The sequence below is a fragment of the Petromyzon marinus genome, chromosome 35, assembly GCF_048934315.1.
Source record: "Petromyzon marinus isolate PM22_M1 ecotype Great Lakes invasive population chromosome 35, UKy_Petmar_22M1.pri1.0, whole genome shotgun sequence".
Taxonomy (NCBI): domain Eukaryota; kingdom Metazoa; phylum Chordata; class Hyperoartia; order Petromyzontiformes; family Petromyzontidae; genus Petromyzon; species Petromyzon marinus.
In genome coordinates, this window is record NC_133701.1 from 9,285,085 (window position 1) to 9,573,442 (window position 288,358).

At 49.1% G+C, this 288,358-nt stretch overlaps 4 protein-coding genes and 1 long non-coding RNA gene across 7 annotated transcripts; 2 read left to right on the forward strand and 3 right to left on the reverse strand.

Annotated features, from left to right (window-relative positions):
- Positions 1-238: 238 nt before the first annotated feature.
- FREM1 (FRAS1 related extracellular matrix 1) lies at positions 239-64,054 on the reverse strand. Of its 2 annotated transcripts, none has more exons than XM_032966240.2 (37): positions 63,942-64,054; positions 51,441-52,925; positions 50,732-50,826; positions 46,992-47,538; positions 46,340-46,663; positions 45,071-45,179; positions 44,074-44,205; positions 43,431-43,781; positions 41,857-41,999; positions 40,878-41,077; positions 39,393-39,486; positions 38,184-38,351; positions 37,238-37,446; positions 37,045-37,138; positions 36,338-36,590; positions 35,146-35,361; positions 34,359-34,544; positions 33,878-34,074; positions 33,232-33,493; positions 31,873-32,017; positions 31,316-31,457; positions 30,556-30,754; positions 28,775-29,039; positions 25,953-26,196; positions 25,012-25,197; positions 22,989-23,199; positions 22,618-22,762; positions 22,342-22,471; positions 19,792-19,864; positions 14,581-14,730; positions 13,679-13,998; positions 12,758-12,805; positions 11,299-11,496; positions 10,268-10,399; positions 8,589-8,704; positions 4,068-4,153; positions 239-2,346 (listed from the first exon to the last, which is right to left on the reverse strand). In XM_032966240.2, the coding sequence occupies exons 2-37, from the start codon at positions 51,684-51,686 to the stop codon at positions 2,093-2,095; spliced, it is 6,870 nt and encodes a 2,289-aa protein (XP_032822131.2). In that variant the 5' UTR covers positions 51,687-52,925; positions 63,942-64,054; the 3' UTR covers positions 239-2,092. The 2 variants fall into 2 exon arrangements, with proteins under 2 accessions (XP_032822131.2, XP_032822130.2); XM_032966239.2 differs by lacking the exon at positions 63,942-64,054 and adding an exon at positions 62,850-63,187.
- Positions 64,055-71,011: 6,957 nt separating this feature from the next.
- Positions 71,012-161,815, reverse strand: LOC116948941 (uncharacterized). 2 transcript variants are annotated; one of them, XM_032966243.2, is made up of 26 exons: positions 161,703-161,815; positions 149,620-149,661; positions 143,212-143,301; positions 139,245-139,292; positions 136,568-136,663; positions 131,179-131,241; positions 130,397-130,522; positions 130,028-130,087; positions 128,122-128,250; positions 125,700-125,848; positions 123,755-123,965; positions 117,434-117,510; positions 100,641-100,713; positions 94,394-94,555; positions 91,095-91,292; positions 87,116-87,475; positions 86,520-86,609; positions 85,948-86,053; positions 85,701-85,748; positions 84,981-85,204; positions 84,305-84,365; positions 83,471-83,550; positions 82,304-82,541; positions 78,560-78,658; positions 78,114-78,262; positions 71,012-76,788 (listed from the first exon to the last, which is right to left on the reverse strand). In XM_032966243.2, exons 1-26 carry the CDS (start codon positions 161,730-161,732, stop codon positions 76,639-76,641), a joined length of 3,159 nt encoding a protein of 1,052 aa, XP_032822134.2. In that variant the 5' UTR covers positions 161,733-161,815; the 3' UTR covers positions 71,012-76,638. The 2 variants fall into 2 exon arrangements, with proteins under 2 accessions (XP_032822134.2, XP_032822133.2); XM_032966242.2 differs by having other exon boundaries at positions 76,663-78,262.
- A 1,099-nt stretch (positions 161,816-162,914) lies between these two features.
- STIL (STIL centriolar assembly protein) lies at positions 162,915-193,482 on the reverse strand. Its single transcript, XM_076071914.1, has 18 exons — positions 193,113-193,482; positions 188,082-188,187; positions 187,345-187,452; positions 185,851-185,966; positions 185,100-185,290; positions 181,768-182,018; positions 180,568-180,651; positions 179,863-179,949; positions 178,991-179,135; positions 176,007-176,116; positions 174,766-174,886; positions 171,946-173,508; positions 171,195-171,357; positions 170,311-170,665; positions 167,980-168,199; positions 166,770-166,922; positions 166,298-166,449; positions 162,915-165,650 (listed from the first exon to the last, which is right to left on the reverse strand). Exons 2-18 carry the CDS (start codon positions 188,165-188,167, stop codon positions 164,639-164,641), a joined length of 4,917 nt encoding a protein of 1,638 aa, XP_075928029.1. The 5' UTR covers positions 188,168-188,187; positions 193,113-193,482; the 3' UTR covers positions 162,915-164,638.
- Positions 193,483-194,088: 606 nt separating this feature from the next.
- LOC142929837 (uncharacterized) lies at positions 194,089-199,684 on the forward strand. The gene is made up of 2 exons (XR_012945995.1): positions 194,089-195,545; positions 197,112-199,684. It is a non-coding gene; the product is annotated as an uncharacterized LOC142929837 (long non-coding RNA).
- A 20,621-nt stretch (positions 199,685-220,305) lies between these two features.
- On the forward strand, positions 220,306-238,595 carry LOC116948942 (uncharacterized). The gene has a single exon (XM_076071915.1). The coding sequence runs from the start codon at positions 221,567-221,569 to the stop codon at positions 223,205-223,207; it is 1,641 nt and encodes a 546-aa protein (XP_075928030.1). The 5' UTR covers positions 220,306-221,566; the 3' UTR covers positions 223,208-238,595.
- The last annotated feature ends 49,763 nt before the right edge of the window (positions 238,596-288,358 follow it).

Below are 288,358 nucleotides of genomic sequence, written 5' to 3' on the forward strand. Positions count from 1 at the left end.
TGCACAGGAACATATTCAGCTTTGAACCGAGCGACTCGAGTTTGAATTCCGGGGCACGGCTCACATCGGTGGGGAGCATGGTCACCAGCGTCACCGACCCGCACCGACGAGGGTGGTGAAGTATGGTTAAACACCTCTTGACCGTCGTGGTGTCTTAAGAGCCCTCGTACGGCAGTGTATTGACAAAGGGCTGTAAACTATTACAATATCGTAGACGTTAATACCGTACACTACTCAGCATAGTTGGAGTCGATTTATTACACAATGCGTTGGGAACGCAGACGTACGGTAACCGCACACATACGTCGAGAAACACGTCCCGTGAATATACACTGGCAACAAATACTGCTTTTTAAAAAATATAACTCTCGTTTCGTTACAAAACACGTGCGCAACACCACGCTAGGTTAGGCTACGGGAGGAGTTTACGACGACGGGTGCGAGCAGAGCACGGTTCGGTCTAAGCTTCGAGGCAAAAATGCGATCCAAACGAATGATCTCTTCTTACGGGGCGAGCGGTGGTGTTTTTGCTGCCGTTTCAAACGGCGCGCCGAACACGTTCCCATCGGCACGTCTCGTGCGAGAACCCCGCTCCGAGACGTCTGCAAGTTGCAGGGTGGGGGCGGGGGCCGGGCAGTGGGGGGTCCCGACGTTCACCGCTGAATCTCAGAACGCGCAAGCGACTCAGCGTTAATTTTATTTGGGGAGGCGTTGCGGCGCCGCTGTTTTTAAAGACGTTGTTACTCGCCGCAGAGAACCGTGGCAACACGACCGCGGCGCTCAACGACAGCTGGCGCCAAACTGTGCCACACACAACCCTGCCGCGTGACCTTTCACTTCCGATTCCGTTCCGATGACGCACGCGAAAAACTGCCGACGTACACGTTTGTCATCAGAATTGGAAGGAGTTAATTCTAGATTTGAAGTTTTCGTGACTGAAAACGATCCATACTCTTTGGTTCTTTCGGTAAAGTCACGTAGGTAAAAATAAAATAAAGTTAATCAAATCACGACGTTTCGGGAAGTAACACAAGCCTCCGTCATCGGGTGGGATAGTCACAGCAAGAAGTAATTTCGTCCACTACAGCAAATTACTTCTTACTGTGACTATCCCACCCGATGACGGAAGCTTGTGTTGCTTCCGAAACGTCGTGATTTGATTAACTTTATTTTTTTACCTACGTGACTTTACCGAAAGAACCAAAGAGTATGGAAGGAGTTAATCGCAGCGGGGAGTGGTGGTGCAGCGATTGGCGCTCGGTTTGATTCCCGTCTACCGCTAACATCGAGTGACATCGGAACCGGTCCTGGGAACACCACCAACCCCCCCCCCCCCCCCCAACTCCTCCACCTTCACCAACCCGCACTGACCAGCGTGGTGAAGTATAGTCATACTCCATCTTGCTTAATTATTCAGGAGAGCCACGCTGAGTCGCAGGACTCTTTATCAGGAGGGTGCTTCCGCTGCTGCTACATTGGATTTGTATTCGTAAAGATGCTTTCAGCAAATCTGTGATGAGTTGCGTTTATTGTTTAGTCACATGGGGAGGAAACCGGAGCGCCCGGAGAAACTACACGCGTCGCGCGAGCTTGGGGGACAACAACGCTCAAGACTCGTACAGATGGAAACAGATGGCGATTAGTCCACACTTGCTGTACCACCTTATCCTGGCGAGCCAGGAGTACGGCACCTCCTCGACGCCCAACCGTGGACCGCCAGAGGTGCTGTAACCACTGCGGGGCACGGCTCTCCGGTTTGTTTGCGGGTCGTGCCGCGTGTCGTTGAGCGCGACGTCCGACGTTTCGCGTCCACGCGTTGGGGAGCTTCGAATCGATCGGTGATCGAGCGCGTGGGGCACACACGTGAAGCGAAACGCCGCGGGGGCATCGCGCCAAACGGCAACGCGCGGCGGCGGCAGCGGCGGAGAGTTGATGCCGGTGGAGTTTCGTGGTCGAGATTCCTGCTTGGAAGAGAAACTTCACGTTGTGGCCACCCCTTCCAGCCCCCCCCCCCCAACCTCCCCTCCCCGTTCGACCCCGCCCCCCCCCACGGCCCAACCTTGCCTCGCCTTCCGTCGGGAAGGGGAGGGCATCATTCTCGGACGCACACGTAGGGGAGCGACGCGCCCCCTCTGCACCCCCGCCTGGCCCACTTCCCCCTCTGCTGGGCCAGGACGCAGCCGCCGTGGGCCCCCCCGCGGGGCCTCCGACGCCGCCCGCCGCCGCCGCCGCCCCCGTGTGGGGCCGTGTCGCGGTCGGAGCGGCCGCCCCCTCGCCAGTTCGTGAAGGTGACCGGGTCGCCGTTGGTCCACTGCCAGCTGCCCTCCTCCTGCCGGTCGCTCAGGCCTGTGCACCGCACGGAAGAGGCTCCCGGTTTAGAGATGTACCCTTTAAAAATACATATATCTTTTTAAAATAAATATATATAAGTTGTATATCCAGCTGTATAACAGCAACGTTAAATCGGTGCTGTTGCGTGGCTTAGAGAGTTGGCACGGAGAGGATGGAGCCCTCCCATAACAGATGCCTCCTCAGGAGAGTCTGCTGCAGCATTCATCCGGCCAAACAACACCAAACTGTACGAGAAGACCGCTTGTCCTTGTGCCACACACAACAAGACACCAAGAGACTGCCACTTGGCTGGCTCAAACACGTTCTCAGAATGGACCAGGACCGTATTCCAAAAAGTGCCCTAAGATGAACACCACGGGGCAAAAGGAAACCTGAAGGAGCCGAGACCACCTTAGAGTTTTTCGAAACATGCATTTAAGAGTATTTGGCTGCTGTAAATTTCGATGTAATAAGCCGCTTCGTAGAGCTATCATTTGTGGCCAGATCGCTTCTAGAGCTACGTAGCTCAGTGGGCCTTACCTAGTAAAATAAAAACTAGTTTGGTTTTATAGTGTTAGCTATGGAAGGAAACGGAAACCCATGCAGAACAAGAGTAGGAGTCTACACACTTCACACGGGGATGCACCCGAGTTTGGAATCAAACCCGGGCCCTTCTTGCCGTGAAACACCGCGGCGTTTTTAACACCGCGCCGCCGCCCTGCCCGGCGGGCCTCGCTATCTCCGTGGCAGCTCACGGCCGACTGGACCGCCATAGCCCACTGCCGCACATTCGCAGCGGCGCTCAATATCACGCGGACCTCTAAGGGGGCGCTTCAAGGCCCCGCGCACCTCCTCCCTCGCCTGGCTTTTGAGCGACGCCGAGATTGCCCCCACCCCCGCGCCTCCGTCACGGTCATTTATGTCCGTGAAATACTGCGTGCATAGCAGATTGCGTTATTATTATTATTATTGTTGCATTATTATTACTGCGTTTGCTTTGTTAAATTACATTTTATTTTCCTTCCTTTATATTTTTTGTTCGTAAAAGAGTATTCGTGAAGCTTTGCATTTTTTGTTTAACGTTTTCGACCAGTTCCCTATTCCCGTAATCATTGCAGAGCACTGTACTGATGCTGGCCGTTTGCATCGCGACCGACATAACCACGATCACGACCAAGCCCCGTAGCGTATAACACGCGGTACAACATACGGAACAGTCGCAGGACACACATGAAAATATAGAGCCTAACAGCTTATTGGGCGCCTTCCTGCTGAAATAAATGAATTATTAAATCTAAATCTATTTACTATTATTATTCTGTACTGGACTAGCTCAGGGGTTGGCAACCTTTCAAAGAAGAAGAGATTTTTTTTGTTGTCTTTGCCCAAAATAATTTCGATCGCCACATCACTCACGCAGAGCTACTTGTACACAAACACAGAAGCAGGTATACAGCAGAGAATGCAGTTTGACTGTTGTACATTCTGTTATCACCAGGACATTCCATAGTGACACATTCCCTGCCAAATTTAATCAATAATCTTTACGTTAAATTATGCTTAAGATTCAAGTTTTTTTTTTCTATTTTTAAACGGCTGCCCGCAACAGGGGCGGCCAAAGAGCCACAAGGGGGACGGCAAAGAGCCGCATGCCGCTCCTGAGCCGCAGGTTGCCGAGCCGTGGGCGAGCAGTACACTCTGGAATAAAAACAGAAAGCCCGCGTGCGGTGTCGTACCGATCCAGAACGGCTGGCGGCTGCCAAAGTCCCAGAGCCAGGACATCTCCTCCCGGGACCGCACGCTCACGAGGGTGCCGTCGTGACTGTGGGAAACAACGAACAGCAAAACGGTCGGCTGGCAAAACTTAAAAAAAAAATAAGCCCTCGCCTCGCGGACGAACAACCAGTCACGCCGCACCTCCCGATCGCGCGACACGCGTCGGGGGAATCTCTCTCTCTCTCTCTCTCGCTCGCTCTTCGACACGCGTCGGGAGAATCTCTCTCTCTCTCTCTCGCTCGCTCTTCGACACGCGAGCGTTCTTGCGTCACGCTCGTTATATCTATGTTAACGGAGGGGACCGTCCGCATGCGCGCGTACGCACGTCTCTTGCGGGACGTCTGGCCGGTGTGGAAGAGTAGTTGAACTTTCTTTCGCGCGCGTACGTAGCCAACCGTGCAAATCGGAGGTGCGGGAAATATCACGTCCCAGTCATTAAAATGAAACAAAATTCCCCGCAATCATAGGCGAAATAATTGGTGGTTGCCAACCGGTGGTTCGCAAAGCCAAATGTCGGAAGTGGAAGCTCTCTTCTGTCAGCAGTGGCACCTGAGCGAGCAGATGCAGGGCTGCACCTGTACCTTCTTCACCAACACAATGTTGTTATCTTTGTCTGCAGAACTCTTCCCAGATTGCCCCACTAAAGGTGAACAATTCGCACGGTTGGCTATGTACGCTGCAAAAGAAGTTCAACATACATTGAGGGAAAAAGAGTATTTGATCCCCTGCTGATTTTGTACGTTTGCCCACTGACAAAGAAATGATCAGTCTATAATTTAAATGGTAGGTTTATTTGAACAGTGAGAGACAGAATACCAACAACAAAATCCAGAAAAACGCACGTCAATAATGTTATAAATTGATTTGCATTTTAATGAGGGAAATAAGTATTTGACCCCTCTGCAAAACATGACTTAGTACTTGGTGGCAAAACCCTTGTTGGCAATCACAGAGGTCAGACGTTTCTTGTAGTTGGCCACCAGGTTTGCACACATCTCAGGAGGGATTTTGTCCCACTCCTCTTTGCAGATCTTCTCCAAGTCATTAACGTTTCGAGGCTGACGTTTGGCAACTCGAACCTTCAGCTCCCTCCACAGGTTTTCTATGGGATTAAGGTCTGGAGACTGGCTAGACCACTCCAGGACCTTAATGTGCTTCTTCTTGAGCCACTCCTTTGTTGCCTTGGCCGTGTGTTTTGGGTCATTGTCATGCTGGAATACCCATCCACGACCCATTTTCAATGCCCTGGCTGAGGGAAGAAGGTTCTCACCCAAGATTTGACGGTACATGGCCCCGTCCATCGTCCCTTTGATGCGGTGAAGTTGTCCTGTCCCCTTAGCAGAAAAACACCCCCAAAGCATAATGTTTCCACCTCCATGTTTGACGGTGGGGATGGTGTTCTTGGGGTCATAGGCAGCATTCCTCCTCCTCCAAACACGGCGAGTTGAGTTCATGCCAAAGAGCTCCAGGTTGGTCTCATCTGATCACAACACTTTCACCCAGTTGTCCTCTGAATAATTCAGATGTTCATTGGCAAACTTCAGACGGGCATGTATATGTGCTTTCTTGAGCAGGGGGACCTTGCAGGCGCTGCAAGATTTCAGTCCTTCACGGCGTAGTGTGTTAGCAATTGTTTTCTTGGTGACTATGGTCCCAGCTGCCTTGAGATCATTGACAAGATGCTCCCGTGTAGTTATGGGCTGATTCCTCATCGTTCTTATGATCATTGCAACTCCACGAGTTGAGATCTTGCATGGAGCCCCAGGCCGAGGGAGATTGACAGTTCTTTTGTGTGTCTTCCATTTGCGAATAATCGCACCAACTGTCACCTTCTCACCAAGCTGCTTGGCAATGGTCTTGTAGCCCATTCCAGCCTTGTGTAGGTCTACAATCTTGTCCCTGACATCCTTGGAGAACTATTTGGTCTTGGCCATGGTGGAGAGTTTGGAATCTGATTGACCGATTGCTTCTGTGGACAGGTGTCTTTTATACAGGTAACAAGCTGAGATTAAGAGCACTCCCTTTAAGAGTGTGCTCCTAATCTCAGCTCATTACCTGTATAAAAGACAGCTAGGAGCCAGAAATCTTTCTGATTGAGAGGGGGTCAAATACTTATTTTCCTCATTAAAATGCAAATCAATTTATAACATTTTTGACATGCGTTTTTCTGGATTTTTTTGTTGTTATTCTGTCTCTCACTGCTCAGATAAACTTTCCAGTAAAATTATAGACTGATCATTTCTTTGTCAGTGGGCAAACGTACAAAATCAGCAGGGGATCAAATACTTTCTTCCCTCACTGTACATACGTACATACAACGAATGCGGAGTCATCTGAAATATCGTGAAATGCTGCACGTAGTTTACGTGATCGAGTTCAAGATTGTGATTGAAATTTACTTTCGAGAGTTCGACTCCCAGCCACGGCCAACATCAGTTGGCGCGAGATGTGCGAGCCGGCGCTTGTGTTCGCAACGATTACAATTACAATCCACTGAACTCCACCCCATGCCATGTCGGTCGTGGGGATTGTCGGATCACACGCGCGTAGGAATTGGCAACCATCCTGCGCTACGAACCCGTCCACCTGAATTAAGATCCACGGCTGACATCGGCGGGCGAGTGAAATCTGAACGTGTCTGGGTTTCCCCCACTTCGCCAAACCCGCGCCGACCAGCGTGGTGAAGTGCGGTCAAACAACCCCGCTTGTCAACGCACGGGATAGGGAGGGGCCGGCCTTCATCTAGCAGTGGATTGCCACGTGGCAATATATTATTTTTGTTATTATTTCCTCAGCGCACTGAAATTGACCACGTGAACTCTCCGGTTCTTTCGGTAAAGTCACGTAGGTATAAAATAAAATAAAAATAAATCACGACGTTTCGATTGCAACACAAGCAATCATCATCGGGTGGAAAACCACAGCAAGAATATTTTTTTTCCACTTCAGCAAAAAAAAAAAATCTTGCTGTGGTTTTCCCACCTGGTGATGATTGCTTGTGTTGCAATCGAAACGTCGTGATTTATTTTTATTTTCTACCTACGCGACTTTACCGAAAGAACCAGAGAGTATGGATTCCCTCAGTCACGAAAGCTTCAAATCAAGATTGACCACGTGTTACTTAATGCAGTGTTTAGCTGCCACCTAGTGGTGGAGTTTGACATCGCGGAGTTCAGTGCTGACAAGGCAATGCTGCCGTGTGAGTGTGCTCAGCCTCAAATGAGTACATGCTGTGGTGTGTAATAATCGCGACTAGAGAGATAAAGGCGGCCGGGCGTGGTGTTGGCTACCCACCACCTAGTGTGCCATGTCGGCCTTCACAGGTGCTACTATGAAGGCGAACAGCACTTGCCCCAACAGTCTGTTAAGGCTCGACAGGGGATGTTTGTGTGTGTGTGCGTGTGTGTGTGTTTGTGTGTGAAAGCATGTGTGCGTGTTCGCATTAGTATGCGAGTGTGTGTGAGATCATGTGTGCGTGTGTGTATGTGCGTGCATGTGAGTGCGTGTGTTTGTCAGTCATTCGACCCATGGCACCTGGGTCTGCCCCGTGACCTGCTGCCAGCGGGCGTTCGACACTCCACGTGGCCTCAACGTGCACATAGCCTGGCACAAGCGTCGTGTTGACGTCACCGCCACTTAGTGGCGAATGGCGGTTGTTGTTGTCGTGTGCATGAGAGCGTGTGTCCGTGCTTATGTGTAAGTACGTGTGTGTGTGTGTGCGGGAGAGTGTGTGAGCGTGCGTGCGTGTGTGTAAGCGTGTGTGTGAGTGCGTGTGCATGTGTGTGCGTGCGTGTGTGCGTGCGTGTGTGCGTGCGTGTGTGTGAGCGTGCGTGCGCATGTGTGTGCGTGCGTGTGAGTGTGTGCGTGCGTGTGTGAGTGTGTGCATGTGTGCGTGAGTGTGTGCGTGCGTGCGTGTGTGTGAGTGTGTGCGTGCGTGTGTGTGAGTGCGTGTGCGTGAGTGTGTGCGTGTGTGCGTGAGTGTGTGCGCGAGTGTGTGCGTGCGTGCGTGTGTGCGTGAGTGTGTGCGTGCGTGAGTGCGCGCGTGTGTGTGCGTGCGTGCGTGTGCGTGGGTGTGTGTGAGTGTGTGCGTGAGTGCGTGTGTGAGTGTGAGTGTGTGTATGAGTGTGTGTGAGTGTGTGTGTGTGCGTGTGCGTGAGTGCATGCGTGCGTGAGTGAGTGCATGTGAGTGTGTGCGTGTGAGTGTGTGCGTGTGAGTGTGTGCGTGTGAGTGTGTGCGTGTGAGTGTGTGCGTGCATGTGAGTGTGTGCGTGAGTGCGTGTGTGTGTGTGTGTGCGTGAGTGCGTGCGTGTGTGTGCGTGTGTGTGAGTGTGTGCGTTCGTATGTGCGTGTGTGTGCGTGCGTGTGTGTGCGTGCGTGTGTGTGAGTGTGTGTGTGAGTGTGTGCGTGTGTGTGCGTGCGTGTGTGTGAGTGTGTGCGTGAGTGCGTGCGTGAGTGCGTGCGTGTGCCGCGTCTGCTCTCACGTCTGCCGGCAGCTCCGCTCAGCCTCAGCCCAGTTGGCCGACACGGAGGCCACGAGCAGGAAGCAGCGTCCCCCGTGGTGCGTCCACCCCGACGGACACCGCTGGCCCACTGCCTCCTTGCTCAGAGGGAGAGAGAGAGGAGTCATCACAAGAAAGACAAAGATTCCCCGTGTAGCCTTTACAGACTGTTGGGGCAAGCGCTGGTAGCGAGTAGCACCTATGAAGGCCGGAGCGGCACACGAGGGGGTGGGTGGCCAGCACCACGCCTGGCTGCCTTTGTCTCCCCAGTGGCGATGTTTACACACCGCAACGGGTACTCATTTGAGGCTGAGTTGACCTAGGGGAGGCTCAGGACCGGTCATCATATTCGACATTGATGTTGGCCATGAGCGGGAATCGGACTCAGGTCACCGGGTTCATTGTGCAGTGTGCTAACCACTGCAATAACGCTCCCTCCATAGTCAAACTGTCCTTTTAACACACAAAGAGGTATCGTCACAAACACATTAACACACGTGCAGATTTAGGGATACCACAATTCGTAATTCATTTTTGAGTTAAGCCACGTAATGATCTGGACAGATTTGTGTTGTAAGACTCTCCACCACCCGTCATAGCCAAAAAAAATAACCATCACATTCACAAACTTTTAATGCACCAAAAATGATTGCTTTAGTTCGCTGGCGAGTTGAAGCAACAACGATGCAGATCTGGCAGCAATCGGATACAGGGACGCCTCTACTTACGAACATTCGACTTACGAACGTTCAGAGATATGAACAAGCCTGTCTGTATGTTCAGTTGCCTGTTCGGACCGAGAACCGTAAGTTTAACCACTGCGGTGGTGGCCGCTACATCTGCAAATCGTGAAGAACCAGTGGCATCTGCATCTGCAGGAGATTATACAACTTTTAAAGCCATTCCCCGTGTTTAGTGTACATGTCGAACAACATGTTTGGAATCGATAGGAGAAAAGTTGAACTTATGAACAAATCGATTTACAAACAGGCCTCTGGAACCTAACTCGTTCGGAAGTAGAGGAATCCCTGTACAACGCTTCGCTTGAAACTGCGCCAAACACCTTAAGGACAAAATTCAAGGAAGTCAGAGTAAAATCCACGTCTTCCTGGAATGTCATTCTTCCAGGGAATGTCATTCTGCATGAATTTTCTGAATTCCATCCCGAATTTTGTCCTCAAGACGCTTGGCGCAGTTTTCCAGCGGAAGGTCGCGTACCGAAATCGCTGCATTTCTTAGCGTGAATTGTCCATTAATTTACAGGGTGAGCTGAACCAATGGTGTTATCGGTGCGATAAACACTCGTGCGCCCCTCCGACTAGCACGGTTGTCTATGTATAGTGTGAAACAAGTTCAACGTGCACACATACATACATACATTGTACACCACGTGGCAATGTCGGTTCGCTGCGTCGACGTTATCTGTTACGGCACAAATTTGGCCACATCATCACGTGGTCTAACACGAAAATCAATTGAGAATTAGATACAATGTCTCAAAAATGTTAACTAGCAAAACAAAATCCTTAAGCAGTTCAGCATGGGCACGCACTATTATTCGGCAAGATTATACATTTATCGACACAATATAATTATTGAATAATGAGCTTATTGCGAGGACGTTGAAAAGACGCATGTGCGTGCGTGCGTGCGCGCCTTACCGTGTGCTTGGGGTCCCAGGCGCGCCATGTAACCCCGTCGCACTTGAACAGCTGATTGCTGTTCGGGTCAAAGTGCATGAGATCTTTCAGTTCCGGGGTACAATGCTTGGGAAAGGTGGATTCTGGGAACACCTAGAGAGCAGAAAGGAAAACTCTTGCAGGTCAATCGCAGCTTATTTTATTTTTAAAGCACCACCCCCACTGGCCGTGCAGTTGTGCGGGATCCATGGTCAGGGCGGAGGGTGGAGGGGGCGTGATGTCAGCGTGATGCGGGTGACATCATACTATATTCGGACGAAAAAAGTTTTGCTGGCTGGCTGGCGCGCAGGCGGGTGGGGGGTAAGTTCGCAGTGATGTCATCATGGAGATGTGACGTCAACACCGCGCACTTGCTCGCAAACCCCTCGCCAGCCAGCCAGCCAGCCAGCAAAACTTTTTTTTCTAATATAGTCTGATAAGCCGTAAGATGAGAAGAGGATAATGAGATTAGGTTAACCACAGTAATGAAAATGAGGTTACCTGTGCGTCTAAGGAAGAAAGTTATCATCAATGCATCCGGCCTACAATAACATGGATCTTAAACATGAACAGTGACAAAGAAAATGGATGAATAACTTAATAGTGCAGGAACGCGTGGAGAGACGCATGCTTGGAATGGCTCCAAGAGACAGAACAATGGACACAGGGGAAGAAGCAAATACAAGCCGGAGGCATCACGTCGACAATGACACAAAGTAAATGGGCTTGGGAAGGACACCACAAGACAGGATGAGAGTCCGCGGACAAGACTCGTGACAGAATGGCGGTCAAAGGAGAGAATGCGCCCAAGAGGATGACCGCCACGGATAAATGAAGCGATGAGATCAGTTTGTGTGCTGCGGTGAGATGGCTAGTGGGAGCATTGAACCATGAGGGATGGGTGATGGCATGGGAAGGCCTTGAGCAGTGGATTGACAGTAGCCAACGACAATGATGATGGAAATACAGTTGCGGTGAAAATGTCACAACTCAGTCGAGTACCGAGGCCTAACCTGTTCCTGGGAGTCTTGCGGGCCTGGGGCCGGTGCTGGTTTGTCTGCCTGAACAGGCGGCTCTTGTCCCGGGTCGGCAGCGGGCGAGAAAGGGAGGCTCTCGGGAGCCTGGCGGGCCCGCACCGACACGCTCGCCTGCGATAGCGCCGCGCCGCCAACCGCTTCCTTCTCCAGACGCAGCGGCACGAGGCCGTGGTACTGCCGGGGGAATTCACGGCACAAATCCCTCGCGGAACGAGCGACACAAGCCCCGACGAGCGACACAAGCCCCGGCGATCGTGGCATGGCGACCGCGCGCTTCGTGCGTCGCTCTTTCCCATGGCGGGGGGAGTTGGGCCACCTCTTGCGATACAGAAACCGCCAAAATAGCTTGCGAAGAACAGATGTCTCGCAATATCGGAAAGAGGGGAGAACGACGTGTAAATGCATTGTCTTGCGTGATGTATGAATGCTATTATTACTACACAGCTTACAAAAAAACAGGAATTTAAATTCCCCCAGAAGACTTTTCAATCTAGATGATTTAAAAGTGCATAGCTCCCAGCGGCTTCCTAATATCGGAAGAGAGAGCATTCCAGATGGCCACATCAAGCGCACCTGAAAGGGCGTGAAAGCATCATACGTTGCGTCATTTGCGAAAATTTGACAGCAAACCGCTGTGGAGTTTGAAACTCCACAGGCCTGTGCAGGGAACCGCGGCCAAGCGTTGAAGGCAACCAGAACTGCAGCCAATGATTGCCCAAGCTCTGTGGTCCTATATTGGGATGTTTGGCAAACTCCAACAATAAATTCCACTACAGGACTGCCTATACACTCAATCCGCACCCGTAAAGATGAAAAATTTAACCCCGTGGTAGGCCCCGTGTAGTCATAGGCCAGAATGGCTACCTTATCAAGAGGACAATCCTGGGAAAACAGCACAGGTGCCAACCCTCGTCAACCCTACAGATTTAAGCATTAGGCTGCCATTTAGTCAACCATTTTATGTACATGTAAATATAAAGGGATATTGCTATGACAATCTCTACGTGGTAAATGGGTTCAAAATATCGGCAGCCCACAGTTTCAACTGACCGAAAACTAAACAGTAATTTTATTTTACCAGGTAAGGCCTACTGAGCTACGTAGCTCTTCTTCAGAAGCGACCTGGCCATCACAAATGGTAGCTCAACCAAGTGGCTTATCGCGTGGAAACGTACCGCAGCCAGACAGTTGAAACGCACGTTGATTCTAAATGTGGAGGGGAAAATTGGAGGACTTGGAGATAACAACAGAAGCACAATAACAAATACTCAAAAGGTGCTGTTAGATGCCTGAATGACCATGAGCTTATGGAATTCCCAGATTAACAGCCTGCCGTGCATGACGGTCAGTCAAAGTCTACTGCGGTCGGCCACATTCCCGGTGATTCAATTACAGAGGATGGAAGTGAAGCACTGAGGGGGAAGGGGGTTCCTACCGTCCACATGACGTCCGTCTTGTTCCTGATGACGGAGGATGGAGGCACCTGTCGAGACAGCGCAAATTGACTTAATAATAAAACGTCGTGAGAATTTTATCGTGTTATTTTATTCTTTTATTCTCATTCTACGTGACTTTACCGAAAGAACCAAAGAAGAAGAATAATAATGGCAAGATAGTCGCTCACTCTCGAAGAAGGGAGGGAGGGGACGACTCAGAGGCACGAGGAGGAACCACAGACGAGGGGGAAGAGGGCAGCAGCTACCACGTGGCGAGCCGGCGCCAGCAATTTCCCCAGCTCTGCAGTCCTCTATATATATATGTTACGGTGTTTTCGTGCACGTCATTAGTTTTTCTTACTCTAGTTCTGGTTTCCTTCAACACTTGCCCACGGTTTCCTGCACAGCGGTTTTCAGTGAAATTTGCCCAAACGACGCGACGTCCGATGCTTTCACGCGCTTCCCGGTGCGCCTGCTGTGGCCGTCTGGAACGCTCTCCCTTCCGATATTAGGAAGCCACTGGGAGCTATGCACTTTTAAATCATCATCTAGATTGACAAACTCACTTCTATAGAGCTGCTTTTTGTGTTTAGTTTGTTGTCCTTCCCTCCGCACGGTTGGCTACGTACGGTTATGAAAGAAATCCAACAAATATACAACATACTCCTGTGGGTGATGTCACCACGGTGCTTGTGCCAGGCTGAGTGTCATTTTAAGGCCTACGTGACGTGTCAAACGCTCGCTGGCAAGTCAGGGGACAGACTCAAGTGCCATGGGCTGACTGACTGAGATGACCGATGCCACCACCTGTGCCTCCTTCTGTGCCAACTTACATATGAACATACATGAGTGCAATTAAATACAAAGAAACGCACATATATATACACGTCATGGCACGTCTTCATTCCCATCGCCCTCACCACTTTGCCCGAGCCGATGGCGCGCAGCCGTGCCGTCTGCCGGGGCGCGGCAGCAACCGGTCTCCCGGCCGCCACGTCGAGTTGGCCCGGCACGTGCCACGATCCTCCCCCCGCTCCTCCGCCTCCTCCTCCACCGCCGGCGCCACGACCGGGCAGCTTCTCGTGGAAGTCCGGCACATCACCGCGCACCGACACGTAGCCGGGCTGCAGCGACTCCATGCGGATCGTGAGCGGAGGGGCAGCGTCGTCGCCGTCGTCGCCGCCGTCGCCGCCGTCGTCGCCGTCGTCAAAATCCCCGCCGCGCGACGCGTCGCAGCGGCCTGCCACAAGGCGCGGTCCGTCGGCCGGCGACGGGCGGGGTCGGGCCCGCGGTTATTCGGGGCAGAACTTAGAACGCGGATAATCTTGCCCGACGCATGTGACATGCGCACAGCCTGAACGCCCTCGGCATCAGGAGGTGCGCGTTCACAAACATCGCCCACCCGCGATTACTCGGGGGTAATGGCGGCAGGGGGATGGTGGGGTGGCAGGGGGAGGTAGGCCCAGATTAAAAATTAAATGACACGGACTATGGAAAACACAGGTGAAATGCGGCTATGAAGACGGATTCATTGTTTTACCCCGCGCAGAACTGGGGTGGGAGTGGGAGGGGGTGAAGACGCGGTGCGTCATCCGATGTCATTGCCTAAAGTAATTGGGTGACGCCCGCCGACGAGCTCGAGGTCACGCGGGGAACTGCGAGAGTCGCCGACCCTCGACGAGTCGGGAGCAGCCAACAGTTGGAGCCGGCGCCAGAGCTCTCGGCTCTCCAAACAAGCACGGCCTCCCCTTCGCCCCCCCTCCCTCCCCCGCGCCCCCCCCTCCCCCGCCCCTCCCCCACCCGCCCGCCCGCCCTTACGAACCGGCCGTCCCGTCGGCTATCGCGACGAGCGTGCTGTCCTGCGCGCCCAGCACGGCGTTGATGGGCGCGTGCAGATAAACGCGCAGCCGCTCTGTGGCCTCCTGCAGCCCGTCGTCCTTTATCGCCACGTTCCACGTTCTGGAAGTGACGCCTGCCCAACGCACAGACGGCAAAGGCGATGGGGGGTGGTGGAGGGGACAGCGACGGTTGAGGGTCACGCACGTAGGGGTGAGGGTCCGGTCTGCTCCATTTGAAGACGTAGCTCACGCTCGGCTACCCGTGGGCAGACTGGGGGCGAGACGTTATCTGCCTCGCCTGGTATACAGGAGGTCGTGGGCTCGGTCCCGACCCTGACGCCTGCTGTATATTTGGAGTTTGCGTGTCTCTCTCTCTCCCCGTGGTCGCGTGGATTTTTCTCTGGATCCTCCGATTTTTCAACATGTATTTAAGAGTATTTGGCTGCTATGAATTTGCACGCGACAAAGCCACTTCGTGCAGCTATCATTCATGGTCAGGTCGCTTCTGAAAAAGAGCTATATGGCTAAGTGGGCCTTACCTGGTAAAATAAAAAAATTGTTTAGTTTATACATCGCCTGGCTTGCCGGTTAACCATGTGCACTGGTTTAACGGGTTGGCAGCTCCTCATTCGTCAAGGGTCAGTGGCATGGGTGTCCACACGAGCGCCAAACCACGTTGGCAAGGATCGATGGAAACTGGACGGCGCATTTGACGTGTCCACCAACCCCCCGATTCCACGCAGGTCAATTAAACAGTCACCTTCGCTCACTCGTTCCGCTCCTCCCTTAAAAGTAAATTTGTTTTCACTAGCTCACCCCACGGCCACTTAATCTCCCCCTCATAACCACCACCACCACCGTTCCTGGCTCCCTCTTCGTAATCTCTCTCCATGGCCACCACTCATTCATAATCTCCCTCCATAGCTACCACTCATTCACAATCTCCCTCCATAGCTACCACTCATTCACAATCTCTCTCCATAGCTACCACTCATTCACAATCTCTCTCCATAGCTAGCACTCATTCACAATCTCCCTCCATGGCTACCACTCATTCATAATCTCTCTCCATAGCTACCACTCATTCATAATCTCTCTCCATAGCTACCACTCATTCACAATCTCTCTCCATAGCTACCACTCATTCACAATCTCTCTCCATAGCTACCACTCATTCACAATCTCTCTCAATGGCTACCACTCATTCACAATCTCTCTCCATAGCTACCACTCATTCACAATCTCTCTCCATAGCTACCACTGATTCACAATCTCTCTCAATGGCTACCACTCATTCACAATCTCTCTCCATAGCTACCACTCATTCACAATCTCTCTCCATAGCTACCACTCATTCACAATCTCTCTCCATAGCTACCACTCATTCACAATCTCTCTCCATAGCTACCACTCATTCACAATCTCTCTCCATAGCTACCACTCATTCACAATCTGTCTCCATAGCTACCACTCATTCACAATCTCTCTCCATAGCTACCACTCATTCACAATCTCTCTCCGTAGCTACCACTCATTCATAATCTCTCTCCATAGCTACCACTCATTCACAATCTCTCTCCATAGCTAGCACTCATTCACAATCTCCCTCCATGGCTACCACTCATTCATAATCTCTCTCCATAGCTACCACTCATTCATAATCTCTCTCCATAGCTACCACTCATTCACAATCTCTCTCCATAGCTACCACTCATTCACAATCTCTCTCCATAGCTACCACTCATTCACAATCTCTCTCAATGGCTACCACTCATTCACAATCTCTCTCCATAGCTACCACTCATTCACAATCTCTCTCCATAGCTACCACTCATTCACAATCTCTCTCAATGGCTACCACTCATTCACAATCTCTCTCCATAGCTACCACTCATTCACAATCTCTCTCCATAGCTACCACTCATTCACAATCTCTCTCCATAGCTACCACTCATTCACAATCTCTCTCCATAGCTACCACTCATTCACAATCTCTCTCCATAGCTACCACTCATTCACAATCTCTCTCCATAGCTACCACTCATTCACAATCTCTCTCCATAGCTACCACTCATTCATAATCTCTCTCCATAGCTACCACTCATTCACAATCTCCCTCCATAGCTACCACTCATTCATAATCTCTCTCCATAGCTACCACTCATTCATAATCTCTCTCCATAGCTACCACTCATTGATAATCTCTCTCAATGGCTACCACTCATTCACAATCTCTCTCCATAGCTACCACTCATTCATAATCTCTCTCAATGGCTACCACTCATTCACAATCTCTCTCCATAGCTACCACTCATTCACAATCTCTCTCCATAGCTACCACTCGTTCACAATCTCCCTCCATGGCTACCACTCATTCCCCATCCATCCAATCCATTCATCATCCTTTCCTGTCGTCAACTTCGCACCGCAGATTCGCCCCCATTACTCAATCTCATCTGTTCTATTCACCTAATCTCCACCGTCACATCCACACGCTGGACCGGTCTTAATTCTCTGTGAAGTGCCTTGACCAAGGCGCTATTTAAATGACATCAAGATCAACTATATGTGAATAATAAATACACTTGCAGCGTACCTGAACTAGCCGCGTGTTATTTCACGCAGGTTCATATCTCGCACACGCTCCTCCTCCTACTGCCATATCCCAGGGTAATCGAGAATTCACCCTTCGCGATTTGTATAATAATTTTAGAAGAAAATTGTATTATTTATTTCATAAGAGTTCCGTTATTATTTCTTTATATTTGTTTCTCATATATGATTTATTATTGACTATTATTCATCACATCGCAAGATAATTTATTTATTATTATTTTCCTGGCAATTATCAAATTTGCCGCCGCTCCCGGCGTCAGGTCGCGAGACGAACGAGCTTCCCAATCGGGGGACGCTCGCAGCGAGCATTGCACCACCCCGTGGTGAGCGCGCAGCTTGCGGGAAGGCGGTGCCACCACCGGGTCACCTCCGAAGCCACCACGCCAGGGCCGCTCCGTATCCACGCTCGCGCGTTTTTCCACAAGATCCGCCCGCAAACATTGTCCGTCGGATGTCAATAAAAATATTTGAAAAAAAATGTAATTCCCGCAGCTAGAATTGCAAACTTAAGTGAATAATTCAAATGACCCGATGAAGCTGGTCGTTGTAATCGCCAGCGAAACGTCACAGCACTCAAATTGTACATTTCGTGAGTTCACTCTCCAACACACCGGTGGGCTCAACTAATAACGAACTGGCACGTTCTCTTTACGTGACAAACCTTACTAATTGCCTGTGTCGGGTGGTGGCGGGTTTAGCGACACACTTATATTTACACGATCTAACCCAAAAACAACAACTTTATTACGAACAATATTGGTCGTGAAAGCTTTGCTGCGTGTAAAACTTTAAGTGAATAACCAAATACAATACGACAGCTGATTTGTGCAGGCGTTGATAACCGAGCTGGCACCAACAAACCGCTCCAGCCTACACCCCGGCTTACTTGCAGGGGACCAATGCTTGGGTTCGAACCCAGGCTCTCAGCGGCAGTGGCTCAGCCACCCTGACCTCGGATCCACCCGGCCACTCCAAACCAATGTTTTTTTATACGTAAAATATATTTTTCCCGCCCGCCCGCCCATTTTTTTCCCAGGGAGCGTGTTCCTGGAACACAGGAAACCCGCACAGCATCACCGTGTCTCCAGACGTCCCAAGGTTTTATCCCGGTTGGCACTGTTGGGGCGTTGTGTTATCACCATTAAGCACGCGTGTACGCGTGCCCGCCTGTGTGTGTGTGTGTGATGCGGGGAGTGGCAATGTAAGTGGTTAGCGCTGCTGTGCTATGCATCCGGTGACCCGAATTTGATACTTGTTGCTCACGACCAATAATAGTGGCGAATATCTGAACAGGTTCTGGGCTTCCCCTAGGTCGGCTCAGCCTTAAATTAGCAGCTGGAGAGGTGAGTAAACATCAGTACTGAGTAGACAAAGGTGGTAAGGCGTGGTGCTGGCCACCCACCCCCTCGTGTGCTGTGCCGGCCTTCATAGGTGCTCGTGAACAGAACAGGTTACAGTATATGGGCGATCATTGTGTTTGTCTTTATAATGGGGGATTGCACATTGCTACGAACCTGGCACCCTGAGTTTGATTCCCAGCTTTGGCTAATATCATTGTTGATTCTCTGAACCAAATCCTGAGGCTCCCCTAGGTCAACTCAGCTTTCAATGAGTAACTGGTGTGGTGTATAATGTATACCTGTTGCCAAGTATACATTGCACGCAATGATACTCCTGACACATGCGCACACAGTCAGCGGCCTGCAACAGCAACCACCGTTCATCACCAAGTGGTGTTCCCACGTGCTTGTGCCAGGCTAGGTGCACCTTGAGGCCATCACACAAGGTGTGGAAGGCTCGCTGGCAGGAGGTCGTGGGGCAGACCCAGGTGCCGTGGGTCGATAATGATAAAAATAATAAAGAGCCTTTCAAATTAGTATTCTCAAAGCACCGTACCGAGATGAGGAGGGTCGGCCCTGCGGGCGTTGTGCTCACCGTAAGCTACGCGGCACCTGCCGCACCAGCGGACGTCAAAATTCCGGCGGTGCCACTTGACAAACGGCGGTGCCACTGTGCGTTCGCGCGCGCGCGTGCCGACGTCACGGCGCCAAGTTTGAGTCTCGGTGTGGTGCATGACACGTGGGGAACACCGACCCCGAGCTGCAGAACTCCCGCGGGCTACGCCTGCGAACGACGAGACGCCTTCCTACGTGATGGCCTAGCGCTACGAGAACGGCACCAACGTTCCCTCACCCCCGCCCCCCCCCAGCTCCCTCTGCTCCCTTACTGAAGTTCTTCTACCCCCCCCCCGCCCATCCCCACATAGAAGTACAAACACCCCACTCGCGGTCGCCGCTCAGTGGGGCAGCAGCAGCAGCGATCCCAAACTCCCCCTTCCTCCTCTCCAAACTCAGGAGCACACCGTTCGGGACTTCTGCCCGCGGAGTTTCTGTTGCCCCTCGCCTACGCCGCGGTTCGTGCTCTGTACCGGGCTCCTCCTGAAACGTAATGACCGAAACATTGAAAACAAAAAAGAAATCGGGCGAATGCCGAACGTGCTCGCGATTTGATCGGATGTCACCGATCCGCGCACCGGAGCCAGCCGGTTACGCACCGACCGCTCGCTCGTTCGCTCTCACCTGGATCGAACTGCACGAGGGATGCCGAGCTGTGCGTGAAGTCTTTGCCGACAACAGCTGATAACCCTCGCACCTGCGGGAGAAGAGACGAAGGGTGGCGTGATCCCCCGTACAGCCTTCAACAGACTGTCGGGGCAAGTGCTGTCAGCGAGCGGCGCTTATGAAGGCCGGCAGCGCACACGAAGGGAAATGTGCGGTACAGCACCATGCCCGGCCACCTTTGTCTCCCCAATGCTGATGTTTGCACACAGCATTCGGTATTAATTTAAGGTTGAGTCGACCTACGCGAGGCACCAGTTCACATATTCGCCACTGTCGTTGGTCGTTGAGCGAGAATCGAGCTCGGGTCGCCGGGTTCGTAGCACTGCGGTGCTCGCCACTGCGCCACCGCTCCCCACCGGTAGAACACAACAACAACAACAGCGGCCGCCATGCGTCACCAAGTGGCGGTGGCGTCACCACAGCACTTGTGCCAGGGTAGGTGCACTTTGAGCGCGCCATCCCCACCCTGGCGGTACCACTGCGATCCGTACAGCGTCTGCCACCGCCTTGGATTGGTCGGAGGACCTTGACATTCAACGATGACATCATCCGTACAAACTCTTCCTTCCCTCCCTGCCTCCTCCCATGCCATAACAAAAGAAGAATACTGCCTGAGTCGGGTTCAGATGTTTCCTGGCGGTGATGGATGGAAATTGAGCCAATTTGTGTGTCGTGTGTCTGATGGGGAGCGGTGGCGCAGCGGTCGGCCCGCTGTGCGCTACGAACCCGGCGACAGCCAACACCACCAGTGACGATTTTCTGAACCGGTTCTGGGCCTCCCCTAGGTCGGCACAGCCTTAAATAAGTTTCTGGCGTGGTGTTTAGACATCGCCACTGGGGAGACAAAGGTGGTCGGGCGCGGTGTTGACCAACCCACCCCCCTCATGTACCGTGTTGGCCTTCATAGGTGCTCGCTAACAGAACTTGCCTCAATGGTCTGTTGAGGCTATACGGGGGATCTTTGCCTTTATGTTTCTCGTCTACCACCCTTGTGACCTCCGAGTGAAAGGCGCGTTAGACGTGTACATTATTATTGTTGTTGTTGTTGTTATTGTTAAGACAAGGAAAGAATAAACAGAATGAGCCGGACAGCAGGGGATAGGAGAATGAGGAATGTGAGATTGTGGTCTCTGGGTTGTTGACTTCCTGGACATCTGTGAGCTTTATAGTGCATCACATTCATGCAGTATTTCTACAAATGTAGATTTCTGATATTTTGATAATGTTCATAATGAAGGTTTTTGGGTTAAATCGCTTAAGTATAAATGTTGTGTCGTAACCCACCACCACCCGACACAGCCAGTAAAGTTTGTCACGTAGACAAAACGCGCCAATTCGTAACTACTTCAGCCCACCGGTGAGTTGGAGATAAAATCCACAACATTTACAACATTGTGGATGTACAATTTACAAAGTTGTGGATTAAAAATGTTGTGGATTTACTCTCCAACATACTGGTAGGCTGAAGTAGTAATTAGTTGGCGCATTTTTGTTTTAAGTGACAGACCTTACTACTTGGCTGCCGAGTGGTGGAGGGTTACGACACATTCATACTTACATGATATAACCCAAAAACCTTTATTATTATGGATAATATTGGTCGTGAAAGCCTACGAGTTAAACATTCTGATATCATTGGACCCATTACTCTGCGGTGATCACTTTTTTCTTGTTGGTGTCTTTGGTGTTTATTCATTTATTATTTTCCAAGGGTTTTCACCTGCTTGGTAATTGCTACAAATATGAGTTGGCCCGTACATATAATTAATGTACAGCGTTGTGAGATGCAATTAAGCATGAATGATGCTATATACAATTCAATCATCATTACTAGGACAGGGAGGGGGATGAGCAGGGGGAGAGTGGCACGCTTCAGGTGTTTTCAAAATCGTTGCGGGACGAGAAATCCGCGTGGAGCTCTCGCACAGCAGGGCGGTGCCCTGCGCGCTCGAAGGGAAAGGGCCCAACGGAAGCGGATATCACGGAGCCGCGTCTGAGGTCAATGCAAGTGAATGGCTGTGTCGTGCACCGAGGGTAGTAATCGCTCGTCGAAGCAACTCTCTGATCTGTGAGCCACCCTGTGGAAGCTTCCGGGAACTGCCCCCGAGTTAAGCGTCGGGAGCGCGACGCTCTCGGGAGATGACGCACAGCGGAAGAGACAAATGGTCGCTGCGCTTACAGACAGGCGGTCAGACAAGTGGACAAATTAATGGATGGGACGTACAGGAAAGTAAAAAAATGAATGGATGACTGTGTAGACAGGTCGACAAAGTAATAGGTGGACACACATACAGACAAGCAGGCAAGGGAATGAACAAGGGAACGGACTCGATGGACAGACGAATGGAAGGCTGGATCGATGGACAGATACGCAAATGGTTAGACAAACAGAAGATGAATCCACAGAGATAAATGGGGTAGAGAAAAGGTCGGGAGAAAACACACGGATGGACGGACACACGGACGGTCGGACACACGGACGGACGGACGGAAGCACGTGGCACTCGCCTTGATTCCGACGAACGCCGAGTCCTGGGCACAGCCGCTACGCAGCAACCTCACCGCGAGCGTGCCGACGTTCTCGCACACGCGCACCGACACCTCCGCCATCTGCACACGCGCCCACTCCAGCTGCAGGCTGCACCCCGGGGAGGTGGCGGGTGCAGAGGTGAAGTCAGGGGAGTGCGGGGGGGGGGGGCACAGGAGCGACACTCTCCATCTGTCTCTAACTCTCTATATGGTCCGTCCGCCCGTGCGGGTGCTGCGTGCGTGTCGCGCACGTACGTCTGCGTCTCCCCCGTGTTGCCGGCTCTGTCGGACACGCGGAACTCCAGGCTGTCCTCCGTCACGTCCAGCGAGGGGTTGACGATGTACATCACGCGCTTCTCTCTCAGCTCTCGCTGGCAGAAGCTCCCGCGGATGAAGTCACCTGCGCCGACCGACAGCATCGCGTCGCGCTCACAGCCACATCTTGGGAACGGACAAGTTCTCGTCACGGCCGGGGCGGTGGTGGCTAAGAACGCGGCTGCCAGTAATCCAGCGCTGCGTCTATGCACGCTTAACTTTCTCCGTGCTCATCGGAGGTGACGCAGTAAGGCTCTCAACCTTGGTTGGGAAGGGTTAATAAACTTCCCCCCCCCCGCCCCCACGGTTACCGCTGGCGGTGTTCTCCAGGTATCCGTAGAGGGGCGGCCGCATGATGGAGAACGTGATGTCCTCGTCGTTGCCGGTGGCGTCCTCGTTGTCGGTGGCGCGGAGGTGACGGATCGTGATGCGGATTCCGTAGCGGCCGCCCCGGAGCGACTCGACGGAGCGTGGAGGAGAGAGCAGCGTGACGCGCGGTGCCACGCGGTCCAGGGGCTCCACCTGGGCCCAGCGCGACCACCACCACCACCACCACCGACGACGACGACGACGATGACGACGGTGACGACAGCGTCAGCATTGACATCGGCAGCAGCATTGACGACAGCAGCATTGACGACAGCAGCGGTGACGACATCAGCGGTGGCGATGGCAGCAGTGACATCATCAGCAGCAGCAGTGACATCATCAGCAGCAACAGTGACATCAGCAGCAGCAGTGACGACAGCTTCAGTGACCTCAGCAGCAGCAGTGACGACAGCAGCAGCAGTGACGACAGGAGTGACATCAGCAGCAGCAGTGACATCAGCAGCAGTGACATCAGCAGCAGCTGTGATGACATCAGCAGCAGTGACATCAGCAGCAGCAACAGTGATGACATCAGCAGCAGTGACATCAGCAGCAGCAACAGTGATGACATCAGCAGCAGTGACATCAGCAGCAGTGACATCAGCAGCAGCAGCTGTGATGATAGCAGCAGCAGTGACAGCAGCAGCAACAGGAAAAGCAAACAGCAACAGCAGCAACAGAGACAACAGCAGCAACAGAAGCAACAACAACAGCGGGAGCAGCAACAACAACAGCGGGAGCAGCAACAAATAAAACAAGAACAGTGAGCCGCTATTTTGTTTAGGTTGTCAAAACAACGCTGATACACGGCAACGCGTCGGCTGACATCTGCTGCAGATGTAGAAACCCAGAAAAGGTGGCTTTAGCTCGCGTCTAACCGCATCTCGAGATGCTGTACAAGAGCCGCACTCTGCTGCTGATGGTGCTTTCTAAGACGAATAGCCAACTGACTGATGGGTAATAATGGTCTGGAATGCCATTCGGCTGATGGAATAGATTTGTATTAATTTATACGTATGTATATTTACGTGGTGACAAGGAATGGAGTTTTACCCATAATGCTCCACGATGGGGAATGGAGAGATGTTTAATTACTCGGAAGGAATAAATAAAAGAGGACAACGCAACAACATTTCGTGTCAACATATTGTCGCATGGTGCTCCACAGAAACGGCGGCTATATTCATGTTCAAGGGAGAGGAACTGAATGCAAAGTTTATGCTGGAAAAATGACAGATGCACTAAGCCGGGGAACACTAAATTAAGTTCGTAAGAAAATGTGAACGATGGGATGTTATTTCATGCCGAGCTGAATTGGCTTCCGGCTGCCAAATGAACAGATTATGAGGTCGCACTCATTACACACAAAGTGCTGGCCATGAATGAACCACGATACCTTCGCCGAACTCGTGAAGAAGCATAAACCGCCGCGCAAGCTCCCGGTCATCCCAGCAGCAGTGGCTTTAGGCTGGCCATCGAACAAAGACAGTCACTGCATCGCGCGGCGCTTTCAGATGCGCTTCTGTGGCCGTCTGGAACGGTCTTCCATCCGATATTAGGAAGCCACCGGAGTTTTGGACTTTTAAAAATCTAGATTGAAAACTCATTTCTTTCGAACTGCTTTTTAGTTAGTTGTCCTTCCCCCGCACCTCCGATTAGCGCGGTTGGCTACAGAAGGTGCGAATAAGTTCACCGAACGTACATGCGAAGTTCTTGAGCGAATATCATGAGCAGGGCTAAATGGAAGGAAGGCCGAGATTGCGTCTCCGAGTTGGGACACGGCTAATGGAGAGTGAGGCAGTCAGTCACAGGCAGGAGATGAAAGAGGAGAGGAAAGTCGTGAGACGGGAACTTGAACAGGGGCCGGGGAACATCCAGTGGAGATCGCGGGGGGGGGGGGGGGGGAGAGTTCCAGGTTACGAGGGCAGACGAGTGACCTCGATCCAAAGGTCAAAGCTCTTTCACCTGAATGCTGAAGACGATTGGCTGTGGCGTGAGCCGTCCCTCCAATAGGACGCCCCGGTCGGTGGGGTCGCGAACCAGGAAGGAGAAGTGGTCGAGGTGAGCGGGCCCTCCCGAGTGCCGGTACGCCACGTCCGATTGGTCGACGTCACGCTGGGTGAACGCCGGCGAGCCCGATTCGTCCACTGCCTGACGGGCGAGGGGAGGGAGAGGAGAGGGAGAGAGGAAGAGCAGGAGAGGAAAAGGAAGAAAACGTTGTATTATCGATCGCCACACAAACAATCGTCTTCAGGTGGGAGAGAAGACGGTTGCTTGTGTGGCGATCAAAACGTCGTGATCTATTATTATTATTATTATTTCTACCTCCGTGACTTTACCGAAAGAACCATAGAGTGTGGAATTCTGCAGTCACGAAAGCTTCAAATCAAGATTGTGTATGTTCGTTGAACTTCTGTCGCACCGTACGTAGCCATCCGTGCTAATCGGAGGTGTGGGGGACCTGGGGTTAGGAGAGTGGGATCGGGCGGCCGGTGCTGGGGGTGCCTGCACAGGGAGCTGAGGTTGGAGCCGGGAATGGGCAATGGAGAAGAGGTAAAGCTTTAAGAGGGCACCACCCACCCAACCCACCCACCCACCCAACTACCCAACCAACCAACCAACCAACCACCCAACCAACCACCCAACCAACCACCCACCCACCCACCCAACCACCCACCCACCCAACCACCCACCCACCCAACCACCCACCCAACCACCCACCCAACCACCCAACCCACCCAACCCACCTACTCAACCGACCCACCTACTGAACCCACCCAACCCAACCACCCACCGACCCAACCCAACCACCCACCCAAACCACCCAACCCAACCACCCACCCAAAACAACCCCACCCCAAGCCCACGCACCCACCCACCCTAAACCAACCCAACCACCCACCCACCAGCAGCTGTCCTCGAAGGTACAGGGCGCCGTGGCTGGGGGGCTCCGTGACGACGTAGCGGAGGTCCTGGGGGGCCGTGTCGGGGTCGGCGAGATGGAGGGCGGCGCTCGTGATGGCCGCCAGCGTCCCCTCGGCGAGGCGCAGGCCACCGTTACGCTCCAGCGTGGGCGGCAGGACGTCCCGGGACTCCACGTCGATGTCCAGCGAGCCGAGCCTTGTGCGCAGGCCGTTGCTCACCAGGAAACTGTGGATGGAGGGAGGAGGGGGAGGGAGGGAGGGAGGAGAGGGAGTAGAGGAAGGGAGAGAGGAGAGGGAGGGTGGGAAGGGAGGAAGGAGAGGGAGGGAAGAGAGGGAGGGAGGGAGAGAGAAGAGGGAGGGAGGAGAGGGAGGGAGGGAGGAGAGGGAGTAGAGGGAGGGAGAGAGGGAGAGGGAGGGCAGGAGGGGAGGAAGGAGAGGGAGGGAAGAGAGGGAGGGAGGGAGGGAGGGAGAGGGAGGGAGGGAGGAGAGGGAGGGAGGAGAGGGAGGCAGAGAGGAGAGGGAGGGAGAGAGGAGAGGGAGGGAGGGAGGAGAGGGAGGGAGGGAGGAGAGGGAGTAGAGGGAGGAGAGGGAGTAGAGGGAGGAGAGGGAGGGAGGGAGGAGAGGGAGGGAGGGAGGAGAGGGAGGGAGGGAGGCAGAGAGGAGAGGGAGGGAGAGAGGAGAGGGAGGGAGGGAGGAGAGGGAGGGAGGGACAGAGGGAGGAGAGGGAGTAGAGGAAGGGAGAATCGCAAGACGGTCCATACCAAGAAGGAGTAGAATAAGATTTTACTTGTGTGTGGAGACAAAATGGAGGAGGTGCTTTTAGAAAAAAAATGTCGGTACCCATAATGCTCAACAACCATGCAAAATCAGTTTGTATACAATATCTCTGCTTTCCCGTCAAGTGAGCTCTCAGAGTAACGTTCATCGCATGGCAGTCAAACAGGTACTGTTGTTTCCCTTCTACGTGACTTTACCGAAAGAACCAAGAATATGAGCTACTGTACGTGTTATTGTTTTTCTCAGCGATTGGAATTCTGTGCCACATTGAAGCGCAGAACCAAGTTTAGGTGTTAGTTTTTTCTTTTTTTTTGGCATCTGGGGATGAGACCGTAAAAATCTCAAACAATGGCAATCCACGCGAAACCACAAGCGGCCGAAACGTGGACCTCTCCCGACAATCTTAGGAGCGCCGGCAAAGCGCTCGAACTTCTGAGCCACCGGGCCTCCTCGCAGCATCACGTACACAGGGCCACGAGCGTCTACACAGCAGTGTTTATCACTCATTTTCAGAGGGTGGTGGGGGGGGGTGAACTTTCGCCGATAAGACGTCCATCAGTGTGAGGGGCCACCAGACATTTGAAAGCATTGGGGGTTTGACAGCAGCGTGATGGGGTGCGTCAGAGGGCCGCACTAACGGCCACGAGGAGACCGCCAGTGGCCCGTGGGCCTTGCGATGAAGAGTACCGCTCTGCAGCGAAACTTTCCCCATTATCCGTGGGGCCCCATTATCCGTGGGCGGGTTATCCGGGTTACAGTGCCAACTCCGCTTGAGAGTTAAGTGAACAAAATGTTCATAGACGTCCTCTGGTTCCCTCGATTCGCTTGCTCCCCGCTCATCGAGAAGTCCGTGACTTTGGGGAAAGGTGCCCTCCCAGAAGACCGTGCAGCTGATGGAACGCGTCGAGGTGTTAACTCCCCTCGCCTGCTATACATGAGGTCGGAGGTTCGATCCCGCCTGTATGTTTGGAGTTTGCGTGTCTCTCTCTCTCTCTCGTCGAGTGGTCGCGTGGATTTTGCTCGGGGTCCTGCGGGCTGTTCCCTCCACATTTAGTTTCGCGACTGAAAAACATGCTCGCCAACAAGCTGCTGGCTTAAGGCTCGATGAGAGCAGACGCCGCACTTTATGGTTCCACCCCTCGCGCTACGCAGGCAAACGGTAACGACGCTTCGATCGGCTGATCGTTTGCGTGCGTGTTGCTTTGTCCGTGATTTAGTTTTAACTGGGTCGCCGTTGCCCCCAACCGCCCAGATAATCGAGAGTTGTCAGTGCACGTGCACCGTGCGTACGTGTGAGAAAGCGCGTGCACGCGTGTGTACGTGTGTTGAGGGGAGCGGCGGCGCGGTGGCTGGCGCGCCGCGCTGCGAACCCGGCGACCCAAGCTCGATTCCCGCTCGCAGCCAAACCACATCGGTAACGAACACCTCAACCGGTCCTGAGCCTCCCCTAAGTCGACGCAACCCCAAACGAGCACCCGCTGCTGTGTGTCAACATCAGGCTGGGGAGACGAAGGTGGCTGAGCATTGTTCTGGTGGTGCTGTTGGTGGTGCTGATGGTGGTGGTGTTGGTGGTGGTGTTGCTGGTGGTGTTGGTGGTTCTGGTGGTGGTGCTGGTGGTGGTGTTGGTGGTGCTGTTGGTGGTGGTGGTGTTGGTGCTGTTGGTGGTGGTGTTGGTGCTGTTAGTGGTGGTGTTGGTGGTGGTGGTGCTGGTGTTGGTGGTGCTGGTGGTGCTGTTGATGGTGGTGTTGGTTGTTCTGGTGGTGGTGCTCTTGGTGGTGGTGCTGGTGGTGTTGGTGGTGGTGCTGTTGGTAGTGCTGTTGGTGGTGGTGCTGTTGGTGGTGGTACTGTTGGTGGTGGTGCTGTTGGTGGTGGTGCTGTTGGTGGTGGTGGAAACACAACCAACTTGCATGGGCACCACGCCGTGCAGCCCTTCATAGGTTGCTACTCGCTAGCGGCACTTGCCCCAAGAGCCCGCTGAGGCTACACGGGTGGGGTGGGGGTAAACCTTTGTCTTTGTCTCCCCCCACCTGAAGGAGTCTCGCGAGGCTCCCGCGGGCCCCGTGTGCACGTATCGCACGGCGCCCGCCGCCACGTCCGCCTGCGTGAACCTCCCCGCACCGACGCCCGGGCTCGCCGCCAGCTCCAGGCGCCCGTGCGCCGGCGGCGCCGTCACCACGAACAGCAGCTCGTCGGGGCGGCCCGAGGCGTCGCTCGCGAGCAGCGCGTCGGCCGACAGCGCCGCGGAGTCGCGCGCCGCCACCGACACACGGCCCGTCCGCACCGCGATGTCACCTGCGGGCGGGGGTCAAGGGACAAAGGTCAAGGGTAGGGGGGGGGAGTTGGGGTTCGAGTGAACGATGGAGTTCGGTTTAGGGTTAGTATGCTGGGGGGAGGGTTAGGGTTAGCGACAGGGTCAGGGTGATTTTTTTTTTTAAACGGCAGCCCGTGCATGGCCAAGGGGACGCTGGCGGGCAATCACGAGCGCCGCCCTCCGTCTCGCCGACCCCGACACGGCCCCCCAGGACCTCCGCTACGTCGTCACGAAGCCCCCCAGCCACGGCGGCCTGTACCTTCGAGGCCAGCTGCTGGTGGGTGGTGCCCCCTTAAAGCCGCGCCTCTTCTCTCCTGCCCATTCTCTTCCCCTCCGCTCCCCTCGCCCCTCCGCTCCTTCCCGTCCCTCCCCTCTACCCTTTTCGTGATCCCCCTACTGCCACTCATTCCTCGATCCTTGTAGATGGTCATCAAGCGAAGACGGCCACTGCATCGCACGCTTTCAGATGCGCTTCTGCGGCTATCTGGAACGCTCTTCCTTCTGATATTAGGAAGCCACTGGGAGCTATCCACTTTACATCTTGATTTGAAAACACATTTCTCAAAAACTGCTATTTGTGTTCAGTTTGTGGTTCTTCCCCTGCACCCCCGATTGGCATGGTTGGCTACGTACCGTGCGAAAGAAGTTCAACATACATACGTACAATTTGGAGGCAAGCTTAGGGTTTAGCGTCAGGGCCTAAAAGCAGGTTTAGAGTTGAAAGTCAGGGTTTAATTCAGGCGCAGGGTTAGGATCATGAGTCGTTAACATCACGCCAGGGTGGGAAGATGTTGACTACCTTGCCTGGTGTACACATCACGGGTTCGATCCCGACCGGAACGCCGATATATTTGGAGTTTGCATGTCTCTCTCTCCATGTGGCTACGTGGATTTTCCTCCAGGTCCTCTGGTTCTTTTCCCCCTCCACATTTAGAATTAACAACATGCATTTAGAATATTTGGCTGATGCAATAATCCACTTTGTTGAGTTATCATTTGTGGCCAGGTCACTTCTGAAAAAGAGCTAAGTAGCTCAGTGGGCCTTACCTGGTAAAATAAAATGTTTTTTTTAATAGGTTATTGGCAGGATTAGGGGGCAAGGTTGGGGTGATGGTTATCGATCACTAACCCAGACCAGATATCTCACTTGTTGGTACCAACAGCTTCTTTATGTGGCCATATAAAGAAGTTGTGATGACCTTTAAAATGAGTGGGGTTATCAAGTCACTCTAAACTAAAGTATGAAGACTAAACTAGCAGGGTGTGCACTCCGATCTTCGACAATTCACTAAATAACATAAAAACTATGCAAACACAGTATATTTGAACAAAATATTATTACGCACATCATAATCATCCTCATTAACTTTCTGGGCAGATTTTTTTTTTATCCTGCGCAGTTCCGGGGCACCGTCCCCCCCCCGCCCCCACCCCCACCCCCCCGCCCCCCTGCCCCCCCTCCACCCCCCCCCCCCATCCCCGGCGCGAGCCGCTTGCCCTTGAGCGCATCGCGGATGGAGATGACGAAGGAGGAAGGGGGGGCGGCGTTGTCCCCGTCGGTGAGAGTGAAGCGGAAGGAGTCGTGCAGCGCCGCCGCCGGCACCGCGTGGTGCCGGTAGCGCAGGCGGTTCTCGTCCACGTCCTCCTGGGAGAAGGCGGCGCCGGCGGGGAGCTCGCGCCACTCGCCCCCGTCCGACTGGCAACGGAGAAACAAGCGTGGGGAAATGCAATGTAATACAATGTTGTGGGGCAATGTAATACAATGTTGTGGGGAAATGCAATGTAATACAATGTTGTGGGGCAATGCAATGTAATACAATGTTGTGGCGGGGCAATGCAATGTAATACAATGTTGTGGGGCAATGCAGTGTAATACAATGTTGTGGGGCAATGCAATGCACTATGGTGGGGCAATGCAATGTAATACAATGTTGTGGGGCAATGCAATGCACTACGGTGGGGCAATGCAATGCAATACAATGTAGTGGGGCAATGCAATGCACTATGGTGGGGCAATGCAATGTAATACAATGTAGTGGGGCAATGCAATGCACTATGGTGGGGCAATGCAATGTAATACAATGTAGTGGGGCAATGCAATGCACTATAGCGGAGCAATGCAATGTAATACAATGTAGTGGGGCAATGCAATGCAATACAATGTTGTGGGGCAATGCAATGCAATGCACTACGGCGGGGCAATGCAATGCAATACAATGTAGTGGGGCAATGCAATGCCGGCGAGAGAAGCTCGCACCTTGTGCTGCAGCGAGCCCTGTCGGGGCGCGCCGGCGAGCACGAAGGAGACGCCGTCGCGTCCCGTGTCCCCGTCCTCCGAGTCCAGCTCGGCGCTGGAAATCACGCGGCTCTCACCCCAATCCACCCACGCCCCGGCGTTCCTGCACGGGGAGCACGGCGGAGGCGGCGGCGGCGGCGCCGCGGTCACAACGCGGCCGTGCCCTCGACGGCGACGTGGAACCAACGCACGGGTGAGCCGGGAGGTTCACCGTGGCCAGAGGCATTTGTTGCGCGCGTGTTCGAATTCGGTAACAAACAAAAAGAAAAGCCCCCTCAATATTTCAAAGAGACCGCGCAATGCACTGTGGCGAATACGCGAGGGCGGTCCTCTACGAGTAACGTCACAAAGGAGCCGCCGCACGCGGTGGCTCCTTTTGCCGCAGCTCTGCCGACCCCTCGCTCTGTCCGATGCCGCACGAGGGCCTCGTTCTCAGCGGCGCGGCACGCGGATCGCCGTGGGGGGAGGGGGGGCGGTGGTGCGGTGGCCCCCCCCCCGCCCCGCGCACGAGGCCTCACCGCGTAAGGCGCGGCGGCTCGTCGTTGACCGGCTGGACGTGCACGGCGACGGTGGCCGTGGCGGCGTGCGCCCCGTCCCACACGCGCACCGAGAACGCGTCGTCGGCGCTCTCCGAGCCGTCGTGAACGTACGTCAGCACCAGGCCTGCGCGCCGGTGGGCACGGTTAGAGAGAGAGGGGGAGACGGAGACACCGTGAAGACGGAGATCCCCCCGATCGACCCACCGTGTATGGTGTCCTTCGCAAGCCCCGTACAAAGGCAAAGATCCCCCGTATAGCCTCAGCAGACTGTTTGGGCAAGTGCTGTGAGCGAGCAGCACCGATGAAGTCCGGTACGGCGCAACGAGGGGGTTGAGTGGCCAGCACCACGCCCGGCCGCCTCCATATATATACTGTACAGTCAGTTCTATACTCATATGCACACACAAACACTAATACATGCATACCGTCTCTCGCACGTGCATTTCTACACGTATATCCAAAAGACAAAGATCCCCCATATAGCCTTAAAAGACTGTTGGGGCAAGTGCTGTTATGAAGGCCAAAATGGCACACGAGGGGGTGGGTGGCCAGCTACCTCACCTGACCACCTTTGTCTCCCCAGTGGCGATGTTTACACACCGCACCAGGTACTCATTTGTGGCCGAGCCGACTTCGGGGAAGCCCAGGACCATTTCAAATAATCGTCACCGGTGTTGGCCATAAGCGGGAATCGAACTCGGGTCGCTAGGATCGTAGCGCAGCGCGCTAACCGCTACACTACCGTTCCCCACACACATACACACATACACACACACATACACACATACACACACACATACACACATACACACACACACGTGCCCACACAAGTGCACACGCACATGCCGAGCGCAAACCACGGCCCTGAGCAGCTCGGGGAAGACGCGTGGAGCAGCGCGGACCTCGGTAAGAAGAGCGGCCGGCGGATGTGCCCCAATGGGAGACGCCAAACGATGGAAGACGAACAGAAAGCAGCAGAAGAAAACTAAAAACGATCAACTATTTTTTTCAGAAGCAACCTGGCCACAAATGTCAGCCCAACAAAGTGGCTCATCACGTGGAAATGTGCTGCAGCCAAGACTCTAAGCGCACGATGTCGATTCCAAATGTGGAGGGAAAAACCGGAGGACCCGTAGAAAAAATCCACATCTCATCGGGGAGGGAGACACGCAAACTCCAAATAAACAGCAGGCGTCAGGGTTGGGATCTAACCCACAACCTCCTGTATACCGGGTGAGGTAGTTAACATCTCGCGAGTGCGCCGCACCTAAATCGGATGAAGACCCCCCCACCCCCCCCCCCCCCCCAAATTGCCAGCGCCGCGCTGGCGCCGCGTGCCTTGCTTGAGCTGCTCCATGCCGAACGACGACATCACGCCGACGGCGTCGTCGCCATCGGCGTGGCTCTCCGCGCCGTCGGCGTGCTGCTGCGTCCCCGTCAGCCGGCGCCGCCGCGAGGGGTCGGCGCCGCGAGCGCCGCACACGAGGACCCCGTGCCGGGGCTCCGTCACCACGGAGAAGCGGAGGGCGTCGGCGGGGACGTCCAGATCGACGGCGTCGATGACCGACGGTCGCAGCTCCCTGCTGTGTCCCTCCAGCACCTGGAGGGACACAGCAGAGAGAAGGGAGAGAGAGAGTAGAGAGGAGAGAGAGGAGAGACAGGAGAGAGAGTAGAGAGAGTAGAGAGAGGAGAGAGAGTGGAGAGAGAGTAGAGAGAGAACAACGAGCGGCTCGGCAGAGAGTTGATGCCCCCTCATCTTAATGAAATGATCGTCACGATGATCACAACGGTGATGACGATGACCTTGATCCTTAACACTGCCGCAACTGCTGCTGTTGACATTCGGCAATCGCTAATGCCGCTAACGATGATGTGTTTGGACACGGTGAACTTCTTTGATGACGACGACGACGCTCACGGCAATAGCGACCACCGACAGCCGGGAGCCGCGGCGACAACGGTGGGGGCCCCGGGGCTCGCGCACCGTGATATTGCGCGCGACGAGGGCGGGCGGCTCGTCGTTGGCGGGCGCGATGAGCACGTGCAGGACGAGGTCGCGCGAGCGCCGCTCGCCGTCCGTCGCGTGCAGCGACAGCTGGTCGCCCGTGGGCTCCACGTGCTCATGGCGCGACTGCACGTAGTTCACGTGGCCCGCCAGCAGGTCGTGCAGCGAGAACGAGCCTAGGGCGGCACCAGCGGCAGCAGAGAGCACGGTGGGGTGGTGGTGGGGAAGGAGAGGGAAGGACATGCACGGGAGACAATGGTGAAGCAGGTGCGGCTGAACCAACTGGGCAGTGGTAATCATCGTTATCCTCATGTTTATCATTGTTCTCATAATCGTTATCACGTTCGTTATCATCGCCGTTTTCGCGTTCACGTGAATGTTTTCGCGAGGCTGTGCGCCAGAGCCGAACGTGCGTCTCCCCAGGCACGGAGGAGGTGGAGGCGACCGGGCAGCGCCGTACCGACGCTGATGCCGGCGTTGCTGCGCTCGTGGCCGGGCGACGGCCGCGTGTTCTCCATGAAGCCGAAGCGCGGCGGCGCCACGAGCACGAGCAGCAGCTGCTCGGCCGGCGTGTCGGGGTCCAGCGCCGTCAGGTGCTCCGCCGACACGTGGACGCGGCCCGCCTCCTCCACCAGCAGCACCGCGCCTGTGCCACCGGCACGCAATCGAAGGTAAAGATCCCCACCCTGTAAGCCACACGCGGGCCGGTCGGGGCAAGCGTTGTATGGTACGAGCGCCGGCAGCGAAGTTTCCCGCGACGGTGCATGAGTGGTGTGTCCAGCAACCACGCAGCGACCGCGGCCGTCTCCCCGGTGATGATGGTTATCCGCAGCGTGGAGGGAAAACCCGAGGACCCGGAGAAAAATCCACGCCACCACGGGGAGAGAGAGAGAGACACGCAAACTCCAAATATACAGCAGCAGGTGTCAGGGTTGGGATTGAACCCACGACCTCCTGCATACCAGGCGAGGTGGTTAACATCTCATAGCCAGTGTTGTTACGTCGAGCTCCGGTTTCTCGAAAAAATATTCAGGATGTTCGTGCCACATTTAGTCCGGGTGAGCTCGGACCAGGCACCTCACTCGTCAGTGCGGCCCGAGGGTTCGCGTCACTTCAACAGCCTCCAATTTCTCGACATGGCCGAGCGCGACAGGAAGCTGATCGTGCGAAGACCGCCGCTCGGTCTTTTAACGAGCGGCGGTTCTCGAGGAATGCCCCCGGGGGCCCTGCGAGCGCCCCGCACGCACCCACGGCGAGCGAAGGCGGCTCGTTGTCGACGGGCGTCACGGTGATGTTGAGGTCGTGGATGGGCAGCGAGTCGTGAGCGGGGAGCGGGAGCGGCTCGCCTCCCTCCGCGTCGTCGTCGCCGCCGCCGCCGGCGCCGTCCGCTCTGCTGCCAGCCTCGGCGTCGGACAGCACCAGCGTCACCGTGTCGTGGACGGGACGCAGTCCGATTTCACCTCCTGCGGAGACGCGGACGGACCGACGGACAAACGGAATGTGTCATCCATGCGCGGGCGCGATTTTTATTGTCTCCGTGACCCTTGTTGCCAGCGTGAAGGTGATCAAATAGATGTGGCCAAGAATAACGGGAAGTTGACATCAGAATCAGAACGCTGATTTATACCGGAGGTATCCGATGAGCTGTAAAGTTATTCTTCACAGATGTCCAGTAAGTTTCACAGATGCCCCGTGGAGGATGTAATACAGGAGGTGTTGAGACTCAAGAGGTGTTAAGAAACACCTAATAGACTGCACCTATGACAAGGCACCTAGCACCGGCGGGACACAGCCATGAAAGACGCTGGCTCTGGTCCCGGCCGATCAATTTCAAGTACTGCGTACGTTATGAAAGCATATGTTCGTATGTTTCACCACAAATATGTGTGTTTAATGGTTACGTGATGCCTTGTAATAAGGGGTGTCTATTTGGTGTTTAAAATGTTATATTATTTCCAGAAAGGGTCTAGATTTGAGAAGTGAAACTGCGACACTTCTGACCAATTCACCGACTTCAGGTCCCGTGTGTGTGTCACCCATGCGTGTGCAACCATGTGTGTGTACTCATGTACACGTACCCGTGGCTGCGCGCGTGCCCCCGCGTGCGTACTCGTGTGTCTGTGTGTGCACCCAAGTCAGAGCGGTTACGGGGAGCGGTGGTGCAGCGGTTAACGCGCTGCACCAACACCGGTGATGATCATCTGAACCTGTCCTGTGCTCTTCTCCGAGGTCGATTCAGCCTCCAATGAGTACCTGGTGCGGTGTGTCAACGTCGTCACTGGGGAGACAAAGGCGGCCCGGCGTGGTGCTGGCCGCCCACCCCCTGGTGCGCCGTGCCGGCCTTCATAGGTGCCGCTCGCTAACGGCACACGCCCCAACAGTCTGTCAAGGCTACACCCACGTGACCCACGCGCGTATAACCGCGTGCCCCCCGCGTACCCGTGTGTGCGTACGCGACGAGCCCCCGCGCGACGTCCCCCTGCGTGAAGCGCAGCGTGGGCACGCCGGCCCGCGTGAGCGTGCCGTGCGACGGCGCTCGCGCCACCAGGTAGAGGAGGCGCGCCGTGACGCTGTCGGCGTCGCGCGCCGACAGGTGGGCCACCGTCACGGGGACCGCGCCCCCTTCGGGGCACGGCAGCTCGGGGAGCAGCCCGGCCAGCAGCTGGGGGGACTCGTCATTGACGGGGGAGACCTGCGGGATCAAGGGGGGGGGGGGGAGGTGCGAGTAGGAGTCAGGTTTTGCACTGTAGGGTTGTCTTTAACGCTTTTAAATGAAACCCTTCACCGCTCCGATGATGAACGTCATCAGTTTGTTTTCGTCCTGCCCGACTGGGTTCCGGCTACGCGCGTGTACGTCGAAACGAGCGTTGCGTCGTCCAACAGATCTGCGAACGGAATCGGAAGTAAGAGGGCGTGCGGCACGCTTTGGCGCCGGCTATCGCAGAGTGCGGTCGTGTCGCCACGGTTCTCTGCGGTGAGCGCAGTGCAGTGCTTTAGAAAACAGCGACGCTGCGTCTATCTGAATGAATTTAATGCCGAGACGCTCGCGGTGTTCCGAGATTCGGCGGTGACCAGGGAGCAGACGTCTCGGAACGGGAAAGGGTTTAAGAGGGCGCGCTTTCATGCTAGCTCTCTCCGTCGGTCACCTGAATGCGAAGGACTCCTTCTGCAGTGTTGGTGCCATCGGTGGCCGTGATCACGACGTCGTCCTCCAGCGTCTCCGAGCCGTCGTGCTGATAACTGCCGACGGCACCGCGGTCGGTTAAAGTTGTCAGCCGTGCCGGCGGCGACGCTGTCTCGCGCCGTGTCTGCCCGCGTGTTCGCGTCGCGTGCCCTCACGTGAGCCGCAGGCCCCGCGTGTGCGCCGCCGTGAAGCGGTCGCCCTGGAGCAGCGCGACGCCGTCGAGCAGCAGCTCCCCGTGGCGTGGGCGGCGCGACACGACCAGCGCCAGCGACGCCGCCTCCGAGTCGGCGTCCCACACGGAGAGCGCCTCCTCCCCCAGGGCGCACCACGCGCCCTCATCCACGTGCACGGGGAACACCTCCAGCTGCACGCGCGCGCACGCACGCACGCGCACGCACGCACGCACGCGCACGCACGCACACACACACACGCACACACGCGCACACGCACGCACGCACACACACACGCACACACACGCATGCACACGCGCACACACACACGCACACACACGCGCACACACACACGCACACACACGCACACACACACACACGCGCACACACACACGCACACACACGCACACACACGCGCACACACGTACACACACGCACACACACGCGCGCACACACACACGCACACACGACACACAAAGATCTCCCATATAGCCGTAACAAACTGTTGGGGCAGGTGTTGCTAGCGAGCACCTATGAAGGCCAGCGCAGCACACGAGGGCGTGGGTGTCCAGCGCCACGCCCCGGCCGCCTTTGTCTCCCGAGTGGCGATGTTTACGCACCGCATCGGGTACTCATTTGAGGCTGAGTGGACCTACGGGAGGCCCAGGACCGATTCAGATAATCGTCACGCACACGCACGCACACGCACGTACGAACGCACATGCACACGCACGCATAGGCGCACAGGTTCGTTTGCGGGTGCCTCCTGTCCCCTCTTCATTCACGGACAATGCCGACAACCGTAATGGATTGTTGGGTTAGGCGCCGCGGTAACGATTCAACCACATCCGCGTCGTCAAGACCCTCACACCACCCGACACACGTGTGTGCGTGCGTGTGTGCGCGCGTGTGCGTGCGCGCGTGTGCGTGCCTGTGGCGGCTGGTTGTCCACGGGCAGCACGGTGATGTTGAACGTGAAACCCTCGGCCACGCCGCCGTGCCGGTCGGTGACGGTGAAGGCAAACTCCACGGACCGCGGCCAGGGCCCCACGTCGGCCATGGGCGGCATGTACGCCACCTTCAGGTGGTTCACGGCGTGCTGCACATACACACACACACACAAAGGTCCCCCGAGTAGCCTTCATATGCATGTACGTATGTAGAACTTCTTTACCACCCTATGTAGCCAACCGTGCTAATTGGAGGTGTGGGGGAAGGAGAACAAACTAAACACAATAAAGCAGTTCCAAAGAAATGAGTTTTCAAACAGACCGTTGGGGCAAGCGCTGTTAGCGAGCAGCACCTATGGAGGCCGGCATGGCACACGAGGGGGTCGGGTGGCCAGCACCACGCCCGACCGCCTTTGTCTTCCCAGTGGCGATGTTTACACGCAGCGCCAGGTACTCATTTGAGGCTGAGTCGGCCTAGGGCAGGCCCAGGACCGGTTCAGATAGTCATCACTGGCGTTGGCCGTGAGCAGGAATCGAACTCGGGTCGCCGGGTTCGGAAGCGCAGCGCGCTAACCGCAGCGCCACTACTCTCCCCACACAACAACAACCGCCATTCGGTTGCCCACAAATACTCCACTGGGATCACATACAGCAACCATCCCCACCCCAGCAGCTGCAAAAACTTGGCAGGGCCCTCCTGAAATCGAGTCATGAGACTCGTCAAGGCCGGTTTTTCCGTCCACATTCAGAAACGTGAGTTTCAAGTATTTGGCCGATAACAATTTCCACGTGATAAGCCACTTCTCGTTGAGCTATCATTTGTGATAGCCAGGTAGCTTCTGAAAAAGAGCCAGATAGCTCAGTGGGCTTTACCTGGTAAAAATAAAAAATAGTTTAGTTTCCTGCCGAATGAAGCATCGCAGTAGTAGTAATAATAATAATCCATAATAGAGTTTGTTTTGGGTTAGATCGCGTAAATATATAAATGTGTCGTTAAAACCCGCAACCACCCGACACAGCCAATTAGTATGCGGTTGTCACGTAAACAGAACATGCCAGTTCGTCACTAGTACAGCACACCGGTGTGATGGAGAGCCAAGCCACAACATTTACAATCTGAGTACGACGTTTCGCCAGTAATTACAACTAGCTTCATCAGGCGACAGCCAGATAATAATAATTATAACAACCTGTGTGAAGGAGCGGATCTCAGCCACCGAAGCGTCTTTCGTCGCCTTGGTCATGCTGTCCATTGACACGAGCTTCCCAGCGTCCAGGGATCCGCTGTCGAGGCACACAACGCAAGCCGACGTCAAGGCCGCCGTGACAGTCCCACAATGAATCTCTTGCGGGGGAAACCCCCCCCTCATTAAACTGGGTTCTCGGGTCCGGCGAGTCGACGGCCGGTCACGAAAAAAATAAAAAAATTCAACGAGTGACGCCGGGACGGCCAGCGTCCGCCCGCTCTCTAAGACAAAGAGCGACTCTCAGAGGCGCGGGGAACCACAGACAAGCGGGAAGGCGGTCACATGAAGAGCCAGCGCCCACAATCGCCCAAGCTTTGCGGTCCTCTATATATATGAAGGTGTTGCCGGCCAATTAACCCTTTCCCGTTCCGGGACGTCTGCAAGTTGCAGGGCGCGCGGTCCCGTTCGCCTCTGAATCTCGGAACTCGTGAGCGGCTCAACGTTAAGTTTATTTAGAGGTGTAGCGCTGCTGTTTTTAAAGACAATACACTCAAAAGGGACATGGCCGTCGCATTCCACGATAGCTGGCATCAAACTGTGCCGCACGCCCTTCCGCAAGGCCTTGTGGGAGCCTCTGTACCGATACACTCATTTGTATTTTTATGGTTTCGTTTTCATGATGTACACATACGTCATCCTAACAGAATCGGAAGAAAAACTGATGACGTACACGTACGGGAAAGAGCTGATGAGCGTTTAAATGTGGGAGGAAACCGGAGCACTCCAGAGTAAACCCACGTGTGCGAGGGGGAAACACTCTATCCCATCTGCTTCTGGCAGAGCCAGGGAATATCAGCGGCACCTCCTCATCGCCCACGGGAAGCGAGGCTCGTGATCCACCAATCCTCGCTGCCACCTCCACAGCGCTGGATTACAGGCAGCCACGTGCAGCGGTGTAGCCACCGCCGTGCATCGAGAAGAACCGACTCGGACGGAGTGCCGTGTGGAGGCCAAGCGCTGAGCTGGCACTCCTGACATTGTTTGGCAGACATCGAGGTTTCCACCGCTTGTGGTTTAATCGGATTTACCCAGTTGTACAGAGTTTACGGTCTCAGCCCGGATACCAACAAACATAAAACCTTTAACTTAAACTCGGTTGTACGTACGTTTGTTAAACTTCTTTAGCACCGTACGTAGCCAACCGCGCTAATCGGGCGTGCGGGGGGGAAGGACAACAAACTGAACACGGTCAGCGGTTCTAAAGAAAAGGTTCTGCACTTCACGTGGCTAAACTCCAGATCTGACGGGACCGCGTTGCGCGTAGCAAATCCAGCAAAACCCAAACTATCGGACAAACTTGGCAGACGTGCGCCGATGACGACGTCGCGGGGACGGTCAACGTGCACGCGGTGTTGTAACACCGCCGCCGTGATACCACGGCGATTCAAAACCGCCCGCCGCCGCCGCCGCCACCACCGCCGCCCTCACCCGGCGCCGTCCACGAAGCGGCAGGGCCGCACGAGGACGAAGAGCAGCTCCTGCGGGGGCGTGTCGGCGTCGCTGAACAGGAGCATCTCCCGCGTCAGCACCGCCAGCTCCGTCTCGCGCACCGCCAGGGCGCGCCGGGCACCGCCCGCGACCTCGCGCGGCACCTCGTTGTCCACCGGCGTCACGTGCACCGTCATGGTCTGCGCGCGGGCGCGGGGGGGGGGGGGTGGGGAGCAGCGGTCAGTCGGACGAGCGAACGACGTTCGAGGCCGCAGGGCACCGCCATGGCCGAGGGCGGCCCGCCTCGTGAGATGGACGGAGCGCGGTGCTCGACGCGTCCCCGTCAGCGGCACATGTGACCCACGGAGGTTTTTGGGGTTAGATCGCGTGAATAAAAATGCGTCGTTAAAGCCGCCACCGCCGGACACAGCCACTAGTAGGGATTGTCACGTCAAGAAAACATGGCAATTCTTGACCCCTACAGCACACCGGTGTGTTGGCGAGTAAACCCACTACAACATTCGCAATTCGAGGATCGCGACGTTTCTCCGGTAATTACAACGAGCATAATCAGGCGACTGCCAGAGTTGTGGAGAAATCCTCCTGTTTCGGTCTTAAATCCAAAAACCTCTATGAAGGATAATTTTGGTCACGAAAGCCGACTAGGAGTTAAATTATAAATATAAAACAGGCGACGTTTTGGGGAATATGTGCCGTGCAGAAGAAGGGGCATTGCCCGAATCGTTACCCATTACTACCATCATTATTTATTTATTTTTCCTTCCAAGGCCTCGCAGTGCTTGTTACGCGAGAGCGGCGCACTCACGTCCACGTGGCCCCCCCCCACCTCAAACTCGACCCCCCCCGCCAAACCTCTACCCCCAACCAACCTCGACCCCCCTCCCAACCTCGACCCCCTCCACCGCCCCCCACTCCCCCATCTGGAACCCCCCCCCCCGGCCCCCGGGGGAGCGCGTGCCTGCTTGTCGGACACGTTGGGAGGCTCGTGCGTGTCCGACAGCACGAACTCGAAGGCGTCGTGCAGCTCCTTGCCGCCGCGGTGCTCGTAGAAGATGAGGCCGTCGAAGAGGTCCCTTTGGAGGAACCGCTCCACGGGCTGCCCTGCCCTCGCCACAACCACACACAAAACCCTCGCCACAACCGCACACAAAACCCTCGCCACAACCACACACAAAACCCTCGCCACAACCGCACACAAAACCCTCGCCACAACCACACACAAAACCCTCGCCACAACCACACACGAAACCCTCGCCACAACCACACGCGAAGCCCTCGCCACAACCGCACACGAAGCCCTCGCCACAACCACACACGAAACCCTCGCCACAACCACACGCGAAGCCCTCGCCACAACCACACACAAAACCCTCGCCACAACCACACACAAAACCCTCGCCACAACCACACGCGAAGCCCTCACCACAACCGCACACAAAACCCTCGCCACAACCGCACGTGAAACCCTCGCCACAACCACACATGAAACCCTCGTCACAACCGCACGTGAAACCCTCGCCACAACCGCACGCGAAACCCTCACCACAACCGCACGCGAAACCCTTGCCACAACCACACACGAAACCCTCGCCACAACCACACGCGAAACCCTCGCCACAACCACACACAAAACCCTCGCCACAACCGCACATGAAACCCTCGCCACAACCGCACGCGAAGCCCTCGCCACAACCGCATACAAAGCCCTCGCCACAACCGCACATGAAACCCTCGCCACAACCGCACACGAAACCCTCACCACAACCACACGCGAAGCCCTCGCCACAACCGCATACAAAGCCCTCGCCACAACCGCATATGAAACCCTCGCCACAACCGCACACGAAACCCTCGCCACAACCACACGCGAAGCCCTCGCCACAACCGCACACAAAGCCCTCGCCACAACCGCACATGAAACCCTCGCCACAACCGCACACAAAACCCTCGCCACAACCGCACACGAAACCCTCGCCACAACCACACGCGAAGCCCTCGCCACAACCGCACACAAAGCCCTCGCCACAACCGCACATGAAACCCTCGCCACAACCGCACACAAAGCCCTCGCCACAACCACACACGAAACCCTCGCCACAACTGCACACGAAACCCTCGCCACAACCGCACACAAAGCCCTCGCCACAACCACACACGAAACCCTCGCCACAACCACACACAAAACCCTCGCCACAACCACACACGAAACCCTCGCCACAACCGCACGCGAAGCTCTCGCCACAACCAATGCCAGTTACACTGGTTTATGTTTTCAAGCTTTGGGAGGAACCCGGAGGAACCCACGCAGGACGGAGGGAGAACGCACAAAACGGCACAGGGAACGGCGCCCGAGTCGAGAATCGAACCCCGCCGTGAGACACCTCCAATACACGCACACAAGCGTCACCACCGCGAGACTCGACGATTCACCGCACCCCTAACCCAACGGCACGCACCGCGCCACCAATATGCGCGGACCGAGAGGCGGGTCGCGGGTTGTGGTTGGGGTTGGCGGATCACGCAGTGACTCACCGGGGCCGCCCGGCTCGTCCTTACGGAGCAGCCGCCCGGCGGCGGGCGGTGCCGTCACGGTGAAGAGCACCCTGCCGTCGGCGTGCGGCTCGTCGGGGTCGCTGGCGCGCAGCGCCTCGGGGGAGACGGGCACCGTCTCGCCGGCGCACGCGGCGAGCGCCAGCGCGACGACGAGCGCCGGCGGCGTGTCGTCGACGGGCGCCACGCGCACGGGGAAGGAGTGGCGCGCCGAGTGGCGGCCGTCCGTCAAGCGGAGCGCCACGTGGTCGCGGGCCCCGTCGCTGCCGTCGTGGTGGTAGCGCACGGCGCCGTCGCGCAGGTCGCGCACCGAGAACGAGAAGCCTTTGGCTCCTGTGGGGGGGGTGGGGGGAGGGTGGGAGGGGGGAGGGGAGGGTGGGAGGGATCATCGAGTGCCTGCGGCTGCACGCGTCGCCCGCCCCACGCCGCTCCGCCGTGCCCAGCCACCCCGGGTCCCCTTTGTGGCCCCTCCGTGTCCCCTCCTCCCGCCCACGTGTGAAACCCCCCCCACAACCCCCCCCCCCCACTAACCCCCCCCCAAAGTGATCCTGCTCCTCCCCCCGCACCGCCCCCTCGTCCCGGGCGAGCCCCCCCGCCCAGCCCCCTTCTCCCCCCCCTGCCGCACCGCGCACGCTGAGCCGCCCGTGCTGCAGGCCGCCCACGGCCAGGATGCGCACGGCGGCCAAGTCGTCGTTGTCCACCACCTGGAAGCGGTCCCACGTGATGGCCCGCGACTGCCCCTCCAGCAGGTCCAGACCTGGGTGGGGGGGGGGGGGGGTGGAGGACCGCGGGGTGTAGGGGTGGGGGGTAGATGGAGGGGGGGAGATGGAGGGGAGGAGATGGAGGGGGGGCGATGGGAGCACACGGGGCACGGTGAGCCATCAAACAAAGATGGTCACTGCATTGCGCTTCTGCGGCTGTCTGGAACGTTCTTCCGTCCGTCCGATATTAGGAAGCCACTGGACCTGTGCACTTTTAAATCATCTAGTTTGAAAACTACTTTCTTTAGAACGGATTTTTGCGCTTAGTTTGTTGTCCTTCCCCCGCACCTCCAATTAGCGTGGTTGGCTACGTACGGTGAGAAAGAAGTTCAACACACACACAGCACACAATTGACACAATATGGAACACACGGGACCCGAAGCACGCATCCCAACGGTGTGTAGGTACCATCTAGGTCAGTCATCCCCTAAGACTGTCCCGTGACCTTCCATGCTTCAAGGGGCCTCTAAGTGCACCTAGCCTGGCACAGGCGCTGTGGTGATGTCACCACCGCTTAGTGGTGAATGGTGGCTGTTGTTGTCCGCATGTGGGGAACGGCTTCCCGTGTACGATTCCTACTCACGGCCAACAGCAGTGGCGAATATCCAAACTCTTCCTGGGCCTCTCCTAGGTCGACTCAGCATTTAAACGAGCACCCGGTGCGGTGCGCACACATGGGCATTGGGGAAGACAAAGGAGGCAGGGCGTGGTGCAGGTCACCCACCGCTTCGTGTGCCGTGCGGGCCTCCATAGGACCTCACCAACAGCACTTTCCTCTGACGGCCTGTTCAAGGCTATCGGGGTTAGGGGGGGGACGGGAGATCTTTGCGAGTGTCCGTGTGGGGCCGTGCATCGCACACCCATGTTCCAGGAGACGCGGGGCGCGTTGGTCTCCGTGTTGCGGATGGAGATGTGGAGCATCAGCGGGGCGCTCCGAGCGAAGTAGGAGTCGTGAACCTCGAACTCCGCCTGCCGTGCGAGCGTGTGTTGGAAGCGTGCGTTGGAAGCGTGCGTTGGAAGCGTGCGTGCGTGTGTTGTAAGCGTGCGTTGTAAGCGTGCGTTGGAAGCGTGTGTGCGTGCGTGTGTTCGAAGCGTGCGTGTGTTGGAAGCGTGCGTGTGAGCGTGCGTGACACCAGAACCACGGGACACACAGCTCCATAGGCGCGGACAAATGGGCAACAGTCCAGCCGCTGCCTGGCAAGCGAGACAGGCAGCTTAGCGCGACAGACCATCGCTCAGACTCGCGTTGGGCCGTGCAGCCACTGCAGAGCCTGGCAGAGACAAGGGGCCGTCCATAAGTGACGTCACGCGATTTTGGCCGATTTTTGACCCCCCCTCTCTCCCCACTTCGTCACGCGGCGTCACAAAAAGTCAGACCCCCCCCCCTCAAATATGACGTCACAAAGCTCTGCCCCCCTCCCCCCTCCAAACCATACTGTGTTTCCAATTTTAAAATAAAACATGCTTCAAACCGCTTTAAACTATTGTCATTGTAGTGCATATTTAATGTGGCGCTGCACTCTGATGTTGTAGGAGAAAACATTTATTAAAAAGTCATTTAATTAAGTAGAACGTGTAGTCTATATTTATTTAAAGTTGCGCATTTTGATGTGACGTCACATTTCTCACCCCCCCCCCCCTCGTCACACATCGTCACAAATGTCTGATCCCCCCCCCTAGGTGTGTGACGTCATTTATGGACGGCCCCCAAGCATCCTGCCTGTGCTCCATTAGGTAGACACTCAGCCAGAGTGACGGACCTTAATACAAACAGACACCCAGCCCGCCTGGGTTCTGTTGGACAGACGCTCACAGTCAGATAGGCAACCAACTTGTACTCTGACCAGCAGAACAAACCAACACAGTCACTCAGAGTCAACCAACAGCCAGCTAGACTGACGGACCGCCTGTGCTGTATTAGTCAGAAACACAACCAGCCAATCAGACAGAGAGACATGGACAGGCATCCTCCACTCTGTCCAATATCCACACAGAGCTTGACGCATACCTCACTCACCCTCCCTCCCGCCCGCCCTCCTTCCCACCATCCTGCCTGCCCCCGTGCCCGCCCACCTGCCCGCCCACCATGTCCGCTCTCCCGCCCACCCCCCCCACGCGCGCCCACCCACCTCGTACGTGCGTCGCTCGGCGTGGCTCGAGTTGGGCGGCTGGTACGCGACGAGCATCTCGTTGAGGTCCCTCCAGGTGAAGGAGGTGACGGGCCGCGTGTGGTCGCTCAGGTGGGTGAGGAAGCCCTCGGCGGGCGGCTCGGTCACGTTGAACACCAGGTCGTGGCGCGGCGTCTCCCCGTCCTTGGCGTCGAGCGAGGCGACGCTGATGGGCGTCAGGATGAACTGGTCCACCTCCAAGATGAAGGACGACATGGGGGCGGCGTGCGGCGGCTGGTTGGGCACGGCGCCCTCGATGTGCACGGGCAGCCACATGTGCTCCACCTATTGCGGACGGACGGACGGACGGAGAGTCCGCGGGCAGACGGACCGACAGTCACGTACGTACGTTGAACTTCTTTCGCACCGTACGTAGCCAACCGTGCTAATCGGAGGTGCGGGAGCGGGGGGGGGAAGGACAACAAACTAAATTAGAACAGAGAGCACGTGGGGGTCACAAAAGGGCAGGGGGTGGGTGGCCAACACCACGCCCGGCCGCCTTTGTCTCCCTAGTGACGATGTTTACACACCGCACTAGGTACTCGCACACGCACATGCACGACACGCGCACAGGCACGACACACACACACACGCACCGACACGCGTGCCCTACCTTGTGCGGCTGGCCGCGTGAGCCCTCCCGGATCTCCAGCACGAGGGGAACGTAGTCCACGTCGGGGCCCGGCGGGCTCAGGTGCTCGTAGCGCAGCCCCAAGCTCAGGAAGCGCTCGCAGGGCACCCTGCCCAGCACCGCTCCCACCGCGCTCAACCTCCCGCTGCCCGGCGACGGCGGCGCCAACTCTCCGCCGGCGCCGGCGCCGGCGCCGAAGGAGTGCGGCGTGTCTCCCCGCCCGCCCTCCGGATCCGGACCGAAATCCGCGTCGGCCGCCTCGTCGCGGTGGGGCGCGACGAGGCGGCCGTGCGCCGGCAGGCCGGTCTCCTCGCTCGGCACGCGGATCCAGCAGCTGCGGCCGCGCGCCGGGTTCTCGGCGTCGGGCGCCAGCGACAGGACGGAGCGATCGAGGGCGCCGCTCGTGCCCATGAACGACGCGACGCGGAGCGGCGAGGGGCCCGGCAGGAGCAGCGCCGTGCCCGGCGCCGGCTCGGAGACGGTCACGAGCAGGTGCACCAGCTCCAGCTGCGTGTCCGAGTCCGAGAAGCTGCGGCCAGAGCGCAGGGACATTGTTTAATCTTGAACCATTTCCGTTCCGATGACGCACGTGCACGTGCTGCGAACCGTCATGCAATTTTTCTTCCGATTCCGTTCTGATGATGTGCGTGCGCATCATCAAAAATGGAACCAGAAGAAAAAAGAAAATATATTTTTTATTGGCACCGAGGATCCCACGAGGCCATGCGGGAGGGCGTGTGGCACAGTTTGGCGCCAGCTATCGCAGAGTGCGTAGAGTAGTGTCGCCACGGTTCACGGTGGCGAGTACAATGCCTTTCAAAACAACGACGCTATGCCTCTATACATAAAATTAACGCTGAGCTGCTTGTGCGTTCCGAGATTTAGCAGTGAATGCGACCACCACCCCCCGCCCCCACAACATGCAGACGTCTCAGAATGGGAAAGGGTTAAGATTTGCCGAAAGACGAAACGGATCGCGAGTCAAAGTGCAACGGGACGGTCGCAAGAGCCGTTGCTGTGGAGAACATCATCACTCCCACTCTTTGCTATGGCTGCCGTTCACCGTCCGTGCATTCTGAGCCATGGACTCGGAGTGAAAGCACCGTGCAGAGTCAGTCCGAGCAGCACCAGCGTTTAAATGTATATTTTTTATTTAGGGGCTGTCCATAAATGACGTCACGCACCTGGGGAGGGGGGGGTGGGGGGGGTCAGACATTTGTGACGATGTGTGACGAGGCGGGGGGGGGGGGGGGTTTGAGAAATGTGACGTCACATCAAAATGCGCAACTTTAAATAAATATACACGTTCTACTTAATTAAATAGACTTTTTAATCAATGTTTAATCCTACAACATCAGAGTGCAGCGGCAATTTAAATACGAGCTACAATGACAATAGTTTAAAGCGATTTGAAGCGTGTTTTATATTGTTTTTGGGGGGGGGGGCAAAGCTTTGTGACGTCATATTTGAGGGGGGGGGGTCTGACTTTTTGTGACGCCGTGTGACGAGGAGGGGGGGGGGGTCAGAAATCGTCCAAAATCGCGTGACGTCACTTATGGACGGCCCCCTTAGTGAATGCAAAGTCCCTAAGCCAAACGGTTGCTTCAGGTTCTGCTGCATTGAAGGGTGAGTCGGCCTCCGCTGACTTTGTGAATTGGGCAGACTTCTAGGATGTGGTGCGTGGGTTTTGCTGCACACCACAGGAACACAAGGCGCTTGCTCTCATGTCCCATCGGTGGAGGTTGGCGAGTCGCGGGCTGTGGCCGGTCCTGAACGCTGTTGGGTGTGGACCCACTCCCTTCCTGGGGAGGTTGAAATCAGTGGGCTGTTGTGTGTGGGGGTAGTCATGAGGTGCTTAACGTGTATGGTTAGTTTCACAGTTATCGTGTTATAGTTGTAGTGTTACAGTTTTAGTGTTATTCATAATAAAGGTTTTTGGGTTAGATCGCGTTATTTAAAAATGTGTCGTAACCCTCCACCACCGACACGGCCAATCAGCAAAAAAAAGTGTCACGTTGACAAAACACAAATAATTCACTACTTTAGCCCACCGGTGTGTTGTCTTTTGCCAACGTGACACTTTTTTTTGCTGATTGGCCATGTCGGGTGGTGGAGGGTTACGACACATTTATAAATAATGCGATCTAACCCAAAAACCTTTATTATGAATAATATTGGTCGCGAAAGCCTACGTGTTAAACAGTTTTAGTGTTATAATTAAAGTGTTATAGTTATAGTGGTATAGTTACAGTGTGAGAGGTTTTATTGTTATAGGAATGTGTTATAGTTGCAGTGTTATAGTTACAGTGTTATAGTTATAGTGTTATATTTATAGTGTTATAGTTATAGTGTTATAGTTATACTGTTATAGTGTTTTCGTTACAGTGTTGGTGTTATAGGTAGTATCATAGTACAACATGTGCTACTGGCACAAGCGTCGTGGTGACGTCACCGCCACTTGGTGACGTCACCGCCACTTAGTGGCGAATGGCGGTTGTTGTTGTTGCTGTTGTCATAGTGTTCCCACACGTGGGAAGTCTCTCTCAACTGGAGGCGATGGACGAGGCGTGGTGACGTCTTCGCCATCGTACTCCTTGATTAGCTGACCCCATGCCCATACTGGACATGTGAAGAATAGCTTCATAGCTCATTGGATTACTCCTGGAGTCTAAATGAAGATTATGATGAGCATGGTTGGCGACGTTGGGTGCAAAAGTAGTTCGAAGATTTTTTAATACTTTTTTTTATTTGACCAGGTAAGGCACACCGAGCAATATAGCTCGTTTTCAGAAGTGACTTGGCTATCACAAATGATAGCTCAACAAAGTGGTTTATATGATGTGCAAAATTTCTACCAGCCAAATACTCTAAACGTGTGCTGATTCTAAATGTGAAGGGAAAAAACGGAGGACCCGGAGGGGAATCCACGTGACCACAGGTAGAGAGAGAGAGACATGCAAACTCCAAAAATATACATTGAAAAATAATAGCTTTTACCCTTCATGTCAATGAAATAGGTGAGAATAGGTTTTCCCCTTTTATCTAGCAACAAAACAGTTGTGTTGAGATGTTAAAACGCCAAACTGAAACCTTTTACAAGGAGTCATGTCTGTATTAACCACAATACTTGTGGTCAGAATGCAAACAAAAAACATACTCTGATAATATGATGCATTGTCTTTGAAACTGATTGGTCCACACCAGAGACGGCTTTCTTTTGAGCCTCGTCTCAAACAGTGTTAGACCAGAGGACGCTAAAAGGCGTACAGTTTGGTGTTTTAACATCCTAACACAACTGTTTTGTTGCCAGAAAAAAGGGGAAACCCCATTCTCATATTTTGGCACTGGCAAAGGAGGTCCCATGAAATAAAACAGGAGGTATTAAGATGTTCAAACACCAAATAGAAACCTTTTGCAAGAAATAAAGTCTGCATTAACCACACACAGCACTTGCGGTGAACACGCAAACAAACTCTGATAATATCTATAGGCGTCCTGTATACCAGGCGAGGTAGTTAACATCTCGCAGAGTGGGGTACAGCTGTGTCCGACGTACATCGTTGGCCACCTTCGGTGAGGGGTGGGGGGGGAGGTTTCCTGCCTTCCTTGAGGCAAGCTACGGTGGGGGAGGGGCACTTGGGGGGGCACTTGGGGGGGGGGCACCACCGCATCTAAAGGGGAGCCCTGAGCAGTGAAGCGACGTCGGACCTTGCCCAGCTCACCGGTAAAGCCGCAGCAGCACGAGGTCGTGGTCCAGGAGCGGAGTGCCGTGGTGAGTGTAGCTCACCTCCCCCGGGGCCCAGCGGCAGTTGAACACCTGCACAGGGCCCAGCGGTGGACTTTAAGTGAGCAGACACCGCGACGGTCGCTGCGGTGAGGCGCGGGCGGGGATGCTGCTGCTGTTATTGGTGGTGGTGGTGATGATGAGACTGGTAGTGATAGTGTGGTTGATGATGAAGATGATAATGATCTGTGATGACGTTTGAAGATAAAGATGATGATAGGATTGGTATGCATCGTGATAGTGTTGCTGATGATAATACTGCCAGTGAAAGTGCTGCTTATTATTATTATTATCATCAATAATGAGGATGGCGGTCGTGAAAGTGTTGATGATGATAATAGTAGTGGCAGTTGATTATGATTTTTGAGCGTGGAGATGACAATACAACATGCGCTACTACAACAACCAACGCATCTATCAACAAAGACAAAGATCCCCCGTATGGCCTTAACAGACTTTTGCGGAAAGTGCTCTTAGCGAGTAGCGCCGATGAAGGCCGGCAAGGCACGCAAAAGGGAATGTGTGGCCAGCACCACCTTTGTCTCCCCCAGTGCCGATCTTTACTACGCACCGCACAACCACCACAAAACCACCAGACACCACCGCCGCCGCCGCCACCACCAGGACGACGGTTCGCCCGCCCTTACGTGCGGTGCCACCTTGCCGGCTCGCTGCGTGATCGGCTCGTTCTGCACCACCTCCAGGCGGCACGCGTCACCGCTGGCTGCCGCCATCTCCTCCACCCGCAGCTCCTGGCTCGTCAGCAGGGCCCGGCCGCCCCTCGCCACCGCCAGGCCCCGGTTCACGACGACCAGCGAGGCGCTCGCCGGCTGGGGCTCCCGCACCAACGCCAGCAGCAGCGGTAGCAGCGGGAGCCACGGTGCCAGCTTCATCTCAGCCGGCTGGGGGGGGCGGGGTCCCGGCAAGGCTGCGGGACAGGTGGAGCAGGGAGGCTCTCTGCTGGTTGAAGAGGGGGAGTATATTTTTTTGGGTGGAAGTTGAGATTTTGTTCGTGGTTTTTAAATGTGCTGGCTTCACGCGTGATCCATGATACGGGGGCCGGGGGGGGTGGGTGGGGGGCAGGAAGGTGGGGGTGGGGGGCAAATAGTCAACAGAGATGACGATCGGTGGGGTAGGTAGGGGGCTGGCAGAGGAGTCGGTTGGAGCCTCCGAGCAGAAGGAGCGGAAAGAAACGAGGGGAGGAGGAGGCCACTCACAACGCACGTGGGCGGTGCTTGTGGTTCAGTGGGCGTGGCGATGTCACAAAAAAGTGGGCGGGGCCGATAGTGGTGGCGGCTTCCAGCTCACCACGTGCTCAGACTGCCAGCCTCCCAGACGTTCGGTCGCCTGGGGCACTTCTTGGTGGGTCGTTGAGAGGGCCTCTGGGGGCCTCTGGAGGCCGCTGTTATTTATCTCCTCGGGCAATTATTGACCGCCGTCGTTTCTATCTTTAATTCTGGCTTTTATTCCATCGTTTATATTTCTGTTGTTGTTGTTGCTGCTGCTGCTGTGGTTGGTGGTGGTTGTTTTGAATGTTATTTCAAATGTTGGGTTTTATATATTTGCGCGCTATGTTTGTGTACGATATATCACTGCAGTTAGTTGTATTATATTTTGTGAAAATGCAGCTAAGTTTATATTCGGGTTAAATGCGTGCTAATTATACAGTATATTAATATCGTAGAATTTAAATAAACAACAAAAACAAACGATGTTGATTTGAATACTTTCTACTTTGTACGTTGGGCAGTTTTGCACCTGCGACTAATTACAATTGTAACTTTTAAAAAAAGATTATATTATTCACATTTAACTATCACTCTGCTTTTAACTTGTATATTTTTGTTATTATATTGATACTTATTAACGTAAAAAAATGTTTACACTACGTTACAAAAGTTACGATAGTACTCCACTATTAAACTATAGCACTATTTATTTAAATATAGTACCCTATTTAACTCATCATCTCCAACCCACAAGGCATGTTGATCGCTCTTGATCGCTCAGTAAACATCTTAGCAATATCTAAACATTGCGATTCCACCGATAGTTTTAGTTTCTTCCCCTTGAGGACCTGGGGGAATTCCTTGAACTCTTTGTTTGGTGTTGGTTGGTGGTGATTGTTGTTTCTGTTGACACACACACAGGCAATGGAGATGTCACAACAATTACAACAAAGACAAAGATCCGCCTACAGCCTTAACAGACAGTTGGAGTGGAGTGGTCTCGCCAAAACCACGTCAGCCGCCTTTGCCCAGTACTGATTTTCACACACCTCACCACATACTTATTTGAGGCTGAGTCGACCTAGGGGAGGCCCAGGACCGGTTCAGATCATTTTCAATGGTGTCACCGTGAGCGGGAATCGAACTCGGTTTGCCGTGAGCGGGAATCGAACTCGGTTTGTTCGTAGCGCAGCGCGCTGACCACTACACTACCGCTCCCCACACAACAACAACAACCGCCATTCGCCACTAAGTGGCGGTGACGTCACCACGACGCTTGTGCCAGGCTATGTGCACCCTGAGGCCACGTGAAGTGTCGAACGCCCGCTGGCAGGAGGTCACGGGGCAGACCCAGGTGCCACGGGTCGACTGAGATGACTGGCTGATACACCACCTGTGCCCCCTACTGTGCCAACCCACACAACACACACTCACACGCATACACAAGACACGGTACAGATTAAAAACACACACACACCGTACACACAGCACACACCACGCTGGTGAGTGCACGTTGGTAAAAGGAGGAGAGCGTGGACGTGGGACCGCAGAAGTGACGTATAAAAACGAAACTAAAAACCATTTTTTTTTATATTACATGGTAAGGCCCAAGCGATCTGGCCACAATGATAGCCCAATTAAAGTGGCTTATCACGTGGACATTCATGGCAGTCAAATACGCTACATGAGCGTTGATTGTAAATGTGGAGAGAAAAACCGGAGGCCCCCGAGACAAATCGATGCGACCACCGAGAAAGAGACATCGCAAACTCCAAATATACAGCAGCAGCAGGCGTCAGAGTCTGGATTGAACCCACCACCTCCCGTATACCGGGCGAGGTAGTTAACATCTCCTAGCCACGACGACGACGATGATGAGAGAGAGAGACACGCAAACTCCAAATATACAACAGGCGTCAGGGTCGGGATCGAACCCACGACCTCCCGTATACCGGGCGAGGTAGTTAACATCTCCTAGCCACCGTGATGCTGATGAGAGAGAGAGAGACACACAAACTCCAAATATACAGCAGCAGGCGTCAGGGTCGGGATCGAACCCACGACCTCCCGTATACCAGGCGAGGTAGTTAACATCTCCTAGCCACGACGACAGCAATGGACTGGGCCGCACTGCGCTGCTTGCTGGCCAGCAGGCAGCGCCACAGCCCCACGGCACCCGGCTGGTGCACGGGAGGAGGTGATGGGCGGACGCGCGAAGCCGTCTGTGCGATGGCGTGTGGCGGGGTTTAAAAGGCGCGTGTGTGCAGCTCGTCGTGATGTGGGGCCGTCCATAAGTGACGTCACGCGATTTTGGACGATTTTTGACCCCCACTTCCCCCCCCCCCCCCTCGTCACACGGCGTCACAAAAAGTCGGACCCCCCTCAAATATGACGTCACAAAGCTCTGCCCCCCCCCCCCAAAACCATATTTTCATTTTGAAAATAAAACATGCTAAACTATTGTCATTGTAGTGCGCATTTAATGTGGCGCTGCACTCTGATGTTGTAGGAGAAAACATGTATTAAAAAGGAGGCGTTGGAAAGCTGAAATTTAGCATAAAATTCACTTGAAAATATTCAACGTCTAACTAAAACTGCAGATGTTCAGAATATTATATTGAAATTCTCTTATAATTATAAAATATTAAAAGTAATTCTAACTATACAAATTTTTTTTAAACTTTGTAGTAGAACGAAGCAAAATGGAGAGTACAATTATAACAATCATGTATTCATTCCACAGAATGAAAAGCCCTAGTAGAATCATTAAAATAAAAATGTTTAGTAACAATCATTAAAAAAAAAATTCAAAATGTATGCTTCTCCATTCTCCCATGGAGAAGCAAAAATGCTCCTTCATGGAATAAATAAAAGGTGATCTTAGTAAATTTAAACAATCAAATAGTTAATAATGAAAATTAATCAAAATTTGTGTTGTTATAACATTTCTATTTAATTTACTAGTGGAACATGCTGTTTATATTCATTTAAAGCTGCGCATTTTTATGTGACGTCACATTTCTCAAACCCCCCCTCCCCCCCTTATCACACATCGTCACAATGTCTGACTCCCCTCCCCCCCCCCTAGATGCGTGACATTATCTATGGACGGCCCCTGTGCTATGAAGAAAGGGTCGTTGCCCGAAACGTTCCCTGTTATCGTTTTCGCTTTTATTGCCACAGTGTTATGGCCACAGTGTTGTTGACGAATGTGCGGAGTTGTTGTTCACTCTGTGTGTGTGCAACACTGCCAACGCAGCAGCAGGCGCTACGGTGACGAGATGTCAACTACCTCGCCTCGTATACAGGAGGTCGTGGGTTCAATCCCAAACCTGACGCCTGCTGTCTATTTGGAGTTTGCATGCCTCTCCCCGTGGTCGCGTAGATTTTTCTCCGCGTCCTCCAATTATTCCCTCCACATTTATAATGAACACGCATTTAAAGTATTCGGCTGCTATGAATATCCACCTGATACGCCACTTCGTTGAGCTATAATTTGTGATGGCCAGGTCCCTTCTGAAAAAAAAGCCCTCTAAAGCTCAGTGGGGCCTTACCTGGTAAAATATTATTTTATTTTATTGTAATTTAGTCGCTTGGCTTCTAACAAACTGACAACATCGAGGGGACGTTTCGGGTTGAGTGGCTGTACACGTCACCCTCTTGTACCGCAGGCGCATCAATTCTTCACTGCGCATCGTTCCCCTGGGATCGTCGAGAACAGAGTAACGGATATTACATTCCAGGGGCCAGGGGTTTTTTTCGCGAAAGATTTATCTACCATCACACGACCCAGCAACCTCACCCTGAGCAAGCACGTGCGACTCGCGTGGAACGTCGGAAGAGTTTATTCGTGTGTGCGTGTCCGTCCCCTACCTCCTTCCTTCCTCCCTCCATTCCTCCCCACTTAAATTGATGTCTCTCCGATCCATTCCAGACAAACTGGTCCGGCTAAAAGCCCTCCAGTACCCCCCCCCCGCCGCCGCCAAGGTTTTGTCTTTCTCACGCCACGCTGGGAAGAATTAGGCACTGCCCTGCATGGTAATTACACGCCGAGCTCAAACAGCCCTGACAACAGATGGTGCGTGCGTGGGTGGGTGCGAGTGTGTGCGAGTGTGTGCAGGGGGCTCGTGAAGGACACGACCGCCAAGGCTAGTTGTTATTTTTTCTTTCACTACTTTTATTTGACCAGATGAAGCCCACGGAGCGGTCCGCAGAGCGCCTTTTTCCCAGAAGCGACCTGGCTATCGCGAATGATCAGCTCAACGAAGTGGGCTTTAATCGTCACGTGGGGAATTTACGGCAGCCAAAATAATCGGAACGCGTGGTGATGTTGATTCTAAACGTGGAGAGAAAAAGTGGAAGGTCCGGAGAAATATCCACGCGATACGGAGGAGACCATTCACACTACAAATACACAGTATACAGCAGCAGGCGTCAGGGTCGGGATCGAACCCACGACCTCCTGCATACCAGGCGAGGGAGTGAACATCTCCTATGCCACCACGACAACAGCCGCCCTCCAACAAACAAAATAGGCAGTTAAAACTCAGCAAGGTAAGGTCCACTGAGATCTATAGTTCTTTACTCTTTGGTTCTTTCGGTAAAGTCACGCAGGTAAAAATAACAAAAATAATCAAATCACGACGTTTCGAAGGCAACACAAGCTTCCGTCATCAGGTGTAACTAGCACAGCAAAATTACTGTAAAAATCTATAATCTCTATGTATTTTTCCAAAGTGACCTGGCTATCACAAATGATAGCTCAACACAGCGTGGCTTATCATCACGTGGAAACGTATCGCAGCCGAATGCTCTAAAAACATTGTTGATTCTAAATGTGGCGAAAGAAACCATGAGGACTCGGAACAAAAATCCGCACGGCCACGGGGAGAGAGGCACGCAAACTCCAAATATACAGGCGTCAGGGCCGCGACCAAACCCATGGCCTGCTGTGCAGGGGCGGAGCCAGGATTTTGACTTGGGGGGGTTGCTGACTTCAATATTCTGAGATATCTCAGTGTGTTTATGTTTTCCAATGGGCGCCACAAATGTATAAAACAAATTTTATTGGATTTCAACGCGGAGTTTATTAATAGGTCGGAGCCGCTGATGTGGCTAATAAGTTCGATAAGTTCGAAAGGCTGCCGCTCAAGCAGCCTGCAGGGCAGCACAAGGTGGCAGCCTGCAGGGCAGCACAAGGTGGCAGCCTGCAGGGCAGCACGAGGTGACAGCCTGCAGGGCAGCACGAGGTGACAGCCTGCAGGGCAGCACACAAGGTGGCAGCCTGCAGGGCAGCACGAGGTGGCAGCCTGCAGGGCAGCACGAGGTGGCAGCCTGCAGCATTTTGCAGCAGCCAGATATCCGGTTATCCCGATTACCGACTTTCCCAAAATTTCAGGGGGGGGCTGAGCCCCCCCCCCAGCCCCCCCTGTGGCTCCGCTCCTGTGAACCAGGCGAGGGAGTTAACATTTCGAGAGTGGGTTACAAGTAACACACAGGTGGCGCATCTGGCAATCCACATTTAGAAACATGCATTGAGATGATTTAGATTATTTGGCTGCTATCAATTTCCACGTGATAATCCACTTTGTTGAGCGGTCATTTGTGGCCAGGTCGCTTCTGAAAGAAGGAGACAAGAGTTCGGTGGGCTTCACCTTGTAAGACAACAACAGTTTAGTTTTATATTTTTGTGATTTATTTACCTCTCCTATTACTTTACACTCCTATCATGTTTTTGTGTTGTTCTTTGTTGTAACGTTCTGACCCTTGCGCACATCTGTGAAAAAGAGCTTTGTAGCTCATCGGATTCCTCCGGGGTAAATACAGATTCTGATTCTGTCTCGGACAGTTGCCCTCTACTGCTACATGTGTGTCTGTCCCGTGACCCCCTGCGAGCGGTGAGCCTTCAACGCGGGCACTTCACGCGGCCACTTCACGCGGCCCTAAAAGTGCACCTAGCCTGGCACGAGTGCAGTGGTGACGCCACTATTAAGTGGCGAATGGCGGCTGTTTGTTGTTGTTTTTTTTTGTGTCATGAAGAGTGGAGGAGAGTGGACGGTGCAGTGGCGGCTTACCACTGATTCCTCGCCGTGGCGGGGGAATCGAACCAAGGTGGCACGGTGCGCTAACCACGGCGCCACCGCTGCGAAACGCATAAGTGCGGAATGCAGATTGCGCTGCAGTGGTGCAAGAGGCGCAGCCCTGCAATTCCTTTCTCAAGCCACTGCTGGCGGAAGGACCTCCACTAGCGGGGGCTCTTAGAGGCCACGTCTTGGGGGTATTTGGCCTACTCTTCCATGCTGGCCAGACGCTCGACTTAACTTTCGGTGTCACCCATGAACTCGTACTGCCCGTGAACTTAGTTGGGAGCGGGGATTTGTTCAACTTGTCCATTGTTGTTTCAACTGCCGTGCCGGAAGATCGAGCCTGGCTGTGAGTCCCGTGTGCTCACCACTTACAAGTGTAGTGACGTAAATGGTGTCACGAGGGTGTTCGCGCCAGCTGCGTTACAAGAGTGCAACTGTGCGCCTGGAGTCCCTCTCTAGCACCAGAGTAAGTACGGCGTGTCAGCCAGCCCTAGGGGGCATAGTCCTGGCGATGGCCTGAGAGAGAGGGGCAAGGGAGGACATGGGAGCCTGAGTGGGGCACGTGATGCTGGGTCGAGATCCTTCGGGAAAGGTCTCGAAGGGGGCGTGGCCGAAGGCGGAGCACGGCCACGCCCAGAAGCATCAAAGGGCAGTCCCGGGAGTGTTCTGGGCTCGTCTGTGGAATCTAGCCGGGGTCCCGCGTCTCAGCGTCTCCAGGTCTTCGTCTGGAGTTGACTCGCTACTCGCATCGTTTGCCACATCACCTACTATAGACGCACACAGCCACATCAACTACTATAGACTCACATATCCACATCACCTACTATAGATTCACATAGCCACATCACCGACTATAGACGCACACAGCCACATCAACTACTATAGACTCACATATCCACATCACCTACTATGGACTCGTATAGCCACATCACCTACTATAGACTCACATAGCAACATCACCTACTATAGACTCACATAGCCACATCAACTACTATAGACTCACATAGCCACATCACCTACTATAGACTCACACAGTGAGCCACATCACCTACTATAGACTCACATAGCCACATCACCTACTATAGACTCACACAGTGAGCCACATCACCTACTATAGACTCACACAGTGAGCCACATCACGTACTACAGATTCACACAGTGAGCCACATCACCTACTATATTCTCACATAGTGAGCCACATCACATACTATAGACTCACATAGTGAACTACATCACCTACTATAGACTCACATAGCCACATCACCGACTATAGACTCACATAGCCACATCATCTACTATAGACTCACATCGTTAGCCACATCACCTACTATAGACTCACATAGCCACATCACCTATAGACTCACACAGCGAGCCACATCACCTACTATAGACTCACATAGCCACAACACCTACTATAGACTCACACAGTGAGCCACATCACCTACTATAGACTCACACAGTGAGCCACATCACCTACTATAGACTCACATAGCCACATCACCTACTATAGACTCACATAGCCACATCACTTACTATAGACTCACATAGCCACGTCACTTACTATAGACTCACATAGCCACATCACCTACTATAGACTCACACAGTGAGCCACATCACCTACTATAGACTCACACAGTGAGCCACATCACCTACTATAAACTCACATATCCACATCACTTACTATAGACTCACATATCCACATCACATACTATAGACTCACACAGTGAGCCACATCACCTACTATAGACTCACATATCCACATCACCTACTATAGACTCACACAGTGAGCCACATCACCTACTATAGACTCACATATCCACATCACTTACTATAGACTCACATAGCCACATCACCTACTATAGATTCACATAGCCACATCACCTACTATAGACTCACATCGTTAGCCATATCACCTACTATAGACTCACACAGTGAGCCACATCACCTACTATAGACTCACATATCCACGTCACCTACTATAGACTCACAGCCACATCACCTACTATAGACTCACATCGTTAGCCACATCACCTACTATAGACTCACATAGCCACATCACCTACTATAGACTCACATCGTTAGCCACATCACCTACTATAGACTCACACAGTGAGCCACATCACCTACTATAGACTCACATAGCCACATCACCTACTATAGACTCACACAGTGAGCCACATCACCTACTATAGACTCACACAGTGAGCCACATCACGTACTACAGATTCACACAGTGAGCCACATCACCTACTATATTCTCACATAGTGAGCCACATCACATACTATAGACTCACATAGTGAACTACATCACCTACTATAGACTCACATAGCCACATCACCGACTATAGACTCACATAGCCACATCATCTACTATAGACTCACATCGTTAGCCACATCACCTACTATAGACTCACATAGCCACATCACCTATAGACTCACACAGCAAGCCACATCACCTACTATAGACTCACATAGCCACAACACCTACTATAGACTCACACAGTGAGCCACATCACCTACTATAGACTCACACAGTGAGCCACATCACCTACTATAGACTCACATAGCCACATCACCTACTATAGACTCACATAGCCACATCACTTACTATAGACTCACATAGCCACGTCACTTACTATAGACTCACATAGCCACATCACCTACTATAGACTCACACAGTGAGCCACATCACCTACTATAGACTCACACAGTGAGCCACATCACCTACTATAAACTCACATATCCACATCACTTACTATAGACTCACATATCCACATCACATACTATAGACTCACACAGTGAGCCACATCACCTACTATAGACTCACATATCCACATCACCTACTATAGACTCACACAGTGAGCCACATCACCTACTATAGACTCACATATCCACATCACTTACTATAGACTCACATAGCCACATCACCTACTATAGATTCACATAGCCACATCACCTACTATAGACTCACATCGTTAGCCATATCACCTACTATAGACTCACACAGTGAGCCACATCACCTACTATAGACTCACATATCCACGTCACCTACTATAGACTCACAGCCACATCACCTACTATAGACTCACATCGTTAGCCACATCACCTACTATAGACTCACATAGCCACATCACCTACTATAGACTCACATCGTTAGCCACATCACCTACTATAGACTCACACAGTGAGCCACATCACCTACTATAGACTCACATAGTCACATCACCTACTATATACTCACATAGTGAGCCACATCACCTACTATAGACACACACAGTGAGCCACATCACCTACTATAGACTCACACAGTGAGCCACATCACCTACTATATACTCACATAGTGAGCCACATCACATACTATAGACTCACATAGTGAACTACATCACCTACTATAGACTCACATAGCCACATCACCTACTATAGACTCACACAGTGAGCCACATCACCTACTATATACTCACATAGTGAGCCACATCACATACTATAGACTCACATAGCCACATCACCTACTATAGACTCACATAGTGAACTACATCACCTACTACAGACTCACATATCCACATCACCTACTATAGGCTCACATATCCACATCACCTACTATAGACTCGAGTTACGTTCAGTGTTACCCGCTAGGGAAGTTGTTGAATAAAAGTGTTGCCTTCCAGTCCAGAGTGTGTGCCTCCGTGTTGAACACGACACATGGACCACGGTAAGCATCACTGCTGTAGAAACTTAACACATTTGTCAATGACACTGGGTGTGTGGCCACCTTAAATTAAAATAAATATAAAATGGTTGACGTTTCGGGCAATTGACGCTTCGTCACGACGATACACACCACAACACAAACCACGCACCACAACAAAAACCACAACACAGCACGCACCACAACACAAACCACAACACACCACAACACACAGCACGCACCACAACACACCACAACACACAGCACGCACCACAACACAAACCACAACACACCACAACACAAACCAAGCACCACAACACAACACAAACCACAGCACGCCCCACAACACAAACCAAGCACCACAACACAAACCACTCACCACAAACAACGCCCCACAACACAAACCACAACGCACACCACGCACAACACAAACCAAAACACAAACCAAGCACCACAACACACCACACGGATACTACAATATACGCACACCACAACACAAACACACAGCACAGGCAACAAAACACAGCAAAACACGACAGCATAACGCGCACACACCATGTCATATACATATACACACACACAATATAAAACATAACACGCACACTATAATCAACACTGGCCTTATACTACAACTCAGCAACTTTAACTTTCGACTTTTGTCAGATAAACTCGCAACGTCACCACGCGTGGCTACCCTTAAACGCCTATAGCAACTACAACTCTCATTTAAATACTGGCCTGTGTTAATCCACTGCTAGATGAATGACTCCACTTTCCCATTGGTTCATTGGGGGGGGGGGGGGGCTTGCTGGACCATACTTCACCACGCCGGTCAAGTAAATCTCGGCAACAATTAACAGATAGCAACAACAACAACAAAAAAGAATGACACGATGCGCACAACAATTTGAAAACACAACACCCGCAAGAAAAACAGAACCCAACTTTGCTCTTCTTTCTTGAAGAGAAAACAAAACAACAACAACAACTCGCAGACGATTTGTTGGCAAGAAACAACCCGAAGCGAGTTTATGACTCCCGCCGTGACTCCGGTACCTTAACTCGGCAGTTCAGAACCCGGACGGCGGCGGGGTGGGGGGTGGTGGACAGCTGATGCGTGATCACACCGCAGAGTAGACAAAAAGACAAAGATCCCCCGTATAGCCTTCAAGTGCTGTTAGCGGAGCAGAGCGGACACACGGCGTGGTCTGTGCGTGAGAGCCACTGACGGACTGAGCCGAGTGCTGGGTGCGTGACAGTGCCCGGTGGTGGTGGTGGGGCTTGTCTGACACGCTTCAATGTGCCCGGCCAATGCGAGCGCGTCAGTGTCTCGGTGAAATAATGAACTGGGAGACAGAGGGGCTGAGAGAAAGAGGGAGGGAGAGGCTCGACGGGAGGGAGCGAGCGAGCGAGCGAGAGAGTGAAACAAACACACACACACACAAAGCCGCCCCCCCTTGTAGCCTGGACAGACTGTTGGGGCAAGTGCTGTTCGCGAGCACCTTATGAAGCCTGGCACAGCACACGAGGGGGTGGGTGGCCAGCACCACGCCCGGCCGCCTTTGTCTCCCGAGTGACGATGTTTGCACACCGCAGCATTTGAGGCCGAGTCGACCTAGGTGCGGCGCAAGACCGGTTCAGACAATCTCCAGTTGACGGTTCGCAGCGCAGGCGCGCTCACCGCTACTACACTACCGCTTCCCCCCACCCCACCACACACATACATACACACATACACACACCTCTTCGCTCACATTCACAAATCCTTCCCCTTGAATCACTATTGTCCTTCAAGCCACACACACACACAGATACAGACAAAGATTCCCCATATAGCCTACACAGGCTGTTGGTTGGGCAAGTGCTGTTAGCGAACACCGATTGTGGTCGGCACGACGAACGGGAGGGATGATTTGACCCAGGACCACTCCACGCTGCCTTTGTCTCCCCAGTGTGTGTGTGTGTCTTAAAACCGAGTCGACCTAGGGGAGGTCCAGGACCGATTCAAGTATTCGCCACTGACGTGAGCCCGTTCGCCGAAAATACCTTTAGCCACCACGCCATACGCACCACTTTTTACATCACAATGCAGCATCGCGACCACACACTCTAGCATGTGAATCACAACGGCGTTGTAGCCCAACTTACCACTCTCACCTCCCTCGTGCCCTGCTCACAAAAGCACGCGCGCACACGGCCGCCTCTTCGTTCGTCTCTCTCGCTCAACCCGGCCCCCTTCGCTCCCCTCTGCCGGTCTGGTCCGAGCCCAGCTGGTTTGAGATGCAACCCCCCCCACCACTTCCCACCCAAAGCAATCACTTCCACGTGCAACTGTTGTTCGTGGAAGTGACGATAAAAAAGGGGACGTTGTACGTCCTAGTAGTCGTATTCGCCGTGTGGCTGATGTTGGCCGACAGCTGTAGTTTCACGTGGAGGTGATTGAGCCAGATCATTGCAATCGAGGGTAGCGGTAGAGGTTGCCTCTTCTTGTGTGTATATATAGATGTGTGTGAGTCTATGCATCACTATGGGAGCGTTGTGGGTCTGTTTGTGAATCTATAGATGCGTGTGAGTCTATGTGTTTCTGTGCGAGTCTATGGGGCCTTTACGCGTGTGTATAGTTCTTGATGCAAATCTAACGATATCTGTGTGACTATATGGGTCTCTATGTGAGTGCATTCGTCTCAAGTGTGGAGCTATAGGTATCTGTATGAATCTTATGGTCTCTATGTGAATATTTAAATCTATGTGTGAGTCTATTGGTGTCTGTGTGAGCGCGTGGCTCCGTTAATCCATAGATCTCGGCCTTCTGCTTCGTTTGGCTGATGTCGATGTAGAGCAACAGCTATAATTCAACATTTAGGTGATTAATGCACCGAATGATTGCGTCAGCCGAGAAAAGTAAATAACTGTGATGATGCCTCCTCCTCTTTCGTGTTTGTGAACGTGGAATTGAGTCGTTATGTCCCATGGTTCCCGCTCTGGATGGTGAACAGTCGCATACCGCTGGAGAGTTTTTAGTTTTGCATTTGTGATGTAGTGAGGATGTTGTCTTAAACTCACCTCTCTTCCCAATAAATTAGTACTGCACCGGTATTCTCCTACTTTTAGAAGCAACAGCGCAGTAGTATACAGGGCGGTTCAAAAGTCAGGGCACATGGGGTTATGTAATTTAATTCAGCACTGGCATTATTTGTTTTAGTTAAATTTTCTTTCAGTATTTTTAAAAAAGTATTATCATTCTTTAAAAAAAATATTCTTCCTCCGGCTTTTCCCCTCCACATTGTAAACACGCGTTTAGAGTTTTTGGCCGCTATAAATTCCCACCCGATAAGCCACTTCTCGTTGAGCCGTCCTTTGTGGCCAGATCGCTTATGAAAAAAGAGCTATACAACATCTCAGTGGGCCTTACCTGGTAACATATACAACAAACCAAAAAACTGTTTCGTTTTTAGTTTACATGCACGGTGCGTCTCGGCCGTGCCAGAGTTTTGGCCGTGGGCTGATGTCACAGCGAAGGAATGCATTTGCCTAGGAAGCGAAAAAATTACAAATTTCCTTCCTCCCGCGAGAAAACCACGGCGACTGGCGAAGGTTCACGGCAAAGTCTCGGCGGAGCGGCGCTTCCGCTGTTGTCCTCTCATTTGCTGGGCATGCAAACTCTGGACTGGTTTCAACTTTCGGTGCCTCCTCAGCAAGCCGATGAATTTGCCACTGCAGCAGTGCCGGATGAAGCGAAGTTGCCGGGCCTGTAGCATATGTTGTTATAAAGGGGCCCTAAATATATATTTAAAAAAAAAACACAAATTGAAAGACATTTTTAACTTGCATAGTAAAGTAAATTGTATTTTTTTCATTTGCTATACAGCCAGATAATACGACAAATCGCTAACCTTAAACACTCAGTCGTTCAAAAAAGTTGAAGGCGGTATAGTACGATAGTAGGTGAGCAAGTGCAGAATCACTGAACCGGGATTGGTAGCTTGAAAGCATTTCGCGCGGGGCCCTTGAAAGTGGGGGCACGTAACACTTTTGCTACCAGCATAATGCGGCGCTGCACTGCATCATAGCAAGACGGTGCCACAAAGCACTCTAGATCCAACAACCCAGGGCACGCATACCCGGGCATGTTACAATTTAACTTTCTGGCAATCGAAGTGCGACAATTCATTGCCGAGAATGTGCGTTTTGGTCTCGTTTGTATCACCCATCTTGTATGCGTTGTATTTTTTGCGTGCGTCCCATTCATATTGCCCATCTCGTATGTTTCGTCGGTCCTATACGATGCCTCGTTTGTATTGTCTCTTAATGTAATTTGTGTTGTCTCGTTCGTATTGTCCAACTCTCATATGTTCTGTCCCACTTATAAGGTGTGCGAAATCGGCTCGCCCTATCCCTCTCCTCCCGTGATCGTAACGAGGGGGACAGGCCTGCGAATACAGACACCAATGATAGACTAGTTCGGAGGCTTGAAACTGATTGTGGACCAATCAGTTTCAAGGACAATGCATATATTATCATAGTATGTTTTTTGTTTGCATTTTGACTGCAGGTATTGTGGTTAATGCAGACATGAATCCTTGTAAAAAGGTTTCAGTTTTGTTGCCAGAAAAAAAGGGGGAAACCCTATTATTATATTTTGGTACTGGCAAAGGAGGTCTAATGATGTAGATGCTCACCCCGAGCCCTCATTACTTTGATAGTGCATTGTCTTTGAGCTGTGTGACGCCTTTTGGCGTCATCTGGTCGAGCACCAATTGGGTCGAGGCTCAAAAGAAAGCCGTCCCTTGGTGTGGACCAATCAGTTTCAAGGACAATGCATCATATATTATCATAGTATGTTTTTTTTGCCTTTTGACTGCAGGTATTGTGGTTAATGCAGACATGAATCCTTGTAAAAAGATTTCAGTTTTGTTGCCAGAAAAAAGGGGAAAAACCCCTGTTATTATAATGAGCGAATACTCTGTGTTGTTTTCTGCCCTCATCTTGAGGATCGAGTGACTCCACCACCGAGGGACACCAGAGGGTCGTGGAACGGCAACTCTTTATTTCAAAGTGTTCTTCTGAAGAGCATTCGTGCATCTGTATGGCCAGATGCACACAAATCGAACCCACGTCACGTGACACAGCACATCGCTGCTCAATCCCTGTACAGCGTCCATCCGAATCTGAATAGATGCCCTGTACCCTGAATTTATTTCTACACTGGTGCGCGTGGCCTACTGTGCAGTCACGTGAGTCTATGGGTCCAATCCATGGTCATCATTAACGCCGTTCACAATTTTGCGTGCGATTCATTACATTAAGCCTATACCGACCACACACGCATGCAGATACAGCGCGCTCTCGTTCATGTTTGCTATTTTCCCTCCCAGAGGACATTCCAAATTCGCGTCAACTCTCGCTCTTCTTTCATACGGCTGCTGATGTAGATGCTGATGTAGATGCAGAGCAACAACAACTGCAATTTCACATTCAGGTGTTCAAGCCAAGTTTACTGCGTCGGGAGTAGTGGAGTGTATAATCGCTGTGATGTCTCATTTGTATTTGTGGATAGGGCATTGCGTCGTTATACGTTGCACTATAGTCTGTTCTGGATCAAGCACAGCACCAAGGTGCTATGCATCTCACCAGGACTAAAGCAGGAAGTTATTTTTCCCCAATTACATTCCTTAAAGAATGATAAAATGGAGCAAGTCAAGATCTATAAGTATTTTGGGGTCATCCTTGATTCAAAACTGCATTTTCAAGATCACATTGATTATAATGGTAAAAAGACAAAACTAAAAATTGGTTTTCTGTATCGACAAAAGCACTGCTTCCCCCCTATGTTCCGCTTGGAATTGATAAAAGCTACCATACTGCCTCTACTTGATTACTGTGATATCGTATATATATAAAAAAAGCATTTGCAAGTCACACAGCTAATTACAGCTAACAACAATCACAAAAACATGGTTTATATGTTATTGACAGTAATATAGCAACTGCCAAAATGAGCAGCAATGCAAAATGAGCAACTATTTCCTATGACAGCACAGTACTATACTGAAGCTTGACTCAATTTATCACTCGGCCTTAAGATTTGCATTTAACTGCCCATATAGGACCCACCACTGCGATCTCTACATTGGGTCAAACTTAACATCTCTTAATGATCGACGGCTTGTGCATCAGATCTTATTTATTCACGATGTACTTACAAAAAAAATCAGCAGACTACCTGCTGGATCTCCTCACTGTTTCGAACAAATGTGATCGAAGGTCTTTACTCATTTACCAGCTTCACATTCCTTATTGCCGTACGAATACTGGAGGAAGGGCCTTTGCTATTGATGCCCCCAGGCTCTGGAATGCTATCGCCAATAAACTGAAACTTGAATCACTATCTGAGATCTTCACTCAAAACTGCTCTAGAGGAGTTTTACACCCCTAGCTGCCGCTGCTATTCAGTGGCCTGAAATCAAATGTATCGCTCCGGATGACCGCTGCAAAGTATGATCTTGAGTTTTGATTATAGTGTGATCTTTAAAGGTGCATTGAAACATTTTGACACTCCTACTGATACTCCTGCTGTTATGGAGTGACTCATGCTGCCAGCTATGGCTGCAAAGTTTGGTCGTACATTGAGGGAAAAAAGTATTTGATCCCCTGCTGATTTTGTACTTTTGCCCACTGACATAGAAATGATCAGTCTATAATATTAATGGTAGGTTTATTTGAACAGTGAGAGACAGAATAACAACAACAAAAATCCAGAAAAACGCATGTCAAAAATGTTATTAATTGATTTGCATTTTAATGAGGGAAATAAGTATTTGACCCCTCTGCAAAACATGACTTAGTACTTGGTGGCAAAACCCTTGTTGGCAATCACAGAGGTCAGACGTTTCTTGTAGTTGGCAACCAGGTTAGCACACATCTCAGGAGGGATTTTGTCCCACTCCTTTTTGCAGATCTTCAAGTTATTGAGGTTTCGAGGCTGACGTTTGGCAACTCGAACCTTCAGCTCCCTCAGATTTTCTATGGGATTAAGGTCTGGAGACTGGCTAGGCCACTCCAGGACCTTAATGTGCTTCTTCTTGAGCCACTCCTTTGTTGCCTTGGCCGTGTGTTTTGGGTCATTGTCATGCTGATATACCCATCCACGACCCATTTTCAATGCCCTGGCTGAGAGAAGAAGGTTCTCACCCAAGATTTGACGGTACATGGCCCCGTCCATCGTCCCTTTGATGCGGTGAAGTTGTCCTGTCCCCTTAGCAGAAAAACACCCCCAAAGCAGAATGTTTCCACCTCCATGTTTGACGGTGGGGATGGTGTTCTTGGGGTCATAGGCAGCATTCCTCCTCCAAACACGGCGAGTTGAGTTGATGCCAAAGAGCTCCATTTTGGTCTCATCTGACCACAATACTTTCACCCAGTTGTCCTCTGAATCATTCAGATGTTCATTGGCAAACTTCAGACGGGCATGTATATGTGCTTTCTTGAGCAGGGGGACCTTGCGGGCGCTGCAGGATTTCAGTCCTTCAAGGCGTAGTGTTACCAATTGTTTTCTTGGTGACTATGGTGCCAGCTGTCTTGAGACCATTGAAAAGATCCTCCCGTGTAGTTCTGGGCTGATTCCTCACCGTTCTCATGATCATTGCAACTCCACGAGGTGAGATCGTGCATGGAGCCGCAGGCCGAGGGAGATTGACAGTTCTTTTGTTTCTTCCATTTGCAAAAAATCGCACCAACTGTTGTCACCATCTCACCAAGCTGCTTGGCAATGGTCTTGTAGCACATTCCAGCCTTGTGTAGGTCTACAATCTTGTCCCTGACATCCTTGGAGAGCTCTTTGGTCTTGGCCATGGTAGAGAGTTTGGAATCTCATTGATTTATTGCTTCTGTGGACAGGTGTCTTTTAAACTGGTAACAAGTTGAGATTAGGAGCACTCCCTTTAAGAGTGTGCTCCTAATCTCAGCTCATTACCTGTATAAAATACACCTGGGAGCCAGCAATCTTTCTGATTGAGAGGGGGTCAAATACTTATTTCCTTCATTAAAATGCAAATCAATTTATAACATTTTTGACATGCGTTTTTCTGGATTTTGTTGTTGTTATTCTCTCTCACTGTTCAAATAAACCTACCATTAAAATTATAGACTGATCATTTCTTTGTCAGTGGGGAAACGTACAAAATCAGCAGGGGATCAAATACTTTTTTCCCCTCACTGTATATGTTATGCATATCGTTTATTGTTAAATTTGAATCACAGTTCCTATGATCACTGTTACATTGTTTTTATAGCTTTATTTTGGTGATTTGAACAGCGTTTTGGTTTAGCTATATTTGTTTGTTGTAGTACAGAGTTAGACTGATAACTTTAATCTAAATTGTCTTATGGTTGTTGTTTGACTTGCATCCCACTGGGATTTTTGCACACAGCGTTGATAAACGGTGCTCTTTCTGGAAGACTTTGCTGTTTTTTTCCTGGATTTTTCTGTTGCCCGTCGTCACTTTAAGATGTTTTCTTGTTCATGTTTTTCTTTGTTGCGGTTGCACCCGATTCAAGAGCCGCATGGCTCACAGGGCTATACCTAATAAACTGAACTGGATCACCAAAGTTGCACAATGGACAGTTTTACATTTTCCATCTGTGCATAAGGTATGGTTTGTGCAATGGATGCGATTTAGGGTGGACCATGAGCTTCGTGGAAGATCAAACCCAGGGATATTGTGTTGGGTCTTTCACAAGGTGTTTGTAAGTTATTTTTTTTTTACTCCAATCATCGGGGTTGAATTAACTGTTACAGGATGAATACACCCTGCACCTCCTCGCGTTTTGGAATGGACACAACAGCTGATTTCAAAACTACTTCCGAAGGTCGATGACTAACAAACATCCCCCTTATAATCTTAACAGACTGTTAGGGCAAGGGCTGAGCTCCTGTGAATGACGGCACGATATGGGGGGGTGGCCAGCACCACGCCCAGTCACCTTTGTCTCCCTCGTGGTGATGTTTACACATCGCACCAGGCGGCAAGACTGGTCTAGATAATCGTCACCGATAATAAATCGGCCACGAGCGGGTTTTGAGCTCGGGTCGTCTCATTTGCAGCGCGGTGCGCTAACCGCTGCACCACCGCTCCCCAAGAGGTCGTATCCAGTTTGGGGACACGCATTCACACGCACTCTGCTCGTGTGCCATAAAATAACTCTGCGCATTCGACGGCTCACTTTATAACATACAGTCCTTTATTTAACAATGAACAGTGTATAATATACAATTAGGTAGGATTAACGACCTCACGCACACGAATGTTGGGTAATTGAACACATATACACAGGGCCCTTCGTGGTGCATGTACACGCACTCACACCACATCAACAACCCATGGGCAGTTTAAAACCACACTTTGAGCACACCGAGAGAAGCCAGTTCGGATATTAGGTGTACAAACAGGCTTATGTAAGTGTTTATGCATCATTACAAAATCTCTGTCCGCCACACTTCCCTGTTCATTATACAGTATATATATTATTTAAAACATTTTTTTCCTAATTGCAAAAGAAAGCAAAGTGGTTAGTCTTTACCAGGTCTGGATTTAAGGTGACCGTGAGCCATAGGTTACGAAAAGGAAATATATCGGGACGTATTCTTCCGTTTCCTTATCTCATTGACTTGCAACTAAAACTTCTTGGAAGCCACAAAGAGCACACCAGAAAACTGCCTCTGCCTTGAGCGCCAGGCGACTTTGGGCTCTTTAATAGCCGAGGGGGTTTGGGGGACGAGGTTTGCGAAGGTGTTAGTCCTCGACTCAAAGACAATTTATTTTGAAGACCTAAATCATCGATGCTGCGCGGCTCTCCCTGGAACGAGATGCCATTGGTTGGGTAAAATAACTTAGAGTGAGGATTTCCTTTCGTTTCTCCATCTACAATCAACATCACTCGCGAGAGACAACGTTCGCGAGACGTGTTTCACGCCATCGACCACCGTTCTCCGCTCGACGACTACCGGGGCAGCTTCCACGAGCATCTCATTTACAAGTGGGGCACAGCGCCTCCCGTGGAAAGCGGCTACAACCAAGCCATAGCGACGTGCGATTGCATTGTTTAGCTAGCTTTTGTGCGTGGTGTGTTTTAGCCTTTATTCCAAGTTACACTCCAGTTGTAATATCGGCTCGCGACGAAGACATTTCGCAGGGTAGCAGCGCACCACCGCGTGCGCCAACCAAGCTGACGGCTAGGGACGTCACAGGATGATGATGACACGTCACTCTGTGACGTCGCGATAGTTTCCCGCGTGAGGTTAAGCACCGAGAGTAACCGTTTGCAGTTTTCCTGTGCGGTAACGATTTGCAGAACGCTCATGACATCACATAGCACCCCCCTCCTCGCCTTTTTTTTTTTTAAAGACGAGAGGGGACACCGAGGGGGCGCACACATGCAGAGTACAGCCTAGATCACGGTTAGGGTGCAAGGTTTAGCTCTGACAATCCAGGCCTGGTTTCGAGTGGTGCAGCGAGCGGTTCCGCTATTGCAGTGTACAGCGCTATTCACAGCATTATGCCGTTATTGACATCCGTGTGAAGGGCTTTTACGCACCTTTATATCCTTAGTATACATGAATTCACCCCCCCACCCCTCAACCCACCCAATAAATAAAGCAGGTCGTTGTCGACTGGAGAGACGCGAGCGACAGCTACATAACCCCTCCCAACTCTTCAAACGGCGGTTGAGAGCCGCCTCCACCACCACCACCACCGAGGGCTGCATTTAAAGCAGCCTTTGATCGTTTCTTCTTCACCGAACGAACCCGGTCGCGGGCACGAAACTCGGGACCCGCCATCCGAACCTACCGCGCGCGTCAGCATGCGACGCATGTCCCGTGAGCGGTCTCTCTCCGTCCGTGTCGAGAACGAGCGACTACCCCGATACTGGTGCTATACCCGCTCACGGGGCTGGCTGGCTTTCACAAGGACCAACCAATCCCCCCACCCCCGCCGCCAAAAGGTTCCAAACGTATCTCGAATTAATAGCACGTATTTGGAATGTCAGTGCGAAGGTTTAAGCAATTCTACAGCTTAACACGTAGCAGGCTTTCGCGACGAATATTATTCGTAATAAAGGTGTTTCTGCTGGGTTAGATCGCGTACAAATGTGTCGTTAACCCACCACCACCCGACACAGCCAATTGGTGAGATTTCTCACATAAACAGCACGTGCCAATTAGTTACTTCTCCAACACACCGGTGTGCTGGAGAGTAAATTGTAAATGTTGTGCCTTTACTCTCCAACGCACCGGGGTGTGCTGAACTAGTAACTCATTGGCACGTTTTGTTTACATGACAAACCTAATTGGCTGCGTCGGCCGGTGGTGGGTTGACACGTTTGCATTCACGCAATCTAACCCCTCCCCCTCTGCCCCCCAAAAAATAAACCTTCATTATGAAGTATTCTACAGCTTTAGGAAATGTGGCCCGTGGATGGCGGGGATGGCTGCGGTGCTGTGTTCGCGACACCCAAAGCGGCACCGTCGCCATCCCCGGCGTGGGTGAAAAGTTCGTTCGCTCCGAGTACGCCCGACGTCCGCGCTATGTAATGAGCATCTCGCTGCCCATCGTGACACTTAAGTATCTGTGCAGTTATAGATATTGCGATCAAACTTCATCTGGAAGTGGTTCAGACCATAGCTACGTCGACCTCTTGTCAAGAGACACCGTCGGATACACGGTCACGGAATTCACAAGTGTCCTGCAAGGGGTGCGAGCCACAGCTAGAAACCATCCGAGTGCTCACAACTCAAAGCTCGACAAAAAAAAGCCCAACTAAATCATCCCGTGCGTTCATCAGCATCGACACGGGCAAATCTTACCACGGTTTAACCGACCTTTGCCCCGATCGCCGATTCTCATAACGAGCGTCTGTTGATCGGTCAACGTGAAAGGATCGGCCGTGGTAGGGGATGGAGGGGGGGGGATAAAAGGGCCGGGGGAGTTTTGAGAAGCCCCATTATTACTCTAACGCGGCGTTACCGAACGAACGGAGCAAACCATTCATCGCACCGGGTGCGTGAATTGAATTCAGCAACACTGCGATGCAACGGAATGCGCTGAAGAATTATATGGGGGGTGGGGGGGAGTTGGTCTGTAGCTTCAATGAATCCGTAAGGGAAAACGGGAGCACTGGAGTGTATGAGATTTATCAATGTGTCTTGACGCTCCAATGAGCATTTGGCGGCTCCGTTTGACAAAGGGATAACGTCTACATTCTCATGGCGAAAACCAGTCTATCCATGGGTTAAAAGCCTGTTGTTGACTTCCCACAAAGGAGTACCTATTTTAGTGAACCTCGGAACAATCATGATGAGTCACACCACACGCAGGAATAGCAGTCACATGTTGTAACAGCAGGTCTGTCCGATATACGAATTGCAATGAGACTTAATGTCCACAATAAGATGTTTCATGTTACCGATGAGTCAGATAATTAATGTATTGAGAATCCCAAAAACACCATAATCTGCCAGCCACTCAATACACCGACTGCTGATATGTCCATTAAGATTGCTTAAATGCAAGTGGCTAGAATGTCCACAGTTTTCCAAGACTTGTTCGGCCTGAGACTCACAATAAAATCTCCCTTCCCCGTAATGCTGATCAAAAAGCAGTCCTGTTTCAACACGAAGATGCAAACGCACACGGACATCGATAAGGCGGGGAGAAAGGCAAGGAGAAGCAAAAACGTAGAAATATTGAGACAGGCAGTCAGAAATATGTAGTCAGAGATGGACAAAGAGTGATACGGATACACAACGGAGTGAAACGCAAAGACAGAAAGATACTGATAAGACAGAGAGAGACGGAGAAAGCGAGACACACAGGATGTGCGCACGCGCATGTTGCCTTTGCATGAAGAAGGCAACGAAGCGACGTGCACATTCCAGGGCCTGTGTGCGTTGTGAGCAACCCGTAACTACTGGACGGACACGAAAAGAGTACAAAAACCGCAAGCAGTGGAGAGCTTCAGAAGAGACGTTTCAACACCGGCGACCGGCTACACCTACCGTCACAGACATCGAACTCACACACGAGCACACGCGTGCGTACGCATAGACACACGTACACACAGAGACACACCCACCAACGGGGTACACACAACAACCAAGCCCGACTCAATGGCAGCGGCACCAATGAAACATACATTCAATGTAGTGGAGGCTTAAAGCAGCAAGTTCAACTTAAGACATCCCAGCACATCCCACCACGCGCACAGCTACGAACGCCGGGGAGGATATCTTCTGAAAAATGTCTCGTCCACACCCCTTTCTTCGGCGATGCCTTGCACTCCCCTTTCCCACCCCGCTAACGAGGGACGAACAGAGCTCTCGCTTAAAATTTTCGGTGAAGAATAACTGCCGAGATACATGTATACGAGAGAGAATTCATAATCTTAGGCGTATGAAGGCCACTGCAAGGTGGTTTTTCAAAAATCCGCCAGATATTGATGAACACTGATAAACCTCTGAAGAGCAATTAAAATTGTTCGGAAAACCGTACGAGACGCATCCTTTCTGTTTACACGTTGACATCTTTAACATGTTAAACTGCTGCAGAAACCCTTACCCTAAAGCATGCAACGTGGAAATATGTAGAGAATATCGTAGGGAAATAGCAGCCATTCTAATTGAATGAAATACTAATAAATACGTTTTTCGGCATTGTATTTGTGAGTTTTTCAAACTACGATTAACGCCCTCGGTCAAAATTTCCGCGAGTTTGTTAAAAAGCACAAGGCACGGAGGAGAGTTATTCTGCTAAACTTACGCGCAAAAATATTCACGCGATAACCCTCGGTCCCGCCATCTCTCCGTACGTTAATCTAGCTGCCGCGACGTCCCGATTCACCGCGTCGATGTCTTTCATCCGACGGTGGAACTCCCCTCCCTGGTATGGAGGAAGCGTGGGTTCGATTCCCTTGACGCCTGATGTATATTTTCAGTTTGCACGTCTCTCTCCCCGTGGCCGCGGGGATTTTTCTTCGGGTCCTCCGGTTTTCCCCTCCATATTCAGGTTGAACATGCATTTAGATTATCTGTCTGCTATAAATGTGCACGTGATAAACCACTTCTAGTTGAGCTATTATTTGTGGCCAAGTCGCTTCTGAAAGAAAAGAGCTACACAGCTCAGCGAGCCTTACCTGGTAAAATAAAAAAAATAGTTTAGTAGTTTTAAACAGTTTCGTTTCTTCACACTTCCGGCACGAGCGAGCGAGCGAGCGAGCGCGCGCAGCCGTGTCGGACGCAACAGTCCTCCTTAAAGCGGGAGGCTGAGAACCTTTCCCTCAAGCTTTGACAGAGCCATACATTCACATTCATACGTCCGCACACACCTCAGTGTCCTTCTGTCACCGCGAAAAGCCCACGCGGTGGACAAAAGGAACTTTGCGAGCGAAAATTGGAAACAGAGCGATGCCAGGTTTAAAATATCTCCCCCCCCCCCCCGCCTCCCCCCCCAGTGCCCGATAAGAGCGGCGAAGATGCTTGCGGTGACGGATAAATATCGTTTCGCGCGCCGTTTTGAAGTGGCAGGCCAACTGTGTGCGCGACTGTGGGCCGGATGAAATTAAGTCCCGCGCCGATTCCTGACCCGTGGGCCGGAGGTTCTCCACCCCTGTCGTAAAGCGCACCGACGGACGTTCGGCGAGCAACCGTCACCGGGGCCGGCCGGATGGCCGCTGGGAAGGGGGGAAGCTTGAGAGAGTACGAGACAGGGGGAGAGATCGGTGGGGGGAGCTGCAACGACGAGGTCAGGGTGGGTGGGTGGGGGGGTGGGGGGGGGTCCGGGTTCGACGCGGCTCAGGCGGTCGAAGACGACTCGGACTGGCTGAGCGCGATCGCGAGCTCCAGCTCCTCCTGCTCCTGCTCGCGCAGCCTTTGCTGGCGCTCCAGCTCGGCGCGCTCGCTCTCGCGCTTGGCCCACGCCAGCTGGTCCTCCTCGCTCAGGATCTGCGCTTGCCCAACGTGACGGACGGACATACGCACGGACGCAGACGGACGGACAAATCGGTATCCAGTCGGCGGCGTGCACCTCTGTTGATGGTGGGCTAGCTCAGCTGAGGATAAACCCCAAGGGGCAAAACATCCTCACTGTCATGATGCCTTGAATAAAGGTGTCAGTTTTTGTGCCAGTTAAAAGGGTAAAACCTATTACTATATCCTCACTGTCACCCAGCCGTGATCTATCGTCACTGCTGGACGATGGCTTCCGCAAGCCGTCGCCAGCTGTATGTACGTATGTCGCACTTCTTTCCCATCGTATGTTGCCAACCCTGATAATCGAAGGTGCGGGAATCACGATGCACCCAACAAAACCTGCCGCCAATTGCAACTGCAACGGCGCGTTTCGTGAATGTATTTAGCGAATGCTTTTACGCGTGACTTTTACAGTTAGAGCACCAGATTTGCAAGTTAAGTTATTAATTCATATTCTTAGTTTTTTCGGTAAACACACCTGAAGACGACCGTTTGAGTTAAGGTCGAAACGTCGTGAGAATGTTTTATTGTTTTGTATATATTTTATTATTTTGTTGTTTCCCTTCAACGTGACTTTACCGAAAAAACTAAGAATATTAAGTTATTAATTAAATACAACTACATACTAATGTAGTATGTCAATGTTATAAGCGACTGGACGTCAGCCCACGTAGCAACAGAGCCATGTGACAGCCTCCTCCTCCAGCACGTGCAGGGCGACAACAACCAGTCCCGCCCGGCACGCAGTGGCACACTTCACAGTCGTTAATGAATTGCAATCACAATGTAACCGTCATTTTCAGCTCAAGGTACTGTTGTGCAATTGTACTTATAACTGACCCCAGATCTGGGAACAAGTCCGTCAAAGTTCCAGCACACGAGCCGATTACACCATCACCCCATCTACGCAGAGAACTTACTCTCTCGTGCATGCCTAGGCCACCGTTCATCTCCACAGTCCCAATTGTCTTACACACTACACCAGGTAATTCATTCTGATCGAGTAACCTTAGCGGAGACCGAGGACCGGCTCAGATACCACTCGACACCGTCGTCAATCTTGGCCAGGAATAGAACCCAGGTCGTTGGGTTCGTGGCACAGTGCGCGCTGACCCCCACGGTGCTACTGGCACACGCACAGACACACAACACAAATTTGCCGCTTGGAACTCAAGACGGGCCCTTCCAGCGCCACCTTTGTCGCCCGAGGACACTCGCCTGGTTGGATGCTGCGGTGTCTGTCGATTCGCGATTCTGACGAGGACGACACACCGCACAGGCGGGTTGGCAAAACTCACATTTTTGAACGCTGGTAGCTTGCCGCTTGTGTTGGCAGCCGGATTCTTGGGCGAGTTGGAGGCGAACGGGTCGGAGCCAGCGAAGGGGTCGTCAAAGCTTCCCGTCTTCCCCAACGCCTTCACGGCATCGCTGCCCGCACCGGGGACACCTTTGCACGCGGACACATTCATCCATCATCATTCATCATCATCCATCAGTAATTCGAAGCATGCCCCACCCACCTCCACATGCTGCTTTACGCACGCACTCTTTCACGTCTTTGTTCCCCTTTCCTCGTCAAGCGTCCACGATTCTGTTAACCGTATTTTCTTCATCGGTCGTCCTCTCTCTCTCCACGAGAGCGAGCGAACACCGTGCAGCATCACGAGTTGATATTGTTGTTATGATAATAATTGTTGTTGTTATAAAACATGGGGCATGGATGGTTAATGAAGATATTTCCCACCTGTGCATGGATCCGGGCTGGAGGTGTTGCTGATTTTGTGTTCAACCTCGGCCTTGTCAGACCTTGACGACTCGCTGCGTTTGAGCAACAGAACTTCCTCTAAAAACGCAACACGTCACAATTAGCGAACCAAATAACTTTGAAGTCAAAGATCCCGCTAAACACTGTGTAATACTGTGTACATTTACATATGTTAATGTATCAATGCAGTAAATGATCACTTTCCTTTGTACCACACCAAGAATGCTAGACACACAAGCGTGCTCTTGCTGTACATTTTTCAGTCCACCGTTGCCACAAAATGCGTGAAAAGGTGTGATTGCATATTGTGGACAGCAGAGGGCAGTGCATCAACACCTATTGTACTCCATTACATGCCCACGTCCATGCTCCCCCACCCTTCACCAACCTGCACCGAGCGGCATGGTGAAGTATGGTCAAAAACGACCATGAACAATATCGGGTGGGGAGGCCCTCATCCAGGAGTTGATTGAGAATCGGGCTGTACGTGTGTTTTAATTATATTTTTTAGAGCTGTAAACGTGGGCTTGTGAGTAATAGCACCAAGTAGATTTGCAACAGATTTTCACATACACATTGTAGACTAACGCTGCTGCCGTTGTCGTTGTTGCAAATAATTTACGGTTGTGTCGGGCGTACTCTCAGTCGAACTGACTTTTTCACGCATGGCGGGGTGATGGTGCATTCAGTTTCGGTGGCGAGATGTTAACTACCTCGCATCGTATACAGGAGGCCGTGGGTTCAATCCCAACCCTGACGCCTGCACATGTGGAGTTTGTATGTTCTCCTCGTGGTGGCGAGGATTTTTCTCCGGGTACTCCGAATTTTCCCTCCACATATTAAAACATGCATTTAGAGTATTTGGCTGTTATACATTTCCACGTGATAAGCCACTTAATTGAGCTATCATTTGTGGCCAGGTCACTTCTGAAAAAGAGCTATATAGCTCAGTCGTCCTTATCTAGTAAAATAAAATAAATCGTTTTTTAGTTTCATAGTACAAAGTCTAATCATAAACCTATTCCATAAATAATCCATATTTTCAAAAAACTCTTTAATCGCCTTCCAAATGATACCCCATAGATATTTATTATCACGACGATCGTGAACTTTTGACCGTGAGGCTGCCGAATTTGTGGCACTGCCCATATTATTGCAAAAGCTTACGACGTTACCAAGGGAAAAGCAGATGTTATGGTTGGCAAGTGGTGGCACTGCAGCAGTGGCAGCAGCAATAAAAATCATATCCTGCGCACAATGGCAAGCTGCAATAATACACTCAGTATCAACATGAGCTCTATCAATAAGTCCAGCCCAAATCGTAGACATAATTCCAGCACTTATGCCAACACAAGCTCCAACCCTATCATCGTAATGGGTAATAAAGTAAGAAAATCAACATCTGTTCATATCTCTCCATAAAAAAAAAATATTTTAGTACAACAGGGCTTTCCAGAGTAAAATGTTATCTTGCAGAATTTGTTTAAACATAGAAAGCTCAGGACTGGGTTTCACTCTTCAGGTTCTCATCGGCAGTCAGTCTCGTTAAACACGCACGGCCTGCTGGGGGGGCCAGCTGTTATTGGCAAGGGCACTTTGTCGAAACGATGGGGACCCAGCCAACGGAACAAGCAATAATGCATAGATTTGTTGTGAAGCATTACTGGTAAACATGAATACCATTGTCCATCTATTGCTGAATGAAAGCCTCCTGCTGTATCGGTCAAGGGAGATCATTTGACCATACTTCACCATGATCGTCAGTGCAGCTTGGTGAAGGGGGTTCCCAGTTCCGGTTCAGATATTACTTGCCATGGCGTTGGGATTGATAACTCGGTGCGCTAACTACCGTGCAACCGATCCGCCCCTATGGTAAAATAAATGATTAGATCTCTGTTCTCTCTACACATACAAATGTATTTTTTTGTTTCAGTCCATAAGTTGCAGAGTAATGTTATCCAACAGCATTTGTTCAAACAAGAACAACTCTGGATCAGTTTTGACCTGCCGGGTCTCATCAGGAGTCAGACTTGTAAAACAAATATAGCCGGTTTGCCAGATGTTATTGGCCTAAAGCACTTTATATACAGTGCAAGACTGGAAAATATTGGTCAGGAAAGCCCCTAGCCTCATGAACTAAAACAATATTTACTTTTAATGTGGAGGCAGAAACAAACGGAGGCCTATTTATTTTATTAATCATAATGTACCACGAAAGCATGGGATGAGTTTTTATAATCCCAATGGGTCATAACCCTATCCTAAGCTTATAATTCTAACCCTAACCATAACATCACTCTGCCTTATCCACAACCAATTGTAATTGTGTATTTATACATGTAAAAACTATAAACTATTATTATTTTACTTGGTAAGGCCCACTGAGCTTTATAGCTCTTTTTCAGAAGTGACCAGGCCACAAGTGAAAGTTTAACGCAGTGGCTTATCATGTCAAAATTTACAGCAGCCAAATCATCTAAATGCATGTTTGTAAATGTGGAGGACCCAGAGAAAATTCCACGTGACCACAGGGAGAAAATTAAAACTCAAGATGTACAGCAGGCGTAATGGCCGGGAAAGAACCCGCGACCTCCTGTATACTATGTGAGAAAGTTCACATCTTCTCACTGAGGCGCCTTATGTGTGTGTGTATATATATAAAGATGTTAACCGTCAGAAGTTGGCCCAGGCGAAATTAACCGAAAAACAAAAACATCTGACATTTTTGATGCAGTAATTCATGATCGGGCTAAAGCGAGTTCAAATATTAAACCAGGTGAGAACTCGAGCCATATATGGAACCTGCTTCTCTTTAGAACCAGGTTTATTCATGAGCCTGGATTTAAATGCAGTTCAGTGCTAACTCTTTCCCCCTGCATTTATATTTGTCTCTCTGTGCGACTCTGTGTGTTGTCAAAGTGTACCTGGCCTGGCACAGGCGCCGTTGTAACGTCACCGTCAATTCATGGCGAATGGTGGGTATTGGTTGTCCGAAATTGTGTGGCAAGTCCTCGCATAACGCGTGGTGCTCACACTGCAACGCTTTTTCGCTATAACGCGGTTCTTCAATTCGGTAATGCTTTTTGCACAACGCAGAACGCGCACCTTGTAACGCGGTTTTTGAGCGGTTGACGACGAACTACTTTCTTGAGCTGCGCGGCTGAGCGGTATGAAAATTCTGGGTATGATCCAGGATGTGGAATGACACAGTACGCAGTGGTGGTGTACCCTCATCCCTGTTCTTTCTCCCGCCATAAGATGATTGTTTGCTGATTTGAAAGTGCAAATGTAATTTAAATTTGCATTAACGTGGCACTTTTTAAGAACGCATCTACTGCGTTAAACGAGGAATTACCGTATCGGTGTTCACGACAGCTCTGCCTGTAGGCAAGTGGCAAATTGAAAATGCAGGCGGTGTAAAAATTGCAAGGAAGAGAGGTTGATTTAGAACGATACAGTTGAGTTTAGGGCTGACCAGACCTTGTAAAACTGCACTTTAGCCATGAGCAGCCATTTGAGCCTTTGTAAGAGACGACTGCTGCCGCTACCGCTGCGGGTTGTGTTGCTGTTGTTGTCGCAGAAGAAGTTGTTGTAGCTTCTGCTTCAACAACTTCTTCTGCGCCGACTGCTTTTGTGTCTGTGCTACTGCTGCTACCGCTGTTGTTGCTGCTGTTGATAATGGTGATAATGTTGCTGCTGCTGCTGCTGTCGCCACTAACGCACCCTTGGGGGCGACCGCGACGGGGCTTGGCGTCTTGCTTTTGCGCGGCGGAACGACGGGCGACTCGCGCTCCTTTGCATCCCACTCCAGCGCCACCCGCTCCTCCACGGCGATGGAGGAGGAGGAGGAGGCCGGCGGCTGCCCTCCCGCGATAACCGCGGCAGTTCGCGGCGGAGGCTCCGGCGGCGTGCCCGCACCGTCGTTGTTATCGTCCTCAGGAGGCAAGTTCGTGTTTGGCGACTGCCGGGGGGAGGGGGCGGGGCGGGGTTTCGGGCGGCGGGGGCAAGAAGGGAAAATCAGAAAGGAGAAACCAGAGCAACGGGTCTGATCGGGCGGATCGAGCGGCCTTGCCCAAAGAGTCACCTCTCTCCGTGGTATTACCCCTACCATTGTTGGTGTTTTTCCTTGCCACCGTTGTTTAATGCCGCTGCTGTTCACGTTGTGCGTACATTACGTGCTTGTGTGGTGAAGTGGTGCGGTGTGTAAACGTCAGCACCACAGAGAGGGAGGAAAGGTGGTCAGGCGTGGTTCTGGACACACCACCCTCTTGTCCTTAATAGGTGCCACATACAGCACAATTGTGTTAAATGCATGGCCAAATTCAAAAGTGGCGCACGGTGCTTGAGGCTTTCAAGTGCATGGTACAGGAGGTCCAGAGTGTCTTCATCTGAATCAGTACCTACTGCGGTGTTTCTATGAACATCGGCAGTATTGAAACAAATGCGACCAAGAATCGTTCTCACCAAACCACTCACCCTATGTGCCTTATTAGCCGAAACATTTGTTTATCAACATCACTTACTGCACTCCGAACACAGTGACCCGAGTTCGAGTCTTGCTCACGGCCAACATCAGTGACGATTATCTGAATCGGGCCTGGACCTCCCCTAGGTCGACTAAACTTCAACCCACCCATACTAGGCACACTGGACATTTGTGAAAAAGAGTTCATAGCTCATCGGATTCCTCCAGTCTAAATAAAGATTCTGATTCTGAATGAGTGCATGGTGCGGTGTTTATGCAATAGTACTGGGGATACAAAGGTGGCCAGGCGTGGTGCTGGCCACCCACCCCCTCATGTTCGGTGCCGGCCTTCTTAGGCTACACGGGGAATACCTTTGTCTGTGCACACAAGCGCCTTAGAGTGTTGAGCTCTGTGCGTCACTTACCGACATCTGGCTGAAGTCGGCAAAAGAGTCGCCAAAGCCTGCATCCTCAAACCCATCCACTGTCGCAAAGGGGTCACTGGCTGCGGATATAAGAAGCAATGAACGGATGTTAAGCACGGGGCCAGAGCCTCAACACTTTAGCCGTCACTGCCTGACGCAGAGCAACGGTCTAAACCAGGGGTCGGCAGTCTGCGGCTCATCAGCCGCGTGCGGCTCTTTAAGGACTGCTTCGTGACAGTGATTTATTAAGGACCACCGTCTCGCAGTCACCGTAGTGCATTGCGGCTCTTTAAATATACTTTTTAGTTTTTACCGAATTCGAACAAAAATGCCTCCTTGTTATTTTGGTCGCCGACTCCCTGATCCAAGCCAATAGGTCCACCCAACATGGGCAAAGAGTAGGGCCAGAGCCTCAACACTTTAGCTGTCACTGCCTGACACTTAACAACGGTCTAAGCTGACAAATCCACCTAAAATGGCCAAAGAGTCTCCCAACTCCCCCTCCATGGTGACACCACTCAAAGTGATTTCCTGCTGCTGCTCAAATAAGCATTGAGGCGGTTGCTCATCTCCTGTTTACAGCGGTGAGCCACTGCCGAAAATTCCACATTCCCTTGGTGTGGGCGAAGCTATTCCATAGAACAACCACTGTTGACTTCTCCACTAAGTTGTACTTATTTTACGGGACCTGTATGGATGATGGGCTGAGCCAATCCAAAAAAACCTAGATTTGAACTCGCAAACTTCCGACTGAGAGCTGCTCACTTTGCCACTGCCGAGCCATCTGGCCGCCCAACTCAGCAGAGCTACCCAATGCGTAGCCGGCAAACTTACCAGAGGCCTTGCCAATCGAAACTCCTCCTGGCTTGAAGGGGTCGTTGCTTTTAAACGGATCCTAAAAAAAAAACACGAAAGATAACGAAAATATTTGTGCATTTTAACTTGTCATGAAATTCGAAACGTACAGACGCATGAGGGAACTTGCACCACCTGTGCGTACCAAGTTTGAGTGTTCTGCCTTGTGTATAACAGCAATAATTTAAGTTTTATAGAGTGTAATTTATGCTAATTGCATCTCACAACGTTGTACAATAATTCTATGCGGAATCACATTAAGGGCTACATCCTATCCATTATTATGTAAATTAATACATCAGAAAAAATTATGCAAAAAAACAACCAATCGTATAAAAACTAAACGTATAAATGACAAAGATTGTGGTATTCTTGACCAACCTGCACCGAAAAATGTATCAAAAATATCAAATAAGTATTGATGAGCAAATCAAGCAGAATGTGCCCAAATTTCTTCAGATCCCAGAAGCTAAGCAGGCTTTGGGCCCACGCAGCGCTGGGATGGGCGACCACCATGCCCAACAACGAGGTTGTCAACGGGCTGCAGCACTAGATAGTTTCTTTGAACCTATCTACGCGACTTTACCGAAAGACCCAAGAATATGTAACTCGGTCGTATCGCAGAATGCAAAGGGTGGACCATGTTGGAGCGTACCGCAGAAGCGGTGGGAGCGGCAGAGGTCTCAACGGTCATGACGAAGGGATCAGAGTTCAAGGCGCTGAATGGGTCGTCCTGAGAGGCATCGTCACTGCTGATGTTCCGAGCCGGCGCCGCGGCAGGAACGGCGCTCGCGTTGAAGAACTTCTCCTCTGGCTCGCTCGCCGCAAACGGGTCGCTGTCCTTGAAGGGGTCTCCGCCAAACGGGTCCGACGAGAAGCCTGCATGCGACAGCAACGTGGGGTGTGAGCTCTCCATCGCACGAAACTTGACACCAATTGGTTGTATTTTATTGGTTGGTCGGTCGGTTTTTCGATGGCTTCGATATGGACGGACCCTGCTAGGAGCCCAAGGTAAGGGGGGCAAAGTATTCCGCTGCTCAAGCATATGCTGGGGGGAGATTGGCTCTTGCCGGTTGTCCCTAGTCACTAGTGGAAATTCCAAGTTCATATGGTAGGGTGCAGTCTCGTTCACAGGACAACCACTGCTGGCGTCCTCCAACATGCCAATACTAATTGTGTGATGATGGGCCAAGTTAACCACCTGATTAGGCTCCGAGTCGAGCACTCTAGCGGCTTGTGCCAAATTAAGCTTTTTACAATGGGCGGCAAATAAAAAAAACACTACAGAGCCGACGATGGTTTGTATAACACAAAAAAATAACCGAGGGCTGAGGGCGCAGGTGAGTGCAAAACTGGCTCGGTATTGGACGAATACCTGGAGAAGTGTCGTCCGTTGCAAAGGGGTCACTCTTAAATGGGTCATCTGAAGGGCAAGAACAGCAGATAATCAAAACGTATTTACAAAGGGCACTGGGAAATTATCCATCTACGCACGGATGGCCTCACCTATATACACTCGTACATACTTGATAGGTAACTGTTTGTTGTCTGTGTGTACATGTGCAGCCTCCTGTGCCTCCAGCATAGGTATTTAGGGGGCAGTGGAGAAAATAACGACTTACGGCCTTTGAAGGGATCTTTGAATATTTCGTCCGCCTTGAACGGATCGCTGGAGGAGAAGAGTGAAGAGTCTGCAAATATGGGTGGAGCGCTGCGGAATGGATCATCCTGCGATGGACAAAGACAAAGACCCCCTCTATAGCCTGAACAGACTGTAGGGGCAAGTGCTGTTAGCGAGCACCTAGGAAAGCCGGCACGGCACACGAGGGGGTGGGTTGCCAAAACCACGCCCGTCCGCCTTTGTCTCCCCAGTGGTGATGTTTACACACCACATCAGGTACTGCGTTGGACACACACGCGTGCAAGCAACAACAAGCTTAGTGCTATGGGACACAATCAAACGTTTGTGGCAGAGGTGGTGCGATGCGTGTCCATTGACAAAAACAACATCTCCGATTCATCATTGTTTTTGTGTCGTTGTTCACCCCGGTCAGATCGCGTACGTAAAATGTGTGTCGCACACCCAACTCCTCCTGTCCATCCTACATATGTGTCCATAGAAGAAGGACGTATGTCAATGTTATATTTCATACTTCCCGTTGTTCTCAAGTAGAATCTTGGCAAGCCTGCTTACCAGATCCGGGTTGTTCTCCTCCATCTTGGTTTCTGTGATGCCGGAACTCACGCTCAGCCCACTCATGGAACTCACAGGGCTGCTGTTGGTCTGCGGGAGATGGTACAACGGTAAACAAAACAAGAAACAGATGGGGGAAATACAAGCGTGCATTTGTACGGATTACACAACGCTTTCCAACGTGCAGTTTTGTTTTCGGAGGTACTCTGAACAATTTATGAAACTAAAATTTTTTTTTTTTTACCAGGCAAGGCCCACTGAGCTATAAATGATAGCTCAACTAAGTTTCTTATTACGTGGAAATTTATAGCAGCCAAATATTATAAATGCATGTTGATTCTAAATGTGAAGGAAAAACCCAAAGGAACCGGAGAAAAAATTATCGCGTCCACAGCAAGAACATGCAAAATCCAAATCTACAGGCATCAGGATCGGGATCGAACTCACGACCTCCTGTATACCAGGCGAGGTAGTTAACATCTCGCCACCGTGGTGAGAGACAAGTGACTCAAATGAATGCGGCGGTAACGGTAGCTAGCTGCCATGCCGGGGCCAGAGTGCGGCAATGAGAGGCCGATGCTGCCCGGCCAACTCACGGTGGCGCCGACGGCCGCGCGGTCGTGATCGGACGACGTTCTGCCGTCCACCGTCTCCCCAAGGCTGCTCGTCTCCGCATCCGGTTGTTCGCCGTTCTCCGCGCCGCTAGGAGTGGTGTTGCGCGAGGCAGTGGCGATGGCGTTGTTATTGTTGTTAACGGCATTGTTGTTGTTGGCGGTGATGGCAGTGGCGGCGGTGGTCGTGGACGGCAAGCGGAAGGCCCGCATGGGCGGCGTGCCGGGCGGGCCGGGCGACACGGGCGAGCCCGACTTGGTGCTCGTGTTGCTCTGGCGGCTGACGCTGCGACGGATGCTGCGTCGCTCGCTCTTGTGGATGAGCTCCGTCAAGCACACCTTAGTCTGCCGATGCAATAATCAGAGAGATATTTATGTGCAGTGTATATAATACAGGCAGTCCATGCTTTTACGACACAATAAGTTCCTGGAAACCCCGTCGTAAATCAAACCCTATTTTGCCACAGACAGTTGAAATGCCACTTGCCGATGTGCTTTTCCTTTAATCAGCCTTATTTAAGAGGGCTTCATCGGTAAACATCCACAAAAAAACTTGAAAATAATGAAAGCTCCATGCCCAGTCACATCAGAAACGAGACTGACTCGATTCAAATGTGTTCAGAGTAGTGTTGGAAGATGCGTCGTAAATTAAGTTTCTGCGTCGTAAATTGATCCATGATGGCATTACTTAAAACGTTGTAAATCAGACCGATATAAACCAGAGACCACCTGTATTTTGGCCATGTTGCTGATGATCAGGGTAATCCGAAAAATACAGAAAATGTGGCCTCTATGTGAAGATTCGGATTATCTGAAGAGTAGCTTGTTTCAGTTTTATCTGAAAACATGACATTGGAAGTAATGTCATTAATATTACACCAATTCCTCACTTTTCCTGACAAAAGTGGTGTCACGTGCCATTGGGTGAGGTCCCCTTCATCAACACGAAGTAAAATTATTACCGAATATCCGAAAAATATATAAAATTGCCCCTAAGATCCGAATATCTGAAACATATCCCGAGAACACGTACATAAGTCCACTAGAGGTTACGGGAAAGTATGAGGCTTGAGACACACACAAACTACCATCACCACTCTCGCATACAAAGACAAACGTCCCCATTTAGCCTTTAACAGATCGTTTCGGCAAGTGCTGTTATAGCAAGCATCAAATAAGGCCGTACACAAAAACAGTAAGACAAAGCTCCCCAATTAAGCCTTAACAGACCGTTGGGCTAAGTACTGTTAGTGAGCACCTATTAAGGCCAGTACAGCACGCGATGGGGTAATGTGGCCAGCACCACACTCGGCCGCCTCGCAACAGGTACTCATTTGAGGCTGAGGCCCATGACCAGTTGAGATAATCGTCACTAGTGTTTTGCGAATTCGGGTTGCTGGGTTCGTAGCATGGCGTGCTAACTGCTGTACTACTGCTACCCACACACAGTAATCACACACACACACATCCACACTCGCACAGTGATACACACATCACGAGAGTGAGAATACAAGACATCACCCACGCGGCATATGACAAATCATCAGTTACATTTAATTTCACTAAAATCGTCATGTGAATTAAATTTTGTATGTGGGAACCTATTGGGGATGATTTATGCAAACTATACTTTGTTATTGCATTTGGGCTAAGGGACCCAAAGCCATTATCGAGTCTTGGAGCAAAAGCGACAAAAACACAAAAAAACTGCACGTGATTTGGCAAAACAAAAGACATTAAATAAATATCTCATCTTGAATCAAATAAGGACACCTAATCGTGGCAATTCACCGAGCCGGAACGTGGGAGTTAAGGCGAGTGGATCGGACACGTTCACTGCCCCCACCAGGCCCATCATCACCGAGACAAAACGTAATTGATTCTCGAATCATATCACAACCCTGCTATTGTGGCAATTTATAGAATCATATCACAACCCTGCTATTGTGGCAATTTATAGAATTATATCACAACCCTGCTATTGTGGCAATTTATAGAATCATATCACAACCCTGCTATTGTGGCAATTTATAGAATATATCATTATCCTGCGATTGTGGCAATTTATAGAATCATATAGCAACCCTGCTATTGTGTCAATTTATAGAATCATATCACAACCCTGCAATTGTGGCAATTTATAGAATTATATCACAACCCTGCTATTGTGGTAATTTATAGAATCATATCACAACCCTGCTATTGTGGTAATTTATAGAATCATATCACAACCCTGCTATTGTGGCAATTTATAGAATTATATCACAACCCTGCTATTGTGGTAATTTATAGAATCATATCACAACCCTGCTATTGTGGCAATTTATAGAATCATATCACAACCCTGCTATTGTGGTAATTTATAGAATCATATCACAACCCTGCTATTGTGGCAATTTATAGAATCATATCACAACCCTGCTATTGTGGTAATTTATAGAATCATATCACAACCCTGCTATTGTGGCAATTTATATAATCATATCACACCCCTGCTATTGTGGTAATTTATAGAATTATATCACAACCCTGCTATTGTGGCAATTTATAGAATTATATCACAACCCTGCTATTGTGGCAATTTATAGAATTATATCACAACCCTGCTATTGTGGCAATTTATAGAATTATATCACAACCCTGCTATTGTGGCAATTTATAGAATCATAGCACAACCCTGCTGTTGTGGTAATTTATAGAATTATATCACAACCCTGCTATTGTGGTAATTTATAGAATCATATCACAACCCTGCTATTGTGGCAATTTATAGAATCAAGTCACAACCCTGCTATTGTGGTAATTTATAGAATCATATCACAACCTTGCTATTGTGGTAATTTATAGAATTATATCACAACCCTGCTATTGTGGTAATCTATAGAATTATATCACAACCCTGCTATTGTGGTAATTTATAGAATTATATCACAACCCTGCTATTGTGGCAATTTATATAATCATATCACAACCCTGCTATTGTGGTAATTTATATAATCATATCACAACCCTGCGATTGTGGCAATTTATAGAATTATATCACAACCCTGCTATTGTGGCAATTTATAGAATCATAGCACAACCCTGCTATTGTGGTAATTTATAGAATTATATCACAACCCTGCTATTGTGGTAATTTATAGAGTCATATCACAACCCTGCTATTGTGGCAATTTATAGAATCAAGTCACAACCCTGCTATTGTGGTAATTTATAGAATCATATCACAACCTTGCTATTGTGGTAATTTATAGAATTATATCACAACCCTGCTATTGTGGTAATCTATAGAATTATATCACAACCCTGCTATTGTGGTAATTTATAGAATTATATCACAACCCTGCTATTGTGGCAATTTATATAATCATATCACAACCCTGCTATTGTGGTAATTTATAGAATTATATCACAACCCTGCTATTGTGGTAATTTATAGTCATATCACAACCCTGCTATTGTGGCAATTTATAGAATCAAGTCACAACCCTGCTATTGTGGTAATTTATAGAATCATATCACAACCTTGCTATTGTGGTAATTTATAGAATTATATCACAACCCTGCTATTGTGGTAATCTATAGAATTATATCACAACCCTGCTATTGTGGTAATTTATAGAATTATATCACAACCCTGCTATTGTGGTAATTTATAGAATCATATCACAACCCTGCTATTGTGGTAATTTATAGAATCATATCACAACCCTGCTATTGTGGCAATTTATAGAATCATATCACAACCCTGCTATTGTGGCAATTTAAATAATCTTTGGAAAGGGCAGTGGGGGGGGGGAAGGTGGTCAATCATTACGGGTTCACCACGTCGGCCAAACCCATCAACAGCGGGGGGGGGGGGGGGGGGGGAAACCCCACAAAACAATCGATGCTGGACGCCAATCGCCGTCGCCAGAATTGCGGCAAACCATCAAGTTGCCCGAATCGGACCCCGGCCACTCACCTGCCCCACCTCGCTCTGCGCCTCTGCCACGGAGGCGGTGACGGCGTCGAGGCGCGCGCCGCTCGCCTGCACCTCCTGCTCAAGCCGTGAGCGCTGCTGCCGCAGGCTCGCGAGCAGCGCCTGAGCCTCGGCCATCTCGTGGCGGCCGGTGCGCACGCCCTCCTCATGCTGCACCAGCTGCGCCTGCAGCGACGAGATCTGCGGGCGGGTGGGTTTGGGTAGGTTAGCATGCGGCACGATCCAAAAACACATCGGTCTGCCAACGAGCACTGGCGCATGAGCCGACTGCATGGATCCATCTCCTTGGTGGACGTCGCATTGGACACGTCCGATCCGTGGCTGCCAAGCTGTTATTATTCACGACCATCGGCAATCATCCCTTCCAGGGATGTCTTTTACCTGTGTATGTTTGGGGCGCCGCAGTGGCGGGATGTTAACTACCTAGCCTGGTATGCAGGAGTATGTGGGTTCGATCCCGACCTTGATGCCTGTAAATCTGGAGTTTGTATGTCACTCCCCGTGGTCGTGTGGATTTTTCTCCGGGTCCTCTGGTTTTTCCCTCCACATTTAGAATGAACATGTGTTTTAGAGTAATTGGCTGCTAAACATTCCCACGTGATAAGCGACTTCGTTGAGCTATCATGTGGCCAGGTAACTTCGGAATGAGAGCCATATAGCTCAGTGGGCATTATTTGGTAAAATAAAAATATTTTTTACTTTCATTTTTAGTTCATATTGTCTTATTCACGTGTTCCATTGTCTGTCTCTCACTGGAAGTTCAAGCATGTAGCCATCCAAGCTTCTTTGTGAAATGTCCCGTTTTTGTTTTATGTTCTTCGTTCATGTTTTTCATTTATGATCCATGTCACAGCATAGTTCTTCCAACTATCGTTCCAGGTGGGCCACATATATACATAAAATTAGCGTGTGCTGGCGGGCCCAGAGGATGTCATATGACACGATTAGCATGGCTGGCTACGTACGATGCGAAAGAAGTTCAAAATACATACATACATACAAATGCCACCATCACGTTGCCACGTGAAATAAATCAAACCTTGCCTCTTGTCTTCAGCTCTCTCTTTGCGTCTGGTCTATTTATCAGTCGCCCAACTGATCTGTAACTCTCATCTACGGCTCTGGAATATATAGGCAATCGTAAATTAAGTGCAAAATAAAAATTGACTGTAGTGGCTCTTCAACACTGGTCATGCATCACGAATGACTTCATAAAAAAAGCAGAATATTTTATCAACCCCGCTTAGATGATGGGCCGAGTTGAACTCCGACAGAAATTTGAACTTGTGACCTTTGAAGTCTGAGTTGAGTGTAAATGACTTTGATCTCATAAATGGATTGACCATCACAGCCCTGTAAGCCTGCAGAGTATCGTACTTCACATTGATTTGGAGGCTGAAAGCTGACACGCTGTAATTGCAGCTCAATGAAACATTTCCAAAAATAGAAGGTTGAAAAGTATTTAGATAATGTAAATACTTAGATAAAATGCGGCATGCCCCAGTGGTAATTGAGCTGAGGGGGTTTGACATACGGATGTCAAGATTTTAAAAATAAAATACAGAACCCAAAAATAAAATAATCACACGGCGTGCAGGCTCTCAAATTAAAATTTAAAGCCTGCGGCAGAACACAGGACAAAAATGAAGGGCAATAAAATATAAATAGAGAGGAGGCAAAGTGTAAGCGCGTCTGCGGTAGGTCGCTATTCATCACATTTTTTTATATTTAGCGCCAGAAAGCAAGCCGCACTGCACCACTTTGCTGCTAACAGCTGACCGCCGCCATCTCCCATTGCATGCGAAGCGAGCAACGATATTTCTTTGCAGGCGCGAGCTGTAATCCGGCTTGGGACTCGCCAAACCCTCCTTCCGTGATTACACCTTCCGGGAAGGCAGCGAGACCATCGAGTGTGTAATTATATTAACAGTCATTTATAGCTCCCCTCTTTGTCAATCCAATGCTTGGAAGAAAGCCTCCCCCTGCCGTGGTTGGTCATGGGGATTGTTGGAGCAGACTTTGCCATGCCGGTTTGTGATGGTCGGTGAAGGGGAGAGGAGGGTTGGTGGCTAAGGCCGGTGAAGACATTACTCAACCACTAATGTTAGCAGTGACTGGGAGTCAGACTCAAGATTGTCGGGTTCATGGTGTGGGTGCGCGTTAACCACACCACGACTGCTAAGTTCTGTGCAATTATATGCTCCGGTAATACCCTGAGAGACGTTGTAAAGATTGAGACCACCATCTCATAAGCGGTGCCCGGACATGTGTGAGTAATGTTCTAGGCTTTGCGTGGTACCCGTGTCCAAGTCTGTATAGAGGTGGTGTGTGGGGAGTGATAGTGTAGCGGTAAGCACGTGATGATTATCTGAACTGGTCATGGGCCTCCCTTACGTCGACTTAGCCTCAAATGAGTACCTGGTGCGACGTGTAAACATCGCCACTCGGGAGAAAAAGGTGGTCAGGCAAGGTCTTGGCCTTCCACCCCCTCATGTGCCGTGCCGGTCTTCATAGGTGCCCGCTAACAGCATGCGCATGTGTTTGTATGTGTACGTGTGTGCAATAGGATGAGTGGAATTGTAGATTAACCAGAATCACACTGCACTTCGAACCTGACGACCAGAGCTCGATTCCCGGCCAACATTAAGTGACAATTCACTGATCTGGACATCTCCTCGGTCAACTCAGCCTCAAATGAGTACCTTTTGCGGTGTGTAAACATCAGCACTGGGGTGGAAAAGTTGGTTGTGCATGGTGGTATTGGCCAACACCATCCCATCGTGTGCCGTGCCGGCTTTAAAAACCGAAACTACAAACTAGTTAATCCACAAGTTGGATAATCCGCCCAGCGATCATCTAGTGTCACTATCGATTCAACTATTATTATTTTACCAAGTAAGGCTCACTGAGCTATATAGCTCATTTTCAGAAGTGACCTGGCCACAAATTATAGCTCAACGAAATGGCTTATCATGTGGAACTGTATACCACCCAAATACTCTAAACGCACGTTGATTCTAAATGTGGAGGGACAAACCGGAGGGCTCGGAGAGAAATCCACGCGACCACGGGGAGACCACGCACACTACAAATATACAAGCATCAGGGCCGAGATGAAACCCATGACCTCCCGTATGCCAGGTGAGGTAGTTAACATCTCGCCACCATGGCATCTAAAAAGGAGCTCACAAACAGCACTTGCCCCAACAGTCTCTAAAAGGTCACAGCGGGGGAGAATCTGTGCGATTGTGCGTGCGCTCGTGCGTGTGTGCGTACGTTACCAGGTTGGTCTCATTCTGGCACTGCCGCCGCGTGTCGGCCAGCCTCTCGGTTAACTCTGCTCGTTCCGTCTCGAGCTCGGACGCCCGCCGCTCCGTCTCTTCCCGCGTGGCCGCCAGCGCTCGGAGTCGACTGCTCTCTCTCTCCAACTCGCTCTGCAGCTCCTGGGCAGAGCGACATTGCCACCATTGGCAGCAGCAGCAACAGCAGCAGCACCGGCATGAGCATCAGCATTGGCACTTGCAGCAGTAGTACCAAACAACACCATGGGTAAACGCAGCAACATCGTCGAACAGAATCACAGCAAGCTTCACCGCTGTTACTGCACTTACTGTAACCAGCCTCATTATCATCACCAGCACCCGCATGAGTGTTTGTACCCTCAGCATTGGCACTTGCAGCAGAAGTACAAAACAGCACCACCAGTAAATGCAGAATCATCGCCGACAGAATCACCGAAAGCATCACCACTGTCACTAGACTCACTGTAACCAGCCTTATCATCATCAGCAGCAACACCGGCATGAGTGTCTGTACAATCAAGGCTGGCACTAGCAGCAACCTCAGGATAGTTCTGCAAGTAAAAGTCACCCTCAAAAGTCAACATTTCAAAATAATCCGAGTCACACGTGAGTACATGTACAGTCCTTTTGGCAATCCACCGCTGGATGAAGGTGTCTCCCCCCCATATCACGTTGATCGTGGAGATTATTTAATCATACTTCATCACACTGGTTAGTCAGTGGCTTCTGGTGAAGGGGAAAAGGAGAACCCAGGAGCAGTGTGTGTGTGTGTATATATATCACTCGCCACTGATGTTAGCCGTGATCGAGAATGCAACTCAGGTGATGGCCGGGTTCACAGCGCAGCGCTTGAACCGCTGCCCCCACTGCTCTACACGCAGTAGCTATCAAATAATGTGGCATTATACTCGCACAGTTGTGACATAAATAAAACGGGTTCAACTGTTGTGCTGCACCATTCCCTGCAGCCCTTTTGTTTGTGACCCAAACTCAACAGCCGAGGAGCCAGATTTCAATACCTCGCACGGATTATGGAGTTTGGAAAGTCCAGCCGTAAGAGGCTTCCCACGGTGAGAACCGATAAGATTAGTTGCACGCTAAAGTTTGCCATTTCACTGCGATCTGACCCGCTGTCTTACGATCTGACCAGCTGTGCTTCACATTTAGGCACGCGGGGGCATGTCGGAAAGAGGATTTCCGTTGTTTTCCAGAGTTTAGACTTTTCCCTTTAAAAATGAGCAAAACAGCTGGGTTGTGCAGGAGACTTATGCATTTTCAGCGAGAGATTCTAGCAGCTGGTGTGAAATACCATCAACTATTCGGGTATCCTCGGTTTCAACTACCGGTGATTAAACTGAGTTCTCAAGTGTATGGAGTTAATAGTCTTAGTCTGGTCACCGATCATCGCAGGAAAGAAAAACATCAGGTCGAATTTAGATTTTTCCACTTTATTTGGAAAAATGTAAGCTTTGCTCATGTGCATTTAAAATAATGATTTATAGCGGGGAAAGTTCAGCAGCACCCCCACCTAGTGTTTGGATGAGAGGTCACTTGGAGTGATCTCAGAAATAGTTCTATGACGTCACCATCCACAGGCACGGTGACATTGATGGCCCCCCGCCCTGCAAGAGCTGCGAAAGGAAATTGCTTTGTCTCATGACCTGGAAAGATGCCAATAGTACAATTGGAATAAAATTGAGAAAAATATGAAACCAAAACATTACAAAAAATATACCAAGCTTGCACTGACACAAGAACTTGGACACAGTCCACAAGATCTGCCATGCTGGCTCGGGGGGGGGGGGGGACGATGATGCTACAATAACACCCATGGTAGGCACTTGAGCTGGCATTTTATGAATTCTCGAGATCGACTCCTGGTCTACAACTGGAGAACAGACTAGTAGCTGGACAATACTTGACAATTACAAATGGGCACTGATGAAGACCATGAGCACGGTGAAACTCCACACTAATCTCAGGGGGATTTGACTTGGTTACAAATGAATTCTACAAATGTCCCACGTTAAAAAATATACAAAAATTTCTAGTCTATCGGCAAACTGGCCTTGTAGGCGAACATTCTGAAACAACATTCGTTTTAGCGAGCCAACTCTGGACTGGTTTTGACCTTCTACGTCTCATCAGCAAAGTCAGGCCAATGACATCAATTTTGTTATTCGCTCTTTGTTCTGTGCTTGTGAACAAGGTTGCTTCAAAAGTCAAAATGTGAAATTATTAAAAGCAAAACCCTATATATAATTTTAATTAATATGATTTCCAGAAGCAGAGGAAACCTCCATAATATCTAGAATGTTGCCAAAACATTTCACGTCGTCACAAATAAATCATTGGCAGTCCACCAGTGGACACGATGAATGACAGGGTTAATTATTTTCATGCTCAAATGAGAATTTGGAGATGGCAATCTCTGATTGCAGTCCTTCGAACATGGTGGATATTCTACGTTCACATGGCAGCAATCGGTAAACCCAGATGAGACCACCGCAAAACTTGATTGTGTAGGGTTTGACAGTTGAGCTGTACGGCTCTCCCCGATGGGTTTTTAGCTCTCCGATCGGAGAAACCACTAAACGATTCCAAAAAAGTGGTACTTACTTGATCAATTGCAAAGGGATGATGGGCTGAATGGACTACCGACTGGGATGAGAACTGATAACCTTCTAATAAAATAACCTTAACAGCCCTGTATATATTTCAGACCGAAAAGAGATTTGCAGTTCACTGATATTACATCTCCACGGTTTTATATATATTTCTTACATTTCTACAAATATGCCTGTGCCACATGAGAAACATCGATATTGAGATTTACGAGTCGGCGATGTGCGAAGAGGAAGGGTCTCACTGCATTGGTCATTTGTCAAATTTGACAGGCACAGCTCAATAACAGCCAACACACCACATAAAGCGACGGAAATATCAGCGATGGAAGGAGCCCTGGAGCACTGTGCTCTTCACCCGACCACGTGAGTTCGATACCCGGCTGTGGCTAAAGTCACTGACGAAATGGCTACTCCCCTTTGACCAACCCCATCGCTGCCCATCGTCAAACATTCCCTACAAGCTCGACGGCATGGGGAGGCCTTCGTTCACCAGGGAATTGACTGAGGGCTGAAAACAAATCATGGTAAATCTTTTACTCTTACCTCTTTCTGTCAGCCCTGGGGTCAAATGCAAAATTAAATGGGCCATGATTTATGAATGTAACCGCATTCAGCGTTGGGTGACGTCTGTACATAAGCATGCTCCAGCCTCCCCAGTCTGATAATCAGTATGCCACTGTCGTTCATCAGTCGATGAGCCGAATATTTTTCATGATCGGCTACATTGATCGATGTAACATCTCAGGGGAACATTACCATTCCCGCGGTAATGAAAATGTACATCCAGACTCTAGATATAGTGTACAGCATTGAATGCCCCACATATATTTTGAAATATAAAATAAAACCCGCCGAGTTGTGATATCCCTGGATGACAAATCTCTGAGCCCTGAATTTATGTACAATATTTTTATATGAGAATATAGTCGATCTGGGATGGAGCAGAAACGCAGTGGTTAGCGCACTGCCCTATGAATGCAGCGACATAAAAATTAAATTCCCAACAAGGGCTAACATCAGTGGTGAATGTTATCTGAACTGATTCTGCATCGCCTCCCACCCTCACTCCGTGCTGCCCAATCCCTGAACTTATCATCATACCGCAAAAACCAGAATGATCAAAGAACTCCCCCCCACCCCCCGTGACTGACACGGCAAGGGGAGACCTTCATCCAGCTGTGAATTGATAAAAGAACTGCACATTATTCGTTTCCTTATTATCATTACATCACAACCGTGCTGTTGGAATCAGGATCACGACACGGAGAAATGTTCTTCCAGAATTCAGAGCTGGGAGAATAACACAATGCACGCACAATATATTGGGGGAATAGCCCTGCAAAACAACAGTTCATGATTTAGTCGGGTGGTGGTGGACGTGGTGGCTATGTGCGCCTGTAATCCAGCACTTTGGAGGTGAAGGACAGGGGGGAGGAGAGTGAAGAGGGGGGGGCGGGCGAGGGTGGGGTGGGTGGCACCCACAGCCTGCTTGAACGTAGGTTGGAAAATTAACGTGTGGTCTTTAAGGCGGCTGACACTTGAAATGAAGATGACACTAACTAGGGCTAGCATAGAGTAGCCGTGAGGCACGGGTGGATTTATTGTGAATGAAGGTGTATCTCTGGTGTGGATAGAGAGGGAGAGACACAGAGCTGGCTGTGTCAATGATTGAAGCTTAGCCGGCCAGGGTCAGGGCTCACACGCCGACAGTAGGCAGAGCACACCCTTCACAGTTAAGTTGTTTGGAATGGATTATTCACATCGATTATACTTGTTCAGCATTAAAATGTAAATATTTTGGAAGCCCTCAACGAGATGAATGGCCATAGAAGGCAATATAACAGTTTGTTCTCTCTCTCTCACTCCATAATGTTTAAGAGCGTCTTTCATTGAAATATCACAAAGCAATGTACGTGAGAAATATAGGTGTGTGTCTGTGTGTTCATGAAATTTAATATACACGTGTATGTGTGTATGTATGCATGTGTACAATGGGAACAGTAGTGTAGCAGTTAGTGAGCTGCACTACGAACCCGGCAACCCGAGTTCGATTCCCGCTCACAGCCAACACCAGTAACGATTATGTGAACCGGTCCTGGGCCTCCCCTAGGAAGACTCAGCCTCAAATGAAGACTTGGTGCGGTGCGTAAAACATCGCCACTGGGGGGACAAAGGTGGTCTTGTGTGGTGCTGGCCACCCACCCCCTCATGTGCTGTGCCGGCCTTCATAGGTGCTCGCTAACAGCACTTGCTCCTAGAGTCTGTAAAGGCTATATGGGGGATCTCTGTCTTTTTGTATGTATGTACGTATGTATACGTACAGAGAAACTGTAACATGTGTACACGAATCCCTGTGTTTTAAAATGCAATACATGTTTATTTTAAATCCATCATAGATTATAATAAATCTGGTCAAGGCAAATATACATTTGCAAAATGCATTTAGAAGGCTGTAAATCAAGATATGTGTTGCGAATATTGCATCATGAAGATAAGAATGATAACGATGACAATGATGATAGTCATGATACGAATCACATAATGAAAGAAAGCAATTTTTACTGGATGGGAACAAAATTGGCAATGTTTAAGCTTCGTGTCTGTATTATAATGCAAATGTCTTTGGTCCCATGCGTAGTGCAAGTACGCTACTGCAGATAGATAATGTGTACGTGCGTGTCATTTTCATTTTAATTAAAATGTCATTCATGGTCTCATTTGCCCACTTCGGGTGAATAAGTGAATTTGTCACAATGTAAACTCGATGATCACAACAACAATAATAACAACACAATTATCACCTGCGCACATGTTTCACTTATATTCTTTAGCCCAAGGGCAGGAGTGAGGACAGTATTATGCACCAAACCCAACATTGACTAGGTTTTGCTGCAAAGCAATGCATGCACCGCACACACATTACGCATGCAATCTGAGTGCGGTGCATGTGTGTGTGTGCAAAAGCAAGTGAACAGCAGTGCAAGAGTGGTTCATGTGTGGGCCTCCCCTGGGTTGGCTCAGCCTTGACTTAATACCTGGTGCGGTGTTTAAACATCAGCACTGGGGCGACATAGGCGGCTGGGTGTTGTTGTTGGCCACCAACTCCTTAGTGCTGTGCCAGCCATTGTATGTACTCACTAACAAGCAACTTGACCCAATTGTATGTTAAAGGCGATACGGGGGCACACATACATGCATGGTGTGCATGTATGTGTGCACAATCGTGTATGTGTATAATCGTGTACGTGTACATAATGCTGTGTATATGCAAGCAAGCAGCCTGTGTGCATACGCATGCACTCGCGACCACCGAACACAATGCGCATGTACCAGCGAATCGTCTGCTTGTCTGCGTGTGTACATATGCTCACAATCATATTATGCACGCGTGCGTGTGCGCGAGCGGCGTGCGCGTTCGCTGTCTGCGCGCGTGTGCCAATCGGCGTAATTGTCACGGACGCGTGCGCAATCAGGGTATGTGCACGCGAGCGCCATCATCACTCCATGTGTGCGAGCCCGTGGTGCGAGCGGTGTGTGCATGCGTACGCGTCGTCAGAGCTATCCACTGCACACGGTGCGAGCCGGCGTGTGCGTCGTACCTGCACTTCGGCCGCATGATGCTTGTTGGCTTCCTCGATGTCCTTGATCTCAGCCTCTGCCGCGCTTTTCTCCCTGAAATTCCAGCAGAAAACGCTGCTGATGATGTTGAGCATTGCAACGTAAGACGCGACAAAGCCCTGTGCCAGACGGCAGCGGCAGTTAGCAGCGGAGGCAGCAACGGAAGAGAAATCAGCACCAGCCGCTCCCCACTGCTCCACCCCCCACCCCTACCCACCTCCCTCTCTCTCTCTCTCCCCCAACCCCTTCTCGCTCTCGCAACCTCTAGGGACGCCCGGGCGACAGCATTCGTCGCATCACAGATCGCGGCGGCAGCGACGCCAATCGTTAACGGCCGATGGGAAGAAAATGCGAACGCGGGGTATAAATACGGATTTGCGAGTCAAGCCGTCTGGGTAGCGCATGCGCCTGCCACAGTAGCAGCAGCAGCAGCAGCAGATTAAGAGCACAACGGTGCGCGATGACTGCTCCGTGCGTGCGTAGGAGCCGCGTGCACGTGCTACGGCAGTAGCGGGGCGCGAACTATTCCGAAAGCGGGGGTCTCTCGCTCTCCGTGCTTGGTTGCTTTCCGTGTAGCTGCCACGGTCCAACGCACACACAATGATAAAGATCCCCTGCCATAGAGCCTTGAAAAGACTCTTGGTGCAAATACTGTTGGCGAGCACCGATATGAAGGCCGATACGACACATGACGGGGGGGGGGGGCCGTTGGCTGGCACCACAAACGGCCGCCTTTGTCTCCCCAGTAGCGATGCTTACACACCGCACCAGGTACCCATTTAAGGGGCCATCCATTTAGTACGTACGCATGGAGGGGGGAGTTAACCCAAATGCGTACGTTTGCGTATGGGGGGTCTACTGACAATGTACGTACGCATGGGGGGGGGGGGGGGGGGGTGAAGCCTCGATAAAATGTGTCTACATTGGTCTTCAAATGAGTTAGATAGTCTGGCGGTGGACTATCTGTTTGCTTAAACACGTTAATATTATTAGTCCTTGATCGTTTCTAAATGGATTAAATATCGGCCGTTCTATAGGATTCGGGGGGGGGGGGGTGCGTCAGGCATACTTATGCAGGTGGGGGGGGGGTGTAAAAAGCTTGCGTGCGTACAGTGAGGGGGGGAGGGGTCAAGTTTTGACAGATTTTTGCGTACGTAGGATGGCCCCTAAGGCTGAATCGACTTAGGGGAGGCCCAGGACCGGTTCAGATAATCGTCATCGACGTTGGCTGTAAGAACGTGGCAATCGAACTCGGGTTTTTGGGTTCATCGTGCAGTGCGAAAATCATTACACTACATCTCCCACACATACACAAAAGTACACACATACAAAGATCTCCCATATAGCCTTAACATACTTTTGGGGCAAGTGCTGTTCGCGCGCACATATGAAGGCCGAAAAGACACACGAGGAGATGTGTACACACACACATACACACCGATATTTACAAAAGCTCGTTGTACCCTTTGGGGTCAGTTCTGTTCACCCCTCGAGGCAGATGTCATGATCTTTGCTTTTTACGGATTGTATAAACTGTTCAATGCTCATTTCTCATCAACCGCCTGTCTAAATGCTACACTAGCATGAGCAGTAAATGGGCTAGGACAATGTGTTAAGCCCCGTACGTCTCGCCAGGGACATCTACTGAACGCACAGCTACAGTCCTCTCTCATTCCACTACTTGTTGGCACCTCCCCATGACATCCAGGAGATGGGGGTTTATTTGATCTTCACCACAATGCGTTGGTAAAGATGGGGGAGCATGTGAGAGCATAGAAACACATTACAAGAATGGTTCATAATCAAGATTGTTCTTTTTGGATTAGATCGCGTAAATATAAATGTGTCGTTAAGCCCGCCATCACCCAACACAGCCAATTAGTTACGTTTGTCACGTAAACAAAATTGTGCCAATTAGTTACAAGTTCAGCACACCGGTGTGTTGGAGAGTCAACCCACAACATTTACAATTCGAGTACAACGTTTTGCTGGTAATTACAATAACCATGCAGTCTACAGCCTATAACTCCTGTTATACATGGCGGTTAACCATCAAAGCACTATCCATGTTTCACCCTGCTGAGCTTCTGAGATCTGACAATACGGGTGATTTGGTCAAAAGCAAATCTGTTTAATGTGTTCTTTTCAATTGTTGCTGCTGCTAGTGTCATTCGCTTAACGGATGATTTGACCGGGCGGCGCTGCGGTCAGATAACTCTACTCGCAGTCACAAAGTATGCGAGTTCACATCTCGGCCAAGGGGTTGACTCAGCACCATCATCTCTCAAGGGTCGATAAACCAGATACCACTGTGGGGGACATCAACATCAGCTGCCGTATGTATATATGGAATGCCGCAATTGGAATATGGAATTTTCACCAGTGGCTTAGTACTCACAAAGTATACAAAGACAAAACAAAGTTCCCCCATATAGCCTTAATAGACTGATGGGGCAAGTGCACCTACAAAGGCCGGAAAGGCACACGAGGGGGTGGGTGGCCAGCACCACACCTGGCCACGTTCATCTCCCTAGTGGCAATTTTTACACACTGCACCAGGTACTCATTTGAGGCTGAGTCAACCTAGGGGAGGCCTAGGACCAGTTCAAACATTCGCCACTGATATTGGCCATTAGCACGAATCGAACTCGGGTCACTAGGTTTGTAGCACAGGGCACTAACCCATTGCACCACCGCTCCCCACAATAGGAATGTGGAATCTCCACCAATGGCTCCGTACTTCCAAAGCATACATACAAGGCCTGACTCACAGACGCTTGAGCAAGGCAGACACTTTGACTTGAATAAACTTGTAAAAAAAGATTTGGTTCGATAAACATAGGGGCCAGGGTTGAGAATAATTGGGGATTTTAATTTTAAAAGTAAAGGATTGGATGTACACTGCGATTCAGCGATGCCGAAGGTGGGTTTGGTTGTCCCATGTGGCGATAGGAGCTATCGTACAAAGAGGGTCACTGCATTGCGCGCGCGTGTTCAGATACACTTCGTCTGGAATGTTCTCCTTTCTGATATTAGGAAGCCACTGGAGCTAATGCACTTTTTAAATCATTTGGATTTAAAACTAATTTCTTTGGAACTGCTTTTTGGCATTTAGTTTGCTGTCCTTCCACCCCGCACCTCCGATTAGCACGATTGGCGATGGACAGTGCAAAAGAAGTTCAACGTACATACAGTGAGGGAAAAAAGTATTTGATCCCCTGCTGATTTTGTACGTTTGCCCACTGACAAAGAAATGATCAGTCTATAATTTTAATGGTAGGTTTATTTGAACAGTGAGAGACAGAATAACAACAAAAAATCCAGAAAAACGCATGTCAAAAATGTTATAAATTGATTTGCATTTTAATGAGGGAAATAAGTATTTGACCCCTCTACAAAACATGACTTAGTACTTGGTGGCAAAACCCTTGTTGGCAATCACAGAGGTCAGACGTTTCTTGTAGTTGGCCACCAGGTTTGCACACATCTCAGGAGGGATTTTGTCCCACTCCTCTTTGCAGATCTTCTCCAAGTCATTAAGGTTTCGAGGCTGACGTTTGGCAACTCGAACCTTCAGCTCCCTCCACAGATTTTCTATGAGATTAAGGTCTGGAGATTGGCTAGGCCACTACAGTACCTTAATGTGCTTCTTCTTGAGCCACTCCTTTGTTGCCTTGGCCGTGTGTTTTGGGTCATTGTCATGCTGGAATACCCATCCACGACCCATTTTCAATGCCCTGGCTGAGGGAAGGAGGTTCTCAGCCAAGATTTGACGATACCTGGCCCCGTCCATCGTCCCTTTCATACGGTGAAGTTGTCCTGTCCCCTTAGCAGAAATACACCCCCAAAACATAATGTTTCCACCTCCATGTTTGACGGTGGGGATGGTGTTCTTGGGGTCATAGGTAGCATTCCTCCTCCTCCAAACACGGCGAGTTGAGTTGATGCCAAAGAGCTCCATTTTGGTCTCATCTGACCACAAAACTTTCACCCAGTTGTCCTCTGAATCATTCAGATGTTCATTGGCAAACTTCAGACGGGCATGTAAATGTGCTTTCTTGAGCAGGGGGACCTTGCGGGCGCTGCAGGATTTCAGTCCTTCACGGCGTAGTGTGTTACCAATTGTTTTCTTGGTGACTATGGTCCCAGCTGCCTTGAGATCATTGACAAGATCCTCCCGTGTGTTCTGGGCTGATTCCTCACCGTTCTCATGATCAATGCAACTCCACGAGGTGAGATCTTGCATGGAGCCCCAGGCCGAGGGAGATTGACAGTTGTTTTGTGTTTCTTCCATTTGCGAATAATCGCACCGACTGTTGTCACCTTCTCACCAAGCTGCTTGGCAATGGTCTTGTAGCCCATTCCAGCCTTGTGTAGGTCTACAATCTTGTCCCTGACATCCTTGGAGAGCTCTTTGGTCTTGGCCACGGTGGAGAGTTTGGAAACTGATTGATTGATTGTGGGTCAAATACTTATTTCCCTCATTAAAATGCAAATCAATTTATAACATTTTTGACATGCGTTTTTCTGGATTTTTTTTGTTATTCTGTCTCTCACTGTTCAAATAAACCTACCTTTAAAATGATAGACCGATCATTTCTTTGTCAGTGGGCAAATGTACAAAATCAGCAGGGGATCAAATACTTTTTTCCCTCACTGTACATACAAAAAGGCCACTTGCAAGATAATGCATGAGTTGCTGCTGCCACGGAAGAATCACCTGTGTGGAAGCTACCCGGCCTATCGCTCCACACGAAGCTCCTCTCGACGCTTGGAAAATGTAAACCCCTCTGAAGGAACACCTGGTGACGGATTCGAAACATTAATGAAAGAACACATGCGCACATTATGATTGTGCGCCCCTTGCGTGGAAGGACTTTTCTTCACTTACTTTGGTTTGCTCCCACAAATAGAACAAAAAAATATAAAAACCTATTTTAGAACAGGGATGTGGTCACGTGTCTCACAAGTATGAGAGTGGCGAGTGGGCCCTGCTGAGTTCCTGGGGTTATAATCAAGGTGAATATCTGATTTAAAACTCGGTTCTCAAGTGTATTTCATAGTCTCAGCCTAGTCAACAATGACCGCACAACATATTCCTAACATTAAATGTGGTCGTACGATTATCGTGGTAAAACTCAAGCCTGGAGAATAAAAGGCGTTGGTCTGACTGCCACACGAGAAACAATTCTCTGAAGCAGGGCTGTGGGATACAATAGGTCTCTTGAAGAGATCTCAAAATTACTTCTGTGATCTCTTTCTGCAGGCCGTCCTCTAACACACAGGACGACGCGCCATTCTGTCACAGCTCCGAACAAATCCGTCATCTGTGCCGCGTCGATAGCAACATTGGAATGAAATTGGAAAACAATTCGTGTTTTAAAATGAAACAAGAATTAAATATTAAATGAAAAAATTTTGCTCGAGTTCAAGAGATCTTCACGACAAATGCCGTTGGTACCACCACACCTCACCACGGCTTCTTTCTGCGAGGTCCCCCTCTGTTACACAGTTAACCCCTGACCTCCAAGATCTGCCTTAGTCTCATCACCACCACCATATGGCTTTAGATCTTCCCCTTGATATAGTCAACAAATCCTTCAAGGGCCACTCTCACACTCTGACCGTCACCACAATCTGACTTTGGGCCATTTTTCCCCCTTCGTCCCCAAGCCTGTTGGGAGCCACTCCAATGCGTTGCCTCGGTAACCGGCCCTCGTCCAGCCTGCACAGGTGACCCAGCCATCACAACCTGCTCGTTCTAGGTACATCTGCTCGTTCTAGGTACATCTACGGCACCTTGCTAGCGACTTCCATTCAAAAACTTCTAAGTTGGTTACCCTATCCTCCTCCCTGTGCACACATCCCACCTATTATAACCTCTGCTATCTGATCATATCTACAGCCATGTTCTATTCGCATCCTCCAAGTACCTTATCCCTAGCCTCCTCAGTCATGCACGCGTCCTCCACCCACAGCGTTCTCCTCTTTGTGATTACATTTACATTTTTTTTCCCCCCAACGTTCTATTCCAAACTTTCAAGTTGCCTACCCTATCCTTCGATGACATTTGTATCATCCTCCGCATGCATCTCTGTTCAATTACTTGCCATAATTTAAAATCCAGCATTCTGTTCGAGAGGGATGTCAAACACGTTATTGCACGACCGACGTCAAGGCATTCCAAACTCGCCAGCCAAAATAAATAAATGAACTGGAATACAAGAAAAATCTGCGACTTAATTGCGATGATTATAATAATTATTACGCATTAGCTCTCGTTGTCATTAGGGACACCATCTGGTTGGTTCCGTTCAACTGAGGCTGAGCAGCCAAAACTTCTTCACTCAGTCACTGGGAGAATTTTCTCAACGCTGCCCATGCATTCAAACGAGGCTGCTTTTTCCAATGGAGATTTCTTTGACAATTGTTTACAGAATCGATTGATTTCAAAAGGTGATCGAATCCGGGTCGATTTTAGAACTGAACAGAACCGAATGGCGGGTAAGAACACTCCAACCACGCCAAACGCTTATGTGACAATCTGTCACGTACAATGGATTATGCAAAAAAAACGTAATGCCACGTATCAGTCCACTGCTGGATGAAGGCCTTGTCAAACCATGTTGGTCATGGGGCTTGTTTGACCATACCACCACGCCAGTAAATCAGGGTTGCTTCGGATCGGTAAATCAACTTTTTCAAACACATTTTTTCGAACACATTTTTTTCGCGTGCAATTATCAACAATGCTAAGAAACAATAAAAAAAACCCCAAATTCACACCGAGCAAACGTAAGCCAAGAGCCTGAGGTGCGACACACATCACTGCGATGGACAGTGGTGGGAGGGGAGAGGCTAGAAGGAAAAATGGTTAAACGGAGACTCACCACGTGGCAATGGGAGCCTGGTGCATGGGCACCTTCAAGCAGTCGCAAATCATCCGCAGCATGTCTCAGCAGCGCAAGTTGCAAGTGCCGATCCACCACCCTGCGTCTCTAGTTCATTTTTGTTTCCCCCCACCCTCACGCTCGCCATACGAAGACAAAAGTAACAAAAATAATGTAAAATGTACAACTAAAGGAATAAATCACACTCGTTGACGGCGCGGGGGTTAAACGGCACGCGTCTATTCCGGTTAAACGTTACGCGCGCGCAGATGCCCGGCAATCGCTTGAAAAGAAGGGCATGGTGGTGAACGACGAATCTGCGTCGCTCGACTCTCCGCTGCCCGGGCCACGCTGCGCCTGTGAATATCTAGCGACGAGACGAGCCGCGCTCACGCCGCTAATCGCTTGATATCTGCCTAACGGGAAAAGCACATGGCAGCATTTCTCATTTTTTTGTTGCATTTTTTAGTTATTTGGGTCGTCCCGCCACACCCCTTTTACAATGAAGAAATTTTGATAGCCTTGTGTCTTTAAACAACACCAAAGACAAAGATCCCCCATAGAGTCTTAACAGACTGTTGGGAAAAAGTGCTTTTAGCGAGCACCTATGAAGGTCGGCATGGTACACGAGCGGGTGGTTGGCCAGCACCATGCCCTGCCACCTTTGTTTGTCACTCCAGTGGTGATGTTTACACACTCCATCAGGAACTCATATGAGGCTGAGTTGACCTAGTAGGCCCAGGACCGGTTCAGATAATCGTCACTGGTGTTGGTCGTGAGCGGGAATTGAACTCGGGCCACCGGGTTCGTACCGCAGCGCCGTAACCACTACACTACCACCACCACTACACTACCACCACCACCACAAACAGTGGCTGTTGTGATTCAACACAATTACAAAACAGCATGGATTTACATAGCATTATCAACGTGCCCACGTCACAAGACGCTGGACAAACACAGTGGGCACCACTGATCTGCAGAGGCAGTCGGTCATAGGCAGAGGACAAAGATAGAGGTCATGAGCTTGGAGTTAATCAGGGGCAGGGAGCCAACAGCACGAATGACTGTAGGAAGGATGGAAGAGTATGCATCCATCCTCGGCTTGCTCTCGGTTGACTTAGCCGAAACTGAGCGGTTGATGTGGTCGAGCGGTCATGAACATCGTAAAACGGGAGAGATAAAGGTGGTCGGGTGTAAGTGGCGCTGACCACGTATCCCACATCCTGTGGCGTGTAAGTCTTTTAATAGGGTTCGATAACTGCTCTTGCCCGGACAGTCTGTCGGGGCTGAATGGGAGATGTTTGTCTTTTAAAAAAAAAACGTTGTAATAACATTTTCACGATTTTGTTCTGATGGAAAAACATTATTATCCGTCTTGGCTGCAGAGAGTGGGGTGAAGTGAGTTTTGTTTATATCCATTACAAGCAAGTAGAGAATTTCTTTTTTTTACATATAATAATAAAATCTACAATTGCTGTAAAAAATACCAGCGTTACAAAAAAACAGTCAACACTGTGAAGGGTTAAATTAGCAGTACAATAGACTCGAATCATTTTCAATTAACTTCTAATTCACGCGGCGAAATGAGCGGTTTGTAGACCGGCCAAGAGGAAAGTGTTTCTAATCTGTCTCTAAAATCCACATCTTCCGTCAACTTTAATTTAAACGCCTCTGGTTGAACATAGTGGCATTTCCCTGGACTGCACGGCCACAACGGCACTGTTTATCCAAGACGGTTTTTTTGTGTGTGCTGGAATCTGACTCGGTTTTTGCAGCTGTGTTTCATGCTGCGCCTGCGTGTCTGCATCGCAAGGAGGGAGAGAGAGGACGGAGTGAGAGGAGCGAGAGGGAGGGCGTTTAAACAATTCCTCCGCTGGACTCGTCCATCACAGACTCAATGGGAATGAGATTAACGAAAAAACCTCATCGCTAACCCAAACACACACGCGCAGCAAAAAAAAACCAGACTAACATTTTCTGCAGACTTGCAAATTAACTAGCTACTCAAGTATTTAACTATTTTTAATTTACCAGGCAAGGCCCACATAATAACAGTAATGTTTCTTGCCGTTGGTTTTTTCACACCTGATGACGACCGTTTGTGTTATGGTCGAAACGTCGTGAGAATTTTTATTGTTTTATATATATTTTATTGTTTCCCTTCAACGTGACTTTACCGAAAGAGCTAAGAATATAACAGTAATGCCCTTTATTTACCCAGAAGAGCCTCACTTGAGTCTCACATTATTTTTTAAGAAGGCTCCTTCGCAGCGGAGTGTTTGACCAATTCCATTGCAGTACAATCAGGATTCATAAATCATCTTAATGAGACTGCTGTAGAGAAACGGTGAGAACATTTATTTCAGAAGCAGAAGAATAAAGGAATGGTCTTGATCCTGAGCCTGAACTTGAACAAGAGCCTGGTATCTTTAAAAAAACACCAAAGATCCCCCCCGTATAGCCTCAACAGACAGTGTGAATTACTGGCGGGTGTTCTAGACTAGTGGTGGGGGCAGCGGTGGTTGCATGAGAAGAGAATGAGCGGCACGTGGGAGGAAATCGGAGTACCCGGAGAAAACACACATGCACACATGGTGACAAAACAATATTCAGCAAGGATGTCTTAAAGGACAGATTTGCTGCATTGTTATCTTCTGGCCTCCACACAGGCCAAGCTTGCAACACGTGGTATTCCCAGGCAGTCTCATGTCCCAAGCACTTAACCAGGATCACGCCTGCTTAGCTGCCGAAAGTTCAGGAGGCTGATGGCGTATAGGGCGGCTCGATGAAACGGCAGTTGGAATTGGTGGATCATGCGGAAACTGCACCTGCGGGAATCTGGTTGCCTACCACATCCAGACATTTTTCACAATAAGCAATTGCTGAATACATTTGGGGTGGGGAAGGGGGGGGGCAAAAACCCACACTTAAAATGTAAATTTTGAGACTGGATAAGAATTTCCTGCAATAACATGATTGCTCTCGTAGGGTTTTCCTTTGTAAATAAGGGGAGAAAAAAATTTGCGCGCGATATATAACGTCAGGATCCGGCGGTTTGTATTAAAACGTTGAGAGAAGGGCATTTGATGCGACCAGCTCCTGGACACTAAATAAGCATTAATTTTACCAAAGGCCCACTTAGGATGAACAACACACCCGTTACAGATGGAAAAGGGAAATCAAATAGCGCCTTTCCAGATGGACGGAAAGTCTGCAAAAAAAATCTCAAGCTACGTTAAATACTATAATCCTAACGTTTTTATCCCAGCACGATGCTTTTATGACTCTCGATGCAACGTTAGCGCAATGGTCGTTCAATGCATTGGCTCGCCCGTTTTTTTTGTCGGCACCTGAAAACGTTGACACACGGTAAAAAATGTACGCGGGCGTCGTATTTTTTTTGTGAGCGGCTGAATTGTACGTGCCAAGCAAGCCCTAGTGGCTTCCATGACCTCCTCCTGCACCTCAGGCTTCCAAACGACACAGCATTGGCTCCACTGCTGCCAAGGACAACCCAAGGGTGATGATTAGAGGCAGCTTCACCCCCATACACCCATCCTTGCACTGTTCACCGCCCTTCCTGCCCCATATCCTCTCTCTTCCACGCCCCCACCCCCTTTGCCCTACACCAGCCCCCTCCACTACTACTGCCTGCGTCTCCCCCCCCACTCAGGTCCAACCCTCGCCAATGAAAAAGGATGCAACGTAGGCGTGGGGCCTGAGGATTCGACAGGCAGGCACGGACGAGGCTGGACTGCGCGGTGACGTTGATAAATAATTTTTCTGGACACTGCAACCTGTGACCTTGAGATAACCTCCGGGAGGAGAGGGGGGGGGGGAAATAACAAAGCCAACAGAATGCAGCAATAGCCACCGCTAGAATTTGCCACTAAGTGACGGAGATGTCGCCATCGTGCTTGCGCCAGGCTAGGTGCACTTTGAGGGTGCTTTACGTGATGTGAGGAAGCCCTGCTCGTGTAGCTAAGATCTGTACTGAAAAACATCTGTACTGTCGTCGGAGGAAGCCAATGAAATAGAGCCTAGCAGCTTATTTGGGCCCTTCTTGCTGAAATGAACAAAATCTAAATCTGCTGGCAAGGCGGTCACGGGACAGACCCAGGTGCCATGGGCTTACGGATTGAGATGATTGGCACACACACCACCTGTGCTCCCCACTTTGCCAAGAACACTGCTGCAGAAAGAACTACTTGCCTGCCACACGTGTGCACACAAAGAGTAATACGGTGGATTTATTTGTTGCTGTTCGATATATCATGCATTTTTTATGACTAATGACAAGGAATTAATTGTTTTAAATGCTTGTGTTATATACTTTATATGGCTCTCTCCCTGCGAATTACATCTACGGTTTATATGAATGCCAAAAGAAGTACATCTTGAACAATTAATGTTTGATTGGACAACATTAATGTTTTGAAAGCCAATACACGACACGTGCAGCATCTGAAATAATACATCGTTTCATTAATTGGGAATAATCTGTGTTTTGGGCTGGAGTTTTAGTGAATTTGGGTGTACTGGTATGTCTATTTTGGCCTGGTAACTGGTTCCATTAACATAATATTACATTATATAAACACATCATATTGCTGTTACTATAAAGAAATATTTTTCTGTTTCAATTTGTATTATGTAGATGCCTTTTAAAATGTACTCGTCAACATTTAATTAAAACTCGTTGGCTAATTTTCACTGAAGGGTTATTTTATAATTTGCAACCACTGATATTGAACAAATCTATTTTGGAAAATGCCCCTCTTCCCTTTGCATAAGAGACTCAATGACTCAATAGCCTTTCACCCAGATTAAATGCAGGGACTGACTGATTGTTATTGATAAGCATGACAGATGCAGGCATGTACGTATGAATTATGTGCTTGATATGGGAAATAAGTCTGACAGCCTATACATCTAAGAAGAATATTATCTTATGTCTGCATATATTTACGTACGCTTATTTACTGTACTGTACATGCGAGGCCCTTCTGTCAATCCACTGTTGGATGAGGGCCTCCACATGCCATGTGGGTTGTGGGGGTTATATGAGTGTACTTCATCACGCTGGGCTGTGCGTATTAGTGAAGTGGGGGAAGCATAGACGAGGGAGCATAGAAGTACAGTACAACAATACATGTTTATGCATGATGGACACCCGTAAATGCAGTATCTCAAAATCAGCTCAAGCCTCCCATAAAACACATTACTTATGTGTGGCCACCACCACTACGAACCGCTCCCCTCTTCCCCGCCCCCCAGTGAAAACCAGAAGTTGGTCCTCTGCTCGCTCCTTCCTCTCTCCTTATCTTCATTCCCCTCCCACCGTCTCATCATCTACGACATCTTGGCACGGTCATTCCTTCTCCCCCCTCCACTTCCTGCACCGGCGCTCATTCTATCTTCCTACTGTTCATTTTGAGCCGTGCCCTCCTCTCCGTCAGTCGTAACTGCCCTTCCCGTGGCATGTGCCTTGAGTGACAGGCTTCATCGAAGCATTATCCAGGTTCAATCCTGCTCAGCTTGCTAGGTGCCCAAGCGACGCCTGGTATACAGGTCGTGGGTTCGATCCGGACCCTGACTTCTGAATATTCGGAGTTTACATGTTCTCCTAGTGGACGCGTAGATTTTTCTCCGGCTCCTCCGGTTTTTCCCTCCACATTTAGAAAACATGCTTTCAGACCATTTGGCTGCTATAAATTTCCACATGACAAGACACTTTGTTGAGCTATCATGTGTGGCCAAATCGCTTTTGAAAAATAACTATAATACTCAGTGTGCCTTACCTGGTAAAATGAAGACTTTCATAGTTTACAGATTGGGTGCATCCAAAACACATCCCTTGTATACATCCAAACGTACGAATTAGACACACATACAGCAAAGGTCCCTGTGTTCACACTATATATGCAACAAATGTAATGACTAACCCACCCTTCATGATTCATCAAATTGTCATGAATAAAATTAACGATTCGCTTTTGCCATTTGATATCACATTGTCTTCGGTTGCAAATGTATCTTTTTTTTTGTTCCGTCTCATTATTTCCACGAGCCCTAAATGAACATGAACACATATCATAATTAATCATCATCATTTAGAATCCCTTTGCCAATTCACTGCCAGATGAAGGCCTCCCCAAGCTGTATAGGTCTTGGGGGGTTGTTTGACCATACTTCATTACGCTGGTGAGCACGAGCTGGTGAAGGGGAGACCCCGGGACAGCAATGGAACTTGGGTCGTCAGCCTCATACCGCAGTGTGCAAACCAACTAAAAAAAAATTACATAAATCAGAAATAATCAAGTAATAGATATACAACTCTAAGCATGTACTGTGAGCATTACATTTATCAATAAACCATTGCATGCGTATTCTTTGGGTCTTTCGGTAAAGTCACGGAGGTAGGTTCAAAGACTACGACGTTTCGATCGCAACACAAGCGGGTCGTCTTTTTTTTCTCCTTCATCCCGAAGACGACCGCTTGCGTTGCGATCGAAACGTCGTATTCTTTTAAACCTATCTACGTGACTTTACCGCAAGACCCAAGGAATATGAATTCCTGCAGTCACGAAAGCTTTAAGTCAAGATACATATATACGGCTCGCAATGAGCCGCAGCAACCGTTGTCATAGAAACACACGACGGGGGGGGGGGAGGGGGCTATAAATAGCCCCGTCGTTGCGGTTGCTTCCAAACGCCAGCGCCACGGAAACGGCCAACGGAGGAGACGGAGGAGACGGAGGAGACGCGGTTAGTTGGGCCGGCCGGGACGAAGGAGAAGAGGAGGGGGAGGCCCAGCAGGCAAAGAGACCACTTTGACCAAATTCAGTCGAAGCTATCGATGGGGACCCTTGCCATGCAATACAATCTGGATTTACGTAGCGTGTAAAATGACTGAGGCAACAACGCCCGTAGAGGACGGACGAAGATTTACATGTTGCTCTTGAGCCACATTGAGAAATGAGAGGAGAGGAAGCGGCGTCTGACCACGACCACAATACGCTGCGGTACACAGACAACGGCGAGCATGTTTTGTTTTCAACAAGGCGAAGAGGCGGCGAGCCATAGGCAAGAGAAGATGAGCAGGTGTCAGAGCACTCCTTGAACAGGGGCAGCGAGGAGCGTCTGCGACGTATTAGATTATGGATAGCTGCAGATTCTCTATTCATACTGTAACTGTGGTAGAGCCACCTGAGTTACAAGTTCTGAGTTAAAATCCAGTTCGGTGACTGACTCAGTCCATTGCAATTGCATTTTAAGGGGCAAGAAAATGAATACCACTTTCTGTACATGGACAAAAACGGTAAAAGTAATGTCTTGCTCAACCAGTCATTGAGACGGTGCTCATCTCCTGTTTACTGCTACGAGGCAGTGGTGGAAAGTCCACATATCGATGACGGGAACAAGTCTATTAATGGGACAACCGCTGTTGACTCCCCCACAAATTGATTCTAATTTTATCAACCCCAAAGGGATGATGAGCCCCAGTGAACCTACAGCCAGGATTTGAACTCACAACCTTTCGACTGCAAGCCGCAGACTTTACCGCTGAGTCACCTGGCCAGATTGCCAATGGTGGCTGTCTTATGCAGACAGAGAAATATGGCATTTCCACTGCTAGATGAGGACTGCCAGTGCAGGCGAGTGCCCAAGACTCATTTGAGTGGGGAGACACTTCGATATGTATATGGGCGCAGCCCTTCTTTATCAATCCACTGCTGCATGAGGGCTCACCATGCCGTGCGTGGCGTGAAGGTTATTTGACCATACTTCACCATGTTGCTTAGCGTGGGTTTTCATTTGAAGAGACTAATTTTTCACACAAAGGCTGACCTAGAAAACAAGATTGTCAGTCTGAATGGGCGGTGGCGCAGTGGTTAGCACGCTGCGCTACGAACCCAGCTACCCGAGTTCAATTCCCGGTCATGGCCGCCAACACTCGTGATGATTATCTGAACCGGTCCTGGGCTTCGAATGAGTGTGCGGCAGGGTGTGTACACATTAGTATTGGGAAGACAATGGTGGCCGGGTGTGGTGCTGGCCACCCACCCCCTTCGAAGGTGCTCACTTAGAGCACTTTCCCCAAGAGTCTGTGGGTGATTTTTTCTTTATCTCACCATCTGGACAGAGGTTAACAAATAACAAAATAACTGAGCATTTTAATGATAATATTTTGTGAGTAACCTGTTGGGTCGCTAAGTTGCCAGAATTGCCAGGACAGCAAGTGGGTGTATTTATGAACCCATCCGTGCAGACCTTTTGAGCATCATCCTGTAGTACACGTGTGGGTTTATGGAGACACTCAGCCTTTGACAGAAAGGCTGACCTAGAAAGGGAGATTTTTCAAAATATTGCCAATGGACTCTCGAGTTTTAGATAAAGGTATCTCTCTGTCTGCCAAGAGGATAACAAGGGTGACTAACGAGCACGCATAACACGGTGATGTGATTAAAAGTTCGTGATTCGGGTGTCACAATTCCATTGATGGCTAAATCCACTGTCTCACAGCAACTCGTTTGTATTGTACATGTCATGTGTCACATCTTGTTCTGTCAGCCTATAAGAATGAACAGCCCTTTATCAATCCACGACTGGATGAAGGCCTACCCATGTTGTGTCAGACATGGTGTAGGTTTGACTGTAATTCACCACGCTTGTCATTGCGGGTTGGTAGAGACTCAGGCAGATGCTTCATATATCCCTGCCCACTGATGTTGGTCGTAGCCGGGAATTTAACTCGGGTAACTGAGCTGATAGTGCAGAGTGCTAACCCCATCACCATTGCTGCACACCTGTCTCAAAGCATCTTTCCATATCATGAATCACAAGTCATTGATTCTTGCACACGCAGATCGATGAATGTATCAAGCGCATAGGAGTCATAAATAACTGACTGAATGACAGAACTGATCAATGGTTACATTTATTCAGTTTTGGCGCTGTGTCTAATCCACTGCTGAATGAAGGCCTCACAACAATGTGCGAGTCTTGGGGGGAATCTGACTATACTTCAACATGATGTTCAGTGTGGGTGGTGAAAGGAAGGGATGGCCAGGACCAATAACCACTCAACACTAAACTAAAAGTTTACTTTTAGTACCAACACTGATGTCAGCTGTGGTGGGGAATTGAACTCAGGTCACCAAGTCTATAGTGTGGTGCGCTAATTACTATGCCACCGCCGCTTAAACTTCCTCCGTCCCATTAAGACATGATTACAAACAACCCTGAAGCTAGACAAAAACGTATGCTCTAATTCAGTCAATTATATTCAACACCAGGCCAACCATTTTAGGCGCAACACCTTAGCTTAACCACAAGGTTGCGCTGCGAGTTTGGAATAAGCACATCCATTACCACTGAGCTCTGCAGGGAGTGTTCATAACTAGGACAAGTCATCACATCACTTACACTGCTCTCCGTCTCCCCCTGCAGGATGCGAATCACTCCTAGATTCCAGGGGTCGGCAACCTGTGGTGCCGGAGATGCATGCGGCTCTTTAAGGACTGCTTCGTGCCGTTATTTATTTCGGACCACCGTCTCGTAATCACATGCATTGCAGCTCTTGAAATATTTAGTATTTTTTTTACAGAATTAGAAAAACATGGCTCTTCCTGTTATTTTGGTTTACCGACCTGTCCGAGACGCACCAGTTGCACTTCGTAGTCACGTAGCGTCGCTGGCAGGCACCGGCACACTGGTGTAAAAAATGCAATGCAGCCCCTTATCCATTTCCACTATTAGTAGCCTGACGTGCCCTGTTAGGCACCAGCTAATTAACTCTACTCTATCAACACATGGGGTGATTACAGCACTGTGCGTGTGGTCTTGTGCACGAGGTTAAGTGTGTGCATTTGGCATACCTGTGTACGTCTGAAATGGCATCCAGGGCTTTAATTGCTGAGAAGTCTGTGAGCCCACCAGGGAGAAGTGGACTCTCCTGTTGGACATAATGAAAACAAAAAAAACGAAAACCGCACGTCAGGATATACGATCTGCTTACGTGCGGTAAAGTAAAAAGAGACGTGTTTAATATTTCACGACACGTTTGTGTTAAGGTCAATGGAAACGCTGCTAATGTTGTGCTTCATTGTTTTATTTTTCAATTTGCTTCCTGAGAGATTTTACAAAAACAACTGAGAACTAAACCGCCGTCAATTATAACAACCAACGTTGCCAGAGTTAGCTGAAACTCATTCGCAGCCTTGACGAACCAGACGCTGCCAACACAAACGCACGATGGACAAAGGACTCTGTGTGAGGACAATGTCAAAATCTCACGTGCCGCCATTCCCATCACTTCGGTGAGCAGTGGGAGTAGTCCTGTATTCGTTTGTTCTAGGACAAGTCATTCTAACATAAAGCAGAAGGAGAACTCCTTAACGAGAGATTCACTCTGCAACTTGTGTACATCTGTAAGTGATGTATCATTTATTTACAACCACACCACTGGTTGAATTCAGAACAGCAATGAGTGTGAGCACGTGGACTGCTTTGCCTGCTTAAATAAACAAGCTGAAAAGCCAGAACATTCAAGTGATCCTTTGTTTCATTCGGAGAACGAATGCAAGATAACGGTCCTAGTCAAGAGTTAAAAACAATAGCCTTCTAGAAAGTATTTCATTAAAACTAGTTTGGTAAATATCACATAAAAAATATAATATCCAATCTCGCATCTGTATTAGCGCGCTGTGTAGTTCGTTGCAGTGATTGGCTTAGGGGATTTGTAGTCTTCATGATAGAATGTGAAGTGTCCTCAGACGAACGGGTTGGCCTTATATTTCCAGGACATATGAATTAAGCAATCCATTGGCACCGTTAACAAAACCTCACAATCCTTGTCATTAATACTGGATCATAACCACATAAAAAAGAGTAGGCTTCAGTTTCTGTCAGAGCAGAGTTAGAAGGCAAAAAAAATTGGCTTGTAGTTTGACACCACACCTTAAGAGTGTGTGGTGCCGTGTTGGCGAGATGTTAACTACCTCACCTGGTATACAGGAGGTCTTGAGGTTCGATCCTGACCGACGCCGGTAATATTTGGAGTTTGCGTGTACTCCCCGTGGTCGCGTGGATTTTTATCTGGGTCCCTGGGTTTTCCCTCCACATTTAGAATTAACATGCGTTTACAGTAATTGGCTGCTATTAATTTCCACACTATAGGCCACTTCGTTGCGCCATTATTTGTGGGCAGGTTGCTTCTGAAAAAGAGCTATAGAGCTCAGTGGGCCTTGCCTGGTAAAATAAAAAAAACTAGTTCATAAAATAGTTTAGTTTACAACAATGGGAAATATTAAGATAGTTGACCCATGACCAATTTGGAATTGAAATTTAAGTACGTTTTCTATGAGTAGACACTGATTGTAACCATGAGGTCCCTCATTCTACTCTGCTCTCCCCCCCCATTGTGTGGAGCTCCCTTCCCGCCAGCCATCCCACGCTGTCGACTCCATTCCACCTGTTCAATAACAGGCTAAAAAAAATTCCTTTTTTTCAAAGGTTTTACTTAACTAGACTCCTGTGTCGTGGTCAAATCTTGTAATCTGCATTTCGTCCACTTCCCGTTGTCCAATCAATCCCTAATTTTGCACACGTACTCAGATCCGGTGACAATGCATGCCTCTATTAAAATCGGCATCAAATAATCAATGAATTGCCTCCATTCATGCAATTAAAACATTTTCATGGACGGCTTATTAATTATATATTTTTTGTGTAGGTGAAAAACGCCGCGGTCCCTAAACTGTGGAATCGGCTTGCACAAAAAGCAGGCGCCGCGTGTCTCTTGTAATCAAGATGTCATTCACTTCCCATTGTCCAATCGAGTTATTTACTTCTTAGTGCACTTTAAAATAAAACCATTGTTTTAAAAAAAGGTTTTAAAGGAGTTTTTATCTCAGCATATGACCGACTGCCTCTCTATATAAAATAAATATGTACACTGTTTTTGTACATCTTGGGATGCATTTGCTTTTAAACTCTACATGAGGTGAGCACATCCTTTTGCTCGAGGATTTTAAAATACCTTTGAGCGGGACCATACATTGACACAGACCTTAGCGTTATCCAATAACGACCCTAAAGATGCCATGCAGGTCGACTGACTATAAAGAGATCTTGACTTAAAGCTTTCATGACTGCAGGAATTCATATTGTTTGGGTCTTTCGGTAAAGTCACGTAGATAGGTTCAAAGAAAATAACAAAAAACTACGACGTTTCGATCGCAACACAAGCGGTTGTCATCAGGAAAAGGGGGTTAGCCTCTAAAGGCAAACTGTTTATAAAGGTTTAAAGATGGGCGTAGCCCAAGTGTGTCAGCAGCATGGGCGGGGCAGCTAATGTTAATGTAGGGAAAAAAAAACGACACCGGCAGTGGTTCTCCACAAATCAAAAGGCTGCCAGGCAAACATTGCACATCGCTCCACACTCACACTGCTGACGGTGGAGGTTGCTGCTAGAGGTGATGGTAGCAGTGGGTAATGATGGTGCTGGTGGTGGGCTTCCACCAATTAAAGGGCTACCAGGTCTAAAATGGAAACATTAACAGGCAGTTATGACTTAAACTGGTTGATAACGTCGTTGCAGTGATTGCTGAGTTTGTACCCATCTTCTCGGTTGAAATTGTGTCTATGTCTGTATATATGGATGGCCTCTTGAACAAATCTTTGTTGATAGCCTGTGGGTTTGCAAAGCACCTTCGTCTTAGAGAAATACATTTCGTGTGAGCCAACCGCATTAAAGCAGGTATTGGTCCTACCGTGTTTCAAATCTGCCTTATGTTCAGGAACTCGGTCCCAGACATGTCGCTTAGTTTCCCCAATTTAACTACTGCTGCAGACACTGCTCAGTTTGTAGACGCCGGGGTATTGCATGTCAGGGATCACATCCTTCACAGATGGGATCAGATCACGAATTTTATTTACTCTGTTAAATAGAACCTGGATATTGTTTTCTCATGATTTTGGATTTTTTTTGGTGGCCCCTGCTATGTATACCAAGGTAATGGTTTTGAATGGGTCTTCAGATGGCTCGTTCCCAAAGGTTTGGGTGATTGCTTTACGGATTACGTAGTCTGAATATCCATTCGTCTTGAGAGCTTGGTATACGTGTTTCAGTTCACTGGCTAGGTGATGGTCGGAAATACATCAAGCTCTATGGTGTAGAGTTTTGGTGAGGGAATTCTTCTGGGATGGATGGTGGTGGGAGTCAGGTTTTAGGTAGGCATCCGTATGGGTTACTTTCCTCTAGACAGAGTGGCCCATTGAGCCATCTGGTCTCTTTTAGATTAAAACATCCAAGAATGGTAGCGTGTCATTCTTTTCCACCTCCATGGTGAATTTGATGGCTGGGTGTATGGAATTGATGTGGTTGAGGAATTGGTTCAGAGCTGGTTGGCCATGTGGCCAGATGATGAACGTGTCATCTACGTACCTCTTCCAATAGGACGGACGTAGAGTGGATGCCTGGATGGTGTCTGTCTCAAATTTATCCATGAAAACATTGGCTACAACCGGAGATAAGGGAGAACCCATTGGGGTACCTTCAACTTGTTTGTAGAATGTTCCATTCCAGGTGAAGTATGTGTTGGTGAGGCAGTGTCTCACCAGGGCCGGTATATCAGCATTCAGTCCTTATTGGACCAAATCTTCAATGCTTGCAATGGTGTCAGGCACAGGAACTTTGGTAAAAAAAGAGACTACATCGAAACTAACGAGCAAATCACCTGGAGATAGTTAAATGTCCTTAATTAATGATACCAAGTGAGCTGAGTTAAGTACAGGTGAGGCAGTCTTACCAGTGAATGGTTGTAAGGTCTCAGACAGAAATCTGGCCAGTTTGTAGGTGGGTGAATCAATGGTGGAGACGATAAGACGAAGGGGTGTACCTTCTTCCTGATGACGACCGCTTCTGTTGCGATCGAAACGTCGTAGTTTTGTTATTTTCTTTGAACCTATCTACATTACTTTACCGAAAGACCCAAGGGATATAAAGAGATCCTCGCAGCAGTAAGCTGAAAGAGTGTTGATGCTAGGAAGAAAATATTCCCCCTGTAGTACCTGATAAGTGCAGCCAAGATGCTTGCAGCGATGGAAAAATATATATTTGTGGGTAATTTAAAAGCAGTAAGCCTTATGTGGCTGTGGCCAGTTGCGCAACAAAGCAGTGGAACGTTTCAGGTCCATGTACTGCCCACCCCGGCTCTATCAGTACACATCTGATTTGCATTGCACTTATCCCATTGGCCTCTCTCTTTCAGGCCAATAATGACGCTTGCAGCCCCATAGTGGGTGCGCGAAGGACTATGCAGTTGAGGACCCATGCATTAAAAGTGCAAGGCGTGCAAAAGAGGACAAGGCAGGTGCCACTCCCTGACTGAAGCAGCAGGCACAGGGAGGTTCACATTGGCCCACTGCCCTCAAGCCAAAATACAGGGGGCAGCAGAACCTCAAGTCAGCCGGAAAGGGGCAGAGAGGAGGCATTTAATTACGTAAATTCATTACTTTAAGTGCTCCGAGTAACGGATTATGAGACAAGTATGGAAATCACAGTTGATTCTTATTCCTCATTGCAGAGTAAAATGGGGTTATCTACTCGTGATGATAATAATTGTGAGATCCCAGAACCTCTGCACAACCAGTTCAATGCTCTGAAAAAGGAAACAAGTATGAGCTCCCCGCACAAGCCACCGGTCCAGCACTTTTCCTATTGTAGCTCCACAAGCTGCTTGCACTGGGTGAAGGTGTAGCCAACGCAGCCAATGAGAGCCGAACAAAGATAAACAAGCCAGTCATCAGATAATTACTTCAGTCAGCTTTCTGTGGCACTGGCAAACTGGAAATACCGGCTGGGGCCTGCAGCTAGAAACATTCACAGCTCATTCAAATTGTCACTAGCAGTGTATAATACATATTACATCAGGATGGAAGGCAGCTCGGGCAACATTTTTCTTTCTTCAAAGAATGTCAATCAACAGATAAGATGATTATGGTGACTGCTTGGCAGGCCAGTATTGTAGGATGCAGCTGGGTTGCTCCTATGTTTTGGTTATATTTTTAATGTCATTTATTTATCCATGATAAGCTGCACCGAGTCTCTCTAGCCTCGATCTTAAAATAGGGTCCCCTGCTATAACTCACAGCCACAAATTGCTTTTATTTCTATATTACGAACAGCTATATATGAAAAAAATTATCTCTCACTGTAGTATAGAATTGTCTATGTTTTTGTGTATGTGATGGAGCTTTGGATGGCAGATTTCAGCCAGAAAGGCATCACTTAAGCAAAAACATTTAAATTGACTCGACTTGACTACGTAGAAGATAACAATCGCATGCACGCGTAAGACAGTTCGTGTGCACAATTGCCGGTCGATTGTCTCCTGGTCGCATCGCAGCAGTCTACGCCGCGCGTGTTAACCCATCTCCATAATCCACCGCGGGGCATCTGCTCGTTAAGCAGAGAATGCTTCTCTGAACCAGAAAAAAAGTTGTGTGTTCCCCAATGTGTTTTGAAAAAACTTTTTTTAAAATTGTACCAGGTAAGGCCCACTGAGCTATGTAGCTCTTTTTCAGAAGCGACCTAACCACAAACGATAGCTCAAAGAAGTGGCTTTACTTGTGGAAATGTAAAGCTGCCAAATATTCTAAACGTAAATGTTGATTTTACATGTGGAGGTAAAAACTGTAGGACCCAGAGAAAAATCCAAACAACCATGGGGAGAACATGCAAACTCCAAATATACAGGTGTGAGGGTCGGGATAAAACCCACTATCTCTCCTGCATACCAAGCGAGGTAGTTAGCATCTCGCCACCATGGGGTTTTGATTCAGTGGACAGCTGTGTGATCTAGACCAGCATTTCTCAACTTCAATCCACATGAAACCGCTGTCCACCTTGTCGTGATGACCAATTATTTTCACATATACGTACTCGAAACACTGCACGCGCAATGATTGGTAATCATAGAAAGTCGTAGCCTCCCCTCTGCCCTCCAGCAAACGATTCGTGGCAACCCCGTAAGCTGGGGTTGGGTAAGAGGGCGCAGGAACCCCTCGCTTGAGAACCGTACGCGGCCTGCGAAATTATAGCTTTTCTACGTCAAGGCGAGCAGCGGTGGTTGCGGCTCAGCCGTGTGAAGACCCGCTTGGGTTTCGAGCGTTGGTTGATTTCACGCGCAGCGCACCGTTCGCGACGGTCTCCGCTCGCCGGTGGCGGAGGTGGTGACAGCCGTGGCTGCGGTGGCGGCTGTCGTGGCTTTGGCTTGGTCCGGCGGCGGGGGCGGTGTCCCGGTGGTGAGGCTGGCTCGCCTGCCAATCTTCTCCTGCACAAGATGCATGGCCATGCCGAACTGATCCCTCGTCAGCTTGCCGCACTGCCGTGTGTCGCTCAGCGCCCTGCACGTGCACGCGTGAACATGAATGTCAGGCCTGTTAACGACGCCCCATTACCTAAAATGACGATTACACTTATACTGGGTAGGCCCAGAATTTTACTTATGTATGTAAAATTTATTTCGCAACGTATGTAGCTAACCGTGCTAATCAGAGGTGCGGAGGAAGGACAACAAACTAAAAAAAAAGCAGTTCTAAAGAAATAAAGTTTTCCATCTAGACGATTTAATAAAACGTCTCACGGCGCAAAACGTGGGGACTCACGCGTGCAAACTGGGAAACGTGAAATGTATTTAATCCATTTGTAGAATATGGACGTAATATGAACAAACAGAAATGGACAAAATCAGATGGGAAAAACACGATAAATAATATAACTCGCGTGGTAAATGTGGCACGCACGGGATGGAATTGTTGAACTGAAACTCACCGTCTGAGAAAGGAGTTCAAACAAACATGGCTGGGTGCGGGGGGGTCACAAAACCTACTTGCTGTACTGCCGGTATTGGCCACATAATGACCGAACAGGCTGGGAGTCTCATAGCACAAGATGTTCTGTGTGTAATCCACCAACCCCAACATTATTACCGTACTACACACTACATTACAGTCCATAATCCCTTCATGGTTGATAGAAGTAGCACCGCTTTTGGGGGAAGTCAACAGTGGTTGCTGGAGTATCACGCAGAGAATTGCCCTTGCCATCACAATGTGAAAATATCCACCAGTGGGGCTCAGTGCCACCAATGGCGAGACACCATCGCCCTACACTCAAATGAGCAGGGGAACAAAAACAAAAAACTAATATATTTGAACCACCTCCAAAGCGGTAAGCACTCCAACAACCTGCCAAGCCATGACATTAAGGGAAGCCTCGAATTTGATAGGGGGTTCGACATTACAAAGAACTGCGCAAGGGAAAAAATCACGCGTGCTCATACACGGACACATCAGGCACATGCACCTACACCTGCCAGCCCCTATTATAACGCACACACACAAGTGCTGATTCGTAATATAGCTAACACTCAAAAATTCAAAACACTCTGGTGTAATTATTAACGCTTTCCATTAACGAAGGTTGAAGGTTAGCTCTGTCCTATATTTTGTTTATCTCTCCATCTGACCGTTGGGGACAGCCAGATAGCTCTTGTAAAGATGACGCAATATAAATAAAACTCGTGTAAAAGTTGGTTGCGATAAGGAACTCAACCTTACGTAAAACCAGCCCAATTCATCAAAGGGTTGTCTAGAACTTGGCAATTACAACCCAACGCTAAAAGGATAAGCCTTGTCAACCACAGTGATGACGTCACACACCATACGCTCGCCTCCCCTCGCAATTACACCATGAGGCGTGATGTCATCTCGCGACGTCACGCACAGCGTGACGCCGTCTCATTATGCAGATCGGAAGGCGCTGTTATTGTTGTTAATTAAATAATAAATTCAATCCATCCAAACACAAGGCCGTGTCGGAAAGCACAACAGAATCCCTGCATGAAACGTGACTTTTATTTTATATTTTATTACCAACATCGCCCAAAAGCCACTGGTATCTGGAGTTGGTATTTGTGAATGATCCCGCTTTAGAGGCTTTGTGATTTTCATTCAAAAATGCAAAGCATCCTCGTGACAGACGTAACACGTCCCAGGACACGGAAACGACTGGCATTACGTCCGGCTTGCCCGCACATCACAAACACGTGACGTGTTGGAAGGACACAGCCCACTGACCAGATCTGAGCGAGGACGGCGGGAGAGAGGCCGGTCTTCATGAACACCTCCTTGACCTCCAGGCCCGTGACCTGGCCGTCCCCGTCCTTGTCCAGTTTGGTGAACATCTCGTCGTACTTGAGTCTCTCCGCCGCGCTCACCGCTTGGCTCTGCCACAGAGGCCGAACGGGAATGAATAAATTACGAGAGATGCCTCATGCATGTTGAAACAAATGCATTAATTAGATGTGTAATGATTGCCACCCCAAACACTCAAACACAATTAATGAGTGCAATTTTCGGTTGCAGCCTGTACTGTTTCATTTGTACTGCCTTATGTACGTTCAACTTCTTTCGCATCGTACATGGCCAACCATGCTAATTGTAAGTGCGGGGGAAGGACAACAAACCAAACACAAAAAGCAGTTCTAAAGAAATCTAGATGATTTAAAAGTGCGTCGCTCCAGTGACTTCCTAATATCGGAAGGAAAAACGTTCAAGACAGCCGCAGAAGTGCCTCTGAAAACACAGGATACCGTCGACTTTCTTTGTTCGATGGCTTGCCAAAAGCCGCTGCGAGGATGACCGGAGTTTGCGTAATGGTTTATGCTGTACTGTATCATTCGTATTGTCTTATTTATTCTACCTCCTCTGTACTACCGATATTTTTGCCTTCCTCATTTGAACTGTCCGTTTCATCCACACTGTCGCATTCATGCTGTCTGCGATTAGTTCCGTCTAGTCCGTACCATCCGCCTCGTCTGTATTAACCCGTTTGCAGTGCCTCGTCCACCATCTGTCTCGTTTGTACCGGCTGTAAGCCTATCGAAAAAAGTTGATTAAAAAATGTTCAATAATCAAAAACCGATCTGTTCTTAGGCACACGATTCGATGAATGAGATACGAGCGTAAGCACTGCTTTTAATTGACAAATCAAATAGTCTTGCCGTGTTTTGTATTTTATCCCGTCTTGCTCTGCGCCTACTTAATGCACCTGGGTTGCGCTGTGCTTGGAGAGTGCTGGACAATTCGAGGTACATGAGTTCAAATCCAGGTCACCATCAATGGTGGCTGAGTTGCACCTTGCAAAAGAAAGCTTCTGAGCTCAATGGGCCTTTACTCGGGAAATAGACGTCCGATTCTGATCATCTCACCCGAGTGACCATACAGAGAGTCACTTTCTGGGATCGAAATGATAGTTGTTCGAAGAGAGGCTGGTCCCTACCACAGACATGTCAAATTTGCAGCACTGGCTTAGTAAATTAAGAAAAGTAACTTTCATTCATCAAGGAAAGCCTCAATGAGTCTCAATATTTTTTCAACGTTGGGAATGTTTGGCCAATAGCTTATTCCAGACATAAAATTATATGAAACTGGACTTGATGAAAGCTATTTCCGCAAATGTTTAAACACGCCCAGGATATGATAAGTCACGGAGGGCAGTTTTCAAGTGAAACAGCTTTCAGTCAAAGCCTATGTTTACATTAAAGGGTTCACAGGTAAATGCGTCACAATGACAAGACAAAATATTTCAGCGGCAAAGTGCAGAATCCTTTTTGAGAAATGACATATTAAAAGTCGCCACTGCTGACAGTATGGGGCTGCGGTCGTCCTTGTCAAATAGTCGCTTAGCTCAATGGGGCCTCACCAGCTGGAATAACGCCGAGTGTGAGTCTATTAATCTCTATGTAACTCTATTAATATCTGTGTCACTCCGCGAGTCTCTATGTTAACGCTATGTACAGTGAGGGAAAAAAGTATTTGATCCCCTGCTGATTTTGTACGTTTGCCCACTGACAAAGAAATGATCAGTCTATAATTTTAATGGTAGATTTATTTGAACAGTGAGAGACAGAATAACAACAAAAAAATCCAGAAAAACGCATGTCAAAAATGTTATAAATTGATTTGCATTTTAATAAGGGAAATAAGTATTTGACCCCTCTGCAAAACATGACTTAGAACTTGGTCTTTTATACATGTAACAAGCTGAGATTAGGAGCACTCCCTTTAAGAGTGTGCTCCTAATCTCAGCTCGTTACCTGTATAAAAGACACCTGGGAGCCAGAAATCTTTCTGATTGAGAGGGGGTCAAATACTTATTTCCCTTATTAAAATGCAAATCAATTTATAACATTTTTGACATGCGTTTTTCTGGATTTTTTTGTTGTTATTCTGCCTCTCACTCTTCAAATAAACCTACCATTAAAATTATAGACTGATCATTTCCTCGTCAGTGGGCAAACGTACAAAATCAGCAGGGGATCAAATACTTTTTTCCCTCACTGTAGCTGCAATGTCCCGTAACTACCGCTGCTGCCGATGGCCTGGGGGTGTGTTCATCCGTGCAAAAGAGCTGCTAAGGTCAACAGCGCCTCACCGACTGATATAATGCAGCTTCAAAAAGAGCGGTGAATGCAAACGCCAGTGAGCAGGCACTCACCTGTACTTTTGGCAGAGCGAAAGCGGACGACACGAGACCCGGTTTCCTCTTGGCCGGAGGGATGAGCTTGATGGGCAGAGCGAGTGGAACGGGTTCCTTTTCCAAGGCCCGGTACACGAGGTACATTGCCTGCAACCGTAGAGCGTAACCTCCATCAGTTTAACACGTAGGATTTCACGATTGATTAGCAAAAAAAGTTTTCTTTGGGTTAGATCGCATAAATATAAATGTGTCGTTAAACCCACGACCACAGCCAATTAGTAAGGTTGTCACGTAAACAAAACTAGCCAATTAGTTACTAGTTCAGCACACCGGGTGTGTTAGAGAGGAAAGCCACAATATTTACAATTCGAGTACTACGTTTTGCCAAAATCCCATCAATAAAATCCACCAAATCAGAGCATCGCACTTCTCTCAAGGTGCAGAGCAGGAAGGAGACCTTCATTGGCGGCAGATGAAGGGGACCCGCGGTGGTGAGATTGGAACTACCTCCCTGTGGTCGCGTGAATTTCCACCAGGTCCTTAGTTTTTTCCCTCCACATTTCGAAACATGCATTTAGATTATTTGGCTACTATAAATTTCCACATGATGATAAGCCACTTCGTTGAGCTACCATGTGGCCAGGTCGCTTATGAAAAAAAGCTGTATAGCTCAGTGGGCCTTACCTGATAAAATAAGAATAGTTTATATTCTTGGTTCTTTCGGTAAAGTCACGTAGAAGGGAAACAATAAAATAATAAAAAAATATAAATCAATAAAATTATCACGAAAGAACCAAGAATATGAATCCCTGCAGTCACGAAAGCTTTAAATCAAAGAATAGTTTAATCGATAGTAAAACTAGATGATCGCTGGGCGGATTATGCAACTTGTGGATTAACTGTGTGCACCTTTTAAAGTTGAGACGGTGTCACAGTGTGCCCACGCAATCGCAAACACGTCGGCAAGAAATCATACTAAAAAACAATCAAAACTAATGATAAAAATAATAAAACAGTCGGCACATTCTGTCTCAACCCCCATTAAAAACAGGGAGGCAATTAATCAGTTTTATAACCTAATTTACGTAAACATGTTTTTCATGTGTTTTGTTATATTTGGGGCAACCTCCCCCCTCCTTTACCATGATTAATTTTGAATATTAAGTATACAGTTAGTTAAGCAATGTACTCGTCATCAAAGGCAACTGCGGAATGTTGACCACGTGGCTCAATTCTCTAGGGTCCACGCTGCCCACCAGGTTATCTATGCTGGGGCTGCTGATAGGCGGAGAAGGAGGAGGCCAAGGGAATGGCCACAGGTCTTCTGGCTGCAGAGGATTGACAGCTGCTGTCGAGTGAGGGTTGGCCAGAGGGAACAGTAACCCGCAAGGACCCCTTGAGTTGGTGCGCGAGGGTGGCTGCTGCTACACGCTGTCTAGATATTAAAAATGTAAGCATCTCGCCGTGCATTTTGCAACGCAATGTCAAGGCAGTGTTGCAAAAATGAAATATTGCGGAGGCCACACGCGGATTGAATCAGAACCTTTATTTATCTGGAGGAATCTGATGAGCTATGAAGCTGTTTGTCACAGATGTCAAGTAGCGGCGGGTGAGAAAGTTACAACAAACAATACAAAAAAAACCATAGGATTGCAAAGTATAGTAAAGGTAAGCAGATCACTACAAATAATTAATAAAATATGTAAGTTCAAATTGCATTAGTACATCAATTCTCAAGCTTGGGCAAGGCAGCAGATATTGTGGAAAGTGTTACGGAATCCACACGCGAGCATTATTGTTCTTCCTCGGCACAGAGATATTGACTGCACTGCGGTAAGAGCGAAGAAAATTCTAAATCAAATGTGGACCGTGCAGAAAATATTCGATGGGGGGGTGGGGAAATATGCTTTACACAAAAACTCACCACGGAAAACTCATCCCTGTCAAGAAAACCATCTCTGTCGATGTCGCTCAGGTCCCACACCTGCGGAAACAAACCCCCGCATCAGCGAATCTGCAACGCGACGCGTGGGTGGTGACGAGAGAGTTTTGCAAAAAAATATTTAGTCAGTGTTGTACTGCAAAACTGCCGCGGTTGGAATAGGTTGGTTAGGACGGCGTTCTGGGCTTGTAATCCTTAGTGTCGCCGATTACAATTCATCTCCAGACACGGCAGGTAAAGCAATAAAGCAAGTTTTGTAAATCCCCCCCCCCCCCTTCGGCATAGAACCCTTGACCTCCTGTATACCAGGCAAAGGTAGTTATCTCGCCACCACTGTGCCCTAAAACGCACCCGGCCCAACGTCTCCACGGGAAGTTTTGAGTTGAGCAGCACGGGTTTGACCTTCTCTCCTGACAGGAGACCATTCTGGGGCTTCAGGCTGTCGTAGATGCTGTCAAACTTGGCCTTCTCTTCCGGCTGCGATGCGCGGTGGGAGAGGAAGAAAACAGAAGTGATCGTTTGAAGGCTGCGTTTTAATTTCTTGCATCGTAAATATATAATCGTTAGTCGGTCGGTCAGTCGTTTTGATAAAATCACAGACATGAGCCATCTCTTTTGCAAGGCACTCCAAGGAGAAGTATACATTGTAGTTAACTCAATGTCCTGTATTTAATAAGGTGAATTTCCATTGAAGTAGGTGACCACTCTCCAAAGACAGACATTAATAACTAGTTACACCGAGTTATTTTAATCACCATAGTTATTTAAAACAAAGTCAGTGATTTGGAAATTGCATATTCCTATGGTAGGGGCGGGCCTAATCATGACAACCACTGGTGACTTCCCTACAAATTGAGTACTAATTTATCAACGCTGGAGGGATGATGGGACAATGAGTCAACCCCCAACCAGAGTTTAAACTAGCAACCTTCTGATTGCCATCCGCTCGCTCTCCCGCCGTGCCAGCTGGCCGGTTTATACCCCTGAATCACCAGGATAAGGACTTTTATATGAGCCCTCGTAGATTTACATTGCAGGTTTCAATGAGTGCAGTATGTATGCTGAACTTCTTTCACATCGTACGTAGTCAACCGTGCTAATCGGAGGTGGGGGTAAAGTAATGTCAAGCAAACCTTTACAGCCCAGGGGATGTCGGGGCCTTGAGGAGGAGCTATCATCGCTGGGCTATCGAGCTCCTGCAAGACACAGAAACACACACACACACGCGGACACACACACATGGAACACAGCACACAGTGGGAGCTAAGTCCCAAACAGCAATTCCTTCATAATAAACGTTTTTGGGTTAGATCGCGTTAGTTATAAATGTGTCGTAACCCTCCACCACCCAACACGGCCAATCAGCAAAAAAAAAGTGTCACGTTGACCAAAGACAAACAGTTCACTACGTTAGCCCACCGGTGTGTTGAAGAGTCAATCCACAACATTTACAGTTTTACAGCAATTCCTTGTTGAACGCGCTAGATGCGTTCCTTAAAAGTGCCACATTGAGCAAAGAATTACTACTACTGAATTACATTTGCACTACGAAATTAGCCTGCGGTCATGCCATGGCGGGACAAAGAGCTGAGATGAGGGTATGCCGCCACTGCATACTATATCGTTACGCGTACTGTATCGTTCTGCATACTGTATCATTTTGAGTACTGTATCACTCCGCTCAGCCGCGTAGCTCAAGAGAGTTCGTCGTCGAACGCTCAGAAACCGCGTTGTAACGGTGCGCGTTCTGCATTATAACGGTGTGCGTTTCTCCTTGTTGTGATGTATTCCTTAATGGAGGAACCGTGTTAAAGCGAAAACGTATTATGTGAACACCATGAGTTAAGCGAGGGTTTACCGTACTTGTGAAACATGCCGAATTACAGCGGCAAGCTGCCGATTTTTTTTTACCCTTTTACTAGATGTATATCATCCGTTTTCAAAGACATTTATAATGTATGAAATTTTTTGAAAAACATTTTTGCATGCAATTTTCACTTTTAAAATCGGTACGGTGTAACATGGTTTGATATATCTGCCGACTTGTGCTTAACTCAAAAGTACGAGTCAGTAGATCTACTCCTGTCTTGAAAAAAGTTCCACTGGAAGCATAGAGATGAAGGGGCCAGAGACTTTTCAAAATACATCCTTTGTCTGATAACTGATATTTTTCTTGCAAATATACCTTGCACCCTACGCTGTGCTTATTTGCATCACGTGACAACCGGTCAATATAATATATTTGTTGTTCACAACAAATGATTATGAAAAGGTGGTCGGATAGCTCCAGGGGTCTCATAATACCCGCTTCGGAATACTGAGCTGACGTCGCTGAAGATGAGAATTGATTGGTTCACAACACTCAGCCATTCGATGAAATTGCCAGTATTTACAGTGAGGGAAAAAAGCATTTGATCCCCTGCTGATTTTGTACGTTTGCCCACTGACAAAAATAAATTATCAGTCTATAATTTTAATGGTAGGTTTATTTGAACAGTGAGAGACAGAATAACAACAAAAAAATCCAGAAAAACGCATGTAAGAAATGTTATGAATTGATTTGCATTTTAATGAGGGAAATAAGTAGTTGACCCCTCTGCAAAACATGACTTAGTACTTGGTGGCAAAACCCTTGTTGGCAATCACAGAGGTCAGACGTTTTTTTTTGTAGTTGGCTACCAGGTTTGCACACATCTCAGGAGGGATTTTATCCCACTCCTCTTTGCAGATCTTCTCCAAGTCATTAAGGTTTCGAGGCTGACGTTTGGCAACTCGAACCTTCAGCTCCCTCCACAGATTTTCTATGGGATTAAGGTCTGGAGACTGGCTAGGCCACTCCAGGACCTTAATGTGCTTCTTCCTGAGCCACTCCTTTGTTGCCTTGGCCGTGTGTTTTGGGTCATTGTCATGCTGGAATACCCATCCACGACCGGTTTCTCAATGCCCTGGCTGAGGGAAGGAGGTTCTCACCCAAGATTTGACGGTACATGGCCCCGTCCATCGTCCCTTTGATGCGGTGAAGTTGTCCTGTCCCCTTAACAGAAAAACAGCCCCAAAGCATAATGTTTCCACCTCCATGCTTGACGGTGGGGATGGTGTTCTTGGGGTCATAGGCAGCATTCCTCCTCCTCCAAACACGGCGAGTTGAGTTGATGCCAAAGAGCTCCATTTTGGTCTCATCTGACCACAACACTTTCACCCAGTTGTCCTCTGAATCATTCAGATGTTAATTGTCAAACTTCAGACGGGCATGTATATGTGCTTTCTTGAGCAGGGGGACCTTGTGGGCGCTGCAGGATTTCAGTCCTTCACGGCGTAGTATTACCAATTGTTTTCTTGGTGACTATGGTCCCAGCTGCCTTGAGATCATTGACAAGATCCTCCCGTGTAGTTCTGGCCTGATTCCTCACTGTTCTCATAATCTTTGCAACTCCACGGGGTGAGATCTTGCATGGAACCCCAGGCCGAGGGAGATTGACAGTTATTTTGTGTTTGTTCCATTTGCGAATAATCGCACGAACTGTTGTCACCTTCTAGATTTAAAGCTTTCGTGACTGCAAGGATCCATACTCTTTGGTTCTATTCGGTAAAGTCACGTAGGTAAAAAATAAAACAAAAATCACGACGTTTCGACCACAACACAAGTGGCCTTCATCAGGTGAAGGGACCAACCTGTCCAGAGGACAGCGTTGGAGTGAAAAAAGTCAAGCGCAGGTCGCCTCCTTTAAGCTGTGAGTGGGTAAACAGAAAAGACACCATTGGAAAGATGGTTGCTAAGCAACCATTGGAAAGATGTTCTAAATCGAACCAAACGTTAAAGGAACTTTTAATGGTACAGTATATTCATTCAATTAGTGGCATCCCAAACTCTCACGGTGGTGCTAATGTATTTTTGATGCTATTTGCGAGCTTGCACAGCTTTACATTTTATGCTAATTCCTTTGTCAAGGCGTCTTTTCTGTTTACCCACTCACAGCTTAAAGGAGGCGACCTGCTCTTGATTTTTTTCACTCCAACGCTGTCCTCTGGACAGGTTAGTCCCTTCACCTGATGAAGGCCACTTGTGTTGTGGTCGAAACGTCGTGATTTTTGTTTTATTTTTTACCTACGTGACTTTACCGAATAGAACCAAAGAGTATGTTGTCACCTTCTCACCAAGCTGCTTGGCAATGGTCTTGTAGCCCATTCCAGCCTTGTGTAGGTCTACAATCTTGCCCCTGACATCCTTGGGGAGCTCTTTGGTCTTGGCTATGGTGGAGAGTTTGGAATCTGATTGATTGATTGCTTCTGTGGACAAGTGTCTTTTATACAGGTAACAAGCTGAGATTGGGAGCACTCCCTTTAAGTGTGTGCTCCTAATCTCAGCTCTTTACCTGTATAAAAGACACCTGGGAGCCAGAAATCTTTCTGATTGAGAGGGGGTCAAATACTTATTTCCCTCATTAAAATGGAAATCCCCAAAAAAACATTTGACATGCGTTTTTCTGGATTTTCTTGTTGTTATTCTGTCTCTCACTGTTCAAATAAACCTACAATTAAAATTATAGACTGATAATTTCTTTGTCAGTGGGCAAACGTACAAAATCAGCAGGGGATCAAATACTTTTTCCCCTCACTGTAGAGGATAATCCTATACAAGTGTAAATTTTTTTAACTGATTTTAGCTCTCTCATTGGGATTTCTCTCATCTTTGCTTACACACGAAAAAGTGGTGTCTTAAGAATCGACTTTAATAAACTAAAAGGACACAATTTTTATTTTGCCAGGTAAGGCCCCCTGAGCTATATAGCTAATTTTCAAAAGCGACCTGGTCAAAAACGATAGCCGAATGAAGTGGCTTTTCTCATGGCAATGTATAGCAGCCAAACACTCTAAAAACACATGTTTCTAAATGTGGAGAGAAAAACCGGAGTTCACGGAGAAAAATCCACACAACCACTGGGAAAACATTCAAACTCCAAATATACAGGTGCTAGGGTTGGGATCGAACCAACGACCTCCTGTATACCCATTAAGGTAATTAACATCTCACTACCGCGGCACCCCAGATAATGAATAGATGCATCGTTATTACATACCTAGCCGGTAACCTGAGTTCAACTGCAGGTTTGAGACACCCTTTGACTGGTTTCTCATGAGTAGTGAGTTTTCAGCCCAGTCATCAATGACTGGATCTAGCAGAATAAGGTATCTGAAATATGGCATTTCGCTTTAGGGAACATCCCACCCAAAAGCTATTTTCTTTTCATTTACAGGCATGTTCCAAGGTTTAGTGTCCTGCTATTATCCCTTTGGAGCCAACCAGCATCCTCCAGCCAATCATATCTTGATTAGAAATGAACTCTCCGATAGTTAAAGTAATCGATTAATCTACAGATTACCTGACTGATCCTTTCCTTGCGTGCCACTGAACGGGAGGCGATTGGTGGCGCATGATTGACGTCAACGGTCTAAGCGGCCGTATGGTGCTGGACGTGGTTTTTAGGGGTTTTCCCACTTTTAAGAGGATGGAATTGGGGGCCTGCTGAAAGGGACCTGAGTAATTAACCACAAAGAGTGGCTGTTAATATTTTATCGATTATTCCGCTAATCTTACCAGCTCTAAACTTAATGACAGTTGTTACGTGAAGACATTATTTGGATGATGCTGCATTTGAAGTGGTGCACGCGCGCGAATATAAAAAAAACTGAACACATTTGTAACTAACACTGTCGGGAAAAGGAGGATACTAATGGTGGCATTTTGGTTAAATGTCCTTAATCCTCGCACAAAGAGAGACCACTCAACTTCTACGGCCTCTCGGTGTGCCGTGAAGGAGAACCGATGCCTGAAACGTCGCCTATATTATACGTTTTCTTTGTAACGCCACATGGCGTTATTGACAAATGAGTCAGGAGATTCATAATCATGATTGGAGTAAAAGCCAGTCCTGCTTTCAGTACAGATGTGTCAAAACTTTACTGGCAATATTAAAATATTTTACTTCTTTCGTTGTTACAAACACTGAACAATAACAGGGAGGCAGCCAAGCGAACATATGTGAGTCCATTATGTAATTGAGTAAAATGTAATACTGCACACAGACAAGAATATTTAAACCACATGTCCAACAAAAGCAAAGCCAGTTTTACAACAACAGAAACTCACTCAGAGAAAACATGTTCTTAACAATTTTCAGAACAGTTTTGGAAACTTAATAAAGCTTTTTTTTAAACACATACAAATTCCACATCAATCATTCATTAAGCAACCTACAATTTTTTTTGACCAACATTTATTTTTAACAGCATTTTTCAGAACTGGTTAACTGTGCGCAGTGGCGTCTTCCAAACCACACTTAGCACCCATGCAGCAAAGCGACCGTACAAACGAACGAACAAAACAATCTCAGGGCCGGAAACGCTGCAGTTTTCCACGGCCGCTCTGTTCTCAAACGACAACGCTCGTCTTAGGCGGTCAGAGACGCGATGGCAATAGACAGCAGGTGGGCGAGAGATGGCGAAAGCTTTGAAGAGACTTACAAACTTGGGGACGGGCACGGGGAAGTCGAGGCTGCTCAGGGAGACATTGAGAGCGTTCTGCGCACACGCCACCAGCCTCAGCGCCACGTAAAAGCCCTGTGGGGCAAGGCGTAGTCGAGAGAGAGCATGCGCGTGCCCGAGTGCGTCAGTACCGTCGCTCCGCAGTCAACGAGCAAGAAAACAACACACGAGCAAGTGAGCATTCGGTTCCAGGTTTTACTGTACTTATTATTCACCGAAAGGCAAAGAGGGTCGCTGCGCAAGGGAAAACATAATGCTGTGCATCAATGGCCACTGGCGGCTCTGACAGCCACTGGTGGGATGTTGACACTCCCAAGGCAGTGAGTGGAGTCTATCGATAATACAAGGCTGCCGACTTCCCACAGGGTGGTTACATATTTTAGAGACGTGGAGAGTTATGGGACAGGTTGGCAACGCCTGACCAGGAATTAATCTCAAAACCTTCCTGTTGCTTGCGAGTCAAGCGATCTCCCATGATGCCAAATGTTCAACATTTATGTTGCTCAGTGTCTAACCTACATCGAAGGTTTGTATGGGTCATTGATAATCACCTTGGATTCTAAAACAAGTCAACAATCAATGGCCAGGACTTGAATTCGCACATTTTGGACTGCGAGTTGAACTCACTCGCAACACCACAACCTGGCTGGATATTGATTATATTAATGATTTGCTCTCTAAACGTAGGAGGAGCACTATTCGTCTTAAGCCAATTCAACATTGTTCCTCAGCTATTCGATATATATGTCAGCTGGAAACCTATTTGTTGTACTCACGACTAGAGGTACCCGATTGCTTTTAAAGGTGGGCGATTCGCGCAACTTACATCTCCGTGTGATCCACTAACCGTGAACTATGTCCTGACTACACAAAACAACAAGATCATCAGCCATGATCTATCCACTGATGGATGAAGGCATCCCCACGCCATCACCATCAATCATCAATACTGGACATCTGTGAATAAGAGCTTTATAGCGCATCGGATTCCTCCAGTCCAAATAAATATTCTGATTCTGAATCACGGTGATGTGACGCAACAATCCATCTAGCGCTTGTGCATAAGGTGATCTCATCGATCCGTCTCTGCAGTTGATGCCCAATCTGGCATTACCCCTCATTTGGCCACCACTTCATCGCAAGTCTCGACCACCGGTCATCAACCATTCGAGTGACATGTGCTGCCCATGCCCCTTTTGTTCAAGTAAGTGCCGTGATACCCCGGTTTACGTCGGGGGGATGCGTTCTTGAAAGGTGCGACGACGAATATCGAAATGACGTCAATCGAAGCGATTTACAGGGTAGGTGGTGGAGGCGAAGGCTGAGAGGCGACGGATAATGAAAAAGGACGGATGATGTTGTCAGCGACGTGAGTGTAGGGTTGAGGAAATGCAAATCAGGTAGTGGTGTAAATATAGTGACGACATATTTGCAAAACGATGTAAAAGGGGGCGATGTAAATTGGGGTATTACTGCAAATCCAATGCGTGCACATTTCAATCTACGCTTCCTTGCGTGTTCTTTTCAATTATGCATTTTCCCTTGTCAAGTGTCCATGTTTCTGATCCGCAGGTAATAGGACCATAAAATGCAATGATTGAAAAAATAAACACATTCAGAAAAAAAAGTGGACACAAGTTTGAAATTAATCTTGAGCAGCGATTGAAAACACCTCACCACTGTATATTGACTCAGAGGTGGCAAGCCCACCCTTATAGCGCTTACATTAAAGGTGTGGGCCAACACACCCGACAAAAAGGGCAAAGTTATTCACAGAAGCGGTCAAATCGTTGGTTAATAAAAAAAAAAACTTAAATCGATGCTACTGACACAGTACAGGTGTCACAAAGTCTCCACAAACATACAACGTTTAAGCAATTGGTGGCATAAAAGGCGAGGAAAGAAGCGTGGAGGATATGCAGGCGTGTGATGACATCGAGGGACGGAAAGAGGAACGCATGGAATCAGAGAACGTACGGAGGTTAAAGACGGCTTTGAAGTTGTTAACCCTTTCCCGTTCCGATGACACACGTGTACGTCATCAGTTTTTCTTCCGATTCTGTTCCGATAACGTATTCGTCATTAAAACAAAACAAGAAAAACTTAAATATAAGAACATTATCAGTATCGAGGCTTTCAAGAGGCCATGCGGCACAAATTGGCGCCAGCAATCGCAGAGAGCGGCGGTCATGTTGCTACGGTTTTCTGTGGCAAGTACAATGTCTTTCAAAATAATGCCGCTACGCATCTCTACATACTATTAACGCCGAGTCGCTTGCGCGTTCCGGTATTCAGCGGTGAACGGGACTCACCCTGCAACTCGCAGTCGTCTCGGAAACGGAAAAAGGGTTAAGTACGTTGGCTCGGGCAGGACACGTCACGCTGGATGGGGACGATAGTCGCTGGTCAGGAATAATAGTGACGGAGTGGCAAGCAAGGAATGGAACGCGTTGTGAGGAGACCTCCACAAGGAGAGATGAAGCGATAAAATCGGCTCGCTTGTGTGCAGATGGTCTGTTGGATTACTAAAACGCAGGATCGTGGAGGATAGCGAAGGGGGTTTGGAGAGGCCCTCAACCAGCAGTGGATTGACGATGGATGATGATGGTTTACAATGCCATGAATCAATGAATGTTTCAAGAGAGCGCCACCAAACCTGTTTCTCAAGGTAGCCTTTGCCCTCCGGGTCGGCGACTTCCCAAATCTTTGAGCGAGAGAAATAACACAAACGCACATTCAGCGGAAGGTCACAATCACAACCACAGAACGACGACCACGAACCTAACACAGAAACTTTACTTTGTCCAAATAAATGAGCAAACTACTGTAAGCGCTACTGCCCTGAAGATTTTTGTTACTTTTATTTAATCTTTTTTTTTGTTATTTACAACCGCACGCATTCCTTTCGGCAGTGCCAAAACAAAACCCAGTGATTAGAATGCCAAAATATTTATTGGCAGCCATTCTTTGCTATAACCATAACCAGGACAGCAAACAACATCCAAGCCACTCAATGCTGTTCTAGGTTTTTTTTCTCTGGCTTGGGAAAACATATTTACATAAGATCTTGTGAGATTGCAAAAGATTGCCATCTTAAGTTTATCCCTTTACTTACAAGTAATTCAGTTGTAATCACTCCGATAGAATCTGTGAAAGTGTTGCACAGTCAACTTTGGCAGATTTTTCGACATTTTTGTTGGTTTAATCCTCAATTATATTTCAATTGTGCTCTTGGCACTGGGGGGTAGCGGGGTTGGTCGTGTAGTAATTGGTGCACTGTACTTTACTCTAAACGTAACTATCCGAATTCGATTCCTGGTCAGGGCCAACATCAGTGGCGAGTGATATCCCAACCAGTCCCGGGCTCCTCTTCACCAATCCGTGCTTAGCAGAGTGGTGGTGAAGTATGGTTGAACAACCCACTACAATCAACACGTCACGGGGAGGCCTTTATGCAGCAGGGGATTGAATTAGAGTTCTTATACATGGGAAGTCTATTAAACTATTATTTATTTTATTTTACCAGGTAAGGCCCACTGAGCTATATAGCTCTTTTTCAGAAGGGACCTGGCCACAAATGATAGCTCAACGAAGTGACTTATCACGTGGGAATGTATAGCAACCAAATACTCTAAAAGAGTCGAGGAATACCCTTGAGATTCACGGATTTTTCACAGTGTTCAGTGTCCCACGGCCTTGATAGGGATTCTCACATCGTTTATTGTTGTTTACCTCTCGTAAATACTACACTTAGACCAATTTACTGCAGTACACGGGCAGCTGCTGCCAATGGTTTAAGTTTTACGTGTAGGTCAGCTCCTAAAGGTTTCGACTTTACTCACATTGGTTCTATGTTTGTTTGTTGTAGGACGGAGTTAGACTGATGGCCTTAAATCTAAGTTGTCTTGTGGTTGTTGTGATTTTTGCCCACAGCGTTGGTGTATGGTGCTTTTTCGGGAATATTTTGCTGTTTTTTCCTGGATTGTCTGTTTGCACAGTCACATAGTCCCTTTAAGATGTTTTCTTGTTCATGTTTTTGTTTTTTGTTTGTTGCGGTTGCACCCGATTCAAGAGCCGAATGGCGCACAGGGCTATACCAAATAAATGAAAACTGAAACTGAAAAAAACTATGACAGAACAGCTGGGAAACTGATAACAATTATCTAAGGTTAGTTAGGGACTATACTATAATTTAATTTATTATGGGGGGTGGGGGGAAGTCGCTAAGTGGTTCAGCCCCTAATGTTGCAAAGAAAACTCACTTAGTAAACCACTCCCCCCCACCCCTCATTTCTCCAAAAGTAGACTTGCCCATGCCTGCGTGAGAGTTAAATATTTCTGTGCCAGAGTTTTTTTATTTCCCTCTCAATCTCTTGGGGTTTCCCTCTCAGTTTCTTGGGTTTCTGCCCGAGTCCCCTGGTGTTTCCAAAGGTTTTTTCGGTCGCGGTCTCACCAATTTGAACCCTTTGTGGGTCGACATCTAGGGGTTGCACATTACGATTGTTAACATTGGTACTGTGCGTTGAAAACAGGGAACTTCCAGCTTTGCCCTTTCCTTATTCCTATTAATAGTTATCTCGCTAGCTCTCTCTCGCTTGCTAAAAGTCTACTGTTGCTGAAAAGGATACCGTATTTATTCTGATATGGATTCTCATTGTGCCTTTGGTATACCCATTGCTGTGTTGAAGTAACAACACTCCGGAAGATGAAATCACTTCAGAAGGCTCTCTTATGTGATAATGGACAAGAATATGTTTTAGTTTCCTGTAAAGATTGTTCTTCAGTGTCAATCCACTGTTTTGGATTAAAGTCTCCACACACCTTATGAGTCATTGAGGTTATTGGATCATACTTTATCATGCTGGCCAGTGCAGTTTTGTGAAAGCGGTACCCAGGACTGGTTTGGATATCACTCGCCATTCATGCTAGCCTTGGCCAGGAATTGAACTCAGAGGAGCGCAGTGTGCTAACCATAGCGCCACTCCACAGGACAATTAAGACTGAATGTAATTTTCGTCTCCAGGGCTTGAGGTAAGCTGAATTAAATGAAACACCAAATTTTATGTCGTACTTTTCACAGAGTAGTTTGGTAACCCAGCCAGTCCGTCAACTCGCTCCACTTTCGAATCTGCTCTCATCACGGGCGGCTGAATCCCAGATTAAAACCTAGCACTTCAAAGTCTCTGACAAAGTTTGCACCATCAAAGCTGCTAAGCAACCCCTATATATTTGTGTTGCTTAAACAAAGCAATGTTTAAGCAACCTCTTACTCTGACCAAAATTAATGTTCACTGAGAAATACAGCAAGAATGTCAACTTCAGCAATGTTAGGAATGTTCGTAGAGAATGCTAGGCTATGTGCACAGGTATTTATGGGGCCAGAAGTTAAGAGACTCCAGGTTTTGCACAAATGCCTCTTGAGTGGCGAAAGTAAAGCTGCCACATATTCTACATTGGCCAGGACAGTCCCAGTGGTTTCAGAAAGGCTGTCCTGGTGTCATGTCACAAAGCAATTTACTAAAATGTTGGCCCTGGTTTGAAATGTTCTAGCCTCATTCTATGTTACATTGATACAATTCAATGAATTAACACTTGAATTGTATAATTATGGGTATAGCATTGATTAATCCATAATTTAATATTGATTATTAATTATGCAATAACTACATAAAACCTGTGCATATACGAATAGATTATTCTCAATTCAGATACGTTTTAATTGGTTTACATAACCCCTCCAGCCACTAGAGGCCGCTAAATTCATGACAACATAAAAAAAGAATCAATTCTTGAATTCAATATCCACCCTAAATTGCGAAGCTTAATTGAATGATAAAAGAGGTATCTTGACTTCCCATCATCAGCCATGGTCAATCCACTTATGAACGCCTTCTCAAGTTGTCACGATCTCTCCATGTACTGCGATGTAACAATCCTCACTGCAACTGCACACCAAGTGATTTCACCGCATCATCTCCACTGCGGGACATTATTTTGAGTGCACCCCCCCCCCCCCACTTTGACCACCACTTGGTCGTTATTATCACCCACTGTCCGTCACCCCTCCTAGTGGAAACTCCCTGCCAAAGCCCACTTTGCTTTTCTTAAGCGGTCCAAAGTTTGTGTCTTTTAACCCTGCGCACGTTCTCCGATTCGCCACGTTGATCTCTCCATCTCTCAGCGAATTTCCCCGCATGCGACCCTCTCGCCGTGCTCGTTTCAGAGATTATACAACGCACCCTTCTAGGCAATAATACAGAAGGGGGGAAAAAAACCCCCCAAAACGATTCGCGCACCACTTCCAGAGCACGGTGTCGCACCTCCAATTAGCGCGGTTGGCTACGTACGGCGCAAAAGAACTTCATCATCACGATCCATGGGCAGATATCCCGTAGGTATCCACTGTAGATTTCGTCATTTGTTTCCACTTTTCCTCCGTCTTGTGCCAATATGCTCAAGTAGCGCCACATCTTTCTGGCACCAACCTCTTACGTCGTCGTCAAGCCTTTCTCTGTTAGGTCTTGCTCTCTCTCCGGTTCCTTCCGTTTTTTCCGAACAACACACTTTTAGAAGTTCAACGTACCTAAAGTACGTACAGAGGCTCAGGTGTGTTGCCGTTTTACCTTGCCTAGCGTCAGGTCGGGCAATCCGGACTTCTTTAAAAAGACCACTGCTTGTGCGGCGCCCACCTGACCCGTGTTGCCAGGGTCCACCTGAAGTGAGAAGAGTGAGATACAGCCCTCTGAGCACACTCCGAGCAATGCACATGCTTAGCATAACGGTTGACAGAGTTTGGACCCAATTAAACTTCGCTCCAGCAACCAAGGTGGCCAACGTTTGCCCATCATACACACGCGCGACCGCAAACATGATACACACGCCAAGAACAACAACCGACATTCCCCACTAAGTGACAGTGCTGTAACCACATCACTTTTACCAGGCTAGGTGCACGCGCTGAGGCCACGTGAAGTGTGGAAGGCTCCCTAGTAGGGGGGGGGTCACCGGAAAGACCCAGGTGCTATAGGTTGATGGACTGAGTTAACTAGCAGATGCACCACCTGTGCTCCCCCACTGTGCAACACATACATACAAATACACACCCATACACATATACCCTTTATAAAACACAGCGACTGTTGGAACAGGTGCTGCTCGGTATTAAGGTCGGCGTGACGCACGAGGTGGTGGCGTGGCTAGCACCACTCGCCCCTGCCTTTGTCTCCCCAATGCTGATGTTTACACATGGCAAGAGCTACTCATTTAAGAAAGAGACGACATATGGGAGGACCAGGTCTGAGATCACTCGCCAATGATTTTAACTGTCAATTCCGCTCGCCGTGTTAATAGCACAGTGCATTCACCACAACACAAATGCTTCCCACATACACACACCACACATGTATACACACAGACATACAATTATTAACAACAATTATTAACCTATCATATTTTTTAAAGGTTCACTGATGAAGCAACATTGTCCAGTCACAAACACACATATACATACGTAAAAACAAACAAATCCAAAGATCCTCTGTATATAGCCTTAGACTGTTGGGGCAAGTGCTGTTACCACTTCCACCTACAGTGTATGAGGTGGTGGTGTGGGGAGCGATAGTGTAGTCACCATTGCGGTTATTGTGCTGCACCTCAAATCCGGTGACCCGTGTTCGATTCCCGCTCAAGGCCAACACCAGTGACGATTATCTGAACCAGGTGGATAAAACTTCAGCGCTGGGGAGACAAAGGTGGCCAGGCGTGGTCCTGGTCACCCACCCTTTCATGTGCCGTGCTGGCCTTCATAGGTGCTCGCCAATAGCACTTGTCTCAAAAAGTAATTTTAAGACTATACAGGGTGTCTTTGTCTTTGGTGTGGCTAACATCACTGCTGGCCACCTTTGTCATGTCAGTTCTGATGTGTACTCAATTTGGTAAACGTTGGCCTGGGAGTGGCCTACGACAGGTTCAAACACCACTTGGCAATGGTGTTAGCCCTGGCTGGGAATCAACCCGGGTGGCAGAGTTGCGTTGTGCAGGTGCTGCAAACGAACCACTGGGCCAGCACTGCATACATGCTTCACGAACGACGTATCAAATTATAGGATTCCTGTATTTATTTTGAACTTTTTTGATATTGAACCAACAGCTACTTTGTAAATAAAACAAGCTGCACAAAGCCAGCGCAATAGTTGAGCGACTGCACGCAAAACGTTGGGGCGACAGTTTTGGCAAGTCACAATCGTTTTTTTTAAACTATCGCCATCACTAACAACAAATGCTGCTGTAACATAGACTCAACCGTAAACAAAAAAATCAGCATTCATTCGCACAATAGCTCTCTGTCTCTGAATAAAGGCCATTGCGCAAAACATTAGCTTGAGATAAATGTATTTTTAATTCACTCCAATCGTCACAAATACAGGCTTATACCATACCAAGGAAGAAAGATGCTTTTTCGTGGATTCCATAACGCTTTCAAACATGCGTTTGGCCTCGGAAGTTATTTAATAAGCAGTAATAACGGCTGTGCTTGTGCCAGGCACCTAAAAGCAGTACATCCACTGAAGCTACGTACCAAAGCATAAGTTACAATATGCATCACTCTTCTACCACTGTTCCCTGCCAGCCAAGTAGCCCTTGAAAATGAGCATCTATGGGCTCATCGGGCTTTACCCTGGTAATAAACAGCTGGCATCATGACGCTGCATGTTAAGGCACACAAGGAGATGATGCCACGCATCACTTCGCCAAGGGGAATATTTTGGGATGCTGGTTATGACTCCAAGTATTGGGAAACCCTTCACTCAATAAGTCCCAAAGAGCAACACAACTATGGACTGACATTTAGTCCATATGATAAAACCTATTCAATAGTTACCCTGTACCCCACATTCATAAAGAAAGAGCCAATGCACTAACCCAGGGGTCGGCAACCTATGGCTCCAGAGCCGCATGCGGGTGGCTCTTTAAGGGACTGCTTCGTGATGTTATTTATTAAGGACCACCGTCTTGTATTCACGTGCATTGCGGCTCTTGAAAGAAGTAATTTTTTCTGAATTCGAAAAAAATGGCACTTCTTGTAATTTTGGTTGCTGACCCCTGCACTAACCCGTTAAACGTTATTTTTGGAAAAAAAGTGCAAACATAAGATAAGCCGACAATAACGCATCCTACCCCATAGCCGTGATTATTTTTGTGCAACAAATATAGTAGGTTAGAGGTAGCCGAGTGGCTCAAGAGGTCGCAGAGCGCTGAGCTGGCACCGCTGTAACCCTAGGTTCGAATCCGGTCAGCTGCCCGTGATTAAACCGGGTTCTCAACAGTGGCGAGTTGATGGTCTCAACGCCTTCTAGTAAATTAGCCAAACACCCACATAGAGGACCAACAGAGCTTGGCAAAGTGTTGGTGCCAGTTATGGCTGCCTTGCCAACTTGATTTCCCGCGCCTGTTTGTGAATATCAGTGCACGTTACAACATTTTCGGGAGTTTTGAGGTTAAATTTTAATGAATGACAAGATATAATAACGTAGAATTAAGTTATTATTCTTAATCAATTAAAAACAGTTGTCCGATTGCTTAAAATTTCCCATTTCTCAAATTCCCAGCAGTACAAGCTCCAACAATAAGTCAATCTCCTTTCCCCCTCTCTCTCTACTCTGTAAAGAAGGAACATTGCCAGAAAAAGCCGCAAATTAGAAATTTTTGCTATTTTAAAGTCACGTTAATAATTAATTTGACGGTTTGTTATTGTGAATATATATTGGCCAAAGTAAAAAAATGTCAAAGCACAATACAATTTCCACAAGATTTTTCTGTTTAAAGAAACCATTAAAAAAAAAGCTGTTCCTTTTTTGGGATTTGCAGTTTTGCATTTACAGGGTGGTCCAAAAGTTACTTTAAAGGTAACCGTTATCAACTTTATGATCTTCCACGATCAAGCCAGTGCAAGATGAAGCTATTACAATTTCAGAATCTGAATCTTTATTTATACTGGAGGAATCCGATAAGCTATCAAGCTCTTTTTCACAGATATCCAGTCGAGGCAGGTAATAAAATTACAACAACAAGAAAAGCAAATCACAAAAAAATATATAAAATTAAACTATGTTTTATTTTTATTCTGGGTTCTTTCGGTAAAGTCACGTAGAAGGGAAACAATAAAAATATAAAACAATATTTTTATGGAGAATTGAAATAAAATAAAAATACATTTTGATTTAAAGCTTTCGTGACTGCAGAGATTCATATTCTTGGTTCTTTCGGTAAAGTCACGTAGAAGGGAAACAATAAAAGAATAAAAATATTGTAGTCACAAAAGCTTTAAGTCAAAATTTATTTTTATTTTACCAAGTAAAACCCACTGAGCTATTAGCTTATTTTTCAGAAGCGACCTGGCCACAAATGATAGCTCAACAAGGTGGCTTATCATGTGGAAATAAACGCACGTTTCTAAATTCACAGGGTCCTGCAACATAACGTTCCATGTATCAGCTGCGCAATAACTTATTTCAATTCTCCATCTCCCAAAGTGATCATCACCTTGAGCGCGTTCCTACCTTTGGCCGCCACTGCATTGTTCCCGAGACGGGAGCACATTGGTCTTTTCTTAGAAAAGTACATTTGCGCCATATCTGTACTTCCAACAAACCGCCTTTAGTTATTTATTTCAGAATCAGAATATTTTTTTTTTATACTGGAGGAATCCGATGAGCTATAAAGCTCTTTTTCACAGATGTCCAGTAGGAGCCGGTCGGGTATAAAGTGTTTTCTGTTAATGACGATAATGATGGTGGTGGTGGGTCAAATTTTAGTCAGTCTGTACAAGAAACTGTATGTCAACAAATAAAACTCTGGTTATAGAGGAAGAACAAAGTACAGGCTGGTCCTCGCTTTTATGACACAATACTTCCTGGAAACGCCGTCGTAAATTGGACCCCGATTTTCCCACAGACAGTAAAAATAGGAGAAAACTCACTTGCCGATGTGTTATTCCTTTCATCGGCCGTATTTAACAGGGTTTGATTCGTTACAAAAATCCACAAAAACAGCTCGAGAATTACAAAAGCTCGACGCCAAGTCACACCGGAAACTGGACTGATGCGGTTCAAATGCGACCTGTACGACCAACATATTGTTGGTCGTACAACCCGGGCAGACGTAACCGGTTTTCCGAGCTTTTGTGGTGGTTGAAAAGAGGGCACCGTGAAGAAGCAAACATGCTGTAACTTGAGATTGTAGGATTAGTTGCAGGAAGAGCCACAAAAATAAATAGCTCTTATCTAATACACGGAACAAATGTTGAAAAAAATTACAAAGACAGCAAGGGGAGGTGCATTCTTGGCCTTACACTTCGAGACAGAGAGAGGAACACATGGATCAGAGAACATACCTCACAGATTAATGCCATACTTTTGACAGTAAATAGAGGTGAGTGGGATTGAGTAGGACAAGTCAACGTCACCAGAACGGATGATGGGCTAGCGGTCGAGAATAACGATGGAGTGGCAGCCAACAGAGTGAGTGCCCCTCAGTGGATGTCTACCCAGCGATGAGATCACCTGGTGTGCAGATGTTAGGTGAATCGTTAATATGTATATATGTTGAACATTTTTCGCACCATACGTAACCAGCCGTGCTAATCACAGCGGAGCGGTAGTGTAGCGTTTAGCGCGCTGTGCTATGAACCCAGTGGTGCGATGTGTAAACAGCGCCACGAGAGAGACAAAGGTGACCGGACCTGGTGCTGGCCACTCACCCCCTCGTATGCTGTGCCGGCCTTCAAAGGTACTTGCTAACAGCACTTGACCCAACAGTCTGTTCAGGCTATATGGGGGATCTTTGTCTTTGTTAATATTACAGAAGCAGATAAGGTTTGGAAAGCATGGGAAAGCCTTCATCCAGCAGTAGATTGATCACAACTGATGGTGACGGTGATGCTTTTTATACATACGTAACGAATTACCTATGCTCCGTGAAGCAAGCTATCCGACACACGGTTTGAGGCTAATTTAATGAGAACTTGTTGAGATAAAAAAATACTGAGAGACTTCAGAACAGCTCTCGGGGTATGTTGTTCAAAGATCTCAGTGGTGACAGCCCAACATTCGGACCTCTGAGCTACCGTGAGTGGTTAGTTATTTTGAAAGTGCCGTTTGTGAACATAACGTTTGAAGCCAAAATGCAACACCACAGACCGAGGAAGCTGACCGACAAAAGTAAAACTCACCAAGCTATTTCCAGCCATTGCGATACATCAAGTTGGTGGTGTTGGTGATGACAGTGTTGATATTAACAATTACAGTGGTACCTCGGTAAACGTCGTTAATTCGTTCCAGAAGGTAGGAGGACTTATACCGAAAGTGACGTCTACCAAACTAATTTTTCCCATAAGACATAAAGGGAAAGGAAATAATCCGTTCCAGAGTATAAGAAATAATATTTTATATGGCATAGTATACATTAATGGGGTTGTAGACAATAATTTAGACACTACTCATTACTAAAATGCATACATAAATTAAAATAAATGCATAAATTAAAATAAATTGAAATAAAAATCTAATTTAACATCACTTTACCTTGCTGAGAGGAGTTGAAACACGTGAAAATTCACAGAGAGTTATATAGTAAGGGTTGTGCACTGAACAAGATCTACTGTACAGGCAGACTGAGGAGCAGCAGCTCTTTGTTTCAGTCGTGAACGGGGTCTACGCGGGTACGCGGTGACTTATCCCGTCCCAGACAAGTTCTAGCAAGCGCGTCGTATCCCAAGCAAGACGTCTTATCCCAAGACATTTTTTTTAGTCAAAACACGAAGTATACCAAATTCGACGTATTCCAAAGTGGTCGTATACCGAGGTATGACTGTATGAGGATGATGGCAATGATGTTGAAAATTATAACCAGAATAACCAGAATGATAATGGTGATAATCATGACAACGGTTATGATCAGTATATGATGTTGACAATTATGATGATGTGACTGTATTGACCGTGGCTGGGATTTGAATGTGTACAGCTACTCACCAGTCGATAGTATTTTTCATATACAGGATTTCCACTGGATAGCTGGAAAAGACACACACAAACACCACACACCATGGAAAATAATCCAACTTTGGCAGCGACAGACCAGTTATCCGGGACTCGAAACAAGTCTCTCAATAATGCATCCTTCTGCCAGCATCAATTCAAATAATCTGTCGTGTAAAAAATCAAAACACACACACACTTGCGAATATTTTCAAGTGAAATGTTCAGGACCAAGTGGTAATTAAGTAGAGACTCGAAACCTCTCAACGGTCGCTCGGTATCCTGGACATTCTTGACAGTGTGCAAGAGTGATGGGTGAAGAGAGAACAACAACAAAAACCTGTGAAGACAACAACCATCCTGCAACAACACAAAATGTGCTTTTATAACGCCCTTCATGCAAAGCATTCTAGAGCCTTTCTCAATAAAATTTTTACTGCAAAGGCCATTAAATTTCGATTTAAAGCTTTCGTGACTGCAGGCATTCATATTCTTGGATCTTTCGGTAAAGTCACGTAGAAGATGATTGCTTGTGTTGCAATCGAAACGTCGTGAGGATTTCATAGTTTTATTAATTATTATTTTATTAATTTCTCTTCTACGTGACTTTACCGAAAGAACCAAGAATATGCGAAGGGCATTAGCTAAAAAAATTATGAATCAATTATGAGCTAACTGCAGATTGGAAGTGCTTCAGAAGAACGTGCCAAAACAATTTCAGAACTTTGGTGGACAACCTCGAGTGTAAAAACCACTCGAATATCGGGTCTGAAATATACTCAGCATCTCGGCCTCTAACGTACCGCACACTGTTGTTTGTAAACCGATGTCGACCTAGCCAAAAAGACTTGTTCTCTCAAAAGGTTTATTTCCTGGCAAAAAAAAAGTCTCACGAATTTGAACGTTCACCAATCACGTCGCATGCCGCGGTTTTACATGGAACCTGTGATAACTTGTAAAGAGGTTGGAATACGCTCAACCACAGAGTCACCAACGCCTTAGAGTAAACATACACCACCCACCACAGAGGACCGCTTCCAGGGAAATACCACAGTGTGAAAAAGCCAGCCCAGTACAATCAGGAGTTTAAATAAAATAACATAAAACATAATGCAGACATCTATGTACACATGTATGTTGAACAAACTAAACACAAATAGCAGTTCTAAATAAATGAGTTTTCAATCTAAATTTAAAAATTCATAGCTCCACTGGTTTCCTAATATTGGAAGAGCGTTTCAGATGGCCGCAGAAGCGCTTCTGAAAGTGCGCGATGCGGTGACCGTCTTTTATCAATGGCTAGCCAAAAGCCGCTGCGAGGATGACCGGAGTTGGCGTGATGGTTTATGCTAAGAGGTGTATGTATGTTGTACTTCTTTTGCACAGTACGTGAGGGTGGTTGTTAGACAACAGTCAGATACATTTATTCTATCAGGTCAGAACTTGAGCCTACATGGGTTGCTTTACAAAGCTGGCGACCTGGTCAAGACTGCCATAAGTCAAATGGAGAGATAACGCGGGCAAACAATCTATCGTAAACATAAGTGCAAGATGCAATACAGTAATTAAAGATGCTCGTTGCAACTAACGATTTCATACGAAGCAGAATACAATCATACAGAAATATGACGATGAGTAAAACAGTTACTAGATTGCAATGGATGGGAATTTACAATGGGTGAAGTTAATGGATGGAGGTAACATAAACCGCATTGGGATCAGTATTACGGCAACATTTAAGTTCAAATAGAGCCTCTGCTGCACTGGTTAACAGTGCATAAGAGAGTCCAGTACACCAAACTACCTGAGCAATGCCATCCGCCCACGTATACCATCACGACACCTACGCTCATCTGCTATAGACCTGCTTGGTTTAGGAGAGCAGAACGGAGTTGTCCATCGGCAGCCCTGTTTGTGGCTTGGAGCAGTCTCTGTCGAAGGAAGTCCGCTCAGCCATGACAATCGGTGCTTTAAGATCAGCAGACTAAAAACATTTATTTTCTCTTCGGCTTCGTTTAAGTAAGTTTCGTTTTTCTCAGTGCCGTCGGCGCTTCCGTCTCAGAATTTTGCTGAATATGGAGCATTATAAATGTTGTATTTATTTATTTAAAGAAAATATGCAGTTACAGCCTTTTCTGTCAATCCATTGCAGTTGTCTGCTGGGGTGACAGGCCCGGGAAAGCGAGCTGTGTAGCTCCAGGGTCTTTAACTCGGGCAATAAACTTCTGGCTTCTTCCGACTTTTGACCGCGTGTGTCGTGGGATTTGACCGTACTTCACCACGCTGGTCAGCGCAGGTTGGTGAAGACGTATAAGCATAGACGTGCATTACAACAACGGATTTTATTAACGTGTAGTTGTTCCCAGGTAGTTTAATTATTCACAACAGATGTTTAGGCTGGCCAAACGTGTCATAAGACCCTATACCACCGGACATGAACAAATTAAATTGTCGCATGTACAAGCGAATTGCATGCCAACTATTACTGTTTAAGCTCACTGGAAAGCTGCAGAGCAACTCTCAAACCCAAACCGAGCAATTAGATAATACGTTTCGCTTGAAACTGTGCCAAACACCTTCAGGGAAAATTACAGGAAGTTGTTGGATCACCCACGACCCTATGACAACCTGGCAGGCATCGTGGCCACCCAAAACAAGCAGACTGAACCCCGTGTAGCTTCTACGATCTGACAGGGTCAGGCATGGTTCCGTGTGATTTGCTCATTGGCTATATATTTGTAGTGACTGTGAATGTCACTGTGTGGTGCCGGGCTTGCGAAGCCACGGCGGATAAGGTGTTGTCATTATGTGCAGCCCGGTTACTGGGCGTAGTACCAGCCCTAGCGGGGCTTCGGTGAGCGCTGGTCAGTGCGGAGGCACCACGTACAGTGTGCGGTGCGGGCTCCCGGTGAGGGAGCGAGAGGGAGTGACAGCCAGCCAGGGTTACGTTGGGGCATGATACGCTGGTTGACCTGCCGACACGTGACCAGATGATATTGGAGGGGGGCCACCGGTGGACAGGGGCCGCTGGGCGGTCACGTGGTATAAAGGAGTTCTCAGGAGCCTTCGGGAAAGAGCTCGAGAGATAATAAAGTATTAAAGCTTTCGTGACTGCATGAAATTACTCATTGGTTTTTTCGGTAAAGTCACGTATGTAGAAATACAATAAAATTATATTAAAACAAAAAACAATCACGACGTTTCGATCATAACGCAAGCGATCTTCATCAGGTGTCAAGAACAAATCACGGAGGTAAATACAACAAAAAGGTGAGAGACAAGAATTCAACAAACCTAAAAAAACATTATGTGAAGCACATCCAGTCAGGCCAACAACACAGTTAGACACTTCCTGGCGGACCACGAATTTCAGAAGAGTGTTAAATTTCGTGTTCAACCTTTGGATTGCACATACCAGCATAGATAGAATGAAAAATACGAGGTACACGGTCAGTAGAAATACATATACAAGTCCACCAAGAGGTCAGGAGGGAGGAAAGACGGACAGGCAGCAGAGAGAGAGAGGGGGCAGCTCAAAAAAGGACCACCTCTTGTAAGTACAAAACGGCAGCTCAAAAAATGACCACCTCTTGTAAATACAAAACGGCAGCTCAAAAAAGGGCACATCTTACACATAATTACAATGGTAACTTCCTCGTAGAAGTGTGTCCGTCTTTCCTCCCTCCTCACCTCTTGGTGGACTGGTATATGTATTTCTACTGACCGTGTACCTCGTATGTTTCATTCTATCTATGCTGGTATGTGCAATCCAAAGGTTGAACACGAAATTTAACACTCTTCTGAAATTCGTGGTCCGCCAGGAAGTGTCTAACTGTGTTGTTGGCCTGACTGGATGTGCTTCACATAATGTTTTTTCAGGTGTGTTGAAATCTCGTCTCTCATCTTTTCGTTGTATTTACCTCCGTGATTTGTTCTTGACACCTGATGAAGATCGCTTGCGTTGTGATCGAAACGTCGTGATTGTTTTTTTAAAATATAATTTTATTGTATTTCTACATACGTGACTTTACCGAAAAAAACAATGAGTAGCTCGAGAGATCTAGAAGGTGGGCGGGGCGAGGGGCGGAGCCAGCCCCAGCCTAGGCCGATATAACGGGGGCCCCGTGAGTGGCTCGGGGTTCTTCGGGTTGTTGGTGAAGAAGAGCCACGTAGGGTTGAAGAAGCCTAGATTTAAAGCTTTCGTGACTGCTAGGATCCATACTCTTTGGTTCTATTGGGTAAAGTCACGTAGGTGAAAATAAAATAACAAAAAATCACGACGTTTCGGCCACAACACAAGCGGCCTTCATCAGGTGAAGGGACGAGACTGTCTGGAGGACAGCGCTGGAGTGAGAAAAGCCACGCTTAGATCACGACCTTTAAGCTGTGTGAGAAGAAAACAAAGCGCCTTGACAAAGGAATTAGCATATAATTTAGCATTGAAATGGCTCATTGAAATAGCTAAGTTAAAGTATACACATCCGCAGAGGCACCCCTTGACAAAGGAATTAGCATAGAATTTAGCATTGAAATAGCTGAGTGATTAGCTTGTAACTGGTCACAGAAATAGCTATGTTAAAGTCAGAGCACACACATTCACCGAGGCACCTAGTACAAATCAAACAGGAGAATGTAGCGAAACACAACCACGCTCAGACCGCGGACCTTTAAACTGTGTGCGAGCAAACAAGGTGTTCTGACAAAGAAATTAGCATAAAAATTAGCATTTGATTGGCCGATTTTAGAAAAGAGGTGGTGTACGTGCCGGTGGACTTGCCGTTTGGCGCGGGGGGGGGGGGGGGAGTTTACCTATTGATGGTGTGAAAAGGGAATTTATAAGAGCTGCGAAAGTTTGGGGTACCACCAATCAAATGCTAATTTTTATGCTAATTTCTTTGTCAGAACACCTTGTTTGCTCGCATACAGTTTAAAGGTCCGCGGTCTGAGCGTGGTTGTGTTTCGCTGTAGGAATTAATCCACTTTTGCAATTTGTACTTGTATACATTATTTATTTTAGTGAATTGCTGACCTTTTCTCTATTTTGCACTCCTATTGTTTGTTGTTTGTTGTTGTAACTTGCTGACCCAACCCTCCTGGGCATCTGTGAAAAAGTGCTTTATAGCTCATTGGATTCCTCCAGTAATTTCACATGGCACTATATTCTCTACATGCACCACATGGGAACACAACCATGACAGATTCCACAGACTAAAAATTAGGCTCTGCTGATGGATATAATGCAATTACGTATGTTTCTTTCATCACGATCATCATCATCCTCACCATGTTTCACAAGTGTGCACACTTGAGCTCAGTGACCACTTAACCGTATGATGACCACATGTTGTTGAGGGCAACTATTCTATTTTCCTTGTGTTGTCCTCCCTTCTTACGTTTGCGTTATTAACAGCAAGTCATGACACCAAGACTTGTCGCCATTCACTGAGAGCAATGCACAACCTCGTGCGATAGAGATTGATTGGCCTTGGAAAATTATGTCACGCAAATTGGTGCTACTAACAGTCACGAAGTGATAGGTGCCAGAAAGATGAGACACGACTTGGGCATATTGGCACAAAACAAAGGAAAATGGAAAATAATTGCGAAATGTGCAATTGACACCAATGGACTATCTGCCCATGGATCGTGAGGATGATGATGACCAGTCATTGTTCTCACGGATGTGACACCTTGATATTGCTGTCCATTTCCAGAACTCGTTCTACAAGACGGAGCTTTTCTTGTAAATCACACCATGTGCCGATTAGCAGTTGGCTACGTACGGTGTTATAGAAATTCAACATACGTTCAATAACCTTATCGTTCAATATCTTGATACTGGAAAAAGGGTCCCATAGCTATAATTTCTTATTCTTGGTTCTTTCTTTACCGAAAGAACCAAGAATATGAATCCCTGCAGTCACGAAAACTTTAAATCAAAATATAATTTATTAACCAAAACTGTTAATGCCTTAGTGTTTGCATTGGCCTTGTACTGCTTGCCTTTTGTCTAGCACTGTTGGGATAATGCCATAAAAGAGGCCGTCTCTGGTGCAGTTTCAAGGACAGTGCATACATTATCCAAGCATATTTGTACGTGTGGTTACTGCAGACATAATGCATTGTAATTAGTATCTATTTGGTGTTTGAACATCTCAACACCCATATTTATACCCAATAGGGTATAAAGCTTTTTTTGGCATCATTTAATCATCTTGATACAGGGGAAAGGGTCCCCCCCTCCCATAGCTAACCTTACTGCCAGAACACATTGCCCTTTCCTCATTGTTTCCTCCCGTGGACTTGACCTTGGAAAGTTGTACGCCTTTTGGCGTCCTCTGGTCTAACACCGTTTGAGACGAGGCTCAAAAGAAAGCTGTCTCTGGTGTGGACCAATCAGTTTCAAGGACAATGCACATATTATCAGAGTATGTATTTTGTTTGCAATCTGACCACAAGCATTGTGGTTAGTGCAGACATGATTCCTTGTAAAAGGTTTCAGTTTGGTGTTTTAACATCTTAACACCTGTTTTGTTTTGATTGAAAGCTTTCGTGACTGCAGTAATTCATATTCTTTACCGAAAGAGCTAATACCTGTTTTGTTGCCAGAAAAAATGGGAAAAACCTATGATCATATTTTTGTACTGGCAAAGGAGATCCCATGATTTGGAAAGTTCCTTTAACCTCGCTCAATTCAAGAAATGCACGTGAGCTCTTATCTGTACTATTGTGAGTGCCACTTTCCGTTGCAGGCCTTTTGACCTGTGTTCCACAATTACAATAAAAAAAAACACTGCCGTATAGTGTTTGTCTTATGGAAAACCAAAATGAGTAACCTTCAGAGGTGCAATAAACCAAATGAAGCAAAAATACATTATGCATTATTCCAGTAATTTGTGAAATGGATAATACCATCTCTTTACACTTGGTAATTGAATTAACCACAATGACTTCAACCCAGATTTGAACCGAGGAATTAGCAGTTAAGAACTCAGTTTTTTTTTACATGAAATTGGCCCCTAAGCATGGCAATCAAAGCAAAACGTTAAATTTTCATGGATGGCATAAGTTACATTAAGTAAAAAAACATATGATGGGAATTTTCTGTACAGTCACTGGTGAAAGGGATGAGATCTTCAACTTATTAAACTTGGGGATGTGGTTTAATCACAATTGGCCAAAACCTGAAATTTAACTCAAAATCATTAGCAGTGCCGGCTCAGTGTTTCCGACATAATCTCAGTCCACCCAAGCCATTCCTCTTCCATTTTAACATGAAGGTATAACCCTCAGTTTCAGATGACATAAAAACACAACCACGGCTTCTCCTTACAGAAAGATATTTATAAAAAAAAACCTTGGACACCACGTGCATGGAAATCATGCTGCACGGTGCATCCTGTGACATATCCTGTTTACCGCTACAGCACTTGTCCTGTTCGGTGTCCAAGGCTGTGCGTGTGTGTTGCTCAGCTCAGCCTTGCACTGGCCTCCAGTCCAACAGGGGATCAAATACGAGCTGTGCATGCCCGTCTACAAGTATTTACACCAAAATGCACCGTCCTAATCTAGCTAATACATGCGCAGTGCCAGTTGCTGCCAATGCCAGTTGTCGTTGTCAACTCTGGTGGGTGGCACACAGTGACCTGATCGCCCCATGCACCAAGACGACGTTGAGATATGCGCCCCTCACCCGTTTCCCCCCATGTTTTGTGGTGTCCAGAAATCTATGCAGCACTCACTCACTTACCAACTCACCTACCCATCCACTCACTCACCCTCTTACTCTCACCGGCATACTTTGCGCCGTCTAGACCAATCTACGTGCAACTAATTGGCAGTCACTGCACACAATTTGTCAGAAACTGTCAGCCAATTCTGCCATAAACTCAAGACAGAAAAGTTCTGCAAAGCATAAACGTGATGTCTTCGTGATAGCCATTGTACTACCAGAATTGTACAAATACCAAATGTGTTTCAGAACATCACAAAAGTTACAAATGAGAGGGGGCCATTCAGTCGATCTTGCGCATTCGGGCACAAAAACCACAGAAAGCGGAACAATTACCATAGCTCTATGGTCTGGCAGTAGAGGGGATACTTCCTATGTATAGTCCCAAATGACAAATTTGTGGGTAATTTTTCAAATTAGGCAAATTTTAACCATGACTCCAGCACACAATCGTATACTGTTGCCGTCTTAAAACATCCATTGTAAAGCAGACGGTGCATACTCATGGTGAATACACCCACAGTATTGATCAGGGCTGCCGCTGGATTTTTATCCATGAGCCTCTACAAAAAGCAGCATTACCGCTAGGACTTGCCACACTGCCCTCACTTAGTTTATGTGCCACAAATGTTCGATATTAGATTTAAGAATGTGCTGCAAATCTGAAAAACAAATGCGTGCTTTCCTCGAGCCATCTTGTTTGGATACAAAAAAACTGTGCCATGTGTTCTAATATGCTCTACACTGAACAGCCACCCACCCACCCATTTCAGCCACCCACTATGGAAAGGGCTTTAAGCATAACTGCTCTCACTGCAGCTTACAGGACTCAAGGGGGATTCTTAATTCAGCCAAACCCATATTGACATAATCGGATAATCTGGATCTTTGCTCAATTAAGAGGCTTGGCCATTACGGTCGCCTAAACATTTGGCAGTGGTAACTTTTTTTTACAAGGAAAATGCAAGTCCATAAAAGCATGACCTGAAATAGATGCGGATCTCATATTATCTCAGCAAGCAAACTTACAAAGCATATGCTTATAATTTCAAGCATGATTTTATCACTGTTAGGGGTGCAACAAATTACACCACTAACATTTTCATGAGTTGTCATAATGTGGCACATGATTCGATTTCCAGTGTTATTTTAATTGGCCTTGTGGTGCATTGTAGAATTAATAATAGTATAAATCTGTAGATTATACAGTGGAGTGAATTAATATAATCAGTAATTTAAAGCCATCTGCTGAATGAAGGCATTTTTTATGCTATATTGATCACTTGGTTTATTTTACCATAATTTACCAAAGGTCAGGAGTGAAGGTTGAAGGACCAAGAACCATACTCTTTGGTCCTTTCGGTAAAGTCACGTAGGTATAAAATAAAATATACCTACGTGAATTTACCGAAAGAACCAAAGAGTCTGGATTTCTGCAGTGACGAAAGCTCCAAATCAAGATTGACCAAGAACCAGCTTAGTGGCATTAGCCACAGCCAGGAGTCCAATTTTGCTCACCAGGTTCATAAACTGCCACCGCTTCACCCCATATAATATTTTGGGTGTACATTTTATAGAACATATCATAGTGTAAACAAATCTAACAGAAACATAGAATTCCTTCACACATGGCATTCTACAGGTAACACGAGCATAAAAATCTACTCGAATCACCAATTCATTCCATACCTACTATGTATCTTCTGCCCAAGTCTTTAACGTGCTTTTCTAAAACCAAGTGTTCCTCTTCCTATCAATCAGTGTACTTCCAACCATAGAAGGGATGATTGCTCATGGTTGGGACTAACAACAGTGGCAGCCAAAGGAGCGATAACAGCTGAGAATACATCCAACGCAGGAGTTGGAGTGACGAAACCTACTCGTGTGTGAACGTAATATTGATTGCAGTATCCCAAGACCGTTAGAGACGGCGATAGCTTCGTGGGTCTTTAGCTAGTAATGATTAGATCATGACTGCCGATGATGTAGCTAACAACTATTGCCTGAGCAATGGGAAATACAGCTTAGCAGTTAGTGCGAATAGTGAAACGCATCTCTGCATCGGTGAATAATACCAACTCTAACCCCAAACACAAATCCTTATCTCATACCCAAAATACTTACTGCTGACAGAACAAATTCAAAACATAGCGCTTAAAACTAACCCAATCCTTATCACTTTCTTGACAACTTCAACACAAGCCACGTTCTTGACAATAATTATATCTTTATCAATGCATGTTGTATGGCTCGTTGCCCAATAGCTTATCGCATGTAATGTTTTCCAGCGTTTCTAAGAATGAGTGCAATGCAGGGATGTTATAAATATTTGCTTTGCTCCAAACTACAAAAAACGAATCATAAGCACAATACAAATTGCTAACAATCATGCAACAAAAACCACAGTCCTGTCCCTTCTGTGTGCAGATACATACATCTCTTTTGTGAGACCTGAAAGAAAAATATAATAACCAGTAGCATGCCATCCATAAAGATTTTTTTGCATCACAATCAACAAGTGAATCATGTACAAAATGTTGCATTTCGCAACGATATTTAAAGCATTGCTGAACTTTAAACTGATCTTTATGACAATTTAAAAAATAAATCAACCTCTGGGCTCCAATTGTTGGGAAAACAAATAAAAAATATATCGACTTTCAGATGTATAGTTATAATCCAAGAGTCAACGATATTTGTACCATGTTTTGGCTGTCTATTAATTCAACACATAATTAGGAGTTACATATTGAGTCACAATTGACACACCGAGTAACTCGGTGTGCATACTTATTATATAATGTACACGATCTACATCGGCATGTCTCAAATGGTCGGGTCAGGACACCCGGGGGGGGTCACAAAGGTTAATGGGGGGCGGGTGAGGAGAGCTCTCTTTCTCTCTCCCAGTGTCTGTCTTGGGTCTACCCACTTTTCTCTCTTTGTCTCTCTTTCCACTGGCCTCTCTCGACTAATCTCTTCCCTTGTGTCTCTTCCTGTTGTCCCTCTCTCATCATTATCATCATGCTGATTCAAATTATTCTCGTCATTATATGCGTGTGCGTTTGTGTATGCATGTATGTGCACACTTGTGAGTGTAAGTGCGTGTAAGTGTGTTGGCATGTCTGCATGTGTTTGTATAGGTACGTTTAGTTCGAATTTGTGTTATTACAAGTTATCCAGAGATAATTGTTATTGTTTCACTGGGTTGATCAACTAGTTAACTAAAGACAATGTGTGGCTGTGATTATGTCTTTAGCGTTAAATATATCCACAAAGGTTTAACAAAAAAATCTGTTACACCCATTACGAATGGTTTTACACTGAACACAAACATATCCTTGCTGCATACAGAACTACTGTAATTTGAACGTGACCCGCCCCAAGTGGACATCTGTGAAAAAGAGCTTCAAATCTCATCGGATTGTCTCCTGCAGTCTAAAATAAAGATTCCGATCACATTCCTGTCCGCCGCATATCAATATGGATCGCGTTCCGCGCACCATGCCCCACGTATACACAACGCAGACAATCGAACGCATGACCACAATGTCTGAGGCACTGCGCGTCACGTGCAATGTGCACGCACAGCGCCCTCCTCAAGCCACTGCTGGATGAAGGCCTCAACACACCACGCGGCGCGGGGTCGTGGTAGCGGCGGTTGGTGAATGCATTATGCAATGAAAACGCATTTATATTTGATATGCGCTTGCCGTCGAGTACGCTGTCATCGTATGCTTTTACGTGCTGCACTATACCGTGCATTCCATTGTACGTCGACATCCGAATTATCCGACCGCGTTAATTCAATCGGCGTACAATGCATCGCAGTGGATATTTACGCTCGTATTCAATGAATGAACAGTTCGCCGACTTATGAACGTAGTATGCTTCGTACTTTTTCTTTTTAAAGTTAATATAACGAGCGACGAACGCCGCTCATGTACCCCTGCGTATCTGACCGGGTAGTGGAAATTCTACATTCCTATGACAGGGGCAAGTCCACCACCATTGTAATGACGCGTACAATGAATTACACCGCACATTGCACTGTACCGAAACTCATTAACCCCCGCCTCGCACTAAACTCCAGACAGAATCATCGTAAACATTGAAACTACTTATTTTTTTAATTTTAACTCTACAAACACTTCCGGCAACATTACGCACGTTTGTATTTTATTATTATATATTTAAAAAATATATATAACACAACAGCGCCACGGCCTCAGAGCAAACCACATACTCCGTCCAGTCATTCTTATGAGGCAAATGTTGTAGTTCAGATGCGTTAATCTTATTTATAATTCGGTACAAAGTTTACGAAGTTCGCGCGTTCTCCCACCTCAGTCAGACTCAGCCCGCGCGTCGCCATCTTTATCCCCCCTGCTCCTCCCGGCACGCACCGCGCGGCGATAGGTGCATTGCAAAACGTAGGCTAGATAAGCATTGCGATGAGAGACTGTCTGTATAACGTAGTTTAAGTAAGCAGTGCGAGGACGGATTTTTTGTATAACGTAGTCGAGATGAGCAGTACAAGGACATGGTCTATATAACGTAGTCTTGATAAGCAGTACAAGGACATGGTCTACATAACGTAGTCTAGATAAGTAGTACAAGGCCAATCTGTCTATATAACGTAGTTTAGATACGCAGTGTAAGAATATACCGATTGTATAACGTAGTTAATATATGCGATGTTCTTCTTTGGTTCTTTCGGTTATTCTCATTCTACGTGACTTTACCGAAAGAACCAAAGAAGATTAATCCTTGCAGTCACGAAAGCTTTAAATCGAAATTTATATGCGATGTTTTTATAGAAAGTATATAACGTAGTGTAGATAAGTACAACTACGATTGGCAATTGTATTACATAACCTTGATAAGCAGGGCGGCGATATACATATTATATAATGCAATACAGATAATCAAAGTCGAGATACGTATTATAGTGCGTAGCCTGGATAAGCAAGAGCGGAGACATTGCATAACGTAGTGTGCATAAGCTACAGTGACATCTGTTTTGTAGAACGCAGTCTATACAGGGTGTCCCACAAGTCTGGAATAAAAACTAACACAATTCTGTTATTGGCTCGCGGTCTGGATGCAGTCTGTTAAATTCAATAGTGACCTCCATTTGACTCCAATTTCCTGAGTATAATTATCTGGACATGTTCTTACTTACTCAGATACATCTTGGGACTGCAGAAACAATAAAAATATGAATTAGTTATCTTCCCCTGATTCTAGACTTAGGGTCCACCCTGTATTAGGCGTCACGGTGGCGATACGTTAACTACCTCGATAACTATGCTCGGGAAATAAACTTCTGATTCTGATCTGACGAGGTTCATTCCAGGTGATGCGTTCCGTTGGTTTGTTAGTAATCATACATTATTGTATTGTTGAAAACTGTTCACCTTTGTCAAAACATTTCATTATAGCTTGTTAAATAACCTGTGCATAAGCAGCAAACAGCAATTGCCAACGCTGCGGCTTATCAGTCTCAACTGAGCTTAAAGGACTATACCTTTCAAAACGCAAAACAAATGAAAAATATCAGTAAAAGCAAATCTTTATTAGATAATATACCACATCAAAAGAAACAAACCGAATAGACATCACATTTACACATTTATTCCAGACTTTAGGCAAACGACACACAACACACGAGCAGAGAAGGCAATGTGACCATGTTTCTTTGGTGATCATTCTGAAAGGGGTGAGGGGCTATAGGTTAAAGCTACGTCACAATTAATCAACTAGCTACACCCCCTCCCATCCCCACGCACTGGTGAGTATGCACTGATAAAGGCAGGGACCATTGACGTACGAGGATTCCTCTACTTAGGAACATCCGACTTACAGAGATACAAACAAACCTGGTCCTCTTCGGACTGAGAATCGTAAGTTAAGCTGCCGCGCAATAGATGGCGGTGGTGACATCTACATCTGCAGAACATTAAGAACCCGTGGCATTAACATTTATAGATTGTACAACTTTCAAACCCATTCCCCGTTGTTCACGCACCTGCCGTACATGTTTGGAATCGACAGGAGTAAAGCTGGACTTACGAACAAATCGACTTACGAACAGACCTCTGGAACCCAACTTGTAGAGGAGTCCCTGTCGAGTCATAGAATTGCTGCACTGCCGAATACTACCCACGAAGTCCCAGGGCCCCGCAGATGTCTATGACAACATATTTGTGCACTGGTGGTCACCCAATTCAAGCACTATCCAGGTTCTCAACTCTGCTTAGCTTTTCAGACGATTTGGTCATAGGCTGCACCATAACAATGGCGTTTAAATAAAAATCCAACATTACTTCTACACGCATTTGATTATGGATATAGTTTTGTTGAAATGCTCACAGACGTGAATTCCAAAAGCAATGTCGAGAAATGCCAAAGTGGAATTCACTGTGCGTTGAGTAAACACTTGAAGCGCGAAGGGTGTGTGTTCACACAACCAAAGAACAAAAATAAATTATACATAACACACGCGCCAAACTTTCATGGCAAAAAAAAAACACTGGCAAAAACATTCAAACGGCTACACACCCATTTCCTGAGTATATAAAGGTTTGATGTGAAATTATTAAACGGCGTGTCACTGTTGGCCCTTGTGAAATGCAAGAGTTAGGCCTCATTAACAGCTGAGCTGCAGTGGTAGGGGCAATTTAAATATAAACTATGGAAGGCACTGATTAATATATATACATATGGCAAAAAGCATTAGCACCGTATGTACAAGAACTATTGATTTGTAATGCGAGACAACCTTGCTGTTATTTACTAATGTACAAAAATATAATTATACAGAATAAAAACAAACATTTAAAACTTTCTTTTAAGCTGGTTAAATACAAAACACACTGCTCTATGGAACTGATAAACTTCACCCATTCCACAAGAGGAGCATTAAATAACATTGACAAGCTCATTAAAATATACAAAAATCTAAAAATGTTTAAAAGGCAAACAAAATGTAATCAAGTCAATAAGTGTCACCCCACCTAAACGAGTATTCGGGTGGTACCTATTTCATTGGCAGCCCTGAGCCAGTAGTGAGAATTACATATTCCTATGACGGGGCCAAGTTTATCCACAGGAAAACCATTTTTGACTTAAAACAAAGCGATATTAATTTAATCAACCTTGGAAGAGACGATTGTCCGAGTTTACCCCCCGACCAAGCTATAACCAGAGCCACCCAGACGGACACAAACAAAATCTAACATAAAAAAAACTGAGGTCGTCACCTTGTCTGCTTTTAACTCAGAAGAGCTTGGGAAGCTGTCGCAACCGTTCAATGTCCAGAATGTTTCCCATGGACTCGTCACGATCGTTCCCTCGGATTTTCTCTGGCGAGTCCCCCCGACCTGTACCACCAGCACCATCACCGACACCACCAACACCACCGCCCAACACTTTTTTCCGCTCCGGCAAAACGCGGAGCGGATGCCTCGTGAACACGGCGTGTCCTGTGCTCAGCAGCTTCCTCTGCGGCTGCGTTAACCCCTTCAACACCTGCACGGTGCTGTTGTCTCGAAGCCCGGCCGCGTCAGTGAGGGCCCGACCTTCGCCCGTCGAGCGACGGGATCCTGCTGCTGCCGCCGCCGTCGCGGTCTCTGCCACGGCCACCAGGCTGGGCTCCGAGTTGCGGCGGGCAGACAGACGTTCGCAGAGCCTCGCGCCTCCTGACCCGTGCTCCATGCAGGCGGCAAAGTCCGAGCCAGGTGTTTGGGAAGAGCTGCCAGCGGTGGAGGGTAGTGATTTAGCGATAACGTCAGAAACGCTGTCTACATCTTCCGCTGGAACGCGAGCACCGACCGAATCCTTGCGGCGAGCAGCGCCAACTTGGTTGCGATCACGGTCATCGTCGTCGTCGTCGTCGTCATCATCGTCGTCATCGCTGACGCCTCCATCAATTAGCCCGTACTTCTGCATGTACCGCCGTGTGGCAAAGGACATGTTGCTTGGAGACAGGAGACCCGGTGCGGTGCTACGGTCGCTGTCCGAGAGGCTGGCCGCAAGCGATGCCCGGGCCACATCGGCTGCTCGACCACTTCCGAAACCGCTGCCGCTACTGCCACCGCCTCTTGAGAGCTGCGCGAGCTGCGCGTCGCTCAGGTACTTGAGAGCGATGGCGTTGGCCTCCATGCTCAGATCGACCGACATGCCGGGGTCCCCAGGGAAGCCGCTGGCACCGATCGCGAAAGACAGCGAGGAGTAGCTGAAGTGAGGCAAGGCCAACGCTGCGGCCGTAGGGAGGATCCGCGCCAACGTGCTGCGTGGGGCGACATTGCAAACAGCAACAGCAATTTAAATGTTTGTAAGCATCTCAATGCCATTGCAGCTCAAAATGCTTTACAAAAAAAATACCAGGGGGATAGGGGTGGGGTCAGGGCAGGGAAAATGACAAGGGAAAGTATCTCCGTGGGGCATCCCAGGACAAAGCAACCAGGGTCCAGCTCCAACAGCACGCCCAGAGCTCAACTATAAAAAAACATTGCAAGCTGTAAATTAGTTAAATGTAAATAACATGGTTTTATTAAAAGAAGATATAGATTAAGATGTTAACTACCTCGCCTGGTATACAGGAGGTCGTGGGTTCGATCCCGACCCTGACGCCTGAAAATATGGAGTTTACATGTTCTCCCTGTGGTAACGTAGATTTTTCTCCGGGTCCTCCAGTTTTTCCCTCTACATTTACAAAACATGCGTTTAGAGTATTTGGCTGCTATAAATTTCCATGTGATAAGCCACTTCACTGTGCCATCATTTGTGGGCAGGTCGCTTCTAAAAAAAAAAAGAGCTACATAAGCTCAGTGGGGCTTACCTGGTAAAACTTAAAACAAATAGTTGAGTTTATCCGATAGTTTTGAGGACACGCTGCATCGCTGCAGCAGACGGGGAAGGGAGGTGGGGCTGTACCTGGCCCTCTCCGCCTGTTCGCTGTGTTTGGTGCTGCCGCCGCTGACCACACACTCCATGCCCTCCCCATCCAGACGCACGCCCATCTTCCTCAGCTGCTTCAGTGTCGCCGTTACCACGCTGTTATCCTCTGCTTTCTTGCGTCTCGACGTCTGAATTTGCATGACACATGTGCAGGTAAAAAAAAACAGGACTTTAGTACTCGTGTTGAGACCAGTAGTCAGAAGCGGTCACCACCAGGTCCTCCGTCCTCTTGAATCTCGGTCTGTGTCCATTTAAAAATCTTGACAGGCAAGATTCCCGTGCCCATCCCAAGGGGATGCCTGACGACTGAGGGCGATGCGGTGGCTACCAAAAATTGACCCTCATTAAGCTTGAACAGACTTTTCATAAATTTGGTCACGAGCATCACGACTTAGTAAAAAAAAAAACGCCGGTATAGGAGAAAACGAAAGAGGTGCAAAGTCCCTACCACCCCGTGGACAGCGTCTCCTCGCGTGGGCTCGGCTTCCGTCGCCATCCCAGGGCACGGCTGGACAGCGGGCGGCCTTTCCTCGCGATCGCTCGTGGCGCTCTCCTCACCGGGTGTCTCGGCAGTGTTGGTCAGCAGACGATTTACCTGGTGCTGCCGAAGCGCACAGATCCATGCATGTGACGATAATCCCCCGCCCCCCCTACTCTCCGCCTCGAAGACACCTACTAACACTGGCAGAGCACATAAGGCGTGGTGGTATGGCCAGCACCACAACCCGCCCGTCATTGTCCCTCAAGTGGCCAGGTGGACCAGATGTCAGAGCACTGAGATGTTGGGTGTAAATCCAGGCAGCTGCCTGTGAATGAAATGGGTTTACTCCAGCGTACAGAGTGAATGCTCTTAATTTAATCTGCAATTCATTTGGTTCAATTTCAACTCGACAAATATCACTCTCAGTGACAGAGCAGGTGGTAAAGTGCTGCCCACTGTCGTGTAAACCTGAAGTGGACAAAAATCAGCTGAGGTTACTGGAAGGAACCTCAAAGGTAGCTGTGATATGCACAACTGTGGGCCGTTCTCTAGCACTGCTCTGCGATATATCCAAATTGATTAGTCTAAAAACGATCAGGATTAAAGTGGAGATGGTTTTTTAAAGCATCAGCATCATTGTTTGAGCAGAGCATAAAAGCTAAAAGGAAAAACAACTTTCTTTGTGTATTATTTATTTAACTTACTATTTACCTTTCTTGTGCTATTCGTTGCGCACGGTTGGACTTTTTTTGTGCACGGTTTCAATTTACTTTTCTCAGTCGGTGTTAGCCGTTGAGGTCGTGACTGGTTTCTCTTTTCATTCCTGTTGCTATATGCCCCGGTACCCTTCCCATTCTGCTGTAATGGGGCGTCCTGCTAGTGAGATGTTAACTACCTCGCCAGGTATACAGTTCGTGGGTTCGATCCCAACTCTGATGCCTGTATATTTGGAGTTTGCATGTTGTCCCCGTGGTCGCATGGATGTTTCTACGGGTCCTCCGGTTTTTCCCTCCACATTTCAAAACATGCGTTTTTAGAGTGTTCGGCTGCATTAAATATTCACGTGAGGTCACGTTTTAAAAAAAGAGCTACATAGCTCAGTGGACCTGACCTGGTCAAATAAAAAGTTTGATTGGTTGAATGAAAGCAACGCTTTCTAAGTTTACCCGCCACGTACCAAGAGGTTGTGGTAGAACTGCTTCTCGTCCCGCATCAGGAGGCTGTTGCTTTCTCCGTCCGCTTGCTCTGCTGCACTCGCCACCTCCGGTGTGCCGGTGGCAGCGCCAACACCACCACCAGCACCTCCTCCTTCCCGCTCGGCACGGACATAGATGCTGGCGCTTTCCCCGAGTGCCGGACTGCCCTGGCCAGCGTGGTGGGTCGGACCCATCGGTGAGCTGTAGGAAGAGCGTACAGACAAGCCCCTTTGTCATTCTGCTGCTGGACAAAGGCCTGCTGGATAAAGGGGCGAGTTATTTGACCACATCTCACCACGCTGGTCATTGTTGGTTGAAGGTGGGGGCATCGACGTGTAAGTATCGAAGCACGGAACATCAATGGATTTTTCTGCACTACCCTCAATGCAACACAGCCCCTCAGATGCCTATAACAACCTGGTCAGATTGGTGAATGCAAATACCTATAGATATACACAGATAGACATATACTGAGAGATGCATGTACACATGTGCAGAGTTGCATAAAATCCCTTTGTGAATCCACTCCTAACACAGAAATTGTTTTGCCATATTTCACCAAATTGGTCAGTGCAGGACGGTGAATGAGGTGGGTGGGGGTGCCCGGGTCCGAATCAGATGACACTCGCCCACTGACGCAAGTCGTGGCTGGAAATTTAACTCAAATCGTTGGGTTCATAGCACAGTGAATGAAACACCGCACCAAACACAAAAGATAAAAAATATCCCGTATAGCCTGTAATAGACTATTGGGGCAAGTGCTGTTAGCGGGCACCTATGAAGGCTGGCACAGTACACGAAGGGTGAGGGTGGCCAATACTACGCCCGGCCGCCTTTGCCACCCCAGTGGTGGCAATGATGATGTTTACATTCTGCACCAGGCACTCATTTGAGGCCGAGTCAGTCTAGGGGAAGCCCAGGGCCGGTTCGGCGGGTATCGAACAACTCGGGTCACCGGGTTTGTAGCACAGCGCGCTAACCGCTACACTACCGCTGTCCCCCACCGCACACCAGGTACAGTACATGTACACCATAGCTATCCCAACATAGAAAGGGTAGGAAGTGTATACCATCACTAGGTTAGCGCCGTCACAAAGCAGTGCGCCCAGAGAAGATACAATAATCCACAAGAAGTTTTTTTGGTTCACAAAAGATAAAAAATATCCCGTATAGCCTGTAATAGACTATTGGGGCAAGTGCTGTTAGCGGGCACCTATGAAGGCTGGCACAGTACACGAAGGGTGAGGGTGGCCAATACTACGCCCGGCCGCCTTTGCCACCCCAGTGGTGGCAATGATGATGTTTACATTCTGCACCAGGCACTCATTTGAGGCCGAGTCAGTCTAGGGGAAGCCCAGGGCCGGTTCGGCGGGTATCGAACAACTCGGGTCACCGGGTTTGTAGCACAGCGCGCTAACCGCTACACTACCGCTGTCCCCCACTGCACACCAGGTACAGTACATGTACACCATAGCTATCCCAACATAGAAAGGGTAGGAAGTGTATACCATCACTAGGTTAGCGCCGTCACAAAGCAGTGCGCCCAGAGAAGATACAATAATCCACAAGAAGTTTTTTTGGTTCAGATTGCGTAAATATAAATGTATCGTTAAACCCGCCACCACCCGATAGCCAATAAGTAAGGTTTGTCATGCACACCGGTGTGTTGGAGAGTAAACCCAAAACATTCACAATTCGAATACTCGAATTGGCATTTTGTTAACGTGACAAACCTTACTAGTTGGCTGTGTCGGGTGGTGGCGGGTTTAATGACACATTTATATTTACGCGATCCAACCCCAAAAAACCTCCATTATAGAAAATGTTCACGACAGCCTGTGTGTTAAACTAAAAAGATCCAAGAATACAAGGTGTCTGCACTGCCATCTCCTGGCCAGGTGTCATGCCAGCTGCTTTTTGGGAGTTTCGCAAATCTCTACGTGATCCGCCAACCTTAGCCTTCAAAGTGCTGAATCCCAGGAATGCGCCACCACGCCAGACTAGTTCAGGCTCGTCCTGCTCTGAAAACATGTTTTAGCACGTGATTAACTATCGGCAACTTAAAAAAAAAAACAATCCCATCTCATGTGGGGAGGTGTATTTTTATGCAATTGTTGGCGAGTGGACTAACGCAATAATACATGAAAGAATCTGCTTTCTTTACAGATGAATAAAACATTAATTTTAACCCAAAAACTTGCGTGTTACCACCTCTGAGACGGCCATTTACAAATCCCCCCACCCGCCCCCTGCCCCCCAGGGGGCTAATGCGACCACCTCCGTGCCACCACGCAAACAACACAAACGCCGACCTGTCCTGGGAGGAGCTTCGGCTGGAATCGTCGGCGCTGCCTCGGCTCTCGACGAAGCTGGGCAGGTCGACGGCGTGCAGCGATGAAGCCACGCTCGCGTCGCACACCGCCGCCGCCGCCGCCTCGATGACGGCCGCGACGGCCTGCGCCACGGCGCCCTCGTCTTCGCCGGACAGCGCCAGCTCGCCGTCGTCGCGCGCCACCCCCTGCCGGATTTCGCTGGCCCCGCCATCGTCGCCGTCGTGGCCGTCGGTGGCGCCGTCCCCGCCCGGTGTTGTTCCGCTCGTCCCCGCGTCTCCTCTTTGCGCCTGCCCGGCCGCCTCCCCACCGCCCGGTCCCCAGATCAAGCTTCCTCCTGTGTTTCTCACATGCGGTGAGATGTAGATTAAAGGTAGGATGTGGAAAACAAAAACCCAAAAAGAATGGATTCTTATACGTGCTCGATTCAATTTATATAACACGGGCATACGAATGTTGTATATCTTTTTTTAATTTTTAGCTTATTCTTTAATTTGACATCGATTGTTCCATTGGCATCAAGACATAACCATTAAAATCTCTCACACAGCAGGCCTGAGAACAGGCACCTGCAAGCACTGTGGTTCTTGTGTGGCAAGTGTTACATTTGATGTTTTATTACTTTAAAAATAATAATTAGTTTTTCTCACGTTAAAATAGTTGTTCAAGAGTGTTAAATATTTGGGCTTGAAGCATTACTCAGCTTTTAACATGGGAGCCAATGGGAAAACGAGAATCGTTAAATTTTCGCGGAACCTATCTCACTCTTGAAGCGAGACGCGCCTGTACCATGAACATAAAGCGGTATGTGTGATCGACCGCTGCCGGTCATACGAGCTGTGTGAAATACACGGTGCTGGCTTTACCTGTCTCGCAGGCGATGCTGACCGCCTGCTTCTGCGTTCCCGCTGCCCTTTTACTCTCGGACGGAGCTGGGCCCGGTGAACTTGGCGAGCTCCATGCCGGAACGAGAACCTCGTCCCGCTTCGATCCACCGTTGCAGATTTGTGCGGCCAGCAGCTTCTGGATCTGATCCGAGAAAACAACAAATAGGGAAAAAAAATCACGAGTCAAATATCTTCTTGTATTTCACAATTATAAAATTAGGGCCCATTTTTATCAATCCACCGCCAGGCAAACCTCTCCTCACCATGGTCGCTCACAAACAAGTTGTTTGACTGCACTTCACTGCACTGGTCAGTGTGGGTTCGTGACGTTTGGGGGACCGGGACCGTTTCGGCTATCACTCGCCATTAATGTTAGCTGTGGCTGGCAATTGAACTCAACTTTCTGGGTTCACAGTTCAGTGCACTAACCACTGCCCTTACTACTTCATCCCATTTAACAGTGGTGAAAGTTAAATATCGTGCAAAATCGAATTATCATCGCTGGCATATAACATGTCTGACCTGACTCCAGAATAGATATGGTCGTGAACATTAGGATAGAAGGCAACCAGGGTAAGGAGGGCTGTGAAATAGACACGGACGTCTCGGTCTTTAAGTGGAGAAATAAGGACCGAGACGTCAGAGCCCAGAAGACAGAAAGTATGTTGACAGTGACGCTGCTAACAACAACGACGCCACACACAGACCCCACCACCCTCGCCCCATTCACCTGCGCCTGCAGCAGCTTTAACTGCCGGTCCTGCTCCATGAGCAAGCAGTAGGCGTCCCCCGAAAGTCCCGGGACGGCATGCAGGCAGCCCACCCCTCCGGGCGGGTCCTGCTGTAGGCCATACGCCGCGCCAGCGAGGAGGGGGGGTGGTGACCCGGGCCACCCGACGTGTCCAGGGTGACCGGCGCCCATCGCAGCCGCGCCAACATTACCGCCACCACAGGCACCGGCGATGCCACCGCTGCCGCCGTCTCGCTGTGAGCAGCAACAGTGCTCTTTCGCCCGCTGCATGTGGTGGCATGGCCACGATGGCACAAAGTTGGCACTGTGCGGTGTCTCCCCGTGAAAATGGGCGGGAGACCTCGACTGCCGGTAGCTATGATGATGGGAAGATGCTTGCTGCTGCTGCTGCTGTGGTTGTTGCTGCTGCTGCGGGTTTTGCCATTGCTGTTTGTTTTGTTGCTGCTGACGGTGCTGATGCTGCTTCTCCTGCTGCTGCAGCTGTGAGTTTTGTTGCTGCTGTTGTTGCTGCTGGTGCTGATGGGGGTTTGGTTGCTGCTGCTGCTGCTGGGGGTTTTGTTGCTGCTGCTGCTGCTGCTGGTTTTGTTGCTGCTGCCGGTGTTTCTGCTGCTGTGGATTTTGTTGCTGCTGATGTTGTTGCTGTTGCGGATTATGATGCTGCTGGTGTTTCTGCTGATGTTGCTGCTGTTGTTGCTGCTGGAGCTGTTGTTGCTGCTGCTGCAGCTGGTGCTGTTGTTGTTGCTGCTGCTGCTGGTGCTGTTGTTGCTGCTGCTGCAGCTGGTGCTGTTGTTGTTGCTGCTGCTGGTGCTGTTGCTGTTGTTGTTGCTGCTGCTGGTGCTGTTGTTGTTGCTGCTGCAGCTGGTGCTGTTGCTGCTGCAGCTGGTGCTGTTGCTGCTGCTGCTGGTGTTGTTGTTGCTGCTGCTGCAGCTGGTGCTGCTGTTGCTGTGACAACGGCGACGATGACGACGATAAATACGGAACCTGCTGCGGTGCCTCCTGTTGGGGCCGCCGCGGCACGGGCGACGGCTGGCGCCGGGACGGCACCATCCCTGCTGCTGTTGTGCCCGCGCACCGCTGCAGGAAGGAGACGTCTGGAGAATGGGCACGTTGCGGCAGAGACCCAGAGCTGCCACTGCCGCCTCTGGCCAGCGGGCATAACACAGGCCCCGGGGATGTCTGGGAAAGTGGACGCCCAGCGGCAGTCGTCACCGGTGCCGAGTTCACCGGAGAGCGGCCACTACCGGGGTCCGGCTGCTGCTGCTGCTGGTTCTTGGGCATCAGCGGTTGCCGGATGAGCGGCGGGCCCCTGTCCACAGTGGCGTCGGCACGCGAGGTGGGAGGAGAGCCGTGATTGTAGGCAAGCGGGATCTTGGAGTGCCGGTCGCCCACCCGTTTTGCCGGGCGCACGCGATCTGCCGGTGCGCGGTTCTCGTCGTTGCCGGACGACGGCGGTGGTCGTGGTGGGGGCCCATTGGGGGCTGGCAGAAAGGTCCCGTCGCACACGAGCGACAGCTCCGGCACGCACGGATGCACCTTCGGCGACTACGGAAATCAGCGATGAAAAAACAACAAATACGTCGGCGAAATGACAAGGGTGATGACATCAACACAATGAAATTAGTGATGACGTTAGTGAAGTCATGAGCAAAATAACATTAATGATTAAATAGAACCTAACCAGCGTATTCCTCAACAAGACATGAATGATTCTAACATTGTGCAGCCCTGTACAAATCACAATACATGTTCAGCTATTATCACATCTTGCCGTAATGGCCAAAATACATCAAGCTGGTGGTACGCCACCATCTTGCAGTCGACATTGGCAAGTTTTCGCCAACAACTGGATGAAAGGTAGCAACAGCTACCACATTAATTTGGCCCTGAGCCTATGTTAGTCGTGAAGTTAATTGAGGGATGTCCTTTGAAAACCTTGATAATCCACAAAAAATTATAATTGCCTAGAAAGTAGCTTTTGTTGAGTGGGCGGATTTAAGTGGATGGGAAAAACGTGAATTATTAGGTTCATTGTGCAGCAATCTGTGGGAAGATGATACAAGATAAAAGTGCAGCCCTGAAATCACTTCCTTCACGTTGTACGTAGCCAACCGTGCGAATAGGAGGTGCGGTGTTAGGGCCTCAACTCGAAGGAGCTTTAGAGACTCCCTCTTGAGGGTATTTTAGCATAATCTTCCACACTGGCCAGACCTTGGAAGAGGTGCGAGAGTACCCACAATTTAACCCACCACACGCTGAGTGAACAGAAATGGGGATATCAAAACATATACTTGCCCATTGTTTCAATGGCTGCATCGGGAGATTGAACCTCAGACCTCTGGATTACTCTATTAAACTATTTAAAACTACGTTTATGTTATCAGTTAAGGGCCACTGAGCTATATAGCTCAGTGGGCTTATCACATGGTCATTAATCGCAGCCAAATACCTCTTCATGCACGCTTTTAAATGTGGAGGGAAGAACTGGAGGATCCGGAGAAAAAGCCACGCGGTCACGTGGAGAACATGCAAACTTCAAATATACAGGCGTCAAAGGTCAAGATCGAACCCACGACCTCCTGTATACCAGGTGAGGAAGATGACATCTCACCACCGTAGCGCCCATATGACACGTCCAGTGTCATAACCATTCAACACCACAGCAACATCCGTGGGGAGTTGATGTAATGAAGTGTTCCAATGGAGCTTTCATGGATTATCTTTAAAATATGTATCATTTTCTTTCTTTCCACAGGACACCCCATCAATGTGGCGACGTGGCACGGTGGCGAGCTCTCGCACCAGCTGGGTGTTGGGGTGAGGGCTGGGCGTGGGACGCGGAGAGAAGTCCTCCTCCTCCAGCCCGGAGTCGTTGTCGCTGGGCAGAGAGCGCTGCCCGGGTGATGCTGGCCCCTCACCGACCCTTAACAATGCATCGACAAACAACAAGGAGGTACCAACTTTTTAAGACCGAGTTAACCTAGGGGGAAGACCCACGGACAGGTCTCAAATACCGCTTTGCCAGCCGACGTTATTCGTGGCTGCGATTGATCTTGAGTCACCGAGATCGTAGCGCAGTGTGCAAATCAATGCCCAACCACCCCTCCAATATGCAAACATCCCCGTTGATCCATACGGACCAGTGTTGGCCAATACACCATTCTGGTGAATCTCACCAGGCTACACGGTCCACCACAAAACTGTAGCCAACAATTGCCCTGATGTATTTAACCCTGTAATAAACCATAGACATAAAAGCACTATGTGCCATCTACTGATAGAAGTTACCGTTTATGTACAAATTTGTCGGGGATTTGTATTTGCCATCAGCTGTTCACGAAAAATGTCTGCTTACGTTAGTATGTGTTCTGATTTGTCCTGAGATCTGCAACTAAATATTTTGCGATCCTCCTGTGTATTGCGATCCACATAGTGGCCACTGCCTAGTAAGGCCAGCACAGTGATGTGGCCACCACCACGGCTGGGCTCCTTTATCTTCCCCATGCTAAGGTTTTACACACCGCAGCATGTACATTATTTAATGCTGAGTCTACCTCACGGAGAACAGGTCATGGACAGGTTCAGATATCATTGACCACCAATGTTGGGCTTCGTTCGCCAGCAGACTGCATTACTGCAAAACCCACTTGTATAATCCATTGTTGTAATTTCATATGATGCAATATCTATGCTCCCTGCCTTCATCAACCGGCACTGACCAGCATGGCGGAGTGTGGTCAAATAACCCCACGACTCTAACTAAACTTTTTAATGTTACCAGGTAAAGCCCACCGAGCTATATAGCTCTTTTTCAGAACCGACCTGGCCACAAATGATAGCTCAACGAAGTGGCTTATCACGACGGCAATTTAAAGAAGCCAAATACTTTAAACGCATGTTGATTCCAAATACGGTGGGAATGACTGGAGAATTCGGAGAAAAATCCACGCAGGGTGGGGAGAGGGACCTCTTCCAGCAGTGAATTAACCAAAGAGGTGAACATGTATTACACGCAAGTGGCCTCTTTGCTTCTGTACACTCACCCTAGGCCAGGTGCGCTGCCCAAGGCTCCTTTAAAACACCCCCACTCCCCACATCTCCTGTCCGGGGCCAACTCCAGCTGCACGGGAGGTCTCTCCGCAGCCTCCACATCCTGCGGGGGACAACAACAAGGTCAAAATAGGTTAACCTCCCAAAATTACAGACGCGACTCCGAACAACAACAAATATCACTTACTTTGGAAATAGAAACCAAGGTGTGACGGATGTGATTTACAAAATAAAAACTAAAATGGATACTCTTTGGTTCTATTCGGTAAAGTCACGTAGGTAAAAAATAAAACAACAAAAATTACGACGTTTCGGCCACAACACAAGTGGCCTTCATCAGGTGAAGGGACCGGACTGTCCTCTGGATGAAACGTCGTGATTTTTGTGACTTTACCGAATAGAACCAAAGAGTATGGATCCTTGCAGTCACGAAAGCTTCAAATCTAGAACTAAAATGGAGTTGGGCAGGACATCTAACCACGACAAACAAGCAAATATACCGGCAGAATAGAGGCCGATGGAGGGGAGGAACAAAAGTAGACAGAAAATGGAATGGTGAGAAAAGACTGGAAGATTTGGAGTAGCACAATTGTATTATATTGCAGCCTAAACTAACTAAACTTTTTATTTTACCAGGTAAGACACACGGAGCTATATAACTATTTTTCAGAAGCAACCTGGCCACAAATGATAGTCCATTTAAGTGGCTTAGCATGTGGAAATTTATAGCAGCCAAATACTCTAAGAGCATGTTTCTAAATGTGGAGGGAAAAACCAAAGGACCCAGAGAAAAAAATCCACATGACCACAGGGAGAACATGCAAATTCCAAATATACAGGCGTCAGGGTCGGGATTGAACCCACGATCTCCTGTATACAAGGCGAGGTAGTTAACATCTCACCACCGTGGCACCCAAATGAGGGAACATGTCACAGGGCATGTCAACCTGACAGACAGAGAGATGAGGTCGGCTCATGTGCAGGTGCACGATGAATTGCTGTATCGCAGGACAATGATCAGCGTTCATTACGATGGCTTATGTGATGGTAGTTAGTGTTGTGTAAGTAGCTGTGCATGCACGCCCAAAGACCCATATATCGACGTATTTGCGTTTTGCTTATTACAATAATTTGCTCGAGCCCAAAAATAACTTGTTTTGGTGCAGAATAAATTGTTTTTCATTACAATTAACATAACTGTTTGCTATCATGCACTGTAGAGGAGCCAATGCATGAAACTTTAGCCTGCTATAAATGTGTCTGTGTTAGTGAGCAGTCAGTGATGACACTGGTGATGTTTTCAGTCCAAAATCCATAAATGTCCTTCATATTTTATTGTATCAGTTACAGCCCTTCGCTAATCCACTATTGAATGAAAGCATCTGTGTTTCGGCCATTTAGGCTGTTTGACCATACTTCACTACGCGGGTCAGTGAAGACGAATGCCCAAAGATGTTTTCAGATATCACTCGCCACTGATGTTAGCCACGACCGGAAATCAAACGCAGGGCGCTCCGAGGTTCATAGCCGAAAGATATACCTTGGTACTGTACTTAGATGCTCCCACGCCTATGCTTCCTGCCTTCACTAACTCACACCAACCAGCATGGTGAAGTGAGGTAAAGTAACTGCCATGAGCCACACGACGTGGGGAGGGCTGTAAATGTACATGCAATCTCAACTGGACAGAATTTGAATAATAACAATGCAATGTATAACGTGTACAATATGTTGTGTTTAAAGAGGTGGGGCCTCTTAGGTGTTTATTAAAAGTCTGTGTAGATTGAAAGCCGCGAATTGCAGCGGGATGGCATTTCAGACAGTCGGGGTTGCCACAGAGAAAAACGATGCCTGGCAGTGACGGTCCTTGTCGCTGGTATGGATAAGAGGTTGTCAGCCACTCTGCGGAGAGTTCTACCTTGAGCTAGAGTTTATGGTGACAGGAGTGAAGAGAGGTGTGGTGGATGACCATAAGTAGAAGTGCAGTAGCACAGGCAGGTGATCTTGTAGCTTAAGCAATATAGGTTTCCCCAGCAAGAGCAACCACTCTATCCAATTCCAACGGCAATGCCCCCCTTCATGAGTTAACTTGACAGGGGAGGCTCAGAGCCAATTGGGTAACTGTCAGATGTATGCCAGACACCAAAAAATACCCGACTCAATTGCTAACAGCTGCCAGAGGCATTTCAAATGCTGTTTGCTATTAATGCGGCTCAATGGACGACTGTGTGTGTGTCAATGCTGATGTGCGATTGCTGCTAGTCTTACCCATTTTTACAGAGAATGGTAAAATGTATGAAATCTGTCCAGCTCCAATTATGCAAAAAGGTCTTGTCGTTATTTTTTACTGTGGAGAGTGTGGAATTTAAGTTGCCTCTGACTTGGTATGGTGGGTACATTTGTGACTATGTATGTACTATCATAATTAGCCATGCTTTATCCACTGCTGGATGAAGGCCTTCCCAAGTCGTCGCCATCCCACATGGTCTCTTAATGCAAAATTCTATCCAGCTCCAGCATCAGCTGACAATCTCCGCGGTGGTCTTGTGTGAATACTCACGAGGGGATAATGGAATAGGTACAATGTAATAGCTGTGGATATATGCAACAAATGTGTGAATGTGGGATATGTACAATAGTGCGTGGCAGTGATTAACAACACTGCTATGCAGTACGATTCAAGTGACGCGAGTTGTATTAATATTTTATGTATGTTGAACTTCTTTCGCACGATACGTAGCCAACCGTGCTAATCGGAGGTACAATAGCACGTGAATTTGGCTTGGCATCTCCAAACTAAACACAGCCTGAAATGAGAAAATGTGGCAGCAGTGTGATCAACACCGATACTGGGAAGATAGCAGAAGTCCCACATGGGGTAGACCTGGCTGCATCTGACCGTGGCGACCTTAACAGGTGCTCACCAACAGCACTTTGCTTCGACAACGCAAGAGTACGGCTGCGCGTGCACACACACCTTGAAGACGTGTAGCGTCTCCGAGCAGGAGTATAAGTTGAAGTCCAGGCCTAGGCCGGAGGTGAGGCTGCACTCGTAAAACTCGGGCTCGCTGTGCGTGAGCGTATACACGAGCAGCAAGCATCTGCTTCCCTCCGCAAGCAGCCTGCGGTAGGAGGGGCGGAATCCCGCAGTGTTTCAGACACGAGTCCCAACAAACCAAGGGGTTTAATGTCAAGAGCTATGCGTGTGTCAGTGCCACAGGGTGTGCATAGTAACCCACAAGGGCGGGGGGGGGGGACAGCGAGTGTCACAGCCACATTTGTCACAATAACAGGCGAGTATAACAACCACACGTGTTACCACAGGGAGAATGTCACAACCGGCAAGTGTCACACACACAACAGGATGAGTGTAACAACCTCAGAGCGAGTGTTTCGTGGTCATCTTTTTCCACATTTTAATCTCGACTGTGATTTTGGCATCACGTCATAAGACAAAAGATCCATTTGGGTCTCTTACAGAGCAGTGCGACCCTTCATGAAGAGAATGACCCATGGATGCGGATACCACAGAGCTACCTCTGAGATCCATTCTCGTAACCTCTCGTCCACATAATAGGGGAGAGAATGTTTCCAACCCACTCCATCAAACCAACATTTTAAATTCACAGAATTAAGCCATATTATGTGCAGAGCATAATGTTTTAATGGTTGTTTTGCCCTGTTATTGGTGATTGACCATTAAAGCACCACACTCTAGAGCCAGCTCAGTGCTCTGACCTCTGAGCCACCCTAAAATGGAATTAATAAACACAATGCTCGTGAAAGTACATTGTTACAAAGTACTCGAGACAAGATTATTTTGTTCTACAGCGAGCTGTAACAACGCACCTCTGGCGGATGAAAGTGCCGAAGAAGAATCGCAGGCAGCATGCCCACACGTGCGGATTCGCCACGTGCATCACCCCGCTCACCCAGCTGTGTAGCACACAAATCAGATCACACGCCAGATGTTCACAAGCCAGTGGTTCACAAGCCAGCGGTTCACACTCCACAGAGCAGGGGTAGGCAAACTTTTTAAAGAAAATGAGCCGTATTTTTTGTCTCTGTCTTTGACCGATCTAGTTTGAGAGCCTCACCACATGCAGAGCTACTTGTACATAAACACAGCAGGTAAACAGCAGATGACAAACACAATCCGACTTAAATAAACAAAATAGGTGATTGAACAAACTGCATATATTTAGTTTTTTTTATTCTTTAACAATACAGCTTGACTGCACAATTTGTTGGCACCAAGACATTCCAGTGGCCTATTCTCTACCATATTTAATTAATTATCTTTAAATTAAATTGTGTTTAAGATTAAAGTGTGTTTTTTTTGTTTTACGGCTGCCCGCAAGTGCGCAACCAAAGAGCCGCAAGGGGAAAGCCAAAGAGTCGCATGCAGCTCTGGAGCCTCTGGTTTCCGACCTCTGCTCCAGAGGTTCACGCGCCAGCATTTGTCCGCGATGTACCGATATGCGAAGCGCACTAAAAGTATTACAGAATGACGATAACCTTCATGAGAGAGAGGTCGCCCCTCGCGTCACTCACATGCCGACCAGTGGGAGACTCTGAGCCTTGGGGTCCGACTCCAAGATGAGCAGCAGCTTCCGTGTCTGGTCCATTGTCAGGAACCTGCGTCACCGCACACGGTGGTGAGAGTTCAAGGAGCCCCACTTTCTCCGCAGCTGTATATGTCAGATACAGCCACCCACATTAAGTGTCACTTCGGGTGTCTTTTTCGTTTTGTAAATATGTCCAATGTTTTCAGCAAACCAATGGGCAAATAAAATGCTCAAAAAGGTCAAGGCTAAGGAGGATTTGTATGTGTGTAGAGCCGTTTTCACTTCCCTGCTGGATAAATGTTTCCCCACCCCATATCAGTCATATTTTGCCATTCTCATGAGTGTGGGTTGGTTGACCCACACAAACACCCAAACAAAAGCCATGCACCTAGACACACAATCATATCCACACACAAACTGATACACTCACACAACAGCTGTACACCCACACTTACACATAATGGTAGAGATCACACATACAGCTGTATACGCTGTTGGGGAATGTGCTGTTAGCGAGCACCTTACCATAACTTCAACAAAGATAAATTCCCCTCCATAGCTTTAACTAACTGTTGGGGCGAGTGCTGTTAGTGGGCATCTATAAAGGCTGGGATGGCATATGAGTGGGTGGGTGGCAAGCACCACATGCCTCTCGTCACCTCAGTGCTGATGTTTATACACCATGCCAGGTACCCATTCAAGTACTGAACTCTCATACTCACCAACACATCCCTCCACATATAAACTAATAAAATCACACACCAACCCACACATACAAAACCCATAACCACACACCTGCCCACGCAGCTACTAATAACCACACACTAGCACATGAACTAAATCACTCGCACACCAACCAATACACACGCAAACCCATAAACCCACTCACTTTCCAACCCACACATCTACCAACACCCACCCACACACATGAACCCATGAAATTGCACACCAGACACAACACCCGCCATTAGCCACAAAGCACCGGTGATGTCACCACAATGGTTGTGCCAGGCTAGGTGCACTTCAAGGCCAAGTCAAGTATCGAATGCCTGCAGGAACACATGCTCGTACATCGTCCCATACAAACATGAACCCATAAGTACATACGGGGAGAAGAAAGGTATGTATGTTGAACTTCTTTCGCACCGTAGGTAGCCAACAATGTGAATCAGAGATGAGGACTCACCCAGACTTGCACGCTGCCTGCACCCTCGCGATGCTCGCCGGGCCTGCGAGGTTGCGCGCCAGGGCCGTGGGAATGATGGGCAGCGGCCGCACGGGCGCGGCCAAGACGGTGCGGGCCACAACCACGGCGGCCAGGCTCAGAGACAAGGCGAGGGCCCCGGGGCCCGAGGGAGCGCCTTCCAGCACGGCACGCGCCAGCAGCAGCCGCCCGGGGTCGGAGGCCTCGCGAGACGATGCCAGCTGATGCAGAGACTGGTGGGGGTGGGTTTTGTGGGTGGTGGTGACAGGGGGAGGCACATAGGAAGAGGAGGGAAGAGGTGAGTTGAGGAGCGATGAGGAGAAGGGGTGGGCACGATGGCAATAGTTGTGGTAACTGTCATAATCGTTATGAGCAGCAGCAGCATCACAGTTGCAAATCATAGCAAAATTAATGTACAGTATTTCGAATATACCACTGGGGTCAGGAGCTGGCCACCCACCCCCTCGTGTACCGTCATAAGAAAGCTGTCTCTGGTGTGGACCAATCAGTTTCAAGGACAATGCATATATTATCAGAGGATGTTTTTTGTTTGCATTCTGACCACAAGCATTGTGGTCAATTCAGACAAGATTCCTTGTAAAAAGGTTTCAGTTTGGTGTTTTAACATCTTAACACCTGTTTTGTTGCCAGAAAAAAGGGGAAAAATCTATTATCATATTTAGGTATTTGCAAAGGAGGTCCCATGACCTTGCAAATATGTATATACTTGTCGAGTGATTGACAGCAGAGGGCAGTCCAGCAAAGGTCATTGTTACACTGTACTTCTATGCTCCTACATTTAGAAACCCAAACTTTACCAAACTCCCTTCTCACCAGCATACTGCTCAAGTATGAAGTATGGTCAAATAAAGCCCACAACACACAAATGGCATATAAAATGCATCATTACTGAAAGGGCACATAATATCACGAGAACGTTTAAGAAATTAGTTCACAATATTTATACATGCGTCCAAACGGTCCCGCTTAAATGTACAACGAAATAATGCTTCCCTTAATGCTTCCTTTGTTAAGAGGGTGGTGATTAGGCATGTACAGTATTAGAGGGTTGTGTGTGTGTGTGTGGGCGTGTATAGTGGGGGAAGGTGGCGTGGGAGTGCTGTACAATCTAACCTTCCCACAGCAGCCATATGCCGCGCGAATACACGGGGAAAAAAAAACACGCAAAGCAAATTGGCGTGCAGCTTTGTCAAAAACGTGTTTTAAAAAAAAATGCATATTTATGCTGAGAACACAAGGGGTTATTGAGTTTCCGAAAGCTGTTTCACGAACCAAAAGGATGAATCCTTAAATTTTACCGGCGTCAAACAATTTCCTCGCCACATTTGGAGACGCAACGCACACGCGCGCGCGCCCCTGGCGTTCACTAAAAAGGTGCCTTAAATGTCACATTAGTGGGACAATTCCTCTGAACCCTCGTAAAATTTCTGACCCTGCCGATCACAAATTCAACTTAACCTCGAGCCTTCGAGAGAACGGCGACCTGCGCCGGATGCTTAATGGGGTGTAAAAACAAAACGGGCCCGCGCACAAAGGGCCAGTCACAGGTGACACCGCTTAGCTGAAAAACGTTAACAATCGGCTTAACGACTTGGTGCAAGCCGATACGCTCTCAAACGCCACGGCACAGCTGGTGCCGATGTTACTGGGAACGGATTCGCGCGGGGGGAGGGGGGGAATGGCGAGGGTGTGGGGCGGTGAGCTCACGTGCACAACGCGGTTTTCAAAACGAAGGCTGACGAGCAATTCATCACGCCGTCTGCTCGCGCGCGTCGTCAATCGAAAGCCACTCGACCCGTGGAAAATGCAATGATGACCGTCACGCCCAAGTGTGTGTGTGTGTGCGTGCACGCGCGCGGGCGGGCGGGAGTCGCTGTTTATCCCCGTCTGTGATGTGCTTTACCTGCCGTTCTTCTGTGTCTCATTGTTTCTCGATTTATTTATTTTGCCCCAGTGAGTTTGTATTCTCCTCCGGTTGTGTTTTATAAGGTGCTTTGAGATGACGCGGGATTTAATCTCCAAACAAATGCAAATCTCTATTCAAATGTTTTGCCTCTCACGGCACTCGCAATGCATCAATCCATCTGGTTCCCGTACACGAGTTAATTTCATCATTCTTTGTTTGTAGTGTACATCCTCTGAGACGTATTCCCTCCTTTGGCCGCAATTCTAACATTTGTCTTGACCACCAGCCATCATTAATTCGAGCAGTGTGACCTGACCAGCCTACATACTCTCAACATGCAATGTGATGTCTAGAACTTATAATCCTTAATCCACATATGCCTTTTCCCATATCTCAGCATAATTCCAGGCATTCGGATCTCCATGTATTCCATGCATACGTTTTAGATCGTTCCATTACCTTGGCAAATGTGCATATTTCTGATCCACATACTATCACCTAGTTTTAAACATGTTATCGATGGTGATTATGATGATACTCGAGTGTAAGTTCATGTCAGAGTGTAAGTTCATGTCAGAGTATATCACTGCTCACCCAATTGCTTGATGTTGCTTACATCTCCTTTGGTGGGTCTGAACTTGTGGTTAAAACTCCACATTCCCATGGAAGGGACTAGTGTCTACATAAGACTTAGTTTGATGACGGGGGGCTGAAACCCAGAATTGAACTCAAGTCTCTCAACAGCACCTGTGACTAAATCACCTGGAATGCACCCAATCTCATAAGACTCGGAAGCCAAGCAGGCTTAAGCCTGGATAACACTTGGAAGGGCGACAACCACGCAAAGACAGGTTGACGTAGTACTGCGGCGCTATGTGATGGGCGGCAGACAGCAGTGCATCAAAATCCAGTGTTGTGCTGTACTACTATGCTCCCACATCCATGCTCCCTGCCTTCACCTAACCCACACTGACGAGAATTACAAAGTATGGTCGAATATCTCCAGCAGCCCACATGGCATGGGGAGACCCTTTTCCAGGAGTAGATTGACAAAAGGACTACATGAGGATTATAATTATGTATGTTTGTAAAAATGTGGATTTGTCCATGAGCTCCTGCCAGCTAGCATTTGACACTTCACGTGGCCTCAAAAGTGCACATAGCCTGGCACAAGCGCCGCGGTGAGATAACCGTACCTTAGTGGCGAATGTCGGTTGTTGTTGCTGTTGTGTCTAAATCTATATATACCTATCTCCCCATTGCTGTTCCCTCCCCATTTACGTGTACGTCCCAACATTACCAATGCAACGCCTCTTGACATAGCCAAATTAATTCAAAGCCCTCACCGAGCCACCAGGCACACGCCACTTTTACTGTTTTCACTCACCTTGAACGCGGCCAGGAAGTCATCACGGCTGTGCATGGCGGTTTTATCGGAGCCTGCCCGGGCGGGTCCCACGCACATCGAGATGAGGAAGTCTCCTGGCAGAAGAGCAGTGGGCATCACTGTACCAGGTCCACCCGGGGTCTCTCGCCCCGGATCGAACCTATCCACCGTCACCGTGATGCCCTCTTCGTCTGCCCGAGGAGGAGAGAAATTATTTGAGTGTTTGTGCATGAAACGAGTGGTACGGATGGGAATCTGTGGTGTATGGACACAAGTTAACAAAAATAAATTGCAACTTTTGTCCTTAACGCTGCTAATTATGATTGATAACATTAACAGGCGTACAGCAGTCTTACGATGACATCTTCAAATATTAACAATGTCCCATAACACTGTCTAATTACAATATCTGTTAACATTGTCATTGTCTTATAATACTTTACCATAACATTAATGTCTCATATTTAAACTATCTTAACTCTGGCTATGTTGACGACAGTTGATGGCAGTGCAACAACAAATCCATTGCTGTATTTTTATTAATCTTTTTCACAATTGGTGTCCCCACTCCTGTATAGAACCTTGAACCATAAATTCAACCCATGCAGTGGCAAAGCGTTCTTATAATCACCAAACCCTGATTTTAAATGATCGACAATCGACCTTTGCCATGCCTCAGTTTGCCAAATTAACCTTACTCACCACTCCCATATAACCCCCCCCCCTCCATGGATGCAGTTCCCATGCTTACCGTTATCGATGGTGAGGGAGCCAATGAGGAATGCAGACTGAGGCTTGCCTCCGAACTGGTTGGCGTGGCGATGAGCCAGCCGCAGTGTCTTCTCAAAAATCAGCAGCCGAGGATTCCTGTAGGATAGAGTGATAGGATGTTATCTGTGCTGGGTACTGACGCGGATAGATCAAAATACCAAATTGCTATTGGTAATGCTGACTATCTGTTAATTTTTAAGACAGCCCAACATGTGACTGTGGTAACGCCACTCAGACCATCGACCGCATAGATGTTCACTACCTCGCTTGGTATATAGGTCGTGGGTTTGATCCCGACGCTGACACCTGTATATTTTTAATTTGCATATTCTCCCCATGGCCGCCTGAATTTTTCTCCAGCCCTCCTGTTTTTCCTTCCGCATTTAGAAACATGCTTTATGAGTATTTGGCGGCTGTAAATTTCAACATGATAAGCCACTTCGTTGAGTAATCATTTGTAGCCAGGTCACTTCTGAAAAAGAGCTACATAGCTCAGTGGACCTGACCTGGTAAATATATATTTTTAATAGTTTTTAATAAACCCATGTTAACTTTGAAGATTGAATGGCGGCATCAAATGGATCCACCCCACATCAACTGAGGTAATTTCCTTGCCAACTAATCCAGGAATGCATGAGCAAGAGAAACACCGGAACTCTTGTCTCCCTGCTCGAATGACAAATGGATATATGACTTTGACTAATAATCAGGTAAAAGCCAAAGGAGAATGTAACATTTGAAGGAAGATCAAAGGCATGCTGCTCATCTTCTTGGGCAATCCTGAGCCGAGCGGTGGAAATTCCATATTCCCATGATGGGTGCTTGTATCTCAATGGAATGGCCCACTGTACGTTGTGAGCAGCAGAGGGCAGTGCTGTACTTCTGATCTTCCACATCTATGCTCCCCACATTCACGAACAGCAACAACAACCGCTAAGCACCACTAAGTGGCGTAGACGTCACTATAGCGCTTGTGCCAGGCTATGTGCACTTTAAAGCAACGTGAAGTGTCGAACGCCCGCTGGCAGTAGGTCACGTGACAGACCCAGGTGCCATGGGTTAACTGACATTCACCAAACCTGCACTGACCAGTGTGAAGTATGGTCAAATAACTTCCACGACCTGCACATGGGGAGGCTCCTCATCCAGCAGTGGATTGACAAAAGGCCTGCACATGCACTGTATTAATCACAAGTGGCTGAAATCTGGTTTCAAACCAAGGAACTTGTCCTCCCCGTGGTCGCGTGTATTTCTCTCCGGGCCCTCCGGTTTTTCCCTCCACATTTAGAAACATGCGTGAAGAGTATTTGACTGCTATAAATTTCAACATGCTAAGCATTACATTGAGCTATCATTTGTGGCACAGGTCGCTTCTGAAAAAGAGCAATATAGCTCAGTTGGCCTTACCTGGTGAAATTAAAAGTAGTTCAACAATCAGAAACATCACCCACATTTGTGACAGCTGGGTTCGTACCTGAACTGCGCCATGTGCAGACAAACTGGCTTCCCCTGCGGTGTGGGGTCCCAGAGCGCAACGTTGCTCTGGGGAAAACTCAACGGCATCAAGGCTCCATTGCCGTTCCTAAAATAACAGAACGCAGAAGCCGGGACCGATGAGCGATAAGGCTGTTTGCATTGCCTTCTCCCCTGCAGCACACCAGCCGTAGTATTTAAAAAAGCTCAGTTAGTGTTGACAAGTCACCGTGATAAATTGGTTGCAACGCTTAAAAGTAAAAGTCGTTAGCAGCCCCGAGCCAACGGTGAATATTCCACATTGAAGGTGGGAAGAGTTTCTCCATGGCAGACACTTTTTACTTTACGTTAACTAGGACTTGATCACGTATACAAAGTGCTCTTGCCAATAAGGTCTGGCAACTCGACAGTGTTTTGACTAAAGCTATACGTTGAGGAACTTGAGTGTTATTCGATTCATTTACAGTCCTTTTTCTAAATTCACTACGTGATGAAGGCCTCTAGACGTCATGTCAGTCATATGGGTTATTTGACAATATTTTACCACACTAGTCAATGGTTGTTGGGGAAGGGGTGGTGGGGGAGGTTGGCAGGACCGGTTCGGATATCACTCGCCACTGATATTCGCCAAGGCCCAGAATCAAACTCAGGATGCCAGGTTCATATCGCTTTGCACAATAATATAAAATACTGTAATATAACTATACGGATTGAAAACATATTAAAATATTGCATTACTTCCTGCTTTTTGACTTGTCCGTTGCAAAGTACGCCGACTCCATGATGATCTCTGGCACGTTTAGAAAGCTCACCGGAATGCTCATTGTGCTGCAGTCGCACTCACCTGTGAAAGGAAAGCGATTTAAACTAACAAACTCAACGACTCGCCGAGCTCCATTTGCTCCAGTAACATTTTCTGGGTTGACAAATTCCATTTAAGTTTGTTTTTTCTTCTATGCTCAAACGAGCATTGACCGTTGCTCATCTCATAACCGCTGGCTAATTCCTCTGTTGGGGGAAAGATTTTTTTTTTAAAGAAGAAAACTACTGACTCTCTGCAACGTGGTTCTTGTTTTATGGTCGTAAGATGAATTTATGGGCTGAGCCGACACACCAACCAGAATTTTACCTTGTATCTTTCCATAGGGAGTCGAATGCTCTGCCCAAGACTTACCAAACTAGTTCGTAACATAATATTGCATGGCATAATTCAACATATTAGTGGAACCTCATAACATACCACAACAATGTTAACAAGGAAAACTATATACAGATTTCTAAGGTAACTGTAACAAAGACAGAAAAAGTGAAAATGAAAAAGAATTACAATAACTTAAATTAAACAACAAAAATCTAATTTAAATCTCACCAATGTAAAGTTATTCACAATGCTCGCCATATTTTAAGTTATTTATAACCTAGGTATGTGCCTATTGAGGTGAAAAATATGGTTTAAAAAAATCAGCAACGTTCAAAACACAGTATAACCGTCATATTTTAAAACAAAGAACATGACAGTAGTCTATACATTTAGGTATTTCAAACATATTCAAAAGCAGTTAAATTAATTGTCCGAATATAGAATTGAAAAGCTAACTGAAGATTGCCCGAGAGATAATATTTTCTAAACCGAATGCAGACACCATAATATATCGTAAAAGAGGAGCAGCACATTTAAAAACAGACCTAAGAAGACAAAGGCTGTCTCTTTTATCCAACACGTGTTTATGTACGTAAGGATTAAAGTGGGTTTATCAAGAACCAAATTTGGGCTCCTGTCAGAGCTACGTACACATTTAACAGGTGTCAACTGTCACCCAAACGAATTGGGCCCCACATTTAGCCGAGACGCTGGAATAACTGTTTCTGCCGAGGTCAAATCAGTACCAAAAAAAACTGCAGGTTAACGATGTCAAAGCAGTGAATTATTTTCTTTACGTGAGCGCACACATAAATTAAATTACGCTTTTCAAGCGAGCATCTCTCTCTCTCTCTGTATGCTCAGTTTAGAAAATAAATAAATAAGAAAAGCACCGAGGCACATTCCCCAGAATTTTAACTGCGTGTGGGTTTTAAAACGCAAACGGCTGTAACAACAGCTGAATAAACAAATACGGCACGCAAACCTTGCCCCAACGACGCCGCCACAATCTCGGCCTGCGGAGTCCCCCACCAGACTTCACGGTGGCTAGGATATGTTAACCACCCCGCCTCGTATACAGGAGGTCGTGGGTTTGATCCCGACCCTGGCGCCTGTATATATAAAGTTTGCGTGTCTCTTTCCCCGTGGTCGTGTGGATTTTTCTCCGGGTCCCTCCGGTTTTTGCCTCCACATTTTGAAAAGTGCGTTTAGAGTAATTGGCTGCTATACATTTACAAATGATAAGCCACTTCGTTAAGCAATCATTTGTGGCCAGGTCGCTTCTGAAAAAGAGCAATATAGCTCAGTGGGCATTACTTGGTAAAACAAAGTTTATTTTAGACTCTAGACCCCTGAGTAGCCCGGCATGATACCTTAAATATACAGCTAACAAGACTCTATACTGCAGTCACGAAAGCTTCAAATCAAGATTAACAAGACTCTCGCAATAAGCTGCATTATGTAAAGTCATTGTAGATATATATGCAGATATGGGCAGTTCCAATCATTACGAAACCTCACGGTTACATTTTCAATCTCGTCTTAAACAATACACATAGGAAGCATCTATATTTTCAGAAAACATGCCATGTCAACGGTTGGACACACAATCACGAAATTGAATGCACTATCATCGTCATCCCAAAAAAGTGGACTAATTACTTTTAAATTACAGTCCTTAATAGCTGACATACTAATTCCTAACTGGAAATCCAGTTCATAATTATAATATAATTTTATCATATCGTTAAAGTGTCCGAGATGTACATCCGAAATCATGGAACTTGAGAGATATGCAGCAGCGTAAACTCGCATGGGGTCCCTTGCCCCCAACCCCCTAGCCCCCGGTGGCAGAGCTACGAGTTGAGGCCCCTTTGACAATCACCATGAGACATGTATTCAACAACAGTGCGAAAGAACAAAACATTTGTGTAATGATGTGATTAGACAAGAGAAGCCGCGATATATAGCAGCCTAAGTGCGACCGTGGGAGACAAATCAAATATTGGGGTCCCACCTGACCGATTGCCGCACCCCCAGAGCTGATACAGTGAGGGAAAAAAGTATTTGATCCCCTGCTGATTTTGTACGTTTGCTCACTGACAAAGAAATGATCAGTCTATAATTTTAATGGTAGGTTTATTTGAAAAGTGAGAGACAGAATAACAACAACAAAAATCCAGAAAAACGCATGTCAAAAATGTTATACATTTATTTGCATTTTAATGAGTGAAATAAGTATTTGATCCCTCTGCAAAACATGATTTAGTACTTGGTGGCAAAACCCTTGTTGGCAATCACAGAGGTCAGACGTTTCTTGTAGTTGGCCACCAGGTTTGCACATATCTCAGGAGGGATTTTGTCCCACTCCTCTTTGCAGATCTTCTCCAAGTCATTAAGTTTTCGAGGCTGACGTTTGGCAACTCGAACCTTCAGCTCTCTCCACAGATTGTCTATGGGATTAAGGTCTGGAGACTGGCTAGGCCACTCCAGGACCTTAATGTGCTTCTTCTTGAGCCACTCCTTTGTTGCCTTGGCCGTGTGTTTTGGGTCATTGTCATGCTGATATACCCATCCACGACCCATTTTCAATGCCCTGGCTGAGGGAAGGAGGTTCTCACCCAAGATTTGACGGTACATGGCCCCGTCCATCGTCCCTTTGATGCGGTGAAGTTGTCCTGTCCCCTTAGCAGAAAAACACCACCAAAGCATAATGTTTCCACCTCCATGTTTGACGGTGGGGATGGTGTTCTTGAGGTCATAGGCAGCATTCCTCCTCCTCCAAACACGGCGAGTTGAGTTGATGCCAAAGAGCTCCATTGTGGTCTCATCTGACCACAACACTTTCACCCAGTTGTCCTCTGAATCATTCAGATGTTCATTGGCAAACTTCAGACGGGCATGTATATGTGCTTTCTTGAGCAGGGGGACCTTGCGGGCGCTGCAGGATTTCAGTCCTTCACGGCGTAGTGTGTTACCAATTGTTTTCTTGGTCACTATGGTCCCAGCTGCCTTGAGATCATTGACAAGATCCGTGCGTGTAGTTCTGGGCTGATTCCTCACCGTTCTCATGATCATTGCAACTCCACGAGGTGAGATCTTGCATGGAGCCCCAGGCCGAGGGAGATTGACAGTTCTTTTGTGTTTCTTCCATTTGCGAATAATCGCACCAACTGTTGTCACCTTCTCACCAAGCTGCTTGGCAATGGTCTTGTAGCCCATTCCAGCCTTGTGTAGGTCTACAATCTTGTCCCTGACATCCTTGGAGAGCTCTTTGGTCTTGGCCATGGTGGAGAGTTTGGAATGTGATTGATTGATTCTGTGGACAGGTGTCTTTTATACAGGTAACGAGCTGAGATTAGGAGCACACTCTTAAAGGGAGTGCTCCTAATCTCAGCTTGTTACCTGTATAAAAGACACCTGGGAGCCCGAAATCTTTCTGATTGAGAGGGGGTCAAATACCTATTTCCTTCATTAAAATGCAAATCAATTTATAACATTTTTGACATGCGTTTTTCTGGATTTTTTATTGTTATTCTGTCTCTCACTGTTCAAATAAACCTACCATTAAAATTATAGACTGATAATTTCTTTGTTATTGGGCAAACGTACAAAATCAGCAGGGGATCAAATACTTTTTCCCTCATTGTAAATGTCGTTATGCCACTGTAGATACATAACCTTTAAATTGTGCTGCCTATAATAGAATGGCTGGCAGATCTGGCTGTTGACAGTGGTTGACTTTTGACAGTCACGGACTGTGTAAACTCAGCAGCATACATAGTAATTGTTTGCACGAAACATTAGTCTGACAGTTGAAGTAAAAGTCCTAGTTTTTTTTCCTGCTCAAACGAGCGTTGGGGTGGTACACTGCACTGAGTAATGGAAATTACAGTCCCATGGAAGGATTAGTCTATGAACGTGAAGATCCCTGTCAACTTCACTCAAAGTGCTTGTCATGTTATCAAAATACACAGCGTACGTCAGCTAAATTGTGACAGTATCAGAGCACATTACACACACAATTACACCGAAACAGTGGGTTACTCGCTTCGAAACAACGTACATGAGCCAACGTGCATACATTATAAACAGAATGACAAATATTTGTACAACATATATGAACGTCCAAGCGGAAATTTCACATTGAAATTACGAGCCCGAGTCCATTCCAAAACAAAAATACTATGCCGCACAGCACTGTTAATGTACCGTTACATTTTAACGTTGGCATCTTAAGAGGTCAACGTGGTTTTGCAACTATAGGACCAATTGTGGACATTCCACATTGTTCTTAGGAGAGCCGATCATTCCTCGTGACATTATTACACGAAACCGCATACGCAGTAGAAATAAAAACATAATTGTTACTGTACCTCTCATTTACAATTGTGACTGTCTTCTGTGTTATATTACAGGTGGCGCAGTGGTTATAGCATTGCATATAGACATGTCAGTATTGTACATACACAAGCGACGTAGTTTAGTCTTCATGCTATTATGTATCCACCCAAATCAGACTACTTTTTGCATTATACGCAACTGAACACGCCTTTCCTTTAGTCTGAAGCCAACAAAACAGGCATTTGCCGCATAGCACACATTCAACACAAGCAAGCATTACTTACCCTGCTGCAAAGTCGTCACTTCACAAACATGACAAAAACGGCGACAATTCAAACAATAACAAATCGCAGCGGCCTCGCCTCAGACGTAAAATCCGAAGCCTGCCTTTCGCCTGAGCCAAAGCCGCGAGCCTCGTTAAATTCTAAATCACTTTTGCGTACCCCTTAAAAGGCGTACAATTATTGCCTTGTAATTAACCGCGGAGCTAGAAAGCGTCTAGACGAAGGCCCCGAGGGGAAACGTCTCAGCGCTGAGGGCGTCAGCGGGAGGCGCGGCGGTTTAAGCGCAAACAACGGCGCCTGGAGGCGGCAAGAGGTGGCGGGGGAACCGGGTCCCATTGGCTTCAAAGGGGACCGTAGAAGAGACTGGGGAACCGGATCCCGTTGACTTCAATGGGGTCCATAGAAGAGACTGGGGAACCGGGTCCCATTGGCTTCAAAGGGGACCGTAGAAGAGACTGGGGGGAACCGGTTCCTATTGACCACAGTGGGGTCCATAGAAGAGACTGGGGGGAACCGGTTCCAAATTGACCACAACGGGGTCCATAGAAGAGACTGGGGGGAACCGGTTCCTATTGACCACAACGGGGTCCATAGAAGAGACTGGGAGGAACCGGTTCCAAATTGACCACAACGGGGTCCATAGAAGAGACTGGGGGGAACCGGTTCCTATTGATTTCAAAGAGCTCATAGAAGAGACTAGGGAACCGGATCCCGTTGACTTCAATGGGGTCCATAGAAGAGACTGGGGAACCGGTTCCCATTGACTTCAACGGGGCCCTTAGAAGAGACTGGGGAACCGGATCCCGTTGACTTCAACGGTGCCCGTAGAAGAGACTGGGGAACCGGATCCCGTTGACTTCAACAGGGCCCATAGAAGAGACTGGGGAACCGATCCCATTGGCTTCAACGGGGCCCATAGAAGAGACTGGGGAGCCGGATCCTATTGGCTTCAATGGGCCCATAATAAGAAACTGGGGAACCGGATCCTATTGGCTTCAATGGGCCCATAATAAGAGACTGGGGAACCGGATCCCATTGGCTTCAATGGAGCCCATAGAAGAGACTGGGGAAGCGCATCCCATTGCATTCAATACTATTCCTGCGTGTAATGTCAGCAATACGTTCGGGAGCTAAATGCCAATGTCGAGGTCTGCTGGCCACGACGAGAGGGCTTCAGCAGAGAGAGAGAGAGGGAGAGTTCGTGTCGTTTTGCTGTTCACCATGGCTTGACTGTGTGGGCCAAAGTTTGGGTTGCATTGCCATAGTCGCACTGCCACAGTCGTACTGCTGTGGCTGTGTAGTTAAGTGTCCATCTATGAGACGTGCACATGGGCCTGTTGATGTTCTGATGCGGTTGATGGCTACACTACCAGTGTCTTCCAGGAATGTCAAAGCCAGGAAGGCACGATTATGTTTCAGCAGGCCTGTCAACCCCTTATCAGTGCCCGACCTTATTACAGACCAATTCAGACCTTATTCATCACCCACGTGCCCTTATACATCTCAACGTTCATCATACAAAGTCCCATCAGAAGGGAGACACAAATAGACAACACAAAAATCGCCCCTATTGAAACGGCTGTACGCCGTATGAACCTGAAACACTCAATTTCCCTGCACAATAATACGGTGTAAACCGTCTGGGCTGACAGCTCTGTGTTTGGGTTCTGAACGAGGTGTGTGTTATACTGGTAGGAACGAAGTTGTAAACTGAGTGTACCAGCCTGCAATAGATTAATGTGTCCGTCCGTCCCCTTTCAATACTTTAACGAAGTGAAATCTCGTGCTGTTGGGGTGTAAAAATAAAATTGCGCAGAATTCCAATGTTCCTACCAGCCCACCCTGCAGGGACCTGTTTATTATTATGGACGTCCCGCGTTGTCCCCACTCGGTTCAGCCAGCGTTCTTCCGAATCTGGGTGAGATCCCCAGGATGGTAGCAGCAGCATTTTTTTTTTACCAACGTGACTTTACCGAATAGAACCAAAGAGTACAGATGGTTGTTGTTGGCGAGGGGGACGCGTCGCGACCCCCCTTTGGCAGCTTGCTCGATGTCTCTGCCGGGTGCGTTGGGTGGCAGAATGTTCGCCAGAACGGGGACGGCCCACAAGGGGATTGTCGTCTGTTGCGGCGTGTTCCCGTTACAATGCAATTGTGAGCGTCTCGCAGCTGCGTGTGTACTCGGGCTCCGTAGAATGCTCGCTGATGGAGAGGAGACGGCGTGGTACTGACTGCTGCTGATGCTGCTGATGCTGGTGCCAGGCACAGAGGCAGCAGCAGCAGTAGCTGCTCAAGAGGTGATTAATGGCAGCGTACGCACAGCATCTGGATGGGAGCCCTCCTCGCAAATCCACCTCTGGCTCTGGGCATTGCGAAGGGAGCGATGCGTGACGTTGTGTGGGAGACACGGAGGAGACGGGGGTCGGGATATCTCGTGAGTGACAGATGAGCACGGATGGCTACGCACGGCGCAAAATAATTTCAACATACATACATACCTAAAGCCCATCATCCCGTCGCGGTCGATAACATGAGTACCTACATGTCAACCCATACGGTTTACCCCGTATTCCTATACAGGGAAATTGAGTTTTCAGGTCCATACGGCATACAACCGTTTCAATATGTACAGAAAAATATTTTGTTTATTTGTGTTTCTTTCTTGTGATGGGACGTTGTAGAGTGTGACCAATAAGGACTGAATTGGTCTGTAACAAGGTGGGCACTGATAAGGGGTTGACAGGTACCACTTATTGGGGTGAGTGGTTGTCCTATGGAGATACTCGTCCCAAACATGGCGAAATGTGGAACCCCCACCACCGTCTCAAAGAGTTGTGACAAGGGAAATGAGCAATACAGCCTCAATGCTCATCTGAGCAAGAACTCGCTTTGTCGTTTGACTCGACAGAGGAGTCTGGGTTGGTGTCGTGTGCGGTGAGTGTGTACGTGCTCCCAGACCAGGCTGGAGTATGCGGTGTCTCTCTCTCTCTCCGTGGTCGCGTGGATTTTCTTTCTCCGAAACCCCCCCCCCCCCCCCCCGGTTTCCCCCTCTACATTTAGAATCAACATTACGCGCTTAGAGTATTTGGCTGTTATAAATGTCCACGTGATAAGGCGCTTTGTTGAACTATCATTTGTGACAGCCAGGTCGCTTCTGGTTGTGAAGGGGGCTCCAACTCGCAGTTTTGGCCACCAGGTGGCAGGAGGGGGGCAAGCCACCACCCCTGCCCCCATGCGAGTGACGCTACTGAATGTTAGACTGATGGTCTTAATCTAAGTTTTTGTGGTTGTTGTTTGACTTGCATCCCACTGGGATTTTTTTGCACACAGCGTTGGTGTACGGTGCTTTTTTCAGGAATATTTTTGCTGTTTTTTGTCCATGGATTTTCTGTTTGCACAGTCACATAGTCACTTTAAGATGTTTTTTCTTGTTCGTGTTTTTGTTTTTTTGTTTGTTGTGGTTGCACCCGATTCAAGAGCCGAATGGCTCACAGGGCTATACCAAAAACAAACTGAACTGAACTGAATATACATTAATAAGGAACAGGTTCATATTTTTTTTTTTAAAAGCCCAAAGGAGACTAATGGTGTTCATTGGGTAGACTGAGGATCCCGATTCCATTGCCTTCAATGGGCTCCACTGGAGAGACTGAGGAACCAGCTCCCTTTGACGTCAACAGTGTAATGTCTCCATAATACGTTTTTTTTGGGGGTTTGATCGCGTAAATATATAAATGTGTCGTTAAACCCGCCACCACGCGACACAGCCAATTAGGAAGGTTTGCCACGTAACAAAGCATGCTAACTCGTTACTAGTGTAGTGTCGTAGGTCTCTTCTTCCTTCTCCCCGTGGCTTGTGTGTGTGTGTGGCGTGCGGTGCACACACACACTCAGTCGGAGACGAGGTATTCGCAGGGGGCACCGTCCTTCTCTCTTTATTATCTCTCGCGTTCAAGCCACCGTCTCCGGCCCCCTCTCTCTCTCCCACGACCCGACCCAGACACGACCCTGTCCACGTTGCACCGACGGCGTCGACTGAGACGGCGAACTACTGTCCGGCCGTGCATTCATCGGGCGAAGGCGGCAGCGATGAAGGCAGCAACGACGAGACGAGTCCACTCCCAGAACCGGCAGCCCGGAGCTCTCGCTCTCCGCTGCTTTTATTCCCCTAGGCGCGGCCTGGCTCCGCCCTTGCCGCGCCTCCTTTCTCGAACCCACTAGCGGGTTCCAGGGTCCTCCCGGTGAGGTCTTCTGTGAGCCTTGCTCCAGTTCCTCCACCCTGCTGGCACACACGTGTATATGCTCGATGGCGTGCGCGCTAACTGTCCACCGCAGTTGCCGCCACTGGACAGCAGTCGGCATTGTGTCACTACACTAGTACAGCACACCGGTGTGTTGGAGAGCCAAGCCACAACATTTACAATCTGAGTACGACGTTTCACCAGTAATTACAACTAGCTTCATCAGGCGACAGCCAGATTTGTGGAGAAGTCCACCTGTTTCGTTCCTTTAATAGAGGCGTACATGTGATGACAACAATCTGACCCAAAAAAACCTGTATTATGGATTAATATTGGTCGCGAAAGCCGACGTGTTAAACTTAAATTATCCCGCTGTTCATTGAGAGAAAACACTTCGTACTGAACTACAGCACACGGGATGAGCCTCTAGGCAAATCACCCAGAGTTTGGATGACCTCGTCAGTTCTCGGGAGCCAAGGGGGATTTTTGAACCCGAACAGTGCCAGGATGTGACTACGATGTAACCAGTAGAGGGCAGTACAGCGATTTGTGTCGTACTGAAGGCCACCAAATTCTTGGGAGGCTCAACCCAGACACATGGCGGTGAGCTGGCAGGCCCTCCCCCCATCCACTCCGCCCACTTTTATATAGCCCCACCCGCTCAAACATTAGCCCCGCCTAATGGTCGCGTAAATCCCGCCCACTAAATGGATAGCCCCGCCCACTACTCGGATAACCACGCCCACTTCTCAGGTAGCCCCCGCCCATTGTTTAGGTAGCTCCGCCCTCTACCCTCATCACGAGTCGAGAACGAGGGAAGATCATTTTAAATTGGCGACAAAATCCGGTGAGGAATGTGCGGCAGTGACGTGCGGTGAGGACAATGGCTGGGGAGGCACTGGCTAGTGTCAGAACCTAATTCATACACTGAGGGGGGCGTGGCCTCACTGAGGGGGGCGTGTTAGACACGTCCCCCTCAGTGAGGCAGATGTGATTGCTGCCTCCCCTGGTGCTTTTTCATTGCAGTTTCATGACGGGACCAGCGAGCCTAAATATATTTATACACATACGTGAAATAAGTTACCTGGAGTATGGAAAGCGAGGACATGAAATTAAGGGGTCTACAAACATTACATTGGTGACATACTGAGATAGTAACAGGCACGCGCTTATTGCCCGCGCTCCATCCAGTTACTGAGGGGTTGCGCAATCAGAGGGGAGGCTGAGCGCGTCTCTGCCTCACCTCTCGTCTCTTCCTGCAGTATTTGCAGCAGAGCTCCGCAAATCTGGCGATTTTTGACTATACAAATGATTGGAATCGTACAGAAATGACATTTATAACACATATCAGTGGGAAAATCTTTATATTTATTTTATTTGATTATTCTTTTTTTTCGTAACAGCTATTTTAATTGGAGTATGACAGGTGAGGCTCTGCCTCCACTGCCTCCCCTGGCCACACGTCCCTGATGTGCGTGTGACAAAACCTGGAACCACCGGGACTATCCCGGCCAAACCGGGAAGTTTGGTCGCGTTAACTGCACTCTACTATACTCGCTGCCTTCTGCGTGGTGAAGTATGGTCAACCAATAACTGGCACGACCCCGCAACGTCGTGGGGGAAGGCCCTCATCCAGCAGTGGATTGACATGTACACGTGACGACTCGTCATGGTACAGGCGCAGCCCTGCAATTGCTTTCTCAAGCCGTTACCGGCGGAACGACCGCCACTCGAGGGAGCTCCCGATGCCCGGTTGTTGGTGGGGGGGGAGAGTGTACAGCACTGCGCTATAAACCCGGAAGTCTCCGGGCCGTTCCAGCCCACAGCCAACATCAGTGGGCGAATGAGATATCACGCCTGGATCTGCCCACAACCCCCACCACCCCAAGCCTCCCCCACCATTCACTCCACGCCCTCCACAAAACCCAAACTGATTCAGCGAATGTCAGAAGCCACCCCGTGACCGACACAGCACGGGGTGGGTTGGGGGGGGTTCTTGATACAGCGGTGGACTTACGAAAATCTGTAAAAAAATCACATGTTGATGATTATATTTCTGAACGTCATGAATGTCGCTCCCGTTGTTGTGAGTGCCGTGTCTATATATCATCGTAGTCAGGGGCGGAGCCAGGGGGTGACAGGGTAGACAATTGTCACCCCCGAAAAAAAATAAAAAAATCGAAAATCTGAAACATTCTGCGTATAAGTGTACGACACTCGGTCTAGCGGACTCCGTGCAACTGCATTGTCAGAGTGTGTCGCCAACCGATGGCGTCTAGTTCAACAGCCTGACTCTATAATCATTCTTGAAATTAAAATTTGTTGAATGTCACCCCGGGCTGAACATCCTTCATCGGTGGGGGTGTGGGCGGGGTTGGGAGGGGGTGAGCCACGGTTCATGCTCTTCAATAAAAGTTGAAAGCGTTTATGCGTAAACTATGTCCGTATTGGGGCGCCATAAGTCTCATCCAGAAGATCCCGAAGTGTTGTTGCTCTTCGAGACTTACCTTAGGAGAGAATCGAACACATTGATCAAAGGCTTGCCAAAAAAAAAACCCAAAGCCAAATGCAGAATGAGTCATGAACAAATATGAACACGCTATCAGTCGGATTCATAACCGCGAATTAAAATGCATCCCCGTACAAACAAATGCGCGGTGTCGTAATGCGGTACACAATCAATGCGTGTGCGTGATTGTTCCTACAAATTGTCGTGTATCCACGCGTGTGCATGGTTATTCCTACACCTTGCGTGTATCCATGCGTGTGCATGGTTGTTCCTACACCTTGTCGTGTCCATGCGTGTGCATGGTTGTTCCTACACATTGTCGTGTCCATGCGTGTGCATGGTTGTTCCTACACATTGTCGTGTCCGTGCGTGTGCATGGTTGTTCCTACACATTGTCGTGTCCGTGCGTGTGCATGGTTATTCCTACACCTTGTCGTGTCCGTGCGTGTGCATGGTTGTTCCTACACATTGTCGTGTCCATGCGTGTGCATGGTTGTTCATACACATTGTCGTGTCCATGCGTTTGCATGGTTGTTCCTACACATTGTCGTGTCCATGCGTGTGCATGGTTGTTCATACACATTGTCGTGTCCATGCGTTTGCATGGTTGTTCCTACACATTGTCGTGTCCATGCGTGTGCATGGTTGTTCCTACACATTGTCGTGTTCGCTGCGGTGGTTGACACGGTGATGAAGACACTGACATTGACGATTGGTTGACCCTGGCCTGGCTGTGAACTTCGCACGTTTACAACCGCGAGCTATAGCCCAACGCTAACTCGATGCTGACAGATCTTCCGCAGCCGTTGTGGCGTTATGACGCTGTGTTATTTTTACTGGTGGACGCAGGCAACTTCAAAGCGTCGGCTGCAGTGCAATTGGCACAGCGTTTAATCATTTGCGCCTCTAGTTGAGAGCCAAGACCTTTTATTGCTGTACCCATGAGGCTGGCGAGAGGTTTTCATCTTAGGCGCGTCGGCCAAACCAGAGGTCTCCATCTTCTCAGACACCTCTGTCGAGTCAAACGACAAAGCGAGCTCTTGCTCAGATTAGTATTGAGGCTGCAATCATAATTTTCCGTTTCGCAACTTTTTGAGACTGCGATGGAGGTTCCACTATTCCCCATGGCTGGGACGAATCTCTCCATAGGACAGCCACTGTTGACTGACCCCCAAAAATTGGTACTCGTGTTATCGACCGCGAAGTTATGATGAGCTTTATGTATGTATGTTGAACTTATTTTGCACCGTACGTAACCAACCGTGCTAATCGGTGGTGCGGGGGAAGGACAACAAACTAAACACAAAGAAGCATTTCTAAAGAAATGAGTTTTCAATCTATCTAGATTATTTAAAAGTGCATAGCTACAGTGGCTTCCTAATATCGGAAGGAAGAGCGTTCCAGACGGCCGCAGAAGCGCAACTGACATCGCGCGATGCAGTGACCATCCAGCCAGCCAAAAGCCGCTGCTCTGAGCTTGACCGGACAGAGTCGACCGCTAGCCCCAACCGGGATTTGAACTCGCTACCTTCAGATTGAGAGCCACTCGCTCTATCGCACTATCGCTGAGCCACCAGACGCCTCTGGCATAACCCCCCCCCTCCCCGCATTCGCACCGTTTATCTAGCGGTAGATCAATAAAGAACTCTACATTATTGTTTTATCATCAACATGAAATGGACACAATTATGTTTAATTATAATTTGGTAACATTTACACATGTTCAGCATCTGCAGTCTTAATTATAATCAGCATCATAAAATCACTTGCATCTGCCAGGAAGAAACAAAACATGTCAATTGTTGCGTCATTGTGTGTGGTGCTGGCCACCCACCCCCTCGTGTGCCCTCATTACCCTCCTAGGTGCTACTCGCTGAACAGCACTCGCCTCAAAAAGTATGTTAAGGCTATACGGGGGACCTTTGCATTGCCTTTCAGCGAGACAAATAAAGAGTTATATCTATTTTAAATAAATCGCATCAGCTTGCCCCGACACGCACTTGCGCCTGGCTCCTAAACCCCCCCCCCCCACCGGATTCAATCGTCCGGTAATTCCCGACGCTTGTCCCAGGGATTTGTGGACATCGATCCGGTACTCAGCCCCTCCAAGCCCAATTAGGGCCGAGCAAACAAACAGCAGCAGCCTCGACACCACCGCCACACAAATACTCGCCACCCCATCCACGACTTACACCAGCTCGTATGCGTCTCTTCGGATTTATGTGAAAGCCTTGCTTTACCTCCCCCCTTCTCCTCCTGCCTTTCAGCGATGAGAGAGAGAGAGAGAGGAATTGCGCGGATTGATTTGATTACGGGTGTAAGCGTCACTTGTTGGAGGGGTCTTCTTCTCGACAGCCCGCAGATATTACAAGGACCCCCTCCTCCTCCTCCACCCACCGCCACCATTTCGCCCCCCCCAATTCCCTCCCCCATCCACGATCTCCCCCCCCATCGCAGCCTGCAAACGAGAAGCCTGCGGATTTACACAGCCAGGCTGATTGATCGATTGGGCGTCCTCTATTGACGCGCCGCGAGTCCGCTGAGAGGAACTATCTCGGTTCGCGACGGAGACGCTTCGTGTTAGAGTAGCCCGTGTGTTGGCTCGCGAAGGACGCCGCTGCTACTGGGGGCGGTCGGAGGCAGTCGCCCTCCCAGCAACGGCGGAGAGGCAGAGGTGCGACGCTCACAACAACGAGCGCCGGGCGGCTAAAACGCAGCAAGTTGGCACCGTAGGGCGCACAGGTGGTGGTGCATCTGCCACTCATCTCAGTCGGTCAACCCACGGCACCTGGGTCTGTCCCGTGACCTCCTGCCAGCGGCAGTTCGACACTTCACGTGGCATTGAAGTGCACACAGCCTGGCACGATCACCGCCTCGAATGGTGGTGGTTGTTTTTTTATGTTTGTACACGTTGCGCCGTCATCGACGTCACAAGCAGCGTCGGCAGTTGTTCATCCACCGCTGGATGAAGGCCTTCCCGAGCCGTCGGCCATCGCGCAACAACCATCTCCCGCTGCGCGGTTGCCCTCCTCTTTCTCGAGTCCGTGCCCGCGCCTTTGCGGGTTGCAATTCTGTCGCGAGTCGCATCGATCATTCCCCTTCTCGTGTGCGGTGTGTGTCCCCCTCCCAACTTCCCCTCCCAGCCACCTCCCCCAGCGGCCACTTGCCGTTGCAGTCACTATCATCACCGCGTCTCTGATTCGCACGTGTCCTCTGATCGACGTGTTCCCAGATATTTCACTTCTTCTGCGCTGCTTCTTCTTCCTCTTGTCGTACAGCTGCTGGTGTGGATGGCGGAGCCACGACTACAATTTCGCATTCAGGTGGTCAAGCCACAGATAGCCACGCCAGAGGCAGCGGAGGGTATCATCATCGCTGTGATGTCTCCTTCGTATTTGTGGATCGGGGCATTGCGTCGTCATACGTTGCATGGTGTGTTCTGGATGAGAACAGTCGCACACCGGAACCTCTGTATTACTCTGTCTCTATGCCTCCCCATGCTGCTTTGCGCCCGATCCACATCTCACCAGCTGGTAATGTGCACCGATTGAACGTTTCATTGTTTTCTAACGCACATTTGGCACGCTACTCTTCAAATTCAAACCAAAGGTTTTTTTGTCCCCTCCCTCCAATAAGTACCCTGACCCTGCTCTCATCCCTCTGTAACAAACCAAGGTGTACATCCAAACATTACGTACTCTCTCGCGTTTTCCATATTGCGCATGAAAACTGACACATATTGTCCAACCCTTACGAATAATGATGATACCACGTGATCTCTGTCGCCCGCTTCAAAGCAGCTGACACACGTTCGTATTCTCACGTGTCCACGTGTGAGGTTGTTGATGCGCACGAGTTGACCCCACAGGTTTCCAAAAATTGTCGACCTCCCCAAAACAAATTCACTCGACCCCCACATTGTGTGTTGATTTCGTTGGCCATAAATGCCTACACACCCTACATACAATAGTCAGTAGTATCGGCACACGGGGGGGGGGGGGGGAGGACATCAGTGGGGGTGACGGGCGAGGCGCGAATCCTCGAGAAATCCCCCGCAGGAGCTGGGCTATGGGGGCCAGAGGCCATCGAAATTCGAGTTTAAAAAAAAAAGAGGCGACGATCCTCACCAGTCCAGCAATGTCCTCAATCCTCCTGTCAAGCGAGCCTTTCGGCACTTCACGGCGTGGTCTCAAAAGTACACCTAGCTTGGCACAAGCGCCGCGTTTACGTGTTATTTGCATGAATGCGTAAAAAAAACTAAAACATAAAATAAGCATTTACACACCTGCAAAATAATCATTTTTATGTTCACAAAAAACATCGGCACTTGGGAGCGACGAGAACGGCAGTGCCTGCGTGCATCGTGTGTGTGTGTGTGTCTCACTGGGCCTCCCCTAGGTCGACTCAGCCTCAACTGAGTACCTGGTGCGATGTGTAAACATCGCCACTGGGGAGACAAATTCGGCCGGGCGTGGTGCTGGCCATTCACCCACCAATGTGCCGTGCCGGCCTTCACAGGTGCTCGAAAACAGCACTTGCCCTAACGGTCTGTTAAAGGCTATATGGGGGATCTTTGTCTTTGTATGCGGGATGCGGTCGTGCGATGCGTGCCGCACTGCGCTACGTGCGAGTTCGATTCCCGCTCACGACCAATAGCAGTGGCGAATATGTTCTTGCCCTAGGTCCACTCAGCCTTAATTAAGTGTCTGTTACGGTGTATAACACCTCAGCACTGGGGGAGCGACAAAGGCGGCCGGGCGTGCGTGGCGCTACCCAGCCAAACCAACCCCTCGCTGGGCCGTCCCTGGCCTTAGTAGGCGCTCGCTAACAGCACTTGACCCCAAGGCTCCTTATGTAGCCTTGGGGAGCGGTAGTGAAGCTGTTAGCGTGCTGCGCTACGAACCCGACAACTGCGAGTTCGATTGCCGAACTCGGTGACGATTTTCTGAACCGGTCCCCTTGGCCTGCTCTAGGTCGACTCAGCCTCAAATGAGAACCCGGTGCAGTGTGTACTCAACATCGGCCAGGATTGGTGCTTGGGCCGTGCCGCGTCTTCACAGGTGCTGCTCGCTAACAGCACTTGCCCCCCCCAAAATGTCCGTGGAGACTCCACCGGGGCATCTTTGTCTTTGTGTAGCGCGAGACCACATTGCAGGTTTATATAACGAAGCAATCATACGAGGCAATTTCGATGACGCCACGGAAGTCAAACACCCACCCACGTGGCAGACCGCTTTGAAAAGGGCTCCCAATTAAAGCCGGGCCAATTACGACGGGGCTCCTCTGATATGTGTTTATTGTTTTATGCAAAGGAAAGAAAGAAGAAAAATGTGTTGCCACGGGGCTCAAACTGCTCCGAGTCACGACTGTCTTATGTAATAGGCGAGGACCTGGGAGCAATTAGGGTCATTTGCTCCTTTTGCCATAGAGACGCACGTTTTTGTATGCCCACGTGCACGTTTCAGTCCTTAATAGGTGCTCGCTAACCAGCGCTTGTTTGCGGACACATTCTGGATTACAGTCACCAGACACCACTCACCTGGAAGTGGTGTCTGGTGAGTATCACCAGACACCACTCACCAGACACTCACCACCTAACCACTCACCAGGATTTCACCAACTAACCAGACACACACCAGACAACTCGTATCTCCCAACTCACATCAAACAGCACTCACCCGAAGCTCACCACTCAGCAGTAGGTGCTCACAACTTACACCCATCACTCACCAATCACCTGACATCATCCGTGACTCACCGGACACACACCAATCACACACGACACACACACACCTATGCACCATATGCTACTTCACGGGACACTCACCACTCACCTCCTTCTGGCGTCACCACGCGCGGTGTCGCGCTATGTCCAGTAGGGGGCGTACCGCTCATTGCATTTATATTTTTTAAAAATACACTTTTTTATAATTTTACCAGGTAAGGCCCATTGAGCTTTATAACTCAGAAGCGGCGATGGCCACAAATGATAGCTCAACGAGAAGTGGCTTATCGATTGAAAATGTACAGCAGCCAAATAATCTAATGATTCTTAATAGGTTAAAGACCATATATCAATACTGCAATACATAGGTCAAAATTAATTCCAAATCGTCCTTGGATTTTTGTAGAGAATTTACCCCTTCACTGGCCACTCGGCTGGCTCACGTCAATCAACGTAATCAAGGAAATTCTAATGTCAGGTGTGGCTCAGGTGAGTGTTGCGTGTGGGGAGCGGTCATGCAGCGGTTAGCCCGCACACGGCCAACACCGGTGCCAATTAAACGGGTCCTGGGCTTCCCCTAGATCGACTCAGCCTAAACTGAGTACCTGATGCGGTGTGTAAGCATCACCACGCGGGAGACAAAGACGGCCGGCCGTCGTGCTGGCCATACCACCCCCTCGCGTGGCGGCCTTCATAGGTGCTCGCTGGCAGCACCTGCCCCGAGAGTATGTTAAGGCTATACGGGTGATCTTTGCCTTTGGTGAGTGAGTCAGTTGAGTGACGGGTGAGTGCTGCGTGGCAGGTGAGTGTCAGGCGGGTATCTGGTGAGTGGTGTGAGACGGTTGAGGAGCGAGCGTCGTCTGGAGAGTGTGCTAGGTGAGCGACAGGTGAGCCTGAAGTGGGCTAATCACCTGGAGCGTTTACTATTTGTTCACACAACCACATTCATGTATTGTACAAATACGGCCCTCTCTGTCAACCCACTGATGGATGATGGCCTCGGCACACCGTGAGAGTCATGGGGGGGGGGGCGGTGGTTTGACCCTACTTCACCACGCTGGTCAATGGCAGGTTGTTAGCGTACACGTACATAATGCAGTCCAACAATGGGGTTTGCTGCACGGCTATTTGCCACTCACCTCGTGGCTCCGCGGCCCATAGCACCTGGTGCGCATAGCGGTGACCCATCCTAGCACCGATCCAGGCTTAAAAAAAACTCTGCTGAGCTTGCGAGATCTGGGGCGAGATGGCGCGCGTTGCGTTGAGTGTTGTTTGGTCGAAGGCAACTGACATCGTTCACGGCGATGGCGGATGCAACCGCGGTGATTGTGAGTCGTGACCCATAGCGACGTTAACCACCGCTGTTATACTCCTACAACCACATTCACGGAGCTTACCGCAACCACATTGTATCGTCGTATGACCGCATTGTAATATAACGAAAACAATTCTACATTAATACAGAACTTCAGAGTGTTGTTGCAGTACAGTAATAGAGGACTCACGACTTACTCTTCAGACGGTACTCGGGACATACTCAGAGCGCTGTGAATGATATACCAAGCGAGCGCGCACGAAAAACAATTCTAATTTGTAGAAATGTTATTTTTTTATGTTTGTCATTATTTTATCATCCACTACTTGTACATTTTAAAATGATCACTAATCATTATTTATTATGTATTTATTGTTATCTATCACGCATGATTTAGAATTGTTTATTTATTACGTGTCAATATATATCCACTATTAATGTACTCGTTATTTACGATTATTTATCAGACTATATTATCCATGAATATTTATTATCATAAATTATGTATTACTATTTATTAGCTTACAATGTTTATTATTTATCAATTGGTTGTTATTTATTATTTTAATAATTAGTATTATTACATTTGTTTTATTATTTTTTCTTCTGCAGCTACAAGAGAAGAGCTGTGAACGGGGAGCGAGTGGTGGCGCTGTGGTTGTCGCGTCTTAGCTCTGTACCAACTTCACTTTCTCGGCCACGGCAAGACAATCGGTCAGCGTTTGGCGCGTCGAGGTGATATCTCCACCGACTTGTTGGGGAACCCATTCCCTTGCTTCCCCAAACCCGCACTGGACCAACGTGCTTGAAGTATGACCGAGCGAATGGGGAGGCTATTGTCTAGCAGTGGATTGGCAAACGGCTGAACATGGTATTATTATCATCATCATCACAGATGTATTTGCATGCACGTGTACACTCAGTTGTGTAAAGTTTCAGGAATAAATTCAACATAGTACATTGATGGCGACTTGTTATTATATCTCATAAGTTACTTTCCAAAATAACATTAATTAGCAATAATATAATGTTCAGTCCTTGATAAATCCACTGCCGGATGAAGGCCACCCCCGCTGTTTAGGTCATGGTGATCGTTCGACCATACTTCACCACGCTGGTCAGTACGGTTTAAGTGAGAGGGTAGGGATCATGGGGGGGGGTGGGGGGGGGGGTGCAGAACTGGTTCAGATACCACTCGCCACTGACGTTAGCCGTGGTCGTGAAACGAAAGTCAGAGTCGTCCTGTACGGTGTGCAGTGCGCTAACCGCGGGCGCCACCGCTCCACCCCGGCGTGCGCGTGCGTTCATTGTGGGTGCCAGCGCTGTGGTCAGCGCACCGCGGCCGTGAACCGAGACCCATGAGTTCGATTCCCGGTAACGGCTAACGTCGGCAGCCGGTGGTACCAGAACTTGTTTTGGGTCCTCACCTCCATCGACTGGGCCGTAAATTATTATCTGGCGCGCTATTTGAATGTCAGCACTGGGTGGGGAGACAAAGGCGGTCGGGGGGGAGTATTGACCACACCACCCACCCAGTCGTTGCGCCATATCTACCTTAATAGGTGCTCGCTAACAACGCGTGCTTTGGCGTGTGTATTTGCGCGTATATCACAATCTGTAGCAAGGCACAAACGGGCAGATCCCCATGCACGAATTCCGCACACATTCAGGTCATTAACACGAATCATAATGTATCGTGTATTCATCGAGCCACCGCTGGATGAAGGAATCCCCATGCCCCGCCGTTCTTGGGAGTTGATCCACGACCATACTTCACCACGCTGGTTCAGTCGAGGTGGACTGGCGTCTTCGCGTTAATGACTTCCCATTATCCACTGCCTATAACTGCAATGCGACATATATTTACTCTAAGCGTTATACACGCGTCGGTATTTATCCGTGTAGTATTTTATTTAAGCGATACGTGTGTACAGGCTGATATAAGTTTAGAGATTATTTACTCAGAAAAAACGGAACAGAGCGGTTGTTTTTTTTAAATACAATGTTGCGTGATACGTCTTTTATTCCCGGACCAATTGTAGTTTTGCACAATGCAACTATAAATGTGAGCCAAGATCTATGCACCGCTGGATGAACATCGCTCTTCCGAATCCGTTACCATCCATCGACATCGCAACGGCGATCCGTCCTGCACGTGAGATCGGACTCCGTGATTGATGTTGCTGATCAAAGAAATGAAATTCGCCCATAAAACGTTACACTGCACAACGTCCATGTTTTGTAAACTATAGGAACTTTGTACCCGTGTCTACAAAGACAAAGATCCCCCGTGTAGCCTGTAACAGACTGTTGGGGCAAGTGCTGTTAGCGAGTAGCACCTATGAAGGCCGGCACGGCACACGAGCGGGTGGGTGGCCAGCACCACGCCCGACTGCCTTTGTCTCCCCAGTGGCGATGTTTACACACCGCACCAGGTACTCATTTTAGGCTGAATCGACCTAGGGGAGGCCCAGGACCGGTTCAGTTAATGGTCACTGGTGTTGGCCGTGAGTGGGAATTCAACCCGGGTGTCCAGGTTCACAGTGCAGCGTGCTAACCGCTACAACACTACCGCGCCCTACGCGTGTCGACACCATGACCACCACCACCACCCATCACAATCATTACGAGAAGGGGAGTAGAGTTTAAAGGTGTAATATATGGGGGAAGAAATAGCAACGAGTGGAATGATAAATAAGAGGAAAATCATGTAAACTGATGGAGAAACGGAAGCAAAGAAGTCGGGGAAATTGAGTATCGAGACTCCTCTACTTACGAACATTCGACAACAATTTTCAGAGATACGAACAAACCTGTCCGTATGTCCACAGGGCAATTTATGGCGGTGGTGCCATCTACATCTTCAGAACACGAAGAACCGGTGGCACCTACAAGATATTATACAACTTTTAAAGCCGTCCCCCGTGTTTAGTATACATACCGTACATGTTTGGAATCGACAGGAGTAAAGTTGGACTTACGAACAAATCGACTTACGAACAGACCTCTGGATCGAAATTTAGACCTCTGGAACCTAACTCGTTCGTAAGTAGAGGAGTCCTTGTATCGGGAGATGGATGCTACACGAAGACATCGACGCTGCCGCTGATGCTGCTGCTTCTGCACGGAGCAACAGCAGCGTCTGTTTTCACGGGGGGCGTGGAGAAGGGTGAGATCCAGAGTTGGGGTGGCTGCGTAGAAGTCACGTGATTTACGGGAGCCTTCAGCTTATTTAGATACAGGAATATATCACGTCACGCTGCACGTGTTTGGGTGGTGAGGCCCTCGTCCAGCAGCGGATTAGGCATGTGCATGTGTCTACTTACTCCAGGCCTCCCATTGCACTCTCACCCCGGCCGACGACGAGACTCACCTGCATGCGCGCGTGAAGTGCGCTACGCGTGCACTCGATGTGGTCAGCGGGGAGCGTTCGCGCAGCGGCGAGCGCACCGCGCTGCGAACCCGGCGGCCCAATAGCGGTGGCGAATATTTGTACCCGGTCCCTGGGCATTCCCTAGGTCGACCCCAGCCTTAAACGAGCGCCTGGTGCGGTGTGCAAAAATAAACTTTCGCACCGGGGAGACAAAGGCGGCCGGGCGTGGTGTAGCCCACAAAATCTGTCGTGCGCCGTGCCTGCGTCAAACAAGTGCTCGCTCACAGCACTTGCCCAACAGTCTGCTATAGGCTATACTGGTGTGTGTGTGTTGTGGGGGGGGGGTGCTTTGTCTTTGGCTTGCATGCGCTTAGGAATAACTGCATGCATCAACGCGCGTAGCTCGAGGCTCGTAACTTTGTCGAGGGGCGCCGCTTGCTTTCTTTTGGCTTTCACGTCGCACTCTTCCACATCGCGAGTCGCGTCTTAGACTCCACGCGCGTCAAAAAAAAACCCCCCTTCCAAAATGCAAAACTTGTACCGCGCCAAATTTTGAAGATTAAAAGAGTTTCAAAAAATTAAGACTCGCCCCCGCAAACCCCCCCCCATTCCCACCCCCCCCCCCCACCCCCAGATGGCTTCACAGTAGTTGAACATTCCCAATGCTAAGTTGCACAACTACCGGTTAGAAAACAAAACGATAAAGTAAAAGTTGTCTTGTGTTCCCAAACTTTTTTTTTACGGCGGAGTCGAAATCGAGAATGTTGGCTCTTAAATTTGGAAATGTGATGTTATATTTGGATTCATTAGCAACACAAATCCCCAATCAGGACGCACTTTTAAAGGCACACGTTCAATAGAGTTAGACGTTTCTTACCATCCTCGTTTTTTAGCGGATCAATGTACCAAATATCAGCTTATCTAGCCCTTCTAGAACACCATTAAGAACTGACATCAGTGGTTCATTCTCAATCAGGGATACAATGCGCGTGAGATGTCTTCCAGATTTCGATTTAAAGCTTTCGTGACTGCAAGGTTTCATCTTCTTCGGTTCTTTCGGTAAAGTCACGTAGAATGAGAATAAAATAATACATTGATAAAATAAAATAACACAATAATATTCTCACGACGTGGCTTTTTCACTCCAGCGCTGTCCTCCAGACAGTCTCGTCCCTTCACCTGATGAAGGCCGCTTGTGTTGTGGCCGAAACGTCGTGAGAATATTATTGTGTTATTTTATTTTATCAATTTATTATTTTATTCTCATTCTACGTGACTTTACCGAAAGAACCAAAGAAGATGTCTTCCAGACTTTGTGTGTGCGTTTACGGAAGAGTTGGACATCTGTGAATAAAAAGAGCTTCATAGCTCTTCGGATTCCTCCGGTATAAATAAATATTCTGTTTCTGAGTTGTCTATTTCTTTTTATGGCCAATGTGCTGTGAAGTAGGGTCATTGCCCGAAACGTCGCTTCATACACACGCTTTAGCTTTAAGGCCACGCACGGTGTTATTGACGAATGTGTTGCGTTAACCTGTAAAAGTTTATGTGCGTGTGCGTTTAAACCTTCGCGTGTCTTAAATCATTCACTCGGCACTAAATTATATATTCTGTGTCACCCACGTAGAAATATAAGCCTATACCGTGTATATATATATGCCGTGGGAAAAAAAACCCCACAGCTTTCGTTCTGACACCCGATACACAATGGCGCAAGTGCTGTTAGCGAGCACCTATTGCAATGTTATTGAGGTATATTTTGAAAACTGCATAGGAGTGTGTACAAAAATAAATACCCCCCCAATCCGTATAGCTTTTAATAGACTCTAGGGGAAAGTGCTGTTAGCGAGCATCTACCCAGGCCGAGGTGGTTTGGCCAGCACCACGCCCGACCGCCTTTGTCTCCCCAGTGGCGATGTTTTACACACCACACCAGGTACTACTTTGAGGCCGAGTCGACATAGGTGGAGGCCAAGGAGCGGTTCAGATAATCGCCACTGTTGTTGGCCATGAGCGGGAATCGACCTCGGGTCGCCGAGTTCGTCAGACTATAACAAAGACAACTATCCCCCATATAGCCTGAACAGATTGTTGGGGCAAGTGCTGTTATCCAGCACCTATTAAGGGCAGCGCGACACACGAAAAGGGGCTTCGGTGGTGAGCGCCACGCACGCTCGGGCGAATTTATATCCCCACCAGTGATGCCCACCCACTACACTGCACCAGGCGCTCATTTTAAGGCTGAGTCCACCTAGGGGGGGATTCAGACTCGGTTCAGAGACCACTTCCCACCGCTGTGCGCATAGACAAACACGAAAGCTCACCATGCGAGCTGTCGTGCCAAGTGTTGTTAGCGAGCACCTATTAAGGCCACAAAGATAAAGATCCCCCGTATAGCCTTAACAGACTGTTGGGGCAAGTGCTGTTAGCGAGCGGAACGGCACACGGCGGAGTGGATAGCCAGCACCACGCACTCACGACGCGCATAGCATTCCCAATGTTAATTGATGACGAACATTTAATTAATTAAATGAACATCTTCTAGTTATGCAGATGTTAATTAAATCAAACAAATTCAAGGTAGGGTAAGCGCTTTGTTCCATGAGAAAGACGAAAAAAAGATTATATATAAAACTCAATGCTTCGGCCAGCTGCCTTTCATCGCAATTGAAACATACACAGTATACCTCGTTATTCGCGAGGTATACGTGCCAGAAATGCTCGTGAACAGCACATTTTGCGGATCACGAATTACCTAAATACACAACTAAGCTACTAAATACATGAACATTTTCTTAGTATCTCTCATAGCTTTATCTCACCACTTTCTTTCTCTCTCGATGCAGCCGTGTAGAGTTGCAGATGCGATTCGCGGATAGCAAGTTTCGCGAATGACGAGGGAATGCTGTAGACAATATTGTTGAGTTCGCTGATGAGGTTGCTTAATACTTTTTATGGTGCCCGGTGGTCGAGATGAGCGACGGAGTGGCGGCCGAAGGAGGGAAAGCGCCCGAGAGGCCACGACCGTTGTGGAGATGGAGCGGCGAAATCAATCTCGCGTGTCGGAGCCGGCCGGATGGAATTGTTGGCTCGCGACACTGTGAGCGATGGTGACAGCTTGGGAAGGCCTTCATCCAGCAGTGGATAGATCATGGTCGACGGTGATCGTCATCTATGCGGAGCCAAACTGTGATGCGGTAAATGGAATTGGCCAAATATCCCCAATGTGGCAGGATCACCGTTAAACAAAGGGTCTTGAGGTTGAGTGATGTTTTAGTGGGTAAATAGAGAATTGTTACATTTATCGTTGTTATTACATTTATTTAGGGGAACCGTGACATATTTGGTTAATGTCATGATGATGATCAGTATGATGATGATTATCATGATCATGATGATGATGATGGCGCAGTGGGAAGTGAGAATCCGGTGGGGGGGTTAACTCATGCCAATCATCCCACCAAGCGCCGATACAATTGGTACAACTTTGCGGGCAGTCACACAGTGGCCGTGCAACCGATACATCGTTCCTCGCTATGGGAATGTGGAATTTACACTCCGCACAGCGCTCGTTAGAACATCAACATAGGTGTTAGTTGTTTCGTAAAAATATTAAATTATTTTTTTTTTCTTCCCCGAAAACTGGATTAGCAATCTTCAGATAAAGTAGTGTGTGCAATTTAAGATATTAAAATGCAATAGATTTACAAACATATTGTCAACAACAGCAAGGTACGTGTCTTTATTTTACAGACGACTTGTTACTGTGTATTTTGAAATACATTGTAGACCTGGCAGACCAATGTGTTGACCATTAACCATACATTTATAACGGTGACCTAATAATAATAACCAAAACGGTAATTGTAACATTGTTCTATATATCCAATGAAATATCACTGCACCTCAAAAACTCGTCGTTTAAGGAGGCTCCTGCCACATTGGGGATGTTTGGCGAATTCCACTCATGAGGGTTTAGCTCCGCACAGATGGATCGAATAATCCGTTGCCGTGACCGCTTTCTCTCGGCCACCTCGTATTCCTAGTGTGCAAATGTTCCGCACGGCATGTCCGTCCAGCCCCAACCGCGTAAGCGTAAAAGAAGCTCTGGCGTGGTGTGTATGGAGAGGAAGGTAAGACCTTTTTATATTATTATTATTCACGGTTACATTTGGGTGCTTTGACAACTCGTGACGAGTAACACAATGAGCGGAGCTACACAACTCTCGGTCTTCGTTCCAGGGAAGCGCGTCTCCCGCACGGGACGCTCCCCTTAATATCCGCCTTCCGTCCCTAATTCCTAACCACCCGTCATCTTTCGCTACACGACCCTCTCACCCGTCATCTTTCGCTACACGACCCTCTCATTCATGATCCCTTCACCGCCCGTTCTATTCCGAATTTCTCTCAGCACGCCGTGTGTTCTCTCTATTTTAATACATCATTAGCAGTTCCGCGTAACGTTTCTTCTCCGTTCAGTCCCCTACACAAGTACCAACTGACCAGGCTCACACCCGCTTAACTACTGAGGTCGGAAGCATTCGGAGCGATTCGTTCGAAGGTTCCCAAAAGCGCTAACGCAGTCACGCGTAACGCATCCAGCCGGTCACGTGTAACCTCCGTCAACGTCACACGAAGAGGAAGTTACTTGCAACAATAGACATTACCCTGCCTGGCAATAAAGCAGGAGGTGTTTAAGATGTTGCAAGGCATCGAGACCGCACTGACCACACCGACTCGTGGCAAAACGCGCATGCGAACGAACGTGCTCCGCTAATGTATCCATTGTCTTTGAAATGGATTGGCCTACAACAGTTTGAAAGGCAATGCATATGTAATTATCAGAGCATGTTTGTTTTCATGTTTGATCATAAGTGCGTGTGGTGAATGCAGACGGGGGTTGCCTTGCAAAATGTATCTATTTTGCTGTTTGTACATCTTAATACCTGTTTATTTCGAGAAAGGTCAAACCATCTGCGTATATTTTCGTCATCATTTTGATACTGGCAAAAAGGTCCCGCAGATAAAGTTACTTATTCGAACATAATAATACTGCTTAATTATATACTATTATTATACCTGTAATATTGTATCAGATATACGAGACGCTGGGTGGAGCGGTGGCAGCAGTTGTCAGAGCAATGCGCTATAGGAACACGGCTGCCGTGAACGGGAATCGAATTCAGATGTTAGGGTTCGTTGCGCAGTGGTTAGCTCCCTGCGCAACCGCTCCCCAAGGGAAGGGTTCACGCTTGAGAGGGGCCATCCCATCGCGGAGATGGAGCTGTGAAATCGGCTCGCGATACTGTTGAGTGACGGCCATGCCTTCTGGAGGAGGGCTCCGTCCAGCAGTGTATAGATCATGGCTGGTGTAGATCCCTCTTGCGGCGAGCACCTATTAGCTGCGGCACTGCAAGCAGTGGAAATGTTATAGCCACAACACCCGCTATGCTTCTGTGAAGTTCAAAGACAAAGATCCCCCGCATAGCCTTTAACGGACAGTTGGGGCAAGTGCTGTGAGCGAGCACCTATGAAGGCCGGCACGGTGCACGAGGAGGTGGGTGGCCAACATCACTCCCGAGCGCTTTTGTCTCCCCAGTGGCGATGCTTTGACTCACCGCACCGGGTAATCATTTGAGGCTGTGCCGACCCAAGGACCGGTTCAGATAATCGCCACTGGTGTTGGCCATGAGCGGGAATTGAACTTGGGCCGCCTGGTTCGTAGCGCAACCACTGCACTACCACCACTCCCCCTGTGAAGTTCACACACACACATTTGCACCGCTCCAAGGACGTATTTTAAGGCCGAGTGGACCTACGGGAGATTCAAAACAGACTCATGAACCACTCGCCACTGATGTTAACCATGGCCAGGGGTACGATCCCAGATCGCCGGCTTGCAGCGCAGGGTGCGAATCACTGCGCCACCGCTCCCCCGTAGACACAACAGCGACACAGATCCCAAACACTTGAGCCGTACGGACTGCGCTCTCGGCGCTATCAGCGATCACAATGGGGTGGTCTGGCCAGCACCATAGACATACTTCTACAAACATTACAAACCACGTGCTCCACACGACTAGAGTACACGCATATAAGTACACAGACATACAATCCCCATGCATTGCCTGAACATACTTTCGGAGCTATTGCTGTTAGCGAGTAGCACCTTGTAAAGGCCGGCACGGCACACGAGGGAGTGGCTGGCCAGCGCCTTTGTCTCCCCAGTGGCGATATTTACACATCGCACCAGGTACTCGTTTGAGGCTGAGTCGACCTAGGGGAGGCCCTGGACCGGTTCAAATAATCGCCACTGGGGTTGGCCGTGAGCGGGAATCGAACTTGGGTCGCCGGGTTCGTAGCTCCGCGCGATAAGCCCCGTGCCATGGCACCCACCAGGCACTCAGTCACTCACTCATACATCGATTATACAAAGGCACAAATATCCTACGTAAAGCCCTACAGGACTGTTCAACAAGTGCTGTTAGCGAGCACCTATTAAGGACGGCTACGGCGCAACAGCACATGAAGCAGAGGCAGAGTGTGGACAGCACCACCCACGCCCGGCCGCCTTTGTATCTCCCGCGAACACACACACACATCGTACACACACCCGAACTTCCTATCTCTATCGAGTCGTTAGCAGCCTTGCTCGATCCACTGTTGGATGAAGGCCTCCCCCGTTCACGATCCTACGGTGCAATTACTCCACCCGCGCGTCACTTCACCGCACCAATCTCTTTCCGTGCAATGTCACATCAACCCGCATTGACCGGTGTGGTGAAGTATGGTGAACCTCCCCCCCCCCCCCCCATGATCGACGCACTTCCCTACGTGACATCCGAGTCTATTGCGCACAAGCATGGCCCATTCACTCGCACAATGCACCTCGACTCACTCTCCCACTCGCCACTCACTCACTCACTCACTCCCACACTCATTCACACACTCACTCACTCACAAACTCACTTACACACTCACCGACTCACTCACACACTCACTCACACACTCACTCACACATTCACTCACACACTCACACTCACTCACTTACTCACACTCACTCACTCACACACTCACTCACTCACACACTCACTCATTCACACACTCACTCACTCACACACTTGCCCACTCGCCACTCACTCACACACTCCCTGACTCACACACTCACTCACTTACACACTCACTCAAACACTCACTCACTCACAAACTCACTTACTCACACACTCACTCACAAACTCACTCACTCACAGACTCACAAACACATTCACTCACACACTAAACACATTCACACATTCACTCACATACTCACTCACTCACACACTCACCCGTCAACCCACTGACTCGCCCGTGATGTCACGACAATCCACACGTGCTAGACAAAGATACATATCCCCCGTATAGCCTGAACACACTGTTGGGGTAAGTGATGCCAGCGAGCACCCATGAAGGCCGACACGGCAGACGAGGGGGTGGGTGGTCAGCACCACGCCCGGCCGCCTTTGTCTCTTCGGAGTGGCGATGTTTACAGGTTCAGATGACCCTCACTCGTGTTGGCCCTGAGCGGGAATCGATCTGTGGTCGCCAGGTTCATCGCGCTAACCGCTACACCATCGCTGGTGTTATACAGCACTGCACTCACTCACCCACCCACCCACTCACCCACCCACCCACTCACCCACCCACTCTCACCCCACACAACCAACCAATCACATATCCCATTCATTCACAGTATACGCGACCTGCACTCACTCACTCAACCACAAACCGACCCATAAATTCATCCGTAACGGCGGTCCGCACAATATACACCACTGCACTCACCCACCCACTGACCCACCCATCCATCCACAGACTCACCCGTCCCGCCGATCCACCAGTCCCAATGCAGGGGAGGGAGATTCGATGTGGATACGGAGCGAGCGTGGATGGCAGGGAGGGAGCGAGTGGAGGGGTGGGAGGGTGGGTGGAGTGATGTGTGGATGTGTGCGTGGGTGGGTGCAGGAGAGTGTAACGTGGGTGGGTGGATGCGTGTGTGTAGCTGTGATTTGTGGATCGCTGTGGTGAGTGAGTGGGTGGTTGGGTGACTGTCTGCGAGGTTTGGATGACTGGCTGCAGTGGTGTAGAGCGTTCGTGTATTTCTCTGACGGGTGAGTTTGTGGGTGAGTGAGTCAGTGAGTGCAGCGGTAAGCGCGCTGCACTACGATGAGTACCCGGTGCGGTGTGGAAACATCGCCACTGGGGAGACAAAGGCGGCCGGGAGTGGTGTTGGTCACCCACCCCCTCGTGTGTTGTGCCGACCTTCATAGGCGGTTGCTAACAGCACTTGCCCCAACCGCATGTTAAGGCTATACGGGGGATTTTTGTCTTGCAGTGGTGTACAATGTGAATGGGCAGTGGTGGTCGTGGTTGAGTGTTTGGGTGAGTGGGTGAGTGGGTGGGTGGGTGGGTGAGTGAGTGGGTGAGTAAGTGAGTGGGTAAGTGAGTGGGTGGGTGAGTGGGTGGGTGGGTGAGTGAGTGAGTGGGTGAGTGGGTGGGTGAGTGGGTGGGTGAGTGAGTGGGTGTGTAACTGAGTGGTTGGGTGAGTGAGTGAGTAGTTGAGTGGGTGAGTGAGCGAGTGGGTGGGTGAGTGGGTGGGTAGGTGAGTTGGTGTGTGAGTGGGTGAGTGAGTTAGTGGGTGAGTGAGTGAGTGGGTGAGTGAGTGAGTGGGTGGGTGAATGAGTGAGTGAGTGGGTGGGTGAGGGAGTGAGTGGGTGAGTGGGTGGGTGGGTGAGTGGATGGGTGAGTGAGTGGGTGTGTAAATGAGTGGTTGGGTGAGTGAGTGGGCGAGTGAGTGAGTGGTTGAGTGGGTGAGTGACCGAGTGGGTGGGTGAGTGGGTGGGTAGGTGTGTGACGAGTTGGGAGCATATTGTGCGTTTGCTGGGCGTGTTAACGGGAGGTTATTGAGTTGGCGCAGTGGTGTACATGTGATGAGAATGAATGGGTGGCCTGGGGTAGATGGTGAGATAGAAACAGCCACAGAGAATGACAACGTGGATAACTTACTGTGACGGGTGCGTTTCGTGGGCGAGTGGGGTAGGTGAGTGGACATCTTGTGAAAAAGAGCTTGATAGCTCATCGGATTTCTCCAGTCTTCATAAAGATTCTAATTCTGAGTGGGGTTTTGTTGTCCATGGGTAGTTGGGTGCGTGGTTGAGTGGTCCGTTGGTTGGTAGCAGTGGTAAAGAGCACGTGGTATTTTGCTGGATGTATGTTGAACTTCTTTCGCGCCGTACGTAGCCAACCGTGTTAATCGGAGGTGCTGTAACCCTTCTAATGGGAGTTGCTGTATGTAACGTGTGGCCTGGTGGCGTGGTGCATTGTAATTATTATTATTCGGGAGGGCGGCGGGGGGCAGAGGGGGTGTCTGGTTGATTTATCGCTGACCATGACGTTTCTCTGGGTGCACTTGCGCCCCGCGACTCATCATCATCATCATCAATGCCGTGGATGGCAAACCCCAACAAGACAACAAAACAAACAGCAGCACCCTCCACAAAGTCACTGCACAAATATCTCCCACCCCCTCCGCCCCGTGTAGCCTCAACAGACCGCTGGGGCAAGGTGCTGTGAGCGAGTAGCACCTATGAAGGCCGGCACGGCATACGGGCAGAGCGGGGGGGGGGGGTTAGCCAGCATCACGCCCGGCCGCCTCTGTCTCCCCGGTGCTGATGTTTAATCGCACGCACACACGCGGAGCGGGTGGAACTGCGACTTTACAACGGGAGGGGTGGGGGCGGTGCTGTAGAGGAGGAGGCAGGGAGGTAGGCGGAGCAGGAGGAGGAAGAGGAGGAGGAGCTTTATCGACCGTGACCAATTTTCGTGCAGGGAATAGGCAAACCGGGCGTGGTTTAGTGAGTGGCTTGAGTGGGTTGGGTGGGTTGAGTGGGTTGGGTGGGCTGAGTGGGTTGGGAGGGTGACACGGCTACACGTGATTCGACGCGCAACGCCTTCTCGGTATAAATTCCCACGACGGATTCTCGTCCACTTTCCCCCCCCACCCCCAGCCTCGGCACAAGTTCTAGGCAGCGATCCGCGGACGCCTGCTAGCGCGTGCGCGCGCGTGCGTGTGTGTACACGTGGTGACAGCTGGCAGCGTGACATCAACTATTGGCGAAACTTGTCGTGCCACCTATTACAGCTATTGACGTTGCTGCTGCTGCTACTACACAAACTTCACACGAGAGCAGTTCGATGAAGAGTCCTTAACAACATAATCGTCGTCAGCAGAAAGTCCTGCGTTCAGAAGACAAGTCTGTTGTTGTTGTTTGCAAGCTCACGTTTGTGTCGTTGCGAAGAAACTTTGTTGTTATTACACGTTTTGATCCAAGTCGCTGGACGAATACACGGAACGCTCTATGGATTATTTTGAAAGCGCCGCATCGTGCGCAGCTGCCTTTGGCTCCGTTGTAGTCGGCCGAGGAGGGATGCGCGCGAAATGAGAAGAACAGAATTCAGCTGAGCGTCGGAGAGGAGGCGAGAGTCGGAACGCGGAATCAATTTCCGTCGCACTAAACTTATCACAACAACAACAAGGACAGCAGCGGCAACAGCAGCGGGGTCAGCAGCAGCAGCGACAACGTCGAGACAATCAGTCAACTCGCTCGCGCGAAACAACGAGGCGACGTCTCGTCAACAACCAGAATCGCTGCGACTCCCGTTGACAGAGAGAGAGAGAGAGGTCGAGGAGGGTCCGTTCCTTACTCAAGAGACTACACGAGCTGGGGATAACCACGGTTCCAGTCAACCACGGTTCCAGTCAACCACGGTTCCAGTCAACCACGGTTCCAGTCCAACCACGGTTCCAGTCAACCACCGTTCCAGTCAACCACGGTTCCAGTCCAACCACGGTTCCAGTCAACCACCGTTCCAGTCAACCACGGTTCCAGTCAACCACGGTTCCAGTCAACCACGGTTCCAGTCAGCCACGGTTCCAGTCAACCACCGTTCCAGTCAACCACGGTTCCAGTCCAACCACGGTTCCAGTCAACCACGGTTCCAGTCCAACCACGGTTCCAGTCAACCACGGTTCCAGTCAGCCACGGTTCCAGTCAACACCGACCAGGCGATAAAGACACCACAGCAACCTGCAACTACCAACAAGTCCGTCCGCCCCCCCGCTACCCCCCCCCTCCAAGACAACAGAGCGCCCCCCCCCCCGACTTCCCCGAACTCAGGGGGAGGGGGCGGGGGCGGTGGGGTGGGGGTTGGGGGGGGAGGGCTGGCTGAGAGTCGGAGGCGATCGCGTTCACGAGAATGACTCTTGGCGCAGAGCTACTCGGACGAGGAGTCTGCATGCAGTCAGACGAGGACTTTGTTGACGTTGTTGGCGAAGATGGCGGTGGCGGTGTAAGTGGCAGTGGCGGCGGTGGTGGTGGCGGCATGGACAGACGAGGTGCAACAGGAGGAGGAGCGACAGTCGTAGTAGGAGGAGCGGGAGGAAGGAGACACGAAGTCGGCCGAACGCGAAGACTTTTCGGCTCCGATCGCGATGACATCGAGGACGTCATCGACGACTTGGACGAAGACGCCGACGAAGACGACGACGACGACGACTTGGACGAAGACGTCGGCTGCTCGAACAGCGACGCAGACAACGCGCGACACCGCGGCCAGAACCGCGGCCTCGACATCCTGGACGGCGTCAATTGTGACGACGACGACGACGATGATGATGATGATGACGAGGAGGAGGAGGATGGCAGAGCCGGAAGAGATGAAGAGGACGAGGAGCGTTTGCGCCGAGACTCCTCCTCGGTGGGGGCGGTAGCGGCGGACGACGACCAGCACGGCGCTCACGGCAACGCGACCTCGTGCATCAAGGCCACTACCACCTCGTCGTCGTCCTCCTCCTCCAAGGGCGCCCTCGTCAAGCCGCCCTACTCGTACATCGCGCTCATCACCATGGCCATCCTGCAGAGCCCCAAGAAGCGCCTCACGCTCAGCGAGATCTGCGACTTCATCAGCAACCGCTTCCCCTACTACCGCGAGAAGTTCCCCGCGTGGCAGAACTCGATCCGCCACAATTTGTCGCTCAACGACTGCTTCGTGAAGATCCCGCGCGAGCCGGGCAACCCGGGCAAGGGCAACTACTGGACCCTCGACCCGGAGTCGGCCGACATGTTCGACAACGGCTCCTTCCTGCGGCGACGCAAGCGCTTCAAGAGGCAGCAGCTCATGCAGGCGTCGTCCGTCGAATTCCTCAAGGAGCAGGCGGCCGCGGCGGCAGCGGCAGCGGCGGCCGCGGCGTTTCTACCCGGGTTCACCTACGCACCTTACTCGGGATTCAACTACGGATTGCAGCCCTTGCACGGATTTCCGTCCATACATCACCATCACCAACAGCAGCAGCAGCATCATCATCATCAGCAGCAGCATCACCATCACCACAACAATCATCATCACCATCATCACCAACTACCGCACGCGCATCATTTGCAACAGCAGCAGCAACAGCAGCAGCATCATCACCATCACCACCTACCGACGGCGTTGAGTCCGCACCCGTGTTCCGGACCTACCTACACGTTTTCTGCAGCAGCAGCAGCGGCGGCAGCGGCTGCCACGTTCCAATATCAGCAGCAGCAGCAGCAGCCTGCGTCAGTGCAGGGCGCTTCGCTGCTCCAGCCGCCTCCGCCTCCTCTCATGCAGGGCGCCTCCTCCTGCGGCGGAGGTCTGCAGCCGAAGAAGAGCGGCGCGGTGTTCGCGTCGCAGCAGCTGAGTCCGCTGGGGCTGCCGCACGGACTAGCGGCGCTCAAGACTGAGTCGGGACCGGCAAAGACATCTTTCTCTATTGATAACATCATTGGCGTCAGTGGTGGTGGTGGTGGTGGAGGTAATGTTCAACCGATACAGCAGCAGCAGCAATGCGTGTTCCCGTTTCTGTTGAGTGAATGAGCGTGGGCAGGAAACTTGCTCTGGAACCACTAGCGTGTGTGGGGGCTACGCGCGTGTGTGGTCGCGCGCGCGCGTGTGTATGTGTGTGTATGTGGGTGGTTGGCTCTACGGGGGGACTTTGTCTGTGTACGTGTGGCTATGTGTGTGTGTACGCGTGTGGGGAGCGGTAGTGTAGCGGTTAGCGCGCTGCGCTATGAACCTGGCGACCCGGGTTCGATTCCCGCTCACGGCCAACACCAGTGACGATTGTCTGAACCGGTCCCGGGCCTCCCCTAGGTCGACTCAGCCTCAAATGAGTGCCTGGTGCGGTGTAGTAGACATTGCCACTAGGGAGACAAAGGCGTTCGGGCGTGGTGCTGGCCACCCACTCCTTCGTGTGCCGTGCCGGCCTTCATAGGTGCTCGCTAACAGCACTCACTCCAGTTAAAGGCTCTAAGGGAGATCTTTGTATTTGTGTGTGTATAGATGCGTGGGGAGCGGTGGTTGTAGTCGTTAGCGCACTGCGATACGAGCGCCAGCTTACCCGAGTCCAATCAAATCCCGCTCACCGCCAATATTGGTGGGGAAAAAAATAATCTTAACCGGTCCTGAGCCGCCTCTAGGTCAACTCGGCCTTAAAACAATAGAGTAGCTTTTTGCGGTGCGTAAACATTTAGCTCTGGGAGGATAAAAGTGGCTCGCCGTGGTGCTGGTCACCCACCCCCTCGTGTACCGTGCCGGCCTTCATAGGTGCTCGCTAACAGCACTTGCGTCAACAGTCTGCGGTCAGCTACACAGGAGATCTCTGTTTTGTGTACGTGCGTATGCGTGTGGTCATGTGTGTGTGTGCGTTCACTCCTTGCCTGTGTGTGGTCGTGGCGAGCGGGGGTGTAGCGGTTAGCGCCCTGCGCTACGAAACCGGCCACCCGAGTTCGATTCAACGCTCACGGCCAACACCAGCGGCGATTATCTGTAACCGGTCCTGGGCCTCCCCTAGGTCGACTCAGCCTCAAATGAGTACCCGATGCGATGTGTGAGCAGCGCCACTGAGGAGACAAAGGCGGTCGGGCGTGTGCCGTGCCGCCCTTCATAGGCGCTTGCGAACAGCACTTGCCCCAACAGTTTGTCAAGGCTATACGGGGGATCTTTGTCTTTGTGTGTTCAAGCGTTCATGCAGGCAAGTGTTTTAACGCTTGTGTGTGTGGTCATGTGTGTGGCATTGTGTGTGTTCAATCCTTAATGTAAGCTTGCCTAACACTTCACGCATATCTGTGTAGTGTATGAATGTGCGTATGCATGCGTGTGTATGTACGCTGACACACACTTCATGTGTGTGTAGTGGGGAGCGGTAGTGTAGCGGTTAGCGCGCTGCGCTACGAACCTGGCGAACCGGGTTCGATTCCCGCTCACGGCCAACACCAGTGACGATTATCTGAACCGGTCCTGGGCCTCCCCTAAGTCGACTCAGCCTCAAATGAGTACCTGGTGCCGTGCGTAAATATCGCCACTGGGGAGACAAAGACGGTCGGGCATGGTGCTGGCCACCCACCCCCTCGTGTACCGTGCCGGCCTTTATAGGTGCTCGCTAACAGCACTTGCCCCAACAGTCATTTAAGGCTATACGGGGGATCTTTGTTTAAAATGTGTGTATGTGCGTGTGTCTGTCAAAGGCTGTATGGGACATCTTTGTATGTGTTTATGTACGGATTCAAACCTTTTTTGTGTGGATGACTATGCGTATGTATCACGTGCTCATTTAAGCCAGTTTGCTCGTAACACTGGCCTACACAGAACATCGTCAGCCACGTTCAATCGACGGTGTGTGTGTGCATGCGTGATCATATATGTGTGCCTTGTGTGTGAGCTCTGTGTATGTGTATTCAATACTTGTCGTCTGTGCTATGCAAACGCATAAGCAAGCCGGGCTATACGCATTTAGAACTCGCGTCCTGTGTGAATTCTAAGCGATGTTTTGTACTCCGTCTGCACGGGTGAATGTATTAAAGGGTTGTATGCAGGCTATGAATGCGTTCTGAAGTAAGTTAAGCTGTACGTGTTGAAACTGTGTGTGTTCAATAGGATTCACAGCACGTGCGCGTGTGCGTGAATGTATATGTTACGATCAACGTCAATTGCAGCACGCACTTAGCGTGTTAATGTTTGAACATCACGTGCCCACCAAGTTATGATGGGTAAATTAATATCCATTTTTTTAAAAAATCAGAATGTCATTTGTAAAAAAAAAAAATCTGTGTTTTGACGTAAGAATAGCCTCAACTATATTAGTGTCAAATGCTCAGCCCTCTAGCCCTTCGAGAACACCATCAGAACTTACTCTCGGCTATGCTGCACTCTGCGTACGCGTGCATCAACATTGATTGTGTTCACACAATTCTCGTGCATCTGTGCGCTTACAAAGAAGTAGCCCGCTGTGCACATGCATGCACAAAGCGTCACCCGTGCGTGCACGTTAGTTACATATCTGCGTCGCATGTATGTGGATTCACTCATGCGCTCTGCTCGCACGTGCACGCTCGTATGCAGTGTGTGTCTGTGTGCGTCTATTCAAAGCCAACGGCGAGCTGTGGTGTTAGCGGTTAGCGCGCCGCGCTGCTAAGCTGGCGTCCCGAGTTCAATTTAAGCTCACGGCCAACACCCAGTGACGATTTTATGAACCGGTCCTGGGCCTCCCCTAGGTCGACTGAACCTTAAATGAGCACCTGGTGCGGTGTGTAAACATCTCAACTTCGGTAGACAAGGGAGGCCGGACGTGTGCCGTGCCGGCCTTCATAGGTGCTGCTCGCTAACAGCTCTTACCCCAAGAGTCTGTTAGGGCTATACGGGTGATCTTTGTCTTTGTCTCGTATTGAACACCTTCAGCAACTTTATGTGTGTATGTACGTGTAAGAACGGAGTAAGACTTGCGATATGTATTCATGTGTTCGTTACTTGAGGTACAGCCAGCATATCCCTTGCATGTTGTTCTATTTCTGTAAAACGTAATTGCTCAATCCTTCCGTACGGTATCTGTATATATGTATACAGTTGGGGTGTATGTATACGTATGCATGTATACACGTGGGGTGTGTAGATGTATCTGTATGTATCTGTGTGCATGTATACACGTGGGTGGAGTGGTAGCGTAGTGGTTATCGCGTTGTTCACCGGACTCCTCAAACGCATTGGCCATTAACACTGCGTGTATGCATGTGTCCCTTATATGGAAAACAAATTCTAATAGGCGACGTTTCGGGCAATTGTCCTTTTTCATAGAACATCAATACACGCCTTTATTGGCGCGGCACGTAGAACGGCCGTCGTCCGAGACGCCGCGTGTGCTGCCTGTTACTACCAGCGAAACGTCGGACTTCCCGATTGCGAAACGTGTGCGAATCGCTCTCCCAACATCACAGCGGCGGCGGTGCTGCTGAAGCGGTAATACCCTGGCGCGTTTTATTAATCACGTGGCAACTTTATGAGTGTAAGTACACAAAGATCATCCGTGTAGCCCTTAACATGCTGTTGGGGCAAGTTCTGTGAGCGAGCACACATGAAGGCATTTGACTCCCCAGTGGCGATGTTTACACACGGCACCAGGTTCTAATTTGAGGCTGACTCGACCTACGGGAGGCCCAGGACCGGTTCAGATAATCGTCACTGGTTTTGGCCGTGAGTGGGAATCGAACTCGGATCGCCGATGTATAGCGCAGCCCCGCTAATCGCTGCACTACCGCTTGTACATCCATACACTCAGGGCGACTCAGCCATAAATGGGAACCTTGGTGGGCATACGCAAGTCTGTTGTAGACTTGCGTATTCACAATATTATATTCGTGTGTATTCGCTTAGTTGCAAGTGCACGTAGCGTGTATGGGCGTGTTGTGTTCATGTAGCTACATCGAGACCCACGGCGATACATACAGACTCACAACGACACGTAGAGATACATTAAATAGAAGCCACACAAGTGTGATTGTGGTAATGTAACCCAAACTATCGACCAAATAGTAAACCCATCAAGACCCATAGAGATATACGTAGCGACACAGAAACCCACAGCGATACCTAGACAAACGTCGAAATGTATTTCTAAAGACAAGCCACATGAGTGCGATTGCGGTCATGCAACCCGAACCATCGACCATATAGTAAACCCATCGAGATGCAGAGAGACGCGGACCCACAGCGATACCTATAGAGACCCATAGCGGCACATAGAGACACGTCACATTCAAGGTGGCGATTCTGGATTGGCGCTAGCGTGAAGCTCCGATGACAATATCCTACAAACAACAACAACAACAGTCAATAATCATTCTACTTGACTCCCGCAGCCTCCTTTACAATTGGCCGACGACGTCCCGAGAGAGGCAATGAAAGTCAGTTGAGAGTTTTAACCCCCACTACCATGATGTACAACGACGACGTTGCGGTGGCATTGCAGCGTATTGTGTACCACGTGTTGCATGTGTGTGTGTGTTGCGTGTGTGTGTGTTGCGTGTGTGTGTGTGTTGCATGTGTGTGTGTGTTGCATGTGTGTGTGGTGTGGTGCTGGCCACCCACCCCCATCGCGTACCGGCCTGCATGGAAAATCGCTAACAGCACTTGCCCTAACAGTCTGTTAAGGTCACACGGGGGACCTTTGTCTTTGTTGCGTGTGTGTATCTGTATTGCGTGTTTGTGTGTGTGTGTTTGCGTGTGCCTCAAGGTGCACCTAGCCTGGCACAAGCGCCGTGGTGACGTTACCGCCACTTCGTGTTGTTTGTTGTTGTGTACACCAATACAGTGTGTTGGTGTTAGCTGCTCGCTGACAGCACTTGCCCCGACAGTCTGTACGAATGGAAAGTACACACATCGTGTGCTTTACATTTTGTATGTACAATGTAGCATGTATGTACTTAAGCATGTATGATATGAAGTGTAGCATGTACATATACGGATGTACTATACCATGCGGATACGTATGTGTCTATATACGTATGTGTAAACGTATATAATGTATCGTGTATTTGTAAAGTATACCGTATGCGTGCAATATATGAGTGTGCATGTACGATGTAGTACGTTATACGTACAATGTAGAGATGATAATGGGATCACGCTCACCAGAGTTGAAATTATTTTAAATTATTGAATAATAATAACGTCCTATTCCTTTGCCAATCCACTGCTGGATGAAGGTCATGGCAGTTGTTTGACCATACTTCACCACGCTGGTCGCTGTGGGTTTGAGATTTTGGTGGGGGGGGGGGGGGGGGGCAGGACCGGTTTACATATCGCTCGACACTGATGTGAGCCGTGGCCGGGAGTCGAACTTATGTTTATTGGGTTCATTCCAAAATATTACAAACCAAAAAACGAAGTGCACGTGACTTCTCACTGTTAGTACCCCAAAGACCGTTCTATTGGTTTCGCACAAACTCAGTATACAAGACAAAGATCCCCCGTATAGCCTGTAACAGACTGTAGGGGCACGTTCTGTTAGCGAGCACCTATAAAGGCCGGCACGGCACACGAGGGGGTGGGTGGACAAAACCACGCCCGGCCGCCTTTGTCTCCCCAGTGGCGATATTTACACACCGCACCAGGTACTCATTTGAGGCCGAGTCGACCTAGAGGAGGTCCAGGACGGGTTCGTAGCTCAGGGCGCTAACCACAACACTACCCCTCCCCACCAATACAGACGTACACACAATGTACACACATACTACACGTTATACACAAACACAATATGCACATGCATATTACACGTTACACACACACTACACGTTACGTACACAGATAATAGCACGCAGCTAGGAACTGCATCACTGATTATGACATCCGCTACGGAGCGATGTTTATTCCCATTTGCAGTGGTTAAATAGGAGCGGTGGCGCAGTGGTTAGCGCGGCGCAATCCGATCTCCGCAATCTCCTGAATCAGATTCCCGGCCGCGGCTAACATCAGTGGCGGGAGCTACCTAAACCGGTTCTGCGCTCGCACCATCAACAACCCCCATTGACCAGCGTGGTGAAGTATGGTCAAACATCCCTCTCCCCCAACAATGAGCAACAATACTTGGGAAGGACTTCATCAGTGGATTGCCATAGCGAGTCTACATTAGCTGTCATTCTTAATCACCACTATTCATACGCAAATTGCTTGACAATAGCTATATATAAGTAAAATCGTAATCTGTATAGTGTACACGCGTGTACGTATATTGTGCGTGTGTATGTGCCTACACACGTGAAAGTGCGTAAATGAGAATATGCCTTTGTACGCACGAGTAGCTGTATATGCATGTGAAATTATATATGTACATGAGTTTACGAGTACTTACGTGATTTGGATGTTAATATGTTCCTGTGTATATGCGTATCTGTAAAAAATGTGTACGTATGTATATGAGGACATGTGTGTATGTAAGTCTGAGTATGTATGTGCTACATATATATGCGTATGTTTCTGTGTAGATGGGCCTTCATAGGTGCTCGCTAACAGCACTTGCCCAGACAGCATGTTAAAGGTTATACGGAGGATCTTTGTCTTGTGTATGTAGTATGCATGCGTATGCATGTAAAGTGTATTATGTGTGTGTCTATGTTAGTCCTGTGTCCGACAACGAGCTTAATAAATGTTATATCAGCATCAGCTTAAGCAGCACACTGACACATTTGGAGGATTACCCAACACATAAGAGCTATATAGCTTAAGTGTCCCTTATCTGGTGAAATGAAAATAACGCCCTATAAATCACCGGGAGAGCCCAATTAAGGTCACGTCGTTTTTCTTGCTTTTGGTATTTCTTTAATCGTTTCCAGTTATAAGCAACGACAACACAAATACAATCCCAACTCCCAGGTGTACGTTCGTACCGATGTTTTAGTTGTCTGGCTCGTCGTCTTGAAGAACGTCTTGACTTAAAGCTTTCGTGACTGCAGGAATTTATATTCTTTGGGTCTTTCGGTAAAGTTAAGAAAATAACAAAAAATAACAATATTTATTTTTGTTATTTCAAAGAAAATAACCAAAAATTACATTTGTTATAACATTTGTTATTTTAGTATTTTTTTGTAATTTTCTTTTAACCTATCTACGTGACTTTACCGAAAGACCCAAAAAACATTAATTTTAAGAACTTCGTTAGAATTTACGACCACGTGGGCACTGCGTGCTTCTATGAACCCGGTCGCAGCTGACTTCAATTCCCGGCCACGTCGAACATCGGTGGCAGGCGATTGCCCAAACCGGTTCTGGGCCTCCTCTAGGTTGACTCAGTCTTTAAATCAGTGAACTAAAACTATCTATTTTTTTTTATTTGACAAGGTCGAGCCCAATGAGCCATAATATCTATTTTTCAGAAGCGATCTGGCCATAAATGAAAGCTAAACGAAGTGGCTTATCACGTGGATATTTATAGCGGCCAAATACTGGAAACGCGCGTTTCTAAATCTGGAGGGAAAAACCGGAGAACTCAGAGAAAAATCCACGCAACTACAGGGAGCGAGAGAGACACGCAAACTCCAATTATACAGCAGGCGTCAGGGTCGGGATTGAACCCACGACCTCCTGTATACCAGGCGAGGCAGTTAACATCTTGCCACCGCAGTACGTACCTTGGTGCGCCGTGCAAACATCAGCACGGGAGAGACAAAGGCGGACGGGAATGATTCTGGACACACTACCCCCGTGGCGGCCTAAATAGACGCTGACTAACACAGCTTGCCCCAACATTCTGTTGATATACGAAGGCTCATTGTGCGTGCATTATGCGTGTGGATATGTCGTATACATACATACATGTGTGTGTTCACTTATGTACGTTATGTTAATAGTAGTGAGTATGCATGTATATATGTATATCCATGTAAACTATTTTAGAATAAAACGTATGCGTGCGTGTATGTATGTTTGTGTGCATGCATACTTATGCTGCAATGTTTACATGTAAAACGCATATGCGATTTATGTATGTTGGTATGTATGTATGCATGTATTGATGGTTTAATGGCACGTGCTTCGTTCATTACGTATCCGCTGTATGTGCATGTATTGGGCGTGCATCGGAAGTCACCTCTGTGTATGCATGTTGACATAAGTTATGTATGTATAGTGTGTTTATCATGGTTTGTGTGTCTTTTCATGCCAGAATGTATGTAATGTATCTGTATTGTGTATGTATACTGTGTAACTGTGTATACGTCGTCGATAAATAACATGAGAATATGCATTCAATGTATGCAGGTTCGTATGTACGACATATATGTGCATGCATGTTACATGTGTGTATGTGAGTACGTGCCTATGCGTATGTGTTAAGTGTGTTTATTTTGTCCGCATGTTTTCATATATGCATGCATTTATATGTAGGTATAAAAGCAGTGCACTCTGTATGCGTTATACGTGTGGAGTGTGTGTGTATGTGATATCTGTATGCATGTGTATGATGCTCGTCCGTAACATGTATGTAGATTATATCTGCATATGTATTCTACAGATTGTGTATATGTATTATATGTATGTGTATGCATGCACCCACGACCTCCTGTATACCAGGCGAGGCAGTATGTATGCATGCATGCGTACGTACGTGTACATTCTACATAACGGTCTAAATGTGTGCGTGTATACTTAATATATTTAGTGCATATTTGTGCATGTATGTACATGTATCATCGGTGTAACACGTCGGCGTTCACCACCAACATATAAATATACAAATGTGTCGTTAAACCCGCCACCACCCGACACAGCCAATTGGTAAGGTGTGTCACGTAAACAGAACGTAGCCAATTCGTTACTAGTACAGCACCATTGGTGCGTTTGAGAGTAAACCCACAACGTTTAGAATTAGAGTACGACGTGTCGACAACTCTGGCTCTCGCCTGATGATGCTCGTTGTAATTACTGGCGAAACGTCGTTGTGACTTTACTCTCCAACACAGCGGTTAGCATTGTTTTGTTTTGCTGGCAAACCTTTCTGAATTGGCTATGTCGGGTGGTGACGGTTTAACGACACATTAATATTTACGCGATCTAACCCCCCAAAAAAAACTCTTATGGCGATGTATCAGCATAATTCTAAGCAGCTATGATCAATCCGCTGCTGGATGAAGGGCTCATTTCCAATCCTTTTCAGATGTGTATGTTTGTATGTATGTATGTTTTTTTATTATATGGGTATGGATGTGTGTTTGGATGCGTTATATACGGCGCGATTGTGTCTGCTCTGTCTGTATCCAATGTACACGTTAGGAATGTGTTCACAATTTTTTGTATGTACAATATGTGTGTATGTGTACAAAAGACCCTCCGTATAGCCTTTAAATACTGTTGGTGCAAGTGCTTTGCGCGATCACAAATGTGAAGGCTGGCATGGCCGTTGTCTCTCCAGGTACTCATTTGATGCTAAGTCGCCCTAGGGGAGGCCCAGGACAGTTTAAGATATTCGTCAATGATGTTGGCAGTGAGCGAGAATCCAGAGAATCGAACTCGCGTCGGGTATCGTAGCGCAGCGCTCTAACCGCTACGACACCACCAAAGATCCCCCGTGTAGCCTTAACCGTTGAGGCAGGTGCTGTTAGCGAGCACGGTACACGAGGGGGTGGCCAACACCTAGTGTGTCAATGCTTTTTTTGTTATACGTAGCATTGAGGCTGAGTCGACCTAGGGGAGGCCCACGGCCGGTTCAGATAGTCGTCACTCGTGTTAGCCGTGAGCGGGAATCGAACTCGGGTGGCCGGGTTCGTAGCCGCTACACCCCCGCTCCCACTACACGACCGCACACGGACACACACATGCGTGTAATGTCCCACATCAGTCATCAGTGTTCAGCACGCACACTTAAATACACAAACTAGTTACACAATCTCAACACAAGCTGTACCCTTCACGGACAAGACAAAGAACCGCCCGTATAGCCTGAACAGAGTGTAGGGGCAAGTGCTGTAGGCGAGTAGCATCTATGAAGGCCGCCACGGCACACGAGGGGATGAGTGGCCAACACCACGCCCGGCCGCCTTTGTCTCCCCAGCGGCGATGCTCACACATCACACCAGGTACTCATTTGAGGCTGAGTCGACCTAGGGGAGGCCCAGGACCGGTTCAGATAATCGTCACCGTTGTTGGCCGTGAGCTGGAATCGAACCCGGTTGGCCAGGTTCGTAGCGCAGCGCGCTAACCGCTACACCACCGCTCCCCACGGACGGACACACACACAGACAGACAGACGAGTGTGTGTGTTGAGACAGCGTTTCCTCAATCGTGTATATATTTGGAACGCCGGGGCTATTAGCGAGCCTGCAAAATGTACACATCTTTCTCCACAAACAGGAAAGAGCCCAAACGATAAGGTGGTTAAAACTATTTATAAGTGTATTGCAGCGATGCGAGTGTGTGTGTGTGCGCGCGCGCGTATACATCGCGGGACTGTGTGCGCGTACACACCGAGAGGACACGCCCGTGTCAAAAAATGGATTTGCGCGCCTGTGTCTGGTGGTCAACATCGCGGGGAGCGGAGGCGCAGCGGTTAGCGCCACCGCGCTGCGAAACCCTGCGAGCCCGGGTTCGAGTCCCGTTCACTGAACCCAACGCGCACGACTTTATTGTCTGAACCTGTCCTGGGACTCCCCGAGGTCTGCTCAGCCTTAACCGAGCGGTGAGGGATCGGCACTGGGGATATAAAGGCGGCCGGGGGTGTTTTTTTTTGGCCGCAGCAACGAACTTCAATGTGCCGCGTCGGGCTTCTAAAGTGCACTTGCCCCCAACAGTGCGTTAAAAGGCTACACGGGGGACCTTTGTCTGGGTAAATTGTGCGCGTATGTGTATACAAGGGCATGCACACGTGTAGTTACGGACTATACACCCACACGGATTGTAAACGTTGGTACAATGAGTCTTCTATACGAGGACCCCATCGACTTGTATAGAGTGATTCATAGTCACAGCCACCTTTGTCAGTCCACTGCTGGATGAATGAGCCTCTCATAGATTGTTTGGCCATACTTCACCACGCTATGTCAGTCCCGGCTAGTGAAGGATGAGGTGGGTGCGGGGGGCGAGGGGCTAGGACCGGTTCAGATATCACTCGACACTGATGTTAGCCGTGGCACGGGAATCGAAATCAGCTCTGCCGGGTTGGTTCGTCGCTCCCGCGCTAAGCGCTGCGCCACCGCTCTTATCCACGTGAATTAAATATATTTATTTCGCAAGTATATATATATTCTTTTCAGAAAATAAGTGAATTAAACAGACATTGGTTTACTTCATCTGTGTGTTTTGAAGAAAGCTCATTGCCAGAAACGTCGCTTTTTATACATTGTTTTTTTATAAATTATTTTTAGCGTCACAATATAATAACTTCTCATCACAAGTGCAACAACACAACCCGTTTCTTTAAAAAAACAAAACATAAAACCCTAACTCTGCACACATTGCGAAGAAAAACACAACCCGACATTTTAAATTATTTTCCCAGTAAAATATGAATTGTTAGCAACTCTTGCATCCCGATTTGTCTCCATCTCTGCAACCGTTGTACGAGGCCGACTCTCAGTTGAAAGGGCACATCGGGCATTGTTACGGCTAATTATGATTCATTAACCGCGGTCTAATTGTTCGTTATGATTCACGAATCATAAATTACTTTCGGTTTGTGCCGGACAACTCGCACTTAGTCAACAAAGACAAAGATCCCCCGGTATAGCCTTGAACATACTGTTACGGAAAGTGTTTTTTTATGCGAATGGTACCGATGAAGGGCGGCACGGGGGGGGGGAGGGGTGGCCAGCAACCACGCCCGGCCGCCTTTGTCTCCCCCAGTGGCGATGTTTACCCAACAATCCGCACCCGGTGCTCGTTCGATGCCGAGTCGACTGAGGCGTAAGCCTGGGACCGGGTTCAGTTTTTTGACCGTCAGTGGGAGTCGAACTCTGGTTTGCCGGGTTCGTAGAGCAGGGCGACAATTACCACTGGCCTAGCGCCGAGTCGACACGCACACTCACTGCTCTGTAGCGTTGAGCTGGGTCTCATCGTTCGTACGCAGCGGCTCTTGCCAATAACATCTGCCTAATCCGGCAGGATTTGTTCAACAATTCTAAGCTCTGCTGATGAGATCCAGAATTTCGAAACCGGTGGAGAGATTTTCTTAAAAAATAAAATGATATAATTACATGCTCAAACATTTATATATTTTGTAAAAATGTATATAAGAACATACAGCGTGTATATGCTGCATTGGCAGGGGTGGTAGACATACAGAGTGTATGTTCTTATATACAATGATTCCATACTATATACGTGTGTCCGTGTACAACACACGAACACGACATATTATTTTAAATCTCTAAATTGCTCCTTCGTTTCTCAACTGCTAAACGTGAACACGCGAGTTCTCTCTTTGCCCTGTCCCTACGTTGTACGAAATTAAAAAAAAAATTCGTACGCTTGCATTCTTGAACAATTATCCTATATTTATATAGTCACTCAACATAACGGACCGCGTTCCGTGACCTGCGCCGTTTAATTGCGTAGCGTTTAATATCACGCAGTTAAATGTTAAGCGAGTACGTTTCAGACTGTTCAAATATGTCTTTTGTTCGTTGAGTTACAGAACCAGCCATACGCCTGATTTAGATTGCCAAGTAAATGAAGCGTGTATATACATTTTTAAAGTTTAATAATATTTCCACGAGGTTTAAACTATTTTTTTTACAATTCACAAACTGGGACAGTTCACTACGTTTCCACGTTACAGCAGCGTACCCACATATATAAAGCGATAAAGCAGGCTTCATCCAGCAGTGGAGTGACACAATAGCTTAGCAGAGGACGTTTGTTATGCTGCTACTGCTGCTGCTGCATTGGCAGGTGTGGTAGACATGCACAATCATCATCATCATCAACAACAACATTATACCAACAACACTCTGTGTGGTCTTAAAACTATCTGTAATAGGCGACGTTTCGGGCAATGACCCTTCTTCATAGCATCTACCACCAGCTACCTCCGTGTAGCTTCAATCGGCTCGTGTGCGCGGGCAGCTATGTGTACGTGTGTGTGTTGAACTTCTTTCGGTACCGTACGCCGCTAATCGGAGGTGTGGGGGGAACCCACAACAAACCGAAAATGCTCAGAAAAAGCAATTCCGGACGATTTGCAGCATCGCCATCTTCATCCAGCAGTGGGTAGGTCATAGCCACCGATGATTTATGATGATGACGACAAGAGCGACGACTTTAATTTATCGACGAGAGCCGGGGTCGTCACTACACACTTTTGAGCGGTCCAATCTCGGTCGCACGCGTACCCAAATGGCGTGCGCACACACACACAGACACATACGTACAAACACACACACACACATACGTACAAACACACACACACACACGTACCACACACACACGTACCACACGCGTACCACACACTTACGTTGCACGTACACACACGTACCACACACACACGCGTACGCACACGTGCCACACACGTACACGTGCGCGTCACTCCGTGCACACGAGACGGTGTGGAGATGGAGCCATTCGATTTCACGCGATTCGCTTTTTTGTGCGCCTCGGGCGTCCGCCGTGGAGTGGCGTGTGGCTACCTGCCCGTGTGAAGATCTCGGGGTTGCCCGCGATCGTGACATCTCAAGAGGGCAACGCGACGACGATTCGGACGCATCTCGATTTGACAACTCGCGGTGGTTGTGCTCCGCTGGCGGTGGTGGGAGGTCGACGCATCGCGCGTCTAGCGCAGCAGCGGTCAAATGTGACCTCGTTCGTCCTGCCCGCTATCTCTCTGTCGCTCGTCGTGGTGGTGGTTGGTTGTCGTTGTTGTTGTTGTTTCACGCGAATCGATATAAAATCTGGTGTAAATATCATTTCTCATTTTTGTTTGTAAGTTTGAGGGTGGAACAAAACACTCACGCGTGCAGACGCAGAGAGACACGTGCACAGACACGCGCGCGCACGCAGACACGTGTACGCACCGACACCTGTACACACGCACGCAGACACGTGTACACACAGACACCTGTACACACGCGGACACGTATACACACAGACACCTGTACACACGCACCAGACACGTATACACACAGACACCTGTACACACGCACGCAGACACGTGTACACACAGACACCTGTACACACGCACTCAGACACGTGTATACTCAGACACCTGTACACACGCGGACACGCATACACACAGACACCTGTACACACGCACGCAGACACGTGTACACTCAAATACCTGTACACACACGAAGGACATGTGTACACGCACGCAGACACCTGTACACACACGGACACGTATACACACACACGCGCGCAGACACATGTACACACACGGACACGTGTACACACGCACGTACGCAGACACCTGTACACACACACTGACACGTGTACACACACAGACATGCGAACACACACACACGCAGAAACCTGCACACACACACAGACACGTGTACACACACACAGACACACATTACCGTATTTCTCCGGATTATGAGACGCACCGGAAAGTAAGACGCACCCCGTCCCCCGCTGCCACCACTCTCCAAACTTCTCTATAAATTTTAAATATCTGATCACACACAACACACGCTTTTGGCATTGGCCCTTATTCATAGCGCATCGACAAACATCAACGGTGCCCCCTAAAACGTCGCCTGCTAAGGCTCCCCCACGCAATCATCACGCAGATGAAGTTGTTACGGGCACACTGCGATTTTCATCACCACCACCACATGTAATAATAATAATGATGATGAGCGTCTTATAAATCCGGAGAAAGGGGATCAAAAAGCTTACGATATTTTACATTCGCGACGAATAAACAAACACAAACAACCGCCCACAAACTCTGAAATGTAACACGACCGCCGTTGTTATTTATGCCGAAATCGCACGACTTTTTAAGGGACCTCATTTTTTCCAAGAACAATAACAACAACATCAACAAACAAAGACAGCCAACCGTTGCATGTTTTGTTTGTGTCATTTCGTGGAAGCAACGTGCGACTGTAAATAATAATTATGATAATGTTATTATTATTAATATGTATCGATTAACGTCGAAGATTTACTTTAAACGATCTCTCGACTTTTGGGCAGGCTCTCGTTGCCATTATCCCTCGATGATGATGATTGTTGTTGTTTTTGCCGTGTGCGGTTTTTGTATGTAGTATAAATATTATTATTGTTATTTGAACGTGGGGGGGGGGGGGATAACAAAAAACAACAACACATTCTTGGTTCTTTCGGTAAAGTCACGCAGAATCCCTGCAGTCACGAAAGCTTTAAACAACAACAGTCAATTAACTTTTCTTGATTGATTGATCGATAATAATTTTTCGCCATTCACTTTTGTTGTGAAGGATCTGAATTAAGTGTAATAATAATTAATAAAAAAACAGATTCAAACCACGCTCCTAACCCGAACTTTTGTCTTTATTTGATGGGGTTTTGTAATATCCACGTTTTTCCAATTACCTCAAAATATGTTTTTGTGTGCGGCTCAATCTACCTCGGGGAGGCCCATGACCAGTTCAGACAATTGGGGTGTCGGGTCAGTAGCGCAATATAGAGGCTTAACAGACTGTTGGGTCAAGTGCTGTCGAGTGAGTAGCAACCTACGAAGGCCGGCACGGCACATGAGGGAATATGAGTCCAGCACCACGCCCGGCCGCCTTTGTCTCCCTCCTGGCGATGTATTTTCACACCGCACCAGGTGCCCGATTAAGGCTGAATCGACCTCGGGGAATCACAGCACCGGTTCAGAAACTCGCTGCCGCTGATGCTGTTGGCCTTTGGGCGGGAAACGAACTCCCGGATTCCTGGGTTCACGGCGCAGTGTGCTAACCGCTGCGCCACCGCTCCATCCCGGATACGGTTGCTCTGGATATGAACTAAAACTATGTTTTATTTATTTTAATAGGTAAGGCTCAATGAGTTGTGCAGCTTTTTTTCAGCAGCGACCTGGCCACAAATGATAGCTCAACGAGGTGTTTCATCACGTGGACATGTATAGCAGCCAAAACACTCTAAACGCGTGGTGATGTCGATTCTCAATGTGGAGGTGGAAAAAAAAACCGATGGACCCCAGAGAAAAATCCACGCGATCAGGGGGAGAGAGAGAGAAACGCAAACTCCAAATATACAGCAGCAGGCGTCGGGGTCAGAATCGAGCCCACGACCTCCTGCACACCAGGCGAGGTAATTAACATCTCGGCGGCGCGGATCTAAGTCCGGAATCAGGTTGAGCGATCTGTTATGGCCAATTTCACTCGCCTGTTACTACGCAATTATTATTTTCGTTCTGCCGCTCGCGAGCACAGAGGCTATCCCACAGCTGCTGCACTGTGTATTCCACCGCGGGTGAATGATAATACAGGCATAATAATGTAACAAAAAAAAAAAACAGCAAATATTAAGAAGAAAAAATTATGTCAGCGGACAGTTCTACAATAACATTCTGGACTGTGCAAATTATTCTGGGTGCAGTAAAAGTGATGAGTGTATGTCTCTGTGTCTTTTTTAAACGTAAATATGAAACGTACGTCTAGGCAGAGGTATTTTGTAAACAGCTTTGTCAATCCGCTGTTGGATGAAAGCATCCACGTGTGTGTGCGTGGGGGGGGGGGGTGTTTGACCATATTTCACCACGCCGGTCAACTCCGGGTTAGTGAAGTTGCGACAGCGGTGAAGACCGACCTGGTTATCGCTCGCCACTAATGTTGGCCGTGAATCGAACTCTAGTCGCCGGCCCAACAAGCTTGTAACGTTGGGCCAACGTTGTTGATGCAACGGTTCCAACCACGTGCTAACGTTGGCATGTGAAGGTGTAATGGGGGGGGGGGGGGGGTGGGTCATAGTTCAGCGCGCTAACCACTGCGCCACCGCTCCTCTCCATAGAAGCCTTGTAACGCAAGCAGTGCTCGAATTCACTTTTAATGGGGATACTATTTCGGCTAATTATATCTTCGATCGTGGCATATTATGGTGATTATATTCGGTAGAATATGGTTTACCGGCTTTTTGCCAAACGGGCACAATGACTCTACACGCAATATACTCGGGACACGTTCCCCATTTTTGGCATAATCTGCAAAATAAAACATTCTCAAATCTGGCCTTAGACTTACGAAATTTCCGACGATCCGGAAAAATAAAAATTATTATTCGGATTTTTTTTTACGAAAAAAGTTTGAATGGCATCACTAATATGGCGTCGGTTTGTCAGTTTTCCCGCCAAAAGAGTCACGTGGCATAGTCGGAAGACGTCACTTTTGTCAGCATAAAATATAATAAGCATAATACGTATATTATACAATAATTTAATAGATTCCGAATGTACGAAATAAAACCCATTTTTCGAAAATGCTAAACGAATGCAATTCGATAACTCATTCCCTACAATATACACAATGTTGTTACATGATTGTGGACGTATGTACAGGTACGTACTTGTTTATACGTGTATACACGTGTAAGATTGCATGTTTGTGTCTCGTTGTGTGTGTATCAATTGCAAGTACGGATCCATGCAGTTTTGTATTGAATGTATGTATGAATGTGTTGCATGTATAGAAGTGCATGTATATGTGTGTGTAGTGTAGCGACTCGCGCGCTGCGCTACGAACCCGGCAACCAGAGTTCGATTCCCGCTCGCGGCCAACACTGGTTACGTTTATCTGAACCGGTTCTGGACCTCCCCTAGGTATGCTCAGCCTCAAATGAGTATCTGCTGCGGTGTGTGAAATAATCGCCACTGGGGAGACAAAGGCGGCCGGTCGTGGTTTTGGTTACCCACCCCCTCGTGTGCCGTGCCGGCCTTCATAGGTGCTCGCTAACAGCACTTGCTCCAACGGTCTGTTAAGGCTATGCGGGGGATCTTTGCCTTTGTTTTGTAAATGCGTGTAGGCGCATACACTCCTGTGTATGTATAAAAAGTGGCGTTGCATGAACAAGTGCTGCCCTTTGTCAATCCACTGCTAGATGGGATAATGATATGGGTGCCCGTATGTGTGTTTGTATTTTCCGTATGTGTTTTGGGGTTTTATATTAAATACCACGCGAAAAGTTACGATGATGGAACGCACGTACACACATGTAAGTACACATACATACATGCACACATACATATAAGTGCGTGTCTATATGTATATATGTATGCGTGTGTCCTTATATACGCACATCCACGTATGCATGTGTGCAAACACATGAATGGGTACACATACATGTAAACATGTATACACGCACACACGTGTGTTTGCATGTATGATGTATGAATACATGCCTGTTTGCTAAGTAGCGCTTCGCTAATGCTTATTATTTTAGCAATGTAATATAAATACATATATAAGTATATATATATTTTACGTGTTCGGGTGGAGTGGTGGCACAGTGGTTGGTGCACAGCGCTGTGAAGTGTTGAGGCCGGGTACCTGAGTTCAACACCTGAGTTCAACAACTGAGTTCAACACCTGAGTTCAATACCTGAGTTCAACACCTGAGCTCAACACCTGAGTTCAATACCTGAGTTCAATACCCGGCCATTGCTGACGCCTACTCCCCCGGCCCCACCCCCACGTCGCTGATCCGCACTGACCAGCGAGGTGAAGTATGGCCACACTGCCCCCGTGACCGACAGGGCGTAGTATGACTTTCATCCAGCAGTGGATTGACAAAGGGCTCTTAGTTTTGAATTATCTTGTATATTGTTACTACAGCTACTACTACTGCTACTACAGAATTGAAAAATAGATTTTTAGCTCAATGGACTTTTATCGGGAAATGAACTTCTGCATTCACTTATGTGTATTTGGGTGCCACGGTGGCGAGATGTTAACTACCTCGCCTGGTATGCAGGAGGTCGTGGGTTTGATCCCGACCCTGACACCTGCTGTGTATTTGGAGTTTGCATGTTCTCCCTGTGGTCATGTGGATTTTTATTCGGGGTTCACCGTTTTTTTCCCCCTGCACACGTTTAGAATCAACATTGCGCTAAACTTCCACGCGATGAGCCACTCCGTTGCGCTATCATTTGCGATAGCCAGCTCGCGTCTTCAATAAAGAGCTACACAGCTCAGTGGGGCTTTATCTGGTAAAAAAAAAACCCATAGTTGTATCGTTTAAATAGCACACGCATGCGCGCGAACAAATGTGGAACAAATAAACTTACGAGTGTCGCAAACGAGCAAGGAGAGAGGGAGACTTGGGAATTAAAATCGAGGACCACGTGGACGAGAGGACAAGACACGCGGGTCTGAAGATGTCACCCCGACTGATGCATGACCGATGGTCAAGGCTGGTGAGGGAACGGCGGCCGAGGAATGGAACGCGCTTTGCGAGAGCACGGGGTACCGATGAGCGGGGAGAGAGACGGAGCGATGAAATAAGTTCGCGTGCAGGTGACAGGGATTGGCGGCGCGGATTCTGGGGAGGGTTTCATCCAGCGGTGAATAGATTACGGCTGTTTCTGCTGCTGCTGTTGTTGACGATGATGATGCCAACGATGTGGCCTAACTTTGCTCGAGTCAGAATATTAATTGGTAAGGCCTACCCCACGCCGTTATGGTCACGGGGGGCTTGTTTGACCATACTTCACCGCTATGGTCAGTCCGGGTTGGCTCAGGAAGGAAGGTGTCCAGGATCGGTTCAGATATCACTCGCCATGTCAGCCATGGCGAGTGATCAAACTTCGCTGTCCGGGTTCACGATACTGATATCCTGGTCATCTGAACGTTTTGAATGAGAGGACCTTCTGTAGGATCACTATGAAAGAGTTATGCCCACTAGTAATAATCATTACATGTACATATAATAAGATTATATTATCATAAATATTATGTATTGTTGAAACATCAAATCTGGAAAGTAAAACTTTAGCAAGCAGAAAAACAAACAATCTCTCCAACGTACATTACACTAATATAATTATAATTTTAAATACACGCATGATAATTAGTCTGCTTGCAAAAAAAAGAGATACATATGCAAGGTAAAATTAATAACACATTTAATTTATCCATGAGAGTCTCACTGAGTCTGCAATGAGGAGGGTCCTGCCGCACTGTGTTGCTTGGTCAATCCCTTGGCGTGCACAGCTACCAAACGGAGATGCAGATGTAATACTCAAGACCAAAGCAACGCTCCCACGTGTAGCCTAATGTAAGCTACTGGGGGAAAGTGCTGTTAGCGAATACCTATTTAGGCACGCGGTAATGGCGTTGTTACGAACACCACGCGCGCTCACGGCCGTGTTTGTATCTCCACTGCCATAACACGACTTGGCACGACACTGCAGGCTTACATATATGTGTAACAAAAACAATATTTTGCAGAAATGAAATTAGCTCTTTATCCAGCAGTGGATGGATCACGGCGGATGAATATGATTATAAAAAAAAAAACTTGTATCAGACAAATGCGCAGTTTCCAACAACTTTATGCTGGAATAATTACAACTCACGCATCGATGCGTAACCAACATAGCGCAGCGATTTACCATTGTGTGTTGTGAGTAGTTGAGTTACACTCAGGACACAAATGCGATTGATATTCACTTATATCTGTCTCACAGTCTGTTTATTTGCCTTTCTAGTTGCCTGTCAAACTTTATATGCCCGATGTCAGTGGTGTTAACAAAGTAACAAAGACAAAGATCCCCCGTATAGTCCTAACACAATTTTAGGGCAAATGTTTATTCGCGAGCACCTACGAAGGTCGGCACGGCACACGAGGGGGTGGCTGGCCGGCACTACGCCCCTCCCCGCCTTTGTATCCCCAGTGGCGATCTTTACACATCGCACCAGGCCCTCGTTTTGAGGCCGAGTCGACCTAGGCGAGGCTCAGGGACCTGTTCAGATAATCGCAGTGCAGCCCGCTAACCGCTGGACCACCCTTCGCCACTTACAATTGAACACACACCGCAAAACACACACATGACCGAGGCTTCTATATGTTTGTCTCTCCGTCTATGCCTCTGTTTGTCTACACTTGTAACTACGTACAACGCAACGTACACATAGTAATGTATCCACGTGTATATTCGGCTTGCGAGTACGCTCTCCTGTCTGTATTTACGGTATCCACGTATCTATGGCTAAATGACTGTGTGTCTAGCTATCGAATCAATGCGTCATCACCTTAACACAACTTTACAAAACATAGGACCCTATTTAAAAAGGGTCTTTAATTTTTCGCCGTAAAAAAAAAATATATCACTTGTATAATAATATTATCATTAATTTATTCTTATGACCAAACTACCCTCAAGACCAATACATCCAGCAGTGGAGTAGGACGCTATTTAAATTTATTAAATGTTGCAACAAAAATATAACATTGCCATTAATATCACACAGATATTTACTTTATTTTAGTTAATTTTCTAAGTGTATATCGAGCGTTAAGGGATCCCGGCCATAGCAACATGGAATTTCCACCGCTGAGCTCCACTGCAAAGTCTCACTTTCAGACTTTGTTCAAGACGCTGCGTATCGCGACTGTTGTCACCCCCCCCCGCCCCGCCCCGACGCACCTCCCACTCGCACGCTGTGGCTACGTACGGTGCGAAAGAAGTCCAAAGCGCACAAATACGAAACGTCCGTCACAAAAGGGTGCAAAGGAAGCAGGACAGAGGGGGCTGCGTGGTTTTGCGATTGCAGTCGAGGGAGTCGCACGTGGGATCGGAGAGCGCGGGCAGGTTGGAGACATCACCCAACACTGTCCGGGGCTTGGTCCGGACGGCCCGGGGTTATCCAGGACGTTGTCAGCAGCGTCGTTTTGCTACGTACGGTGCGAAAGAAGTTCAACGTGCATGTATTTTTGACGCAACAAAAAATATATATTTACATCATAAAAGTCGCACTTACCAGCGCGGTGAAGTATGGTCAAGCGAACCAGCCACGACCGATACGGCGCGGTGGAGAAGGCCTTCATCCAGCAGTGGATTGACAAAGCGCCGTAAAGACCGTGATCGAGTTTACGTATTGCGTGTAAAGTTTAGTCACTGCGTAGAGCAAGACTAAGACGAGGACAAAGATCCCCCGTGCAGCCTTAAAAGACTGTTGGGGCAAGTGCTGTTAGCGAACACCTTTGCAGGCCGGCACGGCACACGAGGGGGTCGGTGATCAGCACCACGCCCGGCCGCCTTTGTCTCCCAAATGGTGATGTTTACACACCGCACCAGGTACTCATTGGAAGCCGAGTCGACCTTGGACCCGTATCAGATAATCGTCACTGATCTTGGCCGTGAGCGTGAATCGAACTCGGGACGCCGGGTTCGAAACGCAGCGCGTGCGCATGCACACGCACAAAGACAAATATCCCCCGTATAGCTTTAACAGACTGTTGGGACAAGGGGGTGGGTAGCCAGCACTACGCCCGGCCACCTTTGTCTCCCCAGTGGCGATGTTTACCCACCGCACCAGGTACTCATTTGAGGCTGGAGTCGACCTACGGAAGGCCCAGGACCGATTTCAGATAATCGTCCCTTGTGTTAGCCGTGAGCGGGAATCGAACGCGCTCGTCGACAGATTCGTAGCGCGGCGCGCTAACCGCTACACCACCGCTCCCCCATCGAACTCGACACACGCACACGCACCGCGGCCGTATGGTCACGATTCCACCACGTGGCCGTACGCTTAACCGGCTCCTCGTGAAACCGTGGTGCGTGCCGTAAGAGACTCGAGTTAATAAGTGAACGAGTTAACGTCTTCACGGCTCTTGCCTCCTGCCAGTTCACCTCGGTGGGGGCAGGGCTTGTCGCTAACATCAGTAGTCTGATGCCGTGTTCACAAGCGCAGCACTTCATCATTTAATGAGTCCATCATCAGCCTAACTGTGTGTTCGCTTACGAAACACGTCCTTGTGTATAACATTGTTTATTTAATATCTATTACAAACAGCTGAGCAAAAAAAAACAATCTCGTATTTTGTGGAGACGGAGCGATGAAATCAGCTGGTGCTGGGCGTATTTGGGGGGAATTGCGTGGGGAGGGATGATTTCATCCAACAGTGCAGCGATCGTGGCCTTTGATGATGAAGATGACGATCATGCAATCGATCAAGGCAGCGCATTGTACGACGCTGCCGTACTGCATTACACGGACTAACAGCGAGGTCTGTTACCTGTAACGTCGGCCAAACCACCAACATTTTCCTGCTCAAACAAATATTTGTTGGAACAACGTAGGCTCCTGATGCCATGCAGGACGACGGACCGCAATGTGATTTTAACATTTATGTTTATTTTCTCTCAAACATTAGTAAAACACGACAGTGACTTAAGAGGCATTTGTCAATTCGCTCCTGGATGAATCCCCTCTTCCTCTCCACGCCCCGTTCTCCATCACACGGGGCTCTTTGACCATACTTCACCACGCCGCGTCTGTGCTTTGTTGGTGAAGTGGGAGGCCTGCATCGGGCCCGTTCGGGAGCATCATCAACTCGCCACCGATGTCAGCCGTGGCGCGGAATCAAACTCAGGTTTGGGCCCGCTTCACGGCGCGTTGCACAATTAAAAAAAAACATTATTAAGCAATTTGCCGAAAGAATTGCAAATAGCCGCTGAACAGTGCGAGAGGTGGGTCAAGGGACGGGATCGGATAATCGCTCGCCACTGATGTTAGCCGTGGGCAGGATTCGAACTCAGGTGGCCGGGTCTATAGAGCAGTGTGACAAATCACTGCACCAACGCTGCACGGCTTATTCGTGTACCAACCAAGGCATCCCCATGTTCCACGTGTATGTTAGCACCACACCTATGCCCTCCCTGGCCTTCGGAGAAACCCACACGATGATCCGCGCGGTGCTGGAGGTCGGCTGACGAGAACCCGGAGAGGTTCGAGACTGTCTCAAACTTTCCCTCCACGCTTGCTTCGTGGGATGAACGCCCGCTTCCATTGTCGCGAGAGATCTGGGACGCCAACAATGGGCCGAAGATTTTAATTTGCCTTTTTGAAAACTCGGAGACGCAGCGCGAATTCTGCCCGACGTGTACTTGCGCCAGAACGGAAACTTCACCAGACAATATCACCCCTCGAAGCGACACCGTCTCGGGACAGATAATGCTGCGTTTTTATTTGGTGCAGATAGGAGCTGGGGCTATGCGCGCGCGCGTGTGGCGGCGTCCGTCGGGCGGTGTGGGGGTGGTGTGGGGTGGTGTGTGTCTCTGTGTGTTTTTGTCGATGCGTGTGGTACATCTGGCGAGGGAAACCCGAGACCCCGGCATACACCACACACACGCGCACGCACACACGCACACACGCAGCCCGCCTTCACGCGCGGCTCAACAGTGAACACACGTGTGAGCAATTGCCTGTTTTCCCATCGCCCGTGAAGAACTCAGATTATGTGTATAGCTGTCGAGCGACTATGGACGCACACGAACACACGGCAGAGAGCCTCCCCCCCCCACCGACCTCTCCTCGCCTCTACAGCCTCAACCAGGCTGCTGGGGTGGGCTGGTAACTTGCTGCTGATGTTGTTGTTGTTATTGTTGTTGTTATTGTTGTAGCGCCTATTAAGGACGGGGTGGTGTGGGCGATACAATGTCTCGGTGATGGGTTTTTATATTTGAACAACACGGCGTCCAGATGCTCTCATATAAATACATTTTAAGGCTGAGTCGACCTAGAGGAGGACCCGGACCGGCTCAAATATTGGCTACTGTTATTGGCCTTGAGCGGGAATCGAACTGGGGTCGCCGGGTTCGCAGTGCAGTGCGCCAACCGCTGCGCCACCGTTCCCCATACACAAATACAAAGATCCCCCGGATAGCCTTTAACATACCTACGGGGCAAGTGCTGTAAGCAAGGACGAACACACGCACACACACTTGTACATATACAGAACCTTTGTAAATCCGCTGCTGGATGCGGGTCGTGGGGATTATATAACCGTGCATCAAGCTCGCTCGTCAGTGCGAGAATGGTGGGATATCGGAGCGTGGACGCTGGAGCAGAGAAGTACAAGGTGTTTCAAAAAAATGTGAACACTTCGGAGAATTTGCTACAACATCACGAGCAATGTTCCTCCGTCCTCTGGAGAGCACCTGGAGAAGATTCCAGGCACGCGTTGACAATGATGACTCTTTGACTTTTTGAAGCTATTGACAGTACATTGGTTATCATGTTACAGTGTATTGTCCGTTCTTTTTCCATTAAAAACGATAGTCCCATGTAACAATGAAGAAAAACTTTGAAACATAACAATTGTGGACTTTGCTCAACGAAGTCTGTGCGGCCAACCAACAGCTCGAATGACAAACCGGAGATAGCCCGGTGATGTCGCGACTGCGGATATCCTGTCCTCTAGGGTGCACGGCGAATCGGGGCGACTGCCCTGGGCCCCGTGCTTTGGGGGGGGGCTCATCGACTTCACGGTGTTAGATATAAGACTTCCGGCCCACACAGCGTGAGTTTCCACCCCCCCCCCACCCCCACCACTCTATGGACGGTCCCTGGTGGCCAGACACAGTAGAGTAGTGGATCACGTTGTGAGCCTCGGTTAAATTCACGGTTCGAATCGAGCGCCGCCACCTGGTTAATACCGCGGCGTGTATCGACCGGAGAGATACGCGCCGGGTGCTTCACGGTGGACTGTTCACAAGGGTAAACTATTAAACACGATTTTATGAAGAATAAAATAAACTATTACAATGTTTTTGTTAACTATTAAAAAAACAGATTTTACCCGGTAAGGCCCATATAGCTACATTTTCAGAAGCGACCTGGTCACAAATGATAGCTCAACTAAGTGGCTTATCATCATGTGGAAATTTAGAGCAGTAAAAAACTCTCAATGCATCTTTGTAAATGTGGAGGGGAAAATCCGGAGGACCCGGAGACATTTTCACACCACCACGGGGGAGAAGATCAAAACTCCAAATACGTAGCAGGCGTCAGGGGTCGAATCCACGACCTCCTGTATACCAGGCGAGGTAGTTAACATCTCGCCACCGTGGCGACCTAAGAGCTCAATGAGTGCGTGGGCTTTACATGGTGAACAAAATGAGTTTAGTTTGACATCAGCGCCCGATGTGACCACTCACATTCCCTTCAGTTCCTCCCCTCTCTCTGCAGCAGTGGTTCTTCATCGCAAGGCCCACGGGCCCCTGGTGGCCCTTGACGTGCGCCCCTTCCCCCATCGACAATACACAAAGAGCGAAAACATAATTATTATCCCCCCATCATCATCATCATCACCCCATCATCATCGTGCCGCTGTCACACCCCCCCCCCCCCCCCCATGGCCCTCACACACTAATGATGTCTTATCGGCGAAAGTAGCCTCCACCCCTCCACACCTTCTCCCCCTGAAAATGAGTGAAGAAGACTTGGGTAGAGCCAGCAGCAGGGCCGGAGTCGCCCAGTGCCAGTTGGGAGGGGAGCGTGCGGTTTTGGGATGATGGCTATTTGCTTAGACTGCCGATACGATCCGCAAATTTCACCCCTCCGCTCCACCCCCCAGCCACCCACCCAACTTCGTCACGGAGAGGAGGAGGAGAAGGAGTTCTTTAGAAGGTTGCCGAGTCCACGGTGAGTGCTGGAGCCGCTCCTGTGTATTGAAAGGTTTCAGGAATCATCACAATAGGCGTTAAAAACAAATAACAACTTATTATTATTATTATTATTCGGCGATGGTGTCGCTGCTGCGTTGGCAGTGGTGCACACGCACATACAACAACACAAACTCAACACACGTGTCAACAACAACAACAACACAAACTCAACACACGCGTCGACAACAACAACCAACAACACAAACTCAACACACGTGTCAACAACAACTAACAACAGAAACTCAACACACGCTTAAACAACAACCGACAACACACAACTCAACACACGTGTCAACAACAACAAACAACACAAACTCAACACACGTGCCAACAACAACACAAACTCAACAAACGTGTCAACATCACAAACTCAACACACGTGTCAACAACACTCGCATCGCGCGCTTTTTACGGCCGTCTGGAACGCTCTTCCCTCCGAGCTGTGCAGGTGCGAGGTGATATAAGCAGCCGATGTGAGTCCCTCCGCCTCCACAAAGAGGATGGGTTCTGGTCAAGGATACACATAGCAGATAAGTAGCGCCACTGAACATCTGTGAAACTTACTGCGCATCTGCGACAAAGAGCTTTAGAGCTCATCGGATTCCTCCAGTACAAGTACTACTGCACCCCCCCCCCCCTCCACAGCGCGTGGTGTAACAGGCGTCTCGACTCGAATCGCGCGCGATGATTGCCAGCACCGATGTGGTTCCAAAACGCTCGATGATAATGCCGACGTCTGCTGCTGACCACGACCAAGAGGGCTTCAGGAGAGAGATAGAAAGCGAGAGAGAGAGAGGGGGAAAGATCGTTCGTCTCGTGTTGCTGTCCATGTGTGTTGAACTTGTGTCGCACCGTACGTCGCCAACCGTGGTGATCGGAGGTGCCGGTGGAAGGGCAAACATTTTAACGCAAAAAAGTCAGTAAGATGGAAATGGGTTTATAATCGAGATTTAGTTGGATAAGCAGAAACTTCTCGCGGCTTGACCCGTGGAATTTTTACCTGGTACCGATACAATAATTATTGGCATAGTTATTGAGTTCTACATATAAATAGCAACAAAGTCAATAATAATAATAATAATAATCAGAGAATGTCTCGATTCTCAGACCCTCGTCGTGTATCCCACCTGCCGTGGTGTGTGAACACGAGCATCGGGAACACAAAAGGCAGCCGGGCGTGGTGCTGATAACCCACCCCCTCGTGTGGCGTGGCGGTCTTCATGGGTGCTGCTCGCGAACAGCACTTGCCCCAACAGTCTGTTAGAGGCTACACGGGTGATCTTTGTCTTGATGTGACACTTATAGACAGGAAGGGGAACGCGTGGATCGGAGAGATGCGCGCAAGTTATAGACGTCACGTGGACGCTTAAGAAGAGCGGCTGTACACTTGGACAGGGCACGTCGTCAGAATGGAGGATGGTGATGATGACGATGGTGACGATGGTGATGATGGTCGAGATCAACGACGGAGCGTCAGCCAAGGGAGGGAATGCGCACGAAGATAACTGCGCACCGCGGAATAATGAAATCAGCTCGCGCGCGAGTGTGGACAACTGCATCGCAGGAGCGCAAGCGATGGCGACGGCTTGGAAGAGGCCTTCATCCAGCAGTGGATCGATCATGGCTGATGATGATTGATGATGATGGTGACGACGACGATGAGCGACGTCGTCTTGACGAACAAATTACAGTCGTAGAGTCATGTTGTTGTTGTTGTTGGTGTTATTGTTGCTGCTTAAATAAAGTCCGGGCAGCCAATAAGTCGATGGAACTTAATGTTCTTAGTGCGAATGTAGAGAACAGAAGACGATCACCCGGAGCGTTAACGCGCGACCGTTATGGTACAGAGACAGGGAGGACACTTGCCAATAACATCAGGTCCAAGCATCGGTTTTTTAAATTTTATTTCTGGCGCACCCCACCTTGCTGATGAGCGCCTTTAGGGAGGGACGGGAAACCGCCCCGGAGTTTTGCAGGCTCGTGGATTTACTCTCCGACACACCGGTGGGCTGAAGTAGTCAACTTATTGGTCGCGTTTTGTTTACGTGACAAATCCCTTACTGATTAGCTGTGTCGGGTGGCGGCGGGTTACGACATATTTATCACTGGGAAGGCTCTCTAATAGGACAGACTCAATACTATTTAATGTTAACTTGGGGAAATACAACGGAGAGCGGCTTATAACACGCATAACTGCGTGAATTAAACATATTATAGCATCTAACCCAATCGTGTAGTATATACAATGTTAACAGAAATAGGTTGGAGCGGTCGGTTTGGAGTGGGTCTGAGTTGGATTCCGGGCCACGGCTAACGTCAGTGATGAAGTGATAGCCGAAGCAACCCCGGATCACCTTTCCCCCCTCGTCTTCACCATCTTAACCAGTGTGGTGAAGTATGGTCGAGTGACCCCCAACAACGCGCACGGCGTGGGGAGACCCTCATCCAGCAGTGGATTGACAGACGGGCTTTAAATATGCATCTTGAATAAAGGCCCAACGCCAAACACCTGCTCAACTTATGCACAATCGTGTATGCGTCTGTGTGTGTTTCTCGTGTGGGAAGCGGTAGTGTAGTGGTTAGCGCGCTGCGCTACGAACCTTGCGAGCCCGAGTTCGAGTCCCGCTCGCGGTTCACCGACATCAGTGATGGTTATCTGGGTCTCCCCTTTAGGTCGACTCAACCTCAAAATGAGGACCTCGTGCGTTGTGTAAAAACATCGCCACTAGGAGGTGAACAGCGGCCGACCGTGGTGATGGCCACCCACCTCTTCGTGGTGTCTTGCCGGCCTTAATAGGTGCTCGCTAACATCACTTTCCCCAACAGTCCGTTAAGGCTACACGAGGGATATTTATCTTTGGTATATGTGTGAAATATCTAATACATAGTAGGCGGCACTTAGGGCAATGGCCCTTCTTCATAGCACAAAGGCCATTGCCCGAAACGTCGCCTATTACATTACTATTTCTCTCTTTAAGGCCAGAGTGTTATTGACGAAAGTGTTTGTTGTTGTTGTTGTTATTAAGTGTGCTTGTGGACCGCCAACGCAGCAGCATCACCATCACCGGGTGTTTCGTTTTATTTTGTACAAACCTGTTCATAGAATATATATTCGACAGAATAATGCACAATTACCATTTACGTCGTTGGCACACGATGTGCTCTAGTGCCTTACGCCGATACTTTCTACTCAAAGGCAGCCGATAGCAGCAGCGTTCTGCAGGGACACAGAGAGAGAGGCTGATCGCCGATTGGCCCCGTAGCTGTGGACACACTGAGCACCCGCCTGGCCACTCGAATCGGTGGCACATCATCACTCAACTCACTTTCACTCTCACACTCTCCTCTCTGTCATACTGTCTTCTCTCTCTCTTGGTGTCTCTCTGTGTGTGTCTGTGTGTGTGTCTCTCTGTCTCTCACTCTCTGCTCCTCCCCTCTGGCTCTGTGTGTGTGTCTCTCTCTGTCTCTCACTCTCTCTTCCTCTCTGTGACTTTTCTTTGTGTTGTGCGCGGTGCATTTAGCGCCACAGCGCGTGGATGTATAGTGTTGGTTTATTTGTGTTGCTGGTGACTTTGTGTATTTCGTATCGGAATCGCCTCCGGTGCTGTTGCTGCTGGCGGCAATGAAAGTTGTTTCAAAGTCGAAAAGTTTTCCTCTCTGCATCTGTGTGATGGTGTGTCTCACTCTCTCCTCCTGCCCTCTGTCTCTCTCCGTGTGTGTCTTTCTCGCCGCGTGTCTCTCTCTCCGTCAATATATATGTCTCTCTCCACTCTCTCCCCGTGTCTCTCTCTCTCTGTGTGTGTGTTTGCGATCGCCTGTTTTGACACCTGCGTATGTCGGCTGCGATTTGTTTGGCTAAACAGAGCAACCCAAAGGGGTTTGCGCGGCAGGATAGCTCGTCTGATCCAACCGACTCTCTCTCTCTCTCTTTTTTTTTAAGAGAGAGAGAGCAAAAAAAAACGAGGGGGATTTTTTTTTAAATATACATAAACATTCTGAACGCACTGCCTGCAAATGCGCTTTGCAGATCGGAGTCTGTGCTATTGTTTATTTTCTTAACGTCCCCACCCCCAACCCTTCCATCCACCACCGACCCCATATATATACAAAGATAAAGATGGCCCGTATAGCCTCTAGCAGACTGGTGGACCAAGTGCTGTTAGCGAGCTATCGACGATGAAGGTCGGAACGGCACACGTGGGGCTGAGTGGACAGCACCACCCCCGGCTGCCTTTGTCTCCCCAGTGGCGATGTTTACTACACTCCGTGCAGGGTACTAATTTGAGGCTGAGTCGACTTAGTGGAGGCCCAGGAACCCTTCAGATAATCGTCACTGGTGTTGGGTGTGAGCGAGAATCGAACTCGAGTTGCCAGGTCGGTAGCACAGCGTGCTAACCGTTGCAACACCGCTCCCCACACACACACACACGTCACGTGGGTAGGCGGTGTGGCCTATTGTCTCCCTTGTGCTGATATTTGTAATACTAGCTACAGGACCAGGTACTTTTTGAGGCTGAGTAGACCTAGGCGAGGCTCAGCGCTGGTTCAGAGGGAGCGAACTCGGGTCGCCGGGGGCTCGCAGCGCAGCGCGCTAACCGCTGCACCACCGCTCCCCACATACGTGCGTGTACCCACCCATAAAGACATACGTACAATGATGCATCGAGTGACCGTTAAGTATACAGTTTATAGTACCCCTTGCAGCAGACACGTTCATCCAAAAACGTGTGTATCCGTCTATCGCGTGCATTCATTTACCCACACAAGGACAAAGATCCCGCGTATAGCCTTAACAGGCGGCACGCCACACGAGGGGGTGGATGGCCAGAACCACGCCCGGCCGCCTTTGTCTCCCTCGTGGCGATGTTTACACATGGCACCAGGTACTCACTTGAGGCTGAGTCGAACCAGGGTAATGCCCAGGACCGGTTCAAATAATCGTCCCTGGTGTTTGACCGTGGCTTGGGAATCTAACCTCCCTGGTTCGTAGCGCAGCTCCCCGACCAACACACACACGCGGACACGCGCTTCTCTCACGTGGACCGTGGTTCTCTATCCATATGCGTGCTGCACGCACGCCCTGCGAATGCGATTTGCGGATCGGAGTCTGTGCCACTGCTTAACCACCCACCCATGCACCAACCCACACAACACGCATATATATACACATATACCCATACATATATACACATATACCCATACATATACACACCATACACAAACCAGCATACTGTATATTTTAAATATATTTTATATCCACCCAATACATATATACACGCAATCACACATACACCCATATATACACCGATACTTGAATACAAACACCCATACATACAAAAGTAAATATGTTTACCCATGCAGTATATATATACAAGGCAAAGATCCCCCGTATAGCCTTAAACAGGCTGGTGCTGTTAGCGAGCACCGATGAAGCCTGGCACTGCACACACAGACACAGTCCACTGCACACGAAGGGGTGGGTTGCCAGAACCACGCCCGACCGCCTTTGTATCCCCAATGGCGAAGTTTCCACACCGCACCGGGTACTCATTTGAAGGCTGAGTCGACCTTGGGGAGGACCAGGACCGGTCCAGATAATCGTCACTGGTGTTGGCCGTGAGCGGGAATCGAACTCGGGTTGCCGGGTCCACGGCCTCGTGCGCTAACCGCGCTACACTACCACCCCACAGTAGAGATCAAAGACAAAGATCCCCCGTATAGCCTTAACAGACTGTTGGTGGCAAGTGCTGTTCGCGAGCACCTATGAAGGCCAGAACGGCACACGATGGGTTGGGTGGCCATCACCACGCCCGGCCGCCTTTGTCTCCCGAGTGGCGATGTTTTTACACACCGTGCCAGGTATTCATTTGAAGGCTGAGTCGACCTAGGGGAGGCCCAGGACCGGTCCAGATAATCGTCACCGATATTGGCCGTGAGCGGGAATCGAACTCGGGTCCTTGGGTTTGTGGCGCAGCGCGCTGACCGCTACACCACCGCTCCCCACAGTAGAGATCACACACAGACGCAGTCCACAGAGTTAGGTGACAGACCCAGTCCACAGAGATAGGTGAGCAATCCACCTAAGCTGGTACCCGCAATCTTCCCTGCCCGGCTGCTTCCAATGATTACGACTGCGCGCGTTGGTTCAAAGCACAAAAGGGCTGTCACGGTGCGGGCACAGGTGAACAACCTACTTGCTGTACTCCTGGCCTTCATCTTCTTCTAAGAGATCCCAAAGGCAAACCCCACCCCCTCACCCCCATCACCCGCTCACCCACCTCCGTCGTAAAATCGCCAAACGTCGATTATATCTACTGCCAATGGGGCTTTGCTCTGTTTGCTTTCTTGAGAATAACTCGACCCCGTCGCATAAACCCCACGCCCCGAGGTGCGGGATCGCTTTAAGGGAGGGGGAATCTGCAGCCCGATAAGAGTCGTGGCAGTAAAAACTAAAAAAACTCCTCCGCCGCGGCCTCGGCGCTTATTGAAGAGCCGGAGGGGGCGAGATTTTACGAGGTTCGGTAATCTACCTTCAACCTTCAAAGCATAATGAGGAGCCCTATCTCGCGTTGTATACGCCGCCGAGTATACACGCGGGTCTAGTACTCTCCCCGTGCGGCGTCGTGTGTGTTGTGTTGGGCTGTGTGTGTAGTTGCGATTGGATGGGTGCGTGCGTTCGTGAGCGAGTGTGAGGAGCGGTGGCGCAGTGGTTAGCGCCGCGCTTGCTTTTTTGACACCGGCCAGCCGAGTTACATTTCCGCTCAAACAGCGGCGAATGACTGAGTGGGTCACGGGCCTACCCTAGGTTGACTCAGCCTCAAATGAGTACCTGGTGCGGTGTGTAAACATTGGCACTGTGTGGGGAGACAAAGGCGCGCGGGGCGTGATTCAGCCGACATAGCCTGCCCCAGCAGACTATGTAGGCTATACGGGGGGGGGGGGGGTCTTTGTCTTTGTATGTGTATCCTCTAGGAGTCGATGTGTTCGCGTGATTATGTTCGCGTGAGATGAGCGGCGGCGCAGTGGTTAGCGCACCGCGCACAGATCGCCGCGAGTGTTATCTGAACCGGGTTCTGGGCCTCCGGCCAGATCGACGCAGCCTCAAATGAGTAGCGCACCTGTGTGGTGTGCAAACACCACCGCCAGCAGTGGGAAGACAAAGGCGGACGGGCGAACGTGGTTCTGACCACACCATCCCCTAGGCCGTGAAGGCGACAGGGTGATCATTGTATTTGTGTGCGGGACGTTTGTTGTTTCGTAACATACAAAAAACAAAGATCCCCCGTATAGCCTGTAACAGACTGTTGGTGGCAAGTGCTGTTCACGAGCACCTATGAAGGCCGGCACGGCACAAGAGCGGGTGGGTTGCTAACACACACGCCCGACCGCCTTTGTCTCCCCAGTGCCGATGTCTACTACACACCGCACCAGCTACTCACGCCCGTACTTGCGGGCCCGTGAACCTGGGTTCAATCCCTGGTCACAAGCAGCATCAGTGGTGCGTCTGAACCTATCCTGGACCTCCCCCCCCACCACCCACCACCCACCGCCCCGCCCCCCTAGGTCGACTCAGCCTTAAACGAGTACTCGGCGCTTTGTTGCGTGTTTTTCTCATCACACCGCCCACTCGTTTGAGGTGCCGACATTGATAGGTGCCCGCTAACAGCTCTTGCCCCTGTGAGGCTGAGCGGTGGATCTTTGTCTTTGCTTATCGCCTAAACAAACGTGGTTTTATGGGCGGCTTAGAAGTGCGATTGGACGTCACCAGCCATACATGCCCCAAAGACAAAGATCCTTCGTATAGCCTGTAACAGACTGTTGGGGCAAGTGCTGTTCGCGAGCACCTATGAAGGGCCCGACCGCCTTTGTCTCCCCAGTGGCGATGCTTACACTATCGCACCAGGTACTCATTTGAGGCTGAGTCGACCCAGGGAAGACCCAGGGAAGGCCCAGGACCGGTTCAGATAATCGTCACCGGTGGTGTCGGCCTCAAAAGAGCCCAGCATGGGGGATCGAACTTATGTGGGCTCCGAGTTTGCAGCGCAGCGCGCTAACCACTACGCCACCGCTCCCCAGACTCCGTCATCCCCGTCACCCACACTCATCACCCACGCATTACCAACAGAATGCTGTTGCATGCGATGCAGAAGGGCCATTGCCCGAAACGTCGCGTGTTACATATGCGTTTCTCTGTTAAGGCCACACACTGTTAACGGCGGATGTGTTGAGGTTGTGTTTTTGTTTTAAAGGAGAGGCGATGGATGGCAGGCAGCACGGGGGGGTGTCAACCTCTCAGGGCATGACCCTCATGCGAAGGAGCCTTGAGATTCAGTGACGCTTTCCTGGATTAAGATGATCTTGTCTTGATGATGATGATGATGCTGATGATGGATGTGGCGATAGCACTGGTGATGACTAAAAACGAAGATGATGATGGCAACGATGAAGAGCGTGACGATGATGGTGACGATGTCAAAGATGAAGATTGTGACGATGATGATGTCACCGATTAAGATTGTAACGACGATGATGGTGACGATGCCAACGATGAAGATCGTGACGATGATGATGATTGTGATGACGATGTATGTGATGGTATCAATGGCGCAGAACGAGAACGTCAGAGAGTACCACACGCAATGCATGTGAGTGTACAGTAATTGTGTCAATCCACTGCTAGATGAGGGCGTACCGTATGCCGTGCGGGCAACGGAGGCTATTTGACCATACTTCACCACCCTGATCAGTGCGGGTTGATAAAAGCGGTAAGCACTATTGTGGTAGAAATAGTTGGGTACACTAAAACTTACAGGGTGACCCAAAAGCCAAGATACACAGGGTTAATTAATCAATTCCAACACTGACATTAACATATATTATTTTATATTCTTAGTTTTTTCGGTAAAGTCACGAAAGCTTTAAATCAAAATATATTATTTTGTTTTGATGTATTATTGTATCTATTCTCATAGTTGATATTTTTTTTTATCCCTTTCCAGATGACGTCTCAAATTGTAAAGCAGACGTACAAACGACAATCGAGTTCGATTCATTTTTATTTATCTTAAAGAAGACAGCCGTGAACTTAAGGAAAGTCCCACATTCGTTGCAAAAGAAAACTCATGCATCGTGCATTGATGTTATTCTAAGTCACTTTGAACATTTGTTAAACATTAATTCAATATCCATGTGTGATGCGTTCAAATAAATATACTGTAATAACCCCATGTGTCCTGACTTTTGGGCCACCCTGTATATTTATGCACTACACACCGCGGCCCACAACGCTCCACAGGCCGGAAGCAGCCTATAGCACCTGCCACGCACATGATGGTCGCTCATGCAAGCACTGCCCAGGCATGCACCGCGCTTCGCGTTCCACCGACCTGAGTTCAATATCAGGACACGGCTTTAACATCAGTGGCGAGTGATATACGTGTCAACCAATCCTGCAGCTCTCACTTCACCAGCCAGCGTTGACCAGCATGGTGAAGTATGGTCAACCCCCCCCCCCACCTCCAATGACCGATACGGCGTGGGTAGGATTTCATCCAGCAGTGGATTGACAAACTATTGTACATAATAACAACAACAATAACCAAAAAAGAGGCAAATACGTCCTTAACAGCAGGAACTCCGAACCTCCTATTCAGCACGGTTGGCTACGTACGGCGCGCTTGAAGTTCAACATACGTGTTACACATTCAAACACCGGGTCTCTAAGTGGCGCGCAACACACGTGGCATGTACGCAGTGCGTGTCGACAGCAGGATCTGTTTATTTAGTTATATGAAGCAATTGGCGGGACGCCGGGGTCCCATCACTGCCCCGGGGTGGGGAAAAAACCCGCGTAGCGACACAAGTCTTGCTGCCTTACCGACAACAAAACTAGCGTCGATCAGATTGGCCTCGTCCAGAGCTACTCGGGGACACTAAGTTTCGTAAAAAGTTGAAAAATTACATAAACACGTTAAATTTACTGCCTGGAGAGGTGGGGGGCGGTGGGCTCGCCTTGGCCAAGAAGCCGAGGATCGACGGCTGACCGGAGGGAGGCGGACGCCCCCCGGGGCTCGCGTTTGGCCGGTGGGGTGGCGCCCATCGTGTCGATCGCCGCCTGCTGGCGCTTGTTGGTGCGAGTCTGGGTGGGCGGCGCGTTGCTGTCGGAATAACGTAGTGGAGCGGACTGAAAAATAATAATAATAATAATTATTGACCTGATTTTTGCGCGGGGACCCCGGGGTCCCGCCAAATGATTCACGTGCTTATTTTTAAACACACGCCGATTTGCGGAGTCACGATTCAATCATCTTATTTCACTCTTGTTTTTGGATCTTTTGGAAGAAAAAAACGAGGTGATGGGGGGGGGGAAGTCAATGAAGAGGTGACCGATGTCGCCTTGCACGTGACACATTCCTCACCTGCCTAACGACCATCACGTGTAGCCTGAACAGACTGTTGGGGCGAGCGCTGTTAGCGAGTAGTATCTATGAAGGCCGGCATGGCACACGAAGGAGGTGGGTGGCCAACACCACGCCCGGCCGCCTTTGTCTCCCCAGGGGCGGTTTTTTTACACACCGCATCAGGTACTCATTTGAGGCTGAGTAGACCTAGGGAAGGCCCAGGACCGGTTCAGATAATCGTCACCGGTATCGACCGTGAGAGGAAATCGAACTCGGGTCGCCAGGTTCATAGCGCAGCGCGCTAACAACTACACCACCGCTCCCCACGTAGACACACAACAATTACAACAACCGCCATTCGCCACTAAGTGGCGGTGAGGTCACCACGACGTTTGTGCCAGGCTATGTGCACGTTGAGGCCACGTGAATTGTCGAACGCCCGCTGGCAGGAGGTCACGGGGCAGACCCAGGTGCCACGGGTCGAATGACTGAGACGACTGGCTGATGCACCACCTGTGTCCCCTACTGTGCCAACTTGCTGTGCTTTAGCAACCCGGCGCTCCGCTCGTTGTTGTGAGCGTCGCTCCTCCCCCCTCCGTTGTTGTTGGAGGGTGACTGCCTCCAGCTGCCCAGTAGCGCTCTTCACGAGCCTCCTCAACAGACGCCGATCTTGACACCGCTGGTACCAGTCATCGGCAAGTCCACTCAGCTCCACGTCCTCCTGTACCACATCACTCCATCTCTTCTCTAGCCCGTGCCGCGCCCATTTAGCCCCCTCGATCCGGCCGAACAAAAGCTGTTTAGGCATACGGTGGCTGGGCATGCGGGCTACATGACACTACCAACGCAGCCTTGCTTGCCGGAGGAGCTCACCGATGGGACTTTGTCCAGATCTTTTATGGATATGTGAGCTCCTCACACAATCCAGCCTTGTTAAACAAAATATGGATTGTAGGCAGGCCAGCCTAAATGTTTCTAACCAGCGAAGATGTGCCATTAGGGGGGTCCACATTTCGCAAGCATAGAGAAGGGAGGGAATGACTGTGGCCGAGAAGACTTGAAGCTTCGTGCGGAGCGACAGACCAGGTAGCTTCCACACAGCGTTACACAACCGATGAAAAAATATTGCCACTCGACTGATGAGGAGTGAGATCTCTGCTGTCAAACCGGTGCTGGTCATGAGCACACTGCCCAGGTATGGGAAACTCTCCACTCTCTCCACAATTGTCCTATCACCAATTGAGAGTTGTGGGGGTGGAGTGTCCGATGTAACAAAATACCCAGGCAGGTGCTTAGTTTTAGTGGGGCTGATGGTAAGTCCCCACCTCTTAGTGGCACCCTCCAGGTTCAACAGCAGCGCCTCCAACTCCTTCTCTGAGTGAGCAGCAATTACCAGATCATCGGCATACATAACATGGTTGAGAAATAGGTAGCCATCCCTTGTCTGCACCCGGGCATCGATCAGTCTCCCATTGTATCTGTACCAGATGGACATTCCTCCGGTACAGCTATTGAAGGCTTCACGAACTACGTGATCGAAATAGATGTTAAATTATGTGGGAGCCAGAGGACATCCCTTTCGCACCCCAAAGTGAACAGGGAATGGCTCTGACTCCAGGCCACGTAGTTTTACCCAGGCCTGCTCACCATCATGAAGGTTCTTAATGATCGTGAGCAGTGGGTCAGGCACTCCGATAGCACGAAGAACAACCCAGAGCCCAGGCCTACTTATGATATCATAGGCCTTGACCAGGTCAATAAACCAGAGATATAGGTCTTGTTGGAATTCCCTTCACCTCTGCTGTGGCAGACGGACAGAAAATATGGCATCTGTGTAGGACAGCCCTTTCCTGAAACTACATTGGGGCTCTGCAAGCCTCTCCTCAGCGTGCCTGGCAAGCGATGTTGAATAATCCTTGCCAGGACCTTTCCCGGCACATTGAGGAGTGAGATGCCCCTGTAGTTGTTACAGTAAGTGCGGTCCCCCTTCTTAAAGAGGGGGACCACCAGGGCATCCTTCCAATCCTGCAGAACCAGTCCAGTGGTCCAGACTGTTGTTATGATGTCATGTAGGCAGTCTGTGCACAAACGCCACCCTCCCTCAGCATTTCACTTGGAGATCATCTCTGCCTGGTGCCTTTCCTGGTCTCAGGCTCTGGATCGCCTTCAGTACTTCCTCAACAGATGGCACCTCAGCCAGGCACTCACAAGGGGTGACTTCTTCCAATATTTGAGGCACCTCAGCCTCAGCAAGGTTATCCCCACTTTGTCCTAAGATGTTCTCCAGGCTGATGCATTTCCCTTCCCCAAGACCCTACAGAAATTTTCAACAAATCTTCAAACCTGTTCCTGGGGGTCAGAGATTGGATCACTGTTCTTTCCCCTAATGATGGCAATAGGTGTGGCACTGCAGGTTACTTTTTGGATGGAATTAAAGAGCGATTTGTGATCGCGGGCCATTGAGGCAGACATCACAGCTCCCCAAACCTCCGAGCGAAGGCTACGGTAGGCCTCCTCATTCTCTGACGATGAGAGTTGGCCTGTCGCTTTTTCTCAGGCAGCCTGAACACCTTCTCGGTCAGCCAGGGTCTCTGAGGATATCCGGACAGTGTACCCAAAGCAGCCATTGAAGCTGCATGAGCCACAGTCCTAAACCTCGCCCATTTCCCCTTGACATAAGGAGGAGTGGGGGATGATGCCAACCCCAGCCGCAAGCGATGATGAAATTCTCGCTTGCAACTTTCATCAGCTAACTGAGACCATGCCAATATGGGTTTGAATGGGGTCCTGGATGTACACCTACCACCGGAGTGGAAGAATGGCAGGCATATCTTACAGATGACAAGTCGATGGTCAGTGGGCAGATCAGCTCCATGTTAGGTCCTGGTGTCAAGGACATGGGCCCGCATCTGCTGTTCCGTCACTATGTAGTCCAGCAGATGTTCTTGTTTGGACCCGGCATGCATCCATGATGTTGTGTGGATGCGCCGATGCTGGAACTGCGTGTTGGTAATTACAAGCCCATGGTCTGCACAAAAACCTAGCAGTCTCCTACCGTTGTTATTGAGTTGATCTGGCCCATGTTTTCCAATCACTCCAGACCAAGTGCTAGCATCATGACCAACTTGGACATTGAAGTCACCCAACAAGATGACTCTATCCCGAGGGGCCACTTTAGCCAGCACCTGTGACAGGATGTCACAGAAGGCATCTGACTCATCGAGCTTGCCTGCATCCACGGATGTTCGTCTTCGGTGGGGGCATAAGTTACCACGACCACCACTCCTCGCCTCCGGTTGATGGGAAGGCAAGCCCAAAGTAGCCTGGGGCTTACAGCTTCCCACACCTCACACACACAGATACAGACACAATGCAAAGGTCTATATTAATTGGAACGCTTCGTTTTAAGTCTCGCTCTCTCTTTCTCTCTCTTTCTCTCTCTCTCTTTCTCCAGTGGCCACAACTTGTTCCCGTTTGTATTCGCAGAAGAAGAGAGCGAGAGAGATGGAGTGGGAGAGAGGGTGAGAGGGAGAGAGAGGGTGAGAGGGAGAGAGAGGGAAATCGAGGGAGAGGGAGGGTGAGAGAGGGAGAGAGGGAGGGTGAGAGGGGGAGAAACATCCTGCTAAGGTTCAGCCGCCATTTCTTCCCGACGGTCCTCATCTTTGGACACCCGTAGGGCGATGGATCCCAACATCTTCAGGGGCAGGTCAACGTGCTCATCGTCCACGCCAAGCTCGCCATACACAGGGCGAGGAAGGTGGTCGTGGAGGGGAAACGTCCGGCCAGCAGCCTGGGCATCTTTCACGCTCTGGTCGGAGCCAGGGTGTGTGGGCCCGGAGTTCCGGCATGCGCGGCTGACCCACGCCGTGCCGGCCTTCAAGGAGCAGTGGGCGGTGGAGGAGGCCGCGTGCTCGGTGGCAGAAGACGGAGAGCTCCGCGTGGAGCTACCGTCGGAGGCCATAGGCATGCGAGGAGTGCTGGGTGCAGATGCAGCACTTGTCGTAGTTAAGAAAATTTACATAGAAAACAGGGGGAACATAGAGAGAGAGAGAGAGTAGGGAGAGGGGGGGTAGAGAGAGAGGGAGTAGAGAGAAGGGGTAGAGAGATAGGGAAGGGGTAAGGAGGAGGAGCAGAGCGTGCTTCTTCGTGGTAATGTTTGTGTCTACGAAGAAAGTAGCACAGAGTGACTTTGTTTCACAATGGTAAAATACGTAAAATATTTAATTTAAAAAGGGGAGGTGGGGAGCACATAAAGCAATGCAATGGAAAAAACAAACAAAAAAACCCCGAAATAGTTAACGAAGCAAATTGTCGACTAAACCGAGCATCTTCTTGTTTCCTCTGATCGTCAAGAAGAGAGGGCGAGAGACGGAGAGAGGGAGAGAGTTGCCCACTAATTCCGATTTGAACTCCTTTCAATGCAGAGGTTCCGGGGGTTGTCGTTCGTTGTTGGCAGCGATGGTGGCGGCGATTGTCGTCGTGGTGGGAGAAGGAGGAGGAAGAGGAGGCGGAGAGAGATTTCTAAACAGACGAGAGCGCGTGTGAGCGAGGAGTGAACGGGTGTTGTGAGTGGGTGAGAGAGAGAGAGAGAAAAGAGAGAGAGAGTGAAATAAGTGAGCCTGGTGGGAGGATTCTGGGGAGAGAGAGACGGAGTGGAGTCGTTTGAAAGGGTAAATCGTTTGTGAAGCCTCGCTCTGCGATTGTCATCGTCGTCGTCGTCAGCAGCCGTGGTTAAGCCGCTGCTGGATGAAGATCTCCCTAAAATCGCCGCTAACCCGATCAAGAGATATATCCGAATAGATGAGTGAGCGAGGGTGCGCGTGAGCGAGGGTGCGTGCGAGTGAGTGAGAGCGAACGAGTTGCGAGCGTGGTTGCGAGAGAAAGAGAAGGCAATGAATGAGATTGTTCGTGGGAGGGGGGATGCGGGAATGAGAGAGAGAGGGAGGGAGAAGGGGCTGGCCTGGGGTTATTGATGGGGGTGGAGGGGGGTTGGTAGCAGGGAGAGAGTGGATCCTTTCTCAAGCGGCCGTCTGATTGTAACCAAGCCGGAGTGGAGTGCGGGACGCGTACGCGGCCATTACTCGCTTGAGCTCATTACTGGCGCTCAGAGGACACTAATCCCTGGCGCGGGGAACGCGCGGCTCGGATTATCACCTGGTAAATAGAAGGATAAGCATACCGCGCCGGGGGGGGGGGGGGGGATGGGGGTGCTGGTGGAGGAGTGGGGAGTGAAGCGATGGTTGTGCTTATGTTTAGATGATGATGGTATGGTGATGATAATGGTGTGATGATGATGATGTTATGGTGATGATGGTATGGTGATGATGATGGTGTGGTGATGATGATGGTGTGGTGATGATGATGGTATGGTGATGATGGTGTGCTGATGATGATGGTGTGGTGGTGATGATGGTATGGTGATGATGATGGTATGGTGATGATGATGATGGTGTGGTGATGATGATGGTGTGGTGATGATGGTATGGTGATGATGGTATGGTGATGATGATAGTATGGTGATGATGATGATGGTATGGTGATGATGATGGTATGGTGTTGATGATGGTATGGTGTTGATGATGGTATGGTGATGATGATGATGGTGTGGTGATGATGATGGTATGGTGATGATGATGATGGTGTGGTTATGATGATGGTGTGGTGATGATGGTATGGTGATGATGGTATGGTGATGATGATAGTATGGTGATGATGATGATGGTATGGTGATGATGATGGTATGGTGTTTATGATGGTATGGTGTTGATGATGGTATGGTGATGATGATGGTATGGTGATGATGGTATGGTGATGATGATGATGGTGAGAGAGAGATCGGCAAGCGGTAATGCTGTGTAGTCACTTCCTGAGTTCGGTTGTCGCGCATCACGGCCAACATTGGTGGCGATTATCGGAACCGCTGACACCAAACTGTAAACACATTTTTGTTCAGAAGCCACCTGGCCACAAATGATAGCTCGACGAAGTGGCTTATCATCGCGTGGAAGTTTATCGCAGGCAAATCCCACGGACACGTGATGTTGATTCTAAATGTGGAGGGTTAAAAACCAGGAGGGTCCCGAGAAAAAAATCCACGCGACCACGTGGAGAAAGAGACAGGATGGAAACTCCAAATATACAGCAGGCGTCAGGGTCGGGATCGAACCCGCGGCCTCCTGCATGTCAGGCGAGCTGACAGTCGAACCGTATCTGTGACTGTGGGAAGAGACATTTATGGGATCCACAGGGCGGGAACCATCTCGAGATAAATTACGGCTTTCTCCAGATATGCACGAATCTTCCGCCATTGTTTTCCTCCAGATTTCCTCCGGATTGTTTCGGATGTATTTATTTTGCAAATGTTCAGTTTACCACGCACGCACGCACTCACTCTCTCGCGTCAAGCAAGATGATTGACAGAAAGCTGTCAAAGTACACGGAGATAATTCTAATGTCTTGGAGGCGTGGTGATCCTTATAAGCCGATGAACTTTGAACTCCAACGGTCACCGTTTGCTCGTCCGTCGCTCTGACTGCGGAGAGGAGCGCACGGTGATGGGGCACGCTGAACTTCTTTCGCGCCGTACGTAGCCAACCGTGCGAATCGGAGGTGGGGGATCGGGACAACAAACGAAAACACAAGAGGCACTTCTAAAGAAATGACTTGTCGATCTAAGATTATTCAAAAGTTCACATCTCCCAGTGGCTTCCGTATATCGGCAGGAAGAGCGTTCCAGGCGGCTGGAGAAGCGCATCTGAAAGCGCCGCGGGATGCGGTGACCACCGTCTTTTGCTCGATGTCCAGCAGGCAAAAAGCCGCTTGCCGCTGTCGGGTTGACCGCCGGAGTCGGCAGTGATGGTGGTTCATGCTCCTTGACGAGACCAGCGAGGTGTTGCGGTGCTTCGTGTGTGGCAAGCACGGCTTTACCTCCCCCCCCCCCCCCCAGGTGACTAATAATAAACACAACTCACGAATGATTGCCTGGAAACATCTTACAAGACATGAACACAATGCAGCAGCAGCGGGAGCCCCCCCCCCCACCCCCCCGATAAAGAGTCCCATGATCAAGTGTGGATTTCCTGGATAAAGAGGTTAACTATGATTTTAATTATTCATTTGTAGAGCGATACATCGGTTTACATCTACCCTGTTAACGTTGTTTCGCAGATAGGTCGTCACTTTGTTAACACCACAAGCTGGTGTTGTGTCGTCTCAACCCCACACCCACGTCGCTGACAGCGTTGTCCTCCCTCTCTCGCTATCTGTCGCATCTCAGCCTTCGCCTCCACCACCACCCTGACCCCGTAAATCGCTTGGGATTTGACATCGTTTCGATATTCGTCGTTGCACCTTTCAGGAACGCAACCTGAGAACAACAATCAGAGAACAATATGAGAACAATCTGAGAACAATCTGAGAACAATCTGAGACAAATCTGAGACAAATCTGAGAATAATCTGAGAACAATCTTAAAACAACGATCTGAGAATAATCCGAGAATATTCAGAGAAAAATTTGAGAAAAATCTGAGAACAATCTAAGAACCGTCCCAGAACAACCTTAGAACAATCTGAGAACAACAATCCGAGAACAACAATCTGAGAACAACAATCTGAGAACAATCTGAGAACAACAATCTGAGAACAACAATCCGAGAACAACAATCCGAGAACAACAATCTGAGAACAACAACCCGAGAACAACAATCTGAGAACAACAATCTGAGAACAACAATCCGAGAACAACAATCCGAGAACAACAATCTGAGAACAACAATCTGAGAACAACAATCTGAGAATAACAATCTGAGAACAACAATCTGAGAACAACAATCTGAGAACAACAATCCGAGAAGAACAATCCGAGAACAACAATCTGAGAACAACAATCCGAGAACAACAATCTGAGAACAACAATCTGAGAACAACAATCCGAGAAGAACAATCCGAGAACAACAATTTGAGAACAACAATCTGAGAACAATCTGAGAACAACAATCTGAGAACAACAATCCGAGAACAACAATCCAGGAACAACAATCTGAGAACAACAACCCGAGAACAACAATCTGAGAACAACAATCTGAGAACAACAATCCGAGAACAACAATCCGAGAACAACAATCTGAGAAGAACAATCTGAGAACAACAATCTGAGAATAACAATCTGAGAACAACAATCTGAGAACAACAATCTGAGAACAACAATCCGAGAAGAACAATCCGAGAACAACAATCTGAGAACAACAATCTGAGAACAACAATCTGAGAACAACAATCCGAGAACAACAATCTGAGAACAACAATCCGATAACAACAATCTGAGAACAACAATCTGAGAACAACAATCTGAGAACAACAATCCGAGAACAACAATCTGAGAACAACAATCTGAGAACAACAATCCGAGAGCAACAATCTGAGAACAACATTCTGAGAACAACAATCTGAGAACAACAATCTGAGAACAACATTCTGAGAACAACAATCTGAGAACAACAATCCGAGAACAACAATCCGAGAACAACAATCTGAGAACAACAATCTGAGAACAATCTGAGAACAACAATCTGAGAATAACAATCCGAGAACAACAATCTGAGAACAACAATCTGAGAACAACAATCTGAGAACAACAATCTGAGAACAATAATCTGAGAACAACAATCCGAGAACAACAATCTGAAAACAACAATCCGAGAAGAACAATCTGAGAACAACAATCCGAGAACAACAATCTGAGAACAACAATCTGAGAACAACAATCCGAGAACAACAATCTGTAAACAGCAATCCGAGAACAACAATCTGAGAACAACAATCCGAGAACAACAATCTGAGAACAACAATACGAGAACAACAATCTGAGAACAACAATCCGAGAACAACAATCTGAGAACAACAATCCGAGAACAACAATCTGAGAACAACAATCCGAGAACAACAATCTGAGAACAACAATCCGAGAACAACAATCCGAGAACAACAATCTGAGAAGAACAATCCGAGAACAACAATCTGAGAACAACAATCCGAGAACAACAATCCGAGAACAACAATCTTAGAACAACAATCCAAGAACAACAATCTGAGAAGAACAATCTGAGAACAACAATCTGAGAACAACAATCGGAGAACAACAATCAGAGAACAACAATCTGAGAACAACAATCTGCGAACAATAATCCGAGAACAACAATCCGAGAACAACAATCCGAGAACAACAATCTGAGAACAACAATCTGAGAACAACAATCCGAGAACAACAGTCTGAGAACAACAATCTGAGAACAACAATCTGAGAACAACAATCTGGGAACAACAATCCGAGAACAATCTGAGAACAACAATCTGAGAACAACAATCCGAGAACAACAATCTGAGAACAACAATCCGAGAACAACAATCCGAGAACAACAATCTGAGAACAACAATCTGAGAACAACAATCTGAGAACAACAATCTGAGAACAACAATCTGCCAACACGGTACATTCCCCCCTTTTTGCACGGGGCTGCGAGCATGTGCCACACAAAGACAAAGATTCCTTCCCTCGCCCCACACACCGTGTAGCCTTAACAGGCTGTTGGGACAAGTGCTGTTCGTGATTCACGGCGATGAAGGCCGGCACGGCGCACGAGGGGGTGGGTGGCCAGCACCACCCCCAGGCCGCCTTTGTCTCTCCCAGTGGCGATGTTTACACACCACACCAGGTACTCATTTGAGGCTGAGTCGGCCAGGCGGGAGACTCAGGACCGGTTCAGATACAAGTGATGCAATGCGCTTCTTGGACTCGAACTCAAATCGCCGGGTTCGTAGCGCAGGGAAAACCGCTCCACTACCGCTCCCCACACAGTACGTATGAACTCACACACACACACAGACAAATACCCCCTGTATAGCCTCAACATACTTTTGGGGCAAGTGCTGCTGGCGAGCACCTATGAAGGTTGGCACGGTACACGTGGGGGTGGGTGGTCAGCACCACGCCCGGCCGCCTTTGTCTCCCTCCTGGCGATGTTTACACAACGCACGATGTACTGAATTTAGGGCTGAGTCGACCTAGGGGAGGCCCAGGACTGGTTCAGATAATCGAACTCGGGTCGCCGGGTTCGTAGCGCGCACAAAAGCGCCAATCGCTTCACTACCACACGCAGTACACGTAAACTCACACTGACACACGCACACAAAGCCAACCCATTGGAGCAAGTGCTGTTCGCGAGTACTCAATTCAGGGTGGGAACAACACGACAGCGCTTGTGCCAGCAACCACGCCCAGCCGCCTTTGTCTCCCCAATGCCAGACAGACATCAGACGAACGTCGGTCTACGCGCGTCGCTGTGGCTGAGAGCGTTGAGTGAACATTCTGGCGTGAAAAGCTGCGGCTCGGCTCATCATCATCTCTGAGCGGCCGCTAAAGCGAGGCCAAACGCTTGTCCATGACGTCAACGGCGACTGTTCCGCGAACATACCGACCTCCCCCCCCCACCGGCTCCCCCACCCATCACTACCTCGCCATGGGAATGTGTAATTTCCAGCGCCAAAGGTGAATGCTCGGCGCGATGTCCAATTTTGACTTTGATCGCGAGCGCGCGCGCACGTGCTCAAGCGTGGGGGAGGGAAGGGGTGGAGGGGGGGGCAGTGGGGGCGGGTTGGGGGGGGAGAAGGCGGTGGTGGTGGGTGGGTAGGGGGGATCACTGTTTCATTAGACACACGTGCTAGAACGTCTCGCAAGATAATTGCGCTAATTACTCCTCGCCCTTACCTCACCCCTCTCTCTCTCTCTCTCGCTCCATCCCTCCCCTGCCTCCCTCTCTCCCTCCCATCCTCTCCCATCCCCCCTCCCTCCCTCCCCTCTGCCAGCCCCTACAGCCAAAACCAAGTCACCGTAACAACATCATCATCAACATCATCATCATCATCTCTCTCCTGCCCTCTCCCCACAGAGCTCGCCACGATTCCCGAAATCAAACACTCGCGGACCGCGCGTGATGGTCACAAAGCTCTCAAAATACACGAAGACACGCGCGCCCGCATGTCTCCGTAATGACCACAGTCACCGCACTCACCTCGTCTCGCTCGCGCATTCCTGCTGCCCTGGGGGGGGGGGGGGGTTGGGGGGGTGCGAGGTTCGGGCCACTACACATTGAGGCGATTAGCGGAGGGAACGATGGTTGAGAACAGGCCACCAGGGTCTGTCTGGCTGCGGCAATACGACCAGGAGACTGGCACTGGCAACCCCCTCCCCCCGCCCCAGTTAGGTGGCGAGATGTTGACTACCTCGCCTCGTCGACAGGAGGCCGTGGGGTTCGATCCCGACCCTGACGACGCCTTCTGCTGAATACTTTTTTTTTAGTTTGCGGTGTTTCTCTCTCTCTCTCTCCCCGTGGTCGCGTGGATTTGTCCTCCGGGTCCTCCGGGTGTTCCCCTCCACATGTCAGAAAGCAACGCGTTTAGAGTCGTCTGTCTGCTCTGATTTCCACGCGATAAGCCGCTTTCCTTGAGCTCTCGTTTGTGGCGAGGTCGCTTCTGAAAAAGAGCTACGTAGCTCAGTGGGCCTTACCTGGCAAGATAAATAGAATATGTTAATAGTTTAGTCCACCAACGACATCATGGCAATGCGCTTAAGTCCAAACATGTGAAATTATATCAGAGAGAGAGAGCAAGTTTTGCTGGCTGGCTGGACGCTGGAGGGAGGGACGGACGGAAGGACACCACCAAAGGACGCGTGAGCGGCTAGTTAGTAGTCTTATGTCCTAATCATGTTGATAAAGAGGCCAAGCGGGTGAATGGGTGGAGGCGAGAGAGGCACACGTGTCCCAGATATCGCAACCTCCGCCACCACCACATCGTCTGTACCACTCTCTACTCACCACGTTCTGCCCATCATAAAACAGCAATAGTAATACTCTTTGGTTCTTTCGGTAAAGTCACGTAGGTACAAAATAATAATAGATAAGTAATGATACGTCATAATAATAATCATCATGTCAACTCGTGAGACAGACGAGGAGGAAGGGACGGTCAGTCACGTAATAATATTCTCGTCATATGGTTAGCGCGCTGGACTATTTCCCGACACGCCTTTGTCTCCCTAAATCCCAGCTATGGCCGCTGACAAACCGCACCAACCGGGTAGCGACACTCGCTTAAGGCCGATCCGATGTAAAAGGAGGCCCAGCCACCGGTTCTGAGAAGACGTTGCCACCGATGTTAGCGCAGCCGTGGTCGCGAATCGAACCCAGGCCGTCGAGTTCACCGGCACCGGGAGGGGGGGGGGGAGATGATTTTAAGGACCGTGTTCTCCAGTATGATGGTGGCCTCAACCCGAGAAAAAGAGGCTAAACATTTAAAACAAACCCAGCGCGCAAAACGTTGTTATTTCAATTCGTGTAAATTTCAGCTCTGAGAATTAAACATTTTGGGTTTGATTTCCGTATAACAAACACTCTTTCACGGCGAGGTTCAAGAAGTCCGCGCCCCTAGCGTACATTAAAATACAAATACAGGCGCAGCCCTGCAATTCCTCGCCCGCGCCACTGACGGCGGAAAGACCTCCGCTCGAGGGAGATCGAGAGAAAGAGAGAGAGAGAGCGAGCGTATTTGGCCTACTCTTCCAAGCTTCGGAAGAGGTGGGTTAGTACCCACCAATGTGAACGTAAAGTGCATACACGCACGTGTATAATGATCTCATTGCTATGCGCGTTTGCGTACACGTGTATATATGTACATATATATTGTGCGTGTGTGTAATGTCGTGAATAGCGCACTGCCCTACGAACCTGACGACCGGGGTTTCGATTCGCGCTCACGGCCAACACCGGTGACGGTTATCTCTGCGCCGGTTCTGGGCCTCCCCTAGGTCGACTCAGCCTCCTCAAACGAGTTGCTGGTGCGAAGTGTGCAACAATATCGCCACGAGGGAGACAAAGGCGGTCGGGGGTGGTGCTGTGGCCGCAACCACCACCGCCGCGGCGTTCCGTGTTGGCTTTACTGCGTGCTACGCGCTCACAGCACTTGCCCCGACAGTCTGCGAGGAGCTATACGGGGCATCTTTGTCTCGTCTCGTCGCGGTTCCGACGCGACGCGCTCGCCTGCTCCTCCGCGGCAGGATCGCAGTCGACAAGCTCTTCACGCGCGGGTCAAACCGGACCCGAGGATTATCTTCCCCCAACCCATCACCAATCCCACCCCCCACCCACCCTCCACAGATACACACAGATACACACAGATACACACACAGACACACACAGATACACACACACAGACACACACAGATACACACACAGATACACACACAGATACACACACAGACACACACAGATACACACAGACAGACACACACAGACACACACAGATACACACACAGATACACACACAGACACACACAAATACACACACAGATACACACAGACACACACAGATACACACACAGATACACACAGATACACACACAGATACACAGACACACCAGCGGCGTTTTCAAATCCTTTCCAGACAATTTCACGAGCGTCTGTCCAAAGCGCGAGCTCTTCTCCCTCTCTCTTTCCATCTCAGTCTCCCGTAGCCAAACGCTGCGGTGACCTCCTGTGGAGATTGACACACTCCACGTTGCCATCGGCCGTGTGGCTCAGCCGTATCTCGCCAGGGGTAACAGACTTGGTGCATTTCCTGCGGTGCCAGGGAGGATCTGCTCCACCAGTACTTACACTGCCAGCGTTTGAAACCAATGCAACGCCTTTTGGGGGACATCTTCAGGAAACTGGGGGTGCCCTTCTATAACAGCAGCTTCGTATATGGGGTGGTGCCTTACCTGGCTAACAAGCGCCATGACCTCACCAACTTCGCCTGTGCTAAGGCGAAGATGGCGGTGTACAGAACGAGGAAAAAGATGCTGTAAGGTGATACTGACGGCTGCTCTGTGCTGCTTCCAGTGTTCAGGGGCCTGCTCAAGGCGCGGCTCCGGCTGGAGCACGCCATGTACCACACACATGTCGGTGATGTGCAGCGCGTCTTCTTCAAACGTTGGGGAGCCGGACAAGCCCCTCTCTGTACCAGCGTGGACGGCACCCCCCTCGTGTTCACCTTTTGAAGTGCTCGCTCGTCAACGTGGCGTGCGCGATGACCACCACCACCACGTGACTTTTCTGTGTGTTGCATTTAGCGCCACAGCGCGTGGATGTACAGCGTTTGTTTATTTGTGTTGCTGGTGACTTTGTGTATTTCGTATCGGAATCACCTCCAGTGCTGTTGCTGCTGGCGGCAATAAAAGTTGTTTAAAAGTCAAGTCTCTCTCTCCATCTGTCTCTCCCTCCCTCTCTCTTCCCGTGGTCGCGTGGATTTTTCTCCGGGTTCTCGCCTCTACATTTAGAAACATTAGTTTAGAGTATTTGGCTGCTATACATTTCCACATGATAAGCCAACGTCGCTGAGCTTATCAATTGTGGCCACGTCGCTTCTGAAAAGAGCTATATAGATTCAGCGGACCTTACCTGGTTTAGTTTAAAAGTTGGGTTTAACTTTGTAGTTTGGAGTAGAACGTGGCTTGGAGGAAGAGGTGTATATGTGAGGAGGAGGAGCAGGAGGAGGAGGGAGGAGGAGGTTGTGACGGAAGGAGTGAGTTTGCATGAAGGAGGAAATGGGTAAGGCAACTTAGAAGTTCGTACGAGCATGAGGCGATTGGCAAGCCTGGAATGACTGAGCGACAGCAAGAGGAACAGAGTGGATCAGATAAATTCGCGCAAGTTATCGACTTCACAATCACGTTGATGACGAGTAGGCGTAAACTTGGACAGGGCACGTCGTCAAAAGGGAGGATGGTAATGATAGTGAAGATGGTGGTGATGATGATGGTAATGATGATGGAAATTATAGTGAAGATAATGGTGATGATGATGGTAATGATGATAATTAAGGTGATGATGGTGGTGATGATGATGGTCATGATGGTGATGATGACCATGATGATGGTGATGATAGTGGTGGTGATGATGATGGTAATGATGATGATGATGACCATGATGATGGTGATGATGGTGGTGATGATGATGATGGTGATGATGACCATGATGATGGTGATGATAGTGGTGGTGATGATGGTGCAGCACCTCTAACTTAACACACGTGGAATTGTCGCAGGCGATACATTACGATTCTCAATAAAAATGTTGGTGGTGGTGGGGGAGAGGGGGGTGGTGAGGTTATGCCACTTAGTCAATCATCCGGTGGCACATTTGTGTAGTGAGTTCCTTCACCACCCGCCGTGGTCAAACGAATCACACAGTCGCGCGTGGCGTGCCAACTATGCAATGTTTATTCTCATAATCAATATTTTATCAGCAGTTAGATTCGCGACGTCGCCTTTGAAACCGCGCAAAGCATCGTAAATTTAATCTGTTTGGTTACGTCGGGTGGCGGAGGGTCTTACGACAACAAATGTGGCCAGTTCATCACGTGGCCGAATCCCCCCAATAAAAACTAAAATATTTAATGAATTTATTCAATATCAGATTTTACTGTACGGTACTTAAAACATCGAAATATAAAATAACGAGATGTTAATGCCATTTAACTCGCCGATTAATAATTAGGATGTCCACCACTTATCAGCAGCGTCTAATCACGAGGGGCGCGGTTCTTATTCGTACGCCACGTGGCGCGGCCATTTTGTTGTTGTTGTTGCTGCCGATCCACTGCTGTATGAGGGCTTCCTGCCACTCCGCGTGACGCGCGGCTTGTCCGACCGCACTTCGCCACGCCGGTCGCGTTCTTCGTCGTTTTTTTGTGGTTGTCGTTGTTGTTGTTGTTGCTTTCCTTTGCGCACGAGTGGTAGGCACAACACTCCAACGCGCGATCCAGGTTCGAGAAAGTCCTGCTTAGCCTCCGAAATTGAGCGCATTCCGGCTGATTTGGCCATTGTTCGTACGGAGCTATAAATCTCACACACAGGCCCGGGCAGTGAGAGTGCGCGTGCGTGCGTGCGTGCGCGCGTGCGTGAGTTCTGCTGTGAAAATAGCGGCGGCGTAAAACATTCCAGTCGCTGCAAAAATGTATGCATGTGGGATGCTAAGACTACAAAGATGCTACACACACACACGCACACGTGCGCGTACCCACACACACAACGACCAAAAAAAAACCGTATAGCCTGAACAGACTTTTGGGGCAAGTGCTGTTAGCGAACACCTATGAAGGCCGAAACGGTACTCGAGGGGGTGGGTGGACAGCACCACGCCCGAGCGCCTTTGTCTCCCCAGTGGCGATATTTACACACCGCGCCAGGTACTCATTTGAGGCTAAGTCGACCTGGAGGGAGACTCAGGACCGGTTCTGATAATCGTCACTGGTGTTGGCCGTGAGCGGGAATCGACTCGGCTCGCCGGCTTCGTAGCGCAGCGCGCTGACCGCTACACTACCGTTCCCCATAAAGATCGCCCGGCATAGCCTCAGCAGACTGTTGGGGCAAGTGCTGTTAGCCAGCACCTACGACAACCGGCACGGCACACGAGGGGGTGGGTGGCCATTCGCCACGCTGTGACGCGCAAGTCACCATGGCCCACGTGCCAGGCTAAGTGCGCTTCGAGGTCACGGCACGTGTCAAAGGTTCCCCGAGCAGAGGGTAATAAGACCCAGGCGTTGTGCAATAATTTACACAGCGCAGTGGTCAAGCGGACATCCCCGTCGAACTCCCCGCTGACTCTCGACCAACCTGGGCCTTCCTACCGACATAACGGTCCATCGCGATCGTGAGCAGGGCGCTAACGAGCGACTCCAAAACGCCTGACCTCTTGATGGCATCGTGGGCTCTGGCGAGGTCAACAAAGCAGAGATATGCCTCCTGTTGGAATTCCATCTACGACGCTGCTCTGTAGCAGACGGACAGAGAAGGCGGGGGTAGGAGGGGGGGGTATGCAGGACCGCCCAGGTCTGAAACCACACTGGGGCTCCCGCAAGCCTCTCCTCCACGTGCCTGCCAAGACGTGTGTTGAACAATCCTTGCCAGGAACTTTGCTGGCACACTGAGGAGGCGGAGGCAGAGGAGGCGGGAAGGGGGATACCCCAGGTAGTTTGTGCTAAAGGGGGACCACCAGGGAATCCTAATAGTGAAGTCGTTTGCAAAGTTTCCATGTAAGGCAGCCCTGCACGCAATTGCCACGCTGCTTCGGCAATTAACTTGGGCAGGTCGTCGCTGTCCGACGCTTTACCCAAAGCTCAGGTATCAGATTATGCCATCTCAACAGATGCCATATCAGCCAACCAGCCAGACACCCGGAGGCGCTGGCTACTTCTGCCGATCATCGAGGTCCTTGAAACCGCCGCAGGGTGAGCTTCCCCCTCTGCCGCAAAATATTATTTGAGTTTGAGGTGTTTACCCAACTCCGGGAGGCCTGAAAAAAATCGAGGCATTTTGCAGAACTGCCCTTACGGAAGAGCAATTGAACGGAAATGTTCTCTATATATATTTGTTTTTTGTATTTGACCAGGTAAGGCCCCACTGAGCTATGTCAGCTCTTTCTTTTTCACCAGCGACGCCTGGCTATCACAAATGAGAGCTCGACGAAGAGGCTTATCCTCATGTGGAAATTTACAGCGGCCGAATAATATTGACGCCATGTTGATTCTACACGTGGAGGGTAAAACCCCGGAGGACCCGGAGGAAAAAAATAAAAATGTACGCGACCACGGTGGGAGAGAGAGAGAAAGAGAGAACATGCAAACTCACAACATACAACAGGCGTCAGGGACGGGTTCGAACCCACGACGTTCCGCACACCAGGCGAGGGAGTTAACATCTCCTACTCACCGTGGCGCACCAATGAATGAAGGGGGCTGGGCGCGGCGTGGCGGGCGGCTCCTCCACGTGATTCACGCGCCCTTTGTGACGCAATTCCCGTGTCTTCCTCAAGAGCCCACGATCATCACTCGGCACTTTAACACCTAAGTAGTTGGCGCGACAAAATATTATACATAAAAGAGGTATTTTTTTGGGGTTAGATCGCGTAAATATATAAATGTGTCGTTAAACCCGACACCACCCGACACAGCCAAGTAGTAAGGTTTGTCGCGTTAACAAAACATGCAAATTCGTTCCGAGTACAGCACACCGGTGTGTCGGAAAGTATACCCCAGGACACTTACAATTCGAGTACGACGTTTCGCCAGTACTTACAACTCGCATCGCCAGGCGACAGACAGATTTGTGGAGACAAAAAAAGCGGTTGTTAAGAAACTTATTTGTCAATCTAGATGATGATTTAAAAGTGCCACAGCTCCCGGTGGCTTCCTAATAGCTCAGAGAAGAGCGTTCCAGACGGGCCGCGGAAGCGCATCTGAAAGCGCTCGATGCAGTGACCACTGTATATGTTCGATGGCCACAAGCTGCCGCTGCTGCTGCTGCTGGTGCTACGAGGATGAGCGGAGTTCGCGTGATGATGGTTCATGGCACCCTTGACGAGATCAGCATCCGTACCAACGCAGAGCCTCACCGCTTACTGAGCCTTTTATACTGAATACATTATATATATGTCAGCACAACAATCTGGCCACCTCGATACATTCGTCGACGACACAGCACCACGGCGAGTAGTTTATAATCGGTGTGACGTTTCGGGCAATCACCCTTTTCCCAGAGCACACCGAAGACCCCCCCCTCCCTCGCCATCGCCTCTGTCCGCCTGTCAGCGGGACAAGCGGGTCGCCTGCACAGGTTTGGGCGATCGGCAAGTTCGCGTGTGGTGGGGCTAAACTCGCGAGTACTCTCACTCACCCATATTTCCGAGAGTGTAGCGGTCAGCGTGGAGGAGTGAGGCGAAAATACTTCTCGAAAGCTCCCTCGAGTTGAGAGCCCTGCCCACCAGCGGCGTGGCGTGAGCACGGAATTGCAGGGGCTGCGCCACGGTGGCGAGATGGAATAACAATGAATCGAGGGTCACGTGGACTCTTTTGATGCGTAGTTAGGGTCGAAATTACGAACAAGTTGACCTTTGTACCAATGACTACATCGCCTGGTATACAGGAGGTCGTGGGTTAGATCCCGACCCTAACGCCTGCTGTAGATTTGGAGTTTGCGTGTCTCTCTCTTTCCCGTGGTCGCGTGGATTTATTTTTGTCCGGGTCCTCCGGTTTTTCCCTCCACATGTAGAATCAACATCACGCGTGTTAGAGTATTTGGCTGCTATAAATTTCCCACGTGATGAAAAGCCACTTCCTAGAGCTATAATTTTTCTGATAAAAGAGCCATTTAGCTCAGTGGGGCCTTACCTGGTAAAACAAAAACCGTAGCTTAGTGTGGGAGGGAAGCGGAACAATTTTACCTTTAAGTGAGCGAGCGAATCATGTTGAAGGGAAGAGGCGGCAAGTTTTTTTTTTTGCAACAACAACAAAAAATACCAGGAAGGCGAAGATTACAACGGTACGGGCGCATAGAGGGAATGGAAAACGTTTTGTCTGCCAAGGGAGGTTTATCAAATTGAAATACAAGGGCACGAGACGATGGCGCTGTCCAAGAAAAAGATGGCGTGAAATGTGAAGGACGTGGAAGGTGTTGATGATGGGAGGCTGGGACTGCAACGGGAGAGTGGCGGACTAAGTTGGAAGAGAGAGAGTGAGAGAGGAAGAGAGAGGGGAGGAGAGGGATTCAAGAACGACCAGATGATTAGCACATGAACCATCCAGGCGACACACACGGATGATGCTGGATGATGATGGCGCTTGCGTTGGTGGTCTTTTGGTCAGTCAATCTCAGTCAGTCAACCGATGGCACCGACTGGGTCTGTCCCGTGACCTCCTGCCAGCGAGCCTTCGACACCTGACGGGGCCTCAAAAGTGCACCTGGCCTGGCACAGGTGCCGTGGTGATGTCACAGTCACTCAGTGGCGAATATCGGGGTATTGGTGTTGGTCCTTTGCGAAGATGGTTTTGACAGCGGCGAGGGCATTAGCCCCTCGCTCCCCACCAGATATGCCCCCCCCCCCCCCCCCCACACACACACGATGGTGGATGTGACAATTCCGGTAAGGGTATAAGTTCATAAATTCACATCATCATGTCGCCCCCCCCCCCTCCCCCCAATGTGGAGTTGCTAACAACGCGCCACAGTGGGTAAAATAAAAAATAAAATAAATGGAAACAACTACATTAAATCACGACGTTTCGGAGGCAACACAAGCTTCCGTCTTCAGGTGGAACAGTCACCGCAAAATCTCTTGACACTGTTGATTTTGCTGTGACTGTTTTATTTTTTATTTTACCTACGTGACTTTACCGAAGAAAACAAAGAGCATGAATCCGTGCAGTCCACGAAAGCTTCAAATCTAGAATCAACGCACCACAGTGTTTGCTATGGTCTGGTAGCGCACAAGATAGAGAATATTCATTTAGAAGATGTATTGCCTTATAGCAGACTGTTGGGGCACAAAGTGTTGTTCGTGAGTAGCACCCTATGACGCCCGGCCACGGTACAGGAGGGCCAGCTACCACGCCCGGCCACCTTTGTCTCTACACCGCACCAGGTACTCATTTGAGGCTGAGTCGACCTAGGGGAGGCCCAGGACCGGTTCAGATAATCGTCACTGGTGTTGGTGGCCATGAGTGGGAATCGAACTCTGGTGATGCCCGGTTCGTATCGTAAAACGCGCTAACCGCTACACTACCGCTCCCCACAAGTCACACACACACACACACGTAGATATCACACGTGCACACACGCACAGGCAACAGAGGGAGACGAAGCTGATTTATTGAGCGGGGCGAGTTTTAATTTTTTTTTAAAAAACAAAATCGATTAATCAATAAGCCGGAGTAAAGTTTGATCTCTTGGCCGTGCCGTTGTTTTCACACCTGCGAAGGAATTGTTCAGGCACCGGGGTGGCGGTGAGAGCCGCGCGCGTGTGCGTGATGGGGGAGGGGAGGGGAGGGGTGGGGTGGGGAGGGGTGGAGAGGGGCGGGGTTGGGAGGGGAGGGGTGGAGGGGTGGGGTGGGGAGGGGAGGGGTGGAGGGGAGGGGAGGGGTGGAGGGGAGGGGTGGGGTGGGGAGGGGAGGAGTGGAGGGGAGGGGTGGGGAGGGGAGGGGTGGAGGGGAGGGGTGGAGGGGAGGGGAGGGGTGGAGGGGAGGGGAGGGGTGGAGGGGAGGGGTGGGGTGGGGAGGGGAGGAGTGGAGGGGAGGGGTGGGGAGGGGAGGGGTGGAGGGGAGGGGTGGAGGGGAGGGGAGGGGTGGAGGGGAGGGGAGGGTGGGTGGCTTGCGAGCGAGTACCCACGAGCGCGTCTCAATGCGCGCACGTTTCGTACCGACTACGGGGAGCGGTGGCGTCGTGGTTTTGCGATGAAAACCGGCACGACCCGAGTTCGATTCCCGTCTCACGACCCCTCCGGCAACAGTGGCGAATATATATACAGTATATGTATTGGGTTCCTTCCCTTGGTCGACAGCCTAAAACAGGTACCTGGTGCGATGTGTGGGGAGACAAAGGCGGTCCGGGCGTGGTCCTGGTCACGCCACCCCTTCGTTCGCAGTTCTGGCCGTCATAGGTGGGCGAGATGTTAACTCCCTCGCCTGGTATACAGGAGGTCGTGGGTTCGCTCCCAACACTGACGCCTGCTGCTGCTGTATATTTGGAGTTAGCGTGTCTCTCTCTCTCTCATCATCATCACAGTGGCTAGATGTTAACTCCCTCGCCTGGTGTGCAGGAGGTCGTGGGGTTCGATCCCGACCCTGACTGCTGTATATTTGGAGTTTGCGTGTCTCTCTCTCTCTCTCATCATCATCACGGTGGCTAGGAGATGTTAACTACCTCGCCTGGTATACAGGAAGTCGTGGGTTCGCTCCCGACACTGACGCCTGCTGCTGCTGCATATTTGGAGTTAGGATCTCTCTCTCTCATTATCATCACGGTGGCTAGGAGATGTTAACTCCCTCGCCAGGTGTGCAGGAGGTCGTGGGGTTCGATCCCGACCCTGACGCCTGCTGATGCTGCTGTATATTTGGAGTTTGCGGTGTCTCTCTCCCCGTGGCCACGAGGATTTTTCTCCGAGCCGACCGGTTTTTTTCTTCTCCCAAATAATTTCAACAAAAACAACAACAAAACAGAGTTGCGCGTTAACCACACTTGTCCCAACAGCGCGTGTGCGTTACGGACATGTGCACGTGCGTATCTTAAAAACTCAACACAATTACAAACGCGCCGTGGTCATCATCAACTATGATGGACGAACAAGATAGATATCTATAGTCACTAACACGCGTGAGTGCGTATGAACTCAGCTTCTACGTTCATATCACGATCTAAATATCGGCTTGAGCGTCACACTCCAGTGGAGGCGAATTACTCGGTTCACCGACGATCCTGTGTGTTTGTCTGTGTGGGGGGAGGGGGGGGTGACGTGTGGTGGGCTGGAGGCGACGTTGCTAGTGTTGATCGGGAGATTCAGAAGAGTAACAGCGACCGAGCATTGCCGTGTGAGCAAAAAACAATCGCTTCTCATGCTCGAACGGTTTGTGGGGTGGGTGGGGGGCCCCAAATTTTTTACAGCAAACAATGAACCCAATCGTGACGTTTTGGGTGCGCGCATCAACTCGACCGTGTCCGCGTGTCACTCTCGCCGTTCTGGGAATTCGGGAACGCTATGGGCAACTGCCTTCGTCGCGATCGATCCGCGCGTCTTCAACGTTGAGGACGCGCGCTCCGTGCGCGTCGTGTTCATGGAGCGAGTCCACAGCGCGTCGCCCGGGCCTGGTGCTGGCCACCCACCCCCTCGTTCGCCTCGGCGGCCTTCGCAAGGTGCTCGCTAACAGCACTTGCCCCAACAGTCTGTTAAGGCTGTACGGGATGGCGGGATCGTTGTCTTTGTATGAGCGGGCTATGTAGATGCCAGCTGGCTATGTGTATGCACGTGTGTGCTATGCACGTACTCGCTGGCTATGTGGACATGAGCTGGCTATGCATCTGTGTATGTGTAAGTACGATCAGGCTACGCATATTCCTTGAGAGATTATCTCAACATTAAGGCAAAGACCCCCCCCCCCCACCCCAAACTCCAATCGCCCACCCCCCCCCCCCCGTGCTGCCCCCCTATTGTCTCAGCCTTTATCCTTTCACCCCCCACCAACCCCTCCCCTCTCCCACCGTTCCCCCACTCACCCACCCACCCACCCTCCTTCCTCCCTCTTCCCCGAGTCACCCCGTGAGGTATTTAATTCCATTTGCCAAAACCCACACCTCCGCTGTCGGAGCATAAATTTACGCGGACACGCAGAGACACCCCCTGCCATACCTCCCCGCTCCGGTCTCCCCCCCCTCCCACTCCATCCCTGCCTCCCGGGTGCCCCGCGTATAAATCATCGGGCGTTTATGTGCGCGCTCGCTCAGTTATGCGAAAGGGAAATAGCGATTCACACGCACGCGCGCACACTCACGCGCACACTCACACTCACGCAGTCACTCACACTCACTCACAATCACGCACGCGCGCACACTCACGCACAGTCACTCACTCACAATCACGCACGCGTGCACACTCACGCGCGCTCTCACGCACACTCACACACACTCACGCACACTCACGCACACTCGCTCACACTCACTCACAATCACGCACGCGCGCACACTCACGTGCGCACTCACGCACACTCACGCACACTCACGCACGCGCGCACACTCACGCGTTCACTCACGCACACTCACGCACACTCACTCACACTCACGCACGCTCACGCACACTCACGCACACGCACACTCACACACACTCACGCACACTCACTCACACTCACTCACACTCACGCACACTCACGCACACTCACGCACACGCGCGCACTCACGCACACTCACGCACGCTCACGCACACTCACACTCACGCACACTCACGCACACGCGCGCACTCACGCACACTCACGCACACGCACGCACACTCACACTCATGCACACTCACGCACACTCACACTCACGCACACTCACGCACACTCACGCACACGCACACTCACGCACACGCACACTCACGCACACGCGCGCACTCACGCACACTCACGCACACTCACGCACGTGCACTCACACACACACACTCACTCGCTCACACTCACACACACTCACTCGCTCACACTCACACACACTCACTCGCTCACACTCACACACACTCACTCACACTCACGCACACTCACGCACACTCACGCACGTGCGCACACTCACTCGCTCACACTCACGACACTCACTCGCTCACACTCACGCACACTCACACTCACGCACACTCACACTCACGCACGTACACTCACACACACACACACTCACTCGCTCACACTCACACACACTCACTCACTCACACTCACGTACACTCACACTCACGCACACTCACGCACACTCACGCACGCGCGCACACTCACTCGTTCACACTCACGACACTCACTCGCTCACACTCACGCACACTCACACTCATGATACTCACGACACTCACTCGCTCACACTCACGCACACTCGCTCACACTCACGACACTCACTCGCTCACACTCACGCACACTCACTCACACTCACGACACACACTCGCCCACACTCACGCACACTCACAACCACTCACACGCGAGCTGCGCTACGAACCCGGCGTTCCCGAGTTCGATTCCCGCTCACGGCCAACAGCAGCGACCATTATCTAACCCGAGCCTGGGACTTCCCTAGGTCGACTCAGCCTCAAATGAGTACCTGGTGCGGTGTGTGAACATCGCCACTGGGAAGACAAAGGCGGCCGGGCGTGTTGCTGTCCAACCAGCCCTTCGTGTGCCGTGCCCGTCTTGAGAGGCGCTCGCTAACAGCACTTGCCCCAACAGTCTGCTGAGGCTGTACGGGGGATCTTTGTCAATTGCCGAGCGAGTCACGAAGCTATGAGACGGTGGGAGTAATTGGGAAACGCGGACCAGAGGTCGTCTCTGACGGTAATGGTAGCGGGCTGCTAAGTTTCTGTGTAAGCCGTGGGCGTGTAATCACCAGTATACGGCGTTCTGTCGCTCGTGTATCCACGCGACATCTTGGGTGCATTCCAGGTGAAAGCATGCACGCGTTACAGCCCCCTTCGTCAATCTAACAACAACAATAGCCGGTGACGTCACCACAACGCGTGTGCCAGGGTAGGTGCAACTTTGAGATCACGTGGATTGAGTGTGAAAGGCCCCGTGATGGCAGGAGATCGCGGGACAGATTCAGGTGCCATGCGTTGACCGACCGAGATGACTCATTCCACCTGTGCCAATTTTTTGTATGCGTTGTATCCGCCCGGTGCTTCGCTCGTTGTTGTGAGCGTCGCTCCTCTGCCCACCGTTGTTTGCTGGAGGGCGACTGCTTCCAACTTCCCGGTCGGCTCCTTCACGAGCCTCCTGCACAGAGGCCGATCTTGACGCTGCTGGTATCGGTCATCGGCTAGTACTAGTTGGCGCAAGTGCTGTTTGGGAGCACCTATGAAGGCCGGTACGGCACACGAGGGGGCGGGTGACCCAGAAATCAAGCCCGGCCGTCTTTGTCTCCCACGTGCACGCACACTGTCTTGAGTTTTTTTTTTACAGCGCTAATTTCGCCATGAGGGAGAAGCATTCTGCCAGCGCGTCAGCTCTTTGCCAAAGGAGGTCGGAAAGATTTTAAACGCGCGAAAGTAAAACACAACATGCGCGATTAAGTATCAATAACTACGCTCATCCTTCGTTCAATTTGCATTGACTGCCATGTAGACAGAGCCGTCCCGAATCGGGGCGACTGCCCCGGGCCCCGCGTTTTGGAGGGAGGGGGGGCAGAGGGCGCAACCCCCCTAATGACGTATAGATGTGACATCGCCATCAGCGAGGCGACGGTGTCCACGCTGCTGCACGTGGCTTGCCTGTAAGCCAGCACTGTGAAGGCAGCAGCGAAGAAGGGTGGATCGCCGCACACACCGACGATGTTGTGAAACTCCCCTCGACTACTCGCGGGGCGTCGATGAGGCGACATACACCTGGCTCGCCAGCAGAAGGCTGCACCGCAAAGTGTCGACTTATCGCCATCTAGTTCCATCTGTACGGGGATTGAGCCTCGTTGCCGCCCACGCTCGCGCCAACGCGTGGGGGTTCCTCCCCACGTGGCTAACATTAACACAACTCGTCACTGATTGGCTGAAACACATCGAAGAAAATAAAAAAATAAAGCCAATGCAGAAGCGGGAGCGCGGAGGACTCCCCCTGATAATGAGTCCTGCGATTCAGAGTGGCTCTCCTTGATAAAAAAAAAGATAATAATAATCTAATTCCCAAATTTGCACTCGTACACGTGAAGCTACTACAAATGAAAAGTACTGTCTCAAAAATAATAATGATTGTTAGAAAGAGTCGACCTAGGGGAGTCCCAGGACCGGTTCAAATAATTGTCACTGGTGTTGGCCGTGAGCAGAAATATAACTCAGGTTGCTCGGGTTCGTAGTGCAAGCTACCACTCCACACAGACACACTCAGACAGACTCACACTCACCAAAAGTCAGCTAATACACACACAGACTCATGCTAACACACTCAGCCAAAATACACACGGTCACCTGAACACACCTAGCCAACACACACACACACACTCAGACAGAGTCACACTCACTCAAACACACTCAGCTAACACACCTAGCCAACACACACAGACAGATTCACACTCACTCAAACACACTCAGCTAACACACACACACTTACTCGCCCAAACACACTCAATTCATACATACACTCACTCACCTGAACACACCTAGCCAACAAAGATAAAGATCCCCCGTATAGCCTCACCAGACTGTTGGGGCAAGTGCTGTTAGCGAGAACCTATGAAGGCCGGCACGGCACACGAGGGGGTGGGTGGCCAGCACCACGCCCGGCCGCCTTTGTCTCCCGATGTTTTTACACACCGTACCAGGTATCCGATTGAAGCTGAGTCGACCTACGGGAGGACCAGGACCGGTTCAGATAATCGTCACTGGTGTTGGCCGTGAGCGGGAATCGAACTCACTCACCCGAAGACACCTAGCCAACACAAACACACACACAAACTGACCCATACACCCGCCCACACGCACTCACCCAAGTGCGCTCAGCCAAAACACGCACTGGGCCTCCACACAAACACGCACATAAACTCACACATAAACACTCTCACACAAAAGACAAAGATCCCCCGTATAGCCTTCATATATATTTTTGGGGGGGGCAAGTGCGAGCACATATGAAGGCGGGAGCGGCACACGAGGGGATCAGTGGCCAGCACCACGCCCGGCCGCCTTTGTCTCCCTAGTGGCGATGTTCTAGTTCAGTTTTAGTGTTTTGGTTCCTTTTGCACACCACACCAGGTACTCATTTGAGTCAACCCAGGTGAGGCACAGGACCGGTTGAGATCATTCGCACGAGTGTTGGTGAAATCGAACTCACCGGGTTCATAGCGCAGCGCGCTAACCACTGCGCCACCGCTCCCCACAAACTCTCTCTTGCACACACACACACACTCGCGCACACATACACTCATCCAACACAACAAGATGCCATGGCGGTGACGTCACCACAGCGCCTGTGCCAGACGAGGTGAACTTTGTGGCCACGTGACGTGTCGAAGGCTTTGCTGACAGCAGGTCACGGGATGAACGCAGGTGCCATGGGTTGACTGACTGAGATCATTGACAGAACCACCGCCCGTACTGGTACGGTGCCAACTTGCTGTGTTGCTGTTTAAAAAAAAAAGTTAATATTATCAACACGACGCTCAGCTCATTGTCACGAACATTGTGCAAGAAGGGCGCCAAGGTGGCGAGATGTTAACTACCTCGCCTTGTGTGCAGAAGACCGTGGGTACGATCCCGACCCTGACGCCTGCAGCTAAAAAACAAACTATTGCTGTAGTTAAATTTTGATTTAAAGCTTTCGTGACTGCAGGGATTCATATTCCTGGTTCATTCGGTAAAGTCACGTAGAAGGGAAACAATAAAATAATAAAAATATAAAACAATAAAATTCTCACGACGTTTCGACTGCAACACAAGCAATCATCATCATCAGGTGTGAAAACCACAGCAAGAAAATTTTCTTGCTGTGAGAATTGTATTATTTTATATTTTTATTATTTTATTGTTTCCCTTCTACGTGACTTTACCGAAAGAACCAAGAATATTGCTGTGCTTCTCACACCTGATGATGATTGCTTGTGTTGCAATCGAAACGTCGTGATTCAATTTATTTTACATATTTTTTATATTTGATATTTTATACC

What these genes read in the sequence shown, in the direction of transcription:
- FREM1 (XM_032966240.2), bottom strand. Translation starts at nt 51,686, where the DNA reads ATGAAGCTGGCACCGTGGCTCCCGCTGCTACCGCTGCTGCTGGCGTTG. An exon ending in ACCTTCGAGGACAGCTGCTG is followed by an intron (nt 25,198 to 25,952) that starts GTGGGTGGGTGG and finishes CTCGCCCGTCAG; the next exon opens with GCAGTGGACGAATCGGGCTC. An exon ending in CCGCCAGCCGTTCTGGATCG is followed by an intron (nt 2,347 to 4,067) that starts GTACGACACCGC and finishes TGCGGTGCACAG; the next exon opens with GCCTGAGCGACCGGCAGGAG.
- LOC116948941 (XM_032966242.2), bottom strand. Translation starts at nt 161,732, where the DNA reads ATGGCGACGCGCGGGCTGAGTCTGACTGAG. An exon ending in GCGGGCTGAGTCTGACTGAG is followed by an intron (nt 149,662 to 161,702) that starts GTGGGAGAACGC and finishes TGTCTTTTCCAG; the next exon opens with CTATCCAGTGGAAATCCTGT. An exon ending in AAGGCTACCTTGAGAAACAG is followed by an intron (nt 136,664 to 139,244) that starts GTTTGGTGGCGC and finishes CTTGCCCCACAG; the next exon opens with GGCTTTTACGTGGCGCTGAG.
- STIL (XM_076071914.1), bottom strand. Translation starts at nt 188,167, where the DNA reads ATGAGCATTCCGGTGAGCTTTCTAAACGTGCCAGAGATCATCATGGAG. An exon ending in ACTTCCTGGCCGCGTTCAAG is followed by an intron (nt 182,019 to 185,099) that starts GTGAGTGAAAAC and finishes CACCCCCACCAG; the next exon opens with TCTCTGCATCAGCTGGCATC. An exon ending in TAAAGCTGCTGCAGGCGCAG is followed by an intron (nt 171,358 to 171,945) that starts GTGAATGGGGCG and finishes TTCTCGGATCAG; the next exon opens with ATCCAGAAGCTGCTGGCCGC.
- LOC116948942 (XM_076071915.1), top strand. Translation starts at nt 221,567, where the DNA reads ATGACTCTTGGCGCAGAGCTACTCGGACGAGGAGTCTGCATGCAGTCA.